The 248955-nt window shown below is 50.9% G+C and overlaps 3 protein-coding genes across 7 annotated transcripts; 1 reads left to right on the forward strand and 2 right to left on the reverse strand.

The window, feature by feature from the left end:
• Positions 1-69725: 69725 nt before the first annotated feature.
• WDR59 (WD repeat domain 59) lies at positions 69726-129843 on the reverse strand. Of its 2 annotated transcripts, XM_056135934.1 has the most exons (27): positions 129695-129843; positions 120630-120679; positions 117923-118058; positions 114009-114094; positions 113195-113275; positions 110892-110929; positions 110081-110169; positions 108595-108711; positions 100695-100772; positions 96725-96881; positions 96111-96190; positions 94655-94787; positions 94439-94563; positions 93680-93844; positions 91782-91877; positions 91434-91590; positions 90849-90918; positions 89909-90062; positions 85823-85879; positions 79879-80012; positions 79020-79101; positions 77626-77738; positions 76456-76606; positions 76280-76352; positions 73935-74061; positions 73703-73845; positions 69726-70029 (listed from the first exon to the last, which is right to left on the reverse strand). In XM_056135934.1, the coding sequence occupies exons 1-27, from the start codon at positions 129746-129748 to the stop codon at positions 69794-69796; spliced, it is 2982 nt and encodes a 993-aa protein (XP_055991909.1). In that variant the 5' UTR covers positions 129749-129843; the 3' UTR covers positions 69726-69793. The 2 variants fall into 2 exon arrangements, with proteins under 2 accessions (XP_055991909.1, XP_055991910.1); XM_056135935.1 differs by lacking the exon at positions 85823-85879.
• Positions 129844-142601: 12758 nt separating this feature from the next.
• ZNRF1 (zinc and ring finger 1) lies at positions 142602-234516 on the forward strand. 4 transcript variants are annotated; one of them, XM_056135938.1, is made up of 5 exons: positions 142602-143145; positions 225423-225518; positions 231635-231740; positions 232539-232626; positions 233608-234516. In XM_056135938.1, the coding sequence occupies exons 1-4, from the start codon at positions 142722-142724 to the stop codon at positions 232594-232596; spliced, it is 684 nt and encodes a 227-aa protein (XP_055991913.1). In that variant the 5' UTR covers positions 142602-142721; the 3' UTR covers positions 232597-232626; positions 233608-234516. The 4 variants fall into 4 exon arrangements, with proteins under 4 accessions (XP_055991913.1, XP_055991914.1, XP_055991912.1 ...); XM_056135939.1 differs by having other exon boundaries at positions 233907-234516; XM_056135937.1 differs by lacking the exon at positions 233608-234516 and adding an exon at positions 233321-233565.
• A 1278-nt stretch (positions 234517-235794) lies between these two features.
• LDHD (lactate dehydrogenase D) lies at positions 235795-240981 on the reverse strand. Its single transcript, XM_056136695.1, has 11 exons — positions 240875-240981; positions 239964-240076; positions 239538-239679; positions 239236-239377; positions 238984-239143; positions 238146-238345; positions 237922-238050; positions 237709-237836; positions 237299-237389; positions 237086-237197; positions 235795-236992 (listed from the first exon to the last, which is right to left on the reverse strand). The coding sequence occupies exons 1-11, from the start codon at positions 240944-240946 to the stop codon at positions 236827-236829; spliced, it is 1455 nt and encodes a 484-aa protein (XP_055992670.1). The 5' UTR covers positions 240947-240981; the 3' UTR covers positions 235795-236826.
• Between the last annotated feature and the right edge of the window lie 7974 nt (positions 240982-248955).

Genomic DNA, 248955 nt, shown 5'->3' on the forward strand with positions numbered 1-248955 from the left:
ATGCCAAGGGAGGAGAGCCTGAGGTAGTTCAGCCCCTGTTGCCCCCTGCCTGTCCCTGAGGCTCTCGAGAGCATTCTGGGTCTTATTATCTTGGGGTACTTCAAAGCACTACTACTTAAACGGGAAATGTCACTGTCCAACTCCCCCAGGACACTTCAGGCCAAGACCCTCTTCATGCCCATGATTTCTGACCAATCCTAAAATCGTTGCATGACCCTGTCTCACTCTCTGACCTCCACCCCTCACAGCCTGGAAAGGAGCTGCCCGGAGGTCGGGGCATTTGACCCACCAATTAATCAGTAACGGGTACACCAGGAACAGGTTCCTGGCTTCCCCTGGGAACCTCCCTCACATGCATGAATGTGCAAGAGCCCCTGAGAAGGCAGTGGGGTCCCAGGGCTGCACAGAGCACAGGGGTTCAGCCATCACCTCCCACTGCCCTCCAGTGGGACCCTGTACACTTCCCAGTCGTGACCCTTTTCCACCTGAGGAATAAAAAGTCCAACATGTCCTGATAATAAATCATGGTTCTGAGGTTCTGAGGCGACCCCCGAAGCGCCTGGTGCTGTTAGGACAAAAGGAACGTGTCTGCTCCCCTGGCTCAATCGCTTGCCTCACTGCACCCCTCAGCGCACCCCTCACACCTCACAGCGGACCACAGACACTCCGGCTTCTCATACGTGACATGGGCCACGGGACATCAGCTCCCTTGTGGGCTCAGAAAGAAACGTCTGAACCAATCCCAGGGAAACATGACTTCCAGCAGAAGCTCCAGGCGCAGTGCAGTTAGTCCTGCAGATTCTTTTCTCTGCGGGAGGCTCCCAAAACAGTACTCAGGAGCACTGGGGGCTCTGCCTGGTGATTCTCAGCCAACTGGGAGTCAGGTTCAGAGCTAGGGCCCACGAATACGGTACTGCCTGGGCCCTGGATGCTGGGGACCTCGAAGACTGAAGCCGGCAAAGTTGGGGGACCATGTGGTGTTGGGGACTGAGCTGGGGTCAGCTGCACCCTCACAGGTTTCATCTAAACCTCTGAAGCTATCTAAACCCGCCCAGGCACTGACTCGGGCCTTTTCTCACCTAAGGAGAGTGAGGGTCGGCTGGGAGCAGCTGTCAAGCAGTTCTCAAGGTAACAGTTCAAACTGTAAAGCAAAATGGAAACTCAATGCAATGATAGAGAGAACTTAAGGAAGTCGGTCAAGGTGATAAAAAGCTGACTCACAATTTTATCGCCAAAGAAGGACCTGATAGATGAAGGCAATTAACACTGAAACCCACATACTTAACAAAGGATGAGGGCCATTAAAAGAGAAAGACCTGCAGAGATAGTGCAGTAGGGAAGGTGCAGGCCTTGCATGTGATTGACCCGGGTTCAGTCCCCAGCACAGAGACATATTATGGCCCCTGAGCACAGAGCCAGGAGTAAGTCCTAAGCACAGTTGGGTGTGGCTGAAATATGAGATGAGAAAGAGAGAGAGAGAAAGAGAGAAAACCTGTTTATCAAAGAATCAAAAGGGCCTTAAATACTCTTTGTTGTTAAAAGCTATAGTGGAGGGCGAAAAATGTAGCTCAGTGGTAGAGCATGCGTGAGGCCCTGGGCTTGATGCCCAGAATGATAGGAAGGAGTGAGGAAGGAAGGCAGGCAGGTGGGAAGGGCGGAAGGAAGAAAATCTGAGAGACTTCTGGGCGGGGAATATGCTCAAAGGACTAGAGCACAGACTTTGCAAGCAGGAGCCTGGTACTACGTGATCACCTGAACACCACCAGGAAGGAAAAACGGATATATACCCAATGGATCGTTATTCAGTTAGATACAGTTTTTTTTTTTTCCTTTTTGGGTCACACCCAGCGACGCACAGGGGTTATACCTGGCTCTGCACTCAGGAATTATTCCTGGTGGTGCTTGGGGGACTATATGGTATGCTGGGAATTGAACCTGGGGTCGGCCGCATGCAAGGCAAACACCCTACCAGCTGTGCTATCGCTCCAGCCACTATATACAGTTTTTTAAAAGATGTAATTCTGCCGTTTGCAACAAGGATGAGACCAGAGGGTCTTATGTGCAGAGAAGTGTGAACTTGATGCATGCATGAGAGAGTGAAACAAAAGTCATGAACACACAAAACAAAAAGAAACTCTTGGGTTTCAAGAACAAAAGAAGGAGGGTACATGGGTGGAAGGGCTGACGTGTGACAACGGGAAGCCAGGCTCTGGATCCATACGTGAGGCCACACTCCCAAGACCCACACATTGCGGTGGGTGACCAAGCGAGGAGGAAAGATGCCCCTGGGTGAGCACACAGTGGACTGCCTGGTGACGCTTGGGAGGCCACGCACACATACGTGGTGTTGTCAACCAGACCACACCTGAGCAGAAAGATGGCATGGCCTGATTCATGTGGTGCCTTGTTGAAGAAGCAGCACCCAACTGCAGTCTGGATCTTGCTGCCAGGTTAAAAGAAACTAAAGGAACACATCTTAGTTTCTTTACAAAAGAAGTCTCAAGCCGGGTCCTACTTCCTCTGAAACTCTGCTCTGTGCTTGTAGCAAGATCCCTAAAATCAACTTTTAAAACCTAGGACTCAAGGAATTCGCTTTCCTAGACAGAGGAACAAACTAAATTTCCTTTGAGGACCTTGTCTGGTCTTCAGGAGCGTCTGGGCACCAAGGAACCGTAACTCAGATATACCAAAAGGACTCCCTGTCATATATGCCTCTTTTTTTTCTTTGGTATCACTATTGAAATGCCTGGCTATACTATATTGCTAAAATGGCAGAACGATGTATGATAATTGAATTCTTTTTTTTTGTTGTTGTTGTTATATGCAACACAAGCGATTTAACCCTTGTTTATTTATTTATTTATTTATTTATTTTTTAAGGATAATTGAATTTTGAGGTAACACCTTGCAACATAAAATCCTGAATATGTAGGGCCAGGGATGTGGCTCACGAAAGGGCACACATATCACATGTGTGAGGCAACTCATCGCATGTGAGAGGCACTGGATTCTCTCTCAACACCACAGTCTAAGTAAGCGCACAGACAAGTCAGTCCTGAACAGATGCTTTATGAGAGTTGCTGGCATCAGGTGTGTTGCTCAAATCCCCCCATGCGCCCCCATCGTCCACTATCTGGATGTGGAACACTCCCATCAGGAGGGCTATTTCTTGGGTATGGGGATCCTAAAATATATCCCATATAAATTAATGGTAACAGCACAACTAGGTCCAAAATATAACCTAGCAAATCATACCCCATAAGGAATATTCCACTTTCACCTGTCAGCCAAATCCGTCTCCAGTCTAAGTTCTTCTCCCCAGAGAGAGCAAGAACAAGTGGGAACCTGTTCCCCAAAGTTGTCTCCACTGAGCAGAAATGAGAGACTAAGAGACACCTCACTTAAGGGCTGGAGTGATAGTATGGCGGGGAGGGCATTTGCCTTGCACATGGCTGATACGGGTTCAATCCCCGGCATCCCATATGGTCCCCAGAGCACTGCCAGAAGGCATTCTTAAGTGCAGAGTCAGAAGTAACCCCTGAGCACAACCAGGTGTCCCGTCTCAGAGACTACCACTTTACAGAGATTTGCATGAAAGGTCACTGGGGAGAGTAAATGGACAGAACAGGACAGCCGCATCCAGGGCTTGTGGCCCTGAGAGCCAGGAGGCCAATGTGGCACTGGCCACGGTTAATTTCCTGTCTGCCCTTGTGGGAGGGGGTCTGCTGCAGAAGCAGGTATGGAAAATGTTCTACCTATACCCTCTGGCTTCGAAAGTCTGTGGGGAAGGAAGGCCTCCAACTACCAAAGCGGAAATGAGCAAGCGAGTGAGTGAGGGAAAGAGATTTGACATTTAAATCCAGGGAGTATCCTGTGTGTGCTAATAATACCACTTCTTCTTCAACTGTGCACACAGCAAAACTTCCCCAGAATTTCTTTCTTTCTTTTTTTTTTTTTTTTTGGTTTTGATTTTTTGGGTCAAACCCGGCGATGCTCAGGGGTTACTCTTGGCTTTGCACTCAGGAGTTACTCCTGGCGGCATTCAGGGGACCATATGGGATGCTGGGAATCAAATCCCGGTTGGCCGCGTGCAACGCAAATGCCCTACCCGCTGTGCTATCACTCCAGCCCCCAGAACTTCATTCATTCATTCATTCATTCATTAGCTCCCCTCACCAGGCTCAAGTCTAGTTTGGCCGAGAGAAAGCCAGATCCATCAGTCAATTCCAGGCTTCAGAGAATTCCCAGGTTAGGAGAGAATAAAGGTATGTAGTGAAAATGCAGTGAGTAAAGAGGAACAGAGTGATGCTAGAGAAAGGGACAGGCCAAGGGCTGGGAGAATCTGGTAGCAGGAAACAGCAGCTCTGGGTTGCAGGTCAGGAGAGGCTGGGACCACTGCGCTGCATCTAAGCCGAGGCTGTAGAGACAGGAGCCAGAGGGGACACAGGCACCTGCTGCTAGCGGGCCTCATGGCGATGTGGAGGCAGGAGCATGGGGAGGGCGAGCCTCTGGCGCGGCGGGGAGACGGCTGGGGCAAGGACTAAGGGGGCTGCTGGGGGCCAGGGCTCGGCTCTGCTCCACTCCACGCCAGCCCAGCCCACGTTACTCCCCATTTCCTTCTTTCATTCCCGACAGCTTCTCTAGGCTGCAGCAGGCAAGTGACAAGGCTGATCTGAGGCAGGACTTGGGGTCTGGATGCAGCTCAGAGTGGAACTTTGGTGAGCGGGGCTCAATCCCCGGAAGCACACACACACACACACACACACACACACACACACACACGCAAGGGCCTGGCAGCTGTCACACAACAGAGCTGACACTGTGTGGCTCCATTAAGCTTTGTGCACTTTCCTGGGAAATGAGGAGCAGGAGAAATCAGTAGTGGAGACAGAGAAGGCACGGCTGGCGAGGAGAGGGGCTGAGATGAGGCGATCTGGGGTGAGAGGGGGTACAGATGCAGCCTCCTCCCGTGTCTGACCCCGTACCGTGGACCTGGGGCTCCTACAAGCCGGGGTAGCACGGCCTCGGCTGTGAGGTTCAGTGGAGGGTTCTGAGACTGGGAGAGCATGGGGGAGACACATGTTGTTATGAAAAACGAGAGGATGGCAAGAGCAAAGCAGCAGGTATTTCTGCTTGTGTGTAAAGATATGTACTACCGTGTGTGTGTGTGTGCGCGCGTGCGCACGTGCGCAATTCTATTTTTCCTGTGTCCAGCCCAGTACCGAGCCATGCCTGCAGGACCTCCTCAGGGATAGTCCCCTCCCCCAGTTTCTTGGTCCCCTCAGTGACAGCCTGAGCTTTCGCTCCCATCTGAGGGCAGTCCCCTCACCTACCTGTACTTGTCATTACACTCTGCAGGGGACAGTCTGAGGGAAAGGGGAGGCCCAGGTCCCAGTCAGAGGACAGCAGCGGCCTGGTGATAGGACTCTCGACCCCGGAAGAGACAAGCCTTTAGAGACTGAAAACAAAGGCAGGAAACCAACTCTCCCCTGACCCTTCCAAAAGGAAGTTGGCAGTGACCACTCATCCGTGACCTCTGACCTGTGGGCATCTTGGTGTGGCTCTGAGTCACAGAGCTGGCAGAGACTGCTGGGGCAGCACAGGACATATGAATACAGATAGAACACGAAGGGGCAGGGCAGGAGATGGGAAGTGACCGAGTAAGTCAGTGAAGGGATGTCCAGTGAGTTCCAGAGAGAGTGGACAGCCTCGCTGGTGAGAGGGTGCCCGGGAAGGATGGAGAGGGGGACGGGAAGATGACAGACACGGTCACTGTCCCTCAGCCAATGCCCCATGCTCCTTCTTCCCAGGGACATGCCCCGGGTGGCCGCCTGTGCTGGTTTCTGGGGTACCTATCAGTTGCTTTTTATTGACCCCGACCTTCCTCCCTGCTGACCTCCCGGCGCCCTCCTAGAGTCTAGGCTGACTGCACTGTCACGTGGCCAAGCAGGGACCTGATCCACCACTGGCCCTGGGCTCGCCTCTGGATTAAGACTCGCCTGGCTACAGCCCGAGAGATCAGGCAGTGGGGCGGGCCGGGCAGAGATGGGTGTGACCCCCAGCACCCCAACCGGTTCCCCGAGCTCCACACGGAGTGACCCCTGAGTGCAGAGCCATGAGTAGGTCCTGAGCACCATCAGGCGTGTCCCCCAAACAAAAAAACAAACCAACATAAAAGGACTTTCCTGGCACCATAGCTCGGAGCTGGCTGGGTGGGCAGCAGGAGGCAAGGGACGCAGGTGGACACTGCCTGACCAGGCGGCTGCACCGGGAAGTGCCTGGCGGCTGAACTGTCCTGTACTTCACTGACTTCTCATCTCTGGGCTCGCTCTGGAGTGAGGAGCCATCTGGCAAATTCCCCCAGCCCAGGATTTTCCCTGAGTTCTCAGCGCACAGGATTCTCAGGCTGGCTTTCTAAGCTGTTTCTCGCTTGTTTTGTGCTCCCAGTGCTCTGAGGGGTTACTGCTGGGTCTGTGCTGAGGGGCCCATTTGGGCCTTAACTGGGCACTCTGGCCCCGACTTTCCAAGCTGGGCTGTGTTCAAGATGTTTCAGGGCTTGCGATGGGATGGGAAACTGAGTTTTTCTCTGCTGAGATCACCCCCTATTGCCTGGTTAATTGCTCCCACTCCAGTGCTCCAAAAGGCCAGAGCCTGAGCCTGGTAAACTCACACATGGCAGAATGTGTCAACTCCTCAGCCCTTTTAAGTCAGATGAGCTCTGTGGAGTGAGGGTGGCACCCCACAAGTCAGACATTGCACCCTGTCCACCTGAGGCCGAGAGGTCAAGGCTTGCCTCCCTCCAAGATTGTGTGAAGAGGGCCGTTATCTGGGGTGGGAGGGTCTCTCGGGACCTGCGGGTGTGAGATGGGGGCCACGTGCCACCCTTTTCTAGGTGTCCCCCTCTTGACAGCAGGCTTGGGATTAGGGAAGCATTCTGGATAAACTGATGAGCTCTGGAAAATGCTCTCACTGGGAAGACACACATTCGTATACTGGGCATAGGGTGGTTTGGGACCACACTTAGGGACTCAGGGGCTGTTCCTGGTTCTGACCCCTGGTGGTGCTCAGGGGGCCATATGCGGTGCTGGGATTCAAACTGGGGCCCGTGGGACACAAGGCGAACATCTTAAGCCTGTACCATGTTTGCTCGCTCTGGCCCTGTCTCATGCATCACAATCACGAATCACAAATCATCCTGTTAATCGTCGATTGCCTCGAGCAGGCCCCAGTAACGTCTCCTTCATCCTAGCCCTGAGGTTATATTCAAGGCTCTTTAGGAGAATGAGACCCATCTTTGTTACTGGTATTTGGCATATTGGGTACGCCACGGGGAGTTTGCCAGACTCTGCCGTGTGGGCAGGCTACATTCGGTAGCCTGCCAGTTTGTCCAAAGTAGGAATGAGATAATAATATGCCTCATGCATAGTGACACACAATTCCATCAGTCCCAGAAAATGCTCCTCAGCGGGGGACTGGGGTGCTCCCCTTCCCCTCACACTGCAGGAAGCGTTTCCATTCTCATCATGCCATAAAGTTTCCCAAAGTATGATGTTTACTCCAGCAAAGGTAGAAGGGACATGGGTGCAAACCCGGGTCTCGCGAGACCCTCTCCCCAGGGCCGTCACAGAAGTGGGTGCTTCTCCACATTTCTGACCGGGGCCTCTTGGTTCCTTCCAACACCCCCCCCCCGGCTACCCCCGACTCTCATGCTACACCCCTGTACATGTGATTTCCCGTGACGCCCCCCATACTGTTCTAGGGGACGGGAGGATGATGTTTGTCATTATTCTCCATAGAGGCCAGAGTGATGCTTACTCTGTGATCCTGCTGGTGTCCCTGCTCAGGGATAGTAGACAGCAAAGTGAAAAATGAGTTTGGCGGATTAGAATCGTTCAAGGTGTGAGTATGTGTGTGCGTGGGGGGGGGGGTGCTAACTGGACAGCCGTGGCGTTTCCCGAGAAACACAGCACCCATGGCCTTGGGCGGAGCTTCCAGCTCTCCCTGTCTTCCTGTTTCTTTCCTGATAAAGGCTCTGGCTAGAGTTCAACTGTCGGCCTCGGAGCAGGCTGGACACCGGAGCTGGGCTTAGGAGCACTGTCCGCAGCCAGGACAGCGGTGCTCAGGCACCACGCATGGGCCTGGCTTCCCGCTTGACCTCAGCCATTTCCTTGCTCGTGGTCGCAGCTCAGTGACCGCGGGGGCCAGGACCAGAGACCTTGTCTTGTGGGGGCAGCGTGTTGGCTGAAACAAGTTTGACTTGTTTTATGGGTGCATGTGAACGTGAGTGTGTAAGCATGTACAGAGGGGGTGTGGCAGAGTGGGGGCCAGGGGAGACCAAGCCTTCTCCCTGGACACCTCACCACAGAGCCCCAGGCCCCTGCCCCACCCCGAGACTAGCAGGGGTGACACTGGAGCTGCCTCTGCCCTTCCAGCCCCCCAGCTCCTCCCCATACACCCAGTAGCTCCGAGCTCCTCAGGCATAAGCACCCCCAGTGCAGCGGCTGGAGAGACTTAGAGAGGGGCAGCGGGCTGAGTGCGGGGCGGAACTGTCTCCACACTCAGACGGACCATCCTCAGGAGGAGGAGAGCTTCTCTCTGAGCGGGCACCCACTCCTGCTTTCTTCCCACGCCCTCTCCACCCCGGGTTAAAGACACAGGGTTAAAGATGCCTGTTTCCGGGGAGAAATCTGAGGACAGAAGCCAGTATGCAGCTGGGCTGTGGGCGAGCACAGTCGCGGGAGTGTGGGGCCTGGGTCTGCAGGGGGCGCTGTTTATTTTCTGGGTCCCCTCCCACGTCCTCAGGTTGGGGCCCTGCCACAGTGGGGTACCGAGAGTAACTGAGAGCGTGATGGGCAGAAAGTGGATCAGGAAAGAGAAAGCCAAGCCAGGCGGGGCGTGGGGATGTCAGCCCAGGGAGGAGGGGGCCATCCAGGCAGTGATTCTGGGGACCAGGCAGGAGAGGCCACCCCCTGGCACTCCTGTTTTGAGGACAGTCGCCACCCAGCCGGGGAGACCAGTGAGCCGGGGAGACCAGTGAGCCGGAGGATCAAGCCTCCTTGTGCCCTGAGCTCTAGCCGCCGTCGCCAGGTCCCTCCCTATGGCTCCACACCAACATCAGCTCCCACGCCAGAATGCTGTGTGCTGCGCTCCCAGATTCCTCCCTGCCCGCCCTTCCAGCACAAGACCCTGAGGACAAGTCATGGGTCATTCTCCACCAGGCGATGGAGACCACGTTCCCCCTCCCCCAAGCCTCCAATTCCCTTGTGGCCATGTGGAATTGAGGGCCTGTTCCCCCACAGATGCAAATTCCGTCCCCCGGCCCAAACACACAGGCGCCCGCCCCTGCCCCATCCTTAGGTTTCTGCTGCCCTTCTTGGAATTGAGACCCAAATCCAGCCACCAGCCTCGAGGCCCTGCTCATGTGGCTTCAGCGGACAGCTGGCCTCTGCCCCTCCCTGGCCCACCAGCTACTGGCCACATGTGCCTGATTCCTGTCCCATCCCCCTCTGAGCCTCTCACCCTTCAGCTGGTACCTTCATCTATAATGCTCTTCCACAGCTCCACTGTGGCTTAGGTATGTGTGTGTGTGTGTGGCGGGGGGGGGTGGTCTTTTCTCCAGCAAGCCCCTCCAGAGCAGTCTCTGACAGCATCAGGGAATGAAACGGAAGCTGTGTCACCACAATGCCCCTGCCCCAACCTGCTGGCTCCATGAAGAGTTTTGTGCCCACCCCAGGCTCGTCTCAGTGCCACCCACCATCACGGAAGCCAGTGATGGAGAAAAAGATGAAGGAGAACTAGGCAGGAGTTCGCCAGAACGGAACAAGGCGGCCCTTCCGGCCCATGCAGGCATTTGTTGGGGCCTTTTTAAAAGCAGTAGCTGGAAGCAGGGAGCCATGGCAGGTTTACCCAAGCAGGAGAGCCCCCCCCCAACCCCCTGCCGGCGCCCCAGGGGACAGGGGGGACGGTGCCCAAGGATACTGGGATGCAGAAGATCGATTCTGGAGTCCAATGCACTCGGCTTTCCCCTGGCTAGTTCTCTGACCTTGGACAAACTACAGAACCTCCTGGAGCTTCTGGTTTCCCAGAACGGGGAGAGCAAAAACCTACCCGGATCAGTGAGAGATTTAAATATGGGGAGGGGGGCTGGGGGGTGTCACAGAGTTAACCCCTTCTCCGGGAAGAACTCACTTCCCTGTCCTCTTGCTCTTCCAGAAGCCCAAGCCAGCATAAAAAACAGGTAAGAGGGAGAGGTCTGGGGGGTGAGTAGGCGAAGCCAATTTTCCAGCATCGGGGGAGTCCTAGTGCAAGGGGGGTGGGGGGCAAAGGATCGAGAAAGCCAAACTCCCTTAGGAGGTGGGCGTGATGGAGTGGGGCGGGGAGGGGGGTGGTTAGGCAGTGCTCGAGGAGGCCGTCAACCAGGACGGAGAAAAGAGCAGTGGAGACCAGGAGATAAATGGGCCGGACTGGGACGTGCCGGCTGCGAGGGAATCCGAGCTGTCAGATGGCAGAGGCTCCGGAAGGAACAGACCGGACGGAGTGGGGAACCGGGGAGGTGGGAGAGTCGGCAGGTAGAAGAGGGCCCGGGGAAACGCGGGAGAGGGAGTGTGGGCGCGTGGGCGGCGGGGAGCGAGCGCCAGGACAGGGGGACAGGTGAGGCCGGTGGGCTGGGGGGAGGGGAGCGGGGCGCGCGGGACCCCGCCGGGCCCTACCTGGGCTTCTTCCTGCAGATCGCCCACGTAGTACTGCTCGAGCCAGCGGCGCGCATTGTCCGAGTGCCGGTGCGGGGGCCCGTCCAGGTCGGCGCGCACGTCCTGGCCGGCCCGCGCCCGCAGCAGCTGCTCGCCCCCCGGGTGCTGCCGCACGAAGTCCGAGAGGTCGTAGAGGCGCGCGCCGCAGCGGACCCAGCAGGCGCCGGCCGCCAGGCGCCGCTGGAGCTCGGCGCGGGAGAAGGCGGCGGCGGGGGGCGGAGCGGGGGCCATGGCGCGACAGCGGGCTCGGCGCTGGGACGCGGGCGTCTGTCCCCGGCCGCCGCGCGCGCCTCTAACATCCCCGCGCCGCCGCCCCGGCCGCCGGCCGCCGCCGCACCTGCTCATTTGCATGCGGCGCTCCCATTGGCCCTCGGCGGACCCCGCCCGGCCCCGGGCCCCTTCCCCATTGGCCGGCGCGGCGCCCGGCAGCCCCGCTGCCCGGGGGCCTCGGGCCGCGGGCCAGGTGGGCCCGGGCAGGTAGCGGGCGCGCCCTGCAGGTGTGGCCCGTGGCCCGCAGGGGCCAGCGGAGGCCGCGGCTCGTCGGCTTGAAACGGTGTCCGTCGGGACGGAGCCCCCCCCGCCCCGCGGCCCGCCCGATGGACCCTGGAAGAAGTCTTCGAGCCGCTGCTGTGGGTCTGAGTCTTGGCGCTTCCCCGTTTGCAGGCTTCAGGGAAGGGGAGCAGGGCAGGGAAGCAGGGCGTGGACTCAGCCAGAGCCCACTAAGATTCTAATGCACCATTTGTGAGAAAGCATGCCATTATCCAACCTCGTGCAGGTACAGTGTCCCGGGACTGTACACTTCAAATTGTTGGAGATGATAATTTGCCTTTTGGCGGTGGATGCACACCTGGCGGTTCTCAGGGATCCCTCCTGTCCGGCTGGATCTGAACCATATCCGGTGCCAGGGATAGAACCAGGCTTAGCTCATGCAAGGCAAGTGTCCTGCTCACCACACTATCGCTCTGGCCCCTAAAGTGGTAATTTGGTGTAATGTATAAGGAATTGGCAAGTCACTGCCTAAGAACTGACCACCTGTACTTGTAAATAAACTTTTCCTGAGGGACTGGAGAGATGTCATAGGAGTTAAGGACTTGCTTGACCATGAAGCACAGAGCCAGGGTGTGGTCCCAATCCCCTGCACCTCGAAATAATAAAGTTGCTCCAAAACAGAATTACTGTGGTCAGTGAGGCATGGTTAGTGAAGTGGGGGATTGAATCTTCCCTTAAGTGCCTAAGGTTTTGGTATGTTTTTAAAATCATGGACTTTTTTTTTTTGTGCCACAGGCAGGTACACTCAGGTATCACTTCTGGTGGGCTTGGGGAACCATATGGGATGCCAGAGATCAACCCCAGGATGGCTGCATTCAAGGCAAGCAACCTGCTGTACTATCACTCCAGCCCCAATCATAAACTTTTTGAATACAAATCATGTATTAATTTTGAATTTTGTAAATACTGAATCTTTTTTTTTTCTGTTTTAGTTTCTGGACTACAGCAAACCGTGCTCAGGGTTCACTCCTGAAGGGCTTAGGGAACCATTTGCTAAGAGTCAGATGTGTGAAAGGCAAGCGCCTTACTCTTATTATCTCTCTGGTAGACATAAAGATATTCTTGACCTGTATTACTGTTTGGAGTCTCTCTCAGGAAAAGGTTTTTGTTTGTTTGCTTTTTGAGTCACCAGCTCATGCTCTCCTTGGGGCTGGGCATCTGTGCCTGACCAAGTGAAGTCAGAAGCCTGGCCTAGATGCCTATGGGGCCATGCCAATCACACAAGCTTTCAAGGTCAGCAGAGCTGGAGCTGGCTTCTCTCCTTTCGGGTCCCCAAGACTCACCCTCAGGGTGTAGGCAAGGGATGGGTCTGCTCCGGAACTGCATTCTGACAGGACTGGGGGCATTAGGTCACTGGCATTACTTTTCTCAAGTAATGAAGTCACCCTCACCCCACTTTCACAAACCTACTCTGCTCCAAATATCCTACCCTGTTCTTGGGTGCTTCCTGCTGAAACATCAGCGGGAACCCCCCATTTGGGTCTCTGTTTGAAAGTCTGATTATCTGAGTTGGATGAGCATGTTAGCCATCACTCAGAAAATGTAACACATTTCTTTTAGTGGGGTGTAATACATTTCCCCAGGGCAGTGCTGAGTGCCATACCCAGCAATACTTGGGGTGCCATGAAATGCAAGGGATCAAACTTAGGGCCTTGAGCATATAAGGAGTTCACTGCACTACTTAAAGCACTCTATGACCCCTGTAACACAACTTTTTTTTTGCAGGAGTTTATTTCTCTCTTAGCCAGATATATATTTTTAAAATTTTTATTAGTGAAACACCATGAAGTACAGTTGTAGACTTACAAAATTTTGTGCTTGGGTTTCAGTTATACAATGATCGAGTACGCATCCCTCCACCAGTGCCCATTCTCCACCACCAATGATCCCAGTATGCCTCCTACCCCCCATCCCCATCCCCCATCCCATCCTGCCTCTGTGGCAGGGCATTCCCTTTTGTTCTCTCTCTGCTTTTGGGTGCTGTAACACAACTTTTTATGGTGTTTTCATTTCTAGAAATATGACCTTGCAGTACTGTTGTATAAACATATGTCTAATAATTAGTTGCAACATTACTTACGGAATGAAAGCAACCACAACACTTACCAGTAGGTAGAACAGTTTGATAATTGCTGGGGTATTTGAGTATCAAAGTAATAAAGAGTCATTAGAGAATGAGGGAGATATGTATGGACGGAGTGGAACAAGTTTAATTTTTGTTTCATCATTGTTTCATCAACAACATTACAAATGTTCTGGATAAAATTACTTTTTATTTAAAATTTTTAGTAATATTTTGAATACAAATAAAAAACTACCTATAAATTATAAGGCAAAAGAATATGAGCATCTCTATCCTCTCTCTCTAATACACACACACACACATAGACTCATTTAACTCAATAAATCTGCGGCCCAACCCAAGAGCTAGGCCATCACCATAACCTTGCACCCATGTCTATATTCCAAACCTTCCATCTCTCTGCCTCCTTCAAAGAGATATTGGAATTATTGTTCTGACTTTTTTTGGGGAGTAGAGGGTTGTTTGGGGATACACCCAGTGATGCTCAGGGGTTAATCCTGGCTCTCTGCTTAGGAATGCAACTTTTCAGTGTATTAGGGCACATGAGTGTTCAAATCTACAGTGTAATGTAGGTGGTCTTACTATTTATGGCCATACTATCTACATGGTTCTACTTATTTACACCTCCATAAAAGATGTATGGAAACTTCTAACCCTAAGTCTGGAACAAGGAAAGAATGTTCATTCTCCTCACATATATTTCATATTGTATTAGAAGTCCTAGTCTGTGATATAAGGTGAACAAGAAACAAAAAACAAAAGGAGCAGACATGAAAGCTTTAAAATCTCTTGGCTTGCAGACATGATTGTTTATGTAAAAAAATTCAATGGGCTTACAACCCCATTAGAACTAATATGTGAATTTGATAAGTTCATAGCATCTAATGTTAAATACAGAAATCAATTACATTTTAATTATTAGCAGCAAGTGACTGAAATTTTAATTTCATATATATATATATATCAAGTACCATACAAGTGTGAGATTAAATTTGAACAGAAAACATCCCAGACATCTAACTGGAATCTATAAAATGCAGCTTAGGGGAAGTGTAAGAATATGTGAAACATGGAGGGAGTTTGGGAACATAATATGTTCCAAGTGCATGAAATACATCTCTCAGTATCAACATCTCAAATCCTACCACTGATTAAAGATTCAACATGGTCCCAATCATAGTCCCATTGTTATTTTCATTGATAAGTTATTAAGGAATTGAGACTGGTTGAGAATACAACTTAAATATTTTCACCAGAGGTAGCGAAAATATCTCAGTATCCGTATTGCAAACCATAATGTCCCAAAGTAGAGTAGCACTGTAGCACCGTCCTCCCATTGGTCATCGATTTGCTCAAGTGGGCCCAGTAACATCTCCATCGTGAGACTTGTTGTTACTGTGTTTGGCATATCAAATACGTCACGGGTAGCTTGCCAGGCTTTGCCGTGCGGGTGAGATACTCTCGGTAACTTGCTGGGCTCTCTGAGAGAGTGGGGAGGAATTGAACTCGGGTCGGCCATGTGGGCCGCGTGCAAGGCAAATACCCTACCCGCTGTGCTATTGCTCCAGCCCAGTAGAGAGTATGGGGGAAATTGTCTGCCATAGAGGGTTGGGAATGGGGGGAATACTAGGGACATTGGTGGTGGAAGATGTGCACTGGTGGAGGGATGGGTGTTAGATCATTGTATGACTGAAACTCAAACATGATAGCTTTGCCACTGTATCTCATGGTGATTCAATTGAAAAGAATATTTTCATTAGAAAAGAGAGGGTAGAGAGAAGGGAGGATAGAAAGAAGGAAGGGAGAGAGGAAGGAAAAGAAAGAAAATAGGTGTTTTCTAAAATGAGTATTTTAATAAACTTCAGAGTCCTGTTGTCACTGTCTATGAAAACGCCTCCTGGGCTTGTGAAAAGACTGGCACTGACTGTGACTGGCTTTGGAGAGGGCATGGCAGCAACGGAAACCTGCCTGTTTATTACCTTGACTGTGGTTCTACTTATTCGGTTCTTATAAAATTTCATTCCACAAAGTTGACCGTTTCTCACAGAGAACTTATACATTTATGTTAAATTAATTCCTAAGTGTCTGGAAGGTTTTACTTTTTATTTATTTATTTTTTTTTCTTTTTGGGTCACACCCAGCGATGCACAGGGGTTACTCCTGGTTCATGCACTCAGGAATTACTCCTGGCTGTGCTCGGGGGACCATATGGGATGCTGGGAATAGAACCCAGGTTGGCCACTGCATGCAAAGCAAACACCTTACCCACTGTGCTATCACTCCAGCCCCAGGTTTTACTTTTTAGTATTGTAAGTGGTTTCTTTGGAAAGTCAGATTTTTGTTGACACACGATAGCCAACAAGGAAAGTGCGGTGTGATTTGGAGAACACCACTCAGTGAAGTATGATGCGACCCCGGAAAGCTTGCAAGTCTCATGCCCTTTTACTACCTTACTACTCCAGTTACTACCTTTCCTCTTCCCCTCGAAGGCAATATACTGGTTTCAAAAACTGTACAGCTCTTGTTTCCCTCATGTTGTGCTTGTGAAATTCATCCATGTTTTCATGTTTGGGCCACACCTGACGGTACTCAGGGCTCACTCCTGATAGTGCTCATAGGTGGTGCTGGGGATCAAACCTGGGTCTGCCATATGCAAGGCAAGTACCCTGCAGCAAGCACCCTGCCCTCTGTACTATCTCTCAGGCCCCTCATTGTGATTTGGTGTCTAGTAATCCCTTGTAAATTCTTACTGTTGTACAGTAATATGTACTAGATGGGCATAGAGACACCACACTGATTTATTCATTCTGTCTTTTGCAGAGAAAGTTGGGTAGACCCAGCAGCGCTCAGAGGCTACTCCTGGCTCTGTGATCAGGGATCACATCACTCCTTTTTTGTTTGTTTTTGTTTGGGGGCCACACCTGGTGGTGCTCAGGGATGACTACTGGCTCTCTCTCTCTATGCTCAGGGATCACTGCTGGTGGGGCTCTGGAGATCAAACAGGGTACCAGGAATCGAGCCCAGGTTGGCAGCATTCGAGGCAAGCACCCACCCTGCTGTGCTTTGGCCATGGCCCCACTCCTGACATTTCTTGGCAGACTATTTCTGATGCTGAGGTCTGAACTGGAGTCAGCTACACGGAAGACAAGCACCTTTACCCCAGTGCTATTTCTCTGGACCCCATTCTTTTAAATTTTTATTGCTGTTTAGGTTATGATAGTGTTAATGTTTATGGTTTTGATGCAAAAAATTCTGCCTCTACACGCCACCAAAGTGCCAAGACCTCTGCCACATCCTGTCATTCTTAGTTCTCCTCATCCTTCCCCCCTTCTCCCTCCGTCCTGTCATTTACAGCTATGTGGGTGGCTTCCAACCTGGGGCTCTTAAGAACAGAATTGCTACTTTTATGCATCTTTTGATAAATACTTGAATGCATTTGTCAGGCAGATTGCTAAAAATAACTGAAGACCTTAAATCATAAATCTAAGGTTGATACTCCTATTAATTTTCCAAAAAGTCCCAAATTATATCCCAAAATATATAAGGATTCTCACCTTCCTAGGCCTGTCCCACATGGTATTCTTCATGTTTGAAAGAGGGGGGTCTGTTTTTGGTTTTGGTTTGGGACACACCCAGCAGTGCTCAGGGCTGACTCTCTGGGGTGCAGGGGACCGAACTTGGATGGGTCGCATGCAAGGCAAGAATCTTGCCCACTGTACTATCTCTCCAGCCCATCTTTGAAAATTATTTTAATTTAGTCACTCTGGAAGGTACATATTTTTTAATCTTATTGTGATTTACATTTTCATTTTTTCCAGCGACATTTTCCCAGGGATTGAAGACTTTCATTGTTTATGGCTATTTTCTCATTCTTTCCAATGAAGTTTAAGTATTTAAAAATCTATTTATGGGTCTAAGCGATAGTATCACAGATAGGGCATTTGCCATGTATGTGGCCAACTGGGTCCGATCCCCAGCATCCCATATGGTCCCCCGAGCACCACCAGGAGTCATTCTTTTTTTTTTTCTTTTTGGGTCACACCTGGCAATGCACGGAGGTTACTCCTGGCTCATGCACTCAGGAATGACTCCTGGCGGTGCTCAGGGAACCATATGGGATGCTGGGAATCGAACTCGGATCGGCCGCGTGCAAGGCAAACACCCTACCCGCTGTGCTATCACTCTAGCTTCACCAGGAGTCATTCTTGAGGGCAGAGCCAAGAGAAACTCCTGAGCATTGCTGGGTTTGTCTCCCCCCGCCCCTCGCCCTCCTCCCCAAAAATACAAAACTAATTAGAGGCTGGAGACATAGTACAGTGAGTAGGGTTCTTCCCTGCATCCCAGATTTGATTTCCGCATCCCATATGGTCCCCCTGAGCCTGTCAGGAATGATCCCTGAGCACAGAACCAAGAGTAAGTCTTGAGTACTGCAGAGTGTAACCCAAAAACAAACCAAAAAAATATTTTTAATTGATTTATAGTCTCCATTGACTAGGGCTCCTTGTCAGTGATGTGCACTACAAATATTCTCTACCATCATGCTTTGCCTTGTATCTTTCTTTTAAATGTTTTTAATTATGAATTTATTTATAACCTTTTGTTTTATTATTAGAGAATTGTATTAAGAAATTGTTGACTACCTCCGTCATAAATATTTTCTTCTATATTCTGAGATTGATTTTTTAGTATGTTGTATGACATGCATCAATATTCACTGTTTTTCCTTAAGGATTCAATTTATTCAGCAATAGTACTGAAAAGATTATTCTTTTCTCTGCCGCTCTTGCTATCATTTTCATTATAAATCAAACATGAATATGTGCAATTTGGTTTATTGACTCCCAAATCTGTGTCATGAACATATTTTTCTATTCCTGTGCCAATAGTTCTCAATTTGGGGGGAGGGGTGGGCAACACCTGGCTCTGCTCTCAGAAATCACCTCTTCTTCTTCTTTTTTTCTTTTGGGCCACACCCAGCAGCGCTCAGGACTTACTCCTGGTTATGTACTCAAAGAGCTATGCTTGGAGTATCATGCTTCACTCAAGTGAGAGAAAGAATCCAGAGATCCAACCTCCGTCGATGATCAAGAATCAGAAATGCTCCCGTTGTTCATCGATTTGCTCGAGCAGGCCTAGTAATATTGTGAGACTTGTTACTGTGTTTGGCATATCGACTATGTCATGGGTAGCTTGCCATTTTCTGCCGTGTGGGTGAGATACTCTCCATAGCTTGCGGGGCTCTCCAAGAGGGGCGGAGGAATCGAACTAGGGTCGGTCACATGGGTGGCGTGCAGGGCAAATGCCCTACCCGCTGTGCTATTGCTCCAGCCAGATGGGCTGGACACGTAATGAGATTTGGAGATGACCGCTGGACTAGAGCCAATACCGACTGGATTCCATGGAATGTCAAAAGATCACGTGACCACCCACCTACAAGATGGTCAGACTTCTTCATCAAGACCCTGAATGGTCAGTTTGAGGCTCTTTGTGTTCCTAGAACGAGCAGACGTCATTGAGCTACACTAGCACACGACAGGGACAAATGGAGACGTTACTGGTGCCCGCTCAAGCAAATTGATGAGTAATGGGATGTAAAGTGATCAAGTGATCAAGTGATGTATTCAAACACCATTTTTAGAAGGCTCTGGAAACCATAGAGGGTGTTGGGGATCAAACCCAGATAGACCATGTGCCTACCTGCTGTACTATCGCTTTGGTCCCAGGGGTCATTTCTGGCAGGGTTCAGAGGACCATAGGTGGTTCTGGGGATCAAACCCAGGTTGTCTGTGTACAAGGCAAACATCGTATTCTCTATTCTATCTCTACGGCCACAGCTCTCACTATCTTAAGTATTACAGAGTTTCAATAAGTCATAAAATATGGTCAGATAAGCTCTCAACTTTATTGTTCAGGATTAATGTTGTTGGCGAGCTAGTATGGTGGAAGGTCTTACACCTGGTCACCCGGGCACACGCTTATGCCTCAGTCTCCTCAAAAGTGCATCCTCTGTCATTTGTTCCTCTCTTGATTTAGAAATGTATTAGAAGGGAAAGAGAGAAGGAATATGGTTCGGCCTCATCATCAAGGCTGGTCCAAGGAGTCACGAAACCACGCAGCTGGGCTCCAGCTCCCTGTTTAAGTCACATTTAATGCTGGTTCTTCTGGTGCCCTGAGCCTGGGGACATCTCAAGGGCTGGTCTGTTGCTCTGTTCCTGACCAGGTTCCTGGCACAGCACGGGTGCTCCACAAACACGCAGCCTCCTATCGTTATCTTACCACTGAATTAAAGGTTCACATGACCTGGAATGCAGTGTTTTAATCATTTTGGCAGCAACAGTTCCTCGGCACTGAGTGCATTCACATGCCTTTCTGGCATCTCACTACCCAGTGCATAGCCCTGGGGTCTGCTGCCTCTGCCTCCGCAGGTGCTCCCACGGCTCGTGCGTGTGGTCACACAAGCCCACACGCCGTTCTCTATTGTGGCTGACCAAGGTCTGTTGCCAGGCGGCGTCACTTGCCATTCCCATTTATCAGCTCACAGACGGGAGTCAACACACAGAGTGCCAAACCTTCAGACCACAGCCAACAGATTTTTGTTTCTGTCTGTGTAAAATAAGAGTGAAGATTTCGTGGCTTGGCTGCCTTCCTTGGGAAACCCCCAAAAGAAGTTCTCCTGGTGGGAGTCGCTGTGAATGACTGAGGGTTGTGGTGATGGGCAGGGGAGGGCGATGGCTGTGGGCGGGCTCACCTGTTCCTGAGTGCGGGCCTCTGCCCTTCCTCGGGCTGGTGTGTTACCCAATGCCCAGCTCCAGGCCTGCTAGAGGCCAACAACTCACAAGTGAATCCCGACATCTAAGCTTGGCCATTTCTATTGGTAAAGCAATCGAGGCAAAAGGCCCAATTATCGAGAAACACAATAACTTGCTTTTGGGGTTCTGAGTCATTCTTGGCCTTGCTGTCCACGGGCCCGAGTTATTAATGGGTGGGGAGATGAACATCTAACCATCTGTGGGGCGGGTCCCTCGGAACAGGCAGGCTGGGCAGTGAGTAACTGAGGTGCTTGGGCAATGCTCAGTGCTCTAGGCTAGACAAAACCGCCAGGGCACAGGTGACCTCGTTTCCTCCAGCTTGGTGGAGCGCTCACTGTCCACAGCGCTGGCCTGAGCTAGGAACACCTCGGACAGGGCCAGGCTGTCTGTGTCCATCTGCTGGGGAAGAAAGAATACGTGACTCCGGAGAGTGTCTGCGAATCAACTCATGACAGGAAAGAGAAGGAAGCGGAGCAGTGGGCAGAGAGAATACAGACATTCGGAAACGCAGTCCTGGGTCAGAGCAAGAGCAAAGCACGGAGGCTGCTCGCTCTGCAAGGCACTGACGCGGGGTCAATCCTTGCCACCCCATATGTTCTCCCGAGTCTGCCAGGAGTGCAAAGCCAGGACTAAGTGTTGAGTGTCACTAGGTGTGGTCCAAACACAAAAAATAAAACAAACAAAATGAAACAATAGCAATGGGCTGGGGAGATTGCTCAAAGTGTTGGACAGAAGCTTGGTAATCGCCGGGCGCCGAGTGTGAGTTCAGAGACCAGAGACCAGACAGCGCCACCTCACCACAAGCACCTCACCAACAGGCACCAGCTCCCGCACTAACTAGAGAGACCCCAAACAAACAAACAAACAAACAAACAAGCACTGTCCTCCTGTTGTTCATCGATTTGCTCGAGCGGGCCCAGTAACATCTCCATTTTGAGATTTGTTGTTACTGTGTTTGGCATCTCGAATACTTCACGGGTAGCTTGCCAGGTTTTGCTGCGCAGGCGAGATACTCTCGGTAGCTTGCTGGGCTCTCCGAGGGGGGCGGAGGAATCGAACCCGGCTCAGCAGGGCTGGCTGCGCACAAGGCAAACGCCCTACCACTGTGCTATCGCTCCAGCCCTGGGGAGACCCCAAGGAGGGGAAAAAGGAAAAATAGTAAAATTAATTTGGAAAGGCCATGGGTGCGGTGACATAGATAAGCACTCTACCAATTCTCAGGTATGTGCTTGGGGCCAGGATCTTCCTTAGAATTTCTTTTCCAGGGTCCACATCCCACAGCCTGGTCACCACCTGCCAGGCTCTACCCAGCAGGAAGCCGGATGCTTCTGGTGCAGGGGTAAATGGGCCAGGCAGTGCTCTGAAGCCCCACCTATGCGCTGCACCCCGCTGGGGATTCCCACCCAGTCTCTGGGGACATTATACACTTGCTGAGTGGAGCTGCAAAACCAGCCACAGTGCCAAGTCAAAGCCAGAGAGTGAGGGACACCGATGCTGCTGCCCGTGGTGCCCAGGGGTGTCTGGTCACTGTCTCCCACCTCGCTTCCTGCTCTGACCACAACTCAGACCTTTCCCTAACACAATTCTCCCACTCTGCACTCCCCACTCTCTCCCATCTCCTTCACTGAGTGGGTCCTCATGTTTCCATTCTTCTCCCCAAACTCTTTGCCTTGGTGACTGGTCCAGGCCCTGTTTGCTGGGTTTCATCCCTGTTTCCCCATAGTCTCCCCTCTTCTGAGCTCTGGAAACACATTTCCCTGAGCCCCGTCAGGTGCATCAGGCCAGGCCCAAACCCCTGATCCATGGCTCTGTGACCAGTCTCCAGAGTGACATCATGAAACTTCAAATGCCCAGTGCGGAACCCAGAATTCTCCCTCCGAGATATCTCATCTACATGTATTTTGTTCCCAGTTTCACTGAGTTCTGACATAGAACGCTGTAGTCTGAAATACTAAGTTTTAAGATGTACAGCACAATGACTTAATATTCGTATAAACTGGGAAAGGTTCACTACAGTAAGTCCAGTTAATGCCGGCTACTACATATAATTGCATTGATTTCCTGCGATAAGAACTTTTATGAGCTTAGCAACTTCCATTGCTAAACAATAGCTGCACAGAGAAATATTGCAAAGTTGTAGGACAACCTGACGAAAATCGCTATGAACTGATCTCCAAGCTACCGACACTGTTCAGTAGAAAAAGAAAGGGGCAGAAATGGAAAGAATCAAGTGCCCATCAGGAAGGAGATACAGCACAATATTTACATAATAAAATATTTTCAATCACTGAATATTGTTCAGTGGTCAGAAAGAAGGAAGTTCCAAGGCAGAGAGCACCGGAGCTCAGGCGCTGGTCTTGCATGTGGCTAACTTGGGTCAATCCCAGGCACCACATATGGTCCCCAGAACACTGCCAGCAGTGGTCCCTGAGCTCAGAGTCAGGAGCAGTTTCTGAGCATCCCCAGATATAAACCAAAACTAAAAAATAAAAAAAACTAAAAAAAAAAGAACAAGGAAATCTGATCACTTTCAAGGACAGGTTTGCCTTCAAAATAAAGCAAAAGGAAATCAAATACTTAATAATATTTTTAACAAAAGACAAGTAGGGTCAAGGAGACAACACAGAGTTTAAGGTGCTTGCTTGCACAGACGACCCCGGCTCAATCCCCAGCACCATCTGAACCCCCTAAACATACCTTGAGAATCACCAGGAGTGGCCCCTGAACACAGCCACATGTATTCCAAAAACAAACAAAAGAATGCAACTGTTTTCAATTTCTTGCCCAATGATGTTTGTGGGTTTTCTTTCCCCTTTATCCCACTGTTATTCAAATGTCAGATGACTTGCATTCCTAGATTAATGGATTGGTTGAGCTGTAGAATTGGAGAATCTTTTTCAAATGCTGATATTTGGTTTGCTAACATTCACTCTCTCTCTCTATATATATATACATATACATACATATATAGAGAGAGAGACATATAAAAACATATAAGATACTTGTCTGTAATTTTCTTTTATTCTACTGTCTTTGGTTTGGGTATCAGGATAATATTGCCATCATATAATGAGATGGGATGAGATCTCACCTATTCTGATTTTTGGGTAAATTGCAAAATATTGATGTAAATTATTCTCTAAACATTTGGTAGAATTTACCAGCGAAGAACCTGGGCCTGGGTTTTTCTTTGTGGGTGATTTTTAAATTGTAATTCAGGGGCCAGGAGCCGGGATATAGCAAACAATGGCAATGGTAACAAAGGCTTTGCCTGGGCCAGGCCCTGGCTTCCATGTCCAGCACCTCCTGGGCCCCAGGCAGGTGTGGTCCTCGGGACACTGACTCACATAGGGTGTGGCCCCCAAACTAACAACAACAACATAATAAAAAAAATTAGAAACTCATTCCCTTCTAGACTAGCTAAAAAGTTTGTAGATTTTGTTGATTTTCTTCAAAAAATTAACTTTTGGGCCAAAGAGAAAACTCAAAGGGCCGAGCACATGCTTTGCACTCAGGGGGTCCAGGTTAGATCCCCAGACTCATGTGGTCCCCTAAGCACAGCCGGGAATGATCTCAGAACAAGAAACTGGGAAGCATCCTTCAGGCACTGCCAGGAGTATTTGAAACCTACCCTAGCCCTACCCCCAAAATTAACTTCTCATTTTGTTGATTTTCTGTATTGTTTTTCAGTTCTCAGTTTCATTGCATTTTCACGCTAATCCTCCTTATTCCCTTCCTTCTACTTGCTTCGGGTTGTTTTCTCACTTGTCTATAGTTTCTTAAGGTGTAAGGTTAAGTTATTGACTTGAGATTTTTTAAATATTAGGTATTGATAACTGAGTCTTTTCCCTAAGTACTGCTTTTACCACCTCTCATAAGTTAGGAATGTTGTACACTTTCTTTTTCATTTATGTTAAAATGTCTCCTAATTTTTTTTTTCTTTTTGGGTCACACCTGGCAATGCTCAGGGGTTACTCCTGACTCTGCACTCAGGAATTACTGATGGCAGTGCTCAGGGGACCATATGGGATGCTGGGATTCGAACCCAGGTTGGCCACATGCAAGGCAAATGCCCTATCCGCTGTGCTATCGCTCCAGCCCCCTCCTAATGTTTTTTTTTTTTTGTGATTTCTTTCCTGACTTGTTGGTTAGTAAGTGGGGGAAGTATGGTTTAATTTTTATATGATTTTACCAATATGTAACTTTGTAACTCATTGCAAATTGATCATATTTTTAAGATCACGGCAGGTAGGGCATTTGCCTTGCACGCTGCCAACCTGGCCAACCCAGGTTGGATTCCTCCGCCCCTCTCAGAGAGCCCAGCAAGCTACCGAGAGTATCTCGCCCGTATGGCAAAGCCTGGCAAGCTACCCATGACATATTCAATATGCCAAACCCAGTAACAAGTGTCACAATGGAGAAGTTGCTGGGCCCGCTTGAGCAAATCGATGAACAACGGGAGGACAGTGACAGTGACAGTGATTATTTTTTTGTAGAGGCCACACCTGACAATGCTCAAGAATTACTCCTAGCCATGTTCGGTGGTGCGGGTAGCATACGGGATGCCAGGAATTGAACCTAGTTTGACTGCATGCAAGATAAGCGCCTGACCTGCTGTACTATTTTTGGCCCCTAATTTTGAAGCTTTTAAATTTACTGAACATCTGCTCAGTAATTCCATGTGGTCTACTTGAGAGACTATGAATCTGAGAAGAATCTATATTCTGTTGTTGAGGACTCTGTTCTAGATATCATTATTATTTTTGCTTGTTTGTCTGTGTTTGGGTCACACCTGGTTCTTTGCTCAAGGTACCACATGGGTTGCTGGGGGCTGAACCCGGCTTGGCCATGTGCCAGGCAACCGGTGTACTACATCTCCAACCCTAAATATTATTTTTGTTTGTATGATTTTTGTTCTGGGGCCACATCAGCAGTGCTCAGGGCTTTTTTTTTTTTTAAATAACTTGTTCAAATCCTTGTGAGCCCCAAGTGTTACTGAATTGTTTCTCCCTTCAATTTTTGGCTTTACTTCTTTTACAACTGTTAATACATAATTATTCCTATTATTCCTATTTTGTTTTTGGCCTTTGCTTTTTTACCGCTATGTTATTACATAATTATTCCTATTATTACTATTTTGGTTTTGGGCTTTGTTTTTTGCAACTGTTATTACATAATTATTTCTATGATGATGATGATGATGATGATCTTGGGTTACATCAGCAGTTCTCAGGGATTACTCCTGACTTTGCACTCAAGGGTCACTTCTGGTGGGGCTCAAGGGACCATATGTGGTGCCAGGAAATGAAACCAGGCCAGCCACATATAAGGCAAGCAACCTACCCGCTATACTATCACTCAGCCCCATAATTATTTCTATTATTAAAATTCCCAACTGATCCATTTGCAATGATAAGATGTTCTATTTTATCTCTAGTAACATTTTCGCTTTAAGATGTATTTTATAATCGACTGGCACCAGCTCACTTGGGTTGCTATTTGCACGATAGTTTTCTTTCCATACTTTTACTTTCAAACTTTTTTTGAGGGGGGCACATCTGGAGATGCTCCTGGCTCGGCACTTAAGAATCACTCCTGGCAGTCTTGGGGACCATATGCTGGGGAACAAACTTGGGTTGGCCACGTGCAAGACAAGCGTCCACCGACTATACCATTGCTCTGGCTCCAACTATTTATATTTTTGAAACTTAAGTATGTCCCCTAAAGACAGAATGTAGTTTGTTTATTTATTTATTTATTTATTTATTTATTGTCTTTTTGGGTCATACCTGGCGATGCACAGGGGTTACTCCTGGCTTTGCACTCAGGAATTACTCCTGGCGGTGCTCAAGGGACCATATGGGATGCTGGGAATTGAACCCACATGCAAGGCAAATGCCCTACCTGCTGTTCTATCACTCCAGCCCCAAGACAGAATGTAGTTTAATCTTCTACTTGAAATCCAGTTCAGGCCTGAAGAGATGATACAATGAATAAGATGCAGTTAGACCATCTCTATCTTTTTCTTGAATGGTTGAATCCATTTACATTTATTCTTGACACAGAATAAAATGGTAATTAAATGGTATTTTGCTTTTTTGCTGTCTCCTGTGGTTTTTAATTTGGTCCTGTATTCCTCCTTCATTGCTCTTCTTGGCATTAAGTGACTCTTTTCTAATGTGGCATTTGTTTCCTTTAATTGCTACCCATATTTATTTGGATTTTTTTTTTAAAAAGAAAGTAACGGGGCTGGAGCGATAGCACAGCAGGTAGGGCATTTGCCTTGCACACGGCCGACCCGGGTTCGATATCCAGCATATCGTATGGTCCCCCTGAGCACTGCCAGGAGTAATTCCTGAGTGCAGAACCAGGAGTGATCCCTGTGCATCTCCAGGTGTGACCCAAAAAGCAAAAAAAAGAAAGTACATATTTAAAGGTGACAGAGTTATAGTAACTTTTTTTTTTTTACCATTTCTGAGTCTCTTCATTCATTTCTAGGGATTCAAATACCAGTTTGTATCCTTTCTTTTTTTCCAGCTAAACTTTGTTCTTCTACACCTCCTTGATACTTTTATTGCCACCTACATTCATTTCCGTGTTCCGGTTCCAACAAAACAATGATTGATTGTATTAAACAATGTTCTGACTTGATCTCTTGCACCATGTGTTGTTTAAAACAAGTGAAGGGGGTGGCCTGTGGTAGAAGGAAGGATGGCTCACCCACTGCCAAGAACCTGGCAGAGATACAAGCACATGGTTTGGACAGCAAGTATGTGGAGGCACCGTCTAGTCCCTCTGCAGTCTTATCAAAAGTGTGAGGCAAGAACTCCCAAGAGAAGACAGAGCTCGGGGCTTCATGGGAGGGGCCGGGCTCTGTGATGTTGCAGACAATGGGCTGGCCATCTGGACAGCCATCTCCACAGCTGTGAGTTGGGGACAGTCCCAAGTACACTAGTAGGAACTCCACTGACTTAATCCTTGCACCACTACTCTGGATGCTTGCACAACGGCGAGTGGGCTTGGGGACAATCCAAAGGCAACTTGTGGCTGGTCTGTGCAACAGTCCAAAGCCCGCACGTGGCAGCCGCTCTCGGAGAGCTGATGAAATGACTCAGAGGTAGAGCATACATCTTACCGACCAAGAGAGGCTTCTCGTGGGCTGTCGGGGAGTTGACTTTAAGACTTTCTGGAGATCTGTCCACATGTCCTACCAAAAATCTGTGGCACACAGAGACATCCCTTACTTCAAGACACACAATTGAAATAAGAGCTTTTGTGAGCCAAAAATCTGTCAATAAAATTTTATCCTTTTGAATCTCTGCAGATTCATCCCAGTTCTATAGACTCTGATATTTCTGGACCAACACCTCCCGATTCCACAGTCCTGAAATTCCAGTAGGAGCACACCAAATTAGATGGGAAGGTAACATGGAAACCAGCTAAACTCAACAAACAAAAACAGTAACACAGAAGGTTTAACTAGTGACAACCTCATCATGAGATACAACAATTTTCACAAATTTTCTTTCATTGAAGTAATTTTGATAATTCTTCTAGCCATTTTGTTGTAACAAGCAATGTAAAATAAATTGTTGCGTGCCTGCTAAGGGAATAGGCTTGGAGGCCGACTGGGAAAATAGGAACAACTGGGGATGAAGAGGTAGTATAGAGGGTAAGGCATTTGCCTCGCACATGGCTGACCCAGGTTTGATCTCTAGCATCCCATATGATCCCCTGAGCACCGTCAGGAATGACTCCTGAATTCAGAGTTAGGAGTAACCCTTGAGCATTACTGGGTAAAATAAAGCAAAACAAAAACCACTACTATAGAGGCAGGCTACAGGTAGAGATAGGGGGTGATGGGAGGGAAATTGGGGACATTGTGCTGGGAGATGTACACTGGTGGAAGGACGGGTGTTGGAACACTACACGACTGAAACCTAATTGTGTACAGCTTTTTAAGGGTCTATCTCACAGTGATTCAATTTAAAAATCTATTTAGGAAAACAAAAACAAAACAAAAAGAAAGAAAGACAGAAAGAAGGACAGAGAGAAAGAAAGAAGGACAGAAAGAAAGAAAGGGCTGGAGTGATAGCAAAGAGGGTAGGGTGTTTGCCTTGCACATGGCCGACCCAGGTTTGATTCCCAGCATCTCATATGGTCCCCCAAGCACCGCCAGAGTAATTCCTGAGTGCAGAGCTAGGAGTAACCCCTGAGCATAGCCGTGTGTGACCCAAGAAAGAAAGAAAGAAAGAAAGAAAGAAAGAAAGAAAGAAAGATAGACAAAATAGGGACAATGATGGAGGGAATGTGATTGATGTGATAGGACTGATGTTGGAACAACAAAAGTTATAATAACTGTATTATGAACAACTTTGTAAACCATGGTGTTTAAATAAAAAAAATTTAAGTAAAAATAAAAATTATTTTTTGTTGTTATTGTTGTTGTTTTTGGGCCACATCCAGCAGTACTCCAGACTCGCTCCAGGCTCTGAGCTCAAGGATCACTCCTGGCAGGCTCCGGGGTCCCTATGGGATGCCGGGGATAAAACCCCAATTGGTCATGTGCAAGGCAAGCCCCCTACCTGCTATACTATCATTCTGGTCCCTAAGATTTTATTTATTTATTTATTTATTTATTTTTATGTAGGAGTACTACTATTTATTCAGCCACTGATTAGCTGATTGAATTGTGCATGAACTCCACCTTACCTTTTTTTTCATTTTTTATAATTTTATTTATTGAATCACCATGGGAACAGTTACAAAGCTTTTGGGTCTAAGTCTCGGTCATACAATGAAACACCCGTACCTTCACCGTGCCCATTCTCCACCACCAAAAACCCCAGTATACCCCCATCCCACACCCTCCCCCTACCTGTGGGGCAGATGATTTCCACATTACTCTCTTTCTAGTTTGATCACATTCAATATTTCAACACCAGACCCACCATTATTATTTGAGATTTTACCCCAACACTCAGACCTGCTGAAAAGGCAACAGTAGACAATTTGTGTTCTATTGCTGATTATGAATAACATATGATGTCACGTGGCTGCAGTAGGGCCATGTGATTTTGAAATTCCAAAATTTTAGCACGAAAATCTGGAGGGATTTCTGCCAAAAGCCACTGGGTTTTGAGATTTGCTCCTGAATCTCTGGGATCATGGCCATTGAGCAGCTTGATCAGGAGCCAGAGAGGCCATTCGTGGGCGATGACTTGGGGTCTCATTGGGATGGGGAGACCAGAACCGGCTCCACCCCCATCCTGTGAGGCCCAACAAGTTTCGTCACTGCGGGCCCAGACCTGATTGTCCAATGGCCTCTGGAGGATGATGGCCACTGAGCCGCCAAGGGGGAGCAGGCGGAGGGACAGCACCCTTTCCCCCCTGGGGTGGCCCGACGACAGTAACCTACTGCGGGGTCTGGACGCATTTCTGCCAAAAGCCTCTGGGTTTTGAAATTTGTTTCTGAGTCTCTGGGATCATGGCCGTTAAGCAGCTTGATCAGGAGCCAGAGAGGCCGTTCGTGGGCGATGACTTGGGATCTCGTTGGGGTAGGGAGGACAGGCCGGCTCCCCCCGACCTCGTGAGGTCCAACAAGTTTTGTCACTGCGGGCCCAAGCCTGACTGTCTAATGGCCTCTGGAGGATGACGGCCACCGAGCCACCAGGGGAAGCAGGCGGAGGGACAGCACCCTTTCCCCGCTGGGGTGGCCTAAGATTTTATTTAAAAGAAAAAAGAAAGTAACCCTTGGGCTGGAGAGATAATACAGCAGGTAAGGCATATGACCGACCCAGGTTCAATCCCCTGCATCTCCTATGATCCCCTGAGCACTGCCAGGAGTAATTCCTGAATGCAGAGCCAGGAGTAACCCCTGAACGGCCAGATGTAACCCCCAAACTAAAAAAACAACAACAAAAAGTACCCCCGCACTCCTGCACCCAGTAAGATCAGATCAGGGGGCTGGAGCAATAGCACAGCAGGTAGGCCATTTGCTTTGCAGGCAGCTGACCTGAGTTCGATTCCCAGCATCCCATATGGTCCCCCAAGCACCTCCAGGAGTGATTCCTGAGTGCAAAGCCAGGAGTAACCCCTGAGCATCGCCGGGTGTGACCCGAAAAACAAAAAAGATCAGATCAGAACTAAGCCAGGTCGATGACTCTTGATCTTTCTGCTTAGCCAAATGCTAACACAGGCAACAGCTCCCTGAAAAGGATGAGCCATGGAGGGCTGGAGAGAAGGTTCAGGGGTCACCGGGGTTGGATCCTTGGCACTATGGTGCCCCCATTCTGAGCCAGGAGGGGCCCTTCGTGGATCCTGGTGTGATCAAACTCCCCCCTACCAGCCCCACTCCCATAAAGAGCTGTGGATACAGGCACAAGAGTCCTGAGAACTGACAGTGCTCAGGAGCCCTAGAGGAGAGGCCCTGCCCCATGGGGGAAGATTTCTGCCCTTTCCCTTAAATCAAACACTTTTCCTGAAAAGGAAAAAAAAAAGATGAACAAAGGTGTGTGGGGTGGGGGGGAAGGTCAGAGAAATAGTGCAGTGCATGGCAGTAGATAGGGTGTTTGTGTTGCATGTGGTTGACCTGGGTTCAATCCCTGGTACCACATGGTCACCTGAGCCCCAGAAGGGATGCTACATGAGCAGAGCCAGGAGTCAGCCCTGAGCACTACTGCGTGCTCCTGCCCCCCCAAAAACCCCCAAAAACAAACCAAAAAAAAAACTCAAGCTGAGCATTCCTTAATGCAGTGAAATAAAAATTTATTCACAACTGCTGACAGTAAGGGTCAACACAGAGCTCAGGTCAGTCTTGATTCTGTCCAGGGAGATTCTCTCCTGCTGCTCACACCCAAGACCTTCCTGAAGTCAAAGCCCAGCTGAAACTGACCAGCAACACCACTGTTTCCTCTAAATGACCACAAACAACTGTTTCACCTGCTCTGAGTTTGTCTTTCTAGTGGCCTTTTATGGGCTGGAGCGAAAGCACAGCAGTAGGACATTTGCCTTGTGTACAGCCAGCCCAGCTGAGCCAGCTTCGATTCCTCCGTCCTTCTCGGAGAGCCCAGCAAGCTACTGAGAGTATCTTGCCCGCACGGCAAAGCCTGGCAAGCTACCCGTGACGTATTCGATATGCCAAACACAGTAACAACAAGTCTCATGATGGAGACGTTACTGGGCCCGCTGGAGCAAATCGATGAACAACAGGAGGACAGTGCTACAGACAGGGCTATAGTGACCTTTTATAAGACAGCAGACCCTAGGTGCTCCTGGTGGTAAAGATGTGAAGTCCTCTCTTTTATACGCACTGTATTTTAGATTTTTTTTTTTTTTAAGAAGCTGAATCCTTTGGACAGAGCAATAGTACAGAGAGTAAGGTGCTTGCCTTGCACGTGGCCAAACCGAGTTCAATTCAGGGACTTCATAGAGTTCCCAGAGCACCGCCAGGAGTGGTCCCGACATCCAGAGCCAGAAGTCACCCCTGAGCATCTCCGGTGTGGCCCCCAAACAAAACCCCAAAATTATATTATCCAGTATTTTATTTATTTATTTATTTTTCTTTTTTGGGTCACACCTGGTGATGCACAGGGGTTACTTCTGGCTCTGCATTCAGGAATTACTCCTAGCCATGCTCAGGGAACCATATGGGACGGTGGGAATCGAAACGGGTCGGCCTTGTGCAAGGCAAACACCCTACCCGCTGTGCTATCACTCCAGCCCCTATCCAGTCTTTTAAAGAACATTATTGTATATTTAGTAGAGAGAAGACAAAATCCATATGGGTGGTGAAGGCTGTGCTTGTGTATTAAAAGCAAAGCCAGTGGTCATGAGGCAGGATGGAGGCACTGATGGAAGTGCAACTTCCCATAGGGTGCTGGCCCGGGACCTGACTCCCGCGCCGGCCTGGCCGCGAGGCCCGGGCCTGAAGCATGCTCTGAAGGAAGGCCCTGAACATCTTGGAGGTGGATCTGGGAAGAGGACTGTCCACTGGGAGCTGTCCACTGCAGGTGCGGACCCAGAGCGCAGCACCCGTCCTGCCTCCCCACACCACTAGGTGGCGGCCACGCGCTCGCACGCAGGACGCGGAGGATCCAGGCTCCAGAAAGTCAGTTATTTCCCGCGAAATCGAGTCCCCAAGGCACTGGGGACAGCAGGAAATGAAAATGAGCCCTACTCAGGACTTCTTAACCCTGGCTTTTTCCTTGTGGTGCCAAACTCCTTTGGCTACCCGGAGCCTCAGCGCGCTTTGCATCAGGAGTTGGAGACTGTGGAAGAGCCGCACCTGTCCGTGCTCGGGGCTCGGAGCTCGGGGTCTCCTGGCTCAGAGGGGGTCTCCTGGTGCAGAAGGGGCTCCTGGCTCAGAGGGGGCTCCTGGCGCAGAGGGGGCTCCTTGCTGCGTGCAGGGGATCCTGTGTGGTGCTGGGAACACAAACCAAGGACGGTGTTAACTTTTTCCTGTCTCTTGGACCCGAAAATAATGTTTCTTTTTTTCTTTTCTTTTTTTTTCTCTTTGGGTCACACCCGGCAATGCTCAGGGGTTACTCCTGGTTCATGGACTCAGGAACTACTCCTGGCTGTGCTCAGGGGACCATATGGGATGCTGGGGATCGAACCAGGGTCGGGCTGCGCGCAAGGCAAATGCCCTACCCGCTGTGCTATCACTTCAGTCCATCTTTTTTCATTTTTAATGCGTAAAAGATGGAATAAACTGAGCCTTCGGGTACTTTAGAAAAAAAATATGCTGGCTCCAAGGGCTCTAGACCTCGGCAGCGACATGAATGACGTGAAAGTCAGCTTCTAAGGATGGCCACGACTTCTGTGGTTTATTTGCCGCCTGGATTCAGGAGGGAAGAAAAACTTCAATGTCACAGAGTAGCAGGATAAGGGCAGTAATTGTCCTAGGCCAGCGCAAGTCTCCTGGGCTCTGCCTGCGCCATGGAGAAGGAACCTTTAGTGGAAAGTACAGGCCTGGGGACCGAGAGCGTGCTGACCTTGGGGGACAAGGTGACCAATGCCAGTTCTGTCCCCAGAAGTGCCAGCTCCTGCCAAGGGGCAGTCCTGGTTAGGCTGGGTGCTGCCCTGGGTCACCAGGCACCTTTCCTAGAGCTGCGGGACTGGCCGGAAGGAGCCTGTGACCTGTGCCCTGGGCATCACCCCCTGTGGCTCCCAGATCCCAAGGCATGGGAGAAGTGAGACCCACCCACATGTCCACTTCCACCTTTGAGCTTAGAGATCAACTGTTGGAACATGCTAGAACATGGAGGGGGGTGGAAGGGGGACAGGAGCCCGCCAGGCTTGGGGGCTGCCTCAATTCCTCTGATAGCTACGATGGGAATATTCTGGCTTCTGGGAATAGGCTGAAATTCTGGAGTGTTTGGGATCCGTCTCCCTAGTGCCCATTTGAACCAAAGCTTGGAAGAGGGAGAACCTTAGCCAGGGGGATATCTTGAGGGAAGGAAGGTCCAGAGAGAGGGAATTGCGGGTGGGGTGCAAAGGGACAGATGCTCATTTCCAGTAGGGACGGGGAGGGGTCCCGGAGACCACACTGGAGCAGCTGCAGCTGGGGCGGAGGAAACACCGACATCATTGGGGGGAGGGGCGGGAGCAGGGCAGGTGAGCTCATGCTCTGCCTTGCTTGGGGGTCCCTGCTTGCCTGTGTGCCCACGTCACTCCTAAGGACAATCCATCGCAGTCACTTCTGCAGTGTGACTAGGCAGCTGTGGTCAGCGTGGACTGGGAATCACGAAGGGATGCCACGTCAGTCAACCAGACAGAACAAACAGGAACGCCCATCAGGGTGGGAGCAGGGAGCGATGGAGGGAGGAGTCCAGAACTCAGTGTCTGCTATGTTCTAGTATGTTCCAGCAGTTTAACAGACTCAGAAAGCAGCAGACACTGATGGTCCCTTGGGAGCCCCCGGGTCCCTGCCCCTTCTGCCTCTCCTGCCCAGAAGATGCAGATGGACGAGAGAGAAAGGATGCCATGTCAAGGAACAGGGACAAGCGTTAGCCCTGGTCAGCACTGACCCTAGAGCGGGGGGACTCTATGTCCAGCTGGGGTCTGACTCTGGGACCCCATCTTTTCCCGTTTGAGCAGAAGTACTAGGTCAAGCAGAAAGCTCTGAGGCACGAGGTCTGCCATGTCCATGGCTCACCAGATATTCCCACGGCTCTGTCCAGGGACTCCCAGGACCCGACGTCCAGACCTGGCTTGGGTATATATTATCCAACACTGACCACACAGTAACAATGCAGAGCTCCTGTTCAAAAACCAGGAGGAATTTGCCAAGAGCCAGGAGTAAGTCCTGAGCACTGCCCGGTGTAGCCCAACCCTCCACCCACCCTCCCCCAAATGGAAACCTAGGAAGAATTTCAACACAAAACCGCAGAGCATGAACCCAGCCAGACCACAACAGCCATAAAGTAAAATGCCCTCCCGAACTGCTTCACAATTACTCTGCATTCTAGGGGCCAAAGTCAGGTGGCGTGTAAGAAAGGAGACGAGAGGGCAGAGGAATAGGACAGTGGGTGCCCTGGGGTTGAATGCCAGCACTGTCCAGAGTCCCCTGACCGCTTCTGGGAATGATCCCTGAGCACAGAGTCAGGAGCATGCCCTGTGTAGTAAAACCTGAGACCCCCAAAACACACACACACACACACACACATGCACGCATGCACACACATGCACACGCACATGCACTCACGCACTAGCGCGCGCACACACACACGCGCATGCACGCACACACACACGCACATGCACTCACGCACACACGCACACACACACACACACACACACACACACACACACACCACCAACGTAAGCCTGGGTTAGCAGACCTGGAGTTACGACCTGCCTCTGGCTGGGCAGGCGTCCTGCTGCGTTAGAATATGGCTGTGCCAGACCCTCTGTGTGCCTCGTTTCAGCTGTCGGGTAATCTAGAAATGTGGGTCAAACAATGACACCTACAGGTACCCTGGGGCTGTGGAAACGGAGAGAAACTTCTGGAAGAAAAGGGTGCTGGCAGTAGCCCAGGAACAAACCAGAAGTTACAGGGTGAAGGGCCAGTCAGCGGTGTTAGGCAAGGGCCCGAGGACTTCTCGGCTCCCTCTGCTCTGCGGCCGGGTCCAGAGAGGCCTGGGCCTGGCTGTGAGCACTGTGATCCAGGTGTGTGGAAATGAGGACATGACACGTGGAGCCACGGGGTCAAGGGGCGGGGCTGTAGGGAGGCCGCCTAGAAGGGGCTGGAGAGACAAGGTGAATTTGCCGGTGGGGAGTTGGGGGGGGGGAGGGAAAAGGTGTCTCCAGAGGCTTTTCGCAAGAATCTGTGATGGGGATTAGACACAGGTGGTCTTCCGTCCAGCGCTCCCATCCAGGCAGGGGTCCTCTCTTCTGTCCAATCAAAAAAAATCTGATTTGATCCATTTTTTGGCTTGTGACTATGGTCCTGATCATCTCATTTTTCTGACTCCAAAGACTTCTATTTTTTTTTCCATTGCAATTGGGAGTGTGTGTTGCAAGAGGGACACCTAGATGTATCCTAGGTTTACTCCCAGCCATATGTTCGGGGTCGTCCTGGCAGGGCTGGGTGGGGTAAGAGACCATAGGACACTGGGGTTTAAATTCTGATCTCCTGTATGCAAAAGGTGTACTCCAGCACTGCCCCTGCCCCGAATTCTCCCCCTGGGCCTAGCACTGCCATTTTTACCATCGATAATTTTTCTGTCTCCTGCCCCTGTGCCTGGCTGTTCCTCGCCAGGGTCCCTTGGAGGGGAGCGGGTTGAGCTTTCCTCCCCGCCCCGACCAGGGCTCCGGCAGCCGAAGACCTCCAGGACCAGCCACCACCATGCTGAGACCACTCTCCGCACACATGAAGGTACTGGCAGAGGGACAAAGCCACGCGGGTTCCGGGGCCGAGATCTCCAAGCCTACTCGGATTGGAGTCGAGCATCTTCCTCCCAGATCCTCCAAATTCCAGTAGGCGGGGGTCACACCCACCACCTGGCCCCCTGGCGCCGTGTAATCCCATCAACGGCCAAGACTCAGAGACTATAAAATCCAGCTCCCGGAACCGTGCGGCCGCATTCTTATCAGGACATCTTTTTATGACATCTTATTATCTCATTCCTACTTTGGACAAACTTGCAGGCTATCGAATGTAGCCTGCCCACAGGGCAGTCTGGCAAACTCCCCGTGGCGTACCAAATATGCCAAATACTAGTAACAATGATGGGTCTCATTCTCCTAAAGAGCCTTGAATATAATCTCAGGGCTAGGATGAAAGAGACGTTACTGGGGCCTGCTCGAGGCAATCGACGAATAACAGGATGATGAATGAATGAATGAATGAATGATTTTTCTAGGCCTCCCACACAGTGCTCGTGGGCTTGGGGCTAGTCCTGGTCCCCTCATCCCCTGCTCTCTGGTGTTGCTTGTTTGGGGGCTTCACCCAGCAGCGCCAGGGGTTCACCTCCAGGTCTGTGCTCTGGGATCTCTCCTGGTGGGCTCAGGAGACTGTACGGGGTGCCTGGGTCAGCAGCATGTGAGGCAAACACCCTCCCCACTGTACTATCGCTCCGGCCCTGTCTCTGCTCCCCGGGATGGACAGCGGTACTGGCTCAGGCCCAGCAGTGAGCAGGGAGCACCCAGCCTTCTCCAGCACAGCACCCATCAGGGTCACCCTAAAGTTAGACCAGAGAATTCGGTCTAGGGGACTCAGCCGCCCTGGGGAAGGAGTGAAGCACAGGGAGTGTGATAAAGAAGGACACAGTGACTTCAGAAAGTGCCCCGGAGGGTGGGGTCATGGTGATCTACACACTTCCGGGATGCTGTCCAGGGGTTGGCAGCCCAGAACTTCTGAGTTGGCATGGCTGGGTGAATGTGGGCCCCGTGGTTGAGCACGTTTGGTCACTTCTGCCAAGGGTTTCCCTCTCCCTGAGAGCTGAAGCGTTTAGAAAAAAAAAAGTCTGGCTCAAAATGGGTGAATGATCGGAACAGACATGTCTCCGAAGGAGGTGGACAAATGGTCAACAAGCTCATAGGAGGCCCGGCATGAGCGTCAGGGAGAAGCAAGTCCAGCCAGAGGAGCCCATGGCCCAGCCGGGTGTTATGACGAAGAAACACACAAGGACCCCAGAAAAGCGAAGGCCGGAGAAGGCGGGGAGCGGGAGCCCGGGTGCAGGGCTGGAGAGAACGCAGCTGGCACAGGTATCACAGGAAACAGTGAGGAGGTTCCTCCAAGAGTCAAAAAGAGAGGGCAGGGGCTGGAGAGATAGCACAGCTGGTAGGGCGTTTGCCTTGCACGCGGCCGACCCGAGTTCGATTCCCAGCATCCCATATGGTCCCCTGAGCACCGCCAGGAGTAACTCCTGAGTACAGAGTCAGGAGTAACCCCTGTGTATCGCCAGGTGTGAACCCAAAAAGAAAAGAAAAAAAAAAGAAGGCAGGGGAGGGAGACCACGTAGCCACTAGGAAAGCTGCCAGGCTGCAGTCGTGCTCAGCACGCGGGAGGCCCCGCACCGCCTGCTCCCTCCTCAGCTCCACCAGACACCACAGACTCACATGGACAGTGCTCTCAGGACAGGGCTATGGGCAGAAAAGTCAGAGAGGAGGGACTTGCTGTGATAGGTTGTGACCCAGGGAAGTTTCTAGAGCAGTGCCCTACTGCATCCAGGCCTGAGCCCAAACAGGGCAGAAGCCAGGACGAGTCCCTGGTGGCGGAGGCATCAGTGGTCCTAGAGTTATGGGGACCCTCACTTTCCTTGGACCCCATTCAGATGGCTACCCTCCCTCCAGGCACCCCACCATGGGGAGAGAATGTGGGGTGCAGAGGGCTCAAGGAAGTCTCTGACCTTTTCGTCATTGAAGGTGTTGAGAATTGACACCCTTCGGGAAAGTGAGGTGCCACCCTCTCTTTCCTCTGCTCCGGGGCGTGGCGGAAGTGGCTCTCTATGAACAGAGTGGGTGGCAGGCCACACAATGGGGAAACAAAATTTCAACACACTTCGGCCAAGTCTGAAGGCCACGGCAGGCCGGCCGGCCTCCTTCTGTTGGCCCTGCTGGGTCCCAGTCTCAGCACACAGGGACACATGGGGCCCGTGGCCAGCTCCCCAAGTCTTTCCTAACTGGCCTCAGTTCACAGGTTCCAGCTCAGCCCCACTCGCACCCAGGAACCTCCAACTCATGGTCAGTGCTAGGTCTCAGGGGGTGCGTGGGAGCCGAGTGTGGCCAGCCCAGGAGGCAGGAGCCCTGACTGGGGCCTCCAAGGGCCCCCTAAGAATTTGGAGCCTCTGGAGCTGGAGCGATAGCACAACGGGTAGGGCGTTTGCCTTGCACGCGGCTGACCCGGGTTCGATTCCCAACATCCCATATGGTCCCCTGAGCACCGCCAGGAGTAATTCCTGAGTGCGGAGCCAGGAATAACCCCCGGGCATCGCTGGGTGTGACTCAAAAAGAAAAAAAAATTGGAGCCACCAAACCACAGTGAAAAAGTGGAGCACACTGGAGCGAGGGCTTGAAAGGGCTGTTGAGCCATCACACAGGCGTCGGGGGCTCCTGAGAAGCCAGAGTGGATGAGCTGCTTGGGCGGGACTTCCTGTCAATGATGAGAGAGCTCCGAAGTGCATGCTGGGGCCTGAGCGACACTACAGCGTTTAGAGCATTTGCCTTGAGCACGGCCCACACAGATTCAATTCCCAGTACTCGATGCGGTCCCCTGAGCCCTCCTCCAGGAGTGACCCTTGAGTGCAGAGCCAGGAGTTAGGTGGTGAGCACCACCAGGTGTGTCCCCAAACCAAAAAATTATATGCAGAAAGCCACTGAACTGTGCATTTAAATGGGAGGAACTGTGGGGCAGAGTTGCATCTCAGTGTAGCTGTTATTGTTTTTAAAAATGCTTTATTGTACATCAAGTTTTAGTACTCTGTCTTTCCATATTCTTCTGGCTAGTAGAGTACCATTTGATAGATCTGCTGTATATCATATGGGCTTTCCTTTGTACATAAATTCCTTTTTGAGCTTGCTGCTGCTTCCAATATTCTGTCTCTGTCTTTAGATTTTGCCTTTTTGGGGAAGCTGGTCTTGCAGTTTTCCAGGTTGTTCTGTTTTCACTGGGACCCTTCAGGGCCCCCTGGATCTCGGTCCAGCTAGATTATTATTCAGAGTCGAGGGAACTACACAGAGCTTCATGAACAGAAAGAGTCTCAAATTCCCTGAGCTGTTTTGTGAGAAGCGTCGAAAGAGTTCCTTTAAAGGACAGCAGACGGGGGTATGGTGCTGTCAGCAGGTCAATCTGTACCTGTGAGGCGAGTGCACCAGCAGCCTGATGGTGCCTTCAGACTTCCAGATACCCCAAAATTGCTGCTGTGCCTTTGGCCAGACCCCAAAAACTTGGGGCAAAGTTTACCAAGAAAGTAAACGGCCAAAAGTTAGGTATGTGGGAAACACACCCACAAACCACCTCCGGACCAGCTATATAATTGGAGGCATGGCCTCTCTGGTTCCTGATTGAACTGCTTAACGACCATGATCCCAGAGACTCAGAAACATCTCAAAACCTAGCGGCTTTTGGCAGAAATGCATCCGGTCCCAGCAGTAGGCTTCCAGCACTGGGCTAACCCAGGTGGGAATAGGTTTTGTGACTTGGCCTGTTCCCTGGTGGCCCAGTGGCCACCATCCTCCAGAGGCCACTGGAAAATAAGGTTTGGGTCTGCAGTGACGAGACACGTGGGGCCTCACGGGATGGAGGTGGAGCTGGTCCTTTCCTCCCCACCCAAACGAGACCCTGAGTCGCTGCCCACAAATGGCCTCTCTGGCTCCTGATCAAGCTGCTTAATGGTCATGATCCCAGAGACTTAGAAACAAATCTCGGAACCCAGTGGCTTTTGGCAGAAATGGGTCTGGACCCCACAGTAGGTTATTGTCGCCAGGCCACCCCAGGGGGGAAAGGGTGTTGTCCCTCCGCCTGCTCCCCCTAGGCGGCTCAGAGGCCACCATCCTCCAGAGGCCATTGAACAGTCAGGTTTGGGCCTTCAGTGACAAGACATTCGGGGCCTCACGGGATGGGGGTGGAGCTGGCCCTTTCCTCCCCGTTCCAACGAGACCCCGAGTCGCTGCCCATGAACGGCCTTTTTGGCTCCTGATCAAGCTGCTTAACAGCCATGATCCCAGAGACTCAAGAACAAATCTCAGAACCCAGCAGGTTTTGGCAAAAATCCCTCCAGATTTAAGTGTTAAAATTTCGAAATTTCAAAACCACACGGCCACTACTGCAGCCACGTAACATCATATGTTATTCATAACCAGCAATAGAAAACAAATTGTCTACTGTTGCCTTTTCAGCAGATCTGAGTGTTGGGGTAAAATCTCAAATAATAATGGTGGGTTTGGTGTCAAAATATTGAATGTGATCAAAGTAGAGAGAGAGAGTAAAGTGGAAATCATCTGCCCCACAGGTAGGGGGAAGGTGTGGGATGGAGGTATACTGGGGTTGTTGGTGGTGAAGAATGGGCACTGGTGAAGGTACAGGTGTTTCATTGTATGACCGAGACTTAAACCTAAAAGCTTTATAGCTGCTCTCATGGTGATTCAATAAATAAAATTATAAAAAAATTTTAAAAAGTAAAGTGGAGTTCATGCCCAATTTAATCAGCTAATCACTGGCTGAATAAATAGCAGTGCTCTTACATAAAAAAAAAGTACAGCAGAAACTTCTCATCATGTGGCGTTGAGTATGGCATACACTAGTGGTGTAAATGGTTGTCCTCTATTAGATTAAGAAAGATACACACATATACCAATTCACCACAAATTGTTTTATATTGATTTATTTTCTAATAATTCTATTTGCCATTCTTTTACATTTATTTGGACCAAGTAATTTAAAATAAATTTGTTATATGCCTGCCAAGGGGAGAAAAAGCTTATTTATTTGCATTTTGGGTCACACCCAGCAATGCTCAGGGTTACTACTGGCTCTGCACTCAGGAATTACTCCTGGCAGTTCTTGGGAGACCACATAGGATGCTGGGGATTGAAACCAGGTCAGCCACGGGCAAAGCAAACAACCTGCCCACAGTACTATCACTCCAGCCCAAGGAGAAAAAATACATACACAAAAAATAAGATCCATTTATGTCAGGAAAGATATGATGATTACAGGGAATCTGGTGCCACCCAGCAGGTCAACCTGTACCTAAGCTGTGAGTGCACCAGCAGCTTGATGGTGCCTTCAGGTTTCCTGACACTCCAAAATTGCCACTGTGCCTTTGGCCAGACCCCAACAACTTGGGACCAAATTTCTGAGAAATTAAACGGCCAAAAGTTAGGTATGTGGGAAACCATACCTAACAAACCACCTCTGGCTCAGCTATACAAGCTCATTTTTCAGCCTTGCTTCAGAGACCCTAAATACATCACAAAAGAGATAAAAATCAGGCCATTTAAGTGCATTAACGGCCATGATTCAGAGACTCACAAATGAATCTCGGAAGAGAGCAGCATTCCGCAGAGAAGTCTCCCCACCCCACGCCAGGCTGATTTCACCAGGCCCCTCAGAGAGGGGCAGGTGTGTCCCTCCGCCTGTCCCAAATGTACCTCAGCAGCCACAAACCTCAAGAATCCAATTGCTGCCAGGCTCACCACCAACCTTCACAGACTCATCTCGAGACCCCACACACGAGAATGAATCTGCTGAAAAACCCAGCAGTATACGGGACTAGTGACTGAGAACTTGAGGCTTCATGGGGTTGGGAGTGGGCAACCTGCCCCTTCTCCCGCCTTTCTGGTTTCCTGGTAGTCCCGCCCAAGAACTGCCCCGAGGCACCGTTTAAGTGCATTAATGGCCATGATTAATCATCACAAATGAATCTTGGAAGAGAGCAGCACACTACAGAGATTCCTCCGGACCCAAATATTCAAACAATTTTAGAATTCCAGTGGTGCTGGGATGCTTTCATGACCAAATGACATCTCATACATCTCATACCATCCATAACAAACAATGCACCGTAGCACCGTCCTCCCGTTGTTCATCCATTTGCTCGAGTGGGCACCAGTAATGTCTCCATTGTGAGACTTGTTGTTACTGTTTTTGGCATATCGAATACATCACGGGTAGCTTGCCAGACTTTGCCATGTGGGCGGAATACTCTCGGTAGCTTACCGGGCTCTCTGAGAGGGGTGGAGGAATCGAACCCAGGTCGGCCGCGTGTAAGGCAAACGCCCTACCCGCTCTGCTATCGCTCTAGCCCATCAAGCAATACAAAGTAAATTATTTAGCATCTGCCTATGGGGCAGGCTTGGGTGGTGGTGGAAAAATTCTAAGTAATGGCGGTGGGAAGGTGTAATGGTGGTGGGATTGGTATTGAAATGTTGATTGTGAACAATTATTGTGAACAACTTTATCAAAATAAAATTTAAACATTTTTTTAAAAAAGTAATGTTGAGTTCATGACTGCTTCAGTCAGCTTAGCTAGTAGCTGAATAAACAGCAGTACTCCTACATTAAAAAAAAAGACATGATGATTACAATAAGGTTCAAGTAGCACTGACTGTAGCACTGTCCTTCCATTGTTCATTGATTTGCTCAAGCGGGCACCAGTGAGACTTGTGAGACTTGTTGTTACTGTTTTGGGCATATCAAATACGTCATGGGGGCGCTGGAGAGATAGCACAGCGGGTAGGGCATTGGCCTTGCACGCGGCCAACCTGGGTTCGATTCCCAGCATCCCATATGGTCCCCTGAGCACCGCCAGGAGTAACTCCTGAGTGCAGAGCCAGGAGTAACCCCTGTGCATCGCCAGGTGAGACCAAAAAAGCAAAAAAACAAAAAACGTCATGGGTAGCTTGCCAGGCTTTGCCGTGTGGGCGATATACTCTTGGTAGGTTGCCGGGCTCTTCGAGAGGGGTGGAGGAATTGAACCTGGGTCGACTGGAGGAATTGAACCTGGGTCGGCCGTGTGCAAGGCAAATGCCCTACCTGCTGTGCTATTGCTCCAGTCCAAGGTTCAAGTACAAAATAAATTTTAACTCAATGTTTTAGATGCCAGAGTTGAAAACTTAGTCATGTAAATGAGAATTGACAGTATGCTATATTAAATGATTTTAATTTTCTTATTTACACAGGTTAAAATCATGTAGCAATTAATCACTACAAGTTGACTTTTGTTGATTTCTCTTCTGATAATTCCATTTGCCATTTCTTTGAGTTTTGATGAATCAAGCATTATGAAATAAATCTGTTATATGCCTGCCAAGGGGATTGACTGAGGGGTGGCAGGGACCCTGGGACACTGGTGGTGGAATTGGTGTCACAACATTGTATGCCCGAAATAATTCTATTGTGAACAGCTTTGTAAATCACCATGTCTTAACAGGAAAAAAAAAAAAAAGCGTTTTAGGAGCCAGAGAAATAGTACAGGGGAAAGATGCCGCATTGTCTGTGGTTAGTCCAGTCCAGTGCTCAGCACCTCCAAGCACTGCAGGGAGTGGTCCCTGAGACAGAACCTGGAGTAACCTTGAGCACTGCCAGGTGTGTCCCCCCAACAGGGGTACTTGCCCTGCCTGCGGTGGACTGTAAGGTGTGGTTCAAATCCTCACCTCCCTCAAACAAATAAAAACTTTTTTTTTTTAAAGCAGGGGTGAGGGGGTGGGCAGTGGGGTGGGGGTGGGTTGTTTGTTAAGTTTTGTAAAAAGGGTCACAGCACCCCCTACTGTTGACAGTGAGAAGCCCCAGATGAAGCCACAGAGCACGGGTGTCTCCCGGGAAGATTCTCAAAGATAGGGCATTCTTCCAGCTTCTCAGGAAGTGCTTTTCGCTCTCTCTCTCTCTCTCTCTCTCTCTCTCTCTCTCTCTCTCTCTCTCTCTCTCTCTTGCTTTTTGGGTCACACCTGGCGATGCACAGGGGTTCCTCCTGGCTCTGCACTCAGGAATTACTCCTGGCGGTGCTCTGGGGACCCTATAGCATGCTGGGAATCGAACCCGAGTCGGCCACGCCCAAGGAAACCAGAACCACGAAGATCTGTAAATCCCATGGGGTAGCTGCTGAGTTCCAACTTCCCAAACCAACAGAACAGCAAATCAGGAGCAAACTTGAAGACAGTAGTAAAAAATAAATAAATAAACCTGAAGATAGTAGTAAAGAAACGTTGGGGTATGTTTTGTAGAGCACTACAATATATTTTTAAAAATCATCATTTAGATGTTCTTGAAATTTGAACTTTACCAGTAATATTATCTCCCACCAAGACTACACGCTCCAAAATTTAAGGTCATGGGGAATAGTCTAAGTCCCTCTTCTTACCTTGCTTTGGCCAGATGTATAACGATGTCTTTCAAGCTTTTAAAACGTGGACAGGGGGCTGGAGCCATAGCACAGCGGGTAGGGCGTTTGCCTTGCAAGCAGCCGACCTAGGTTCGATTCCCAGCATCCCATATGGTCCCCTAAGCACCGCCAGGAGTAATTCCTAAGTGCAGAACCAGGAGTAACCCCTGTGCATCACCGGGTGTGACCCAAAAAGGAAAAAAAAATAGTGGACAGAAAAAATAAATAAATAAATAAAAATTAAAAAAATTTAAAAAAGTGGGCTGGAGCAATAGCACAGCGGGTAGGGCGTTTGCCTTGCACGCAGCCTACCCAGGTTCGATTCCCAGCATCCCATATGGTCCCCTAAGCACCGCCAGGAGTAATTCCTAAGTGCAGAACCAGGAGTAACCCCTGTGCATCACCGGGTGTGACCCAAAAAGGAAAAAAAAATAGTGGACAGAAAAAATAAATAAATAAATAAAAATTAAAAAAATTTTAAAAAGTGGGCTGGAGCAATAGCACAGCGGGTAGGGCGTTTGCCTTGCACGCAGCCTACCCAGGTTCGATTCCCAGCATCCCATATGGTCCCCTAAGCACCGCCAGGAGTAATTCCTAAGTGCAGAACCAGGAGTAACCCCTGTGCATCGCTGGGTGTGACCCAAAAAGCAAAATAATAATAATAATAATAAATAAATAAATAAATAAATAAAACGTGGACAGAGGACATGAAAGGAGCAAAGTCTGTAACCAGTCAAGAGACTTGAGTCTCCTGCTGATCTCTGGAGCAAGGGAGGCCAGTCCAGCTGCCTCTTCCTCCAGGAAGTCCTCCCTGATGCCTTGGGCTTGGTGATCCCCTCCTGTGGCACTCTTGGCCTGGTTCAGAGAAGACAGCCAACCAATTGGCTAATGCTCCCCTAGTCAAGTGAGTTTTGTAGGAGATAAAGTGGAAACCACAGGTAGAAACTACTTACAGAAACTCTAGTAGCCATGTTTAAAAAGGTAAAATTTATTTTGCAAAAAAATATATTTTATTTGATCCAGGCTGTCCCAAATATTACTGAGACAAGTCAATCAAGTTCAAAACTCTCAGCCACTGTTTGATTCTTTCTTAATGCTTCAGTTTTGAAAAGGCTTTGAATGCTGTTGGATGTCCCAGCTCACTGCCTAGAGGAGCAACCACAGGGGTGTAGTGGGGGCGGGGAGTGGACAGCGGCCCCACCTGACCAGTGCAGCCTAGAGGAAGCAGCGCAGATGGGAAGGTTTGTGCCCTGGTGTCTTCTTGGGTTGAGCGAGTTTCTCTTGGGTCACTGCACTGCATCTTAAGACTCACCCCCAGGGACAGGCGAGGGCCAGAGATCTTACAAAATGATCTCAAAGCCATGAGGCTACTAAGCAAAACAGCCCAGCCAGGAAGCCGTGGACAGGAGCTGCTCCCACAAACAGCCTCCACCGAGTCTCCCTGAAATCAGAAGAACCACCTTGCGGGACCAGCACTTTGTTCAGGGTTGTTTCTTTGTTACCAGGGACTGAATCCAGGGCACAGCACACAACTCACTGCCAAGACAACTCCCTGACCCATGAAACAGGTTTATTTTATTTTTAAGTTAGTCGCCTTACAAGCGGCCAACATGGCCAACCTGAGTTCGATTCCTCCGCCCCTCTCGGAGAGCCCGGCAAGCTACCGAGAGTATTGGATATGCCAGACACAGTAACAACAAAGTCTCCAATGGAGACGTTACTGGGCCCACTCGAGCAAATCGACGATCAACGGGAGGGCCTTTACCTTTACCTTTACCTTACCTTTACCTGTATCCTCAGTGTGAGTTAGTACAGTGTGCATTCATTTGGCCAACCACTTCCGCTCTCCCAGAACACCATGAACTGCTTAAAGGATCTGGAAGAAACGGGGTGAGTGTAATCACCACTGGTTAACCACCCTTTGTTTCAGGTGAAAACCATTTCCCCGTTGACTTATGATTTCCAGTTACATGGGTTGTTAATTTTCAAGCCCGGATCAATCAAAACAAACCGGCTGTTTTTGCCCCTCACTGTCCTGCCGTGTGATGGAACGATGGAAAGAGTTCTCACAAGGTCACATCCTCCTAACCCCTTCTCCAACATTGCGATGAGGGCCACCACAGAAAGAGCTACGAGCTGCAAGGGCCACTCGCCAATGGTTTCCGAACACTTTTGACAGTATTTGGACATGAGATTCCTAAGACTGGGGTTTTATTCTATTCAGCCGGAAGGTTAGAGAAAGTAAGAAAGGAGTCACAGGGTCCTTGCTTGCAGGTTCTTGAAAACTTTCTGGTGCCACACAAACACCACCAGTCAGCGGCTCAGTGAGGCTGGTTTCATGTATGCTTGTAGGGGACAGACTCTACCACTGAGTCAACCCCCCCAAGTCCCTCAGTAAGGCTAATGTGATTATTTTTATTTGGGGGCCACACCCAGTGGGCATGTGCATCTTTGCCTGCATAAGGCCTGGGATTGGTCCCTGGCACCACAAATCAAAACGAGGACCGCAGTCGGGGGGGGGGGGGTCATTAGCTAAAAGTCCCTGACAAATATTCGTCAATTGTATAAGAAATAGAAATATAGGCCAGAGAGATAGTGCTGGAGTTCGGGTGCGTGGCGTGTGGCAGACCCAAGCGTGACCTCCCAGCACTCACGCTCCATCCAACATCACCAGTCGCAGCCAAGAAGGCCCTGAGCATCACTTGGGTAGCCCTGGGAAGCCCCCAGCACTGTGGAACTGGGCCAAACAGCACTTCATCTTTGTGCTGAACCCCTGGTCCATCTGAGAATGAGTGTTCGGGAGAGGCACTGGGCAGGAGTCAGATCACTGCCACCCCACACACCCGTCGTGGCTCTCTGGATCCTCTGCCGAGTGCCCGAGTGTGTGGACACGACACCCAGTATGGGGTGGAGCACCCTAACTTAGTGACTATGACCCCAGTGAGCAGCTGAATAGCACAGTCAAGCATATGACAACCTCCCGCCCCCATCACAACAGCAACAGGAAGGGAAGGGAAGGGGGAGCGGGGAGAAATTTAAAAACAAAACAAAACACAATCTTCCCACTCCTCCGTCCCCCAGCTCCAAAAAAGAAGAGAAGAACGTTTAGGAAACTTGCCTGTGTTTCTTTATAATCGGTATCAACTTACTGATTATAAAAGAAATAGGGCTGGAGAGACAGCAGGTAGGGCAGTTCCTTGCACGCATCTGATTTGGTTCAATCTCCATAAGCCCCTATGGTTCCCCAGAACCCACCAGAAGTGATTCCAGCTGACTTGCTTCAACCTCCACAAGCCCCTGTGGTTCTCCGGAGCCCACCAGGAGTGATCCCAGGTGATCTGCTTCAACCTCCATAACCCGTATGGTTCCCTAGAACCCACCAGAAGTGATCCCGAGCGCACAAGGCCAGCTGTAAATCCTGTGCACCACCCAGTGTGGCCCCCAAGCAAAACAAACACAGATTATTATTATTATTATTATTATTTGGTGAATATATCCTACAGGATGTTCATGAGAGGGTCTTGTAGGCTGAAACAAAGAAACTCTGGAATTCAACTGGAAACCCCTAACCAGAATCCACAAGAAGTAACACCGGTATAAGGACATGCACAGGCCATCAGAAAAAGCTGCATTAACGAGTGCTCCCAAGTTTCCCTTTTCTCCAATCTGATTTAAAAGACAATTGCATAAGCCAATGATTGTAAATCTGTTATGTGGTCAGCCTGCTTAAGATCTTATCTGCGCTACTACAGGAACACAAAGGCGGGGCAGAATGAAACTCTACGGGAACAAAGATGCCAGGTACCATTAAGGCGAAGCTGATGAATGACAAGCACATTCTTTTGTTTTTGATGTAAGAAGGGCCATGCCCAGCGGTGCTAGGGAGGGGCGAGGCAGGGGCTGGGTCCCTTCCTGCATTGCTCAGCCCTGAAGTACAGGCCTGACTGTCCCGTGCTGTCCTGGAGCGCTGTGGCTAGGCCAGGGACACTTGGGGGTCACCAGGAGCATCCTGGCACATCTTCTAGGGTTCAAACTCAGGGCTTTACCTTCGTCAGCCCGAGACCTGGATTCCTTTGTTTGAGTTTTTGGTTTTGGGGGCCAGACCAGGGGTGCTAAGTTTCATCCCCTGTGGTACTCGGGAGATGCAGGTCTTGGAGTTCAAACTGAAGCCTTTCAAGCTATTTCCCTGGCCCTGAGATCAAGATTCTGACAGGATAAAGTATTAATTGCAATTCTAAATTAGAATTTAGAATTCTAATTCAGGGCAACTTCTAAAACAATAACTCAAAAATACAGTTTAAAAAAAATCCCGAATGACATAAGAATTTAAATGGCACCCTGAACTTCTTCTCTCTCTTTTGTGGGGGTGGCTGCCAGTAGAGTTTAGGGTCGGGGGGTCATTACTAGGGACACTCAGTCCATCGAGCTGGACGACTCAACACCAGGGCCTGGGAATGTGGCACTGGAGGTACCTGGGCCCCCAAGGCTGCTCCAGCAGTGCTCGAGGCAGTGTCAGGGTTTGAACTTGGTACCCCGGACCTTAAAGCTGTCTTCCTCCTCTTTACAAATTATAATAGAATTAATGAGGATCCACCTTTAGAAATACCTTCACTTTCTTCACTTTTTTGCCGGTGCTCAGGGCTTATTTCCTGGCTCTGCTCTGAGGAACTGCTCGGAGATATGGGATAGTGGGGATTGAACCTGGGCCGGCTGCACGCAAGGCAGACAGCCTCCGCGCTGGACTATGGCTCCAGCTCCTGGAAATAGCTTCTTAATACAAACAAAGCTGGAGGCTCGCCTGAGCAAGAGGCAGTGGCAGAGCTCAGGGAAGAGAACTGTGCAGTGTGAGACGAGACTGGTGACACGGGCCAGACTAGGTGAGGGGTTAAGACGCTGCCTTACACGTGGCCACTCCAATCTCATCCCGGGACTGTGTGCAGTCCCTCAAAACTGCCAGGAGTATGAACTGCAGCTGAATCTGGGGGCCCAGACCTGCAGACACTAAAACAATCCAGCTTCGCTCAGTCCATCAACAATTGTTCGGGGAAAGAACCAGTTCTTTTCACGCACAGAACAAGGATTCTCCAAAGGGTCTGGGTGTGTGGCTCCGGGGTGGGGGCGGGGGTGGAGGGGAGCAGGGTAATGTTTTTCCTTATGACACTTTGACAGTTTCCTCGAGCTTGCTCACACTGCTCACGTATTCATTTTCATTTCGGGGGAAGCCCAGCATCTGCTTGGGCGCCTTCTGGTGTGAAGGAATGAGGCTTTACTTTTATAAGACTTGGTGATCACTGTCTAAAATAAATCCTTTTAATTCTTTTATAATACCTGATGTGGCTTAGGACGGGAACCACACTAATCCCCGGTCTTCACAAAAGTCAAAAGTCAAAAGTTGGGGGTGGATGTGGGGACTGGAGCCATAGCACAGCGGGTAGGGCGTTTGCCTTGCACACGGCTGACCCAGGTTCAATTCCCAGCATCCCATATGATCCCCCTGAGCACCACCAGGAGTAACTCCTGTGCATCGCCAGGTGTGACCCACAAAGCAAAAAAAAAAAAAAGTCGAAAGTCAGGCAACAGGAACCTGACGAGTTTCTCCAGGTCCAGCAGGCCACCCTGAGGGCTGAGTGGACTCCATCTTAGCAATACTCCATCTGGACCGACAGTTCAGAGCGTGAGCTGTGATGTGATGCTTCTCAACCCGGCCATCTCTGGGGTCACTCTGGCTCAGGGGACCAGAGGTGGTACCAGAGATCCAACCAGGGTGGGTCTCGAGCAAGTCAGGCACCTTAGCCCCTGTACTATCTCTCAGTCCTAATCTGGAGATTTGTTGCTTGAACACAGAGACTGAATTAGGTCAATTTAAGCACTTGCCCTACGAGCCCATTCTGGAAGTCAGCAGAATCCGGATTTTCTTTTTGAAATGTGTCAGGTATGCAGTGACCGTGGAGGCATTTTGTGCCCAAGCTCTGCTCAGACCCACAATCCTCATTGTCCTTTCCTTCGGGTTGGTGTATTTTGGTCAATGGGCTTAACTTTTCTTCGTGATCTCTCACCTACAGAGATGAAGAAACGGGAGAGTGGGAGGCTGGAAGCTGAGACGCTGAGGCGACTCGGACAAAGCCCTGGTGGAAGTGTCTGGCCACTCTGCTGCTCCTGACCCAGAAGCCCAGGGTGGAGAGAACTGATCCCCAACGCAGCAGCTGGAACTCAAGGAGACACTGGCTCAGTGGAGAGGCGACTGATCCCGGGATCAACGTTTGCAAAACCAGCTCTTTCAGCCTCTGGAGGGTTCCAAGGGTGGTTCAGTGGTAGAGCTCCTTCTTGTAGGCACAAGGCCCCAGGTTTGACCCCGGGGACCTCCTCAGATGCCGAATATATTCGTGGCACCACCAACTGGCATGCCTCGACCCATACCCTGTGAGTCACCATCAGTCAGAAACTGCAGTGACAAAGGGAAAGGAGAGACACATGCAACTCAGAACGGAAACTCCAGGAAGATGAGCAAGCTCAGGTAGTAGAACATATGCAGAAATGTAAGACCCCGGGTTCAAGTCCAGGAACCCCCCAACACAGCTGGCTGTGGTCCCCCATGAAGCCAAAATAACCAGGGGAACAGGCAACATTTGACTAGGGTCTTAATCCGACCTGTCCACTAACTGTGGGGTGGGGGTCGCTGACAAAGCACAGGGCTCTGGGAGTGTGGACAGCCAGCACCAGGTTTAAGGCCAGCGACCCTGAATCTCCCTTGAGATGCTGACCCAGTGTCCTGAGGTGGCGAGGAAAGTCACCCAGAGAACAAATAGACGGAGGAGAAGATAAAGTTTGGACTGAAATGGGGTGAAGAATTGTGCGATCATGGGGCTTAGGAATATTGCAGTTTGATAGCCCAGAGAATCTAACCTATGTAGTGGCTTGGGGTGTTCTGGGTTTTTTTTTTTTTTAGCTTAACAACTATGTATGGGGTTCATGTTCCCCACTTCTTTTTTTTTTAATTTATTTATTGAATCACTGTGGGAAAGGTTACAAAGCTTTCAGGTTTAGGTCTCAGTCATGCAAATATCAAACACATTTCCCTTTACCAATACTTATTTTTTACCATGAAGAATCCCAATAAAACCCCACCCCCCACCCCTCCCAGTCCTTGTGAGGCAGATGAATTCTAGTTAACACTCTATCTGCTTTGATTAGATTCATTGTTTCAATGAAAGATTCACCACTATTATTTAGAGTTTACCCCCCCAAAATCAGACATGCTGAAGAAGCATTGTGAAGTGGTTTGCTTTCCACAGCTGGGTTCAAGAATTAAATGTTGGTTTTGGATTTCTGCTATTTTACTTATTGACCCTGGAAGTATTTCTACTGAAAGTCAGATAGTTAAGAAATTGGTTTCTGTGCTCTGGAGTCGTGGCCGTGCTGGAGAGCCGCTCGTGGGGGGCAACTGGTGGCCTCGGTAGGGCATGAAGGGCGGACCGAAACGCCCCCCTTCCCATGAGGTTTTAGTCGCCCCCACACCCCCGGCTCATACCTGCTGTTCAGAAGGCTCCCATGCGGCCGCCATCTTTCTTTCCAGAGAGGAAAGGGCGAATGGGGCAAGACCCTTTCCCTTCCGGACAGACATGGTGGCCTGGATTAACGCATAGTCCGTTCACTTTTCTGCTCCAAACTGCTGGGTTCTGCATTAACTCCTTGTGCTTCTGGGGCCATGGCTGTGCTGGAGAGCCGCTCGCGGGGGGCAACTGGTGACCTCGTAGGGCGTGAAGGACGGACCGGAACGCCCCCCTTCCCATGAGGTTTTAGTCGCCCCCACACCCCAGGCTCATACCTGCTGTCCACAAGGCTCCCATGTGGCTGCCATCCTTCTTTCCAGAGAAGAGAGGGCAAATGGGGCAACACCCTTTCCCCTCCGGGCAGACTTGATGGCCTGGATTAACGCATAGTCCGTTCACTTTTCTGCTCCAAGCTGCTGGGTTCTGCATTAAGTCCTTGTGTCTCTGGGGCTGTGGCCGTGCTCCAATCTTAACTCTGATTTTCAGGGAGAAACGTTGGGTGGTTTACTTCCCACTGATCACTTTGTATGGAGAGAGATGTCGCGCGGCCGCATAAGTGGCCGTGCGGTTTTGAGGAAAAGTCTTAGTTCCCGCATACTCGAGCTGTGCTTGTAGAGGCTTCTGGTCACTGGGGTTCCATCTGAGGGAGGCGGGATGCGGTACCTACCCCATCTGGGACTTCCCGATGATCTCGGCTCTTTTTGGAACCTGTTTTTTTTTTTTTTTCCCCTCTGGGAGCTGTGGATTCCGCCCTCCATGTGGCCCTTCTCTTCGGCTGTATGCTCTGTTCTGGGTTTTTGAAGGGGAGCACCATTGGTGGTGCTCAGGGCCCCTCCTGGAGGCTCTGGGGGGAATTTAGGAGGTGCCAGGGAGTGATTTGGGGTTGACTGCATGCAAGGAAAGTGCCTTAACCCCCATACTAGCTCTCTGGTCCCATAACATTTTTTTTTTTGCTTTTTAGGTAACACCCAGCGATACACAGGGGTGTGCACCTGCTCCTGCACTCAGGAATTACTCCTGGCAGTGCTCGGGGGACCATATAGGATGCTAGGATTCGAACCCAGGTCAGTCTCGTACAAGGCAAACACCCTACCCACTGTGCTATCTCTCCAGCTCCTTAACATATGGGTTTTTTTTTTCTTTTTGGGTCACACCCGGCGATGCAAAGGGTTATTCCTGGCTTATGCATTCAGGAATTACTCCTGGCGGTGCTCGGGGGACCATATGGGATGCTAGGAATCAAACCTGGGTCAGCAGCGTGCAAGGCAAACACCCTATCCGCTGTGCTATCTCTCCAGCCCCTTAACATATGGTTTTAATTGTAATTATTAGAATTTAACTTAAGTTTGCAGTCAATGTTTACATGCAGAATAATTCTAATTTTCTAAGTGTGTGAATATGTGTGAATAGAGGGATGGAGGGATTAAGCCCAGGCCCTTACACATGCAAGGCATACATTCTACTGCTGAGCTACATCCCTAGCCTCGGAAATTTGATTTTTAACACAGAGAAATGTTGAAAAGTTTGTATATGTGCAGGTTGGTTTGTTTTTTAAAAGCTGAACAAAATTCACGAATTATGCTGTTTTCACTTAAGCTATTATCGTAACTACTTATCTTTTCTATTTCTTTCTTTTTTTTTTTTTTTTTTTTTTTGCTTTTTGGGTCACACCCAGCAATGCTCAGGGGTTACTCCTGGCTTTGCACTCAGGAATCACTCCTGGTGGTGCTCGGGGGACTATATGGGATGCTGGGAATCAAACCTGGGCCAGACGCATGCAAGGCAAACGCCCTACCTTCTGTGCTATTGCTCCAGCCCCTCTTTTCTATTTCTTAACATAATAAAAGCAAATGCATTAATATGTTTGCTTCAAACCTCCTAAATCAAAGTTCTCAGAGATAGTACAGATCTAACCCAGTCAGATCTCAGGCATCAGATATAAAACACAGCCAGGAATAGCCCCTGAACACAGAGCCAGGCGTTAGCCCTGTACACCACTGGGTGTGGCCTTAACTACGAACCCCACCAACCACCACCAAATTTCCTGGTGAGGTCCATCTAAGAGGTTAAGTCAAGGGCTGGAGTGCATGTTCAAATCCAGGGCCTTGCCCTGCTCCCAATTGTCACAGGGTGTCCCGGCACTGCCAGGGATGACCACAAACCGAAACCAAGGAAAATTTCTGGATGGGTTAATCCTCAGTAACACACACACACAACTAATATATATGTATACTTCCTTGTAGCTAACATCAAATAGCCTACTTGTGTGGAATGTATTTCCTCTCTCTCCACAACCGGCTTTTGAGACTATTTTGAAAGAAGAGTCGACTTCTCTGGGATTGTTATTTCAAGGATCCTGTAACAGACACAACGCCCAAGCTCTTCAGGAACGTCCTTTCAAAGTATGATTTTAATTGCCACCGTCGAGTAAGTAACCTCTCAACCTTTGAGTAAGGAGAGGCCCCTGGCTCCAGCCGGCTGATATTGATCTGAACTGTCAAACACTCCCCAGCACCCGGCATGAATCAGCTCAGAACTCACAAAAACCCTGCGCGTAGGCATTTGCCTTGTTTGCTTTTGGGCCACACCCGGCTGTGCTCAGGGTTACTCGTGGCTCTGCACTCAGGAATCACTCTTGGCGGTGCTTGGGGGACCATATGAGGTACCAGGGATTGAACTCGGGTCAGCTGCATGCAAGGCAGACACCCTCCCTGCTGTCCTTTTGATCTGGCCCCGCTCCCAGCCCCCCTGCGTACATTTTTGATGCATGGAAACATGCTGGCCGGGGTCCGGCTATCATTTTAGAAGGAAACTGAGGAGCAGAAGTGGTTCGCATCCAACCTTTGCTGCCCAAGACCTCCAAAACCCTCACTTACTCTCAATCAAGTGCTGAGCAACCAGCAAAATGTTCTTAAAAAAAATAAAATAACAAAATAACACTCACTTTTGGCCAGGGAAATTCTAATTTTTTTCTTTTTGGGTCACACCCAGAGATGCAGAGGGGTTCCTCCTGGCTCTGCACTCAGGAATTACTTCTGGCAGTGCTGGGGGACCATATGGGATGCTGGGGATCAAATCCAGGTCGGTCGCTTGCAAGGCAAATGCCCTACCCGCTGTGCTATCGCTTCAGCCCCAATTTCCAACTCTTGGCTGTCAGGTCATCATTTTCTGTGTCCTTGGGATGACTGTGGGACACCACATAGACACTGCACACTCCTGGCAGAGCTTAGGGTGCCAGAGACAGAACCAGGGTTGGCCGTGTGTAAGGCCTCTCCAGTTCACATCATCACTTTTCATACATTTTCTGTGCATTCAAAGATACATAAGAGGTATTTTAAAGACCAACATAGACCAGAGAGATTGTGCCGCAGGTAATGCACCTGCAGTGTATGTGGCAAGCTTAATTTTGATCCTGGCACCAAATATGATCCGTTGAGCCCATCAGGAGTGATCCCTGAATGCAAAGCCAAGAGTAAGCCCTGAGAACTGACAGATAGTGGCCCAAGATAAATAACTGTGGCCCCAAAATAAATAAAAGTGTAAAAACTACATCACCTGGCACCGGTGAGGCTGGCACACATGTAAAGGAATGAGTGCTGGAGATGGGAGGCAAAGGAGCCCTCATCCACTGCTGCAGGAATACCACCTTCTTCAGCCTTTTGGGAACAATATGGGCCACTTCTCAAGAAACTAAGAATGGAGACCTGGGTGAAAATACAGCAGGTAGGGCACTTGCTTTGCACACGGCTGACCCAGGTTTAGTCCCTGGGTCCCCCATTCCTGTCAGGAGTGATCCCTGATGCAGAGCCTGGAGTAAGCCCTGGGCACAGATAGGTTGGCCCCCAAACAAACAAAACCACAAATAGGGCTAAAACAACAGTACAGCGGGTAGGGTGCCGTTCTTGCACACAGCTGATCTAGGATTCCCTGAACCCACCAGGAGTTAAGTCCTGAGCACAGAACCAGGAATAAGTCCTGAGCATCACTAGGTGTGGCCCCCAAACAAAAGAAAACAAAACAATGGGGGCTGGAGTGATAGTACATCAAGGAGGGTGCTTGCTTTGCGTGCAGTGAACTGGGTTCAATCCCCGGCATCCCATTATGGTCCTTGAGCATCGCCAGAAGTCATTCCTGAGTACAGAGGCAGAAGTAACTCCTGAGCACTGCCAGGTGTGCCCCTCTCAAATAAAAATCATGATCACGATCATCCTGTTGTTCGTCAATTGCCTCAAGCAGGCCTCAGTAACATCTCCTTCGTCATAGCCCTGAGATTTTAAAAAGTGCCATATTCGAGGCTCTTTCAGGATTAGGAGAATGAGACCCATCATTGTTACTGGTATTTGGCATATTGGGTACGCCACGGGGAGTTTGCCAGACTCTGTCGTGTGGGCAGGTTACATTCGGTAGCCTGCCAGTTTGTCCAAAGTAGGAATGAGATAATAAGATGTCACCAGGGACTTCCAGGAGCTGGGTTTTATAGTCTCTGGGTCTTGGCCATTGATGGGATTACACGGCGCCAGGGGGCCAGTTGGTGGGTGTGACCCCTGCCTTCTAGAAGGAGGATCTGGGTGGAGGATGCTCAGCCCTGATCCAAGCAGGCTTGAAGATCTCAGCCCCGGGACCCACATGCCTTTGTTCCTCTGCCGGTACCTTCATGAGTGTGGAGAGTGGTCTCAGCATGGTGGTGGCTGGTTCTGGAGGTCTTCGGCTGCCAGAGCTCTGCTTGGGGTGGGGAGGGAAACTCAACTGAAAAAATAAATAAGTTAATTTAAAATAAAATTATTTTTAGAAAACTACTAAGAATGGAACTTTCACGTGACCCAGTAATTCCATTTCTTGGCATCTACCCCACGGATCCAAAAACTGTATTTCAAAAAGACATTTTCGCTCTGATGTTTATTACAATGCTATTTAAAATAGCCAAACTCGTGAAAACAACCCAGTGTCCAGAACAGATGAGTGGCTAAAGACACAGTGGTATAGACATAACGGGAGCCTCCTTGCTCCAAGATGAAACCGTGTGTGTTTCCTCTCCGGAGACAGGTCTGGGGAGTATTATCCTGAGCAAAGTCAGCGAGGAGGCAGAAGACAGACAGAGAACAGATGAGCGCATCCGAGGGATAGAAAGAAGTGAACATTGCTTTATGTTCCCCAGATGAATGCAATCTTTCTGTGTCTATCCCGCTCTTTCTGACTCATTTCGCTTAACATGATACTTTCCATGTAGTACCACTTGTATGTAAACTTCATAACTTCATCTTTTCTAACAGCTACATAGTACTCCATTGTGTAAGCAACGAAAAGGGAGAGTAACACCCAGGAATGGCTGAGATTAGTACCAGGAATTTTGCTCCATGAATGGAAGTCCAGCCACAGGCTCTAGGTGAAAAGGAAGCTCAGATAGAGAAGAGAGTACCAAATGAAGGGTGTTGTGAGGGCCCTCCCAGGGTAGGAGAAGCATGCTAAAAGTAGTCGATAGACCAAACATGATTGCCACTCAAAGCCTCTCTTGCAAAACACAGTACCCAAAAGAAGAGAGAGAGAACAAGGGGGAATACCCTGCCACAGAGGCAGGATGGGACGGGGGGGGGGGGGGGTGGGGATGAGGGTCGGGGGGGGGGGGATGCTGGACCCATGGGGATGGATGACGGGCACTGGTGGAGGGATGGGCACTTGATCGTTGTGTAACTGGAACCCAAGCACAAAATTTGTAAGCCTATAACTGTACCTCATGGTTTTTCACTAATAAAAAAAGAAAAAAAAAAAAGAAAGAAAGAAGTGAACAGCAAGTGGCCCAAAGCAACAGAATGTGTGAACCAACCGGTCTCCAGAACTGAATTTGCGGAGGAGGCGAGGCAGGATGTGGGTCTGGGGAGGGGGAACCCTGACACAGTGATGGAAGAAAACCGACACTGGAGTGTGGAGTGCTGGAACCTTGTGCTTGCGAGATCCTGTCCATGATGGTGCTATGAATTACACTGGCCAAAATTGAAACAAAGAACTAGGACCCAGCTTGACATACGTGACCCGGCTGTTTTCTTTTCTACCTTTGTTTTCTCTTCTATCCAGCCCCTCCCTTCTTTGTCACAGTCTGTGTTGCAACACTTGGGCGTGGCACTGGAGTCGCCAGGGCCTCACTGCACCTCCCCCAGTCTTGTCCATGTGTTTTTTCACTTAGCGACACCTGTGACTCCCCTTGGCAGTGGCTGATTCGTTCTCTCAGCGCGTGCCCCACTGTTGGTGTTTACCCTCCCCCTAAGACAACCTCTCCCCTAAGACACTGAGGTGTTTTCTTTTCTTCAGCAAGAGGCAACCATCTCAGCAAACATTTTGTGTTGTGCACTGATGCAAGCAGGAATAAATTCCTACAGATAAAATCAAGTCATGAGGTTGGGAGTTGGAGCTGCGTGAGTGCTATCATCAACTCTTTTCTTTTGGTTGGGGGGGACCTGGGTCACACCTGGTGATGCTCAGGACTTACTCTTGGCTCTGAGCTCAGGGATCTCTCCTGGCAGTGCTCGGGGGTTCGTATGAGATCCTGGGGATTAAAGCTGGGTTGGCTGCATGCCAGGCAAACACCCTCCCCACTGTCCTATTGTTCCGGCCCCTCATCCACTGTTTTCTAAGACCGCGCCACCTGGTCCTGCTTCCACATGCTAGTCAAGACTTTTCTGGAACATTTTAGCTTTACTGGTGAGGGGTGTGTGGGCTCTGTGTGCTGGCCAAGACTGTTTCTTCATGAGGGGTGGGTGTGGGTGTGTTGTGGCTGTTACTGTGACCCAGTGAAACCAGAGCAAGGTAGTGACAGCTGTGGATGCTATGTAAGTGGATTCTCATTTCCAGGAATGATTAACTGGCTTTACAGCCCACATGGAAAAGCTTTCATTAGACTCTGAACAGCGCTTCTATGTCATTCTTGGATTACTCCTTGATCTTAAAATGTCAAGGTAAGAATGAAGGGAAATCTCCAGGTAACACCAGGAGCAATTACCATTTTGACTGGACATTAGAAACCTCAGATCAGGGTGTTTGAAATCTTGCTACTGCTGACAGTCTTGGGCTGGAGTGATAGCATAGTGGTAGGGCATTTGCCTTGCATGTAGCCGGCCCCTCCGACCCAAGTTCAATTCCTCCGCCCCTCTCGGAGAGCCTGGCAAGCTACCAAGAGTATCTCACCCGCACGGCAAAGCCTGGCAAGCTATCCGTGACATATCCGATATGCCAAACACATTAACAACAAGTCTCACAATGATGACGTTACTGGGCCTGCTTGAGCAAATCAATCAACGGGAGGATGGTGCTGATAGTCTATAGTGTGTGTGTGTGTGTGTGTGTTTTGGGTGGTGCCCACACTCAACTGTGTACAGGACTTACTCCTGGCTCTGCACTCAGGAATTACGCCTGGTGGTGCTTGGGGGACCATATGGGATACCAGAGATCGAACCCAGGTCAGCTCTATGCCAGGCAAATGCCCTCCCTGATATACTGTCTCACTGACCCTATAAACAGTCCCTCGGAAGAGCGAGAGTGAATATAGACAGACTTCAGCCTTTGTTTTAGCTTTTATGAATGCTTTGGGAAGGCAGTGACTCTGCCATCAAGAGAAATCTTAAATCCCTTACTGACTATTTCAGATGAATTTTAAGACCTGGGCAAAGAGGGAGCACACACTTCCTGTACGCCTCGTTCCCGCCCTTCCCGAAGTGAGGTGCATTTGTCACGACAAAGCAGCCCACACAACCCTCACTAACCCCGTGCACACGCCACCTCTCTCCCGCCCCCGAGGCCTCCCGCCCCCCTTCTCCGTTCCAGGACCCCGCTTTTCACTCAGTCTTGTGCCTCCTCTGCGCTCTGACCCTTTTCTAGACGCTCCTGGTGCCGATGACCACCTTAACCAGACTGGTCAGGGGTTTTGGAGAATGTTCTCCACTTGGGATCTGTGAGATGCTCATCTCACAATGGGGGCTGGGGTTACTGATTTCGAGGTAGAAGACCCGAGAGGGCTACTGTGAAGCATCTGCCACTGTGAAGCATCTGAGGGACCCCTCGGGCCACAGCTCCGCGGTCAAATGACAAACCATCATTTATGTTGCTTGTGAGTGAACTCAACCATGTATTTCCTGCTATGATGTAAGAGGACGTGAGGAGTGGGGACCTGGGGGTGGGGGCTGCGTGACAGGGGGTGCATTCTCTCCAGGAGACAAGGGCAGGAGAGACCCAGCCCTCAGCAGCTCAGGGGACCTGGAAACAAACGACCCCACTGGGGAAAGGACTGTGACTCACCCTTTCCAGAGAAACTGAGGCACAATGCCAGCTGGGTTGGGACCACACAAGCCCTTACCACGGCATCTCCTGCCCAGCCAGGGCTCTGCTCTGTCGAACTCGCTATCTCCAGCCAAGGAACATCTGTCCTCCAACTGCTGGTGAACGCTCTGCATAGCTTGCTCATTCCATCTGGACAAGTGATGCAAAGGAGGGGGGTTGTTGCAAGGAACAATTCAGGAGGGACCCCCAAGTGGGTGCCGGCAGAGACCTGGTGGGGGGCAGCCCCGGCTCCGAGCTGGGATCTGCTGACTCAGCAGCTGGGCTCATCTCAGAAAAATCAACCCCTTAGGTCGGATTCTGGACCCTGTGACCAACGTAGCAAATAATGATACAAGTTTGGGGCCAGGAGATGGCTCCAAGGACTGGATCTTTGACCCCCAAAGCATTCCCGCAATCACCTTGGGGAGCGTCATCCAAAAACTGTACTCGGAGTAGGCCCCGAGCACCCGTGGGAGTGACCCCCAAACATAGGCCACTCGATTAAATTTCAACTTCAGAATAACATCTTTCAACTTTATTTAATCTGCCGGGGCTCAGATTCCCAGGCCGGAGCCCCGGCAGCCCTGCGTCCTCTGAGTCGCTTCTCATTCATTCATAAATCTCCTTCCCACTCGGGGCAGTGGCAGCGGAGGTGTCTTGTGTGGCACAGCACCACCCACACAGGCCCTGACACCAGGAACATCCGTGTGGGAAAGGAGTCTTGGATGCTGAGTGCTCCCAGCAAAGTGCAGGCGGGAACACGAGTCTTGCCTAAGGACAGAGCTGTGGTGCAGCCGGTGCGAGAACATTCCATTTAGGGCCACTGTGAAGCACCTGCCAGAGGCTGGCCTGACTCCGAGGCATCGGGTCCCTGGAATCCTTCTGGATCTTATTTTCCTGGGGAGCCATCAGAGAGCAGCGCCAGAGGGTGGGCAGGGCCCTTCAGACTCACACTCACCACCCTACAGGGCGGGCGTCATCTCAGACTCACAGGCGTGTCCCCTCAGAGGGCAGCGCGACCCGACAGAACACACGGACACCAGACGGATGGAGGGATGCAGCAGTACACTGTGGCCTTTGGAAAGACCACTTGTGCCCTGATGAACGTGTGCTGCCACAGGCCATTTCTTCCGATCCAGAGCTGACCTCTGGCTAGCAGGACATGGGAAAATGGAGACAAAGGTGGGGGTGGGGAGTTTCTCCCTGGGGGCCACGGTGCTCCCCCAGCCTCACTGGTGCGAGCATTTCTGGGACAGGATGGACTCCCGCTGCCTTGCTGGACAGTCGGAACCCCACCCCTTTAACTGCATCCTGAATCCAAGGCACCTGCACCTGCACCCACACAGGAAAGTGGGCTCGCCGCCCCCAATTCCCACACCCACATTCTCGTGGACCTCTGGCAGCACTGCTCCTCCCTTAACGCCCACAGTCACTGTCTTCCCGGCTACCCGCTTCACTCCATCCCAACCCCATCCATCCCCTTGCATTGTCCCGGAAGGCAACAGTATCAGGTGGCAGTAAGGGCCAACTCCTTCCAAGGTGAGGGCACCGCATGGGAAATCCCTTCCGGGTTCATGCTGGTCTCACATCTCTTCCTACACTCATTTGCGCCTTGGTCCAGCCCTCCAGGGACCAGCTGCCCACCACACCAGGTGACTCTCCCCAGGAATGGGGAAACCCCCTTCTTCTCATTTCACAAGAAGTGGAGCCTACAATCTCCTCTCCTCCTCGCAGACCCTAGAGGCAGCTCACCTTTGGAACAGTCTCATCCGGGTTATGACCCTCAACAGAGCCCTTCCAAGACGCATTTTGTGACCCCGTCGCGTGTGCATGCCATTGCAATCAGTGGCTTTCTTTTTTTTCTTCCCTATTACACTTGCACTGAATTGAAAAATATTTTCCTTGGAACCTGTTTTCATTAGCCCCACTTTTTTTTGGGGGGGTCACACCTGGCGATGCACAGGGATTACTTCTGGCTCTGCACTCAGGAATTGCCCCTGGTGGTGCTCAGGGGACCATATGGGATGCTGGGAATCGAACCTGAGTCGGCAGCATGCAAGGCAAATACCCTACCCGCTGTGCTATCGCTCCAGCCTCCATTAGTCCCACTTTTGGTGTCAGGAACTACAGAGTAAATCTTATTTATATTTTAGCCATTAAGAAGTCAGATTTTGGGCTGTAGAGACAGTCCAAGGGTAACTTACCTGCAGCCATCCCCATTTGATCCTGGGCACTACACACTGTCCCCTAAGCACTGCCAGGAGTGACGCCTGAGCACTGTTGGGTATGGCTCCAAACAACCCCCTGGTTCTTTTTGTATAGTTTTTGGGGGTGCCACTCATGGAGATGCTCAGGAATTACTCCTAACAGTGCTTGGGGGACCACATGGGATGCGGGAGCTCGAACCTGGGTCAGCCGTACGCAAGGCAAACACCCCTCCAACTATACTATTGCTCCATGCCACCCCCCACTCCCCGTTCTTTTTTTTAAATTTTTAAATTTTTTTTTTTGCTTTTTGGGTTACACCCGGTGATGCTCAGGGGTTACTCCTGGCTCTGCACTCAGAAATTACTCCTGGCAGTGCTCGGGGGACCATATGGGATGCTGGGAATCGAACCTGGGTCAGCCATGTTGGCTGCGTGCAAGGCAAATGCCCTACCTGCTGTGCTATTGCTCCAGCCCCTAATTTTTAAATTTTTATTAGTGAGACACCATGAGGTACAGTTGTGGACTTACCAATTTTTGTGCTTGGGTTTCAAGTATACAATGATCAAATACCCATCCCTCCACCAGTGCCCATTTCCCATCACCATGGATCCCAGTATCCCTCCTACCCCCCATCCCCCCTCATCCCCCCCTGCCTCTGTGGCAAGGCATTCCCTTTTGTTCTCTCTCTTTTTGGGTCCCCATTCTTTTTTAAGCTCTTTCATCCTATACTTCTGTGACTAATCATTTCTAACAGTAGACGCTGCTCTTCATAACTTCTTTGCAATCTGGATGCACGACTGCAATTTTCTGATTTTTCACATCTTGCCCTGAGGGGTGCTGGCTCTATTTCACCATGTCTACATGAGCAAGTTTCCCTCTGAACCATCCATCAGAAAACTGCTCGGCTTTCCTCCTCCTGGGACAGAGGTCCCCAGACTAATCTGGTCCACCGTGCTCCTTTGCAGCAGATCAGACAATTTAGCAAATGAGCAGCAGCAACAAAACTACTCGGCCTCTCACTGAAAATTCTTCGAGGGAACACAGACTCCCCCCTCGTGGAACCCGAGTATGGCCTGGCTTGCTTGTGTACCCCCAGAAGTCATCCACGTTGGGAAAGACAGTCTTAGAGTAACAGGAGAGAAGGAAATCAGCCAGGCTGGCATCTGGGGCTCCCCGGCGTGGTCATTCTGCCCGTGACCCGGGGCCTAGATCACACACACACACACACACACACACACACACACACACACACACACACACACTGACTTTGCCGTCTGAGTTTCTTCTTCTTCCTTCACTTCTGCAAACAGTATATGCAGAATCCTCGAGCCACCTTACTGGCCAGATTTAGTTTTACCATGCCCACCTACCTTATTGACAATTGTCATCTTAACTAATTCCTTATTTATTGTTTCTGGTTTGGGGGACCCCCACCTGGCTCTGTCCATGGAGAGAGGGCTGGGGGTCACACGGAACCGGACCTTCTGAGTGTGAAGGTCCATTAGGCCGCTGAGATCTCTCTCTCTCTCTCTCTCTCTCTCTCTCTCTCTCTCTCTCTCTCTCTCTCTCCGCCCCCCAAGTTTTTCTTCCTTTAAATAAATGTCACCGGCTCCGTTTTTAGCCATCATGCCTGAAAATCGTTCACTCCTCCTTAGGAAGGTGCAGGCCAGGGGTTCAGTATTTCTTTTCTGACGGTGTTAGTTCTGTCACTGGGTGAATTACAGGGAAGCAGGGTTTTCATTTCACAACTGGAGGAACAGGTGCAGACTGCTCTCACTGACCTTTATATCCTTGACCTGGGGACGGGCTGAGCCCAGGGCTGGATCTCTGCTGCCCCCTGGTGTCAGCAAACCATTCCAAAGACATCCTGGCAGTATCTTCTACATGTATTTATCCCGCATTTAAGATAATGCCTCTTAACTTTTAAATTAAATGATTTGATAATAGTGTAATGTGTGCTTTAATAATATTAGAGTCTGTCACCTTTACAGAAAAAAAAAAGATTTCCTGGCTCTGGAAGCCCTTTCCTGCAGCCTGTGGAAACTCCAGCTCTATCAAAGTCTTCCATGGCAAAAATAATGAAAAAATACACTCCACTTAGAGTGCACAGATATTTCAAGAATGCAGAGCCCAATGAGTTCGGACAGCCCGCCAAAGGAAACACATCTGCCGCCTTAAGCTGCTGGCCAGGCCCAGCTCTTAAAGCTAGGAAGCACACAGCATCCTAGAATATTTTCCTGATGAGAGAAGGAAAACTCCTCCCTTTCTTCCTTCGCTGACCTTCCATAGGAAAACAAAGAGACCCCACAAAGGCAGACCTGGAGATGGTCTCCACCAACATCCAGTATCTCTGAATCCAAGTCACAGAAGAAATTCTCACGCGGAGGCGACAAGCCTGTCAACAGGGCAGTTTCAATCTTCTGAAAGCACAGGGGAGCCGGAGGCGCGCCTGGCTGGCCACCCAGCGCCAGGCGAGCGGAAATGAAGGGTCGCTCTCTAAGATCACCTTCTCATGCGTCATTCCATGCCTTGGCTCAGTGGAGCAGAATAAAGACGGCGAAAAGAAACTGCTACCAAGTCATGTTATTGAGGGGAAATATTTCAAGAGTTTTTAAATAAATGCCTGGTTATTGTTTTCTCATTTATGATTCTTACCTGATGGTGCTCAGGGATCACTCCTGGTTGTGTGTCAGGGATCACTCCTGGTCCTGTACTCAGGGATCACTTCTGGCTGTGTGATTAGGGATCAGTCCTGGCGGGGCGCAGGGAGTGCCAGGGATCAAACCTGGGTCAGTCACAAGCTAGGCAGGCGTCATACCTGTTGAACTCTCTCTGGCTCCTGGTTAGTTGTCCCTGGTACACCAGCTGGTCCTTCTAGTTCACAGGACACTGGAGAAGAACCCAGCAGGAAGAGGAACTGATTTGTCTTGTCCTACCCAGTATAGGGAGGGAGGTCTAGAAGTCCCTGTGATTGGGGAGCAAGAGAACAGCCCAACACTGGAATTCAGTTGGGGGCAGCGGGGTGGTCTCCAGGCCCTGGATCATGCTCCAAGTTCACAGTTCTCAATCGTGGTGAGTCACAGTAACCAGATTTTAAAAATACAACCATTTAAAAAATTATTTTAGATTACTGGGCTGGAGATACAGGTCATCAGTGAAGGTGCTTGCAGGGCACACAGCTGACCTGCCATCCCAACCCTGCCAGGAGCGACCGCTGAGCACAGAACCAGGAGTAACCCTGAGCGTCACCTGGTGTGTCCTAAAACCAAACTTTGGGTTATTTTGTGGGATGAACTCAATCAGCCCAGATGACCTTCAAGTGAGTGGTTAAGGCCTGGAGTGCAGGCGCAAGGAGGAGCACTGTGGTCTTGTCTGTGTGGGATCTGATTCAATCCCTCACACCACGTGGTCATGAATGTCCCCAAACCCTGCCTGGTGTGGCCCGGGGGGCCTCCAAATACCGGGGGGGTGGGTGTCCAGGTGGTTCTGCCTCCGCAAGCCTGAGCAGAGCCACATCCTTGGGCCCTCCCTCAAGTGCAGGCCTGGCTGGCCAACCACCAGCAGGATTGCTTGAGAGCCCACCACCCCCCGAAATAAATAAGACCCACTTTATGTACCTTTTGCTGAGTTTCTCCCATGGGAACAACTCGCCAGGCCACCGCAGTCTGACACCCCTTTTCACGGACTATGATCGAGGTTCGAAGGCCTGCACAGCTAATGCGGCCATGACACCTCCCCCCCACGAGGGCCCCCAGCTCCACTCCGCTCCCCTGTGACGCCAGGAAGTTGGTGTAGACCAGCGCTCAGTCTTGGTGCTCACACTTCTCCGGCTTCCCCTGAGCTCTACTGTGGGCTCAGCCACACGACCCAGAAAGGTGACGTCCATTGGGAGCCCTAGGGCATGGCCCGTTGCTCGCAGCCTTCCCACCCGACTCACCTCCACTCCAGCCTTCGAACCTCCTCGAGGTGGTGGAGGATTTCGGGGGGCAGCTCAGGGGCGGAGTGCGCCCGTCTCACAGGCATGAGGCCAAGACTTGAACCCTTTGTGCCGCCCACCCAGCAGCTCTGTTGGGACCCCGTGGGTGCCACAGCAGAAACCCCATCTCTGGTGTGACCTGCACAAGAAGTGTAAGCGGGTGTCCCACCCACCCTACCAGTCATCACAGCGACAGCAGCCAGAGGAGGGGGCTGCTCCGGAATGAGATCACACGCACCAGTCTCGGGGACCAGTGGATCCCTCTACGTTGATCCCCGGGTGCCTCTGGCCAGCACCTTTCTTTTTATTGCCAATCAGCAATTTCATGGTGTCAACAGAGCTTAACCTGGCCATGCCCGAGTAGGTGGTACCGGCCCCTCCCCCAGGGGTTCCACACCCATGCAGGGGGTGGTCTCAGCCTCCCATGCATCTCAGGGGCACTGCTGGTTTTCCACTCAGGCAGCAGGTCAGGAGCGCGCGGGGTAATTGTGTTTCCAAGGAGAGTGTGGGCGCCTCCAGGTTAACCACTGATTTGGTGAAGGCCATCTGGGTTCATTCCAGCTTGGGGCGAGTAAGGATGTTTCCGGTTCTTCCTTGTCTCTTGTCTCACTTGTGTGTGTGTGTGTGTGTGTGTGTGTGTGTGTGTGAGAGAGAGAGAGAGAGAGAGAGAGAGAGAGAGAGAGAGAGAGAGAGAGAGAGAGAGAGCGCTACCCAGCTACCCTACCTTCATTATTTTTTAAAATCTCATCTTGCTTTTTTTCCTTTCCATTTTTTTTTATGAGGTAAGCTGCACAGAACATGCAATATGCCATCACGGTAATTTCTCTCAGTGGACATCTCGGTGGCACTGATATATCCACCACCTTGGGCAACCCTCAGCACCACCCCCAACCTCCCTTGTTCCCCTCCCCGACCAAGCCCTTTCTCTGGCAAAACTGAAATTACACCCATCACATGTGAACTTCATCTTTCTTTCCCCGCCCCAAGTACATCCAGGAAGGGGGACTGATTATACAGTGCTTCTTTTTTGTTGTTGTTTGGGGTCACACCCAGCAATGCTTGGGGTTACTCTTGGCTCTATGCTCAGGAATCACTCTTGGTGAGACTCGGGGGGACCATATGGAGTGCAGAGGATTGGGTTGGCCATGTGCAAGGCAAACACCCTACTTTGCTGTACTATTTCTCTGACCCCCCTACATCTTTTTATTTTTTTGTTTTTTTTTGGGTCACACCCAGCGATGCACAGGGGTTACTCCTGGCAGTTCTCGGGGGACCATATGGGATGCTGGGGATAGAACCTGATCTGGCTGCATGCAAGGCAAATGCCCTACCCACTGTACTATGGCTCCAGTACCACGTTATAATTTTCTAAAAAGCACTTGATTCCATTTACATGGCATGACCAAGAAAAGTAAGCCATCTGGACTTGGGGGCGGGGATGGAGATTGAAGACAAGAGCCCAGAGGCGAGTTGGAGGCACCCAATCTTTCCAGCAGGCTGCCCGAGCAAGCTTTGTCTTGGGCACACCAAGCAGTTCAAAGGTGCTCAAACACACAATTTGCATTGTTGGTACAAACAAACAAGGACCCAGGTGCCCGGAAAGATCTATTCCGGATGGCCAGCAGCCAGCACATTTCCACATGTGTGCCTTGTTGTTGTTTTATTTGGCGTTTACCCTATATTATCCCTTTGCTCAGGTCACCTGGAACTTCAAAGGCACGTCGAAGGCAGGCATTTGAACATGCCTGCAGTGTTGCATTTGTCATCCCACAACAGGGTCTTTTGGTGCGACGGCAAGGTCCCAAGAAACAAATGCCCGCCCTGCAGAGGCACTGTCCCAAGAGGAGCCCGCTACCTCCTGCTCTCATGCCTGGCGGCGTTGGTCCATACAAGCGGTCAGCAACTTCCTGGTACTGTGCTCTGTGCAAACGCTCTCACAGCTGCCCCTCCTCCCCCAAGGCCCAAGAATAAAAGGCCACAGGAACCTGCTGCCTCCCGGGCCCACAGGAGTGGGACCCCCACGAGTTCTTTGGAGGCCAGGGACTCGGGGAGGACAGGACTGGCTTTCTTTAAAAAGAAAGTGATGGCTGGGGGTGGGTCCTGGGGGCAGATCCAAACCCCTGAAAGAAATGAGTGTGCTGGGTGAGTGTGTGTGTGTGTGTGTGTGTGTGTGTGTGTGTTTCTGATGGCTCGCACTCCTGCTGGCCTTTATCCGCTACGTTGACATCACAGTCCATCCGTGGGGCCCGATGTGAAGTGCAGCACTCTCCTGTTTGGAGGCAGGGAGTTCTCTATTTCAACAAGGAATCCTTTCATTCTAAGACACAAATTTCAGGAGAAATACCGGGGGGGAAAAAATCCCCTGGCATGTCTGAGATTGAAGAGCTGAAAACCATGAGGTGGACCCAAGAACTGGTGAAGCTGGTGGGAAGGCAGCCACGCGTGGGAGGAACATCTGAGGAGGGTGGATGAAGGCTTTACCTGCCTGCCCGCACGAGGAGGGGATCCCTGGAGCTTGCTCCGCACTGCACCCCATCCCCCTCCTGCTACAGGGCACAAGGAAAAGACTGGAGGGGCGAAGGGGGAAATTGTAAGCATCAAATTCGATTTTCTACTGTCAGAAGCTGAGAGTAGATCAGCATTTCCACTGAAAACCTGAGACTCACCCTGAAACGTCAAGTTCAAGTCACGTATGCAGAAGATTCATCAAAATGTGACTTTCCCTGTCTCTTTCTCCCCTTCAAATCACAGTGAGAACTTTATTTGCCCAGGGAAAGGCGTTGGAAGACAAATGTACAAAACAGACAAACAAAAAGGCATCTTGAGAACCCTTATGTACATCCTCTGTTTATAATTCAGGCATCGTATTTCAAAAGGCCACGTCCACCAGTTTGGTAAATATACCAACTGTGTCACAGGCCACTTGTCAGCTAAACATCCACTGTCCTTTGGCTCCGGGGACCATCCTCTGCCTCCGCGCTGGGTCTCGGGAGGGCTGGTGGCGCACGATCCACGCGGGAGGCAGGCGCTGTTTCCTGTGAGCACTTCCGCTTGGCTGCCTTCGCCCTCCGCGGGGTGTGCAGGCCCAAGTCAGCCGAAGAGATGAGAAGGCAGAGGCTGGCGTCAGCTGGTGCCGCGGCCATCCGGGAGGGGGGCGAGCCCCGTGGTGCTGGCGCTGGGGCCTGGTGCCCTTCTCTGGACCCAGGGGACTCTGGAGGCCTCTGCAGCGTCCGTGCTGGATGTTCAGAAAGTACTTTCCAGCAGGCAGTGGCAACCACAGCCGGTTGGGCACACCTCCTGGGTCCGAAACCACTCCATCATGTGGCTGGTGTGGCCGCCGTGGCCGCAGGTCAGGCAGAAATTGGAGGAGCCCCGCACGGCCACGTGGCAGATGACGCACTGGAAGGTGAAGCCTTTGCAGAGGGCACACTGCGTGCCCCGGACCTCGCTGCGGCAGTGGCTGCAGTACACCCCGAACTCTGCGGCCAGAACATGACACAGTGAGAGGGAGGAAGGGTGTAAAACTGACACTCTGGAGGGGGGGTCCCAGGGCAGGGGGCAGAGAGAGTCTGGGACAAGCACTGCAGGACCCCACTGGGCTCTCCGTGGGCAAGCCCAGGATGTTGAGGCCTGTCCTGGCGCACAGACCCATCGGCTGGCAGTCCCGAGGTGTCAGGAAACCGGCCTTCAGGGGCTGCATCCACGGGCGGCTGGATGGTGGCCCCTGGCTGGCGTCCATGTGTGTTAGCAGACACAGCCGCGGGTCAGGCAGAGGGAAATTCGCAGCCAACAGGTGGACACGAAACTGAGCAGCCGCCCACGGCTCAGGCGGCAGAGCCGGCACCTCCGGGGCAGAAGCTACCCGTCTCCTGGCGCTGAGCTCCGGCCCGCCCCCATGCAGACAAACGGGGCTGGCACCTTCCTCCCGGAGACATGTTTGGGTCCGCGGAAGATTCCCCCTCCCCAACCCTGACTCACCTCATCCCCTGAAACCAGGTCTATGAACACTGACCCTCCCCTTCAGTGACAGCCACTTTTGCCTCACCCCTGCTGCAGGACGGGAGACCTCAGGCGTCGTCTCACGAGCACGGAGCAAACTGCCAGACGCCCCCTGGGAGACTAGCTGGTGCTGGGGAGCCCTGTGGCAAACGTCCCTTCAGGACCCCCCCCCATCTGCCGGTGGGTGGGCTCAGTGCGCCCAGAGTCCAGACTGTACAGGTGGAAATACTTACCCTTACTGTCTGTTGGAGAATTCTTCATGATCCCCAAGGCCCTAAGAATCTTACACTACTGCTAACGTCAGGAGTATGGATTCTCTATTCATCCTAGAATATCATTCCACCTTCTGGAGCTTCTAGTTTTCCTCTGGATTACAGACTTCTGGGCCGCAAGTCTCCCTCCCTCCTTACAGAGCCCTCGGCGCGGCCGGTGGGGCTGCACAGATGCACTAGGACAGCTACAAATCTCTCCCCGAAAGCAACTTTTGAAAGCCCAAGTACTCCAAGGACATCATTCAGTTCTCCCTGATAAGCCAACAAGCATTTAGCTGCCCTAAAAAAATAACACATCCAATAGCCTTTGCGTTTTTGCATTTTTTTCCCAGGATACAGACACACAACACACACACACACAAACACAGAGTAAAACAATCCTTGCTGCTCGACAACTAAATCTACGTTTGATTCTGGTTTGTTTTGTTTTTGTTCTTTTGTTTTAATGGCAACTATCTGCCTAACAACTTTAAGAGTCAAAGACATGGTGGCCGGAGAGATAGTACAGCGGGTAGGGCGTTTGCCCTAGTTTGACCCGAGTTCGATTCCCAGCATCCCATAAGGTCCCCTGAGCATTGTCAGGGGTAACTCCTAAGTGCAGAGCCAGGAGTAACCCCTATGCATCGCCAGGTATGACCCAAAAAAAGCAAAAAAAAAAAAAAAGACATGTGGCACATTTTTTTTGTGGGGGGAGGGGCGGGGGTGAAGGTAAACCCAGTGATGTACTCTTTCTCTAACCCCACTTTTGTACAATCTTTTTTGTTTGTTTGTTTGTTTGTTTTTTGTTTTTAGGCCACACCTGCAATGGTCAGGGGTTACTTCTGACTCTGCCCTCAGAAATTATTCCTGGCGGGCCTCGAGGGACCATATGGGATGCCGGGGCCAGCGCCCCGACTTCTGTATATTTTACCAACAAATCCGACACTGGCGCCCAGGGCACCTGCCTCTCTGGAGGAAACCTCCAGCTCCTTGGAGCCTCCATCTCCCTCTCTCTAAGCACCGCCCATGACATCATTTCCAACTTCACAAACTTCAAGATTTTCTACGACCGACTCCCCAGTGACCCGTCCCTGGTCCCTGTCGTCTCAGCGCACACAGTGGCAAAGTCCCTCAGGCGAGGTGCTCCCCGGTTAGTCCTACCGTTGCTGACTGCTCCGTACTGTTTGTTTTTAAAATAATGTTTATCTAAACATGACTCAAAGTAAGTCATACAGCACAGTGACACTTCCTTCTGATGTTGTTTTTCCTACAGTTACTGCCTTATTCATTAGCAATAATTCATCTCCAAACTCTCCCTCAAATATCCGAATCCTCCAGAAACATGTGCCACGCGGGAAGTCCTAGCACCTCAGCGCTCTCTTCTTGCAGCCCGAGTCTCTCGCCCCGCCCTGGGTTCCCCTTCCCTGCTCAGGCTCACACCTCCCAGCCGAAGCCGCCTCCTCGCATGGGGCAGGATCGTCCGGGCAGTCTACACCAGAGAGAACTCGCTGTCTGGGTCATTCTCACTGTCCTCTCATTCCCCGTGCCCAGTTCTCTGCTCTCTGCTCCAGGGGACAGAAGCCATTCCTATTCCGCAGCCTTTGTGTGGGACCTGTGTTCTCTCTCTGGAACCTTCTGGAACTTTCTCTTTACCCCGGGTCTTCCTTCGTCATGCTGGGAGCTGAGTGGGCCCTCTGGGTCTGGAGAACAAAGCTCCGATCTCCTGCTGGACTCCCAGCTTGGTGCTGTGCTTGGGGGCTGCCCGTGGAGGCACTCAGGGGACCACACACCTGGGGCTCCTGCGAGCAGAGCACGTGCTCAGTCTGTCCACCCTCTATGGCCCTGCAGGTGACACTTTACCACGACTCACAGATCCTCCATCCTCCATCACCCATAGGGTCTGATTTTATCCCACTCTCTGCATCACTGTGTCCTGACCGGCAAGCCTCCCTCACTCCCTACACCCGTCCCCCACTGGTCTGGCGCACGGCCAGCTCTTCTCACTGCTGCCCACACAGAAGGCTCCTCCTTGCAGACACAGTTCCTCAGAGGCCGTCCAGGGCACCCCAGCGTGGCCCCCAAAATGCTTCCTCTCTGCCCTGACATCCTCTCTGTTTGCTCAGGAATGGGTTCCCTATTTGTAATAATATTTAAGTTTTCTGCGACAGGGAGAAATGGAGACATTACTGGCCCCTGCTCGAGCAAATCGATGATTAACGGGAAGTCAAGTGATCAAGTGATTTAAGTTTTCTGCTTTGCTGGTCTAAGTTCCACAAGGGGAAATGAAATATGCGAGCACTAGGCCTAGGAGGGACTCGATATATAATGGCTGAACACAAATTCTAATAGATGTTTTACTTCCCATCAGTATCTGAGCATGTTACATAAAAACTACTTGTTGTTTCAAGAGAAAGTTAACCTTGCCTTGAAATGCAAAACTTTTGCGTTTGGGTTTCCAGACCCCTCAGTGGTACTCGGTAGCCACTCCTGGCTCTGAGGTCAAAGGGGAGCCCTGGTTATACTCAGGCACTGAGAATCAAGGTGGGATCAGCAGGATTCCAGGCAAACGCATACCCCCAGGCCTGATGGTCTAACCCCCAGACTTTGTGTGTGTTTGAGTTTCCCGAAGCTCTTTTCTGGGGCTGCCAGCAGGACCCAGGCTGTGCGTGTGTTGGGGGGGGGGCGGGAAGGGGAAGGGTGTCAGCTGGTGCTGTGAAACGGCCTCAGGTGCCTGGCGCCATGCCCTCCCGCTCGCCTTGGGAGCCCTCTCCCAGTCTGAAGAACAAAGGTGCTCAGAAGCTTGTCAATGAGAAGCTAAAGCTTCATTCAGTCTCGTGTTTGGACAAAATAAGCCACAGCCGCTCTCAGACAGGGAAGGGAAGGGGAGGCAGTTCCCACTCACCGATTCCTTTGTGCGGGTCAGGTGGGCAGGACACGAACTTCAGCACTTCGGCGCGCTTCTCCCGAAGCCCCCAGCGGTACAGGATCTCCCCGTAGCACTTCTTGAAGTCGTCAAACTGCTGCGTGTTGGCGGGGTCCAGCAGCCTGGGGCAGTGGCAAAGGTGTCCGGTGAGTCCCTTTGCGGCCCAGAGCCCATCTCCGGGGGCCCTGGAAGGGCACTGCGCCGCCGCTACCTTTTGTTTTTGTCATGCTGGTCACGCTCCCGCTCGCGGGGGTCACTGTAGGTCAGGCTCCCGAAGCGGATCTCTTCCGGCGAAGACTCTCCCCAGGGGGAGGATGTGTGCTCCGTGTCTCTGCCCGCTGAGGGGAATCAAATGGGAGGTAAAGAAGAAATCAGACCGCGGGGGCACGATCCGAAATCCCCTGAACACGGCGGGCATCCAAATCACTTCCTGGAGAAAACGAGGCTCAGGAGAAGGGCCTGAGAAAGAGGACTAAGCTGAGACAGCACAGCGGGCAGGCAACTGCCTGGCACACAACTGACCAGGGCTCAATTCCCAGCATCCGACATGGTCCTCAGAGCCTGCCAGGGGTGATCCCCGAGCCAGAATAAAGCCCTGAGCACCGCCGATGCCCCCCCCCAAAAAAAGAAACAGTGCTTCCCTACTCAAACTTTTTTGTACAAGGCTCTAGATATTATGATTTTATTTTAGGTTTGGCGGCCACACCTGGCAGTTCGCATGGACTCCCTCTGGATCTGTGCTCCGGGGGAGTGGGAACCACATGTGTGAGGCAAACGCCTCCCTTCCCATGCTGCCCTTCGGGCCCCGGTGTTTATTACTAGGTGACTTGAAAGTACATAAGGAATGATCAAGCAAATGACAGTCTGGGGTTATCGGGTAGGAGGCCGCCATTATTATAAAAGCTTTCTGACATGTTCAAGTGTGAAAGTGACATGAGAAGATGGTCCTGAGAAAATTTAAAACGGAACACAAAATCACAGTTATAGAATGATCCCACACACCCAAAGACTGGAAGAAAATGTTCTGGAATGTTAACAGATGTTATTTCTAGGCGGAGGATTAGTGATTTTACTAATTTCTCCTCTAATATTTGCATCAGCTTTTCACTCCAGGCTCTGAGCTCAGCTGAGTCCAAGGCAAATGCCCTACCTTCAGTACTACTGCTCTGACCCCAAACTGCATTTATAATAATCATAATAATCTGTAACAGGGCTGGAGCAATAGCACAGTGGGTAGTGGGTTTCCTTGCACATGGCTGATCTGAGTTCGATTCCTCCACCCCTCTCAGAGAGCCCGGCAAGCTACTGAGAGTATCTCGCCTGCACGGTAAAGCCTGGCAAGCTCCCCGTGATGTATTCGATATGCCAGACACAGTAACAACAAGTCTCATAATGGAGACGTTACTGGGCCCGCTCGGGCAAATCGATGAACAATGGGAGGACAGTGACAGTGAATCATGAGCAACTTTTGTAAAAAACTAAATAAGTAAATCAATATTTGAAAAATAATTATAGTGAAAAAAACAATTAAGATCATTTTACGAGGGAAACTTAAGCCGGCTCACGGGCTGGAGCAGCTGCTTGCAGGATGGCACCTGGTCACCATGGGGTCCCTGAGTATCAGCAGGGGCAAGTGGCCCTCAGGCACTGAGCTGGGAGTGAACCCAAGCACTGCCGAGACTGGCCCAGAAACAAAAACCAAGAAATGTTTAAAATCCAGAAGACATAAATATATCCACTCATCAGATTTTTATGGCAGGGTGTAATCTCACTCAGCTTTAATTCTCGACATCAACAGGAGGCGCCTGGGAAGAGGCGGACAATCAAGGAAGAGACTTGTGAGGAGCAAGAGAGGGACGGGCTCTGGGGTGAACACTGGGAACTCCACTGTCAGGCACTCAAGATGATGAGACGCACAGTACCCCCAGAGGCAAGGTGGCTCGGCATTACAGCACTCGCCTTGCAAGTTGAGGCCTTGGGATCCTGGCACCACATCTGCACAGACATGTGTCTACACACACACACACACACACACACACACACACACACGGAACTCAGAAAAACACCAGAACCTACAGAAATGGCCTGTTCAAATCTGAAAAATGGGCTGGAGTAAGAGTACAGCAGGTAGAGCATTTGCCTGCAAGCGGCTGACCCGGGTTCAACTCTCAGCATCCCAGGAGTCATTTCTGAGTGCAGAGCCAGGTACCCCTGTACATCGCTGGGTGTGACCCCCCCCCCCAAAAAAAAACCTAAAGCGAAACACAAAATCAAATGTGAAAAACATATTCCCCTGATAATACAGTTACAGAAGAGATTCGAAAAGCCATGCAAAATATTCATCCACCAAGAACAACGTATCAGCAGCCGGGAGCCAGAGGGCTGATTCGCTCTGCAGATGCGACCATGCCATGAAACAGCAGGCCTCGAGCCACCTCTGAGTATAGCGCCCACTGGGTGCAGCGCCCCCAAACCAAAACACATGCTCTGTGACGGGAACTCACAGGAAGTTCTCGGAGCGCAGGAAATGCAGCCGGGCCTCCTGCGCTAACCTACCTATGTTCCAGCCGCCGGTGTTGAGCCCTGGGTCGGACATGCTCGAACAGGAGCCAGAGGACGTAAAGCTGGGCTGTTGGACGAACAGACAGACAGGAGCAGAGTCAGGACAGTGTCCCCAGGCAGGCTGACCCCCTGGGCAAGGCAGACACACGGTGGGGAAAGCGGGGGCTTACGTAGCGACTGTGTGACACCACGAGGTTAGAGGAGCGGCTGGGGAAGGGCCCGAAGGGGTTGGGGATTCCCTGAGGCCGAGACTGGGCTTCAAACACACTGCAGAGCATCGCCAACGTCTGGACGTCCCGGAGGCGGCAATAATGAGCCAACCTGGGGCACAGGGGAGCGGGGAGAAATGTGTCAAGAGATGGGGCGGAGGAAGAGGGGCCCTGGGGCTCGGCCTCCCCCAGGGACGCACTCCGCTGGCCTGGTGGGAGGTCACCTACACTATCCTCCAGTCTCCGTTCCAAAGGAAAGTTTCACTGCCTTGGGGATGGGGGCCCCAGATGCTTTAATCAAGTGACCTAGGGCTACATGAAGTCTCCCCCAAGCACTATGAGCAGAGACTAGAGCAGCTCATGTCGCGCGAGCTACTAACTCAGGGCACAGATGCAACACGCGTCCCTGGGAGTAAGGACAGAGACTCTGGCCCTGCAGAGGGGTTATATTGACGCTTTGCAAGAAACATGCTTTATTTCAGGCATGTCTTCACCTTCCTTATGGTGTCTGGGCTTGACAGAGGGTGAGTGGGACAAGCACGATCATCTCAGTGTCGTCACTGAGAAACTGAGGCACATGTCCTGGGTGGGGCCTCCCTGGGGAGCCAAAGCCAGCTTCCCCCAAGGAAACCAGAGCATCTGTATCTTGGCCGGGATCTGGGCCTCACACCACGGAGATAAAAGTGGCTGTGGATCACTTGGCACATTTTATTTCTAGTTTGTAACGCAATAAATGAAGCTCAAGCCCAACGTCTTCATAAACTGCCTGATGGGGTGAAAGCGTCAAGGTCTTTGGAAACGATGAAAATCAACATGCAATGGTGGAGGAATCTGCTCTCAGTGAGCAAAACTCTACAGCCCATCTCAGGAGCTCCAGTTCCTGAGTGGTGATCGATTTGACGTGACCTGCAGCTACCGCATCAATCTTTCGGGGAGCCTCATGCCCACACTACGAGTGACATCAATGACACAGTTCCTCCTGCTTGAAGAAATCCATTCTGCACAGAAACCCCCTTGGTGCGGAAAGGAAAGCTCTCCCTGCCTCCCCCGTTCTCAGGCCCCGGGACTCCTCTCTTAACGGACCTAGAAGGGGCATCGCTCTTTTCCTCACTTTCAGTTCTCAAAACCTACAGGGACTCCAGCAGCTGTCGCCCGAACGGATGTCGCGCCCAGGGTGTCTCCAGATCTGGGTCAGACTTCGGACCAAGGCAAAGGTCTGTAGCGACTGTGGCCAGCGACCAAACCTGGACAGGTCAGAGAGAAACCCAGACTCAGCGTGGGGAGGATGGGAGGCAGCACGGGGTAGAGCCCGCCGGCCTCCCCACGCAGCCTCCACCTTGCTGCTCTAGGCTGGGAGGCAGAATCTGAAGTCCTGCTGCAGGCCTACTGAATCCAAATCTGCGTTTTTAATAATCTCTGAGGGCTTCAGTGCCCAATTATATCTGAGATGCACGAGCCTTAGCAACTTTCACTAAAGGCTCTTTAAAAAAAATGACTTGGGGGCTAGAGCAATAGCACAGCGGTAGGGCATTTGCCTTGCACATGGCCGACCCAGGTTCAATTCCCAGCAACTCATATGGTCCCCTGAGCACCACCAGGGGTAATTCCTGAGTGCAAAGCCAGGAGTAACCCCTGTGCATCACCAGATGTGACCCAAAAAGCAAATAAAAAAAAATGACTTGGAGAAATCTCTCCGGGTGGATAGACAGTACAGCGGGGAGGGTGCTTGTCTTGCATGCAGCCAACTGGGGTTCGATCCCAGGAATTCCATATGGTCCCTGAGCATCACCAGCGTGTTTCCTCTTTTTTGGGGGGACACATGCTATGGTGATCAGGGCTTACTGCTGGCTCTACCCTCAGAAATCACCCATGGAGGGAGAGGTTCTGGGGACCAGAAGTGGTGCCCGGGATCAAACCCCGGCTGGCTACATGCAAGGCAAGGCCTGTACTCACTATGTTATCTTTGGCCTCCTGGGTTCTGTTTAGTCACTAAGTTGGTGGTTTTGTCTGTTGTTAGTAATCAGATGGGGAATAAAAAAAGAGTAAGTGCATTCTGGGGTTTTGTTGTTGTTGCTGTTGTTTGGGGGTCACAGCCAGAGGTTCTCAGGAGAGTTAGGCCACGTGCAAGGCAAACGCCCTGCGCCCCACCCCCCTACCCGCAGTACTCTCGCTCCAGGCCAAGTAAGGCATTCTGATGCCCCTGAGATCTGCCTTTCTTTCCCAGTTAATGAAAAGTTTACAAATTTAGATATGCATCCGTAATCATGGTGCAAGAATAGGAAAGAGATATGATCGAGAAAAAAAGTACAGACTAAGTACATTTTGGACCTTCTCAACTATGCACCCATCAAGAAAAATGTGCAAGGGACTTCGAAAACCAGATCCAGCTGCTGAGTTTGGCAAAGAAACTGGGAGAACTGCAAAGGAGGAGGACATCTTAGAATGTCACTAACTCACAACCCTCAAGCAAAAATAACTGCCGTAGGAGGGAAACACGAGAGCCCCAGCCAGAGGCCTGGACCCACCTGGACAAGGTCCTTCCTGCCCACCAGCAAGGCAGAGGTGGCATTCTTCTGGCAGGTCTCCTGAATGTCATTCACATTCAATCTGCAATGTCAAAAGCAATGAGAAGGTTGCTGTCTAGGCACTGTCCAAGTGCAGGCCCTGGTTTTGCAAACAGATTAGGAATAGCCTCCTTGGTCTCACTCAAGGGCTGCTGTGACTCCTGCTGACATGTAGATTTTGTTCCTACATGGCAACAAAGAAAACGCTCAACCCTGGCTACCATGGGGTTCCCAGGGATGCTAGGAGACCAGGTGGCGCCGGGGTTGGGACCCAGAGTCTCACAATGCACTCCGAAGAGGTGCTATTTTAGCTGGTTTCAGTTCCTGGAGGTGGGAGGGCATTTCTGCCTCCTATCCTCCACTCCCTGCATAACTCCCTCCACCAGCAAAGGCCCCTCTTAAATGTTCATGGCACATCCCTCCTGTGGACTTGTCAAAGGGGTGGTAGCTAGGGACGGGCCTGACCCAATCAAGCCGGCTGCCATTCCGGGAGATAAGGACAGCCACAAGGTGGGAATCCACCAGCAGCCTGAACGAGGCTGGACTGGAACCCTGAGCATCGGGCAGGTGAGACCACGCGCCTCGAGGGGGAGCCCCAGCCAAGACACGCCCAGACTTCTGATCCAAGCAAATCAGGAGGCAATAAACAATCTTTTCTGAGGCCAGTCAAGTTCCGGAGCAGGAGATGAAAGCTACACCAGTGGTTTTCTAAAGAACTGCCTTAGAACAAAGAAGGATTTTGAAGCTTGAAAAAAAAAAAGAAAGAAAAGCGTGACAACTGTGACGACAGAAGTGACCAGCACAGCCTTCTTAAACTCACATATAAAGTTCTCCCAGCGACTTGTGAACCGGAAGCAGGCAGGCAATGTCTTGGATGACCACCTTGCCGGCAGCCTTGATGGGGCGGTTGCCGGAGTCCGACCCCTCACGCTTACTCTTCCACCTCCTTGATTTCTGCGGGGAGAGAAGAGGCTGTGAGTAACGGGGTGTGATGGGGTGGGGAGCGACAGCTGCAGACACAGCAGAGCGGGGAGCTGGCTCACTGCGGAGACTTTGCGTTACATCATACCTACAACCACACACCTTAGCATCTGGAGGAAACGAAAGGTGACAAAGGGCCTGGAACTCTAGGGCTCAAAATCCCAACAGGCAAAACAAAAGTACCTGCCGCAGGGCTGTGTACATTGTGGGTGCTCAGAACAGACATCCCCTAAAGTTAGGGTTTTATTTATTTATTTATTTTAAACAAAGGGGGAAAAAAAGGGCCAGAAAGCAAATCAGTAGAGACCTCGAAAATGTCAGAGGACAACTTCAGTTTTTTCCCATGGGCGGTTCAGGGCCAAGTTTAAAGTTTTTACTTGCCACTGCTCACTGTCTTTTTTTAATTCTATTTATTCATTTTAAATTTTAATGTAGGAGTATTGCTATTTATTCACTGATCACTGTCTTAACAGTTTTCAACAGGCTGGTCAAGAACTTAACTCAGGAGTGGGCAGGAGCGATAGCACAGCGGGGAGGGCGTTTGCCTTGTATGCGGCCGACCCGGGTTCAATTCCCAGCATCCCATATGGTGCCCCAAGTACCGCCAGGAGTAATTCCTGAGTGCATGAGCCAGGAGAAACCCCAGTGCATTGCTGAGTGTGACCCAAAAAGAAAAAAAAAGAACTTAACTCATACACAGCTCAGGGAGAATGGGACAACAGAACCTCTGCTTTTACCAGACCCCAGTGATTTCGAAAAGCCATCATCTCAGCATGTTTGAAACCCTGGAGCAGAGGGAGCTGTGTAATGCGTAATGGACATGGAAGAGCATGAGTGACTGTTCGATCTCCCCAGAGTTTCACCTACAAACAGTTACAGGGGGCTCAGATGTGTCAAATGAGAGATGTGCCGGAAAACGAGAATTACTGGTGCGTCCCATCTGGAATCTTCTGAATGAAACCAGCCTCAGGGGCAATGCTCGATTTTACTTTCTTGCCAGAGTTCAAAAGGGGGCCAGCAGGCGGGAGCAACAGTACAGCAGGGACTTGCCTTGCATGCGGCTGATCGGGTTCGATCCCCGGCACCCCTGAGCCCTCCAGGAATGATCCCTGAGCACAGAGCCAGGAGTAAGCTCCAGCACAGCCACGTGTGCCTCCCCCTCTGCCCCCCAAAAGAATCAAAGGGAGCCAGTGATACTATTCTAGAAGGAAGTGACATATTTATTGACGAGAGGGAGAAATGAAGTCAAGGGGCTGGAGGGTTGGACAGGTTCACCACATGGTTTGCGTGTGGGAGGCCCCAGTTCAATGTCTGACACCATATGGTCCTCTGAGCACCAAACCACGAGTAGTCTCTGAGGGTGCACATGTATGCATGCACACGCGCGCACACACGCACACACACACACACACACACAATCTGAAATCAGAGAGCCAAGGTTTCCTGGTGTGGTCACTCTATGTGCTGGTCCACATGTCCCTGGCTGAGTTACTTCCATTGTCCCTCTCTCTGCCCAGTGCCCTGTAGCTCAGGACGAGCTCTGCAGTTTCAATCCCACAGGACTGAAGTACACCCGGGAAATGAGTGGACATGCTGTGAGACATGTACATGTGTAACTGTAACATCGGCAACTTATATATACAAAGTTACTAGAATTGAGATTATGTGAATTTTTTGGGTTTTTTTTTGTTTTTGTTTTTTGGGTCACACCCAGTGATCCTTAGGGGTTACTCGTGGCTCACGCACTCAGGAATTACTCCTGGCAGTGCTCAGGGAACCATATGAGATGCTGGGAATTGAACCCGGGTCAGCCGTGTGCAAGGCAAATGCCCTACCCACTGTGCCCGCGCTCCAGCCCTGAGATTATATGTATTTTTAAAAAATGACTCTAAAATAGACTCATCTTTCAGGAGTGATTTGGGTTTTTTGTTTGTTTTTTTTAGTTTTTGGGACACACCCAGTGATGCTCAGGGGTGACTCCTTGCTCTGTAATCAGGGATCGCTCTTGGTGGTACTCAGGGGATTATACCTGGGTTGGCCCCATGCAAGGCCAGCACCCTCTCCGCTGTGTTACCATTGCTCCAGGCCCACTCAGGCTACTTCTGATGAAGGGAAATGGGAAGCATCTGAACAATCTACTGACTTGCTAGGCTCTGCCCAAGCGGGCATAAATGGAGGGTCTACAAGCCTCCAGACCGGGTGAAAACACCTCAACTCCCTAACTTTGAAGCAATTTGAATAAAAGCTTTAGATGACGGCGAGTGTGCCAGAGTGAATCAGACGCAGACTAGCTCATTCCAAACCTCTTCCTTGGGGCTATAAATGTAGCTCTGTATGAGGGACAGGTTTGAGCCCCAGCATCCCCTCGAATATGGGTGGGGAGGGAGGGTTTTTTCTAATAGACTTAGATGATTTCTGGAGAGTGATCATTTCAGAACATCTGAAAACATCTGAACAGAAATATCTTGGCAATGGAAAGAGACAAGAGCCAAGACCCTATGGTGGGAAGGAGACACAGGCGAGAACAGACAGCAGGGTTTGGGCCACACTCGCTTATGCTCTGAGCTTCCTCCTGGCTCCGTGATCAGGAACATTCCTGGTTTCTACGGGGACTGACCCAGGGTTGGGATGTGCAAGGCAAGTGCCTTGCCCTGTGCTCTCTCCAGTCCCCTGGCTCGGGAATTCGAAACTCCTGTGCGGTCGCTTCCCTTTACCCGTGCAAAGGTCTGCTCGCCCCATGAGTGGCTCAGCCTGGCTCTGCCCAGCCCAGGCAGCCCACTCCTTACTCCAGGCCACAGGCGCAAAAGCAAGGACTCAACACAGGGTCTCAGCCCGTATTTGTTAAGAATGTTCAGAAGCATATGACTTTAGGCTAGAAAGGGAAGAGATGGGGAGAGTGAAGGGACCTGAGGGACAGTAGGGAGGGTTTCTGACACTGACGTGGAATAGTGCACTAACATTAAAGACCTCAGACACGACTATTAATATTACTGTAAATCAGGATATCTCAGTAAACTTTATGGGTTTTTTAAAAAATGTTTGTTTTTATTTTTTATTAAAAAAGGAAAACTAAAAAAGAAAAATTATCAGTTCCTAAGATACGTGTGAAAATGGTTTTGGTCCATTACTTATTATTATAATTTCTTTATACACAGGCCATATCCAGTGTCCTGGGGCTTGAGGCCATTCCTGGCCAGTGCTTGGGGGACCACAGGGTGCCGGGGATCAAACTTGAGGCCTTGCACATTTGAGAATGTGTCCTGCCACTTGAGCTTCCTCCTGGCCTCGGTTCATTTTAACGGAACCCATTCCTTCCTGCACCCACGAGACCAACACCAGGTCTCGGGACCTTATGGGTGCCGCTCCATGATCCAGTGACTTACTTCCTGGCCCTCGTCCATCTAGTGGAAGAGGCAAGCAGGGGTCAGGTTCAAGGGCCGGGACTTCCCAGTGCTCAACCGGCTGGGTGTGAGCCCCACATGGGAGAGCAGACACCAGAAAATCCCCTGTCACAGTCTTGGGTTTGGAGGGACAGGAGGAAATAAATCAAAGTGTCACCGGGAAACCTTTGGACAATGTATAGGACAATGGTCAGGGACAGCTTCTGGCAACTTCCCCACAAAGTGACGGAAAACACAGTTTCCTGGGAATTCCTTGCCAGCGTCCCAACACTAGGCTTCTAGATGCTTCTCTATTTGATCTCTTTCCTTCTTGGGCGACGTTTTACGAAACCTCTGTGGGCCAAGAACAGGAGCGTCTCCAGCTCCGGCTGCCCCTTCACAGCTGCCGCCAAGAACCAAACGGCAGGAGTGACTATGGGACAGCTCTGAATCCAGCACGGAAGAGCTGCCGGCCGCCAGCCAGTTTCGTGACTTAAGGGGAAAACACGAAACACCGTTGGCTTTTAATTTACCAGTTGGTAGTCTTCAATGCAAAATTCCTGCCCTCTTGGCTTTTGAGGCCTGGTAACCCTATGCATGACTAGTTACTCTGGAGCTGATAAACACACAAGTGAGGCCACGTGGCTGCTGGACGCTGGTCCCCGTGCGCCTGACAGGAGGGCCGGCTGCTCTGTCCAGGGTGCCCAGTCCACCCTGGCTCCCAGCACTTCTCTTTGCCTTGAGACTATGTGCTGGTTTAGGGAGCGTCTCCTGTCTACACAGCGGTAGGCGTGCCACACGAAGAGAGCGATGACACGCTGGGCTGTGATCTTTCTGGACTCAAGAAAAGGCCATGAGACAAGGCTTGGGAAGAGGAGAGTTTCCTTGCCTCAGACGGGGCCTCTGGGAGGCCAAGGCTCACGCGTCTCTCTGAGTCTTGTTGAAGCCCCATCCATAGAAATGCCCAACCCCACACATTCCACGAACAAGGACGGAGGGCAGGGAGACAAAGCAAGACAAAGGATCACATTATGAGCGCCGGGTGGCTCCTGTGAACAGACCAAAAAGCCTCATGGAATTAGGGGCAAGGGGCGGGCGAGAGGAGAGGGCGGGCAGGGGCGGGCGGGGAGGGGGGAGGCGTTGGCATGGGTAGCACCAAAGGACAACCAAGAGCCAGCTTCAGCTTGCCACTGTACCACCAGCTACTGCTACACTCGGAGGCAACATCAATGCCAGCAATGGGGTTAAAGGGAGCAACAGCCCAAGAATAAGCCACCAACAGCTCCGCGGCAACCCCACCGCCAGTGCGTAATCAGCAGCGCGGGCAGCGGAGGGCAAGGGGTTCCTATGGAAACAGCAGCAGGAGCACAGAAACTTCTGGAAAATTAACCCCCAGCTGGGCTGGCAGGGACGGGACTGTCTGGGGAGAAAGTGGGCACGCCCGCAGCTCCAGCTCTGCTGGAGTCAGCCCTGGGACTGGAGGTCCAGGGCTCCCGACCCCCACTGGGTTTGGGATGAAAGGGCGACAGGGCTGCCTGGCCCCCTAAGGAATTGTTTGTTTGTTTTTGTTTTTGATTTTTACACCCAATGAAATGTTTCACACAAAAGCATCAAGGCTGCCTTGGCATGACTGAAGCACAGAGGGGAGGGAGAGGAAGCCGGCAGAGGCGAAGGCCGACGGGAGTAAGGGGAGCGGAACCGTGGCTGCCCACGGCAGAGGTTTTGCTGCTATCACCAACCGCAGGTGGCAAGGGGGGGAACTGCTCCAGAAAATTCCCACCGGATTGCACACTGGCTTGTGAGTCGTGCCAGTGAGGCAGATGGGCGCTTCCCTCTTGGAAGCGGATCAAGAGTCTAAAAACAGATAAAAGGGAGGGGAAAAAAGAAAAAAGAAAAAACCCAAGAGGGTGGAAACCTCCTTTCTCTTCCTCGCCTGTGCCATGCCAAAGGCAGGCAGCTGCCAGTTCTCAGCGAGAGCATAAAGACTCCAAGGGAAACCAGGTGATTAAAGGCTGGTAGCAGGTTCTTTCCAAGAAATTGGATTTTTTTTTTAAATCAAATTTCTTTTTTTTGGTGGGGGAGAGCCACAGCTGGGGGTGCTCAGAGGAGAGTTAGTGGTAAGCAGTGACCCCTGGTGATGCTCTGTTCCATATGAGGCTCAGAGACTGGGTCAGCAGTGTGCCAGGCAAGAGCCTCTCTGGACCGAAACTTAAAATGTCACTTCCTTTTCAAAGAAAGCCAGTGCCGTCCTTCCCGAGTCCCCAGCCTCCAGGGAACTCATGGGGGCCGACTCCTGTGGGCCCAGGAGGTGGCAGGTTCCTCCGAGCCAGGCCGGTGGCATTTTATTCTTGGGCCTTGGGGGAGGAAGGGTAGCCAGGAGAGCGTTTGCACAGCGCACAGTACCGGGAAGTCGCTGACCGCTTGTATGGACCAACGCCGCCGGGCGGAGCGTGGAGACATCTGTGCGAAACGTTACACCCAGAGAAGGGAAGAGAAACACCGAGAAAAAGATTAAAGGGGAGAAACGGAGAACGAAAGGAAAGCTTCCACCGCGTCAGACGGACCAAACGGCAAGGTCACGACGTGGAGTGGCTCAGTGACCACACCGCCCTCTCGACTCCTCTGACTCCAAACACGGCTGCGGGGATGCTGCCAGGCTGGCCGGAGGCCAACGTCCCCGGCTCTGCCATCTGTGATGGGGTGACCCAGAGCAAGCAGCAGGAGACACGAGAGGACAGGAGGATGCTGCTTTTTCCTTTCAGAGGATGAGAGTCCCCTTCCTCAAATGGAAATTCTTAGGAGAAACTGGATACCTTTTTTTTTTAAATTTTAATCACATTCAACTGTGCCTGTAGGTTACTCCCAGATCAGTGCTCAGGGCTAACCCCCAGCAGTGCTCAGGGGAGCATGCAGTGGTGGAAATTGAGCCCAGAGCCTTACACACACAAGGCCCTTACCTACCACTGAACCACACCGCCGGCCCCTCAATATCAAATTTTGGGAAACAAGTGCTTTGCAGGGAGGGCGGGTGTTTTCTGAGTGATGCCACGAAGACAGATCCAGTGGGCCCCATGAGGGAGAGTGGGGGGAAGGCTGTGGTCACTCCTGGGGGCATTCTCCCAGCGCCGGAGCCAAGGGCTGAGTGTAGAAATCGGAAATCACCCACGATCTCTAAGACGCCCCCAGCCCACCCCCCACAAACACTGACATGGGGGCTATCTCAGAGAACATAAACTAAAGAACCCGGAAGGTCACAAACATTATCTTAGTGTTTATAGGACAATGCCTGATGTTTGTCTTAAATTCTGGGCCTTCTGATTGACCTCAGAGTACACAGTCTTTCATCAACTCTTAAGAGCTGGCCCGGGTCCCAAATGAGTATTGCATCTTTTTTGCACTTTCTAACTTCCTATGAAATGTGATGCTGCTTTTTTTTCCCTTAAGGCCACGCATAATCAAAAAAAATTAATTCCCAAGGCACAAACCTCGGAAATCCCTGCCAGAGAACATGTGTGTGACTGGCTGCAGGGACCTCGTGAGGCAGTTACGCACACAAGCACTGTGCTGGGCCCCTTCGTGCCAGGGTCCCGGGACACAACCCCACCCTCATGCCCACACCGGAAGGCAGTTACGCTCTATTTCTTTATTTGCGCTCGTTTTTGGGGTGGGGATCTAAAATAGAATAAAAAAATAAGTGGGACGCTGAAAAACGGTACAGGGGTTAAGGCACTCGCCTTGCACAATCCCCACCCATTTGATATCAAACCACTGGTTTGTTTGATCTCCAGCACCACAAATGGTTCCCTGAGCACCCCCAGGAATAACCCCTGAGCACAGGGCCAGGAATAAGCCCCGAGCTGTGCCCCGCCCCCCCCCAAAAAAAAAGAAGAAAATGGATCTGAGCTGAAATTTAGCAAATGAATCTTTTCCAGAACTAACATCACAAACATGAGATGATGTGATACATGAAACCTGGCGTGTGAGGATTAGAAAATACGCCTCCAGGGATGAACACACTGACACCTCACCTCCGAAGGGAAGGTCAGACAGCCTACGGGAGACCCCAGAGCAGTTTCCTTTCTTGGGTCACACCTGGCAATGCTCAGGGGTTACTCCTGGCTCTGGACTCAGGAATTAGTCCTGATGGTGCTCGGGGGACCCTCTGGGATGCTGGGAATCGAACTCGGGTCGGCCACATGCAAGGCAAACGCCCTCCCCGCTGTGCTATCGCTCCAGCCCCGAGTTTTCTTTCTTTAACCCCCCACCTACCCCCAATGTAAGGAATGGAGTCGAGGGGGCTTCGAGGAGAGACGGCTTCACTTCAGATCCCTCGCACAGTTACTGGCTTGTCCATTTTATCTTATTAGGCTGAATCATACCTTTTCATTTAAGGTCAAAACTGGCCAGATAGCAGCAATTTCTTGGAACTTAACCTAAAAATCATTGATATGTCAGCTTTCTTCAGGGCCTCTGGGGTTCCTGTGATGGTCTATTTCTTGGTCCATGAGACTTGGGAATTCAATGAATTACACATTCAGATATGTGGCATTTCCTGCACAGAGGTTGCACAGCAACAGAAAAATCCTTCTACAACTGTAACACAAAGTGTCCTTCCCTTTTCATCCAGTGACTACATGAAATGCCGTCAGCCGAGGGACTGTCATAGCCCTTTCCTATGGAGTAGGACCCCCGTCTGTAAGACAGATCCCCACCCAAGACGGAGCCTGCGAAGGGCGCGGCCCTCCTCTAGGACCATGCGTCCATCGTAAAGGAAACCAGATCAGCACACACACCAACGCAGTCCTTACAAGTGGTTCTGCCTTGGGTGAAGTCCCGTCTTAGGGCCAGGAGTGGCCTGCAGACACCACCAGAAGCCCGGCCAGCCCATCTCAGCCCCATTCCGATCAGCACCGGCCTGAACCAGGGCAGACTCCCCAGCTGGGCCCCTATGCTGAAGACAACCCCCGCCTTTACCAAACCGTGAGTTTGTTGGGCTGTTAGGCCAGCGAAATGCCTTCATTCTAGCCAGTCACCTGTCACCAACTTACAGGAAGAGAATGAGAGGGGGAGAGGGAGGGAGAGAGGGAGGGTGAGAAGGAAGGAGAGAGAGAGAGAGAGAGAGAGAGAGAGAGAGAGAGAGAGAGAGAGAGAGAGCACATGCCCTAAAAATTCTGAATGTAAAGACTGAGGAGGCTAGAAATGTTCCAAGGTCTGACAGTTGGGTAGCAGCAGAACCCACCATTGCGCAGGACTCCAGGGAGGGACCTGAGACAACTGGTCACCGTCCTTGTTCTAATGAATGGCTGTGCCCAAGGCTGGTCCCACGTGCAGGCCCACTGCTTCTGTCTAACTACTTAATGACCCTCAGACCAGGCTGAGCCCGAGATGCCCAATGATGGCGTAAACTGGCAGAGTCAAAGCCTGCTGCTACTGCACCCCAACTCCAGGGTCCGCTAACACGTGCTATGGTGGAGCTGGGGTTTTATTTATTTATTTATTTTGCCTTTTGAGTCACACCCGGAGATGCACAGAGGTTACTCCTGGTTCTGCACTCAGAAATTACCCCTGGTGGTGATCAGGGGACCATATGAAATGCTGGGAATAGAACCCGGGTCGGCCATGTGCAAGGCAAACGCCCTACCCACTGTGCTATTGCTCCAGCCCCTGAGTTTTTTTTTTAATTTAAAAATAAATTTAAAAAATTTAATGATAGTGAAGACACCGTTTCTCGTTCAACAGGAGACAACAACAAGGAATTGCTATAAGTTCATGCATTGTTCGGTAAACTACTACTTAAATTATGACAGCGACTACAAGCTGGCATGCCAGACTTGATCCAATACCACAGGAAAAAGTTGATCACTCCTAACCTCCATCAGCTTTCCCCAGGCTGTCACCACCAATGGCATCTGATGACTTAAGAGCCACCTTAGGGACAAAGAATTAGTTAAAACCAGAACATAAAGCCAAGTTCAGGTGAGTTCTACACAAGCTCGTCCATCTGGTGGGTACTAGGTGTGGACTCAATAAAAGTATAAACCTTTTGGAGGCCACTTTAAGAAGTCCCAAACATACAAAGATCCCACACCTTCTGAAGCCCCTGGAATATGGTGACAAATCCCCCAGAACAAAGGAAGACAGAGGCTGCATGGTTCTACCTGAGAGGATGGGGGTCGGGGATGAAGGGGATTCACTTCCCCCACTGTCCCTACCCGCTTACAGATGGGGGAAGTGGGCACTGTGGGGGGCAGGGGACGCTGGAGACAGAAGCCCTGCCATGAACAGTATGTGAATCACGGTGCCACAAATGAAAAAGGGTTTTGCAGGGCATGAAGATTCATAAGGGCTGATCCTCCCATGCACACGCAACTGACTGTCGCTAAAACCAAGTGAACAGAACAGGCCAATTTTGACCGTCAGAGACCTAAAGGGGTTGCTGGCTCACTGGGGGGCGAGAACAGGAAGGCGGGGGGGGGGGCGCCCACTTACCCGCTCCTTGTAGTAGAAGGAGCTGACGGAGACCTGCTCCTTCTCGCTGCGGGTGGGGCTGCCGCTGTACAGGCGCAGGTTCCCGGGGGCCTCCGTGCGGATCTTCATGGGCGCGATCAAGCCAGTGTGATAGGCAGACAAGGCCGAGAGGGACCTGGGGTGGGAAACACACAATTATCTGCACTGGGGTCCCTCGGTCCACCCTTGTAAGTGGTGCCACGCTGGGCGCTTGATAAGACACTGAGAGGAGGAAACGGAGGACAAACGGGTAAAATATGTGGACGGGGTCCAGGTGAAGCCGCTCTGTCCGGGGGACACGAATGGCTGGAGCTCTTTTCTGATACACACTGACATAATGTCCTAAGACTAAAGATGTGCTGGTGATGGAGAGTGGATTATTAGTATCGTGGAACCCTATGTCATGTTATCTTCCTAGTTTTAGTTAATGTTCAGATAATGCCTTAGTGACAGGAGCACTTTAATTTTTTGAGCACGTTAAAAAATAAATAAATAAAATAAAAGACCACCTTGTCCTGACGAGACCATGTCATTCCTTCCAGGGTTCAGTCAGAACCACACAATAGAATCCAAGGGGCCTTAGTTGATCTTTCATCATTAGAATAAGTTCTGGGTTTTTTGTTTTTTTGCTTTCTCAGTCACATTGGGCAGTGCTCAGGGGATACTTCAGGCTTGGCACTCAGTGATCACGCCTGGCGGTGCTTGGGGACCATATGGAATGCCAGGGATCAAACCCGGGTTGGCTGTGTGTAAGGGAAACACCTTCCCGCTGGACTATCCCGCCGGCCCCCCACTAGAATGAATCTTACAATGGATGTTGATGTTGACCAAAGAATGAAAACAACACATCTAAAGTGGAGTTCCGGGCTCCCTGCCAGATGCCACACCTCGCTGGGCACATGAACACGTTCTTCATACTCACCTTGGAGTAGGCTCCGTCGGAGACACTGCTCGGTGCATTGTCATGGGCCTTGTGAAGTATACCAGGGACCCTGAGAGGACACAGCAAGGCTGACATCAGTCCCTGAGTCGGGAAACGCTGTGAGCAGCACTGATAGTCTTTCATTTCTCTTGAGATTCCAAAGGACGAGACGTATCTGCATAGGAGCGGAGACCTAACCCTCCAGCGCCCCAGAGAGACAGTGACGGGGGCAGTCTGGCCCTCTAGTCCCCCGAGAGGAACCTGTCCCTGTGGAGAACTGGAACTCTGGGGCGGTTGCTACTATGGGCTCTGTGATAGCAGGAATCAAGTCCAGAGCCTCCTACCTAAGGATCTCACCAGAAGATCAGCTAAGACTGTCAGTGTAGTATGCATTCTTGGGAGATGCTCACGGATGCTAATTTGTCATCAGGTCTAATGACATTACCACAGAGATCCTCTGAGTACTCGGGAAATAAAACCCTAGATACATTTATGAATAGAGATTTTTCTATAGAATATATAAAATCTCTCGCCAACTCTCCGCCATGACACTCCCACAGAAGCAGAGAAGCCAAAGGAACCAACCTGCCCCACAGAACCGAGCCCCAGATGTCCTTGGAAAGGGGATGTTGGCGTCCTGGTAAGACCCATAGGCGGTGGTGACCCGGGCGAAGGTCGGTAAGGGTGGGGTGACGGAGTTGGGGAGCGCGAAGGGGTTGCTGGAAGCACTGTCTTCTTGGTTCTGGAATTTAAGCATCAGCACACTCAACGCCACCGTCTCAAGCTCAAAGAAAGCAAATTCCGCCTTCTTAATGGAAAGTCGAATCACAGAACTGGGGGACATGATGACGGTGTCAGGGCACCCAGGACTCGGGGTGAGAAAAATAACGTCCCCCCCACCCACCCCAGCCTGTACGGGCACAGGAAGCCCACCACAAAGGACTCCAGGCAGGAGACCAGCTGGCGCAGGCAGGGCTCCAGGCAGCTCTGGTTCCGCTTCACCTTCTGCAGGGACGTGTCCTTCAGGATCTGGAAGGAAACGGCACAAGCAGTCAGGACGGGCCACCGTTGACCCTACCCAACATGGGCAGCCGGGAGCACCCGGGGACGGAGCCCACTGCAGCTCCCGACACCCTGAGCCACCTCCCCCTCTGGGGGTGCTCGGGAACAGCCGGCTTCTGGAAGTGCCATGTGCCAGGCGAACCACGCTGGACAGGGCCCTCACGAAGTGACAGAATGAAGGCACCTCTGTCCACTTCCCTGCCCTGCCCACCCCAGAAGGATCATCTGCTGGGTGGGGGGGTACCACTCAGGTCCTGGGGACACACTTTTCCTTTAGTGAAAATCACAATCTCCAATCTCTCTCTCTCTCTCTCTCTCTCTCTCTCTCTCTCTCCCCTCCTTCATTCTTTCATTTCCTCCTTCCCCCCTTCTCTCTCTCTCTGCCTCCATCCCTCCCTCCCCCAGTTCTTTTTCTGGTCCTTTCAATGAACCCTAAGCAAGGCTGTAAAGCTCAGTCAGTGTCAGCCAGCCCAGGACAGGCAGCTGAGAGGGTGAGGGGTGGGGGTGGGGGACTGAGCTGTCCAGCATGGCAGTCTCTGGCCCGCAGGGAGACGGAGCAAGGCCAGTGTGGGAGAGGGCAGTTTGCACCACAGGCCCACCCGACAAAAAGAACACAAGGTAGCTGGGTGAGGGCTGCCCTGATTACATACTGATGTGTAATACTTTGGATACACTAGCCTGAATTAAGAGACTATGGAGTTAGCTGCTACCTTTAGGGTATCTGTGTGTGTGTGTGTGTGATTACTGGAAAGTTTTAAATTTTGTCCTGAAACAAGCATCCGCAGACCGTGGCCTGTGTTGTTCGTCTTGAACCACACGGATTCAGACCTGGGAGAATTCCTACTCCTCCTTCAATGCCAGTGGAACTACTGACCCTTTTTTCCATCTCTACACATACACAGAAATCTTCAGATTCCAAACACAAAAGGTTCAACAGCCCCAAACGAGAGTGACTGCATGGCAATTGCTCCCACTGAACAATGGTTTCGGTCTCAGGGTCACCCCTGACAGATGTACCGCGACCCAGGGGGGGCGACACGAACAAGGCCGGGTGAACAGACGCCGGCCACTGGGCTGAGGCCAGCACTTGCCCGTCCCTCACAGGCAACAGGGCTCAGGGGAACACGGTGGATCCCGTCAGCTCTCAGTCATGCATGGTGGCTTCGGCCATATCACACTCTGTGTGAGCAGGTGACGCATGAATGTAAGCCTGGAGGGGTCCAGAGCAGATGCCCGGCTGTGGCCGCTCTACGAAAGCCCGGTGGGGACCCTCGCACTGGCCTGTCCCGGACAGCAGTGGATCCTCGCACTGGCCTGTCCTTGGTGGGGACACATTTCCTGTGACCTATTTCCTGACTTTCTGTAAAACAGCCTTAGACCACCTCCTGTCCACTGTTTGGGTAAGAACACAAAGGCACAAACACCGGGTTCGGGGTATGACAGGACAGCTGGAGTCAGACCCGAGAGCAGGCTGGGGACGCCTGGGGACTGCACCGTGTTTATTTACACGCAGTGTACCTGAAGCCACGTGCAACTCGCCATCAATTTTCAGCAAGGCACCTGTGGTTTCCATGAGACTTCCGAAGTGGAGGCCAGCGGGCATGACCCAAAATAAGCAGAGAACCACTTTTCTTATGTTTTCCCGAGAAAATCAATGGGGACTACAGGCCCCACAGAGCCAAAGGGCAGCTAACTTCCAACCTCCACACAGTTTCCTTCAACTTCCCACTCGGCTCCACACACCCCACCAACGCAGGCCCGAGCCCCACCTTCAGCAGCTTGGCTTTCATGGTGGCCGTGATGGTGGTGGGGTTGATGAACTGGAAGGACGGGGCAGCGTTGTTCGGGTACTGCGCAGGGAACCTCACCAGCATCTTCACGCGATGGTTGCTGCAGTGCACGGACACTGTGCAGCTCCTGTCGGCAGCGGCCATCTGCAAGGGGCAGGGGGACAGGCACCCTGCAGCGAGATGCACGGGCCTCTCCCGGGGGACGGGCGGCCACGAAGGGCTGCAGGGCCTGGTCACCAGGAGGAAAAGAGTCTCCAGACGCAAATGGGTTGGGAAGGGCTGGAGCACGGACTTTCAAAACAGATTGCTAATAGTGCTTTTAGGAGGTATTTTCACTTCAGAAAGCTTCGTTCCAAAGCTCCAAAGAAGGCTGAAATATGCTGTTTACTTTGCGATTAGAAAAAAAAGCAGGAAGCTGGCCGGAGAGGTAGCTCAGTGGGTAGGGCACTTGCCTACCCAGCAGACAGGGGTCCATCCACAGATCCCTGTGTGGTCCCTTGAGCCCCACCAGGAGTGATCCTAGAGCACAGAGCCAAGAGTATGCTCTGCGCAGAGATCAGGCCCCCTCCACTGCCACCCTGGTCCCTGCACAGTGACCCCGCCCCCTGCACAGGGCCTGCCCCTTCACGGTGACCCCGCCCCCTACAAGGACCCCACCCCTTCATGATGATCCCGCCCCCTCCAATAGGCCCTGCCCCTGCATGGTGACCACACCCCCTCCGCTGTCACCCCACCCACCTGCACATTGACATTGCGGATCTGCACGTTGATGAGCGAGAACTCCTGCTGCAGAGTCTGCGACAGGCCGGCCTGGTCACTTTTCTTCTCCTCTAGGAGGCTGCTTGGGGGGTCTTCCTTCAAGGCTAGCAGGAGATTCAGGGGTGGGGAAACGCTTCTGAAGAGGAGCCAGAGCGAGAGCGGTTGGGGAAGGTGTGGGCCCGGCGCGTTACTAACCTTCCTCCTCCCCGTGGCCCGAGCTGTGCTGCTGGTCGGGGTCTGGGGCCTGCAGGGGCTTCTCGGGCTCCGGCAGCAGGGACATGCTCTCGATGAAGTCCTCCACGCTGTCCAGGATGTCGTTGGCGCAGAGCTGCCACAAAGCCAGAGTGAGACCCAGCGGCATCGGCGCTTGGAAAGATCATGCCACGCTCGATTCTATTCATTTATAAATTTGGCTTTGGGGTCACACCTGGCAGTGCGGGGGAATGCAGCGGGGGGAGGTACTAGTTGGGAGTCGCTCCCAGGAATGCTCAGGGGACTACAAGCTGCCAAAAATCAAACCGTGACCTCCAGCAAGCAAAGCATGTATCCTCGGAGGGACCTGCCACACCCTGGAATTCTGGCTTTAAAACAGGGATCACAACGCAGAGGCATATGTCATCCCAGGACAGACACGGTCAAGAGGTTTCATTCCTCACAGCTCTTCCTCGTTTGACAGGCGGCACCAGATTGTGCTGTTCTACCCTGGACATTTTCACCCCATTTAGAGAATAGCAAGTCAAAAAAACTACCACTGAACATCTCAGACCTTCATGGAACTATTCTTGCTTATGACAAAGATACTGTAATTACAACGCATTTGGAACAAATGGTGCCTTTTTGGAGAAAACAGATTTAAAAGTGAAGTAGCGCTTGATCCCGATGATGAAACCGGCTAAACGCTCAAAGTGACAGCATGCCACGGAGAAGTATGAACTGAAGCCAGAGTTTTCTATGCACTTTGGACAGAGTTGTTTTGGGAGACAATAGAAGCGAGACAAGATTTGGGCCTTCCAGGAACACAGCTAGAATGAGGAGAAAGGAGACCCAGAGGGGCAGGGCAAAGCAAGGGCCCCCTACTGCTGGCCACCGCTGCCCACACCCCTGGCTTCAAAGGCTTCTCCGTCCTTGAACAAAGCAAAGATGCCGGCAGGCTCCGCATAATGCCCACACTCCCTTGTACCAAGATGGGAGAAAAAACACACCAGAGGCTCTTGGTGTTAAAATGCTGAAACACCAGGGCTGGAGAGAGAGTCCAGCAGGTCCACTTGGAGAACCAGGAGCAAGCCAGGGGCAGCCCCAATAAATAAAACAAAAAGAAACAAGCAAAAATGCTGGATGAAATGATTATATGGGGGTAAGGTGCTTGCCTGCCTTGCACATGGCCAGCTGGGGTCAGTCCCCAGCACCTCACTAGGTCCCCCATCACTGCCAGAGGTCCACCTGAGCAGGGCCAAGAACAGGTCCCAAGTCCCAAAAATCTCCCTCACCAAACACATTTTAAATAAAGCATTTTAAATAAAGCACTGAGCTGGAGTCTCAGCGGGCTGCACGGAGCTGGAGAGTGGGTGAAAGGGGTGTGACACACGGCCGGCCGTGTGGCCTCGGACTCCCACAGCCCTCGCCCATTGGCCGTCCTCCCCTGCACACATACCCTCTGCATCTGCGAGTCCACGCGCCACATTCGCAAGCTCTGGTCCCGGGACCATGTGACCAGCTGATAGTCCTTGGAGCCTAGACACCGCCAAGTAAAAAAACCAGGACAAATGTTTAGCTCCAACGTCAGTTTTGCTACAGGTCCCGGGGGAATGAAGTTCATTCACTCAAATACAGCTCATGACAGTTCCTGGATGCTGGGCACCATCTGGGGCATTGAGACTGAACGTCCCATGACCACCGCTGTCTCGACGCAACTCCTCCTTGCTGAGGTTGGGAAGAGACAGGCCAGTGTCTAGTGGTAAGTGTTAAAAGGACCCAGCATAGCAGACAGCGACCGGCAGGAGCCCCATTTGCACAGAAACGCACCTGACTCAGGCTCCTGCATCGGTTGAATGGCAAGGGCCCGATGCCAGAAACCCCAGGGCTTCCCAGCCCTTGCCATACCCCAAGATAAATCTACCAGCCTCTCAAGCAGCGTATTCTCTGAACTGTGAGGGAGGGCAGGAGTCGGGGGGTCGGGGGGAAGAGCAGCCGCCTGTGCCTGTCCCTCAGCAGGGAAAGCAGAGGCCAAGGAGCCCCTGCCCGCCCTGCGCCTTTTCTCCCGCTCACCTTCCTTCTGCTTCCGCCACTGGAACTCCAGCACCACGTCATCGTGCCCGACGAACGTGTGGACCGGGGTGTTGAGGTCAAAGACGTTCCACAGGAGGAGGCTGTTTTCTCTCCGCAGCTGGGGGACCATCACCGTCACCAGCCCGTTGCTGAAGGGCTACAGTGAAGGACACAGCCGGTGGGTGAGTCCGGGGAGACGCCACCCCACGCCTTCAGGCAGCCTTTCCCCACGGAAACAAACCCAGGTGATGGGAGGCCCTCAGTGGTCTGGGGTCACCGCTAGCCTGGGCTCCATCCCTGGCACCCCATACCCCAAAGCACAGAGCCAGGAGTACGCCCTAAGCACCACCAGCTGTGGCCCCTAAATCCTAAATAAGCGGGACCAAGACATGTACTTGAAGAACATTTGAAATTTTGAAGTCGGAAAGGGTGCCCGCACTGACGCTCGCTGAGACACCCCCAGGAGTCCCGAAGACAGTGCCCAAGTGTCTTTCCCCACAGAGCAGGCGAGGCTGGGAGCACCAGGTGGGACAGAGGTCTGCCAGAAACAGACACCACCCCCAGGAAGCCTTCCTCTTGTCCCAGCAGCTGTTCTCACCCTTACACCCCAACTCCTGAGCTCAGGGCACTCCTCCACACTCAATGTACAGGCAGCTTGGGGGTGACCCTCATTGCACCCTGTTACTTGAGAGAGACTGAATCCGGGAGCACTGGTCCCTCCACCTCATGGCCCAGCGCCTCTCCTAGATGGCTCTATTCATTTTAATTTATGTGGGGGGGAGCTTTTTTGGGTTACAACCAGCAATGCATAGGGGTTACTCCTGGTTTTGCACTCAGAAATTACTCCTGCCGGTGCTCAGGGAACCATATGGGATGCTGGGGATCATACCTGGGTCAACCGCGTGCAAGGCAAACGCCCTACCCGCTGTACTATGGCTCCAGCCCCAAGCTCTGTTCATTTTTAAAGCGGACACATGAAACATGAGGAGGATTTCAACTCACAAGCACATCTGGTCTCTTGACAAGGGCTCCCAGACACAGAACCACTGAATACTCAACTTATCGCCAAGGCTTCCCAATGCTCTGGGGGCTGAGTCAGCGCACCAGCCCTCTCAGTCACCCCTGTGCCACCCTTTCAAAGTGACATCAGCAGGAATCAACTTTCCCGAATCAACACGTGGCCAAGGGAGGACTGGTGGGACATTCACAGCCATCTGCGTGCTCCCTGCACCCTGCACCTGGAGCAGCTTACAATTGATAAAGCGTTTTTTTTTTTGGGGGGGGGTCACACCCAGCGATGCAGAGGGGTTACTCCTGGCTCTGCACTCAGGAATTACTCCTGGCGGTGCTCAGGGAACCATATGGGATGCTGGGAATCAAACCCGGGTAAGCCGCATGCAAGGCAAACGTCCTACCCCCTGTGCTACTGCTCCAGCCACGATAAAGCGTTTTCATATGCAATTTTTCAAAAGAAAGCAAGTTGTGCATGTACAAAATTTCACAAAACTGCACACCTTCATCTGGGGAGCTGACTGAGTTTTCCGGAGTGTGCAGCTGCATTTGTGGCGATGCGACATCTCCGGAACCTACACAAATAATCTCCACCAAGAAAAGCATTAACATGCAGAAGGCTGAATTTACGGCAACCGCTTAATGAACCCCCAGACAAGGACTTAATGTCCCCATGGTGAGAGATGATTTGCACAAATTTTCTTTTACTGAAGTATTTTTTTTTATCATTCCATTTATTTTATATTGCTTTATATGGCCATTTAGTGGTAACAAGCAATATAAAATAAATGACTGTGGGCCTGCTATGGAGGCAGGCTTGAAGGGTGGCTGGGAAAATGGAGACAGTGGTGGGGGGAAGGTGACGGGTGGTGGGATTGGGCTGGAACTCTGCCTGTAATAAATCATCAGGAACAACTTTGCAAACCACAGTGTTTAAAGTGGGAAAATAAAATAAAACGAAATGGTGAACTGAGAGTCAGGATGTAGGGCATGCACACAACAGACTGGGTTTGGTCCCCAAAACCACATGATCCCTGTGTACCACAACTCCCGAGCACAGAGCTAGGAGTAGCCCTGAGTACAGCCAGGTGTGCCCACCCAATACCGCACTCCACAATCCCCCCCAAAAAACTCACAAATGGTGTATTTATGCAATTAAAAAAATAATAGGAGGGGCTAGAGCAATAGTACAGCGGGTAGGACGTTTGCCCTGCACGCGGCGGACCCAGGTTCAATTCCCAGCATCCCATATGGTCCCCTGAGCACCCCCAGGAGTAATTCCTGAGTGCAGAGCCAGAAGTAACCCCTGTGCATCGCTGGGTGTGACCCAAAAAGCAAAAAATAATAATAATAATAATAGGAAGAATTATTATATTCCACAAAGAAACTTGTTCAAAAACATTCAGGGCATTGCCCCAACACCACACAAGCGTTAAACACTGCAACGGGAGTCACAATCAGCAAGACACGGAAACAACCAGTGTCCAGTAACAAACGCGGGAAGAAGACGTGGCTGATCCACACGACAGAATCCACTCAGACAGGAGGAGGCAGGCGGACGCCCTGCCGTGACACAGCAAGAGGGTCGGCGGCATTATGCTGCCTGGGCCACTTAAGCAGAATCTCAAAAAGTCAACTCAGAAACGGATTAGAGTGATGTTTGCTCACGGCAGTGGGGGGCTGCAGGTGGCGGGAGGAGGAAAAGGAAAAGTGGATCAGAGATCACAGACTCCCAGCTGGAAAACAGTCACTCCTGGGGATGTGATGTATTTTACACGGGGATTACAGCTAATGAGATTGTTCCACATCCCGAAAGCCACTGACAGATCTGAAATGCTCTCGCCACGTTAAGAGTGTGTCTGAGGACAGTGTCACCTGATGCTGCAGTGGGAATCGTGCCGGAAGTGGGTCTCTCAGGATAAGGGAAGCTAAGCACTACTTCATATGCCTACCGGCCACCACTTGTCTTCCTCTAAGAAACGTCACCAAACTTTGAAATGAGCCTATCAAGATGACAGGAGGGGGTTGGGGGGGAGGCATGGGGGAGCCTGAGAACCCTAGTGAAGGGAAGTTGACACTGGTGGTGGGATTGGTGTTGGAATGTTGCGTGCCTAAGTCTCATCTATCAATGCCTTTGTACATCCTAGCTCTTCAATAAATATTTTTTAAAAAAATAAGTAGGGGGGTGGAGAGACAGAACAACAGGTAGGGCGTCTGCCTTACACGCGGCCGACCTGCGTTCGATTCCCAGCAATCCCATATGGCCCCCTGAGCACCGCCAAGAGTAACTCCTGAGTGCAGAGCCAGGAGCAACCCCTGTGCATCACCGGGTGTGACCCAAAAAGCACAAAAAATAAAAATAAAAAATAAAAAAATAAGTGGATCAGGCTGCAGCGATAGTACAGAGGGTAGGGCGTTTGCCTTGCACACGGCAGACCCGGGTTCAATCCCCAGCATCCCATATGGTCCCCCCTAGCACCGCCAGGAGAGATTCCTGAGTGCAGAGCTAGGAGTAACCTCTAAGCATTGCTGGATGTGACCCAAAAAGAAAAAAAAAATGTGGATCCTTTCAACCATGCACACACTAGGTGAGTCATGGTATGTCAGATCTCTCTCCATAGTCAGTGGGCACATGACATGTCCCCAAGAAAATGTCAATGACATCACTGGGCCCCAAACCCAGGTCTTCCGAACCCAAAGTCAGACTTCCTTCCCTTCAGTGCAGTCACCACTACCTGCCTTGGACTCATTAGTGACCGCCCCCATATGTCCACTTCCCAACTGAGCCCTAAAACGGGCTAACACCTTTTTCATATGAATTACATAATATACAATTAATATCTAACACTTCTGTCCATCCCTTACCTGAACAGAGGGACAAAATCACCTTACAAAGAAGAGATGCCATCCCTTGGCCCCCTGATGCGGCCCCCTGCCCAGGTCAGCCTGTCTTACTCACTGTGTATCTGGCCTTCCACACGGGCACCTGGCAAGGCAGGATGTTGAGGTATTTCCGGGGCTGGCGGTAATCCCAGAACTGGAAGGAAGCAAGCAGGATCGCTGTGAGATGAATGTCACCCACAACACTCCGCCACTGGGCCCAGCACAGCTGCGAGCCTGAAGCTCTCCATCCCCAAAGGGACACCCCAACCCAGCATGACAGTCCAGTCCAGCTGCACACCACAGCAGAGAACCCCCTCTTCCGCTGGCAACGGTCATGGGGAGAATGGCAGGATTTAGGGCAGGAAGCGAGGAGTCTGACGGGGACCTCCAGCCTCTTCCCATGGAGGGTAACTGAACTGGCCACAACTGCACTGGCGTGTCCCAATGATTTAAACCACCTCAGAGGCTCAGAGATCTGGTGTTTCTGTTTTTAAAATCTCTCTGAATTTCTACAACCACCACCTACTCTACAGGCCAATCTCTTTCAAATGCAGAAGCAAAACTGCAAGCGGACCCCGACAATCCTTCATCCCCCAGAGTGGAGGTGTGGGACATGCGGGCGGGAATGTCAGTGGCCTTAGAGCTGCCGGGACTTTTCTGGTTTTGTTTGCTTGTTTTTATGGGGCATACGCAGTGACGCTTGGGGGGACCGTGTGGTGCTGAGCCAGCTCTCCGGCATAACTGGCAACACCTTTAATGGAGTATCTGTCCCAAAAGTAAGAAACAGCAGAGCAGGGGCAGGAGCAGTAGTACAGTGGGGAGGGCGTTTTGCACTTGGGCAACCCCAGTTCAATCTCCGGCATCCCATATGGTCCCCCGAGCACCATCATTCCTGACTGCAGAGTCAGGAGAAATCCCTGAGTGTTGCCAGGTGTGGCCCCAAAAGGACAACAAAAAGACAAAAATGAACCAAAAAAAAATTTTTTTTAAAAAGGTGTTTTAAAAATCATGAGGAATGGGGCTGCAGAGACAGTAGAACAGGTAAGGCGTATGCCTTGCACACAGCTGACCTGGGTTCAATCCCAGCAACCCATATGGCCCCCGAACCCTGCCAGAAGTGATCCCTGAGTGTAGAGCCAGGAGTGAGCCCTGAGCATCGCTGGTGTGTCACTCCTGCACTCCTCAACAACAACAACAAAAGATGTGAGACCAAGTAGTGGTTTCCATTTTTCTAGCTAATTTATTTTTGCTTTTTTGGCCACACCCAGCGATGCACAGAGGTTACTCCAGGCTTTGAACTCAGGAATCACTCCTGGCAGTGCTCGGGAGACCATAAGGGATGCTGGGAACCGAACCCGGGTTGGCTGCGCCCAAGACAAACACCCTACCCGCTGTACTTAAGCTCCAGCCCCAGTAGCAGTTTCTAGAAGGATTTCACAGGAGCAAAGAACTGGCCTCCAGAAATGGAATGATACAATTGCACATCCCCGACACTCTGACCCCAAGTCAGTGCTATTTCAATTAAGACAGAGAGATAAATCCACAATCCAAGGGAAGAACTGCAGAACCTGCAGCCGAGCAGTCCTTGTGCGGCTCTGGACTCAGGCCTGTGAAGGCGCCCAGGCGGCCCAGCCCAGAGCAGGAGGCACCTCAGGAAGACAGCAAAGGAGCAAGCCAGCCCCACGGAAGGCGAGTCAGGCACACAGGAGGCAATCGCCAGGAACTGGCTGCCTCAAGGCCCCTGGAAAGACATCTCCAACATGCAAAGCGGGGTGGCATAGTCCCCCACCCAGAGATAAGCCGGGTGACTCCCCGAGTCTTCAGGAATGAAGGCTAAGGTTCAAAAACCCAAAGAGCAGGGCAAGGGCGATGGTACAGCAAGTAGGGTGTTTGCCTTGCACGTGGTCAACCCAGGTTCCATCCCCGGCATCCCACATGATCCCCCCAGCACCACCAGGAGTAATTCCTGAGTGTGGAGCCAGAGTAATCCCTGAGCATCACTGGGTATGACCCAAAAGGCAAAAGAAAAAAAAAATAAAGAAAGATAAACTCAGGGCTGAAACTCAGGGTTCAGCGGCTAAAAGTGTGAGTCCCGCAAGTGAGGTCATGGGTTTGATCCCAGGCGCCTCCCTGATGTCCTCAGCATGGCCTCAGTGGCTCTGTCAGGGGGCGCCTCATACCCCAACAAAGTGTGGGATCGTCAGGTGAGTGTGAACACTGAGACTAAAGACGTGAGCACAGCCACCAGGTGAGCAAGCCCCAGGGCCACTACCAGAGAAAGTACACAAAGAGCACAGCTGAATGATGGTGACCCCCGAGCTCTTTGCAGTGCCTTGTGAGCACCACCTCCTCACCAGGGGGCTCAGTCACCACGACAGCAACACTGGGAAGGGAAAGGAAAGGGAGAAAGGGAAACCACAGCGTCGAGCTGAGAGCCGATGAACGACAACACCAGAGGCAGGATCTGGGCAGTTTCCATGTAGGGGCGGGAGCGTTTTCTCAAACCTGGTTTATGGGGCCAGGGAGACAGCTCAAAGGCTGAAGCACGAGCTTTGCACGAGGGAGCCTGGTCCAATCCTCAGTACCACATGGTCCCCCCAGTGTCGGATAACACTGGTTTGTCCTTGCCCCTCCCACAAGGAGCTTAAGTTTATTGAGTTGCACCCGGGACAGGTTCCCAGGCACACCCAATCCCATCAGGCACTCCTAATCCTTTATTGCTTTACTCTTTCCTTTATGTCCCTGGCATAGTTTACTAACCCTCAGTGTTTCTCTTTTCCCCCTGCTATACTGTTCCTCTCTTTCCTTTTCGTTCTTCGCATAGTTCTTTTTAGAGCAATGTCCTTTTTTATAGACACAAGAAAACAGTTAATGCTCTACTTTTGTAACATGGGAGTTACCTGATTCTCAATAATATTTGCTCTTGGACATCCGTCATATTTACTTGGCTTAAGCCTCAGTTGCCCTTACTTCCTAACACCCCCCAAAAGAGGAACTTGGATGGACCCAGGGAAAGCCATAACCTACCTGCCATCAAGGAGGGACAGGCTATGCACCATAAGAAGTATAATAAATTAAGAGCATGGCCATGGAATAAATTCTCTCATGACCCATGGGCTGGAGCAATAGCACAGCGGGTAGGGCGTTTGTCTTGCATGTGGCCGACCAAGGTTTGATTCCTCCGTCCCTCTTGGAGAGCCTGGCAAACTACTGAGAGTATCCTGCCTGCACGGTGGAGCCTGGTGTATTCGTATCCCTGTGGCATATTCGATATGCCAAGAACAGTAACAATAAGTCTCAGAATGGAGACGTTACTGGTGCCCGCTCAAGCAAATCAATGAACAACGGGAGGACAGTGTTTTACAGTGTTATGACCCCAAAAGAAGTTACTGAATAAGGACCCTGCTGGAGTTAGGAAAGACTAATCTGGCCTGAGGACTGTAGTCTGGGATATATAGCAAGATGTCCCCAGGAAAAGTCAACCTTCGAGCTTAATATATCTTTTACTGTGTTCATACAAAATGACTAGAACTACTAGTAGAAGTAAATTTAATATGATTGTTTAAGTGGATTACTAGCTGAGGAAAGGAGAAAGCAATATGTCCATAGATGTTATCCCGCCCTTGAGCGGATCTCCTAGTAATCTAGAATGCTGAACCCCCAGATGAGACTTTGTCCTTGAAATTAATCTCCTAGGAGAACTTTCCCTGAAGGAAGGGCTTTACATCTGTTTATTGTTATGATAATGTTCAGCCACACCTATGTGTACAATTTCTATATAACTTACTATATAACTTATTTCTGGGCTGGAGCGATAGCACAGCGGTAGGGCATTTGCCTTGCATGCAGCCAACATGGTCGACCCGAGTTCGATTCCTCCGCCCCTCTCGGAGAGCCCGGCAAGCTACCGAGAGTATCTCACCCGCACGACAGAGCTTGGCAAGCTACCCGTGATATATTCGATATGCCAAACACAGTAACAAGTGTCACAATGGAGACGTTACTGGGCCCGCTCGAGCAAATCGATGAACAACAGGAGGACCGACCGACTGACCCCTATAACTTATTTCTATATAACTTACTTTATTCAAGCTGTGAGGCTTGAATAAAGGGTCACTGATTACCAAACAGCCTGTTGCCCCACTCTTTCATCACTGTCAGCCGGCTGGAGGAATGTTGGTTCGGTTCTTGGTCACCAAACGCACCCATGCTTGAACTCACACCCAAGTATGCCAGAGTAGCCCCTGAGCATCACTGGATGCGGATGGCCAAGCAAGTTCAAGACTGAGAGATGGAATATAATTTACATATGCACAGCCTTGTCTCTTCTACTTTATTATCTGTTAAAATATTGGAAAGATTTATAACAACCTTTGACGATGCTGGTCTACACCGCCCTCCAGCAGGTACCTCCCCAGACCCTTTTTATTTTATTAACAACAGACTTCTGAGTCTAGGTCAGGCCAGTTTTCAGCTGTAAAACAGTACTGGGGCTAACCTGCTTTGAATCCCTGATACGGCACAAGATCACGAGCAACACCAGGGGTCACTCTTGGGCACACAGCCAGGAACATCCTTGAGCACACCAGGTGTGTTCCACCCGCAAAAGTCACTCCACTACAGGACGGGGTTCCTTACACAGACAGTGTATTCTTGATTTTTTTTTTTAGCGCTTTTTATAATGCTCTCAACTTAGGATAAGTCCTTAAAAAATAAATGGGGGTTGGAGAGATAGCACAGGGTAGGCAGCCTGCCGTGCACGGCTGGCCCAGGTCCAATCCTCAGCTTCCCTAAGGCCCCCTGCGCACCACCAGGAGCAACTCCTGAGGGCAGAGACAGGAGGAAGCCTGGAGAATAGCCCAGGGTGGCCCAAAACCAAAAACCAAAACTAACTAATCCTAATGATTACTGTTATTTTATTTTTACTCCAAGTCAAATACATATCAGAATGCTTCATCTTTGGACTTATGATTTATACTTACCTATGTTTCTTTTGTTGACCGGTTTTTTTTGGGGGGGGGCGTCTAAAATCAGGTCTCAAATTCAAAATAATAAAATTCTGGAGTTGCAGAGAGAGCACAGCAGGCTGAGGGGGCATGCCTGTTGTGCGGGAGGCCCGAGTTCAATCCCTGCCACCCCATGGCCTCCTCAGCACCTCCATGAGTTATCCTGCCCCCAAACACAACCTAGGAAGCATCTGGAGTCCCACCACAGGAAAACAAAACAAAATCCTACGGTCAAATGAGAAACCAAAACCATAAAATCATTCAGTCGTCCTTCCTATCTAAACTCTACTCGGGTATCTCAGATGGCCGGAGAATAAACTATAATTTATTCCCTCCATGTCCTTAAAAAGAAAAGAAAGAAAACTAGAAATAATTAGGTATGCTTAGCATTCCCCAGATTTTTAATTAGCTCAACATTTTGTGAATTCCTCCCTGTTATCAAGTCCACCATATGTGCAAAACTAGCAAATAAACAGAAGTCCGACTTCAGTTAATTATAGACATGCTACTAATATGAATGCATCTCGGTAATTGTTTACTTTCAGGCTGAAAGAAGCAGAGTCATGTTCATTTACAAAGAGTGACATGATAACCGTTAATAAAATTAAGCCTGTAAGACAAGATTTTGCTGCTCGATTTAAATGTGCTCATCCGCTAGTGACAGTAACATCTGATCTTGAGGCTCCCAGAGAGGCCCTGCAGGCCTGACGTTGCCCCCGCCTCCGCATCTCCAGGGGCCGGAACTCAGAGACTCAGGAAACGACGCCTGTACCCCTGAAGAGGGACATCCCTGTTTCTCCCGTGACATCCTGCTGTGGTGTGGACAAATGAAGCCAGCGCTCAGCTCGCGCCCTTCCCCAGAGATGGTTATGGGAGTAAGCGAACCAGAGCCATGCTAGCCTTCCACACGGGCACCCTAAACACTGCTCAGGAACCCCCAGGGCTTCCAGAGACGTCTGGGCAGGGGCCCGGTGCAGCCCGACAGCCCTGACTAACTGCTGATGTCACAGGATCACAGGATTCTTAGGCAGGCTGACCCTGACCCACACACAAACCTGTCTGCAGGTACCAGGAGATCATGCCTGGATTTCCAGAACTCCCAAGTCAAGAGGAAGATGGTTTTAAAAAATAGATTATTTAACCCAAGATCAGAGGAAAATTAGGGGGCTGAGTGATGAGCTCAGCAGGAAGGTCACTTGCCTTGCATGCAGTCAACCTAGGTTCAATCCCCAGTACCTCATATGGTCCCCCAAGCCCACCAGGAGGAACTCCTAAGTGCAAAGCCAGGAATAAGGATTGAGCCTCTCTGGGTGTGGCCCCCATAAAAAAGGATCAGAAGGAAAAAGCAAACATCTAAAGTGATAAAAATGAATCAGACGGTACCTAATGGCTTTTTTTTTCAGGTTTGCTATTTGTTTTGAGGGGTGTAAGGGATCAAATCCATAGCCTGACACACGCAAGGCACAGGCTCTGTGGATGAGTCACATCTCTTTTCTATCGCTCTGTTTTGGAGCCGTGCTAGGGGCTGGTATTGCAGCTCACAATAAGAGCACTTGCCTTGCATGTGTGAGTCCCTAAATTCAATCCCTGGCACCATTAAAAAAAATAGAAGAAAGAAAAGGATCGTGTAGGAGGAAAATGACATAGATTGATCCTGAGCAGTAAGTTACTAAAAACAATGCCTGGTAATTATGCAAAGTGGCTCTAACCTGCTTTACTTTATGATTATGACACTGTAGCACTGTAGCACTGTAGCACTGTCCTCCCGTTGTTCATCAATTTGCTCGAGCAGGCACCAGTAATATCTCACAACAAACTGAGACTTGTTGTTACTGTTTTTGGCATATCAAAGATATCAAGGGTAGTTTGCCAGGCTCTGCCGTGCGGGCAAGATACTCTCGGTAGCTTGCCGGGCTCTCTGAGAGGGGCGGAGGAATTAAACACTGGCAAATGCGCTAGCCACTGTGCTATCGCTCTTAAATTATTTATACTCTGTCTCTCTCTCTGTCTCTGTCTCTGTCTCTGTCTCTCTCTCTCTCTCTCTCTCTCTCTCTCACACACACACACACACACACACAATTTTCCTATCAGGATAGAGTAAACTAAACCCAATATCATAGCAAAACTTTCAATTAGCTCGGAAACTAAGCCCGCATGCTGGGTACAAGGTCTGCATTTTCCATGTGGAAACACGCCTGCTGTCTACGTGATTATCCAGGAGGCATTATCGAAGTTCATAACAACGTCTTTTGCCTTGCACGCAGTCAGCCAGGGTACGATCCCTGGAATCCCATCTAGTGCCCTGAGCACCACCAGGAGTGATTCCGAAGTGCAGAACCAGGAGTGATTCGGAAGTGCAGAACCAGGAGTGATTCCTGAGCACAGCTGGGTGTGGCCCAAAATTTTTTTAAAAAAGAAAAGAAAATCTCTAACACAACAATTCTACTGATAAAAAAAGGTCCTAAATCACTTTTGCAGATAAATGAGAAGCATGTGAGAAAGTGGCTGTCTTCTACCTCAAACTGTACACTGAGTCATCTTAGCAATTTCGTGGACTTTTCCTCTTTGACCTACCAGTGGGGTTTTTACTCTGACCAGCTAGTCCTTCTGAAATCTGATTTCCTAGCAACCTCTTTGCAAGAGAACTCTTTTTGGTTGGTTTTTTGTGTCACAGCCTGAGGTGTTCAGGGGGGGCCACTCCCTGGCTATGCTCAGGGACTACATGTTGCTGGGACCATTCAAATGCCTCCAACATGCACTCAGCCCACTCACACGAGAACTGTTCTCTTCCCTGACTTCACGCCACCAAGGGGAAGAAGAAAACCTCTTGTGTGGGGCCACATCAGGAACACACCTCACTCCTGCTGGTCACCACATTAGCAGGGCCGTGGCCGGCGTCCCTGAGCACACAGGCCCCTGAGCATTCCTCCCGGGAAAGAGCTGGACCTGTCTGCAGCCCCGCCCACTCACCTTGACAGAGTTGTCCTGGCTGGAGGTTGCCAGGATGTGCTCGCTGTCTGGGTGCCAGTCCAGGCCATGGATCTTGGAGAGGTGGGCGGCGAGGTACTCTACGGCCGTGCTGGGTTTCTGCAACAGAGATGGGTTTAGAGTGCAAAGCCTGAGTCTGCCACCCACAGTGGCCTACCAGGTGCCGGGAAGGCACATAATCACTCCCAAAACCATCTCCGTCCCCAACACCCTGATCTGCTTGGCAGCACACAGAGCAACAGTTCCCGCTCGGTGCATGGTCTGGGAAGCGAATTAGCTCGGCCCAAACTCAGGGCCCAGCTTGGCTAAGGCAGGCGAGAGAGAATGGTGGCCTCTTTCCCAGCAGCCCGCAGCAGCAGTGTTGTGGCAGCCCCGAAAGGAGCCTGGCCAGGAGTCCTCTGCCTATGTTCCCACACAAGGACCATGGGACGACAGAGCTTATCGCAAAACCCCCAAACCGTTCATGTCATCGATGGCTCTGACAGCCATCCACAGCCAATACGTTTGCAGGACAAATTAACCAAATGCTTCAATACTTCTTCAAAACCTTTTTTTTTTCTTTTTGGTTTTGGTTTCTTTGGGCCGCACCATGCTCAAGGCTTATCCTGGCTTTGCACTCAGGAGTAACTCCTGCCGGTGCACAGGGATGTTATCATCAACTCAGATACAAGGATGGGGTCGCTTCCAGATGAGACGTAAGACCAGAAGACAGAAGCATCTGTCCCAGATTCAGGGCTACGGAGCCAGGCCCTGGACCCGACCCCACAGCGCCCAGTCCACCCGGGCGGGCTGCGGGGCTCCAGCCCCGGGTCTCACACCCAACTCCTTGGCACACAGTCTCTGAGCCTCAGCCCAGGGCCCGGCATGAGGCCCCGGGAAGGCCCTTTCCCTGGCTTCTCACCGATGCCCATGTGACAAGGCCACAGCACTATCCACCAAGGAGACAAGCCCCTCTCCCACCCCCATGCCCCATTGGCAGGGCTGCTGTGGGTGCCCAAGTGGCCCAGGGGTCGACCAGACTCTAGAGGGTGCGAGTCCTTCGCCACCTGGGCCCCCTCGGGAGCGTGGACCCAGGGTAAGGACCTGTTCCCCAACAGTCATCACACTGGCTCCAGTCAGGCAAGAAGCCTGCGGAAGGCTCTAGAACAGAGTCTGAGCCCACAGGCCTGACGCTCTCGCTGACACGCTATCTCTATTTTGATGGTCTGGGCTACGGGTGCTGAAGAGTTGTGTCATATGGTACAGTCAGACAGCAGGACAAGGGCGCTGACTGTGAGTCCAGCACACTGTTTCCCACGCCTGACAGAAATCTACGCCGCTGGCTTTCCTTCCAACCCGAACTCTTGCAGGACCCTGATGTCACCTGGTCCGGCTGTCTGGAAGCGCCAGTTCCCTAGGCCTCTCAAGGCGAGGACTGCCATGACGCTTCCAGTCCATCATAAATCGGGGAGAAGACAAGGTCACTCACCCGCTTGTCCCAAATGCGCACGTCACCGTCATGACTGGTGGCCAGGCAATTGGCGTTTTTTTTATTCCACTTGACCTGGGAGGCGCCCGCTGCAGAGAGAAAGCAGGGAAAGGTGCTGCTGGGTGCACTGTGGCCCTCAGGGTATCAGATCCCGAGCTCCGTGGAGGACTGAGGTTGACACAGAACTGAAGGCCCGAGAGAACCAGCACCCGAAACGTGATGAGCCACTGAGGAAATCATCTCACTTGGGGGGGGGGGAAAGTCGGCCAGTCACCCCCAGGCAGCCAGCGAGGAAATGCGGCTTCTGACTGAGCAGGTCAATGTGGCACTGTGGGCTGGGCCGGCCTCATGACGCGACCCGGGTCTCCAGCATCGCCAAGAACCACACCCTGGAAGGGGCAGGCTCCAGGGGCCAGAGCCAGGACCAAAGCTCGGCGAAATCCAGCACTGCCCAGCACTGAGCTCAGAGAGTCCAGGTACCCTGCCGTGGGGGCCATGGGCGGGCCTGGCCCCCATACTGAGTTGGGATGGAGAAAACTTCCCCATGCTGCCACAAGGAGGGGACAGCAGTGACAACTGGGCAGGAAGGGGCGCTCAGGACAGGGATGTGGAGAGCTGACACCTGACCACACTTCCAAGTGACCCTTCAGACTAACTCAGCCAGAGCCGGGGACACGCCCCAGCAGTCAGGGCACTGGCCTCGGTATTCCACCGGCTGTGACGGGACATGGGCTGTCACGGGAGGGAGAGGGTGCGAGGGACTGGGTGCGAGGGACCGGGTGGAGGCAAGCAGGGAGACGCACTGGCTTACCTACGGCGGACAGGGCGACGGAAGGTTTCCTGGTGTCTCTGCAACAACACAGCCGGAAGTCAAAGGCGCTCCTGTACCCCACCCCACCTCGCTGCCTCTGCTGTCAACGGGGAAGGACGGGGAAGGCGGATCCAAGACAGACTGCTCAGATACTTGCCTTGCACGGGGCTGACACTAATTTCACCCCCAGAACAACGTGGTTCCCCGAGGAGGGCCAGACCTGAGTCCTAAGCACAGAGCCAGGAATGGCCCCCTGCCCAATGGGTGTGACCCAAGATCCAAAACAGAGAAGCAGCAGCATTAACAGAAGCCTGCCCCTGCCAGGGCCTGAGCCATGTTGGACCTTCACATGAGAGCACTGTGTTCACAGAGATGAGCGTGGCCCAGCGTGCTCACAGTCACCCTGACAGGGAGCCCAAAGACTCCCACTGGGTCCAGGGACTGAGCTCCCAGGGCTGCACACATGCAGGAGGTGTGGGTTCATCCCCAGCACCTCATGGTACCCCCCCAGCCCCAAGCACCGAGCAAGGAGCAGCCCCTTTGCAATGCTGACTGTGCCCACCTTCAAGCCCCCTACAAAAAGAGACCCTTCGACAAGGGAGGAGCCGGTCCTGCTCCTTCCCCTCGCCCCAATGGGGCTCTGAGATGACACCCACGAAATGCCACCCAGCTACTTATTAAGCTCCTAAACGACCATGATCCAGAGACACACAAACAAATCTCAGAACCGAGCAGCTCGCTGCAGAGATCTCTCCAGACTGGGATTATTAAAATTTTAGAATTCTAGAAATGCGTGGCCATGCAACATTGTATGCTATCCAATACAAGCAATACGAAACAAATTCTCCAGCATTGCCTTTTTGGCGGGTTTGAGTGGTGGTGGGAAAATTCCAAGTAACAAGGGTAAGACTGGTGTCGAAACATTGAATGTAATCAAAGAAGAGAGAGAATATTGTGGAAATTGCCTGCCACACAGGCAGGGGAAGGGTTGGGATTGGGCGGGGAGGATACAGGGGATTTTGGTGGTAGAAAATGTGCACTGGTGAAGGGATGGATGTTTGATCATTGTCTGATCAAAACTCAAATATGAAAGCTTTGCAACTGTATCTCACGATGATTCAATTAAATAAATAAAAATAAAGAAGTGCATATACCTTGAAAAAAAAAAAGAGTCCCTTCTGGTGTCATTTCTCTGAGGGGCTAGGAGGGACAGCCCGGGGAAAGTAATTCTGCAGGAACCCTCCCAGCAGCATTTCCAATGTGACATGCAAACTGCCCAGGATGTTTCACGGCAGTTAGGACGGGGATGTAACCTTGGCGTCCACGACTGACGGCCAAGGTCAGTACTAGAATCAGCCCCCAGGGGAAAGCCCTCCAGGGAAAAGTCAGGCAGAGGGAGAGGGACAGACAGAAGGAGCCCTCTCAGATGGGGGACACAAGGGAATGCAGGGAAGGAAGAACACGTGGGCAAAGGCAACGGAACTCAAGAACTGGGGGACGCGGCCCCTCTGTGCTCTGAGAAGAGGATCCCCCACCCCCGCTCTCAGAACCCTTTCACAGAAAGGAAATGGGGAGGGAAGGAAATAGGAAACGGGAAAGGAATGGGGTGTGGGGGGAACGGGGCCCTGCAATCTCCCGAGCAGCTGACAACTCCAGCCAACAAGTCCCCCTTCCCCACGGCCCGTGCCCGCCCTTGCTGCTGGTGCCCGGCAGGCCCGAGCGGGCAATCACAGCCAGCGACACCTTCAGCCAGTGGCCAACAGTGGACAGCACCAGTGCAGTAGTGCGACCCATCGAGGAGCCGCCAGGGACCCAGCTGAGAGGAAGTGCCATGGCTCCGAATGAATGCAGCGGGGCCTGCCCAAGCCCCTCACCACCCCCTGCCAGCATCTTTCCTCCTTGCAGGGTCTGTGTCCATGGAAACCAAACTAAGGCCCTGGGGGGAGGAGGAGCTTGGGCCATACCCAGTGGTGCTCAGGGCTACTCCTAGCTCTGTGCTCGGGGTCAATCCCAGAGGTGCTCAGGGCTACTCCTAGCTCTGTGCTCAGAGTCAATCCCAGTGATGCTTGGGGCTACTCTCAGCTCTGTGCTCAGGGTCAATCCCAATGGTGCTCAGAGTCTACTCTGCTCTACTCAAGGGACCGTGTAAGACCAGGATCAAACCAGAGTCGGCTACTTGCAAGGCAAGTGCCTTAACCCCGGTACTCTCTCTCAAGCCCCCAACTAAGACATCTGAGCCCTGAAAGGAAGGTGCCACATGCCTCCCCCTCTACCAAGGGGCGATGCCGCTTATCTGTTCTTACTTGATATCCCAAATGTAGATGTAGGTGTCCACGGAGCTGGTGACCAGGAGATCAGGCTCAAACACTGCCCAGTCCAGGTCGCTGGGAACACAAGAGCACACAGAACTGAAGAGGGAGACTCCAAGATCCAGCTCCAAAGCCCACAAAAATTTCATCTCTAGTGGCTTCAGAAAGTTCCTCCAGGAGGGCGGGAATCTGTCGAGTCCAGAGAAGGGTCAGGCCCTTCCCCGAATCATCGCCAGCTCTATGGTCACTTGATCCCCCCCAAAAAACAGCTCTTTCTCTGTCTGTCTGTCTGTCTTATAAGCAAAGCAAAGGAAAAATACAGGAAGTGTGACCCTGGAGCACATCTGCCTCCTGTTTCCCACCTCACCCCCCAACAAGGGCCCGGTTGCGTCATCATGTGGCCCCCAGACACCCCACTGGCACCGTTACTCCCCACCCAAGCAGTGAGGCCCAGGCCAGCTCGCCCCGCCCTGCTGCTACTTCCCAGGGTAGAAACGGAGACCCAGAGAGAGGGTGCACAAAGGAGCAATCCATTCGCCAAGAGGAAGCCCCTGCAGCGGGGGGTTCTTGGGGTGCAGGAGCTCAAGCCGCCAGATAGTGCCAGAGAATCATCCCAGAAGCTGAGGGTCTGCAACACGCTTCCTGTCCCTTCTTCCAGACAGGACTTGCCCTTGGTTGCTTCCTCCACCTCAGGGGACGCTGGGGACCTAGCAGCCCCCAGCTAGGGGCTGAGGCAAATGAGAGAAAGGAGAGGGCGTCTTTATCTCGCTCCCCGAGGGCATGACCAGGTGAGCCGGGCTGGGTGTACCTGATGACACGAGTGTGGCCCTGGAGGCTGGTGCCCACCTCCCCGCTGCCGTCCTTCCACTTATACAGGTCCACCCGCTGGTTACTCTGGAGAGACACAAAGAGGCAAGAAAGGGGCGGGTGGGACAGCAGGACAGAAGCTCTCTGGCCCCTCCTGTCGCCTGCAGGCTGGAAGGGGAAGCACCATAGAAATGGACAGCGAAGACCTTGCAGGTCGCATGTCCTTCAGAAGTCACCACAAGTCTGTCCCGTGACCCTCAGCTGGGACCGGGACCCAGAGGTTCGACATGCACAGGCAGTGCAGGTTTCCAGCAGACCGGATGGCCCGCGAGTGTGGACCTTGGCCCCAGTCAGAGCTCACCCACCCTCTCTCAAAGGCCTGGAGCCCACCTGCCATGCAGAGGCCTGAGGAAGAAACAGAACCCCCAGCAAAAGGTGGGCCGGGAAGGATTCAAGAATCCTTGAAACCAGCCTCGACTCAATACCTAAGAGACTGAGGAGGAAAGACGAAGGAGAAATGGAATAGAAGAAACCGCCGCTATCATAGGAGAAAGGAAGAAAATCAAGTTCAAGCAGACCTACGTTTCACTTAAAGTGGACAGACAATTAACGGCTCTCAAAATTGTGAGTTAAGAAAACCATGTGGGGGCTGGAGCAATAGCACAGCAGGTAGGGCGTTTGCCTTGCAAACGGCCCACCCGGGTTCGATTTCCAGCATCCCATATGGTCCCCTGAGCACCACCAGGAGTAATTCCTGAGTGCAGAGCCAGGAGTAACCTCTGTGCATCGCCGGTGTGACCCAAAAAGCAAAAAAAAAAAAAATTAAAAATTAAATAAAATAAGAAAATCATATAAGTAAATAAATCATGTTAGTAAACAGACAGGGGTCATTCCAACCTATTTTCCCTTAAAATGACTAACAAGCAAAAGCTCCCTAAATACCACAAGTTTATAAAACAGTGAAAGTGAATAAAGAAAACTAATAGACTGGAGCCCTTCAATAACCTCTGAACTGACACTTAGACAAGAGGCTCATTTCTGTATTTTAGCCCGGACAGAGAGACGTACAAAATTCGGGGAGTTTCACCCAGAAACGTCTGTATCCAACTCTACACAGGTACAGTTCCCATGCAAGGGGTAGGATTCTGACCATGTTCCACAGTGGGGACAGGAGCAGATGGGAAACCGCCCTCATTGCCCAGCCGCTCCCCGCCAGAAGCCTGCCTCTCCTGTCCCCTGGCGCCCAGGGCACTGGGGCCTACCTGAACACAGAGAGGTTGGAGCACAGGCCTTACATGCCGGAGGCCTGAGTGCCGTCCCTGGTACATGATCTCCTGAGCACTGCGGGTGCTGAGCAACCCCCAAGTCAGGAACACCCCCAGCATGGCCAAGTGTGGCCCAAAACACAGAGACACAAGCAGAGCCAACACGTACCTAGAAAGGGGCTCAGCGTCACTAGCTCTTCGGGAATCGCAAAGCCAGAGCCACAGTGAGATTCTACCTAAGTTGGCTCTAATAAAAAATAGTACAAACAAAACCCAGGAAAGAGCCGGCACTGCCGAATGCCTGGAGAAATCAGACCTTCACACGCTGCCGGTGAACCGCAGCCACCGTGGGCCAGTTTATGTGACCGTTCACCTCAGCCAGTGAGGCTCCCGCAGGGGCCGGACAGGGCTGGGGTCTGGAGCACATACTCTGCAAGCAGGAACTCCGGCTCCAAGCCCCAGCGCTGCAGGGGGCCCCAGGCAGCCCCCCAAGCAACACCCAAGGACTGCTGACTGCAACCGGAAGCAGCTCAAACCCACGCACTGGAGAAACGGGCCAGTGCTCAGGCACCTGCCTGGCAAGCAAGCAGATGGTCAGGAGTTCAACTCCCCCTCGACCCCCATGTGCCGAGTGATGCGGGCAGCCCCAAACACAAACGAGGCGCCGTAATGTGTCAGTGGTGCCACCTCCTGGACCCGTGAGCAAGGGCTAAGGACAAAGGGGGCCTCCAGAAATGAGCCAGCAAAAAGGGCCACCGCCCTAATGCCCAGGAAAGAGTGGGAGAAGGGGGAAGCCACCGCTGCCTCCCCTCCTCTTTCAGAGCGCTCAGCGCCCCCAACCACTCAGCTCAGACCTCAGTGTCTGAAGTCAGATTCGATTTTAAAAATCACCGGAAAGTCACCTTCGGGTCCTTCAAAAGCTGACAGCCTGCCCAATTTTGTCCTGGAGAAGGTCCTTTCAAAACTGCTCTTCAGGGAGTGCCACACGTGGTCCCCGGGGCCCCGCCAGGAGCGATGCCTGAGGGCAGAGCCAAGAAGAAGCCCCGAGCAGTCGGGTATAAGGCCCCCAAAACCCTGACGCTAGAAGGTTCCCTCTAGTCCTCTCCTTCTGTTCAGGGCAAGAAGAGCCATCTGCTTAGGAGTCTGCGTGTTCTCGGAGAACAGGAGGCTGGTCGAGAGACTAAAGGCAATGTAGCCCAGTCATAAAGCCTCTGGAAAACCTACTAACACCTTTCTCTTGGAAAAGTCCACACCTGAATAGAGGTTCAGGAGTTTAGGCTCTGGAAGGTTAAATCACCTTTCCCACAGTACCCCAGTACTGCCACATGCACTGAGGTGAATATGACAACCCCACGGGTCCGGGATCCCTGGAAAGGGCAAAAAATAATTTCTGGGGGCTGGAGCAATAGCACAGCAGGTAGGGCGTTTGCCTTGCACACAGCCAACCTGGGTTCGATCCCCAGCATCCCATATGGTCCCCTGAGCACCGCCAGGAGTAATTCCTGAGTACTGAGCCAGGAGTAACCCCTGTCATCGCCGGGTGTGACCCAAAAAGAAAAAGAAATAATAATTTCTGGGGCCAACAAAATGGCTCAAGAGGTTAAAGCATAAACTCTGATCCCTTGCACTGCAAGGTATGGCCCCAAAACTGAAAAAAAAAAAAAGAACATTTCTGGAGGTTATTAATCTACTTCCACTCAAGAGACTACTGCACTTTGAGCAGGAGGGATAGAGCTCAGCATAGAATACTTGCCTTGCATGCAAGAGATTCTGAGTTCAATCCCCAGGCCCTGAGCATTGCCCAGTGTGGCCCAAAGGGCACCTCTCACAAAAATTCTGAATTAAAATAAATAAATGAAAGCATCTCTGAACCCTCTGAATCTTAGGCAAAAACCAACCGCGGGGCAGCTGGGCTATCCCTCCTCGGGCCTATCTGTCCAGCCTCAACGGCCACTTTGCCTTGGACGGCTCCCATCACTTCCCATTCAGACTCTGCGGCCACTTCCTCAAAACAGATGGTCTGACGCCGCTGAGACCAGCAAGTCTCCTCACACGTAACACATGTGTATTTTGTTCATCTGTTTACTTTGGGTTTGGGGCCACACCTGACGGTGCCGGGGAGCTGTCCCTTGCTCCGTGCTCAGGGGAACCAAGCCTGAGCCTCCTGCATGCAGAGCGGAACAGCTGCACACAGCCCCCGGCGCTATCGTGCCAGTCCCATATCTATTGTTAGTTTTGTTTGGGGGCCACACTCAGCAGTGCTCAGGGTTTACTCCTGGTTCTGTACTTAGGAATTACTCCTGGGCACCATATGTAGTGCCAGGGATCAAGCAGGGGGTTGGCCGTATGCCAAGGTAAGTGTTCTAACACCCGGTACGATCTCTCTGGCCTATTATCTTTATGTGTCATTTTCCTCTTTTCCACGTGAGAAATGAGTACTATGCTCTTCTTGGCGTAAGACATATATCTGTCAGTCCAACCACACGTCAAACATTAAACGCTTTTTCCTCTCTTACACCTGATGCATCATGAGCCATAAGAATACCATTACTCAGGGTTTAGCATACACCCACCACCGCACCTCACCCGCCACCAGGGGGCCCACCCCGGCCCCGGGTCCCCGCTTCCTGAGCTCCTTAAATAAACTCACAGAAGCTGCAAAGTAGTGTGCAAAGCTGTCGTGAGGATTCCACTGCACGGCGCCAATGTCCCACTTGCTCTGGCGAGAGATCTTCCGGTGACCTTCAAAAGGGGCATCGAGATTAACGATGTAGAGGAATCTGCGGCTAGGAGAACAAGATTACAAGGCGATAACAGCATTAGCACTGGACAGGAGGGCAGTTAGCAAACGCCGCTCCCAAACTCCCCAGGAATACATCACCCATTGATGAGCTCTGCAAGCGCACCAGGGCAGCAGGCCTATCCCGAGAGCGCCCCCTGCAGGGCGATCTTCCCAACCACACCCAGGGAGGTTCACCAGTCCCAGCAGGTGCAGCTCAGCCTGGCCCACCCCACCTTTTCCCATCTGAGTTGTTGGCCCCCGAGAGGACCTGTCCCATCCTCTACAGAGCGACCTACAAGGCCCGCAATCCTGATTCATAGCACAACTCGCATTCACAACGCCCCCGGAGAGGGCTGAGGACTGCAGTGGGGGCCAGTCTACGGCATGTCGGGGGTCTGGGGGACAATGGTCTCAGTGGTGCTGGAAGCCACCAAGGCTACATCCAGTTGTGCCAGGAGGCCACTCAGTGCAGGGGATTCAAACCCAGGGCCCTAGCATGCCAGGCTGCGCTACAGCCCTTTCTGTTCTCTTCAGCCTTTGGCCACCTTTGATGTTCCACATGCTAGGCAGGGCGCATTAGATTAAAAAATGTGCAAAATTAAGGATATTATTTATCCCTTTATCAAATACTGTGTAGTCGCAAACTTAATTGGGTCTCCGACCCCCTTTTCAGAGAGAAAACCACTCATTAACCCCCTAGAAATTCTACAGTCTTTAAGGAAACAAACATGAAGCGTCCAGCCTCTAATTGCACCCCGGGCTTCTACTCCTCGCTACACACAAACTCTGGTTTGGTCCAGTGGCCCTGGAGGGGGGAGTAATGCCCACTTTGGGAAACTCTTCAGGCAATCTCTAATTTCCCAGCAAGCCAATTGAGAGGAACAAAATTAAATCTAACCTTAAAATAGTTCAACAGTAATTAAAATAACATAGTGCCAATGATGTTCAGGGGCCCATCAGAATCAGGATCTGAGAGCAAGGACATCCTGAGTTCACCCACTTGACTTTTGGGTCTTTTTTGTTTGGGGAGGGGCCACACCCAGTGATGCTCAGGGGTTACTCCTGGTTCTACACTTAGGAATCACTCCTGACAGTGCTCGGGGGGACCATATGGGATGCCGGCGCTCAAATCCAGGTTTCCACGTGCAGGGCAAGTGCCCTCCCCTCTATACTATCGTTCAACCCTTGACTTCCGTTTAAAGTGGAAAATCCCAGGTGTTGAGCCGACATCTCAGCAGCCGCCAGCTGTCAGGTCTCAGTTGTCAGGGCTCTGAGAGCAGGATACCCCTGAAGACCCCGGGCTCCACAATGAAGACCCCGCTGATGCCTCTGTCATTCCATGGAAGACACAGGAGGGGTGGCTCAGAGGAGGAGACACTGTAAAGGACTGATGCTGGAACAATGTATGCCTGAAACTCAATCCTAAATATTTTCTGTAACTGCAATTCACAGTGATTCTATTGAAAAAAAAAACACTACAATAAAATAAGGAAATAAATAAAAAATAGCCTGGCTTATGAATGAAAATATTAATATGAACATGCGGCTGTCTTCAAGGTGCTAGGAATCCAGTGTAATATGGAAAGGAAGAGGCTCTGACCACTATACTCTATTGTATTTGTGCGATGTCAGGGTTATTAATAAATTCAGGGGTGAGCCTTAATTGCCAGGACCATAAATTTTTTGCGTCAGAAAGCACTACAGAAACTCTCTAACTCAGTTTCATCGGGATGAAATCTAATTCATTCATGATACCAGAAATCCAGGGAGACCACAGGAATAAACGGATCGTAAGTAGTGGAGCTGTCAAAGGAGGACCTGGACCCCTCGATCCTCACAAGCCCTGGCAGAGAGCTGCGGCAGCACCTGTGAGAGCCTGGGTACAGAAAACTGTCAGGACAAGGCCAAGGACTGTGCGGAGACTGAAACAAACTGCAGGCAAAGCCTACAGGAACCCTGACCTGATGGGGCCATCAGGATTGCTGAGTCTGGGGACGGGAGAGAGAGTACAGAAAAGTGTTTGCCCTGCATGCGGTCGATCTGGGTTCAGTCCCTGGCATCTCATCTGAACCACACGGAGCACTGCCTTGAGCGATTCCTGAGTGCAGAGTCAGGAGTAACCCCTAAGCATGTGGCCCTAAGACAAAACAAGAAACAAAATCGCTGAGCTTAATCCTTAAATTTGAGAGTCCTTTCTGATATTCCCATCAGTGTTTTCTTCCTTTCCTTCCATCCTTTAAAAAAAAATTTTGGTGGGGGGCACTTTTGGGCCACACGGGCAGTACTCAGGGGTTTTTCCTGGCTTTACTCAGGAATTATTCCTGGCAGGGCCTGAGGGACTACCTGGGGTGCCAGGAATCGATCCCGGGTGAGCCAGGTGCAAGATGTACCCGCTGTACTATCGCTCCGGCCACCTTCTTCTCTCCCACCTTTGCTCCTGACCCCACCCCACCCCACCCCCACCACCCTCCTCTGGCTGGGAACTGAACCCAGGCCCTCACACATGTGAAGCAGCACCCCACCCATCCCCAGCCTCCCAGAAACCCACGCCCACCAACCGTGCAAGCTCACTTACCCGGAAAGCACTGCGTGCTGCCCGAGACAGTCCACGGACATGGCGGTCGCCTGCAGGGGGAACACAGAGTGAGTTGGGCCAGGGCAGCCACTCCGGCCGGAGGGGACTAGCAACCACCCCCGGCCAGCAGGGCAGTGGCAAGGGATTAGCCCTCAACACTGAACCACAACACTGAGTCTCTTCTGGTCACACGTGAATCCCTCAATTCACCTTCTGCGACGGGGTAGCTGCTACCTGCCTGGAGGGGAGCCCCCGCCCCCAACACCAGGACCACAGCCACACAAGCCAGCCTTGTCTGCCTCAACTAAGCACAGGAGGTTCTGGAGCCCCTGGGGAATGTGACAAACAAGGCCACTAAAAACCCCTTCCGAGAACTGCCCAGCCCAAGCCACTGTGCGCACGCGTACACGCAGACCCAGGACATTGCGGTCACAGCGGGCCCCTCCGAGTCCAAGGTCATGCTCTTGTCTCTGAGATGCTCGCTGACAGTCAATCTGAAATTGCTACCAGGCGGAACTGGTTTCCATTCCCTGGGCTACCCAGTTCCCGGGGGGCTCCAATGTCCAGTTCCCAAGAGTTCCCCCCCCAAATCACAGAGGTGTGCACTCAGATACAGGAGGTAGTAATTAGACCAGAGACATCTCTCGGGCCAAAGTCGCGCCCTGCTGTGGTCTCGGGACATGACCAGACACCGCATGTGCCACTGTTGTATTATCAGAGGCTCTTTCCCAAGGATTCTCATTCTGCACCTTCTGCTTCCCCGCCCCCCCCCCACCACAAATAATAAAGAAATTCTCTCCCCCACCTCGGGCTCGTTTTACTAACACTCAGAGTAACTCAGAGTAACTCAGAGTAACCCTTAAGTGCAAGAACCAGGAGTAGCATCTCACACGCATCAGTCTTCAGAGACATGCCCCTAAGGAAGGAATGCTGAGAGACGCCAGAACGGTTCACCGAGAGCAGGAAAGTGATCATCACGCATCCTTCATTCCACCGGAGTCGTGAACAGAGAAAAACCCAGCTGGAAGAGCAGGCAGCAAACTGAGATGCTATTTCCAGAGCTCTCTTATGCAATTTACAGATTAATGGGATGAAAGCGGCAAGACGGCACCCCCCCACCAGGTGGAGGACTGTCTTTCTGGAGGGTGTGCTGTGACAGAATCCTAATATGGCCCCCAATCCTGAACCCCCAGTGCACACACTTTCTCTCCATCACTCGAACACCAAGAGGTGCCATGAGGAGGCTGTGAAGGCAAGAGTAAGCACACCTGATGACCTTTCACTACCGGCATCGCAAACCATAAGGCCCAAGAGATAGCAGGAAAGAAAACAAGAGAGAAAGAGAGAGAAGGAGAGAGGAGAGAGAAGGAAAGAGAGAAAGAGAGAGGAGAGAGAAGAAAAGTGCCTGCCATACTGGCAGGCAGGGGGCGGGGAACTAGGACCATTGATGGTAGGAAAAGTGCACAGTGAAGGGACGGGTGCTGGCACATTAAATGACTGAAATCCAATCATGAACAGCTTTGTAAATGTGCATATCACTGATTCGATTTAAAAAATAAATGGATAGGGGGCTGGAGTGATAGCACAGCAGGTAGGGCGTTTGCCTTGCACACGGCCCGACTCGGGTTCGATTCCCAGCATCCCATATGGTTCCCCCAAGCACGGCCAGGAGTAACCCCTGAGTGCAAGAACCAGGAATAACCCCTGTATATCGCTGGGTGTGACCCAAAAAGCAAAAATAAATAAATAAATGGATGGGGCGGGAGCAATAGCACAGCAGGTAGGGCGTTTGCCTTGCACGTGGCCGACCCGGGTTCGATTCCCAGCATCCCATATGGTCCCCTGAGCACCGCCAGGGGTAATTCCTGAGTGCAGAGCCAGGAGCAACCCCTGTGCATTGCGGGTGTGACCCAAAATAAATTTTTGAAAAAATAGAAAAAAAATATATATATACACACTAACACTAAACTCAAAAAAAAGGGGGGGGGGGTCGCCAAGGCACTTGCCTTGCACCTGCCTGGCCTGATCTCCAGCGTCCCAGACAGTCCCTCAAGCAATACAAAGAGTAAGCCCTGGGCCTCACCACTGTTGCCCCCTCCTCAAAAATTAATTGATAATAAGCAAAAAATAAAACAGAAAAGGCTGAAACAAGCCACGTGTCCATCAGCAGATAAGAGGCCGTGGTGACTGTGACAGGCTGTAACAATAAGGGACAGACCAGCCACCTCTTCTTCCAGCACCCAGAAAAGGGAAACTTAACAGAAGCAGAATCACAGAGGTGGCTAGGCGCAGGGCGACGAGTGAGAGGGAGGTAGGAGTTAACATCGGTTTAATGACCAGAGTCTCTCGTTTTGTTGCTTTGTTTATGGGCCATGCCCAGCAACGCTTAGGGCTCACTCCTGGTGGTGCTCAGGGGACCATCTGGGGTGCAGGGATCAAACCTTCCTTGGCCTCTGTACCCTATCTCTGGCTCCCAGAGTTTCTTCTTTGGAAGAGACGGCAAAGTTCTCGAAGGGGCAAAGGTGAAAGGACACTGGAGCGGATCACGCTGGCCTCCAGAGGAGAACATCCTCAACGACACCTTGCTCTCCGAGTGGAGATACAGCAGCGCCTGCTCTGCCGACCTGCAGAGTCCTGTGCTACTAAACAGATGCTGTTTCCAACCGCACAGCCGGGGATGCAGTGACGGGCCGCCGAAAAGGGTGATCTGGATAATTATACACATAGAAAACGCCGTGCTCTTTGACTCCGTGATTCCACCTCCACAATCAGGCCCAGATACAGCAGTTTGCTTCTACACAGAGCTGCTTACTTCGTGTTCTCTGCAAGTTAATTATGTACCTCCATAGAGTGGAATATTCTGGAAGCATTAAAAAGTGACACAAAAATTGCAGAAGTCAAAGCTACAAATACAGCAGCATAAATCACCACATGACCTTCTCCGAGGGAGTTATTTTATCACGGGGAAAGGAAACCACCTGCCTGAGCTTTCCTCTCGCCTCATTGGGGGTGGGGGGGTCGGCGGTGGGGGGAAGACGCCACCGTTGGGCTCTAAGGAGGAGCAAGGGCGGGCTGGGCTGGGCCCCAAGGGGTCAAGAGAGGGAAGTGAAACTAGCCTGCTGGTGCAAAACCTGGGGCTGTGTGTGGGCCAGGGGGGTCTCTTCCCTAGGCCCACCCCACTTTGATGACAACTGACAGAGATCAGCTAGATCAAACCCTCAGAGAATTCTGACACGTTCCCACCAGCTCCCACAGACTCAATGACACCAGCGGGGCATCTCTGGGAAAATCCCTCAACCCTTCCCAGACTTGGGTTCCTAATAAAATAAATGGGCGCGGTGGCTCCTGCTGGCAGCACCCTTGGCCCTGGGGCCCCACGCTGTCTGGCCGAGTGACATCTCACAGGCAGGTTTTTCCACGGAATCCTCACAGTCAGCAATGTGCACTGACCACTGTGCGGTCATGTGTCCCATCTGAGGGGCACAGACCTCTCAATGGCACTAGTGGGCAAGACCCGAGACAGGCTGGCCGTTGGCTGGTGCCTGGGAACGGGGCACAGGGAAGCGCTCCCAGCCTCCCTACCGAGAAGTGCAGCTCCTGGGATAGTGCTCCCAGCTTCCCTACTGAGACGTGCAGCTCCCGGGATAGTGCTCCCAGCCTCCCTACTGAGAAGTGCAGCTCCCGGGATAGTGCTCCCAGCTTCTCTACTGAGAAATGCAGCTCCCGGGAGAGTGCTCCCAGCTTCCCTACTGAGAAGTGCAGCTCCCCGGGCAGTGCTCCCAGCTTTCCTACTGATAAGTGTAGCTCCCGGGGCAGTGCTCCCAGCCTCCCTACTAAGAAGTACAGATCCCGGGGGAGTCCTCCCAGCCTCCCTACTGAGAAGTGCAGCTCCTGGGGGAGTGCTCCCAGCCTCCCTTCTGAGAAGTGCAGCTCCCAGGCCTGATCCTAATGGACAAGGTGGTTCCCGCAAGCACCAGCTGTCTCCCCGGCGCTGGGGAGCCAGGCCAGCCAGAGTGCACCTGTGCGACTCCTGGCCAGGGAGGCAGTCATGGGTGGCCCGCCGCTGAGACTGCTGTAAGCCCCCGCTTGTTTCCTCCGGACTGCACACCCACCTCCCGCTGCTTTCACCTGGCAAGCATCTACTGTCGAAAATTATCACTCTCAGCACAACTCTGACTCCTCCAAGAGGAAATGGGAGTAGTCTGGGGATTCCTGGACAGGCAGGAGCTGTCAGTCTTGTTCGGAGATAAGGAAATGAGGTTTGACAGAAGTAACGAGCCCGCCACAGGCATGGCACACCTGCAAGCACTCAGCCGCTGGACGATGCACTTCCCTCCTCTCTCTCCATCACTGCAATTTTATTATTAGTATTAGTATTTGGCTTGGGGCGACAAATGACAGTGCTCAGGGCTTACTCCTGGCTCTGTACCCAGGGATCACACCTGGCAGGCTTGGGGGACCATATAGGGTGCCGGGGATCAAACCCATGTCAGGCGCATGCAAGGCAAGTGCCCTATTATACTATAAGTCTGGACCAACTCTCTGTATCTTCATTTGGTTTGGTTTTGTCTGTTTGGGGGCCACATCCAGTGGTGCTCAGGCACTCCACCTGGAGGTGTTCAGGGATCACGCAACGCCAGGGATGGAACCCAGGGCTCCTGCATGCCAAAGCAAGTCCTCAGCCCTCTGAGCCATCCCCCCAGAACCCCTGTCAGGACACTGTTATGACAAGGAATTGTACTGAGGCTTAGAAGGATATCCTGGAAGGGGTCAGAGGCTGGGGTGCAGGAGAGTAACCCCAGACTTCGGGCAGCTCCTCCGGACATACTGAGTTTGAGCTCCCCAGCAGATGTCCAGGTGGTGGCCTCCAGCGGACAGCTGTGGAGTCTGCCCTTCCCACCTTCATCTCAATGGTCACATCTTAATTTCCCATGTATGTCCTCCCCTGCATTCCACCCCTCCACCTGCATCTCTCCAGGAATGGAAACTGTTTCCATCTCACTGGACGTTCCAAAACATGTAAATGGCAATTCTTTAAAATCTAGGGGCTGGAGTGATAGCACAACGGGTAGGGTGTTCGCCTTGCATGCGGCTGACCAGGGTTCGATTCCCAGCATCCCATATGGTACCCCGAGCACCTCCAGGAGTAATTCCTGTACAGAACCAGGAGTAACCCGTGCATTGCCAGGTGTGACCCAAAAAGAAAAAAATAAATAAATAAATAAAATCTAAACTGAAAATTCACTACAGGCCAGACAGCTGGAGCTAAGCACCAATGAAGCACTCTTCACCAGAAGAAGAGACGGTCACAGGCTCTGGCACAGAGTCCCCCAGTACTGCCGGGAGGGACCTTCAAGCACAGAGTCGGGAAAATGCCCAGCCCACTTCCATGTATCATGTGACCCAAAAACTAAACTGAAAGAAAGACAAATACACTATCCATGGGCCAGAAGTTAAGGCACCTGCCTTGCATGGGCCTCAGGTTCGATCACCAACACCCCCTGGTTTCCTGAGCACTAACCAGGAGAAGCAGCGAGCACTGCAGGTGGGTCCAAACCACTCCCGCCCCCCAGAAGACGCTTCTCAGGGCAGGGGGAGACGCTCAGCATGCTGGAAGAAGCCCCACGTTTGATCCCTAGCACCATGCAGTTCCTTGAGTGCTGTCAGTGTGGCCCTGGTGGCCCCGAGCACGACTGAGCTTAAGCAGAATCACTCCGCCAGGCCTCAGCTTTGAAGCCACCTACCCTGGTTGGCCAAGTGTCTTCCACAGCAGTGCCCTGAGCACTCCGTGGGGTTCCCCTACATATACTATCTCGGCCACACTAGCTCCATTTCAAATATTCAATAGGCACATTTCCATCAGCACAGAAAGTTCTACCGATGTCACAGTCTAGAAGATTATCTCTGAGTTGCCTCTGAGTTCACTGATTCCAGGTACCACGTCAGAGTCACTGCAAAGCAGCACAAATTCTTCCCTAGTATCCAGTCATGACAGTAGCTCAAGGGACAGTGCAGTAATGTCGGTGATACTTGCACTGTCTTGGAAAGTTCCATCTTTCAGGCTGGAACTCTTCTCTGGAAAATCTAGAAGCTTTTTCTTAGTTGCTTTTTATTTTTCGAAGAAGAGGGGAGTGTCTGAGAAGTGTGCTGTTCTGGCCTTTTTCAGAAGGCACTAGCTGAAGGGTGCTAATGGTTTCTTTCCACATTAATGAAACCCTTAATAAAATGAGTCCCTAGCCCCTCCCGATGATCATCATCAGAACCCACCGCAAAACCACACTAATTCACACGGGAGACATCCCCTTCCAGCTGAAAATCAGAGAGGAAGAAAGAAACTCCCACAAGGCCATCAAATTACCCCACCGACTGGGCCCTGGTCCTCATCCTGTGGCAACTGCCGCTGGGGTTTAATTATTTGACAGGACTTCAAGGTTTCCTGTGGCAGCACCCTCTCTGCAGGAGCTTCCAATTAAGGCTCCGCAGAGAAGCAGGAGATGTCCTGGGTGTCTGTGAGAATTAGAGGCCCCGCAGATTAGGAGCTTCCCAATCAGCAGGTGCAGAGGCACACGAGAAAGCAATTACCAGGAAGGGAAACAGGAACAGGGTGCCTTCTCCCTAAGCCTGGCACCTCCCTGGACACAGCAGGCTTCCCAGGGACAGTGCCCACAGTGTGACGAGCTGCAGGGACCTTCCACGTGGCAGCTGCTGGTCAAGTCCTGCAGAGGCCCCTCTGACAACCCCCGTATGGCAAAAGACAGAATGAGGGTTTTTGGGGGGTTGTTGTTTCCGGGGCTACACCCGGCAATGCTCAGGGGTTACTACTGGCTCAGCACTATGGAATTATGACTGGTGGGGCTCAGGGGACCATATGGGATGCTGGGGACCACATGCAAGGCAAATGCCCTACCCGCTGTACTATCTCTCCAGCCCCAAAATTAAAGACCTTCTTAAGGGGTGGACGAGGTGGGGGTGTTCATGGTTTTGGGGGGCCACATCCTGTGGTGCTTAGGGGCTACTCCTAGCTCCATGACCAGGGGTAGAGTCCAAGGAATTCCAGGGATCATATGATGAAACCAGAACCAGCCACATGCAAAACAAAAGCCTCTGCCCCTGTACTATCTCTCCAGCCAGGCCATGAGGCTTCGGAAATAAGAAACCACACCCTCCTTTTACTGAAATCCAAATGGAATCTTCAGTAAAAAATGGGAAATTGCCACAGTTCCTGGCTGTGTGGCCCTCGCAGGAAGAGAAGAGACAAGGAGCTGGGGAGTTGGCACAGTGGGTAGGGCACAGCCTTACACGCTGCCCACTAGGATAGCAATGATCCCAGGGACCCCGTATGGTCGCCCCAGCCCACCAAAGTCAGAAGTAAGCCTTGAGCACCAGTGAGTGTGACCCCAAGACAAAAAGAAACACAACAGATAAATGAAGGAAAGTCTGGCATGCAGAAGGTATTACATGAAGACGTGAATAAATGAAGCGAATCTCCAAGTCATGGTCATAGGTGCTACAGCAGGAGGAATGTGATGTTTCATAGAAAGGGCCACACAGCATGACGCCAAGAAGGGAAGGATGATAAGCCCCTCAAAAAGCCCAGTGGCCATCAGGCCATGTTCAAACTCCAGGGAGCCACTGGCCACGTTGCTTGAGAACAAACAGGTATTGGCTTCACCACTTATTGTTCTTTGTTTTGTTCTGAGGTGCCGGAAATGGAACCTGGAGCCTCACACATATAAGCAACCTTAAAGGATATACCAGCCAGGGCCTCAATGGCAACCCCTTTGGAAAACAATGGGTCAATATTTACTTCTCAGGTAGGGTTCTTTCAAGAATTACAAAAGAGGGGCTGGAGCCATAACACAGCAGGTAGGGCATTTGCCTTGCACGCAGTCAACCTGGGTTTGATTCCCAGAATCCCACATGGTCCCCCGAGCACCACCAGGAGTGATTCCTGAGTGCAAAAGCCAGGTGCAAAAGCATGGTGTGACCCAAAAAAAGGGGAAAAAAAGAATTACAAAAGAAAATATATATAAATCACTTATACAAGTCATATGAGAGCCATGAAACAGAAAAACCATTTAAAAAGATATACTGATATACATATACTATATATACGTATATATCCGGGGCAGGAGCTATAGTACAGAAAGTTGGGCATTTCCCTTGCACACAGCTGACCCGGATTCCATCCCCGGCATCCCATATGGTCCCCCCAAGTACTGCCAAGAGTAATTCCTGATTACAGAGCCAGGAGGAACCCCTGAGCATTGCTGGGTGTGACCCAAAAAGCCAGAAAAAAAAATTCTCATTAAAGAGATGAAATTCCCCTGGGGAGAGGCTCAGTAGCAGAGCGCATGCAGAGCATGTGGAAGACCTGGGCACAGTCAAGCCAAGCAGAAACGGTGCCGCGAGGCTTCCCCACGTGCTGGTCACTGGGCTAAGTTATTGAACGCAAGACCCCAAAAACGACTCGTGCCGGCCGTCTGAAGGAGGAACTCCTTGCGTACTCTTTGAGGGGCACTGCACCCTGGCTGGGCCAGCACTCGAGGCCGGGCAATTGGTCCGGGGCTCGCGTCCACGCTCCCACTCCCTGGCCACGTTTCCCCCCTCGAAGCCGAGGCGCCCGAGACATCTGAGCACTTTCGCGGGCAGTTTTGCTGCTGTTGATCTCGTTGATTACGTCCACTCCCAAGTCCACACTCCCAAGTGCTGGGAGGCGGGGTGACGGCCACGCAGCTGCGACTGGCGCGAAGTCGCCGAGCACAGCCCCGGGTGGGCAGAAACCTCCCCGCACGTGAGTCCCCTCGGCGCTTCGGAAGACCCCTCCCAACCCTGCCCAGGACACCCCCAAACCCGCACCACCGCTCCCGACGGCTCTCGACGCTCCCCCCACCCTCGCGGGCCTGGCACCTGGCCGGTTCCCGCTGCTCTTCTCCCCAACCCGCACCGGGGGTCGCCCGACACCTCCCGCGACGAGCCAGGCGGCCTGGGGGGGAAGGGAACCTGCGGGAGCGCATGCCCAGAAGGTTCTATTTGCCCCCCACTCCAGCCCCCTTCCAGCTCACCTGGGAGTCACGAAACTCCACCACCACGTTCTCGCTGCTCCATCGCGCCGCCATCTCCCGCGCCCTGCCGCCTCCCGACCCCCCGACCCCGCGTTCCGGGGTGCAGGGAGTCCCGAGCAGCCCGCGAGTCAGCCCTGCCACGCCCCGTTCCCCACTTTCGTCCGACCGCAAGCCATTGGCTGACCCGGACTTGGGCTCCGCCCCCTCTCCCCGCTCCTCCAATTGTGGCACCGCGCCTGCCCCCAAACAGGCACGCCCCCTCCACTTCCGTCCCTCAGCTGGTGTCACCCACGCTCCTCGAGGCTGTGCACCCACGCCTCCTGTCGCAAGTGCTGCCGGGAGTTGTAGTTCCAAGGTCGAGTCGGCGCGGGTAACCCGGGAAGAACTTGAAGACAAGGGTTTGAGGGAAGACTGAGCTTGCCCTTCCCTTTCTCCTTCCTGGTGTCCTTGGCAAAGCCCAAGTCGGTTTACAAACCAAACCTCGACGAAGATGCAAGTCCAAGATTATCAACTCCCCTGAGACCAGCCATAAATGCATTGGAAAGTCTAAATGCACTATTTATTGCTTCATACAATATCTCCTGCCAAAGTATCCATTACCGCGGGGCTGTCTCCAGGAAGACCCCTCCCTGTTGAGGAAGTCTCCAAAGGCAAAGCCTGCTTCATAATTCTCTAAGAAATTGCCTCCCTTTCACCTGTCATTCGTGTACAATAGAGTTCTCCAGAAGCTACGTGAATGGCATAAGAAACCAGAGGGTTCCTAGTTAGAAAACTAAAGGAGATTTTCCACTCTTCTTAATAAAAAAATGTTTTTGTTCCAGAAATACAGTAATTTCTCACTAATCAAATGTATTATTAATTGAATGCTTATTGATTTTTAAATATGAAGGGACCAGAGAGAGGTCAAGAGGCTGAGCACACGCTTTGAATACTGGAGGCTAGGTTCCCTCCCTGTCACCACATGGTCCCCCGTGTACCACCAGGAGCGACCCCCATGTACCACCAGGAGCAACTCTGGAGCACAGCCTTGAGTACCCGCTGAACACCACCAGGTATGGTCCCCAAATATAAAATAATAAAACTAATGAAATACAGAATCTTAAAAAAAAAAATGTTTTGTTTTACAATAATCACTACCAGATAAAATATACAGGAAAGTATTCTTTTCTAGGACTGGAGCAATAGACAGTGGGTAAGTGGGTAAGGAACACTTTGCACAAGGCTGACCTGAATTCGAACCTTAGCACCACATATAACTCCTCACATATCCAACCAGGAGTAATCCCTGAGCCACACCAGGTGTGGCCCTCCTCCAAAGAAAAAAAAGGGGGGGTATGGTAGCAGGTCAGTCTGTACCTGTGAGGTAAGTGCATCAGCAGTCTGATGGCGCCATCAGACTTTCAGATACCCAAAATTGCTTCTATGCCTTTGGCCAGACCCCAAAGACTTAGGGCAAAGATTACCAAGAAAGTAAATGGCCAAAAGTTAGGTATGTGGGAGACACACCCACAAACCACCTCCGGCTCAGCTATATAATTGGAGGCATGGCCTCTCTGGTTCCTGATTGAACTGCTTAACGGCCGTCATTCCAGAGACTCAGAAACAAATCTCGGAACACAACGGCTTTTGGCAGAAACGCATCCTGTTCCTGCAGTAGGTTACTGGCGCTGGGCCACTCCAGGTGGGAATAGGTTTCGTGCCTTGGCCTGCTCCCCCTGGCAGCCTAGTGACCGCCATCCTCCAGAGGCCGCTGGACAGTCAGGTTTGGGCCTGCAGTGACAAGACATACATACAGGGCCTCACAGGATGGGGGTGGAGCCAGCCCTTTCCTCCCCACCCCAACGAGAGCCCGAGTCGCCGCCCATAAACAGCCTCTCTGGCTCCTGATCAAGCTGCTTAACAGCCATGATCCCAGAGACTCAGGAACAAATCTCAGAACCCAGCAGGTTTTGGCAGAAATCCCTCCAGATTTAAGTGTTAAAATTTCGGAATTTCAAAATTGCGTGGCCACTACTGCAGCCACACGACATCATATGTTGTTCATAACCACGGTCACAGTCACGGTCCTCCCGTTGTTCATCAATTTGCTCAAGCGGGCCCAGTAACGTCTCCATCGTGAGACTTCTTGTTACTGTGTTTGGCATATTGAATACGTCACGGGTAGCTTGCCAGGCTCTGCCGTGCGGGCTAGATACTCCCGGTAGCTTGCCGGGCTCTCCAAGAGAGGCAGAGGAATCGAACTCGGGTTGGCCATATTGGCTGCGTGCAAGGCAAACGCCCTACCGCTGTGCTTCATAACCAGCAATAGAAAACAAATTGTCTACTGTTGCCTTTTCAGCAGATCTGAGTGTTGGGGTAAAATCCCAAATAATAATGGTGGGTCTGGTGTTAAAATATTGAATGTAATCAAAGTAGAGAGAGAATAATGTGGAAATCATCTGCCCCACAGGTAGGGGGAGGGTGTGGGATGGAGGTATTCTGAGGTTTTTGGTGGTGGAGACTGGGTACTGGTGAAGGTACGGGTGTTAAACCCAAAAGCTTTGTAACTGCTCTCACGGTGATTCAATAAATAAAATTATAAAAAAAATTTAAAAAGTAAGGTGGAGTTCATGCCCAATTCAATCAGCTAATCAGTGGCTGAATAAATAGCAGTACTCCTACATTAAAAAAAAAGAAGGAAAAAAAAGTGTTCTGACCCTCTTTAATAACCTGTAAGATCAAAAGGGGTCCTGAGCTCACAAAACTTGAGAGTGGCTGTGTCAGCCTGGGGAGCGATGAATCAATTCTCTTTTCATTCTTACCCTCCCTAACCCTCGCTGAACTGGTTTAGCTTCAGTTTCTCTATAGAAAGGGAAAATGAACTGCTAGTGGTTGAAAGAAGTTAAGTACAGAATCTAGACTGTATCCAATAATTCAGGTGTAAACTATGATTATTGGTGTTATTATCAATATTTCTCTACGGCAACACATGTGAGCAAAGGGGTCAGGCTTCCTTTCCCCCCCCCCCCCCCGCCCCGGAGTGCTGGCATCCCAGCAAACCCTCTAGCTCACACACACTGGACAGTGGGTCTCCGTCAATAGGTCAACACTTGGCAGCATTTGCTGTGTTTTTAAGAGACTTGCAAACAACGTGCCAGATGAGGACCGCCTTAAGGAAGGTCTGGACATGGAAACCTAAAAGAGAGGTGATTTTTTTGTGCTCTTCCATCTAATATTAGAATGTTTTGTTTGTTCATTTTGTTTTCGGGTCACACCCAGTGGTGCTTAGGGCTTTGCACTCAGAAATTACTCCTGTCAGTGCTCTGGGGCCCATAGGGATGCTGGGATTGAATCGAGGTCAGCTGTGTGCAAGGCAAATGTTCTACCTGCTGTACTCTTCCTCTCGCCTCTAGTATTGGGCTTGTAATGGAGTGCACTAATAGAAAAAGGCATGTCAGCAAGTAAAGTGTGAGCAGAGACCCAGGAGTGTGAGGCAGTGATGAGTTCCAGAGACAGACAGCAGGATGGTGAGTTCCTCATTCAGCTGCCCAGCACTGCAAAGAAAGTGACAAAATAACAAAGACATAAAGCAACTCCTGAGCACCTCTGGGTATGACCCCAAAAAGCCCCTTTCCCCAGAAAAAAAAGTAGCACCATTTATAATTTGTTTCTTTAACATTTTTTTTGCCACATCCAGCAATACTCAGGGGTTACTCCTGGCTCTGCACTCAGGAGTTACTCCTGGCAGTACTCAGGGGTATGCCTTGAAACTTGGGATGCCAAGGTTCGAACCCAGGTGAGTTTCATGTAAGGCAAATGCCCTAACCACTGTACTACTGCTCCAGCTCCAGTTTCTTTGATATTTTCAAGCCCCAGGAGTCCAGGGACCAGGTCACACACAGCAGGGTGACTATCCCTCTCCAGGGTGAGTGCATATTCAGGATTCTCCATGAACGGACATGGAGAGCAGATAAAATCACAGCCCAAGTGTGGTGAGTCCTGGCCAGGTCAGAAGGGCACCTGTGAGACAGGAGTGATTTCGAAAACTAGTCAAAGTCTTGATTCTTGTGTTTCTTTCTTTTCCTTTTTTTTCTTTTTTCTTTTTTTCTGGTACCAGGAATTGAACTCCAGGTCTTATAGGTGTAAAATATGGGTTCTGTTTCTGAGCCCTTTACTCCCTAGCCCTTCGCTTTTACTTTCTTACACCTAAAATGAATCAAGCATCATTTTTTTAAAAAAATACTTCGGCATGGAGCAGAGAGGTAGTTTAGTAGGTATGATCCCTGAGCACCATCAGGAGTGATCCCTGAGCACAGAATCAAGAGAGAGCCCGTGTACCATCAGGTATGGCCCCCAAGCCAAGGGGGAAAATTCCTTTAGTTGTTTCCCACTCAGACTTACCAGTTAGTCTCACACACTGCAGTCCAGGTAGAAAACTCAAAGAGTTTTAGTGCATACTGGCTTGCACAGGGCCCAGATTTGGGCTCTGGCACCACGTGACCCACCAAACATGCTTCAGTGCCCTGGTGGCCTCTTGCACCACTAGAGAGGTTGCATGTCCCCCAAATAAAATTCCAGCCCTAACCTCCACATTCCTGTACGGGTTGTTATCCAGCAACCAGGTCCTTAACAATTCTCCCTTATAAAAGGCTTCAGCTAAGCGCTGGAGGAATAGATAGCACATGCTTTGCACGAGGTGGGTGGGGGGTGGGGTGGGGATCAAGTTCAATCCTCAGCACCGCTGAGAATCACGGGAGCAACCCTTACAGAGCTGGAAGTAGTTCCTGAAAACTACCAGATATAGTCTCCAGACCCAAAAGGCTCATAAGGTCAGGGAGAAGGCCACCTGCAAGCCAAGCACAAAAGCAGGTAGAAGGAAAGATAAAGAATGCTGTCTCGGGGCCAGGGAGATTGCTCAAGGGCTTTGCATGCTGGAGCCCTGGGTTCAACACCCAGAATAGCAGGGTCCTCTAAGGATTACAAAGAACAACCCCTGAGTACTGAACTGGGAGTCATCTCTAGCACACAAGAAAGAGAGAAAGAGAGAGAAAAGAAAGGAAGAAAGGGTGGAAGGACGAAAGAGAAAGTGTTGTTTAGCATAATCAGGCCATCACAGAGGACTAAGTGGGCTAATTCATCTAACACATCATGTCATTACTGCTTTGCTTTTTCTGCCTAGGATATAATAGGTGCTCAATTAGTTGTTGCTAAAAGCACAACTTCAGGGGTTGGAGAGATAGCACAGCAGGTAGAGCATTTGCCTTCCACGCAGCCAACCTGGGTTCGATTCCCAGCATCCCACATGGCCCCCCGAACACCACCAGGAGTAATTGCTGAGTGCAGAGCCAGGAACAACCCCTGTGCAATGCTGGGTGTGACCCAAAAAGCAATAAATAAATAAATAAATAAATAAATAAAAGCACACCTTCAGCAAGATCAGGTTTATGGCTATAACATACAATGCACGCAAGGCAGGATGTAGTGCGAAATACAGCTGGAAAAGTTGAAAGGGTTGCTTCAGAAGGTCCCTGCTAGGACCAGAGAAATAGCACAGTGTAGGTAAGAGTTTTGCATGCAACAGACCCTGAAAAGGAAGAGATAGTCCCTGCTTAGGAGTTTGAGTTTTAATTTGTGTATGGAATTTGGGGTGGTGACAGAAAGAAACACATGGCTCTAAACTCAACTGCGGGTCTGTGTACCAGGCGGTAATTGTTCCCCCCTGAAACCAGTGGGACTGTCCTTGTCTGAGCACTTTTGCAGCCCTCCCCAGCTCCCAGCATATCTGTCTGTTTCTCAAAATCTGCCTGAAATGGTTCGCAGGCACAGAAAGTACTTTGGGTTTCAAGTCCTTGGTGCGCTCTGTTCTCTCTCTCTGTTCTCTTTCTTAAATGTGCAAATCGGCTGGTTGGATTTTTGAGAGAGGGAACATAAGCCCCTTTCAAACTGCCTCCTCAGGACTTTCCTCTCCGTCTCCCTCCCACTCTGTCACAGGAAAGAGAGGGCTCTTGGGAGTTAAAGCCGAATCTTTCTGGCATTGTCTGCACGGTTGTGTGTCTCTGAGAGACACACGTGAACATCAGGTGTGAATCAGCCTTGAGGATCGAGGGCCCCTTGTCAAGCAGAGTTCAGCTTGCTGGTGAGGCCACCATCCTTATCACCGAACACGGTCTCAGAAGGTCACTTGCTCTCCACGCTGCAGGAAGGCAGCTCCAGAAATCCTAGGCTTTGGCTGGCGTTTATCGGCTGCTAACCTTGGAGTTCCAACAGGATCCTTTATCTTTCTGGCCCTGTTTCCTCTTCAGCAGAATGTGCAGTTCACTGAGCCCTTAGTCAGTTACACCATGTGTCTTGGGACCCTACCTTCCTGCCCCCTGCTCTCAATCAGAATATCTTGCTGGACATGTTGTATGTTCAGCCCAGTGCTAAAAACATCTGGTTGGTTGTTACTCTTGCTTTGGTTTTTTTTTTGTTGTTTGTTTGTTTTGCTTTTGGGGCCACACCCATCAGTGCTTCGGGATTACTCCTGGCTCTGATGTCAGAAATTACTCCTGGCGACGCACGTGGGACCATATGGGATGCTGAGGATGCAACCTGGGTGGACCATGTGCAAGGCAAGTGCCTTACCCTCTGCTCTACTACTGCTCTCCCCCCCCCCCCATTTCTCTTATGTTTCTATTGTCTTCCTTCTTCCTTTCATTTTTTTCTTCCTTCTTTATTATTTTTTTTTGGGGGGAGGCACACCCAGCAGTGTACAGGGGCACTCCTGGCTCTGGAGAACCATGCAGTGTTGAGGATCAAATCCAGGCCTCCTGAATGCAGTGTGTGCTCAGCCCACTGATCCAGCTCTCCTGCCCGTAACATTCCTCTTTCCAAGCAAAACTATAAAAAAATGTAAGGAGCTCTGAGAACTTTGGGAGGAACTTTCTGATTTGGAGAGCAAGGCATGTCCAAAGCTGGGAGGTCCTTCTTCCCCCTCAAGACTCAGGAAGGAAGTAACAAGTTACAAGGATTCTGAGAATCAAAGCAAAGCATTTCTTCCACTTTGTTTTTGTTTTGTTTTGGGGGGGGGCACACCTGGCAGTGCTGGTGCTCCGGGTTGCTCCTTGCTGTGTGCTCAGATATCACTCCTGAGGGGGGGACTCAGGGGATTCATATGGAGTGTCAGGGATTGAACCCAGGTTAACCACATGGAAGACAGGCACTATGCCCACTATCTCTCAGGTCTCCCACCCCCGCTTTCTGTAACCTTTGAGTCCCGGATTTATATTGTTCCTGGGATGTTTAAATCTGGGCCTTGGCGATCTTGATAGGCTCTCTTTTGACAAGTGATTTTATCAGCCTTTTCTCCTGACTGCCCTTGTGGGAGGGTGTGTGGTTGATTAACCTGTTCACAGCTGAAGATGAGCCAGGAATTGGCTTGCCCAAAGTCAGTAGGGTCCTGGAGACAAAAAACACAATACAACAAAGCCCAAAGCATTTCAGGTCTCCTGTACTTGCCTTCAGGAAGTTCAAAACAACTTGACATGATGGTTGGTTAAGTTACATATCTTGCATGAAGTGGGCCCTGGTTTGACCCCTGGCACCCCACAATCCCCTGAGAAATGCTAGGAGAAGCCCCAAGCAGAGCTCGAAGTAGCCCCAGACAACTGCCAAATGTGGTCTCCAAATCCAAACAAAAAAGAAATATTTCACATGACACAACTTGACACCTCCCCAATCCCATTCATTTTGTTATTTGCCAGTGTTGGGACTCAAAGCCAAGGGTCCTGTCCTACTAGGCGTGTGCTCACCCTCTGAGCGACGTCCCTGACCAGACTCATTAAATTTCTTTTTTCTTTTCTTTCCTTTTTTTTTGGTGGGGGGGGATACACCTGGCAGTGCTCAGGGATTGCTCCTACTTTTGCACTCTGGAATCTGGAATCACTCCTGGTAGGCTCAGGGGGCCATATGAGATGCCAGGGATTGAACATGGGTCAACCACATGCAAGGCAAGTGCTCTACTATCTGTCTCTCTAGCCTGTAACAATAATTACCTTTAACCAAGAAGATTCCCGGACACAGTCCAGGGGGTAAGGTGCTGGCCCTCCACGAGGCCAAACCCAGTTTGATTCATAGCACCACACCTGGTCCCCTCAGCACTGCCAGGTGTGATCCCTGAGCACAGAGCCAAGACTAGGCTCTTATCACCACTGAGTGCTGCACCAAAACCAACAATCAAACCAAACCAAACCAAACCAAGAACCTGCAGGAGAAACTCCAGACAAAACGCATATTAGATTCAACGCAACGAAAGAGCCGATGACTCCCATCTGAGGCGGAGAGCTCTGGGGTGCCAACCTGTGTCACTCTGCAACGGGGAAGGTTAGAACCAAGCTCTTGAGTGAGGGACGAGCCCTGTGCAGGTGTTTCCTACTTTCAATCCGCCCTGGAAATGTGACCTGCACAAGTGCGCAGGAGCTAACCAGGACCTTGTCCCGGGTTTCAGGGCAGCTGAACCTCTAACCTTCTAGAGAGGAGATGCTTTCCTGTAGTTCAGACTCTCGGCTGATTACTGAGAGACTGGCTCACGATAACCTGGATGCTGGAATACAAACCTTATTGTCCAATGATTCTTGTGTACAAAGAAACACAGCTGTGAAGCAGCTTTAATCTTTTTTTATTCTGTTGCAAAGTGGACAGTGAAAACAAAAGGTCTTTGATAAACATGTTTACTGTGAGCCACAGGAGTGCAGCTCCGGCCTATTAGCTGTGTGACTTCCTTGTGCAAATGTGGTTTATATTGTACATGGTCCCATCTATCCATCTATTTATCATCCAAGCACACAGCCATCCATTATCTCTGCGTAGCTCAAACACTAAGAGGTAAAAAGCCCTATAACACAATGACATTGGAAATCTTTCTCTTGGTTTTTATTTTGGACTTTCCCCATGATGCTCGGGGATCAGGGTTTGGGGCCACTTCTGGCTGTTGCTCAGGGGAACATGCTGTGTTGGAGAGTAACCCCAGGCCCATGCAGCCTACTGAAATATTTCTCATGCATCTTGTCACCTACTCAGCAGTTCCTGATGTCCATCCCCTGGGACTACAATATGTAGTTTCATGTTTTCCTATTCTCTTTATGAATAGATAAGCAAAGAAAAATGTCATTTTTATGCTCATTAATCATTGGACACTATTATTAATGATAATGGCATTGATTAAATATCCCCACCTCTCTGTCCCTAAGGATATGCTCACAGGGACCCACGGGCCATTCTTGTCTGGCCCCTCGAGGGGCCTTAGTGTTGGATCCCATCTACCAATGAAACTCTCTGGGCTTTCATGCTTTCTGTTGAATGTCATGCTCTTTCATCTTCAAAAAGACTCTTCCCTTTGCTTGGAACGTTCTCTTGAAACACAGTTCTCTGCCTACCGCCCCTTCCAGCTCCCTTGTCTGCCTTATCTCAGACCTGGGCTTAAAATCGCTGTCAGTGCCTGTTTCCAGCCTTTCCATCAGCACCGTGCCTCTGAGCGCACTACCATCCACCCATTCATTCAACAGATGCTCAGCGTCTGCTGCCTGCTGTGCACTGTTCCAGGCTACCTTAGCATACTGCATTGCCACTGCAGGTACACACGTATATGTGTGTGCACGCAGGCACCTGTGCGCGCGCATGTGTGTATCACTGTCATCCTATTTTTCATCGTTTTACTTGAGCAGGCACCAGTAACATCTCCATTTGTCCCAGCCCTGAGATTTTAGCTGCCTCTACTTACTCGTCTTTCCCAACGCTGCCATATTGGAGGCTCTTTCAAGGTCGGGGAAATGAGACCTGTTATTGTTACTGTTTTTGGCATATTGAATATTGCACTATAATTCACTTGTTTAAATATTCAATTCAGAGGGGTTGGTCATATTTACAACCATTACTACTACCATAATCTAATTCTAGAATATTTTCAACTCTAAAAAGCAAATCCAGGGGCTGGAGAGATAGCACAGCGGGTAGGGCATTTGCCTTGCATGCAGCCAACCTGGGTTCGATTCCCAGCATCCCATATGGTCCCCTGAGCACCGCCAGGAGTAACTCCTGAGTGCAGAGCCAGGAATAACCCCTGTGCATTGCCAGGTGTGACCCAAAAAGCAAAAAAAATTAAAAAAATAAAAAGCAAATCCAGGGGGCTGGGGAGATAGCTCAGGAGTTAGGGGTGCATGCCTCACATGTATCAGGACCCGAGTTTTGTCCCAGAAGTGCATCTAGTTTTCCCTGACCCCAGAACTTCTGGGTGCTCCCTTGGTGCCACTGGGTACCACTGAACTAAATAGACCAGCCTGGTCGGCCCAATAGCGTCAGGTGTGACCCCTGAGCCACTGGAGCAGTGCTTGAGAGGCCCCTAATAAAAATGGAGTGAGTACAAATAAAAGGCCAGGAGAAGATGGCTCAAAGGGCTGAAACAGATGGGAGCCCCAGGTTTGATCCCTGGTACTGTATGTTCTCCTGAGCATCACCAGAAATAGTCCCCAAGCAACAAGAGTGGTACTATCCCCCCAAAAAAGAAATGAAAATATGGGGTCAGAGAGGAAAGGAATTACAGTGCTTGTCCTACATGAGGCCAACCCTGGTTTGAGCCCCAGTACCACATATGGTCCCCAGAGCATGATCAGGAGTGATCTTTGAGCACAGAGCCAGGAATAGATGCTGAGCACCACTGGATGTGGCTCAACCCTCCTCAGCCAAAAAATAAAAATAAAATAAAATAAAATGAACCATTAGCAGTGCAGTCACTCTCCAATCTCTGCTCCTCCAAGACTCTGGTTACCATTAACCTTTCTGAATCAATGGACTTTTTTCTGTATACTTCTGTCAAGTGACTTACTCAATATGTGAACTATTTGGATTGATTTTGTTTTCCAGGGCTTCATAGTTGTAAGACATTATGATTACCTTTTTGTTCTTGTATGGTTCCCAAGGTTGGTTCACGTTGAAGCAAGTTATCACCAAGCATCAGCACTCTGTTTCTTTTAAGACTAACAGTCTACTGCATAGTGTGCCACATTTGTTTCTTTCATTCACCACTTGATGGATATTTGGGCTGTTTCTTTTCTTTTGTTTGATCTGTATGAGCCACACCTGGCAGTGCTTAGGGGTACTTTAGCTTGGTGCTCAGGACTCAGTCCTGGCTCAGTCCTTTGGGTGGGTTTGGGGACCATGCTGTACCGGGGACGAAAGCTGGGGCTCCAGTCCTTCAAGTCCTCTCCCTCGCTCCTTTCTTTCTATTTTAACTAATACTACCGTGAATATTCTTGCACGAATTTTTAAAAATTTGTTGTGGCTTTTTGTTTTTGTTTTTATTGGGCCACACCTGGCTGTTCCAAGGGGTTACTCCTGGCTCTACACTCAGGAATTACTCCTGGCTGTGCATGGTGGGGCAGGCAAGTGGGGGAGGATGCCAACCATATGGGATGCTGCTTGCAAGGCAAGTGCCCTACTTGTTGCATTATCATTCTGTCCCCCTAGAATTTGTTTTCAGATGTCAAATTCAGGGCCTACCACTGAGCCACATCCCTCGTCCTCCTGTACAAGTGTGTGTGTGTGTGTGTGTGTGTGTGTGAGTGGACATCTGAGGTGGCTCTGGTGATGCCCAGCACCTTGGTGGGGCTGAGTCTTGCTGAATCACCAGCTTTGTACCATCCACCCTGCCGGTAGATTGCTGGAAGTAGTTAGTCCCCAGCACTGCTTGGGAGCACCCACATCTGGAAAATCAAGGGGCTGGAACGCGCAGGTCAGCGGTAGATGATACTTGCCTTGCAAGAGTGAGACGCAAGATAACGTCCGCGGCACCTAAAAAAAAGAAAAAGAAAAAGGTGAAATCCCTTCTAGCTGCATTACTCCGTACTCTCCCCCTTGGTACCTCTAAGGGTCTTTAGTGCTACGCTTGAGCTGAGGAATGCTACCCACCTGCTTAAGCCCCAGCAGGGAGTTCTGATCTACTTACTGTCAGTAAAATTCAGAATCGTCAGTGCCCGGGTGCCCCGTTTCACCACCAAGTGCTAGAAATCCCCCCACGGCGGCTAAGTCCTCTGATCTGAGTGAGGGTCTCTGGATGGAGAGAGAACCCCAAAGAGCGGACAGCACGTCCACCAGAGGGTGCTGTGGGGGCAAATTTGTGCCGGGAGGGGAGCGTGACCGCGTCCCTCGGAGCCAGGTAGGCGTCTCGGGGAATTTTCGTTCTTCCCGGTGTTTCCTCCCCTCCCCCAGGAACCACGGCGCCCCTCCCCCACCAGGTGCTTCGCGCTGCTCCCCCCCACTCCCGCCTCCCTCCCGAACCATCAGCCCCCCGGCCTCCCCCCGCCCCACCCCGCGGCGGGGACTTCCCCGACGCCCGCTCCGCGGAAGCCCCTCCGGGGCGGCGGCCGCCGGCGAGCGGGCGGCCCGGTGGGTGGGGACCTCCTTGGGCGTCGGCGGCGGGCGCGCGCCGCAGGGGCCGCGAAGGGGTTAAGGCGGCGGGGGGAGGGGAGGGGGCGCGGGCCGCGCCTGCGCTCTGCCGCCCTCCATTGTCTGCACGGCGGCGGGGAGCGCCGGCGAGCGCAGCCCGGGAGCGAGCGGGGCGGCGCGGCCGGGGCGAGAGCGCGACGCGACGGGACCGCGGGCCGCCGAGGCCGGCAGGGTGGCGGCGCCCTGAGCGGGGGACGCGGCCGCGCAGGGCCTGGCCGGGCGCCTCCCCGCGCGCGCCCGCCCGCCTCCCTGCGGCTCCGGCGCGGGGCCCGGGGGCGGCCTGAGGGGAACATGCGTGTGGCCGCGCGCGGCCGCCGCCAGCCCTAGCCGGGCCGCTCCGCCCGCCGCTTCCGCCCGGAGATTTTATTATTATTATTATTATTTTTTTCCTTGGCTTTTCCCGGGCCTTCGCCCTCGGGCCGCCCCCCGCGCGGCCCTGCGAAGCGTTTTCGGCCGCTCTTCGCGCGCCCCCCCCCGCATGCTCGCCCAGCCCTCCCCCGGCTGCTGAGTGAGGGGTCGGGGGGGAGGGGCTCGGCCTCCGCGTTCCCGCCCCAGCGGGGCCCGGGCGAGCATGGGGGGCAAGCAGAGCACGGCGGCCCGCTCGCGGGGCCCCTTCCCGGGGGTCTCCACCGATGACAGCGCCGTGCCGCCGCCGGGAGGGGCGCCCCACTTCGGGCACTACCGGGCGGGCGGCGGGGCCATGGGGCTGCGCAGCCGGTCGGTCAGCTCGGTGGCCGGCATGGGCATGGACCCCGGCACGGCCGGAGGGGTGCCCTTTGGCCTCTACACCCCCGCCTCCCGGGGCCCCGGCGACTCGGAGCGGGCGCCCGGCGGCGGGGGGTCGGCGTCCGACGCCACCTATGCCCACGGCAATGGTTACCCGGAGACGGGCGGCGGTCACCATAGAGACGGGATGCTGTACCTGGGCTCCCGAGCCTCGCTGGCGGATGCTCTACCTCTGCACATCGCGCCCAGGTGGTTCAGCTCGCACAGCGGTGAGTCGGCGGGCGCGGGGAGTGCCCGCGGCGCGGGGTCGGGGGTTGGGGTGGGGGGGGGGTGGGACGCGGCCGGCGGGCGCCCTGGGGCTCGGGCGTGGGCTCACTTGTGGATGGGCAGCGCCGAGTCCCCCCGGGTGGGCGCCCGCCGCCCCTCGGGGGGAGGGGGTCGTTCGTGGCCACCAGCCGGTCGCCACCAGCCCCGTCGTCTGTCACTGCTGCGGTGTCCCCGCCTCGCCGTTCCCCGGAGGGAGGGCACGGCGTGTGGGGGTGGGGGTCCGGTTTACCGAGCGCTGCCACCCAGAGTGTGTGCGAAGAGAATGGGGAGCCAGTGGGGCTCCCTGATGGGGGCTTCCACCCAGACGGAGGCGCCCGGTGTGGCCACCTGGCTGGAGATGGGCTTGGATGGTTTAAAATGGAGCAGCAAGGAGGCCCCTGGCAGAGACAGGTGTGGCCGGATGAGAGGAAGGCCCAGCCCGCAGCCTCCCTGGGAGGCCTTGAAGGACCAGGGCCCCGGAAGCTCGCTGCATGCTTGCAGTAGGCTTGGCTCACTCTTCCCTCCATCTTTTTCCTCTTCCAAATCCATCCCCTTCCATGCTAAGATCTTGATCCGGTCCTCCCAGCAGTCTGTACCTTTTGGTAACAAGAGGTAGCACATGACCGGAAGGGGATTCAAAGAATCTGGGTGAATTCGTTTTGTGAACTCCTGGGGACTGGTCAGTAAAAAGCTGAAAGTCGATTTCCCAGTCTCTGGCTGGCAGAGCTTCTGGGAGAAAACAGGTCTGTCTGCTCAGCTAACCCGAGAAGCCAGGTTAGGCTTCACTGGTCAAAAGGGGTGTGAGGCCTCTCCTTTTGCTAATTGAGCAGTTGGAGACAAGTCAGAACCTTTTGAGAGAGAGAGTTGAGAAAATTTAAATGTTGGATAGGAGAAAGGTTGCTTACAGGGATTTTATCTGTTGCATCACTGCTCTAGGTGTTGTGAAATATGGTAGGGTTTTTTTTTAGATCTCTTTATTTCTGGAAATGGTCTGCTTTTTGTTTTTTTAACTTAGAGTCCTCTTAGTGCTGCCTTTTGAATTGTTAGGGTGACATTTTAATCCTTGAACAGACCACTAGATAACATTTGGAACTTCTCTGATCTGCATTGGATATCTCTCCTGAAAGAGACAGGAGGGAGGCTTGACTGTCTCTGGCACTTTCAGTCATTTGGTTCACTTTGGACATCATAAGACTATTCTTTCTTACAAAAATTGGTTTAAGAAGAATCAGCTATTTGAGATGATGTGGTTAAGTTTTTAAAAGAACTGTCCTTAGTATCTGATTTTAAAGTGAAAGTTTAAAGAGTTCTCTGTAAAATCACTGAGTTGTGTTTGTTACAAACCAAATGTAATCCCATAAAGGCTTGTCTACAGAAAGAGCTCTCTTTTTGTTAATTTTTTCTCCCGATGCTGGGAACTGAATGTAGGATCTCATGCATGTTAGGCATTAACATTTAAGTTTGTCTCTTATTAGAATTTCTTTTGTTTTGTTTTCAGGCCATACCTGGCGGTGCTCAAACCTTACTCCTGTCTGTATGCTTAGGGATCACTCCTGGCAGTGCTTGGGAGACCATATAAGGTGCCGGGGGGGGGATTGAACCCTGGTCAGCTACATGCAAGACAAGCACCATACCCGATGTACTATCTCTCCAGTCCAGAAACGTCTTTATTCTTACTTTACTGCAAGATCCCATGCCATGATTTGTGATTGGACTAAAAAAATTTCAGATTTCCTCAGTTCTCAAAGCTCATTAGTTATTAAATGTTTTCCCCCCTTCCAGTTGTGTTGATGGCAGAGTGAGCCAGTGAGTCATGGAAAGTGAAACACTGGAGCCTGTTCATCCTCTAGGGAGGGGTATCCAATGTGTTTCTAGGGGCTGGGAAGATAGCACAGTGGGACGGGACCACGAGCCTTCCATGCAGGAGTCCTGGGTTTGATCTCCAAGTCCCCTGAGTACTGCTTGTAGCAACCCTCTGTTGAACCAGGACTAGGCTCCAGGAACTACCCCCCCAAAAAGAAAAAATGGGGTTTGTGTCTGTGTGTGTGCGTGCACGTGCAGTTAATGTATATATTCTTTAGGGGGTGAAGAGAATACAGGGGTAAAGCGTCTTACATCATTTGAGTTTGCTTCCTCACACTGCATATGGTCAGCCAGACACTGCCAGGAGTGATCTCTGAGCACAGGGCCAGAAGTAGCCATTGAGCTACTGACAGCTGTTGCCCAAACTCCTGTCCCCAAGTTTTATATGTGTATATACACATATACACACACATGATTTATGATTGAACTAATGTTTTTTGGGCTACACCTGGTGATGCTCAGGGGTTATTCCTGGTCTTGCACCCAGGAGGTGCTTGTGGAACCCTCTGGAATGCTGGGGATCGAACCTGGGTCAGTTGCATGCAAGGTGAACATCCTACTATTGTACTATTGCTCTGGCCTCCATATATATATACATATATATACACATATATATACATATATATACACACTTTATAGGACAATTCTGTCTGTGCAGGACATTGATTATAACTAGTCTGCCCTCTACTTTCTGTGCATTTCCAGATATTCTTGGTGGGGGAGGGTGGCAACACCCTTAATGTGAACTTCTGACATAGGGATTTCTTCTTCCTTTTTAATTTGGGTCACACCCAACAGTGCTCAAGGCTTACTTCTGGTTCTGTGCTCAGGGATTGGGGGACCTGATGGGGTGCTGAGGATCAAACTCAGGTCAGCCGTGTGCAAGGCAAGTGCCCTACCTCTGTACTATTGCTCCATCTTGGGATTTGTTCTATCCAAGAAATGAAATTAGATTTTCCTGTGTACAGTTAATCATTGATTTGGCCCTTCGTATTTCCAGTCTGTTGTAATGGTGATTCCATCTCCCCTACGGAGCAGGCCATGGGATTCTCCTTTTTCCTTTTTCTCTTGATCATTGCTTTAAGAAGATAAATTTCTATGTTGTAGCCTTTGAGTAAGGTTTTTGCTCTGGTGTCCTGCGAGTCAAAGGGTAAGAATTTCGTGTCCAGTTGGCCAGATGCCTGGAGCTGATGTGGTGATGTTTGTTGCTTATATTTTCAAGGTACTTTTGTCACTCTTCACGAGCATAGAAAGCCACTGTGAAGCAAAGGAAGAGGGAAGTTCTGCGTGCACTGGCCTCCCCAAAGGGAGTGAGCCGGTGTGTTCAGAGGTAGACTGTGGGTTCCCAGCTCCTCCGAGGGGCTATGACCTTGGGGGAGACACATCCTCTCAAGGCTTACTTCGTTATTTTAAGGATAGCTGTGATGGGGCCAGTGAGTAGTTTAAGGAGTCAAAGGCATACCTGGCATGCAGGGGCTCTGGGTTTTTTCCCAGAGCACTCCCCAGGGTTTGCCATGGGGGCCCCAGCACAGCTGGGCCTGAGCATTGAGCCATCTGAGAATTGCTGGCCATTCCCAGAGCCCAGAGCTCTGCTTACGGGTGCCCCGTCCCCCATCTTAAAAAAACAAAGATTACAAGAATAGGTGCAGTGATCTCTAGCAACCAGCCTATAAAAATTGTTGCTCAGATCCTTTGAAGGTTCCCTGAAGTAACACTTCCCTTCTCTCAGTGCCCAGGTTCCCTCTCTTCCCTGAACTGAGACCCTCGAACTGAGACCCTCAGTTGCCTCTTCCCTGTCCCTCGAATGTTGTTTTGTTTCCTATTTCTGGAGAATTCCTTTGAATTCTAAGCCCCCTTGGGGCTCAGCTTTATTCTTCACAGGGATCAGTAGGGAGGTCCCTCCTTTTTGCCACACCGTCACTCATTTGTATCTTAATAACACTTCAACACAACTGTCTTTTTAAAATCTCTTTCCTTTTGGGGCTGGAGAGATGGGTACTGGCTTTGCACATGGTCAACCCAAGTTCAGTCCCCAAAACCACATATTGTTTCCTGAGCACAGATCCAGGCGTAAGCCCTGAGCACAGCTAGGTGTGGCCCCAAATTTAGACGAGCAAAACCTAATTCCTTTTCAGATTTAGCTGAACTAAGTTTTAAGCTCTTAAACTTAAGAGCAGGATTCTCTTAATGACTAGTGTGACTTTGTACTGTGTGTCTGATGCAGACAATTTGTAGTAGGATTGAATTTGAGTGCCTCGTGTCTATCTCATTTAATCTCACTTAATGAGGTCAGACTATTCCTCTTCTCCAGGAAACTGATTTTGGGGCACTGGGATTAAGGAGTCCACACTGGGTCAGGTAGCTAAACAGGCAGTTAAGTTGGAATGGAAACCAGCCTGCAGGGCCAGAGTCTGGGCGTCACCCTGGAACCTGAGGGTGTCAGGGGCTGTCCTGGGTGCCACACTAGCTGAGAGCCCTGAGGGCCAGGCTCAGCTCCCTCCTGGGCTTCAGATCAACTGCCTGGCCTGGGACCTTGGGAAAGTGAGTCATTTGTTATTTGTTTATTTATTGTGGTGCCAGAGATGCATGCCTGAGAGGCTCACGCATGCAAGAGCCCTGAGCTCTCTCCCCAGGGGTTACTGCAAAGGAAGTCATTTTAGCCAGTCACCATTATGTCACCTGTAAGATGGAGACAATGTCCTGCTTACCGTGTGAGCTTGTCTATGAGGGTCTCGTGAGATATTCTATGACAGCAGCTGACCATGCATAATGAAAGCCACTGTTTAGAGTTCTCTTCCACATGGTCAACACAAAATATGTGTGTTTTGGCCGGATGCTTCCAAACGCTACTCAGGGAATCTGAGAGTCACTTGCAGCAATACTCTGCCCTCCCTCCCCCTCCCCACCAGAACAGTATTAAGGCTCAGCAGTGTGAGTATTAAGGCTCAGCAGTGTGGCTGGGCTGGGTTCCGTGGGTGTGCACTTGTGGTGCTCCTGTGGTGCTCCTGTGGACATGATGCCTTGGTGCGTGCAAGGCATAGCCCTGAGCCATCTCCTCAGCCCTGGCCTCCTAGAATTTGCTGGGCAGAGAGGTTTAGAACTGTGGAATGTGTCCCCAATGTGGAAACTCATGCTCTCTACTGCAAGCTGAACTATATTGGTGAACCATTCATGATAATGTGTGCTATTGAGAAGGTCGCTTTGTGGGTTCAGAATGAGTGTCCCTTCCATTCCACATTTAAGTTTATTGGGCCTGAGTCACACATTTACCCGCCATGTGTGACGCCCTGAGTTCGACCCTCAGTACCTCCCCCACCAACACACACACACAAGTCGAAGTATTTAACTTCTGCTGGTTGCTTGGATGATATCTTGGAGGTTTGGTCATTCTGTGTTGTTTGTTTTGTTTAGCTTAGAATATTAATTTCTAGATTTTAGCGGAAAACACAAAGGATCCACTGTGTATGTGTGTTCGGGATGGTGGTGGTGGTTATTTTCTGTGTCATATTGAAAATGAAAGGTTATTGAGGATTTCACTGACTTCCTGGCCATATGGATTTGTCCACATGTATATTAAGAAAAATCCAAACTGTTCTCCATTGTCACCATGCCATCATCTGAAGCTGACATACATGAGGTGACCTTTTTTCCAGTGATGGGGATGGAACACAGAGCCTCGCGAGTGGAGGCATTTGCTCTACCACTGAGCCATACTTCTGGCCCCACTTCTCGCTTTTTTTGAGGGGAGGGGAAAGTTGGATCACACCCATTGCAGGGGTCATTCTTGGGGGACTATATGGGGTGCTGGGGATTGAAACTGGGTCTGCCGTGTGCAAAGCAAGTGCTGTATCTGCTATATTATCTCTTCCCTGTTCCCCCCTCCCCCATCCCCATGTCTTTGAGTTTACTTGAGCATTAGGTTAGGGAAAGTATCTATCCCTACCCAGTGGCCCAGAAGGCCTCTGCCTCATCTTAGATATGCTTGTGGGGCTGATGCTTTCTGTGGTTTCTGAAGAAGTGAAAACGTTCTGTGGTCTCCAGGGAGCAGGATGATCTCCTGGCCTGCCAAAGTATAGTGTTTTTGTTTTTGTTTTTCTTTTTGGGTCACACCCAGCAATGCACAGGGGTACTCCTGGCGGTGCTCAGGGGACCCTATATGGGATGCTAGGAATCGAACCCGGGTTGGACGCGTGCAGGGCAAATGCCTTACCTGCTGTGCTATCTCTCCAACCCCGGTGTTTTTGTTTTTAAGGTCCACTTTGAGAATCATACTTGTTTTTTTGTTTTCAGGAGGCCACACCCAGCAGTGTGAAAGGCTTACTTCTGGCTCTGTGCTCAAGGATGACTCCTGGCAGGCTCAGGGTAACACATAAGGTGAACCTGGGTTGACCATGTGCAAGGCAAATGCCCTATCTGGTGTACTACCGCTCCTGCCCAAGAGTCGTGTGTGTGTGTATGTGTGTTTAAGTTTTAAAAAATTGAGATAATTTTGGCTTCCAATACCATTTTCAATTTAGGGTTGCAGTTTAACATTGTTGCAAAATGTCACTACAGCATACCTACCACCCAAGTAACAGTATCCCACTATTGCCTTCCTTTGCTCGCCTCCTCCTTCGCTCTCTTTCCCCTGCTCTCTTGATAACCTCAGTTCTGCTCAGAATCGAGGGCTGGGTTTTCATGTGGCTTTGTCTGGTCTTTTCCTTTGTTTCTTTGTATGTCACAGATGAGTGAGATTTCCAGTGTTCATTTTTCTTCTGCTGACCTTGTTTTGCTTAAGCTCAGTCCCTTCAGTTCCGTCCATATTGTAGCAGAGAGCAAGGCTTCGGCTTCTATGGCTAAAGTATATTCCATTATACATCTGTCTTCACCCATCACTCCATGAGCACTTGGATTCTTTCCATAGCTTGGAACTACAGAGATCATTTCTTTTGTTTGAGTTGAATATAGGAGTGGAATTCTTTTCTTTAAAACTTTTTTTTTTCTCAGTTCACACCTAGTGATGCTCAGGGGTTACTGTTGGCTCTGTGCTCAGAAATTACTCCTGGCAGTGCTTCAGGGACCATATGGGATGCTGGGGATTGAACCAGGGACAGTGTGTGCAAGATCCCTACCTGCTGTACTATCTCTCTGGTCCAGAGCGGAATTCTTGGATCATGTGGTAGACCTATTTTAATATTTTGAGAAATTTCCATACTGTTTTCTATAGGAGTTGGGCTAGTTTACATTTGACCAGCAGCATTCAGTGGTTCCTTTTTCTCTATATCCCCACTGGTACTTGTAGTCTTTCTGCCTTATTGATATAATGATTCTCATGGTGTGATATGCTATCATTTGGTATTGTGAGTTACATTTCTCAGAAAATGAGTGATAATGATTTTTTTTTCCATGTGCCTGATGGATGTTTGTAAGTCTTCACAGAAATTCTTCTTTTTTTTCTTTAATTTTTTTTAGTTTGGGGCCAGAGTAATAGCACAACAGGTAGAGTGTTTGCCTTTCACGCGGCTGACCCGGGTTCAATCCCCTGCATCCCATATGGTCCCCTGAGCACTGCCAGGAGTGATTCCTGAGTGCAGAGCCAGGAGTAACTAACCCCTGAGCATCGCCGGGTGTGACCCAAAAAAGCAAAAAAAAAATAATAAGTTTATTTTGGGGCCATACCAAGTCTTGGGTACATATAGTGCTGAAGGTTGAACCCAAGTGTCTTGCATGCAAAGCATGTGCTCCAGCTCATTCAACTATCTCTCTGACTTCCAGAGTTCTTTTTTTGGGCAGCCACACTCGGCGGTACTCAGGATTTATTCCTAGCTCTATATTCAGAAGGGAAGAGGCATGGTGAACTTGGAGGACCATATCAGGTTCTAGGGATCAAACCCAGGTCTGCCATACACAAGGCAAGCACCCTACAGCTGTTCTATCGCCCAGCCCCTAGAGGCTTACTCTTGGCTCTGCGCTCAGGCATCACTCCTGGTGGTGCTCAGGGGACCTTATGTGGTTCTAGAGATCAAACCTGAGTCTGCATACAAGGGAAGTGTCTTGTTTTGGGGCCACACCCAGCGGTGCTCAGGAGTTGATTCTGGCTCTGGACTCAGGAATCACTCGTGGCTGGCGGTGCTCAGTGGGCCATATGGAATGCTGGGGAATCGAATCCAGGTTGGCTATGTGCAAGGCAAGCACCCTACCTGTTGTGCTATATCTCCAGTCCCCCAGCATCTTAAAAATATTTCCTGGTTTTTGGACCAAACCCAGCAGTGCACAGGACTTACTCCTGGCTCAGCACTCAGGGCTCCTCTCGGTGATGCTCAGTAATTGGAATGGGGTCCAGAGATCAGACTGGAATTGGCCGTGTGCAAGGCAAGTGCATTACCCACTGTACTATCTCTTCTTCCCTGAAGACTTTTTTTAAAAGCAGAGTGTTTGATTCTCTATAATCATGTGGCACTGTGGCACTGTCCTCCCATTGTTCATCAGTTTGCTCGAGCGGGCACTAGTAACGTCTCCATTGTGAGATTTGTTGTTACTGTGTTTGGCATATCAAATATGTCACGGGTAGCTTGCCAGGCTTTGCCGTGTGGGCGAGATACTCTCGGTAGCTTGCCAGGTTCTCCGAGAGGGGTAGAGGAATCGAACCTGGGTCAGCCGTGTGCAAGGCAAACGCCCTATCTGCTGTGCTGTCGCTCCAGCCCTATTATCTATTATCATGAGGACTTATTTTCTCTAAAATTAAAATGTTAAGAAGATAATTTTGGTTTTTGAGCCATACCTGACAGTGCTCAGGGTCTATACCTGTTCTGTGTTCTGAGGTCACTCCAGCTGTTGCTTAGTGGGAACCGTGGGGTGCTGTGTGGCCTGAACCTGAACTTGCTACATGCTAATCATATGTCCAGCCTGTTGAGCTATGTCTGGCTAGAAAAGAAAGAAAGAAAGAAAGAAAGAAAGAAAGAAAGAAAGAAAGGTGGTTTTATTCACAAAGTATTGTTTTATGATATCTCTGCATTTTTGCTGCTAAGTCAAGTCACACCCCAATATTGCTCAGGGATTACCCTGAGCCAAACCATTCTTTGGTGGGTGGCTTGGGGCCACATTCGTGGAGCTCAGTGCTTCCTCCTGGGGTCTCAGGGAACTGTTGTATGCTGCAGTCAGACAGGTGCGCGCCCCCCCCCCTCTCCTAATGACATGAATCAACTCTAGTTCCCTTTGGGAAAGGATTGTTTTTCACAGCAGCAGTTCCCTGAGGCACTAGAAACTGGAGCCCCAAACCTCCCAGTCCTTTAGAAGAATGAATGTGTATAACTTCCCTCTAGTTTCCAGAATTTCATTCCCAAGCTCATCAGACCATCTGTTTGGGGGAGTGGCTACACCCAGGGGTCTAGAGGACCTCTCCTGCCAGGGTTCTGGGCATCAAACCCAAGGGCTCTCGCAAGTGAAGTGTGTAACCTCTCCCTGGCCCCTGCTTCTGAAACAGTTTCTCAGCAGGACACAAATTTGTCCTTGACCCAGCAGCTGGGGCCCTGATTTTGATGTGCTCTAGGGGTAAGTTGTTGGGATGAATGAATACCAGGAAGACTAACCCTCCGGTATGACTTAGAAACACGATCGAGTTGAATCTTTTCTTTGGGGGGGGCAGGGGTTGTGCAGTGGGGAGGTGCCACCCCCTACTGCTGAGTGAGCGGGGCTCTACTCACAGATGCCTAGGAGGCTGTGACTTGACTGGGACCCAACCCTTCCTGCCAGGCATGCTCTCCAGCTCCTCGGGTGCCCTTCCTAGCCCCATTTTAATCTTAAAATCAGCATCTAGGGTAGTTTCCAGAGTGCTAGGGCTGTTTCCCTTGATCTCTCTCTGGACTTGTGTGAATTAAGAACACAGTCTTCCTCTTTGGCGAGTGAAGAAGAAGAAGGGATCACCGGTCCCCGAATGTGAGTCAGAGGAGGCATGATAAGAATTTGTAGCACATTCTTGGGTCTCTAACAAGGAGGCAGATACAATCAAGAACTTTCCCAGTTTCCGTGAATGGTTCAAAGGGTTGCCCAACTTGACTCTGCCCAACATTCTCTGGGGGGCTTGTTAACAATGCCCAAGGCTGCACCCCACTATGGAATTCAGTTTGTAACAAATGGTTCTGAAAATGTCATCAGAGAACCTGCCTGTGTTTGTGGCTCAAGTCTGCCATGGATTTAGCTTTTCTTTCCTCAAGACAGGAAGAATTATGAATGCTTTTTTGGGTACTGTTATTAGCATTTTGTTGTTGCTGTTGGTTTTGGGCCACCCTTGGCTGTGCTTAGGGCCTACTCCTGGCTCTGCACTCTGAGATCACTTCTGGAGAGATTTGGGGGGCTATATGGGGTGCTGGGGATAGAACCCGTGTTGGCTGCATGCATGCAAGGCGAACAAGCGCCCTGCCTGCTGTACTCTCTCCGGCCCCCCGGCATTATTTTCACGATGACTGAACTAGCTGAATATTTTGTAAGCAGACTCCTTACCATTTTTTTTCCCATTTTTCCCATTGGATAAATTTCACCTAGCAAGAGCACTGTTCCTGATTTGATGTTTTCTTTGCCTCTTGGAGTGGGGTAAGAGATGTAGGGCTTATAGTGCCTGGGTGGGAATGGCGGGGGGGGGGGGGGGGGCGGACATCATATGGTGCTGGGAATCGACCCCAAGGCTTCTGCACTCAGAGTGTGCACTTTGACCCTTGGATCTGTCTCCCAGTCTTTTTTTTTTTTTAAACCAATAAATAAAATTGGGAAGATTGAATCCAGGGATCTGCAGCAGCAAGGCACATGTTCTATGCTGAGCTACATCCCCTGGATGTTTTCTTTTGCACATGGAGCTCAGCATTTTCCTTCTACAGATCTTCTTGAGCCAATCTGTCTTGTCCCAAGAATTGAAGCTGTTCGGAACAGAAGGTAATTGTGGACGTGTCCCTTTGCCTTCTGTGCTTGTCATCTCCTGATTTCTCTGCAGCACAGCTGCCTTTGGCTGATTGTGCTCCAGAAAGGCTCACTGGTTACATCCTCTTTCATATAGTCCCAGCCAGGCAGCGAGAGAAGCCAAGACTTCAGGAGGGATCCAGCTTCTCAAGTGGACGGGATCGGACTGGAGAGAGCTCTTGGGGCTGAACACGGCTTTGCATGTCGGAGGCCTGGGTTTGATCCGTGGTACCTCCTGGTCTCCTCAGCACTGAAGGGCATGACTCCAAACAAAAAGGACAGAATGCTGAGCCAGGGCTGTAGCTCAATGGGAGAATATTTGCCTTGCTTGTATGAGGCCTTGGGTTCCACCCCAGCACAGCAAAACAAACACAAAGCAAACAAACAAACAAACAAAAAGCACCAAAAACCCAACCCAATAATAGAAAGGGCCAGGTTGTGACCCAAAGACCAAAATCAAACAAAAACAGTAATGTGAATAAAATGCCAGCTTTCCCTTTCCTGTCCTGCTTGTTGTGTATATGTGTGTGTGTGTGCGTGCGCGCGCGCTCTATTAAGTTAACATTTATTTTCTTGACTCCTTTTTATTGGGTGCCTCCAGTATTCGGGACCCGTGTAGGATGCTGGGAATACATTTGAGGATGGGGGCCTCCAAGCAGTGTTGCGGGGCCCAGAGAGCCAGATAGCTCAGTGCTGGGGCCACCAGTGCTAGGGACCTTGTGGTGCTGGAGCTGGAACTTGGGGCTTCGCAGGCGAGAAATGTGCTCCAGCCCTTTGGGTTATCTTCCTTGCGTGGAGTATGTTGTTTTCTTTTTGTATTTGGGCCATACCCTGTGATGCTCAGGGGATACTCCTGACTCTGCATTCAAGAATTATTCTTGGCAGTTCTGGGGGGACTATATGGGATGCCGGGAATAAGCAAGTGCCCTACCCACTGTACTATCACTCTAGCCCCTCGGGAATGCATAGTTTAAAGGGGTCCACTCCGGGGGAGCCACCAGGGTCAGCTCCAGGATTCTCAGAGAGCCATGTGTGTTGCGACTGAGTGTGCAAGGTCAGAGCTCTGCTGATGAGCTAACCCCTGTCCGAACATATTTGTATAAGGAAGGTGTACGTTACTTTGTTCGTTCTAAGAATCTTTGCCTTCTCACACCTTAAGAGAGAGTCTGAATCAGCTGGTAGAAGAATGAATCCTTCTTTTTCCGCAACTCTGTTATATAAACAAATAAATACAGGTGTTTGCAGGTAAGGCTGCTGCACAGATGATATTTTCTCCCGCTGTTCATTCTCTCCTTTAATTTGGGTTTTTTGGCCACACCTGGCAGTGCTCAGGGGACTCTTGCACAGGCTTTAGCCATGACCCCTGCTCACCTTCTGTTTAGGAATGTCTGTTGATTTTTTTTGGTCTTAGTGAATTAAACTAGTGGCTCCAGCTTTCTTGTTGGTTCTCCCCAAAAAGTATGTCCAGTAAATCATCCTCCAGAGTCCTTCTGAAATGAGTACAGTACCTTTTGGTTTGTATTTTGGTATTTGGCCCATACCCAGCAGTGCTCAGAAGATCATATGTGGTGCTGGGGATTAAATCTCTTTGGCGTTGGCAAGTACCTTAACACTGGACTATCTCTTCGACCCCTCAAATGATCTCTTTTCCTGGAGAAGGAAGTATTCCTTGGTGAGAACTATTACAATTCTTTTATCCTAATTCTTGCCAGGTTGGAAAATCAGATTTGAGGAGAGTTCTGTGAATTCCAACCTAAACTATAAAGTATTTGATTTACTGTAAATATAAATTAGTTTCTATTTAGAAGAAAGGGTGGGGTGGGGTTGGGCCACACCCAGTTGTGCTCAGGGCTTACTCCTGGCTCTGCTTTCAGGGGTCATTACTGGTGGGGCTTGGGAACCAGGATCGAACCTTGGTTGGGCATGTGCCTTGCCCACTGTTTTCTGTCCTGGAAAGTGGGTATTTTGACTTTTTTATTATTTACTTTTATCTAGTTGCTACACCTAACTGTGTTTACTGTTGGCTGTGGGCTCAGGAATTGCATCTCTGGTATTGCTCAGGGCACCATGTGGGGGTGCCAGGGGAGATCACAGATGCTTTCATACTTTTAATACCTTCAGAGTTATTACACCGTCTGGCCTGCCTGCCTGCCTTTCCTTCCTTCCTTCCTTCCTTCCTTCCTTCCTTCCTTCCTTCCTTCCTTCCTTCCTTCCTTCCTTCCTTCTTCCTGTTTTTGGACCATACCTCACAGTCTCAGGACTTAATCCTGGCTCTGCACTTAGGAATCACTCCTAGCAGGGCTCGGGGGACCGTATGGGGCGCCAGGGATTAAACCTAGGTTAACTGTGTGCGAGGCAAGTGCCTTAACGGCCATGCTATCTTTCCAGCCCCATAGGTCAGCTTTCAAAGCAACTTTGTCATAGCACTGCCCACTGCTGTCACATACATTACCAAATGCCCATGCATGTCATCTGTGACTTGTTTTCCTCAGCCCTGGTCACATATGGCTGAAACGTGGGTGCCTCTGCGGCCAGCCACACTGGAGACCCAAGGCCAGGCCTTAAGAGCTGTGACACGGCTGGCCTGCAGGCTCACTGCTTTCTGTCTCCAGAGCCCGTGAACCAGTCTTGCTGACAGTGTCTAGCTTGCATGTTTCCGACCCCCTTTCTGCCCGGCGGCCACGTGCAACATGAGAGATGAATCGAAGCATCGCCTGAGTTTGGAGGTACCGGCATCTCCTATGAAGTAGCAGCCCTTTGCGAAATAGTATTATGAGCTGTTCTGTTTTTGCTGTGGCTTTGGAAAACCTTTGGAATCTTCTACTGAAATTTGTTTGAAAAAAATTCTTTTTAATGAAACAGTGTGAGTCACAAAGCAGCCACTCCTTCTCATAATAGCATTTCTCACTGGGGGAATTTTTGGTAGCTTTTGGGGGAGGTATTTGAGTAGGTTGCGGGTGATAAATCCCTTGGTGGAACATCACCAGAGGCCGCCATCTCTGAACTCTGGTGTTTTCCATGCTGACAGCAAGCCCTGAGCGCGGGAGAGCAGGATGCAGCGGGAGGCGGGTCTGGCCCAGCTGCTGGAGTGCAACCAGGGGCTCTGAGTTTCAGCATGACTGATCACCACAACACCCTTGCAGTGTGAAGGGTCGGGAGTCTGAGGCCGAGGGTCATGGGGCCTGAGGCCATTTCCAGCAGAGACTCAGCTTTCCCAACTGAGAATGACTGGGCTGCCCAGAGAGAACTCTGGAATTACCATGGGAATTCTTTACAAAGAGTCAATTCATCGATGCACAGGGGTTACTCCTGGCTCTGAGCTCAGGAATTACTTCTTCCCATTCTGTGGGGCTGTGGTGGTACTGGTGGTGGTGGGGACCATATGGTCTGCCGGGGATCTAACCTGGGTTGGCCATGGGCAAGATAAACGCCCCAAACTGCTGTACTTTTGCTGCTTCCCCATCTACTTTTCTTAGGCCACACCCGGCAGTGCTCAGGGATGACTTCTGTCTTGGGGTTTGCTCCTGGCAGTATGCGCAGATGGGGGTCAAATAGGGCCTCCTGTCCCTTGAGCTATTTTCCTAGTCCCGCTGTATTCAGATTTTAGAGTGAAAGTTTTTAGCAGAATGGGAAAGGGACCCATCACCCATCTGCTCTCCAGGAGGGTATAAAGGAAAGGCCAGAGATACTTAGTTTAGAAGACAGGATTATGGGGGGTTTGTTTGTTTGTTTGTTTGTTTGTTTGGGGGCCATACCAGGTGGTGCTCAGGGCTACCCCAAGCAAAACATTCAGGCACTCACCGCTTTGAGCTATCTCTGTGGCCCTGGAATAAGCCAGGATCACCATGTCAACATCCAGAACCGGTTCTCAACCACCTCTGCCCACTGAAACTGAATTTTAACTGTTGACAGCTTCACTGACCTACAAATAATTTGGTCCCCTGTCTGAACTGCTACTTTATGTCAGCTGCTGACAGGAAAGTCTGAACAGTTATTACAACTGTGCGGAGATTCGCTTTCCTTTGGAAAATATAGCTGTCTCCATTCTGTATTTTCCTGGCTTTGTACTTTCCTTCAAAGGTCTCCCAGTTCCAAGTCTCCAGGGCTCAGTAAAGGGGAACAGGAAGTCAGCATTTGATGCCTGAGAGCTAGCGGTAACCAATAGAAGGGCCAAGGACACGACTGGAAGGGGTGCAGGAAAGGTGGGCTTGTGGAATTCGGGGTACTGCCTTCCACTTTGGCTTTAAGCAGCCACGCCAGCCAGGGAAGGACAGGAATGAGAGGACTTTTTCTTGGATTATATATCTGAGACACAACGTTTTCATTTGATGGCTTAATTACAAAGTGACTTTGGCCTGAGGACTTCAGAACACTTAGGGGGAAAGCCAGTCACTTTTATGGGATAGTGGGAATTCCCTGACTCCGAATGTTGGTCTTGTTATGGGATCCAGGATGGAGCCTGACCCTTCCTTTTCCTGCTGGTTCACTCTCAGTAGACAGACTCTTCAAGTTTCAGTCCCGTGATTGCTAAATGACAAAGTCACTGGGGTTTGTGCTATTTCAATTTTGGTTTCTCTTGCACATTTCAGGAAATCAAATAAGTGGTGTGACGCTGAATAGGAAAGCTGGTCTCTTTTTAAACAAGCTATTTCAGGCATTCAAAAGATTACTTGCCTACCAAGCAAGTTAATACCCAGTATAGATTTGTAATTACACGCGTTCTGCCTGATGGTCACTTTTCTCCCTCCGTTCCAAGATCACTGCCTTCCCTCTTGCTTGTCATCCTGTACGTTTTCATATCTTTACTGCGTATATCCATCTAACACCATATTCTATTAACTTATGAGAGCTATCGTAATATTTCTAGCCTTCCATATCCATGTATACCTCAAATGATTTCAAGTTGTATAAATCCATCTTATTATTAATTGTTCTAACTCATTAATTTTCTCTGCTCCTCTAGAGTATGAGCATTCCACAAATAGCATTTATCAAACCATTATTTTAGTAAAGGATATAAAAATAGTTTTCAGTTGCTTCAAGAATGTTTTTCTGGGGCTGGAGAGATAGCACAGCGGGTAGGGTGTTTGCCTTGCACGGGGCCGACCCGGGTTCAATTCCCAGCATCCCATATGGTCCCCTGAGCACCGCCAGGAGTAACTCCTGAGTGCAGAGCCAGGAGGAACCCCTGTGCAACACCAGGTGTGACTCAAAAAGCAAAAAAAAAAAAAGTTTTTCTTGGGTTGGAGAGCTAGGACAGCAGGTAAGGCTCTTGCCCTGCACTGTCACAGCCTGGTTTAATCCCTGGTGACACAGAGCTTCTCCTGAGCACTACCACCAGAAGTGATCTCTGAGCATAGCTGGGTGTGGCCCCAAGACAAATAAAATAATTTTCGAGGATGCTGGAGAGATAATAATACAAGGGTTTATTCACTTGCCTTGCACGTGGCTGACCCTAATTTTGATTCCAAGCACCACATATGGTCCTTTGAGCATGGCCAGAGGTGACCCCTGAACACAGTGGGGTGTATGGCTCGACGCTCCTTTTCTCCCCTGAGAAAAAAACAAGTTTTTTCTATTTCTTCGCACACTCGAAAGTCTCCTTTATGACACATGCTTGTTTGTATAAAGGGACCACATTTCTTTGGCTGTTAATTCAGTGCTGCCCTGTAGAGCGCCACTGTGCTTGTACAAGCTCACGCTCCCCGGTAGCTTCGCTGCTCCTCCGTCCAGTGATTTGTCCTACTTTAATTTGAGGCTAACTCTAGTGTGTGTGTGACATGGTACACTCCTCTCTCTATGTATATATATACTCTCTCTATATATTTGTGGTATGTTTACCTTGTCATACTATGTTTTACTATACATGTATTATATTTAGTACATATTGATATTGTGCAATTGACAGTTGTTTCTGTAAAGTGCTGATTTGTGTCTTTTACCCATGTTTATATTGAATAGTTCATTCTTTGTCTACGAGTTTGTATGCATTTGTGTTTTCATTTTATTTCTGGTGTTTACCCTCGTGTGTAATGCAGGTGTGACTCTCCAGATTGGTGGCTTAACTCATTATTCATATGCATGCATGCTAGGGATTGAACTTGGGGTTCTTGCATGCAAAGCATGTGCTCCGGCCTGTCGAGCAACCTCCCTACCCCTCCTTATGATTTATTTTGTTTTTGTGTTGTGTTTTTGAGTCACACACGTGGTGGTCAGGTGGTGCTCAGGGCAGCATGGGTGCCAGGGATCAAGCCCAGACCTCCTGTATTCAGATGTGTTGTCTGCTGCTAGAATCATGTTTGTTTTATTATGGGCCGCACCCAGCTGTACTCCTGCCTCTGTGCTCAGGGATCCAGGGATATGTAGTATCAAGGACCAAAGTGGCTTGACCACATTTAAGGCAGAAGTCTTACCTGCTTTACTATCTCTCCATCCCTTCCTTGTGATTTCTTTTCTTTCTCTTTTGTTTTTTGTTGTTGGATCACACCCAGCTCTGCTCAGGGCTTGTCCCTGACTCTGGCTCTGGAGTCATTCTGGGCAATGATCAGAGGATCCAGAGGATGATATCAGGTACTGGGGCAGAACCGAGGTTGGCGGATGCAAGTCAAGCGCCTTATCTGCTGTCTTATCTCTCCGGCCCCTCCTTTTGATTTCTCATGGTTGACTTAAGTTTAAGGTACTGAACATATTGCTATTTTCCCTTAGGACTTGGATGTCCTAAGCAAATAAAAATTTCTCAGAGATCATAAAAATACTATATTTTCTTCTAAAAGTTAGGAATTTTTGTCATTTATATTTGTTCTTCATAAAAGGAGAATTAATTTGTTTGAAGAGGGTAAGATAGTAACCCTATTTCTCTTTTTTCATATGAAACCCCAAGTCTCCTAGCTGCTCGTGAGGAAAGATAATCTTCCTACAGATTTGCAAAGCCATTTCTTTCATATATGATGTTTCTGTCAAAGCCCTTTTTGTTTTGTTCCATTGGTCAATTTGTTTATCCTTGTGCTAATTCTCTCTTAATTATTTTAGTTTTGTCTTCCTGAAGGGCAGATCCTTTCATCTTGTAATTTATTCTTTTTAAAAGCTTTGTTGTATAAATGAAGCTTGTTAGGGCACAAATAAGGGATTCAGATGGGATCGACAAAATAAAGTACAAGTCCCAGGAACTGCTTTGTTTATAGTTTGTATTCTAAATGGCAAGACATCTGGCAAAACAAACCTAATGGACAGTTTCAATGCACTGACCCCCTCCACTATATATATATATATATATATACACACACACACATACATATATATATATAGTGCAACAATAACATTTCCCTGTGTCTTTGTATTGTAAACAGCAGAATAAACAGTTCTGTATGATATAGACAGCAGCAACAACAACAACTACAAAAAATTGGTCAGCTATTTTGGTGCTTTTTGCTTCTAGACAATTTTTTTTTCCTTTTTGGTTCACACCTGGCAATGCCCAGGGGTTACTCCTGGCTCTGTACTCAGGAATTACTTCTCGCGGTGCTCAGGGGACCATATGGGATGCTGGGAATTGAACCTGGGTTGGTCGTGTGCAAGGCAAACACTCTACCTTCTGTTCTATCGCTCCAGCTCCTGTTTCTAGACAGATTTTTGAATCAGCTTTTGTCAACTTTCATGAGAAGAAAACTAGGCTGTTTTCTGGGATTATGTGGAGTTTATCAGGTGCCATCTTGATGAAACTGAGTCACTGCTATGAAGCTTACTGGGTTGGATATACAGAAAAAAGAATAGGTGTGTTTTTACATTTTGAAAACATTTGAGGGGCCAGAGAGATAGCTCAGTGGGCCGAGTGTGTGCTTTTCTTGCAGGAGGCCCAGGATTAACCCCCCTACTGGATGGTCCTCAGTAACCCTGGAGTAACCCCTGACCATAGAGCAGGGAGTGGCCCCCTAAGCACCAGTGGGAGTGATTCAAGAAACAAAAGTGTTCAAAATGTTTTCAGACTTACAGAAAAGTTGCAAATTTTCTACAATTACCAAAAAAGACTTACTGTCATTTTTCATTTTTATTTTTCATTATTTTGGGCCATTCCCAGCTTTGTGCTCAGGGATCACTCCTGGTGGTGCTTATGAGGTGCTGGTGATAGAACCTAGGTCTACCCTGTGCAGAGCAAGTGCCTTGTCATCTGTACCATCAATGCAAGTAAACTTTGCACATACATTACCCTCAATTCAGTCTGCATTTGTTACAGAAAGAATAGTTGCCTTGATATCAAGTTCTTGATTCTACAAAGTAGCTTAAGATCTTAATAAATGAAACTTTTTAGTTGAGAAATGACATTGACCTCTTCTGGGAAGGTGAAAGTCATCTGGCTACATCAGAATTGGCTTCTACCCTAATTGGAAATTGAATATCAGTCTCTGCACCCCAAGCTTGTGCTCTGTCTGTTCTCAGAGGGACTTTTCATTCAGTTGAGGGTCTTCTGAGAAGGTGATAGCCTCAGGGAGAGAGAGAGAGCGTGTGTGACTATAGGGGACATCTCAAAGGTCTAGAACAAATAAGTGCTTTGCCTGCAGGAACCCCAGGTTTGACTTCAGGGTGCACCCTCAGAGTCCCCCAGAGTGTAGCTCAAAAAACAAGAAAACCGCAGATCACATCTGTCTTAGATATCAGAGCGTCTTCTGGAAGGGCAGGGGATATAGCTTGGCAGTAGAGCAGTTGTGTGAGGACTTGGGCTTGACTCCCTTGCATCTCCAAGGCAGGGCAAAAAATTCTGAATTCCTTTTTTTAGGTATATCATTAGGTGCTTTAATTTTGGAGGAGTTCTTTTTGTAAGTAGAAACTTAAAAAACATTTGAATAGTTGTTTCAGGCTGTTTGAATATTCAGCATACTTATTGAATGAACTCTGGTACAGTCTTATAATCATAATGGGAAACAGCAACAAAGAAAATCCAAGAAAATAATGTTTGTGTTTACAAATAACGTTTTTGTTATTGTTGTTTTGTTTTGGGGGTCACAACTGGCAGTGCTCAGGGATCACTTCTGGTGGGCCCAGGGACATCTGGGGTGCTGGGGATCTTACCCGGGTCGGCGGCATGCAAGGCCAGTGCCTTACCCATTTTATTATCGCCCCAGCTACAAACGTTTTGTCTTTTTTAAAAATCCTCCTGTCAGGATCCTCCCAGGAGGGGAGATGCATGTCGAAAGTAGACTATGGACTGAACATGTTTGCCACTCAATGCCTCTTTTGCAGACCACAACACCCAAACGGAGAGAGAGAACACAGGGGATTGCCCTGCCACAGAGGCAGGGGGGGATGGGGGGATGGGGGTGGGAGGGATATTATCCATGGTGGTGAAAAACGGGCACTGGTGGAGGGATGGGTATCTGATCATTGTATAATTGAAACCCAAGCACAAAAAAAATTGTAAATCTACAACTGTAAATAAATAAATAAATAAATAAAATTAAAAAAATCCTCCTGTCACTTCTCTTTGTTAATATTGTGCTTAGTTCCTTCCAATAATTTGTAATCATGAGAATCCTTGTTTTCTTATTAAGGAGTGCTGCTTGCACTGAAAGAATTGTTTATATTTTAGAGTAGATATCGTTTGTTAACTTACATGCCATAAATGGTTATTTTATAAAAATTTTCCCTTGCATTTATTCATCTGTTTCTTTTCTCCTTTCACGTGTTAATGAGGTGAATTATATTAACAGATTTTCTAATCTTAAACCGTATTCTTAAAATAAACCCTGCTTGGTTGTGCTTTTTTTTTTAATTTGTGCTGTTTACATGTGTTTTGGTTACATTTTTCTTATTTCCTGTCTTCTGGTAAATGGCTTGGGTTTTCTTTATCCCCTCTTTGTCACTTCCCTTCACTTCCCACCAACAGTTTCAGTTCTTCTAGAGATTACTTTTTCCCTTTGGAGGGTGTGCAGGCAGGAGGGTCATCTGGCAGGGCTTGTGGGGATCATTTGGGGTTCTGGAGGAACCCTCTATACTATCTCTCTGGCTCTGAGATTGCTTCTTAAATGGCTTTTTTTTTCCTTGTCCCTGCCCTGCCCCTCCTTTTTTTTTCTTTTAAAGCACTGTAGCCCTGTCTGTAGCACTCCCATTGTTCATCAATTTGCTCAAACGGGCACCAGTAATGTCTAATTGTGAGACTTGTTGTTACTGTTTCTGGCATATCAAATACGCCACAGGGAGCTTGCCAGGCTCTGCCATGCGGACAGGATACTCTTGGTAGCTTGCCAGGCTCTCCGAGAAGGATGGAGGAATTGAACCCGGATTGGCCATGTGCAAGGCAAACAAATGCCCTACCCGCTGTGCTATCTATCGCTCCAAGTTTTCAAGACTAAAAAAATATGTAAGAGTTTTTTTTAAAATTTTGACCCACCTACTTGAATAGGATCTAAAGTTAAATCAGTATTTGTATTCTTCCTGAGTAGTACAAGAATTCCCAGTTGATCCTACACATTGTGTGGCTCAGAATTATGATTCCACCTTGTTTTTATACCCTAGAATCTCTTGCTCTGGTTCTTATTGAAAATTTTGGAATCTTCCATTCAGTCACCTGCTCACAGAATTCTTTGCCTCCTGTTCTTTCTTCCATCACACTTCATGCTTCTGAGCTAAATTTCCTTCTTCAGAGAGAGGCTTTACTTTGTGTGTGTGTGTGTGTGTGTGTGTGTGTGTGTGTGTGAGAGAGAGAGAGAGTCTATTCATATATAGATTTTTTTATTTGCTTAAAATAATTTTTCATAAAACCATTGAACGGAAATTTAGTTGGTTATAGAACTCTGGGTTCTCAGGTTTTTTCAGCAGTAAATATTTCTGAGTTTTTGTGTCAGCTAGTGTGTGTGTGTGTGTGTGTGTGTGTGTGTGTGTGTGTGTGTGTTTGCCACACCCAGCAGTGTTCATGGGCTATTCTTGACTTTGCTGGTGATATGGGGGGAATCATATGTGAAGTCAAGAATTTTACCCTCACTTGATGGGGTATAAGGCAGATTCCTTAACCTCTGAACAATCTCTCTGGCTTCCCAGCTATTTTTAAATGTATACATTTAATTAGATTACTTTGAAAATGACTGGAATATGCTCATACTTGCTTGTATGTTCTAGCTCTGTCGTGGAGACTGTACCTCCTGGTGACTACCCCATGTGCTGAGCGTTGAACTGAAAGCCTTGCTTGGGTCACCTCTGTGTCCTTAACCTGTTTTTTGTCCTATCCCTTGAGCTTTATTTATTCATTCATTTATTTTGTGGCACATTCAGCAGTGCTTGGGGCTTAATCCTGACTCTGTCAGGGGTCAGTTCCAGCAGTGTTCAGAATACCAGGCATCAGATCTGGATCTGCCCCACGTAAGGCAAGACCCTGTCCCGCTATCTCTGCAACCCCCTCTCCACTGAACTTCACATTTAATTGAGCTACATTTTCAGTTCATTGGAATAGCAAGGTGGTTGTTTGTTGTTGCCCTCATTGTGTAAATACAAACAAATCATCACCTTACTTCCTTGGCTTTCCTTTGCTTCTTAGGGATAGTAAGTGAGGTTGATCAGTTGCTTTCTGCCCTCATCCTGTGCAAAAATTCCATGAAACCTTATTGCTGGCATTACAGTGTTGAGCAAACAAGCACCAGGAACAGGGAGGCAGGAAGCTGGAAACCCATCATCATTTTGTTCTCTATTCCCAGAGGAAGAGCAGCTCCTGAGTCATGGAGGGAAGCCTTTCAGCACTGCACCTCTTGGGGGCTCACAGCTGTTGCAGCGATTGTTTCTATGGCAACAGAAGGCTTAGCTCTTTTTCTGTACTCAGGATATGCAAAGGGAAGTTGCATGATCAACTTTGAGAACTTCCCATTTTCTAAGGAGCCAGGATTTCTTCCCTTTTTCTTCTAGACAGCACTGTCCAAACAGGAGCCATCAGCCTTAGGGGGCTGTTTCAGTTTTAATTCTTTAAGACTTCTAAGTCATGGGGCTGGAGCAATAGCCTTGCATGCAGCCGACCTGTGTTCGATTCTCAGCATCCCATATAGTTCCCCAAGCACCGCCCGGAGTAACCCCTGAGCATTGCTGGGTGTGACCCCCCCTGCAAAAAAAATTAAAATAAAACTTCTAAGTCACTAAGAAGTTAATTTCGAAGTCACACTAGCCACATTTTCAACTATTCATTGGCCACAAATTGCTTCTGACTATATCACTGGACAGTGCACGTGTGGACTATTTTCATCATTGCAGAAAGTTCCATTGGAGGGTTGGAGAGATGGTATAGCAGGTAAGGCACTTGCCTTCCACATGGCTGACCCAAGTTTGATCCCTGGCACTGCATATAGTCCCCTGGGTTACCAGAGTGTTCACTGAACTCAGAGCCAGAGCAAGCTCTGAGCACTGCTGAGTGTGGCCAAGAAATGACAACAAAAACAACAACAAAAAAGAAAGTTCTATTGGACCATCGTCCCTGAATTTCTTCACAGTGTCTGACAGAGTAGTGCCATGTTTCAGAAAATGCATGAAGTGAACCTCTTAATACCCAGAATGTAGGTTTTCTTTAGTGTTCCTACATTCTGCACCATCGATGTACAGGAAGAATTCGGGGAGGTCTTGCATGCTAAGAACGATTTATGCGATTAAGTGATGACCCCAAGATAAGGTGTCTTATCTTGGATTTCCCCATGGGAAGGGAGAAGCGGGGTAAGTAGAAAGGTGAATAATTTCTGATGTTGAATTAACTTTGCAGAACCTGGAGAAAAACCACCACCATAGGTCAGTTGAGATTATGCAATTGCTATTAAACCGAGAATCAGGAGAATTGGTTTGTTGAATGACTAGAGAAGACCAGTACAAGTCTTATACTTGAGATTTGACTCAGGCTGGAAATTCCTTGTAACGTAATCATCTTTCTCCACCCCCTTAGATTGCCATCTCATTTTCCTTTGGGTTGCTGTACAACAGTTAGAGATTTTTAAGAAATACGTCCTTCTTCTCCGGACCACTCCCCCCGTACACACACCCACCACACCTTCTTCAAATATAGCAACATTTCACAGTGACTGGCCTCAAGATAGATCAAGACTAAGAATGATGTGGGTCACACCAGCCCATACCCTGGAGGAGTGGAGAAGGAAGAGTCACCCCGTTTGTCCACAGCAGACTTTGCTGAGTTCTGCTGTGCTTGTGGGGCTCAGCCTGGGCCTGGAATCCTTACCACGGCTCTCCAGGCACCCGACTCATACCCACTAGCTGAAGTTTGCAGGAGACTAAACCTGATTACTGTCCTTTGCTAGGGACATGAGGCCTCAAGTTTGCTGTTCAGAGTTCTTGCTGATTGCAGAGGCTCTGTTGCGAGCCAAATGTGTTTGAATACAGACTTAGTACTGAAACATAAAATTGTTCAGACAAGAAGCACCCGAAGGGCTGGAGTGCATGCTTGCGTGCAGGCGCACCAGGCGTGAGCCTCTGCTCTGCGTGATTCCCCGTGCACCCTGCTGGAAGCGGTTCCTCAGCACCACCGGGTATGACACCCCCACTCCCCACCCCACACTAGAGAAACTCATGAGCATGAATGCTAATTTAAGGGGAAAATATAATTCGTATTAGTAAAGGGTTCATTCTTGAGGCTTTTTGTCAAGTTGGCAAAGGCAGCTTGGGCTTCTTATAAGAAATTAATTGAAAGAAAAAATGGCTTATCAGTTGACTGCGAGAGGTTTAGAAAGAATTCAGAAGCGTATTTGTTTAAGGAAAACAAGACGTGTTAAAAGAAGAAGTACCAGAAGTACCGTAGGGCAGGGAAGTGGTTATGCAGGCTCTGCCAGCCGGCAGGCACTCGGCAGAAGCAGGGAAGCTGGAGGGCTCAGCTTTGGAAGCAAATCAAGACGCATGGCTTCTTCCTAATTCCTTTTTTTCCTGGCCACAAAAATCATCAGAATATTTATTGTTAAGATTTCAAACATTAGTGTCTTTATTATTCCATGGCATTTCGTGGATGTGGGGGGCGTGTGGGGGTGGTGGTGTTTGTTTTTGTCTCTGTTGTAGTTTCCAGAAACTTGTTGTACAGGGAAGTAGAGTCTATTCGGATCTTCCTCCCTGCCAGCCTGTTTGAGCGAAGTCAGGATGAACTAAGTGGCGGTTACCTAAGACGTTTGCCCAGAAATGCCTTCGCTCCTTTAGAGTCTCTTTGCTAGAGAGACCATGTCTACTATTTGGTTTTTAAAAATCACCAACCCTGTAAGTCACGTGACCACTCCCCGTGAATTTAGCTTATCCTCTTGAAGCAGTTACGTTTTCAGCTAGAACGACCCCATTCATCACTCCAGTTGCAGACCCACTTGGTCCTGGTGACGGAACCTGGTTCTTCTCTCCTGCCTTCAATTCTAAAGCATTCTGAGTGCATCCTACTTGTCCCAGAGTTCCTGGCTTCTTCCTGACTTTCTGTCTCGTGGTGCTTCTGTCTAAAGCCAGAAAACGTTGTCTTAAGGGTCAGGAGAGGGAGGAAAAATAAGGGCTCAGGGGCACAGTGTCTGCCTCACGGGATTCTGGTCACACATTCCCATGCCTGGTGACCCCCCTGCGCTGAGTGCGAGCCCAGCAACTCTGCTGGCTGTGGTCTCTGCCTGCACTGCAGCAGTACAGAAATGGTTAGGAGCCCGCAGTGACCCCTGCCTCCGGCCAGCACAGTGTAGCCCCAACGGGTGTGTGTCCACGCCTTGCAGCTGCAGAAGTGGAAGTGGCGGCAGGCACCTCAACCAGGTGTGCAAGCCCTGCAGCCTGAGAATGTGAATAAAACAGGGCTCAGCACCAACCTTGCAGGCTCGAGAGGGTGTGGTCTCACCGTCTTCCCTGGCTCTGCAGAAAGGAAAAACCACGTGCTAGCACCCATGGAGCAGAAAATGACCAGGAGCCAAACATCTGATTTAAATTGTAGAGCTCTGGTCTCTTCCTAACACATGAAAGACTCCTCAGTGGGAACAAATGCCCTTAGCATTGTTGTGGGGGCCACACCTGCTGTGCTTGGCAGTCTGGCAGGCAGCGCTGGGGATCGCACCTAGACCTCTCACTTGAAGCACACCCCCAGTTTCCCGAAGGGGTTCTTTGAAGAGTTGATGCTGGCCAGCTGAGTTGCTGGCACAGTAGCTGGACAGGTTAGGATGAAGTGGACCCCGTTGATGATAGAGTTTCTGTGACCACCCAGACCTTGGGATGGCAGATGTCCTTTCTCCCATGTCCCCAGAAGTGGAGAAACAGAAGCAGAGTGGGAAAAGTACTTGGAAAATTTCTGTAATGACTTGAGCCCCAGCCAGGCTTAATTCCTGAGTCTTTGAACTCTCCCCTACCGAGACTTGCTTTTTTAGCAATACATTTTTGGTTAGTTATTGCACTTCAAAAAAAAAAATAAAAGATAGGCGCGACCTTAATAATATGTAATAGCAGAATTACTAATCATATAATTTAATGGTTACTAAGTGTCAGGCATAGTTCTTTTTATATATTAATTCTTTAAATCCTTTAAAATTTTTCATTTATTTATTTTGGTTTGGGGGCCACACTTGTTGGTACTCAGGACTTACTCCTGGCTCTGCACTCAGGGATCATGCCTACCAGGATTCAGGAAACCGCATTAAATTCTAGAGATTGAACCTGGGTTGACCATGTACAAGGCAAGCACCTTACCCTCTGTCCACACTCTCCAGCCCCTCTTTCAGTTCTGGCCTACTATTGTCATTTCCACTTTACAGATACGAAAATGAGCCCCTGTGGATAGGAACATAACTAGGAAGTGTGTGGCTTTGCTAAATGATATTTCATATTGTTAGTAAATGGCAGTTTGTTTAGCCATCAAAAATTAAAATGTGGATGGGGCTGGCGTGATAGCACAGCAGGTAGGGCATTTGCCTTGAACACGGCCGACCTGGGTTCAATTCCCAACTTCCCATATGGTCCCCTGAGCACCGCCAGGAATGATTCCTGAGTGCAGAGCCAGGAGTGACCCCTGAAAATCACCAGGTGTGAACCAAAAAGAAAAAAAATAAAATTTATGATGCTGGTGTGGGCCCCCGAACACCCCTGAGTGCAGAGCAGGACTAGCCCTGAGCACCGCCAAAATGGGAATCTCTCAGCTCAGTTCTTGCACTTCACAGCCAGTAGCATTCTTGGAGTTTCATAACATCATGGAGAGGTTTCCTTACCATACCCACCCCTGACTATTTTTATCATAACCCCAGTTCTCTTAACTATCTGGGAGTCCAAGACCTGCTTTTCACTAATCTTAGTTCCTTCTCCCCATCTTTCTTTGGGGCTGAAGAGATATGTTCCCCTGAACACAGCTGGGTGTGGCCAGTAATTTAAAAAATTGATCTATCACTCACATACCACATAACCCATTTCTAAAATATACAATGCAATGGTTTTGAGTCTATTTAGAGACTTGTGCAACCATTTTGCAGCCGGAGTGATAGTACAGTGATTCACACATTTGCCTTGTAGGTGATCAAGGTGGTTAAGATCCCCGGCATCCTGTATGGTCCCCCAAACACCCCTGAGTACAGAGCCAGGACTAGCCCTGAGCACGGCCAAAAATAGTGAAGTTGGGGGGGGGGGATAAGGGGGACTTGTGCAGCCATCAAGCCATCACTGCCACACCCTGACCTTCCTTCTTAACTGCTTGAATCCCTGTCGTAATCACTAATACCTTCTCCGTTCTGTCCCCTTCTTTTGCTTTGTCACACTTGTTAAAATCAGCTCCTGCTAAATTCAGATCTTTGCCTTCTTCCTCTGTGGATGCACTCCTGGGGGGGGGCACCCCGACTGTGATCACTGGCTTTGCCATTCACTTACCCTCACTGAGCAGCCTCCGCTGGTGGGGAGTCCTGCTCTTTCTGGAGTTCTCTCCACCCTCCTCCTGTGCGACTGTTCTGTGCCATCATCTTCTCTCTCTCTTTCTACTCCTCCCTCTCCCTCTCTTTCTCTCTTTCTCTCCCTCTCCCTCCCTCCTCCGCCTTCTTATTTCATGGAGAAGACAAGTCATTGGCCGCCTCCCTGCTTGCATCTGTCTCCGCTGGTTTCACCTTGCTTCTCTCTAGGTTTGAGCTGTCTGTGCTCCTGGCAGGCGGCCCCCGCTTGTGCACTAAATTTCATTCTTGCTGAGTCAAGAGCGTTGCTTCAGCCTTCCCCTCTCTCAGGTAGGTAATATTCCTTCTCAGGTGGCACCTTCCCACTAGCCCACCAGCTGCTGGTGTTTCTCATTGTGGAAATAGCAAGTTCTCTTGATTCTTCTTCTCCAGAATCTTCCTCATTTCTCTACTTTCTTTCATACCAAAACTCGCTTAAGAATTCTCTTGATGTTCTGCTATTTCTCTTTTCAGTCTTCTCAAATCGATTTCACTGAGATGCTTGTCCACACACTCATTAGAAACTTCTGTTATCAAGGTCACCGAGGATCTGTGGATGTTGCTAAACCCCAGTCCATCCGAGGTGGGAAAGCAAACTGCATTTGGCAAGTTGGTCTCTTTGCGACCTTTTATTCACCTGCTCCCTTGTTGCTCCCCTCCCTCTCTCATTGAGTGGTCCTAGCTGCTTTGTGGATTCTTCCTCGATAGTGTGAACTGTGCCTCTAATGGGGCAGTGTCTGGAGGCTTAGTACCTTTCACAGAAGCTGGGAACTGTAAGTGCCCTGGAGACACTGCTTTCCCCAAAGTGTCCTCTTCAGTTCATCTGCTCCCTTGACTTTTCCCCCCTTTTAAATAAAACTGCTCTTGCAGGCTAGACCTATAGAACAGCAGGTGGGATGTTTGCCCTGCATGAGGCTGACCCGGGTTCTGTCCCCAGCACCCCATATGGTCCCCTAAGCACCTCCCAAGAGTGTCCCTGAGCTCAGAGCCACGAGTAAACCCCTGAGCACCACCCAAAAACAAACCAAAAAAATGAACTGCTTTTGGGGTTCAAGAGACAGTATAGTGGGGAAGGCACTTGCTCTCTACGCAGCCGGCCCAGTTCAGTCTCCGCCACTGCATATGTTCCCCCCAGCACGACTGATGTGACCAGTAAATTAAAAATATATCTATTGAGCTGTCATTCACATACCACTTAATCAATCCATTTATAAAATGGACAGTTCAATGGGCTTTGGTCTATTAAGAGAATTGTGCAACTGTCACTCCACAATTAATGCAGAACATTTTCATGACAACTGATCTGCGTCCTCCTTCCCCACTTCCAGTGTTTTTATGGAGCCAGAGATTGAAGTTAGGAAGTCTCAACCTTTTAGATAAAGTGAGTGGGACCTCTCAGTTCAACTACTTTCTATTATTGTCTATTCTAGACATTTCATGGAAGCAGAGTCAGATGTGTATGGTATTTCATGTCTGACATCTTTGACTTAACACAGTTATTTTCTTTAATTTTCTCTTCCTCTCCCATCCCTTGGTTGGTTTGTTTATTTGTTTGGGGGCCACACCTGGCAATGCTCAGGGATTACTCCTGGCTCTGCTCAGGAGTGACTCCTGGCAGTGCTTGGGGACCATCTGGGATGCAGGCAATCAAACCCAGGTTCACTGCATACAGGCAGGTGCCCTTCCTGCTGACCTATCGCAGTGGCCGTCCCTTTCCCTCTGTTGTGATCATGCGGAATTGCACACTTGGTGGTGGTGCACCAGAGATCACACATTGCTGCCAGGGAATCCCAAATGGCAGTGCCATCTGTATCTCCCGCAGCGTGTGAGGCTGTGCTGGGAATCAGATTCACGGCCTCATGCCTGCCAGTCACTCGCTCTACTACTGAGGTATTCCCAGGGCCCTATAGAGATGTCTGATTTCATTCATGTGGTAGCATGGATCAGTACTTTATTCCTTTTTGTGGTTGAGTAGTATTCTAGTGGATGGATGCCCGTGTTAATGTTTTGACCAGCCTCAGTCTGCGAATACAACAGTAGACCCAATTGGGTAGGACAAGCCTAGATGTGTGTAAGCTGGACCGTCTTGTTTCCATAATAAAATCATCTAACTATGCATTTCTTGTGACAACACTTATTAAATAATTTTGTTATCATAGATATTTTGGAATCATTTTGATACCTCTATCATGTTGGTGGACATTTGGGTTCCCACATTTTAGCTATTAAAAATAACGTTGCTAAAAAAATAACGTTGCTATTGACATTTAGGTACAAGTTTTTGTGTGGACATGCAGAAACTTAATTGGGGCATTATATCTTGCAGTGCAATTGCTATGACTTAGGATAACTACATTGATCTTTTGGGGCAGGTGAAGACACCTGGTGGTGCTCAGGAATACTTGTGGCTTGATGCTCTGGAGTTACTGGTTTAGACCACACCCAGCAGTGCTGGGGGCTACCACGAGCTCTGTGCTTGTGGACTCTCATGTCCCTATAAGCTATTTTTCTGGTCTTTGACAGTATATTTTTTCAAACTTTACTTTCCCGGTTTGATGCTGGTCTTTGTAAGTGCAATTGATATTCTGCTATGTTGATACTATATTCTATGATCTTACTAGGTTCACTTGCTAGTTCTAGAAGCTAACTTTCTAGAGTTTAATTACATTATCTAGGAATCAAAACATTGTTCCTTCCTTTCCAGTCAGTATGCCTTACTTACTTCTCTGCATTGGTTAGGTAGTACAGTACAGTGTTGAAAGAAGCTGAGAAAAAGATATCCTTGGCTAGACCCCAGTCTTAGGAAAAGCATTCTGTTAAATGTGATGTTAGCTGTAGGTGTTTCATGGAAGTTTCCTTCTAGTTCTAGTTTGCTATGAGTTATTAGTATTAATGATTGTTGAATCAGATTTCTAATTCTACATATATTGGGATGATCCCAGAATTTTTCTTTTATTGTTAATATGATTAACACTGATTTTTAAGAGGAAACCAATCGATCACAGTGTGTTAAAGGTAAAGGTAAATCGACGTTGTTCGTCGATTTGCTCGAGCGGTCCCAGTAACGTCTCCATTGGAGACTTTGTTGTTACTGTGTCTGGCATATCGAATACGTCACGGGGAGCTTGCCAGGCTCTGCCGTGCGGGCGAGATACTCTCGGTAGCTTGCCGGGCTCTCCGAGAGGGGCGGAGGAATCGAACTCGGGTCAGCCATGTTGGCTGCGTGCAAGGCAAATGCCGTACCGCTGTGCTATTGCTCCAGCCCAGCCAGTGTGTTATTCTTCTTATATTCAAAGTGTTATATTTTAAGAATTTTTTGCTTTTGTGTTCATGACTGCTTTTATAGTGTAAAAGAATATTTAGTTTGGGTTGCCAGGAAGTTGGTTCAGAGGCCTGGAGTGCATGTTTTGAATGCTGGAGCCAAGGGTTTGATCCCTAGGACCTCCTTGTCCCAGGAGCATCCCTTAGCATTGAGCTGAGAGTGGCCCCTGAACACCACTACTAGGGGTGACCCCCTCCACAATTTCTTGGATCTGGTCTACACCTGTTGCTGCTGCAGGAAGGAGGGACCCGTGTGAGTTCTTAGCGGCTAAGCCCAGTAAGATCATAGAATTCTTAGATGCACTACCTTTGAAGTACATCCCAGTCCTTTTCTTCATCTGATATTTTTATCTTGCTATTTTATTAGCAAGATAAATATTGGCCTCACAAAGTGATTTGAAAACTGTTCCTTTCCTGATTTCTGGAGGATGTGTATTTAAGTGTATTTAAATGTTTGATAGAAGTCACTGTAAGTCCTCCTGGACATGTAGTTTAACTTGTGGGAAAATGGTGGGAGTGGGATTTGGTTTGGAGGGTGTGTGTGTGTGTGTGTGTGTGTGTGCGCGCGCGCGCTTTTTCTGTCTGGGGATCGAAATTGGCCTCATAATATGTAAAAATCTAGTTTTTAATAGGTATAGGGTTATTTGGGCTGGAGTGTTAGCACAGCGGTAGGGTGTTTGCCTTGCACGCAGCTGGCCCGGCCGACCCGTGTTCAATTCCTCTGCCCCTCTCGGAGAGCCCAGCAAGCTACCGAGAGTATCTCGCCCGCACAGCAGAGCCTGGCAAGCTCCCCGTGGTGTATTCGATACTCCAAACACAGTAACAACGAGTCTCACGATGGAGACATTCCTGGGCCCACTCGAGCAAATCGACGAGCAACGGGAGGACCGTGACAGTGACAGGGTTATTTAAGTTATATATTTCTGATAAGCTTCAGTAAGCTTTTTTCATGTAATTTGTTCATTTCATCTGGCTTGTTGAACTTAATAGCAAAATGTTTACAGCATTACCTTGTTGTTTTTTTTGTTTGTTTTTGAGATTCAAAGTTGCTGGCTGCCTTAAAGTTACTTTATTTGAAGTGGCACCCTCTATACATCTACACAATGGAATACTATGCAGCTGTTAGAAAAGATGAAGTCATGAAAGTTACATACTAGTGGTTCTACATGGAAAGTATCATGCTAAGTAAAATGAGCCAGAAAGAGAGGGACAGACATAGAAAGACTGCACTCATCTGGGGAATATAAAGTAACAGAATGGGAGATGAACACCCAAGAATAATTGAGATAAGTACGAGGAGGTCTGCTTCATGGCTTGGAAGCTGGCAGCACATGCTGGGGGAAAAGGCAGCTCAGATAGAGAAGGGAACACCAAGTAAAGGATGTTTGGAGGATTCACTCGGGATGCGAGATGCTGTGAGATGCGGATGCAGATGCGTGCTGAAAGTAGACTATAGACCAATACAATGGCCACTTAATACCTGTATTGCAAACCACAACACCCTAAAGGGAAGAGAGAGCAAAAGAGAATGCCCTGCCACAGAGGTGGGCAGGGGTGAGGGGGATGGGTTGAGCGTGGGGTGGGAGGGCTACTGGGATCATTGGTGGTGGAGAATGGGCACTGGTGGAGGGATGGGTACTCGATTATTGTATAACTGAAACCCAAGCACAAAAGTTTGCAAGTCTACAACTGTACCTCATGATGTTTCACTAATAATAAAGTGGCATCTTCTAACCTGTGAATTAACAGGTTAAGACCTGATTTTCTTTTTGGCTTTTTGGGCACACCGGCCATGCTCAGGGGTTACTCCTGGCTCTGCACTCAGGAATTATCCCTGGCGGTACTCAGGGGACCATATGGGGTGCTGGGAATTGAACCCGGGTTGGTCGCATGCAAGGCAAATGCCCTACCTGCTGTGCTGTTGCTCCAGCCCCAAGGCTGACTTTCTTATCTGACCTTTGGTTCTTATTTTTTAGTGGCTATCAGGATGTTTAGGAATAAACCATCTTTCATTCCTGACAGTGGTAATTTGTGTCTCTTGATTAGGCTGACTAAAGATTTATCAATTTTATTAATTGTTTCAACGACTCAGCTTGTAGCTTCATTAAATTAATCTGTTTCAATTTATTTTTCTTTCACCTTAATTTTCTTTTTCTAGATGTTGAAGACTGAAGCTTAGATAATTGATTTTAGATTTTAGACCTTTGTTTGTTTGTTGCTTTTTTTTTTTTTTTTGGTTTTTGAGCCACATCCGGTGATATCCTGGCTTGGCGCTCAGGGATCACTCCTGGTGGGGCTCAGGGACCATATGGGATGCCAGGGATGGAACCCAGGTCAGCCACATACAAGGCAAGCTTTACTCTCACTCTGGCCCCACCTTTGTTCCTTTCTAACACATACATTTAAAACTGTAAATTTCCTTGTAAATACAATTTTATCGTGTGTATGTGTGTGTGTGTGTGTGTGTGTGCGTATGTGTAATGGTATTCCACAAATGTATGTTCTACCCACCCTTTTTGTTTTGTTTTTTGGATTACACCCATCTCTGCACTCAGGGATTACTCCTTGCGATGCTCAGGGGACACTATGGGGTGCTGGTAATCGAACCCAGGTCAGCCATGTGCAAAGTAAGCACCTACCCCACTCTATTATCACTCCAACCCCACATACACCTCTTTTTGGTTTGATCTGGGTCCATGCTTTGTAGTTCTTCAGCAGTAAGCACATGTAGTGCTGGGGGTGAAACCCGGGGCTCCCTCCTATAAAGTGGGTGCCCTGTGCCCAGCCCACTGAGCACCTCCTCCGTTTTTGATTTCTGTTGTTGCAGTAGCAGGTCACTTATACATGGTTGTGGATCTCGCTGGGGGTCTCACATGTTAGATGTGGTGCCATCACTCTTGGTGCACTGGGCATCGCGAAGGGCAGTGCCAGGGATTAAACCGAAGCCTCATGCTTGCAGGCAGGGGCTCCCATGAGGCATTCTTTTATTTCTGTTCAGTGCATTAATTTGTTTTCCAGTGACTTTTTCCCCATAACTCATAGGTTACTAAGAATATTTAATTGCAGGCACTTAGGGATTTTTCAAGTTACTTCCTAGAACTCAACTTTGTTTTATTCTATTGTGATCAAAGTGTATCACTTTAAAAGACTTTGAATGATTAGAAGCCTTTGCAGTTTTTTCTAGACTTGTCTTATCTCCTAGAACTGTGCGCTGGCTTGGTGAATGTTCCACAGACATTCCAGATGAGTGTGTCTCCTGCTGCTGTTGGGTGCATCGTTCCATTCCATGTTAAGTGTTCTAGAATTGTCCTGATTGTGTCTACTTGTTTTTCCGTCACAGATTAAGGATTATTGAAATCTCCAACAACTGTGGTTAGTCACGTCCTCTTCAACTTTTTGGATTAGTGTTTGTACGGTTGTCTTCTGTTCTTTACTCTTTAACTCTGAACCTATGCTTATTTCAGATGAGTGTCTCAGAGAAGTGTGTCCTTTGGTGTGTGTTTATTTCAAGGCCATGCTTGGAAGTGCTCAGGGACTTCTTGTTGCTCCGGTTGGCTCCCAGCAGGGCTCTGGGTCCGGTGGGGGCGGGGGGCTGGCTTGCACCCCGACCTCCATGCAGAGCCTGCATTCAGCCCCTGGGCTCTTCCCTGGCCCCATTTGATCTCCAATACAAGCAGCTTACTAGTCCTTTTGCCCCTTTGGCTTACATTTTAGTGTTTGCTCTAGGTTTTAAAATAGACAGATTTGGGAATTAGCAGAGTGTGGCCTCCTAAGCAGTGTTCAAGAAACTTGGGGGACAGTCCTGGCAATAGTAGGACCAACCAGGCTAGTAGTTGAGTGCTAAGGATGTGGTAGTGTCAGGGAGTATCACGGCAGTGCTTGAAGACAGCTAGGGCTGGGGCCAGAGCGATTGTACAGCGGGCAGGGCTTCCCTGGCATCAAATATGCTCCCCTAAGCACCACCAGGAGTGAACCCTGAGTGTAGAGCCAGGAGACAGCCCTGAGCACCACTGGGTGTGGCCCCAAAACAAAAATAAAAAGACCTTCTAGGGCCCCACCAGAGGTTGCCTCCAGGTTCCCCCTGGCAGTGTTCTGGAGGCCACGTGCTAGGGTCGGGGGCAGGGGCGGGGGGTGCAGTTCTGGGTCTGGGCAGGGCGCCTGCGTGGCAGCACCCCAGTGCCTATATTCTCTCCCTGGCCCAGAATCCATAACTAAACCATGATGTGCTTTCGGGTAGTATCACATTACTTGATGATCAGGGTAAGGGAACTGTCAGCACTGCTCATGCATCTTCTCCTGCCCCTGTGAAATTGTCATCTGTGACATATATGCATGGCCATGTATGTGCATGTATAAATCTCAGGATATGGGGCCAGGGAGATAGTACAGACATGAGGGCATTTAGCTCCTGACCCTGATCCCAGCCCTAGCACCACATGTCCCAGTGCTTCACTGGGTGGGGCCATCAAGGCCCCTGATATTATACGGTGTATGGCCCTAGAGGTGCCTGCAGCATTGCCACGGTGGCACTGGTGTTTTTGGACTGCAGTCAGCCATATGGCCTGGTGGGACAGGAATCGCCAAGAGTGGATTCTTGGCCCAGCCTACACACACACACACACACACACACACACACACACACACACACCTTGAAGCCCCTCTTACCCCCTACCAAAAACAAATCAACCTCAGAACACACTGCTGAGGAGACGTTGTTTAATTTTATTTAAGCAGTAAGCTGTCTTTCAGAGAAACGTAAATTTGAGAAGTCTTTTTATACCCACCCATGTGAATCTGATTTTAGTGTCCCCCCCTCCCCAAGGCCTCATGTGCAAGGCCAGTGCTCTACCTGCTGAGTTATATCTCGGAGCGCTGGGGTCAGGTTTCAGATGTGTTCACAATCTTCTCAGCCTCTAGTAGAAGGAGCAGCAGGGCCAACCAGTTTGCCTGAGGAAGGTGAATGAGTAGGGCCTAAAGAATTAAATCCATACTTCACGCTTCACACAGCAGACACTCTAAAAAGTTGAGCTGACATATGGGACCAAAACTAACATTTAGCCTCCTTTTTCTGTGGTTAAAGTGACTAAAAAGTAAGGGAAATTTTAGGGTATTTTGCGTTCCGGGGCCACGGTTGATGATGCTGTGGGCCCATACAGTACCAGGGGTTACATCCCACATGAAAGGCATGAGCTTTGTCTGGCCTGGGATGTTTCCTTGTAATCAAGATAGGAGGAGGCAACTGGGTTTACTTGTTGGGGGCTGCCATTAAGTTTACAGCCCATTAAAATAGGAAACCCCACTTACTTCAAGAAGGACCCCATCGAAATTGTTTCTGTCCTTCCAAACCCTGTAGAACTGATGGTGCACTAGCTTCTCTACCTGCCAACAACCTCCTGAATACCAGGACCATTTACCCTCTCTCAGCCAGATCCTTTCTCTCGAGCCATAGACCCGAGAGCTTGCTAGATCGATGCATGGTCCTCAGTTGTTAGAGTTCTTGCAGTTTCCTTTTAAGATCCCATCTTTTTTTTTTTCTTCTGCTTTTTGGATCACACCCAGTGATGCACAGGGGTTATTCCTGGTTCATGCACTCAGAAATTACTCCTGGCCGTGCTTGGGGGACCATATGGGATGCTGGGAATTGAACCTGGGTCAGGCCGCATGCAAGGCAAACACCCTACCCGCTGTGCTATCACTCCAGCCCCCAAGGTCCCATCTTTAGACTTGTAGCCTGTTCTCTGGCAACTAACTTCTGTTCTTTCATCCAGAGAACTTTGACAACTGGTCCAGAAATACAGAAGCAAGTTCATTCATTCTCTGTCTCTGCACTTATTTTTCTTAAGCATTTAAGATGGATAGAAATAACCGTGTGATCCTTGAATGAGTAGAAAATGTCTGGTGAGCTTGGATGGCACGTGCTTATATACACATGTGTTTAGCTCCCCAACCACTATAATCCAGGCCATATGTGATTCATCTTCTCGGTTGTGTTCACTTAGATAAACACATTCAAGACAATCCTATGTAACACTTCATGAGTTCAGTTGCATTATTTGCAAGGGAAGAGAGAAGGGGACGCGAACTTAACATTTCTTAAGTGCTTGTTCAGTGACAGAACCAGAATTTGAATGCACCAGACTGCAACAGTGTTTGGGGAAGCTATGGGATGGGAAGCATTTAATGTGGATTGGGTTTAAACTCTCTTTCCTGAGGCTGGGAGTGTGGCTCAGTGTGGAGTTCATGCCTTGCATACGTGAAACCTGCATTTGTACCCTGGTAACCACCCCCCCACACACACACACACACAAGGCAAAAACCTCTCGTTGTGTAAAGTTGATAGGAAGTGCTCATGTATAGAAGAGAGCAGAGTGGATGAGGCAGCGGGACACCCAGCTCAGAGTGTTTGTTCCTCCTGCTCATCCTGTGCTCGGGGTGGAGGCACGGATAGGTTGGTGTGGAGTGGCGGCCCTCCGCCCCGTTTGGCAGTTAGAAAGGGCAGGAAACCCTCATGCGGGCTTGCTCTTCAGTCTTGGTGAATTTGCTTTCCCCCTCCCCCAGGGTTGAAATATCCAAAGGCCGCCCAGCCTGAATGTGGTGTTCACATGTGGGGTTGAGGCGCTCATGCACTTTAGTTGTGGGCCGGGGGTCACACAGTGCTCGGGAGGGACTCCAGCCTGGCATGTGCTCTGCCACTTGAGTCATCCCCCAGCCCTGGGAGTTAGTTGCACATTTCAGGTGTGGTGGGCCAAACACAGTGTCGGTTGCAAGCTTTTTGTTGAGCACAAGCTTTTGGTTTTGGTTTTTAGATTTTTGGACTATGCCCAGTGGTGCTCAAAAGCTTACTCCTGGTTCTACGCTCAGGGGTCACTCCTGGTAGTGCTCAGGGAACCATGTGGGATGCCAGGAATCGAACCCAGGTTGGCTGCATGCACTGTAAGAACAAAGTGTCCATCACTATTTCTCTGGCCCTAAGCACAGATTTTCTTACTGATGGTCACATGCTTGGAATTGGTGTTTGCACACTTATCGTGGTGTGTGAAAGCTCACACGTCACACATTTTGTTGTGCTGGGGATTCTAACCATTGCCCCTAGGATAACATCTGCATGTGGGGTGAAGGTGGGAGGCTGCTAGGGGTTAAACTAATTGTGGCCTTAGGCCTGTAGTGCAGGTGGGAGGCTGCTGGCCCAGGCACCAGTAACATGCTTTTGTGTATGTGGTCCCAAGAATCAAACCCTGCGCCCTCAATAATTTGCAACGTATAACATTTGAGGTGCAACTTTTTTTTTTTTTTTTTTTTTTTGCAGTCACAGGGAAAGTTCTTTAATAAGGAAACAATTGGGTCTGGTTTGGAAACACCCGTTCTCTTCCCTTTGTTAGCTGCCTTGCCACCTAACAGTATAGAGACCAGTTCCAGACGTGTCGACCACATTCTACATATTGCTCACCTGAAAGAATGCTCTGTTGTTCTTAAGACTCAGGAATTCAGGCAGGGCTCAGCTAGCTGGGCAGCTGGAGGTGGGCATAGTGGGGGTATCCCCTGAGGGGGAGTCAGATACCCGCTAGAGGTAAAGCATCTCCGATGGCTGCTCTCAAATCTGGTGGCCGTGCTTTCCCCTGAATCAAGGGCCAGGCCCACTCTTTGTGGCGCTCCCTCCGTGTGGCCGGCTTGGGTTTCCTACCCTGGCAGCAAGTTCCAGGAGAGAGCTTTGTGAGTGTGAAGGCTGAGCTGCCTTTCTCTCAGAGCCAGACTCGGAGACGTTACATGGCATCATTTGCTCCACATTCTGTTGCTCAGAATAAGAGTTTGGGCCCGCCCTGTGAGAAGGGCGAGGGGCCACTATTGGTTCTGGGGGCTGCAGAAAATCTGCCACAGCCTCCTTTGGCAAGATGCCCAGCCGGGGTGGGTTCGTGCAGTCTGGAGGCTCGGGAGCTGCTTCTTGGGGTGCCCGGTGCCCAGCCTGTGCCTGTCTCTCCCGGGCCCCTGCCGCTCTGCTGGGCCGCACCAAGAAGAGACACAGAGTGTTTTAAATTACATTCTCCTTTCTGCCCCCACATACAGATTTTTTTTTTCTTTTTGGGTCATACCCAGTGATGGTCAAGGGTTATTCCTGGCTCTGCACTCAGGAATTACTCCTGGCGGTGCTTGGGGAACCATATGGGATGCCGGGGATCGAACCCAGGTCGGCTGCATGCAAGGCAAACACCCTACCCGCTATGCTGTCGCTCCGGCCCCCAGATTTTTTTTTTAAGTACTCTTGGTTATAATAGCAAAAATTATGGTGAATTCTTGTTAAGTACTGTCTTCTTCTGCACCCAACTGTGTCTCCGGTGTTAGAATAGCACTAGTCTGTGGTAGGTATATGGGAAATCATCTCATTGAGCCCCTGAAAATGGCTCTTCTGCTGCCGAGTGGCATCAATACTGTTGGCTTTGTGTAGAGCTAGTAGTTCCTGTGGATGAAGCAATTGCTCACCCTGTTAAGAATTCAGAAAAACATGTCATCACACACTTGAACAGATTTGAAGTTAAACTTGAAAAGAATCCTCAACATTTTCACAAGAGAAAACACTTATTTGTATGTCAGTTTGCCAGGGCCTCGTACATGTGAAATAATGTACTCTTCTGCCAAGCTACGTCCTAGCCCCGAAAAAAACACTTAAAAAAAAATGGGCAACACGGGGTTGCTTTGCAACTCAGCAGCAGAGCACTTGCCTTGCATGTGTGAGGCCCTGGATTCTAGCCCCAGCTCTGAAAGGGGAGAGGGGAGTATAGTCTTATTTCGAATACCTTGAGTAACAACAAAGTCTCCGATGGAGACGTTACTGGGCCCGCTCGAGCAAATTGATGAACAACGGGAGGACAGTGACAGTGACTAAATATCATCCTATAAACAGTTGTACCTAGGGGCCTGGAAGATAGTATTGGGTTGGATGCAATTTAAAATAAACACAATTCTCATACTATAAAATTAAACTTTTGGAAGTGCATGATCTAGGATTTTTCCTAGACTAACAGAGTAGCGTAACCATAACTAAAAGTCAATGTTAGTGATGTTTTAATACTTCTCCATGGCAAATTCCATTATGTTCATTTGCATTGGGTCTGTGATCTACAGTGGTTGGTCTGTTTGTTTGGTTTGGGGGCCACAGCTATTAGTACTCAGGGCTTACTCCTAACTCTGTGCTCGGGGATCACTCCTGAGGAGGTTTGAGGGACATATGTGGTGCCTGGGATTGAATGTGGTGTGGCTCTGTGTGCAAGGCAAATGCCTTCGCCCCGTCCTGTCTCTCTGCTCCCTCACAGTGTATTACAGTCTCTCTGTCTACAAATTTGCCACATTTTTCTATCCATTCACCAGTCGTAGGCATCAATTTCCAGTCTTAGGCATGAGAGCCTGGATAAACAAATTTTTGTGTTGATATGTATAGTGGAGAAATTGATTGTACATTTTAAGGCATATCCTTGCCAATCATAAGACTAACTCTGGCAGTCTTATGAGTTACAGTCATTCTAGTAGGTATGTAATAGTATCTTGTCTGGTTTTAATTTGCATTTCTCTAGTGACTAATGATGTTGAGCGTCTTTCATGTGTTTATTAGCAATTTATATATCTTCCTTTGTAAAATGTCTCTGCAAATCTTTGCCCATTTGATTTTTATTGGCCCGTTGGTCAGCTTATAATTGAGTTGTAAAAGTCCCTTGAGAGTTCTGGACAGAAGTCTTTCATCAGGTAGATGATTTGCATATTTTCTTTCAATATGTGGCTCATCTTTTATGATGTCTTTGGAAGTACAAACATTTTTAAACTATAGTTGAGTCCAGTTTGTTCATGCTTTTTATTTAATACATCATACACAATTTTTTTGTTGGTTTGGTTTGGTTTTTGGTCCACACCCGGCAGTGCTCTTTTCTGAACTCAGGAATTATTCCTGATGGGCTTGGGGGACCATGTGGGATGCCAGGATTGAACCTGAGTTGGCCGCATAATATTGCTCTCCTGTTTCTCCATCCCAATGCATTGTACTTTTGCTCTTGAATATAAAAAATACATCATTACTTTGTCTAAGATCACCGGAATTTTTACAGTTTTTTGTCTAAAAGCATTGTTTTTGATTCTTGTGGTTTTTTTGGGGTGGGGGCCTTTTGGCTTTTTGGGTCACACCTGGCAAAGCTCAGGGGATGCTCCTGGCTTTGCTCGCAGGAATTTCTCCTGATGGTGCTTGAGACCAGATGGGATGCTGGGGATTGGACTCTGGTTGGCCCGTGCAAAGAGACGTCCTCCCCTCTGTACTTGCATCACTCAGGTCCCTAGAAGTTTTCTAGTTTTAGCTTTTCCATGTGTGTTCCATATTGAGTTGTTGGGAGATGTCATGTGGAGAGGGTGTGCGTTTCTTTCCTTTTAGGCGGGGGCTACTCCGAGCTCTGCTCTCAGGGCTTGTGCCTGGGCAGGAGCGTGCGCACGGGCCACACCCTGGGTCCGGAAAGGTTTCATTCCTCATTTTTGTAACCTCACAGAGAGATGCTCCAGCTGGCTCCCTGCTCTTTGAGAAGTTCCTGTGAATGAATTTTGCGAGGGCTGAATGTGCTTATGTTCCTCCGGGTTGCGTGTGTGAGGTTGAACAGCTTACAGGGACGAACAACAGACAGGATTCCCGCCACCTCGGTGTCCCCTGGCCTCGGCTCTAGTGAGGAGCAGGTTGGGGTGGCACTTCTGTCCTGTGTCCTTGAGCCGTTCTTATTTGGAAGTTACGCCGTGAGTCGGGAAACAGCAGACCAAGCCTGGTTTTGTCTTCACTGTGATAGGGGCAGCTTCGAAAGTAGGTGGCTTTATCAGATTTTTTCCCACCTGTTTTGCCTGAGCCTAGGGCACTTGACCTCAAGCCAGGTGTGCTTCATCTTTCCAGAAACTGGGGAAGGGGAATTCTCATGCTTCTCTTCTTCAGTTTTACAGGAATGTTTTCTCTCTTTCTTGCCTAGATTGGCTGTTCATCTTGGAAATGTCTTTTGAACATGCTGCTTCTTAACCACGTAGTTGTTCTCTTCCTTCTACTTCACCAGCTCGCTCTCTCCAGGCCCATCATTTTTTTCACTTTCTGATATTTCTTTCTATTATTATTAATTTTGACTTAGGGGCCACATCCACTGATGCCAAGAAGCTGTTCCCAGCTCTGTGCCCAGTGGCCAACCCTGGAGGTACTGGGGGTGGGAGGTGGGGGTGGACCATAGAGTACTCTGCCGGGGACAAAACCCAGACTCTAGTCTGCAGAGTATTGCACACTGGCCCTTTGAGCTCTCTCCCTAGCCCCCTTCATTTACGTGTAATGTTTGGGGGCCACACATTGCCGTGCTTAGGGGCTACTCCTAACAGTATTCAAGGACCAGGAGGTGCTAGGGGGCGGGCCCCGACCTTCTGAGGGCAGAGCCTGCACCCAGCCCCTTGGGTTGTCACTCATGGCCCCCTTCAGATTTTGAAACCATAATTTTGACTTTTGAGTATTTAATCCTGGAGACTCTTGCGGTGGTGACTTCCTGGTCCTGTTACTCTCGCTGCTTTGGGATGTATTTGTGATCAAGTTATTTGATGGACATTCTGCTTTTCACTGGAAAAAAAGAGCTGTCTGTACAAACCATGACCTGCATACTGATTAGTGGAGTAACGATATTCTAAGCACCTCATCTGGTATTTGATATGTTAATCCCCTGGGAAGTGTAGAATAATGGTTCTTTGTTGTTCTGGGAACTTCTTGAAAATAGAATTCTTTTTCTCTCACTTTGTTTAGTATTTCCAGAAGAAGGAGGAGGAAGAGGATTGGCAACAGTGATTCTGTTAGCTGCCACCATACCCCTTTCTGTGCTGTGGGGAGCCCTCACCTTCAGCAGAATCTGCTGATGGGTTGTTGGGGTGTCTGGTGGCCTCGTGGGCCTGGATGTGGCTTAGGAGCCATGTGTTCTTTGGGCAGATGGTGAGAGTTTTGTTTGTTTGTTTTTACACACCGTACAAACCATGCACCCCAGGCCAGTACCAGAATAACCCTGGCCAGGGCTCAAGAACGACCTGGTAACTGATCTAAAATTAAATGCATGAACTGAACTCTGCCTGCCCTTTACATAGGACTTCTGTTACCTTTTCTCCCCCTTAGAAAAGGGCTAGTAAGAAGCAGCTTGGTTATTGTCCCGAGTGTTGACAGGTAGGGAAGGTTGTTGATGATGAGCACAGGTGGGGTCAGTACAAATTTTACTGGAGCAAAGACATTTTTTTTAGCCCAGCAGTAAAGATCCCATAGCGTTATCAATCTGAGCTTTCTCTGAGCAATCCATATTACGGTCTTTGAGTCATATTATGGGCTTTGCTCTTTTGACTCAACTGAAGCGTTTTAATGAACTCACTGAATACTCCCAGGTGAAGAGTATAACATTTTATCCCTGATGTCTTTTGGCTGGTGGGGTTGGGGGCGAGGGGGGTGCTTTTTATTTTAGGGCTGCAATGTTAGAGGGTTGTTCTTGGCTGCACCTGGAGACCAGGCAGTTCTGGGATCAGCCTCGGCTCCAGCATCCCAGGATGCGACATAGCCGGGAAATTGATCTCTGGCGAGCACCCTGTGTGAGCACTGCAGCAACCACTGGCGAGCTTACCTGTGGGCACTGTATCAAAAGGAGTGCAGTTCTTAGCACTGTGGCTGGGTGTGAGCGCTGCAGCCCCTGACAAGTACCATAGCACCACTGCCAACCAGGTACAAGCACCACCACTGGACCTGCCACATGGCAGCAACAACAGGGAAGGGAAGAGAGCAGGGGAAATTTACTACTAATACTAATATATATATATATATTTTTTAAACAAACCCTCAGGCGGTTTCCATTTCCCTCAGGTTTCCCAGACTTCGGTGCTTTAACTTCCTGTCTCCAGAGATTTGCCTGGTTTAGGAGGTGCATTTTAAATTCCCCTGTGTTCTGCTCAGCTATATGCCACCGCTCTTTCTAATCAGAGAAGTATTATTTTTCTATCCCTTTTTTATTACTCCATTTCCAAAAATCACTTTGATATTAACATAAGAAGCCTTCTGCTAATTTAGTATTCAGGATTTATGACTATAGAATATATATTGAAAATACTCTTAGATCTTTTTGGTGAAGTTGGCAATTACATTTTCTTAGATAATCCGATACATATGCTTTCCGTTATCTGCTCAGTTTAAAGTAGAATGGAACTGAGATCCCCTTGAAAATGGGGCCGGAGGGATGGCTCAGTAACGAATACATGCTTTATTACATGCTAGAAGGCCCAGATTTGATCCCCAGCACCACTGGGTGTGACCCCCCAAATCAAAAATAATAACAAGAAGAAATAAGTGAACTGGGGCTGGAGAGATAGCACAGCGGGTAGGGTGTTTGCCCTGCACGCAACCGACTCGGGTTCGATTCCCAGCATCCCATATGGTCCCCTGAGCACTGCCAGGAGTAACCCCTGTGCATTGCCAGGTGTGACCCAAAAAACAAAAAATAAAATAAGAAATAAGTGAACTAACTCCCCCTCAAATAATCTCCTGGAGCCTCTTTATATTCTGTTTGAAACTACAAGAAATTATTCTTTAAGTGCTTCCCGGTTCTTCTGTTCTCTTTTGTTTTGGTTTGGTGTTTTGTTTTGTTTTTGAGCCACAACTGGCAATGCTCAGGGCCAACTCCTGGCTCTGCACTCAGGAATTACTTCTGGCAGTGTTTGGGGAACCATATGGGATTCCAGGGATCAAAACCAGGTTGGTCAAGTACGAAGCAAATGCCCTACCTGCTGAACTATCTCTCTGACCCTAGATGTGCATTTTCTTGTCCGTCCTTGCTCGGTAATGTCCTGCTCTGGAATTCTGAGACTTTAATCTTTTGGCATTACACTTACTTCACAGGGTTTGTCCAATATTCTGTGTTGTGATTCCAGCTCCTGGGAGGCAGGTGTGGGTGGTGCTTGGGCGGTTCCAGAGCTCAATAGAGACTTTCCCTGGGCCTGATGCATTTGGACAGACACGCCCAGGCCCTCTCCCCACCACCTCCTCTTCTCACTTCTCCAGAGAGCCCTTGGGGAATTTCCAGTTCTCTAGCTCTCCCATACTATTTGGTCTTGGTAGCTGTAGGGGATTCTGGTTACCTAGGATGTCTTATACTGCTACTAGAAGTTTCCCCAATTTTTGTTTTCAGACTTGAGACTTAGCATGTGAAAGAATTCTTAAGTCTTCTGTTTATGCTGTTTCTGGCTCTCAGCAAGTAACAAGTTGCTATCTTTCTTGGGATTTTTGCAGTTTCTGGAATCTTAGCTCTAAAATTATTACTGATTTTGATCACTGAGGTTTTACAAATTATCATTATTTTGTGTAATGACGGGGGTTGAAAGGATGGGGTGACATGGTGGTGGAGACGGGAAACCGCCAGCACAGATGTCTTGTGTCGTTTAATCTCTCAGTTCTTCAGGGCAGCCGAACATCTATCTACATTTAAGTGTGTCAGAACGGTTTTTTCAAGATGAACAGACTGGAGTGCTTACTACATTTTTAAAAGATGAAAAGAACCAACTGAGGTTGTAGTTTGAAGGGCTTATGACTTTGTAACATTTTCATTTCTTAGGGAGGATCTTATTTTCAACCACAGATGAAGACCTGTGTAGAACATGTTCCCTTCTACTGCTCATGGAATTTACCAGCAAACCATGGCTTAGGATCTCCCAAAATGGAGACTGCGCCACGTGGTCAAGCTCAGGCTTGAGTCTGATGAGTGTTTAAAACCAAGCATAATTTTCATTTTGCAGATTTGTGACCGTCCTGGTGTAGCTGTCAAAACCTCTATCCCTCTTCCCTTTTCTCCTTTTTCCCTTGCACTTTCCTCTCTCTAAAATTACCTATCTTGGTGGTCTCAATTCCGATTTTGGGGAGTGTGGGGATCACACAGCCAGTATGTTGCCCCTGAGCATCACATACCCAGCGATACTCAGGGGCAGCTTCCAGCTCAGTGCTGGGCCCACGTGCTGGGGCTCGGTCCTGGAGCGCTCCTGTGTAGACGCATCATGTGTTCATCTCTCCAGTACTTAATCCTAGCATTTAAATGTCACATTAAGATTGCTCTCCCAGGGAAGAAAGCGGGGAGATCGGGTGTAAGTAGCTCAGAAGTAATACTGGGCCATTTTACTTCATTTTAATTTTGGAATTAGTAGCTAAAGTCATTTGAGCCTACTTTGGAGTTTGGTTTTCTTTTCTTCTCTACAATGAGTGGTTCGACTTCAGTAGTAGGAGTATGTAATTCTGTGGAGTGGGGAGCAGGGGGAATGTGTTACACCTAGTTCAGGCGACCATGTATGTGGTACTTGATCGAGCCTGGACCTCCTGCACGCAAAGCGAGCCTTTAGTCCGTTGAGCTGTCTCTCCAGCCTTAGGCTAGTAGGTCTTAACCTGTATGTTTTGGAATCATATGAAAAACTTTTATTTATTTACTTTTTTTTTTTTTTTTTTGGTTTTGGGACCACATCTGGCAGTGCTCAGGCTTACATGTGGTTCTGAGTTCAGAGATCACTCCTGGCAGAGCTCGGGGGACACTGGTATCTATCTGCACATCGAACCGGGCTCAGCTGCATGCAAGGCAAGTGCCTTGCCCACTGTATTGTCTTTCTGGCCCCAGAACTTTTAACTTTGAGATATTTATAGGTGCTCAGGATGCTGGTAAATTTTAAAAAATAAATAAGTACAGTAGTCCCTTTTGCCTACATCCATTTTCATCAAAGGTACAGCTTAATGTGGCTGTTTCTGGACCACACCAAGGTGTTGATCTGCAAGAATCGCATTGGTATCATTGGTGTCTTTGGTATGATTCATAGAACTACTCCGATTTCATTAGTTTGACATCAGTCAGTTTCGTGTGTGTGTGTGTGTGTGTGTGTGTGTGTGTGTGTTTCATGGTGTATGTCAGACCTGACTCCACCAGCACACAGTGACCCCTGATGATTTCCTTTATAGTCACACCCATCCCCAACTCAACACCTCCGTTTCCCTGTTTGCTCCACCACACACTGTGTGTCTGTGGTTCTTAGCTCCTCTGCTGCTGCGTTTCCCCATGGGCAGCTGGAACCTTTGCACAGCCACCTCTGTGGTCTGTTCCGTTGAGGCACCAGGGAGGAATCCCCACACAGCTGGCTTCCAGGGAGGGAATCCCCACAGAAGAAGGGAGAAGCCTTTTTCTTTGCTGCCCTGGGGACCTGGCATGCTTCTTGCCGCCACTCTCCATCATCTGCCACAGCGGGCTGGGGGCGTGGGGGTTGCCTTCACTGAGAGCAAAGGAGGAATCTCCCAAGGAAACGGACTCTAAAAACCCCTGCTGTAGGTAGGCTGACTGCCTTCCTGAAGCTTTATTTATGGATCCCAGAGGAAATCTAGGGGATTTTATCTCACTTCCCACCCTACCTTATAAAATTAGTTCAGGTGGGTGGTTAGAACCTTAAACTCCAATTATCTAAATATACATAAAAGGTGGGAACAGAGGGTCAGAAAATAATTATGTTCTCCAACTTGAGGGCTCGAGCTGGAAGGAGAAAAATTTCAAATGCCTGATATCTGCCACTATAAAGCACTTCTCAATACTGAGGGTGTCCTCATGCTACAGACACAATTCACATATTAAATAAGCAAATTTAACTTGTAGAAGTAGAGTGATTTTCTCATAAACTTAGATTATGTCTTTACAGCTTGTGCTTTGGGCATGCAGCATGTCACGTTTTGGAGAAAATCTAACACTTTGAGGTGCCCTGGCTGGTCCTCGGCTTCCAGTTCAGGCTCCTTCTGATGTAGCTTCTACCATATCCAGCGATGTGCAGGAATTACTCCTATCTCCGTGCTCAGGGATCACTCCTAGCAGGCTCAGGGGACTAATGGGGTGCCAGGGATTGAACCCAGGTTGGCCTTGTGCAGGGAAGCGTCCTCCCCGCAGTATGGTCCCCCCAGCCTAAACTCAGTGTCTGTGGCCCTTACATTTCTTTTCACTTTAAATCATCCCCTTCCTTGTGGACTGTGTGCATTATCTTCCCCAGCCCCCCAGGAAGGCACCTCACTTTCTCCTGTTCTTTTGGTTCCTTGGAAAGAGTTGAACCTGCTTTTGTGTGCGGGCGTGTCTCAGCAGTGCGGTTGACAGTCTTCGTATGTGGGCTTCATCCTCCAGAGTGGGAAGGGCCTTATTAACTGCCTGCATCCTGTTTGGGTTGGAAGAAGGCAAGTGAGACCCAGCGACTATCGTTACTTTTAGGGGCTTGGTTGTGTGAGTCCCGTTATGGTGGGGGGTAGCCCTGCAGGAGGAGCTGATGCTGCTTCCCCTTCCTGCCCCGCTGATCTGCCTCCTTGCCCACTCTCTGTCCAAGCTCATGGTCTCTGAGGCCAAAAACTGGGCAGGTTTCCCCGTAGAACTGGGTAGGTGCACGCACAGAGCAGCTCATTTGGACTTCGGGAGTCTCAGGGCGGACAGTTGACCCCGACTCTGGAGAGGGAATCTAGGCATTGTCCAGCCTGCTGCACTGGGCCCTGTGTTTGCCTGACCCTTTGGGGGGGGGGCAGATGTGGCCTTTCTGGAGCCAGAGACTTCTTTGTGGCCAGGATGCTCAGCCCCTGCTCCTCTCACACTTGCCTTTCACACTGGTTAAGTCCAAACAAGAGGGTCACTTCTCCCGGGAAGTTTCCTGGCAGAGCAGTCATTAAAGGGACCTGCCTGTGTCCGAGTGGACCTGTTGCTGTGCTCTTACCAGCTTCCCACAGCAGGTGCATAAAGAAGCCATTGTGAAGGGTCCAGAGAGTGGGCCCCCTGGCTTGAAGGAGGAGGCAGCTTCCCTCTTCCAGCACATATGTAGGCCTGTGCATCCTTCCTAGCTGCTGGGATGCAGGAAGAGAATTAAGGCATGTGAAAACATCATTTCATCTTTCTCCTTTCTTGTTCTCGTTTTAGTGTTTTCCAAAGGAGCGACTCCCCTGGTAGAAGGGAAGTAGCAGCACTCACCACCCTCCCCTTGGGCATGTCCCCTTAGCCTCTCAGCCCCTCAGCTCTGTTCAGAAGTGCTCCCATCCGGGGGCAAAGGCACGGGCCTGTCTGAGCACCTGGGGTCTCTCAGGATAAAGACTGGCCTAGGAGCGGGTCCACAGACAGTTATGGTCTTCTTGGGAAGGCTCTGCTTGCTGAGGGCACCACATCCTGCCAGGAGCATGTCAGGGTGCCCTGCCCCCTGCCCCCTTCAGGTGAGCGTGGACATGAAAGGATTCTGATTTTACACAAGAGCTGATACAAGCACACGGTCCTGCCTTTCCAGCTGGCATGCCCTTCCCAGGGAGAAAGGCTGTCTCCGCTCTGAGGAGCAGACCCCCGAAGTGGCTGCTGCTTTACAGACTTCAAAGGAAATAAGACACATTTCTGCCCCAGTATTTTTTAGTGAAGTCATTTGCAAGCTGTGACCCAAAGCCATCCCTGAGCTGCTGAGAATTTCGACACTTGCTGAACCAGCAGGTTATATTTACATATAATCGGGACTCGGCTGTTGGCAAACATTCTAAGGCCTGGAGTTATTCTTAGCTATTAATAGCTAATGGTTATTTTTAAATTTAAAAACAAATCTGGTTTTTGGAGCACACCTGGTAGTGCTCAGGGGATGGAACCCCCAGCTTCTGCACGCAGAACATGTGCACCGGCCATTTCCGCCACCTCCCCGGCCCAGTTGCCCATGGGTGTTCCTATAGGGCCCTCTGCTTGTATCACTTTCCACTTGGTCTTTGTGTCGGGTTGGGAGTGTGTCCAGTGAATTGGAATCTTCCTCTGGGGAGGCGGGAGCAGAAGCTGACCATGAAAGGTCCCTGACCTTCCCTGCTGGTGGCTGTGCTGGTTCCCATGGTCAGTGGGCAGCTCTGGCCACGGGCCCCAGAGCCTGAGTTTCAGGCTGAGGAGTCCACCCATCCCAGTGACAGTACTGCCCATAATTCTTAGCAGTCGGAGCAGTTTGGAAGGTCAGGTGTAGAATTCTGATATTAGCATTTACCTTTCTCGGTTAAAAACGTAGGTCCAACATTTGCCCCCTCTCTGTTATAAGCAGGAGCTGTTCACTTTCTTACCCAAAGACTTACAGTGTGGACCTTCATACCCAGAATGTGGGACACACAAACTAATCTCATGGAAGGGGCTGTGTAAAATTGTTGTGGGGTGCACTGGAAGCCATCCCGTGCCAGGGTTTGAACCCAGCGCCTGTTACATTCAGGGTATATACTCTGCCACTTGAACCAGACCCTTGGCCCCTCATGGGAGAGGCTTTTATTTGTTTTGTTTTGTTTTTATTGATATAGGGGCCAGAACCAGTGATGCGCAGAACTTACTCTTGACTCTATGTTCAGGGATCACTCCTGGTGGGATTCAAAGGATCATATGGCTCTGGGAATCAAACCTGGTTCAGCCACTTAAAAGACAAGCTTACCTGTCTGGTAAGCTGAACTGTCTGGCCCCAGGACTTACTCCTTTTTTTTTTTTTTTTTTTTTTTTTGCCACACCTGGCATTGCTTGCCTGGGGGATTCCATAGTATATGGGATTGAACCTGTGTCTCTCATGTGCAAAGCATCATTCAGCCCATTGAGCTATTTCTGCAGTCCTGGAATAGATTTTTGATGCCACGAGTCCCACCAACCACCATAGACATCCCTTTAGAAGCAGCTCGAAAACTCAGAGCTCTCTGATCCTGGTAAACAGGATTAGCAGCTATGTAGGAGCCCTTCATTTTAGAGTTAACCAAAGTGACAGTGAGTCCCCTTCAGTTTAGAGTTAGCCAAAGTGACAGTGAGTCTGAGTGGCCCCTGGTTGACAGCTGGAGACCAGGGCAGAGGTGCTTCATCCATGAAGGGCTGCCAACTGTTGCCTAAAGTTCTCCAGGACAGAAAACTTGCTGTGTACTGATGTGGGCATTCTGGCCTGTGCCATCCCCCCAGGGCACTTTTGTGGTGGCTGTATCAGAAGGTTCTGGATGGTTCTGGGTCCCTGTTCTGTTTCTCCTGACAGTAATGCTGTTCCACTTTCTCTTAGCTTTGTTCCGATGCTGCAGGGCATCCTTGAATACCTCTCCATCCCTGCCCGCTCCCCATCTTCCTGCTGGTGTGGTTCAAATGCTTCTGTGTGCTTATTCTTGGCGAGGCGGTTTCTGATCCAAACAGAATTCACTCTACAAATATAGGTAGATGGTGGCAGAGTGCTGTTTCTTGTTTGCTCGGCACAAGTGACTAGGTTTGGGCTAGAGATGTATGTAGTTCAGTGAACTGAGCACATGTATATCTCGTGGGAGCCCAGGTTGGGTTCCCGGCATCACTAAGTCTCCTGCATGCTCTTGGGAGCAGCCCTGGGACACAGAGCCGGGAGTTGCCCCCGAGCACCGTGTGGTGTGTGCTCACCCCCAAAATGGTCGGAGACTTGAAGATCAGAAATGGCCTCACTGGGGTACCGTCCTTGGGTGTACGAGCAGCCTGTCGCAGCCCGTCCCTTTGGAAAGAAGTGTTTAGAATAGCAAGGTGGTAACTTGGAGAGAGGCTTGATAGAAGCAGGCAGAGGTACTCGGCCTTCCGGGTGCAGCTCTGGCTGCTGATTCCTGAGTGTCTCTGTACATGGTCTTTTCTCTTTTGTAAGCCAGACCTTGCCAGGAGGCACACTTCTGTATGCCTTAGATGAAAAGTTTTAGCCATCTTTGGATTTCCCTAGTTCCCATTCTGTGTTGTGGCCTTCCCAGGCATTTATATTGAATGTGAATGTCTGGATCCTGGCCTTGGTCTCCGGCGTGGCCAGCGTTGGGAGCTGTGGGGAAGCTCTCCGGATGTCCCCGCCAGCCTTCTCTGTAGAGAGAGCCGGAATCCAGACACTTAGCATTGCCCTACCCTTTGCAGCTGGTGTTAAGTATCCCTGGAATTTTAAAGAGAGCAGCATAATAAATGCCCGGTGGGGTCAGGAGGTAAGTATAGCCTTTCAAATTTTTGTTTGAATGTGTGGGTCACCTGTGAGCCAGTTTTTCTACTGTGGAAAGACTCCGGTCTTTTTGGAGTTTTTTCTTCAGACTTGCTTCAATCTTTTTATTTCACCATGTGAGCAACGAAATATTTGAAGCCAAGTATTTGAGGTTTTTGCTCAACCTGTTGGGATTGCATAAATAGCGTGAAAGTGGACCAGAGGGTTTGTGCTGGTGGACCTGACCCCTCCCCGCCTCTCGGCAGTTTTTTGTTCCGTTGACCCTTGGGAGTCCTATTTTGTTTCTTCTTCCTGCTTCTTTCTCTCTGCTCTCTGTATTTACAAATTCAGAGGATTGGAGAGTTTGGGTAGGGTTGTATGACTAGAGGCCCTGGTTTAATTATTTGGTACGAGAGAGAGAGAGAGAGAGAGAGAGAGAGAGAGAGAGAGAGAGAGAGAGAAAAGAGTTCAGGCCCTGTAGGGCACTTACTTTTCATACAGCCAATCCAGGTTTGATCCCCAGCTCTGTGTATGGGACCCCAAGCCCACAAGGAATGATCCCCAAACACAGCCAGGAGTTAGCCCCGGAGTGGCCTAAAAAGGGAACAAAACTAGTTTGTGGCCAAATAGCTGAGCAGGCCGGGGTGCGTATTTTGCATGTAGGAGTCCCAGGTTTGAGCCCCAGCATCACATTGTTCCCTGAGCACCACTCGGTGTGGCCCCAAAACCAAGTAAATAAAAGTACGCTTCATGAAGTTGGCAGCATCTCCACTAGCAGATGGAAAGAAGCCCCGAGTAAATACAAAACGAAAGACTTTTTACTGGCAGCGAAGATGGGACTAAGAAAGTGACTCGTTTGTGGCCAGGTCACATTTTGTTAAGGGATCGCAGAAGTCTCTCTGCATATCCCCTTCCTATGCTGACACCAGGTAATTCCAGGTAGGTCAGAGGAAGGTGAAACTAATTTGATTAAGGAGTAAGTTGCAGTTCATTAGCACAGGTGATTCCATCTTGGACCCATTTTCTCTTCCAGCAGCCCAGTCCAGAATGTGAAGAGCTTCTGAGTCACAGAAGACGCAGAAATACTTGGATTTGCCTTTGCCCAGACTGAGGAGATGGGGTGTGTCCCGGGAGGGGGGGGGGCGCAGCCCGGCTGGGGTCTCAGGAGCTGGGACAGACCCTTCCTCCTCGGGTGAGCTCTAGGGCCTCGGCATCTGGGGAATCCAGAAAGCTGGGCTTTTCATGCTAAATTTGGGGTTTGTTTTTAGGTCACACCAACAGTGTTCAGGGCTTACTCTTGGCTCTGGGATCACTTCTAGCAGGGTTGGGGGACAACCTGGGGTGTCAGAGATTGAACCTGGGTGGGCCATGTGCAAGGCAAACGCCTGATCCCTGAATTATTCTGCTCTGTCCCTCTTTCAAGTTAATTTTATTAACGTTGCTTTTGCAGAAACTTATTTTGAAAATATGACAATAAATTTGGTACCCAGAGTCCTTAAAATTCCTAAGTCATCTTCAGTGATGTTGGTCGGGAAGCTCATTGCAGAATAACTTCTCCAGCCTCCAGAATGTTTTGGGTTTTTTTTAACAGTGGCAGTAGGTCTTCTCTTGACAGGATATTTGACATATTTGACTAGCAAACAATCCAGGAGTCAGTATTTGAGTAAAAGCAGAGATAGCACATTGGTGGGCGTCATGGGTCACGCCCTCCAGGGGGGACCTGGTCAGGCGAGATTCTGTGCCAGCCGCGCCGCAGCCCCGCCTCTTGGCCTTCGGGCCTCACCTCCTCAGCTCTCGCAGCTGCTGCAGCCTTGGCGGCTGGTCTGGCATGTGCCCCAGCGTGTCACCACTGGCACCGAGGCAGAAGGACACTGTGTGCCCCTGAACCAGGGACACTTCCACTCCCACCCAGCCCCTGCCAGAGCCCTGGTTCAGCACGCTGCCTCCTCTCTGAGAGGGCCTGGGGTTTTTTAGCGGCTTCACTTGGGTGGCCCATGGGGGTGGTCCCTGCCTGACGTGATGGACCCAGGCCTTGCAGTCAACTTGGATCCTCTTGCTGCCAGGTTCCCTGACAGCAGAGACGAGGGGAGGGACAGCAAAGTGTTGGGGCTCCTCCCCCGATCCCTGCACCCCCAGCTCGCTTTCACTGCCTGAGCTTTCTTAGCCTTCCTGCCACCAGCATGGATTGATTGGAGGATTCAGCTTGAGCAGTTTCTGGCCTGGTGGAGGTCTTTTAATGGGCACTGGCCAATGTGTTGGGTTCCGTTCCCCAGAGGCAGGTTTCTAAGCCATGGAAGTCACTCATCAATGTTGTATTTCCTTCTAGTGAGTGCACAGAAGAAATTTACAAGGTTCAAGAGATAGTACCCTTGGTAGTGCTTGCCTCACACAGCTGACCCAGCTTTCATCCCCGGCACCCCATTTGGTTCCCCGAGGACCCCCAAGAGTGATTTCTGAGTATAGAGCTAGGAGTATTGCTGGGTGTTGCACCAAAACAAAGATTAAAAAAAAAAGAAGAAAAAGAAAAGTTTAAGATTTGAAGATCTGGTAGGTGGTTTGGTTTTGGCAAAGTATCAGTGTTCTCGCTGGTTATGTTGCTTGGAAGGATCAAATGGCTGTTCTGTAACTTCAAAGGAGTGGAGACAGTATAAAGAACTTGCTTTGATAGACCTGTTATGTGTCGTTTATAATAACACGCTTAGAACCTTATTTATTTAAGAGCGTCTCAGAAAAAAGGTAATGCTTGTGTTTGTCCATTGGGAAGCACCATTAAATACAAACCTTGAAGATTAGGTATCACAGGTGGATGCCTCCATTTCTGTCGAGAAAATGCATTGCATAGTCACGCGGAAATTCAGACCATACCGTCTCTCCTGGCACTGCAGGGGAATCCCCCTCGACAAAGAGGGCAGGTTTGGTTGGTCGGGTGAGAGTGGAGGGCAGGGAGGGGAGCACCGGGCAGAGCTGTTGCACTAGGAGCTGCCCCTGGGTAACTTGCGTAGCCGGGAGCTGGTGAGGGGTAGAGGGAGGCTGAGCACCAGCGCTCGCCATGGTACAGAGGAAAAGGCACTGCCAGAGTTGAAGTTTAGGTTTAGGGGTTCCTAGCGGAGCATCCCACACTGGCACTGGAAGCTGCTCCGTGGATAGATGGCTAGAGCCCTTTGTGGGTGGCTGCCAAGACCCCAGGGTCTCTCAGTCATTCCCTGGGGGTGGCACGGTAGGTGAGTGGAGACAGCCCTGGTGTCTGGGTGTGTCCAGGGAGCCACTCTGTGAGCTGTGTGGTGGCTCTGAGCTGCCCGAGGTGTTGGTTGGCGGCTGCCTGTCCGGGTCCCCCTGCCTCTGCCTGATAGGGGAGGACCTGCTCCGGTCAGGGGCCTGCGGCCACCTTTGCAGTCAACTGTGACCTCCCTGCTGTGTCTGGCTCCTTCCTGCCAGCTGGGACTGGCCGACTTCCTTTTCTCAGGGCTTTTGCTCAAGTACATGGCCATTCCCCTTTATTCTCCGAGTTTTTCCTGTGTATCACAGGATCACCAAAGGAGTAAATGTTATTCCTGTCTGCTCTCTCCACCTTGAGTCTCCATCAGCTCATCGTTGAGATGCCGGTCTGATTTTAAATCGAGTCTCAGTTGTCGAGGCAGGGTGCAGTATTCCTCACCCCTCCTCATCTTGTGCCTCCCGCTTGGTTCTTTGTGTTGCCCTTATTGCCTGCCCGGGGTTTCAGTCCCTCAGCTCTCTGACCTTCGCTTCTCTTGTGCCTGGTAAAGAACTTGATAGTGCCCGGCAGGGAGGCTTGAGTGATCGGACGCAGTCATGCAGACAGGGCACCCAGAGCTGGAGCTGGGCACTTAGGAGCGGACCTGAAAATGCCAGCCACCGCTCTGCCCTTTCTTTCTCCTCCCCCCCCCCCCCCCCCCCACGCAAAAAAAGTTAAATGAGCAGCCTACTCGGCTGCCACAAGAGAGAACCAGGAGACTTTCTGGCTGCTCTTGGCTACTTTCGCAATACTTGGCACGTGGAGTGGCTTGCAGGGTGAGGGCCAGTGGGGCCTTTCAGAAAGGCTGAGTGCCCGGCCCGGCCCTGGCCTCACTAGGCATCCTCCCTCTGCTGCCCTTGTGCCTGCCCTGTGCCCCGGAGGGCTGTGTAGAACACCCCCAGCCAGTGCATGATTTCCAGCCCAGCCCTGCTGGAATGCACTGTCCAGTCCACTCAGACCAGGAAATCGCAGCTGCTCCTGGGGCCCCAGGGTGATTCTCACCCGGTTTTACGTGAGATGGGCCGAGTTTCTGTGGTTCTTGCTCAGTCGCTCTGGGCCTTCAAATAAGGACTGAGGGAGCAAGTTAGAAATGGCACCAGTGGGTAGGGCGCTTGCTGTGCATGTGGCCAGCCCGGGGTTGCACCATCAAGAGTGATCCCTGAGCTCAGAAGTAAGCCCTGAGCACTGCAGGGGGTGACCCCAGGGCCAAAATACAGCAGTAAGGCATTTGCCTTGCATGCGGCCTACCCACATGTGCTCCGTGGTACTCCATACTGTCCCCTGAGTGCAGAGCCAGGAGTAGCCCCTGAGCATTGAGGGTGTGCCCCCCCGTCCCCGCAAAAAAGGGGAAAAATGGCATCAACTCATTATAGTGCCATATAGCTGCCATAATAGTGATGTTTTGTTTTTGTTTGGGGGCCACACCAGCAATACTCCGGGGTTACTCCTGGCTCTGTACTCAGGAGTAAACTCCTGGTGGTGCTCAGGGGACCATATGGGATGCCAGGGATCGTACTCAGGTCGGTCGTGCGCAGGGCAAGTGTTCTGCCCATTGTACTATCAGTCCAGCCCCAATTGTAGTTCATTACATGTGCTGAAAACAAACATGAGGATTTCCGTTGAGATTCAGGGTTGGTAGGGCTGAGTCTTACTAAGGGGACGGATCTGACAGGAGGCTTTTCTGGTTCTTGTAATGATGAAATTCATTTCCACAAACAGAATGAGCGTTTGAGGTTAGACACTTGCTCCCGCTCCTGCTCCCTGCCCGAAGGCAGGCAGGTGGCTGCTAGGAGCCAGGTGCGCTCACTTTTTTATGTTCAAGCAGGCGTGTGTGTTTGCTAAACCTGTCACATCCTATTGTCCTGCAACTTGGAGTTTTTTGTTTTTCTGGTTTTTTTTTTTTCATGCCATCTGTAGCTGTACTAGTGTACAGAGAGGAGTTCCACTTCATTGTGCCCAGTAACTAGCCCATCACACAGACGTGCCAGATCTCGGCTAACTTGACAGTAAGAGGGCCGGGCGGATGGCAGAGGCGGGGAAAGCTACAGATGCAGGAGGCCACGACAGTGTGGAATCCTTGAGCACTGTGTGTGTGTGTGGGGGGGGGGGGTCTGGTCATGCACTGCTCCCAGTGAGTACTGCAGCCAACGTGTGAGACCTCCGCGACAGCAGCTTAGAAAGTGGGGGCAGTTGTCACTCCTCTCCCGGGCTGTAGGCTTAGGGACATTGAGTTGAGGTCTCTGACCCTGATGGGAGACACAGGGACAGCAAGTGCTCTCGATGAATCACACCCACAACTCAGGTGTCTTGATGTCTTGTAACTGACTTGAAATGATTTCATAAAAAATTCAGATGCGGATGTCTAGGAAGAACAAGAACAGCAGATTGTTAGTAGATTTTGAGGTTGGACAGTGGCTATATGGTCTGCCCAACTGGACTATTGTTTTAAGTTGGGGGGCTTTTTGGTTTTGTTTTTGGGCCACATCCATCTATGGGCCACTCCTGGTGGGCTTAGGGGACCATATGAGGTGCTGGGAATCGAACCCAGGTTGGGTGTGTGCAAGACAAGCACCCTACCCTCTGTACTATCTCTCTGGCCCCCATTTAAGTTTTGAATGTCAGAAATGTTTTATAGTAAAACTGCTGTGACATGTAAGACATCCACATAATGAAGTATGGTAAAGAAATGATTAACTGCCACTTAGATTGGTAGTTAATAAGTAATGAAAATTTTTAGATTTTAGAGCTTTCTGAATTTCATATTTGTAGATGGGCGATAGTGAAACTTATTAATTTTGTGATGTTGCAACTTATTTAGCTCTTTATTTCTAGAATCTTCAATTATATGTGCTATTTCTTAGTGTTCTGATCTATATTTTTCCACTTAGGGAGAAAATTCTCTTCTGATCTGTCTACTAAATAATGTGTCCTTCCCTCGGGGACTCACAGTGCTCTGTGATGTTCCTGTATGCACGTGGGATCCGTGTTCGGCATCTTTATTCTTTTCCATTTGTTGTTGTTGTTTGAGGGCCCCCAGTGATGCTCGGGGCTTCCTCCTGACTCTGCATTCAGGGATTCCTCCCGGCAGGCTCGGGGGACCCTATGCGGTGCTGGGGCACCCAGGCCCAGCTCCTCCTGTGGTGCATGAGGTGCCGGGCATTGACTCGGGACTTCACACAGGCCAGGTGGGTAGGCTTGTGTTCTGCCCCTTGAACTATGTTCAGGACCCTATTTCACTGGCCATTTACCTGCTCTCATGTAGACACTGTGGCATGGTAGTTAACGTATCTGATGCAGAAAGTTCCTCTCTAGAGGTTGAGTTGCTTCAAGTGCTTTTCATTACTTCAAATGAGTCTAAACGGCCGCAGCCGCTGCCTGAATTCTGAATGGAATTGCACTGGGTGTGGCAGGCTGTTTTCCAGAAACGGGATCACCAGTGTGTGTCTCAGCCCATCACGCTACTGCAGGGTGGTGTGACCATCCTCTGTGGAGACACTGGTCTGCATTCCTCTCCTGCTGCCCACAGTGACCTCCGCACCTGCCTTAGGCAATAATGTGACGGGGTGATGCCACATGACTCAGTGGTGGCTCAGACAGGCTATGTGACTTCCTCCTGGCTGCCTTGACACAAGGCCATGGGATCGTGGGCAGATAGTTGGGAAGTCCTGGGGCTCCGTGTTAGGGAAATCACGTGTAGGCTCACACAGAAAGAATGATGCCAAGCACCCCCCCCGCCCCCGCAGCCACCAGCTGCTTGAGTTTTTCTGCACCAGGTTCTGGTATGTGTGAAAAAAGCCTTCGAGACTATTCTATCCACAACTACCGTCAGATTAAAACCTCACCAGAGACTTCAAAAAAGCAAAACTGCCTGGGAAAGTTTCTCCCGAACGACTGACTCACAAAAACTGAGGAAGAATAATTCTGGTTACTTATCTCTTCAATTTTGGAGTAATTTGTTATTCCCTAGCTTCTGAGGAAGTACTGAATCTATAAATCAATGTGAACCAAAGGGAACTGTCTTTATGATACCCAGTCTCATATAAGAATACAGAACGTCGGACCGGCTTCCATCCTCAGCTCTCCATATGCTCCCCAAGCACCTCCAGGAGTGATACAGAATGTGTTTCCCCCTTAGAGACTCAACATACGCTCGTTCCAGTTAAACACTGGGAACTTGATGGTTCCTGTGCTTCGTTTCTTACATTTCCTAGTCATTAGTCCTGGGACAGAGAAATACATCTTGATTTGGCAGATTATATCGTGTGAAAGTAAGTGTCATCTTTTCCCTTCCAGTTCTTCCATTCTCGGGGGCTGGGGATATAGCTCAGTTGTAAAGCCTTGCTTGTGTGAGGTCCTGATTAGGTCCCAGGGACTTTAAGGCCAAACAAACATTGTGGTACTTAATCTAGTGCTAATATATTACTGAGTATAGATAACTCCAAAGGGGGAAAAGAGAGCATTATTCTGTAGTATCACAATATGATTGTCACACCTTAAAAAATTAACCTTAATGATACCATAAGCCGAAGACCTCCAGAACCAGCCACCACCATGCTGAGACCACTTTCCACACGCATGAAGGTACCGGCAGAGGAACAAAGGCATGCGGGTCCCAGGGCTGAGATCTCCAAGCCTGCTCGGATCGGGGTTGAGCATCCTCTACCCAGATCCTCCAAATTCCAGTAGGCGGGGGTCACACCCACCAATTGGCCCCCTGGTGCCGTGTAATCCCACAGCGGCCAAGACTCAGAGACTATAAAACCCAGCTCCCGGAACTGCGCGGCCGCGAATCTTATTATGACATCTTATTATCCCATTCCTACCTTGGACAAACTGGCAGGCTACCGAATGTAACCTGCCCACATGGCAGAGTCTGGCAAACTCCCCGTGACATACCCAATATGCCAAATACCAGTAACAATGATGGGTCTCATTCTCCTAACTCTGAAAGAGCCTTGAATATGGCACTTTTTAAAAAAAAACTCAGGGCTAGGAGGAAGGAGACGTTACTGGGGCCTACTCGAGGCAATCGACGAATAACAGGATAGTCGTGATCGTGATACCATAATATCTAATAAAATCTAATAACACGGTCTACATTCAGACTCCCCTGCTTGTCCCCAAAAATGTTTTCTCCACCCAACACAGGCTAATGAGCTTAGAACATAATCTGTTTATTGTTCATTGAGCAATAATGTTTAGAGAACATTATTGAACATCTACTATTATAAGTTACTATGGAAAACATAGGGCTGGAGCGATAGCACAGCGGTAGGGCGTTTGCCTTGCACGCAGCCAACATGGCCGACCCGAGTTCGATTCCTCCGCCCCTCTCGGAGAACCCGGCAAGCTACGAGAGTATCTCGCCCGCACGGCAGAGCCTGGCAAGCTCCCCGTGACGTATTCGATATGCCAGACACAGTAACAACAAAGTCTCCAATGGAGACGTTACTGGGCCCACTCGATCAAATCGATGATCAACGGGAGTGCCTTTACTTTACTTTACTATGGAAAACATAAACATGTTCACTGCCCTCAGGAACAATCCTAGGTGAGGAATGCAAATGTATTTTTTAAAAAATCAACCTTTGATGTCAGGCACACTGCAGTAGGTCCTGTAATACTGGCAGAAACCCACCCTGAGGACACCGAGTGAGCCCTACTCCTTGTCCAGAGAGCCTGGTGCTCTCAGAGACAGAGAACCTTTCCCTGGGCTCAGCCCATTCTCTCTGCTCAGACTTAGTGATTCCCAGCTGAAGGACATTTGGCCTTTGAGAGACCAGAAATGTATTTTTGAGATAGATTCATTGAGCAGAGATCTAGTCTAGATTCCTCTGTTGCAGTTGTTGGGTGTTTCTGCCCTTTTTCTCAGTCCAGAGCCAGACGTGTCTGAGATAACTGCACAGTAGACCAGAGCCACTGATGTAGAAATTTCCATCCTGCATCTGACCGATGCATTTCTCCTGCTGTCCTTTGTTTTCTCTATCTCACTGTCCCTTATCTTTGTTTATAAACTGGAAGCTAGGCCAGGGGGTTTGTTTTGGTTTAAATATTTTTAGTAAGACTGCAGGTAATGTTGCCACATACTTTGTGTGGTAGCACATAAGGAGCCATGTGATGAATGTTAGGTTTTTCTACCCTCAGTTCTGCTAAGATTGATCATTCCGATAAAGTGATTACTGCTAGAACTTTTGCTTGTAAAACTATACTTTTCCCCTTTGAGTTAGCAGGTTACTTACAAGGCCATTCATTATTGGCTTGCAAATACATTCTCCAACAACTTAATGGTCAAGGCTAATGTTTGCTTTCCTATTCATTGATGATCCTTGCCTGAATCATTTCTTCAGCAGGACGGGTTAGCACCGTTGATGTATGTCATTGTGCTGTGATGCCCTAGAGTATCTTTATGACATGACCTTTTATTTTTGTTTTTGGACCACATCTAGCTGTACACCATGCTTACTCTTGACCCTGTGCTCAGGAATCACTCCAGGTGGGATCGAACCCAGGTCCACTTGTAAGGCAAGCGCCTTATTGGCTATCTTATCACTCTGGCCCCTAACATCACCTTTCTTAAGTCTAGAAAAATCTGAATTCAAAAATGCCTCTGGGCCCAAGGTTGCAGATAAGGGACTGTAAACAATTTGGGGAAATGTAGTTTATCACAGGAGCAAGGAAGGAATTTTTAAAGCACAAATAAATCATAAACACAGATTGGCATCTAAAGTCTGGAGACCCTGGAGGGAGAGGCTGAAGAAGAGTGAGAGTAGTAGGTGAGGTGAGGAGGGGGAGGGAGCACGGGGAGCCCACAGGGGTGTCCAGTGCGGTAAGAGGAGAACCAGGTACCCGGTGCAGGAGGCGGGCCAAGGCAGTGCCCGAAGGAGTAGGGGCCTCATCCATGCTCCGGGCGAGCTCTGGCAGATGGCACTGAAGGTTGGCTGGGTTGCCATCGGTGGTGCCCTCCGGGAGCAGTTTTGATGCGTTGATGAGGGCAGGAGCTGACGGGAGTGGGTTCAGGGTGAAGGAGAAATGAGACATTAGTGAACGTCGACTCCCCGGGGAGGAGTTTTGGTCCAAAGCATGCAAAGAAGTAGGGAGGTAGCTGTCAAGTAAGGAAGAGTCAGGGTGTCCTTCCAGACCTGGAAAAAGAACCAGCGTGTTTATTTGTTTGCTGGTGAGGATGAGCCAGTAAAGAGCAGACCCAGCACTAAATATCCAAACGGGCCAGGGAGATGGGAGAGCTGTGCTGAGCATGTGTGAGGCCAGAGTCCGTCCCTAACACCAGCTGACCCCCTCCTCAGCACCTCTGGGTGTAGCTGCTGTTAGAAAGAGAGAGGGAACAAAACCCTCACTGCCCACAGCAGTAGCCCACATCTGCAGGCTTATCTATCGAAGCCGAGGCTGTGGAGAGCTCACAGTTAGATGGCTGCTTCCTGGGGAGGTGACCAGGAGGGAAGAGCGTGCAGTGACCCTCCAGAGGAAAAGGAAGCTGGCCAGAAAAACATCTCTGCTTCAGACCAGGGTGCCTTTAGCTGTGGAATGTGATTAAATCAGCACTTGGAAGATAAAAGCAAAGAGAAGGGCAGAACTAGCTGTCTGTGTCTTGCCCTGAAGCTGCAGGTCAGCCAGGCCCCCTGTCCACCTGGGAGGGAGGATCCGGGTCATTTGCAAGGGTCTCCAAAAATTAACCCTTTTCCAGGAAGTTCCTGGAGGGTGTACTCCCGGCAGGTGAAGAGCAGCGCTCAGAATAACCAGGAGAGAGCGAGCACCTTGCAGAGGGGGAGGTAGAGGTCCAGTTACTCTGGAGAAGGGAACCCCAGCTTTTCACTCTGGCTTTCCCCCTTGTGCCCCATGTAGCACTTACATACTTGTGTAAAGTGGTATGTAAAGGTACTTGTATAAAGTATCTCTGTCTTAACTAAGTAGTTTTGCATTTCCAAGCAATTAAATTCACCCAAAGGATGAGGCTGGACCAGTGCCCCAGGACTCTTCACGGGTGCCAAGATGGAGTGTTTCGATACAAAAATATGCAACAACCAGAGTGTCTCTCTGGGAAGTTAGCGAAGTGAATTAAATTTCCACAAATTTGGAGACTAAATAACACAATTCTTTCTCTTCTTGGGGTGTTGGGGATTGAATCCAGAGCCCGTCCATGCAAGGTAGTTCTGCCACCAAGCCCCAACCCAGCCCCACTGATGTTTTCTTAGAGAAAGGAGGGAGAAGGGTGGAAAGATAATACAGGGCTTAAGGCGCTTTCCTTGCGTGTAGTCCGCCCCAGTTTGGTTCCCCTAAGCATTGCATAGGGTTCCAGGAGTCAGCCCTGAGCACAGAGCTGAGATCGTCTATGAGCACCACTGGGTGTGACCCCAACCTTACCCCCATACCGCACACACACCCCCCAAAGAGAGCAGGGGGCTATCATTTCTGTGGAAAGAAGGTTTATTTATTTATTGATTGATTTAAAAAGCTAATTGGGGGGGCTGGAGCAATAGCACAGCGGGTAGAGTGTTTGCCTTGCACGCGGCCGAACCCAGGTTCAGTTCCCAGGATCCCATATGGTCCCCCGAGCATTGCCAGGAATAATTCCTGAGTGCATGAGCCAGGAGTAACCCTGTGCATGGCTGTATGTTACCCAAAAAGCAAAAAAAAAATCTTTTTAAATTAAAATTAAAAATAAAAATAAAAGGTAAAGGTAAAGGCCCTCCCGTTGATCGTCGATTTGCTCGAGCGGGCCCAGTAACGTCTCCATTGGAGACTTTGTTGTTACTGTGTCTGGCATATCGAATACTCTCGGTAGCTTGCCGGGCTCTCCGAGAGGGGCGGAGGAATCGAACTCGGGTCGGCCATGTTGGCCGCTTGTAAGGCGAACGCCCTACCCGCTGTGCTATCACTCCAGCCCAATAAAAATAAGTAAAAGCTAATTGGAATAGTGTATATGACATGGATATAAAAAATGTCACAATGTACTACTTTTTTTTTTCCCAGAAATATATTTTTTTAAACAAACCCTTTTTGGCATTGGAAGAAGATGGTGTCATACAAAACAGGCCTCCGAGCTCAGTGCTCAGTGCTTTCCCCAGGGATGCAGCATACTGGGGAGGCTTGGGGTGGGGAGACCCTTTACCGGATGCGTGAATGTCAACCCATCCCACGACAGGAAGAAGGAACCTTGCCGCTGGGGTCCCCCCCAGCCACGCCACTCGACCAGTCCTTCTCTCAGAAGCTGTTAGTTGGCTTCCAGTCCCAATGCTTTTTCACGCTCTCTAGTCCATTGGTTTTACTTATTGAAGCCACCCCACCTTTTCCAGATAAAAAGTTCGAGACCCCATTCATCATTCAGTTGAGACTGTGGGTGCCTCTGAAGCAGGGCACAGGGTGGGGATGGTCCCACGCCAGCCCTGGGTGAGCTTTGCTGAAGCTGGTTCTGGGCTCTGGAGTTGCCCCCAAGCTTTTCCATCTCTCCCCAGGAACTGATATCTAATCTCCCATTGACTGCGGCAGCTGGGACCCTTCTTACCCCGACCCTAATGCCCTCCTTGCCGTCGAGTCCAGCGTCCCCTCTGTAAAAAGCTCAGAACCCAACGGCTTAGATACAGTGGGCCCTCAGGTTTTCGCTAAAGATGGGTTTATCTTTTCAAAGATCTAAGTTACTTTAGGCAAAGACAAGAGGTGGTCTTTGGGGGGCGCTTTGGCATACCCTGTGATGTTCAGGGCTCCCTGGCTCTGTGCTCATGGCTCACTCCTTATGAGCTCAGGGGACAGTATGGGGTGCTGGGAATCAAACCTGGGTCAGTCATGTGCAAAGCAATGTCCTACCTCCAGCACAAAACAGCGCCTCTGCCCCTGACCTGAGCACTGAGCCACCAGCCCCACTGGCCAAGAACACCAAGTCCCCTCAGCACCAGGGGGCACCCACAGAACTAAGAGCCCTGCTGTCCATCTCAGACCCATGGGAAAGCTTCACAGATAGCTCTCCCTGCTCACAGGGCCCCTTCCCTGACACCACTGTTCCCCTACCCCCAACTCCTGGGGAGGACGTCTGTCCCAGTCTCATTTGGCTCCTTGTCCCGGCCGTGCCATACAGTGACTGGTGACGAGGTAGTGTGTGCGCCTGTGCGCTGGGGGGTCCCCACGTGGGAGCTGGCTCCATGAAGGAGCCCTTTCTGCCTTGAATGCCCTTCACTGTCTGGCGCCTAGCGGACCTTGCAAGGGGGAGAAAATGGATCCAGTCTTCAGAGGCGGCTCCGGAGGCTGAAGACGGAGCAGCAGCACAGTGCGGGACAAAGGGTCAGTCCGGGGTGGGTCACCCGTGCACGAGGTCACGTGTTACGAGAGCGGCAGAGCACGGGGCAGCTCTGGGTGGAGAGGGTCCTGTCACAACCCCCTCCGTTGCAGGGGACAAGTGGACACGGCTGTGAAGCCCCACCCAACTGGAGGCAGAGTCTCCCTTCCGGGACATCCCTGGACAGCGCTGTGGTGACTCCAGTGTCCACCAGGAAACGTAGGGACTGGGTCGGTCCGACACTCGCCTTCCTGACAACCCTTTCCCTGGATGTGCACAGCGTTGTTTTCTGTGTTTCTGTAGAGATGAGGGATCCTCCTCCCGTGGTCCGTCCTTCTGTGTCAGTGTCTGTCCCCCAGCCCCGCTCTCCCCTGCCCAGGTCATGGGCCACTTGTCAGCCAGTTGTCTAGGTGGGTGACAGGGAGCATTTAAAAATGGAGGCTCAACTTCTTTCTCAAAACCTTGTTGTCAGTTGGTGTGTGTCAGTAGTGCACCTTCGCCTGAATCTTTTGGACCCGCTCTGGTGCACAAGTGCATTCATTCTGCACCTCAGTGTATGGCATGAGGCCTCACGTGACCTCAGACCAAGATCTGGAATCTGCGCTCCTCTTGGTTGTATCTGTTCATTCCGTCCCCTCGCCCTCCTTGGCTGACCAGCCACATACACTGGATTCTCTGGGCAGCATGATCTGAACTGTTGCTTTGTGTGCGTAGGTGAGGTTTTGGTTTCTGGATGCGGATTTTAGTTCTTTGTGTACATGTGTGGTTAATCTAAGTAACCAGCATGGTGCTGCAGATCCTTTTTTATCTCTTTCAGCCAGGTGCTGTGTTCCGATCCCCTCTCCTGGGCTGAGTGCCCGCTTTGTGCCCACCCCAGCCTGCTGCATATTTTGTGGCGTGCTCTTCTGACAGACTTGGTGAAGGTTTCTCTGGGAAACTTACCTCACAGGGGCTTTCTGGTGTCATTCTTTCTGCTGGCCCAGAACACCTAATTGTGCTCCTTACAAAGGAGGTGGTAGTTACGTTTGACCTCACCTGTGTTCCAGCCTGCTCTGGAATCTTGTGCCGTCCAGAGAGCAGAGGTGGGGCTGACGTCCCATCCCTTGTCTGAGTTCTCTGCCTGGTTTGCATCCACACTGCTGTCGACTGCGAATTTGGGAAGAGCCAAGGCTCCCGAGGCGGGCCCCACAGTCCCGACTGCTTCAGAACCTCAGTGTGGCGGCAAGGGACAGAGTCTGTGCGTGGAGTGATGCTTGGTAGAAGGAAGCTCAAGTGTGGCTTCTCCACGTGCGTGCACAAGCTGAGGTCACACCACTGGCCCACACGAAGGGGTGTGTCACGACGTGCCTGAAGGTGCTGCAGTCTCTGGTATCCAGGACTCAGCTCCTGCCTGGAATGTGCAAGGCCTGGGTTCGGTTCCCAGCCCCGCCCAGCCAGATCCTCTTCAGGCGCTGCGCGACCAGTTTCTTGCTGCATGGCCAGGCCAAGAGTCCTGGGAGTGGCCTCCAGACTCCAAAGCATTCTTTGTGGTGTTTACGCCCCCCACCCCACCCCCAAAAAAAGCAGAAAACAAATCCTGTCACATTGTAGAATACTTAGGGATGCGCTGATACCCAAAATTTGCTTCACAATAACCTAGGTGCTGGGAAGTCTATGTCCTTGCAAACCAAAAAATGCAAAAAAGGACACACACACCTCCCTACCACCACCATTGTGAATCTGCTGAGTTCGTCATTGTTAGAACTGGGAGCTCATTACATTCTGTTTTTTCCTTGCCCAAAATACTCATAATAAAAGGGTTTTCTTTTTTTAATTCACCTCTAATTTTTTTTCTTATGGGGGGAGTTGGTGGCCATACCCAGCAGTGCTCAGGAGTCACATTCTGGTGGTGCTCGGGGCTCATAGGCGGTACTGGAAATCAGAGCAGAGTTGGCCGCATGCAAGGCAAGCACCTTGACCCCTGTAATCTCTCTCTAGCCCTAAAAGAAGGGTGCTTTTTATTTTAGTGTATAATTTTGTTTGTTTGTTGTCAAATCTGATGGTGCTCCAGGAATGACTGCTGGCACTGCTTAGGGGACCAACCTCATGTGGTACTGGGGATCTGAACCCAGGTCAGTGGGGTTAATCCCTGTAAAATCCCCAGTATGTAGGAAACGGCCCTTGGGTTGGCTTCCTAGCTGGGTGAGGAAGTCAGACTTAGATGCCCCGCGCCGCCTGCCTGCTTTGCTGGAGGGGGAAGGCGACAGTCCGGCGCACCCTGTGACCTGGTTTAGCATCGGCGGTGGCCGGCTACTCGCAGGGCCTGCCCAGGTGGCCGCCACGCAGACCCCGTCATAGGCGCCATGCAGTGCTGCAGCCTGCACCGAGCTCACAGGGCCTTTATCTGTGCCCTTATCAGCACCGCCAGCTGCGCAGGAAGCCGAGGCCAAACTGCCATTGTGCGGCGGAGGGTGCCCGTGCTGCCGTGGACCCCAACGACATCCTCGGAACGAGTCTCTTCCTGGTCAGGCCACTGGGTCATTCCCACACTGCTCCATCAAGTGTGCTTAGCATTTTAGCATTTCCCAATAGCACAGCGGGTAGGGCGTTGGCCTTACAAGCGGCCAACATGGCCGACCCGAGTTCGATTCCTCCGCCCCTCTCAGAGAGCCCGGCAAGCTACCGAGAGTATTCGATATGCCAGACACAGTAACAACAAAGTCTCCAATGGAGACGTTACTGGGCCCGCTCGAGTAAATCGACGATCAACGGGAGGGCCTTTACCTTTTACCTTTATCCCCCCCCCCCCATATTCCCCAGATGCTGTGGTGTGCTGCCATCCGGGATCCTTTATGAGGGTTGGGGGGTACCCCAGGTGTGTGGTGGTGAGTGTTAAGAGGATAATGGAGCCTGCGGAAGGAGGGAGGGGCCCGAGGGCGACTGTGCAGACTGTTGCAGACTCAGTCTCAGATGAGAGAATGCACAGGTGTCTGGACAGAGTCATTGCAGGGGCCTAGAAACCATCCCACGGGGTCTGGGGGAGGGGGAAGCTCATCTTCTGGTGCTGCTGAGTGGGGGTTGCTCTGTGGAAACTCCAGGAAGGTCCCTGGTCACCAGTGTCAGGGTAACGTGGGGCGTGAAGGTGAAGGGGGATGTCGCAGTGAGGCAGTGCGCACTGGCCGTGGGCAGCCCTGAGCGGGAGGGCGAGCCCTCGGGGCCTGTCCACTTCCCCTTTCCCTCAGAGTCCACTCTGCACTCCGGCTGTCGCCTGCGTTTGGACTCTTTCCCCAGCATCTGTCAGCCTGCTTCCGTCGTTCATCTGTCCTCCTCTTCTATTGGGTCTCAAACCCACAACCTCTTGACACTGTAAATTTAAGCACCCAGCTGGGATGTGATTTACACTCAGTGGTAGAGCACTTGGAATGTGTGGGTCCCAGGGTTCAGTCCCCACAGTGCAAAGAAAACAAATGAAATCTGCGGCTCCATACCGCAGACAAGCCTGGCACCACAGCTAGTGAGTGCGTTACCCGTCGGTGTATTGACTAGACAGTCATAGAAGCTGTGACAGTGGCGGGGGAAAAAGATGAGCAATCTCTGGCTTAGTTTTCTCTCTTCTTCCCTATTTTGCTTGGCTTGGGGGGTACTTTCCGAGGCCACTCCTGAGGTACTTGAGGGACCTTGAGGTTGAGGACCCCTGCATGCAGAGCCTGAGCTTCAGCCCCTCCTCAGCGCTGACAGGGTCACTAGTGCCTTGAGAGTAGGCTTTTTCTTCTTACCACTTAATAACTAATTTAAATGAACAGGCAAGTTTACTTGGTTGCTCACCCTGCCTCAGAGGGCAGCGAATGGTACAATTTGGGGGGCTTATTCTGGAAGTGCGTGGGGGACCATGAGGTGTTGTGCGGGGATCAAACCCGAGTCTCCCCCATTGGCTTACCTGTCTGCGCCACCCTTTGTTCTTTGGGCCCTCCCCAATGGTGCTCAGGGATTTTTCCTGGCCTCCTGCTCAGCAGTGACCCCTGGTGGTGCTCAAAGGACTATATGCAGTGACTGCGGATCCAACCAAGGCCTTAACCCCTGTACTACCTGTCTCTCTGGCTTCATTTTTTAGCGGTTCCCTGATGATACAGGAATTTGTAGTAGAGCTAGGGAACCCAAGGGATCACTTGACAATGTTGATCCTTTAGGGGGAAAAACGCTTTGTATTGATTTCCAGTTACTCTTGTAGTAAATTACCACAAGTTTGGACCACATAGATTTCTTCTCTTGCACTTTCAGTGGTTAGAAGAATCGGAAATGGTCTGAGTGGGCTTAAATCGAGGAGTGGCAGAGTTGGGTTTTGTCTGGAAGTTCCAGGAGAGGCTCCACTCCCTGCTTTTCCCACCTTTGGAGGCCACTTCATCTCGAAGCCAGTAGTGCAGCGTGTTCAGTTCTCTCTCAGACATCTGCTTTTCTTTCATAAGGCCCATTGTGATTATACTGAGCCCACCTGGGTAATTCAAGACACTTTCTCACTTTAAAATATTTAATTGGGGGCAGAGTGCTGGAGAGATAGCACACCAGTGAGGGCATTTGCCTTGCACACAGCCAACCCAGGTTCAATCCCAGCATCCTGTATATTCCACTGAGCACCACTGGGAGTAATTCATGACTGCAGAGCCAGGAAGTAGTAAACCCTGCTGAGCATGGCCAGATGAGTGACCCAAAAACCACCAACCAGAAAATAAATAAAATACTTAATTGGGAGGGAGGGGGAGAGTACATTTGCCTTGCACAGAACTGACCCAGGTTCAAACCCCTGGTACTGCATTTGATCACCTAAGCACCACCAGTAGTGATCCCTGAGCATAGCTGGGTATGGCCCAAAAAAGCAAAAGAAGAATCTCAATTTGGGGGCAGGGAGATAGCTTAAAGGATTGGAGCGCATACTTTGCATACTCGAAGTTCAGATTTTGGGGAGTTTTTTTTATTGGGGGTGGGGCTTCCACATTTATTGGTGCTCTGGCTCTGAAATCAGGGATCACTCCTGGTGGGCTTCAGGGGGGCTATATGGGATGCCGGGGATCAAACCCAGGTCAGCCATATGCAAGGCAAGCGCCCTGTTCTCTAATACCTCTCCAGCCTCAAAGCCTGAATTTGATTCCCTGAGCACAACTCTGGGGAGGTGTGTCCCATGACACACCTCCCCTCCCCCACCCCAGATTTTTTTTTCCCACATCTGCAAAGTCTTTTTTTGCCTTGCAGGGTAACATTCGCAGCTTTCAGGCACTCAGTGTGGGCATCTGTGGGGAACCGTGATTCTGCCGCCATGCATTCACTCAGCTCTTCACACATCATCGGCTCTTGTTCAGTGGCTGGATTGGTTAAATTGTTCCTGTAGAAACAGGTGAAGCTCAGGGAGGTTAGAGCTCAGGCCTTTGACCACATAACCCGGGGCTTGAACTCTGGAATTCTTAGTCCAGATTCACCGTGCTCTATTCTGTTTGGCAGCTTGATAATTCTCTTGTGTTTTGCAGATGTCAATCAGTTCTTTTTGTCACTATTTAGGCTCTTGGTGCCAGTAATTTTCTGGGAAGGTGATGTGTAGACTTGAAATGAGGAAATGTCAAACTCTGTAAGAATAGTTGTCAGGGCAGGAGTCAAAGTGGAGGGGAAACTCCCAGTTGCTGTGGCCGGCCTTCCCCTTCCAAGTATGTGTGTTTGGACTTCCACACGCACACTTGATGGTACAGCGCAGCCCACCTCTTCTGCTTGCCATCCAGCCAGATTGTGCGATTTGGAGCTCCCTCTCTTTCCTGACCTTGGAGCTGCTACCAGGAATGAAGGCTTGTGGAACCCTGCCCGGTGTGCCATCGCCTTGCGCTGCTTTTCCCTCCTTGCTCTGCCCGCTCATTCATTCTTGTCCTCCAAACTCAATCTAAACCAGAGGTGAAGAACACCAGCAAGCAGCTTTAGGGAGCTTAGAGTTAGTGAGCCTTCTCGCTCATGGTTGGTGTCCTGAAATCTTTTTTAAATCATTGCTCAGTCAGTCCCCCATAGCTCTTAGAGTCTCTCCCTCTCCCTCTCTCTCTCTCTCTCTCTCTCTCTCACACACACACACACACACACACACACACGGACGCGCTCCCGCACAGACAATTGCTCACTCTGCGGCTGTCGGGTTTTCTAACAACCCATTCGTTTCTCTGGCCTCTTCTCTGTAGATTCCATTTCAGCACGCAGTTGTAGCCTACAGGGCCATGTCCTCTGCGTCCCTGCCTCCATCTGCTTCTGTGTGGGAGGTACAGCTGTGCCGAGGATGCCCCGCGGAGAAGGAACCAGGCCTCGCTCTGGGCAAGAAGCCAGCCAGCCGCTCGTTCTCCCCAGTCGCCGGGCTCAGCCTGCAGTGTTGCTGCATGCCGGGGCCCTCGCCAGCGCGGACGGTTTGCATGAATGCAGCAGCACGTGCTCCGCATCCTGAGCAGCCTCCTGGCCTCTGGGGACGTGAGGGTCTGGGTTGTCGGTGGCAGTAGATGCCAGTGCCACCGTGCCAGGCAAATGGTGTTTTTCAGTCTGAGCAGTCTCCTAGACCTGAGTGTCGTGTGCATTTGCCTGATGAGTCAGAAGCGAGCGGAACACGATCTAGTAATGTGTCCAAACGTTCTTGTTAATGGGAAGTCCTTCTGCTCTGAGGACAGTGCCTCCAAGGAACCCAGAAATAAACTCTTGGCCCTGTCTAGATTGGTGTGAAAATGTTCCTCCCTTTTCCCCTCTCTTTCCTCCTTAACTATGTCAGTGAAGACAGGCTCAGGAAAGAGTGTCCGTGGAAAACCGGGCAGCAGTAACAGCACCGTGTCCAGTCCCGCACTCTAGCAGGCCACAGGGGGCACCTGCTCTCAGGCCCCGCAGGAATGGGGGGGCTTCTGTGGCCGTCCCCAAACCTCGGGTCCTGAGAACTGCCTAGTGGGCCCGGGTTCTCTTGCTCCCTGTCTTCTCTAAAGGGAGGTGTCCTTGGCCCCACCCAGCCTCGCATGCGTGCGAAGGCCGGGAACCTGCCATTCCGGAGAGTGCCCGGGCTTTGCCCAGAAAGGAAGGCTTCGCTCGACCCCAGCCCTGCAGCGGCTGGAACATGGTGTGTGGAGTGTTGGGGATCAAGGTGACGGGCAGACAGCCAGAGAAATAGAAAGGCCAGGCACACTTGTCTGTCCCAGTGCCTCGCATGTAAAAATTTAAAACGCAGACTCGGGCCTGGAGTGATAGCACAATGAGTAGTTCGCATGCAGCCGACCCGGGCTCAATTCCCAGCATCCCTTTTAGTCCCCTGAGCACTGCCAGAAGTAATTCCTGACTGCATGAGCTAGGAGTAAACCCCTGTGCATCGCCAGGTGTGACCCAAAAAGCAAAAAAAAATTTAATTTAAAAAATTAAAATAAAACGCAGCCTCTGCGAGGAGTTCTGGCGTGACCCTTTGCAGACAGCACAATCCTCCTCCTTCACCAGATGGCCCGTCCTTAAACAAGGCGTCTCCCCAACAGAAGCCCACTGTTCATCTGGAGCTTACGCTCCACTTTCGGAGGGAATCACGCTCGGAGGCCCTCAGCGTGCCCCGGCGTCGCTGTCCGTGGGCAGTCAGGCATGTGGGCGCGCCCCCGCCCGCAGAAGCGTCCCTCTTTATCGTGTCTGTGCCTGCTCCATTCCTCACACCGTCACTTCCCCGCTTTCCCTCCTCTACACTGTCCTTCCTGCTGGAGAAGCAGATCAGCGGGTCGCAGGGAACAGTACCCACCCACACCACGGCCCCGGCTCTTGGCAGATGCTGTGGTGCGCTGGGGCCCCGCCTGCCTGCCTGCCTGCCCGGGCGACGCTGTGTGTCCTTGCTGTGCCGCAGGTGGGCACGAGGCCTCTGGGCACATCCAGGTGTGCGCTCACAGTTCTCCCCCGAGTTCCCACTGCAGGTGTCTGCCCTGAGTTTGCTGTCATTTGTGGCAAATGGACAGGAATAAGGGCAGAAGGATTCCACTTCTCTGCAACTTTTGAAATAGCCGAAGTGGATTTTCTGGGCCGACATCTCTTCACCAGCAACTTCTTGGTGCTAGTTTTTGTTGTTGTTAGATTGAAGTAGGACAGTGTGTTGATCTCTACCGGATTAACTGTCTGCAAATTCAAGATACAGCCAGCTGCAGGAGAGCAAATTTTCTGAGTTCTCATTTTTTTACCTTTAAGTTAGAGCCGATGCTGAATAGTCGAATAGTTCGTTTTACAGAGATTTTCTGGGAAGAATTTTAGTTTCTTGGTTTATTTGTGAATTGGGGAACATATACAAATCATTGCCTGACAGAGAGGTGATTCGTATGTGATTATTTTAAATGGGTACTAGAAAATAAAATATCCATGTTTAGCTTTTCATCTGTTTATTGATTTTAAGACACCTGTATTTCCCAGTTAATAATTCTAAAGTCAGGTTTTATTATTATATAAAGACATAATCAGCAGTTTTTCCTCTTGTGGATTCACATTGATAGCTCTTGAAAGTGTTGACTTACATGGCTGGAGAGATACCACAGTAGGTAGAGCACGTGCCTTGCAATTATCCAACCCAGGTTTGATTCCCGGCATCCCATATGGTCCCCCAAATACCACCAGGAGTAATCCCTGAGCAGAGAGCCAGGAGTAACCACCCCGAAGCATCAACAAGTGTGCAACCCCCCAAAAAAATTTCATGTTAACATCTTACAGTCTACCAAATACACTATTTTGGGTCAGTTCCTTTTTCGCTTCTTTGCCTGAAATCATGGGGATGTATTCTTTGGGTCAGCAGTTCACCAGCAAAACCTCTGTATGTTGCAGCAGTGCTGGAGACATCCAGACATAGGCCTTCCACAGTCTGCTTCTCTGCACAGTGCTCACACACCTTTCATTGGCTTCCACACAAGGCTCCAGGAAGCTGGGCACTTGCTCTTAGGTAATGCTAATTAGCATGTCCTTGCCCCCCCCCCCCCTTACTATCAGCTGGGAGATCCTATTCCATCAGACTCTGTGGAATTTCCTTCCCTACAAACTAGTTACTTAGAATCTAGAAACAGCAGAAATGTGTCAGGGATAGACTGCTGTCTTCGGTCTTTGGGAATGGAGAGTATGACTGAGAGAAAAACCTTCCTGGTAGGTGAAAATTTGGAATCCAAACACCCACCAGAGAAAATAGCGAAGCACAGAATTTCATCACTATAGAATACATAGACGCTGGAAATGACAAGTGTGTGAATGATTGCTGGTAGAAGTATTATATTTAAAGAGCAGAATATGGATATCCAGGCAGAGTAGATTCTGGAAAGGTGGTGGCTGGAATGTGTGTCTGATCTCTCAGACACCCAGTGCCAGCCATTTACTTTAGGCCAAGTGGGGGCAGGCAGGCAGGACTTAGGAGTTAAAAAAAACTGGACTTGGGCTGGAGCAATAATAGCACAGCGGGTAGGGCCTTGCACGCAGCCAACCCGGGTTCGATTCCCAGCATCCCATATGGTCCCCTGAGCACTGCGAGGAGTAATTCCTGAGTGCAGGGCCAGGAGTAACACCTGTGCATTGCCGGCTGTGACCCAAAAAGGAAAAAAAAACTGGGCTCCCCAGAAGATGTTGAGACACAGAAGGCACAGGCTAAAGATAAGAGACGGAGCAGGAGGACCCAACGTACTTGCTCCCCTAGTTACTGCACCTTCCCACCATGCTCCTCAGGTGAGGGACGAGCGGAGGCCATCACCTCACCTCAGCGGGTGCCCTGGGCACACTGGGAAGTGGGTGCGTCCTCCCTGTTACAGACCCACCTTTATCTTCAGAGGAAGCCAGCAAATGATCCAGCCACATAGACAGTTGATAGGAGGAAAGGTATCTCGACTTAGGGAAATAACTAAGGGATGTCCACGCAAATCCTGGTAAAATTATTTAACGCTAAGGATGAAAGGGGGAAAGAAAAACACTTTTAAAGCTTCCAGGCCAAAGAAATGTTAGTTACAACAGAACCGTGCTGGGATCGTGTATTTTTATTTGCAGCATCAAAAAGCTAGAATATGGCAGAATTTTATCTACAAACCACTGAGGGGTACTTAAAGGAGGGGTGGAGAATCCTATATGGTCCCCTGAGTGAGCACCAGGAGTGATTCTTGAGTACAGAGTCAGGAATATCTCCTGAGCATTGCCAGATGTGGCCCAGAAAACAAAAACCTTAGCGCTAATAAGCAGGTTCAGCCAAGTTAATGAGCTCTCAGAAAAGAAATGAAGAAAAGTAAGTTGGTGTTCGAGTACACACGTCCTGTGAATGAGGGCGGGCCTAGGTGCCACCCCTCATGCTCCTCCTTTCTGGCCTTCCGATAGTCTTCATCGCCTGCTGACCGCTGACCGCTGGACGTCAGCACAGGCACAGCTTTCTGCTTGATGCTTTTTCCATTCTGTGTATGAATTTTTCAGATATTTAGAAAAGTTGGGCTTAAGTTGATCTTATTTTTTTTTAATGCATTAATGAATTAATTCCGTTCCCTCTAAACGCCCCCCGCGTCTGTATCATTAGGTCTAGTTCCTCCTTGTTTGCAGTTTTATTTTTGGCTGAGGTCCGCTGAGCATTCTCAGAGCTCAAATCCACAGTCGCTGAGTTCTGACAAACACAGGCTTATGTGCTCCCCAAACATTCTCTCTCCCCAGAAGGCCCTCCCAGCTGGTTTTCAGAATCTCCCCCAAGTCTCATCCCTGAGAAACAGCCCCTGTTCTGACATTTCCTACCATACATTGGGTTTCCCTGCTCTCCAGCGTCACGTAATTGGAACCAGAGTCCTGTTTGCTCTCCTGTGTCCTTCCTCGGCCTGTCTCCAGCTTCCAGGAGAATTGTATCCTGTGGTCACCTTTCGTGGCTAAAGTTGTCTTGAACTTTGTTAATACAGATTTATTCTTCGTTCTGTTTTTTGTTTTGTCTTTGACTTGGGGACCACATCCATCAATGTTTGAGGGATCCAACCCAACACTCATGCATGCGAGGCTCTTTGAGCATCTGCTCCATGTTTCCATCTCCTGGAGGGTCAGTATTTTGATGAACCGCTTGGGTCATTTTTTAGGAGAAACTGCTGGACCTTTTCCCAAAGTGACTAGGTCCACACCCTCCAACAATAGATGAGAATTCCAGTTGCTTCACATCCTGACATTTGATATCCGTCCTAAGAATCTTGTTGCTTGGTATTTTAATTAAACAGTCTATATATTCTATTGATTGTGTATGTACAGAGACAGTCGCTTCTTTTTTGAATTTTGGGCTACACCCAGCAGTGCTCAGGGTTTACTCCTGACTCTGCACTCAGGGATTGAACTCAGGTCAGCCACATGTAAGGCAAATGCCCTCCCCACTGTACCATTTCATCTCTCTCTGCCCCCATCACTTTCTGGGTCGTACCAGCAGTGCCAGGGGACCATATGGAATGCCAGAGATAGAGCCCAGGTTGACCGCGTGCGAGGCAAATGCCCTACCACTATACCATGGCTCCGGCCTCTGCCCCATCACTTCTTATCAAGAATTTGCTCTCCAGTGGTCAGAACTGCTTCTCCCCTTTTGCTCTTTTCAGGTCTTTATCAGATAAGGCTGGTGCCTGTTCCCTTAGGGGACAGTGAGTGATTTGCTCAGTCTTCCAGGCCACATGTTACTCTCACCCAGAATCACTCGATCAGACCCCCAAAGACACTGTCAGCCAACATCAGATAATACTTGGTGGTAATCAGTTGACACATAAGTTGCCCGTCACAGCAGTTGTCGTTTACAGCTCTGATTTGTTCTGTTGACTTGAGTGTCAGATTTCTTTTTTGCTATCTGTTTATGAGACTATCCTCAGCTTCCAGGCCAGCACATGAATCCCAGACCCTGTTACACAGCTGCAGAGACCCTGTTCAGAAGATTCTCCAGGAAGTAGCAATGGCGAGCTGTTCAGTGTTACATTGGTTTCCGACTATTTCTAAGAGGAAGGGGTGGGGAGCGGGGGGAGGGTAGGGGGGAGAGCGAGCGCGCGCACTCCTGTGGCAGGGAAATGTTAGAGAAAGCTGTGGGACCCTTTGATCTTCCCCTTCCATTTGGAATAAATCCCGTTTAATAAGCCGCACTTAGTCACGTCTAGTTTGACAGACATTAGACATCATAAGGATGCAGGAGGGAGGCTGAAAACCTGGAGCTGAGCATTCAGGCAAAAGCTGGGGTGGCGCCTGGAGCCCCCAGGTGGCAGGACCCCACACCTGCCCACCCCTGGGCCCCGAGGCCTGCCTTGCCCTTATCCTGGCCGGGCTCTCTGCTTTTGATCGTCCTCCCTTTAGGTGATCCCAGAGACAGGCAGAACTGGGGCAGCCTAGTGAAAATAGCGCATCAGCCTGGGAGGGGGGGGCGGGGAGGGAACTGGGGCAACGTGCAGAGCACATGTCCTGCCCGAGAAATCAGGTCTTAAAGGAGAAGGGCGCAGTTGGGGAGGAGGACAGCCGCTTTCATCTCTCTCTCTCAGGGTCCAAGCTGCAGGGGTCTGGGGAGAGGGGTGCCCGGAGCTGGTGGTCCCTCTCCTGCCTCGGCAGCCCCATTAGCAAGATGGAAAGCCATGGGTGAGGTCCAAGGGAGGGACCTAGTTACCCATCCAGGAAGATGCTTGATGATGTGGTGGATCCACTCACAGTGGGCTTCCCTTGACGGCAAGAGGGGCCCTGGGACCCAGCAGGCAGGACCTGGCACTCCTGGCGGCTGCAGGCTTGTCTTTGGGCCCTCTGGCCTGTGGTCCAGCTCAGGAATCCCCACCCAGGCATCATCCTTGTGAAAGGCAGGGAGCAGCCTGGCACTGCCAGTTACGTTACCTGGAGCTGATCAAGGGGCCAGAGGAAGAGGGCTGGAGATCACTGCCAGGGGCTCTCTCCACTGTCCTGAGCCAGTGGAGGCCTCCGGCAGAGCCCCCTCGGCGCAGAAGCAGGGAGAGGTAGACGGGCCCCCCAGAACTGTCACTCCCTCGCGCCTCGCATTCAGAGATGGGCAGAAAAGGAGGAAGCTGGTGAGTCCGGGCAGATGGGTGCAGACACCAGCAAGAGAACCCACGGGCAGCCTGGCCGGAATTCTAAGGGCACTACCTCCGAGAGAATATTCAAACGCTCTGGGTGCCCTGACATCTGCTCTCCTGACTGCCAGAGTGTGGCCTGGAGACGCTTCCTACAGCTTCATCCTGCAGGAAAGGGGAGCGTCTCTCATCCATGCTTACTGGGTGCTAGGGAAGGGCGTCCACGGAATCTGCCAGAACCGTGGTGCCTGAATGACTTTGGTGATTGTTTTGCAGGGTGGGATTTCAGTTCCATTTAGACTTTTTCTCAAAAGGCTGTCACAATTCCCAAGCTATCTGAACCCTCAGATTTACATGCCATCCTGACTGGAGACTGGGAGTTGCTGAGGGGGTGCGTGGGGTGGTGCATCCGTCGTAGTCATTAGGTGGCCTCTGTGTTCCTCTGTTCCTCTTATCTGTCCATGTTTCCTCCATCCCTGTTACCTTTTGCCCTTTGTTTTTCACCTAAAGGAGAATCTGCAAACAGAACCCTGTCCTCCCGTGTTCTAGATTTTCCAGGGGGAGGAGAAAGGAACAGTTCCAGTTTGCAGGATAATTTGGGGCGCTGGGTACTACAGGGGGAGTTGCCTCCTGAGACTGGAGGTTTGAGGTTGGTTGATGCTTGGTGCGGCCCGCCCTTTGCCAGGGCCTTGAGGCTGAAATCCAGGTAATCTCGGCCTTGCGCTCACACTCCCCCCTCGCCTCCTCAAACTCAGCTGGAGATCAGGGCCACGCCCAGACACACACCCCCCCCAACACCACCTCTTTCTAGCTCCCTGGCTATTGTTCCCCACCTTCCAGGGTGGTTCCCTCAGCCCCCTAGACGGATTCTGGCTCCACTGCAGACAGGGTGAGTAGTGGATTGTACTTTTGACCCACTGGCAGTCGATGGGGGTTCCCTGAGTCCCCTCTCAGGCGCCCTTGATTCTCCAGGGCTGTTGGGAAAGGATAGGACGGGGAACAACCAGAGGGAAGGGGCGCATACGGCGGGCTGGCACCCTGTGTGCGGACCTGAGCCCCATCTCATGGGGTCATTGTGGCGGCTGCTTTGCCTTGCCCACTTGCCTGATCAAATCACTGGCCCTGCTCTGAGACTGGAGTCCATCCACTTGCCCACATCTCTGCCTGGCAGTGTGGGCTGACAGCTCCTGCCTCCAAGGAGCTGGGGTGCCCCAGCAGCCAGCGCCCATCTCAGCCTGCCTTGGGACTTCCCAAGAGTCTCTCCCCACCCCCACCCCAGCCGGTGTTGGAAAGGGGTGTGTTTCCCTGGCAGGACGCTGCCTGCTGCCTTGGCCTTAATGACTCAGCTAGATCAGGAAGAGGAAAGGCCAGTGGGAAAAAAATCACAACAAAAGAGCCTCCAGCCCCTCGGTTCTTAGGGAATCCCAAGGGCCTAAGGAACTCTGCGCCCAGAGGGGACAAGATCAAAATGCATCTTTCTCATGGCACACCGCGGCCTTGCGCCCAGGCCCAGCTCGCCTCTGATGGCAAGGACTTCCCGTTGGGAGCCTCTCACTTTTTTCTGGGACATAAATAGCCAGTGACTCTGTCTGGTAGACCTGCCCGTGGCCTCTTCCTCGCTGTAACTTGACCCTCTCTGGTACTCAAGAGTCACGCTGGCATACAGGGGACTGAGCCATACCGTCACAACAGTCACCATGAATCTCCCAGTTTATTGGAAAAGCCAGAGGAGACTGTAACATGTAAGGAATTTTGTTTGGGACAAAATTTGACATGTCCATGACTGCCACAGGCCTGCTGATCGGGCTGGTCAAGGGCACATCCACCCTGGCCTCTTCCCGACAGCACGGTTTGGTCTTTGGAGTCAGAAGAAACAGTGAAGGACTCTTTGAAGATGGAGCTGGTGGCCTGATGGCCATCATCCTGTCACTTCCAGGGCCTGGGAAGGAGGCAGATCCACGGGGGCAGAGGGACCAGAGCTGGGGGTTTCTGTCCTGTCCTGTCATTCAGAGCATCAACACCAACAGGGAGTGTGGTGAAGACTTGAAGCTGACCACTTGTGTCCTTCCTGGGACCATGGGAGCCATGCATTCCCTCGCAGCCTGGCCAGCTGTCCAGAGGGAGACAGCTGCCCCGGGCAGAGCAAGTGAGCGATCCCCGCCGACAGTGTTACCAGCATCCAGTGAGACGGTGTTCAGAACATCTGGACTAAAAATTCAGAGGAACCAGAAAGATAGTACAGCGACTTGAGTAATTGCCTTGCATGATGCCAATCTGGCTTCAATCCCCGGCATCCCCATGGGGTCCTCCAAGTACTGCCAAGAGTGATTCCCAAGCAAAGAGCCAGGACTAACCCCTGAGCATTGCCAGGTGTGGCCCTAAAATGAAAAGAGTGGGTGGAGGGTGGCTGAGGACTTGAGGCACAGAGCTGATAACCTGGGTTTGGCCATGGCACCGCATTTGGTCCCTGAGCACTGCCAGGTACTGCTGGGGTCCAGCCCCGGGTGAACAGGCTTGAAGCAGGGGCGCCGTGAGGATTAAGGAGAGAGAAGTAAGGGCTCAGGGGGTGCCAGCCCGTGCACTGAGAGCCTCGGCTTCCTATCCTGATTGCTTAGAACCAGTAAAATGAGCATTCTTGAGTTGGATTAGACTTTTACATGTCTGAGGGTGTGGTCTGATGTAAACATATAAATCTAGATATGAATATGGGTTTAGTCGAACATAAATATAAACAGACGGAAAGCGCTTCCTTCAGGGGAAATTCTAGGAGATCTGCCCAGGCTGGCTCTCCATCTCTCTGGATTCTGGTCCCCGACAAAGTGTGCCCCACTGCCCCCTGAGAGATTGTATAGCAGGTAGGGCGCTGGCTTTGCACGCCTAGTGTGATCCCCAAGCATCCTGCCAGGAGTAACCTCTGAGCATCACCAGGTGTGGCCCCAACACATTTTTTGAAAAGAAAGAAAGAAAGATTATACAGAACTGAAGATAGAGCTCAGTGGGCTGGGCACATGCTTTGTGTGGGGGATCCTGGGTTCCGTCCCCAACACCTCAAGAGTGATCCCGAGCATCATGCTGGGAGTAACCTTCTAGCATCGGCAGGTATGACCCAAAAGAGCAAAAAAGCAAACAGAATGATGAAAACTAGATCGAGGCATTCAGTTCTGGGGAAATGTCTCAGCTTTGATCTTTATACCAGGCAATTGTCTTGTGCCTCCCTGGGTGTGAGTGCAAAGCACTGGGGGGAATAAATGCAAGATCACAGTCTCCCCCTCCCCCCCCCCCCCCCCCCCCCAGCTCATGAAACAGCTGCGGCTCCAGGTGGCACATGGCCAAGGCATTTGCAAGCATTCTGGAGGGCCAAAGGGAGAGGCAGAGACCTGGGGTGAGGACGTGGGTGAGGAGACAGGCGCAGGGGCTCCATGCTCCCCTCGCTGCCCTCTGGGCTCCTCTGGGAAAGGGTCTTCAGCTAAAAAACACTAGCACGGGGAATAAGACGTTTGTCGGAGTTGTCACTGACTTATAATCAGCGAGGCCGGGGCAAGGGGGACCCCGGTGAGGGATGGTGAGGGATGGAGGGTTGGAGGCTGCGACGGAGCAATTGCGGAGTGTGTGACTCAGTGAGGAAGAAACCAGGGCTGGACTGTCCCTCTTCTCCATGGCTCCGACCACAGCCACTAATGTTCGCTCTCTTCTTCGGATGCTTGACTGAGAGGAAACATCTCACCCTGCTTTTCCTTTCTTTCAGGTTTCAAGTGCCCCATTTGCTCCAAGTCTGTGGCTTCTGATGAGATGGAAATGCACTTTATAATGTGTCTGAGCAAACCTCGCCTCTCCTACAACGGTACGGACTGGACGGGGGGGCTCTGGGTGAGGGTCCACCCAGGCGTCGAGGGCACCGCGGAAAGGCAGCCAGGTGGTCCTGTCTGTCCTCTCGCACCCCCCTCCTTCTGTGATGCTCTGGTGGGGATGGCCATGCAACCCCCAGGGTTCCCGGAGGGTCTGCCCCCTCCTTGGAGAAGGAGGCCTTTTGCGGGGAGCCTGCTGCGAGTACCGGAGCCCTGGCTCTCGGAGGTGGAGTCGGCGCTTCCGTAGATACCTGGGAATGGGGGGGACCCCCCAGGCTGCCTCAGCAGCAGGGGAAAAGGCCTGGGCCAGGGGACCCCAAAAACCTAAGCACCCTTAACATGGCCCCTCTGAACATGAAGGGTGTCAGCATCCGCCTGTGGGTACGGTGGGGGCATGCGGTATAGGATCAGCGTCCTCCGTACCCCTGACCAACTCCTGGAGCCGAGGCCGAGTTTCCTGGTCCCTGACGGGGGCATCAGTACTCAGTGCTTCAGACCGTGTCCTACTATATCATTTGCAGCCCAGAGCCAGGAACCCCCCATTTCAGAAGTGGCAGCTGCTGGTGAAGGGACACGCCCGGGTGTGGGTGTCGTCGGCCAGAGTGAGCGGGTTGCCCAGAACTTGCCCTGTGTCCCCTCGAGCTGTGCTCAGTCAGGTCTCAAACCGTGGCTGTCAGGAAGTGTGTCTCCAGGAGAAAGGCACGAGGCCTGGGGTGGGGGTGAGCCCAGCTGGGGTGAAGGTCACAGCGTTTCTCCATGTGTGGCCTGGGTGGAGGTGAGTCTGGAGCCCAGATGTGACAGTCTGGGTGGGTGCCTCCTGCAGGCCCGTCCTGGACTCACCTGTGCAACGCCCGCAGAAACCTCGTGCTGTGAGATTGTAAATCCTTAGGCCACACTGACGGTGCTCAGGGCCCACTTCTGGCAGGACCGGGGGACCGCAGGGGTTGGTGCTGGGTTCGGGTTGGCCGTGGAGGACAGGCATCCTACCTGCTCTTCTAGCTCGCTGGCCCTGAGATTTTATTTTTCCTAACGTTTGCTCTTAGAGGCCACGCCCAGCAGTGCCAGGGGCCCTTGCAGTATCTGCGATTGAACCGAGGCCTGTAGCACAGGCCTGCACCCCCTCGCCATCTCCCTGGGCCTGTTCTCATACTGTTTCATTTACTTGTTCAGCCAAAGCACTGGCTTCGGAGTCTCCAGGCCACACCCGGCCCAGCGCCTGTCCTAGTTCAGATGATGCACAAGTTTTAGCAGCCACAGTCCCAAGTCAGGACCCCCAAGTGTTTTCGTTTTGTAGGTGATACTGATTTATCATCCCAGGCCCTCCCACTCACTGTGGTCTCTAAGAATTAGAAAACGTGAGGAACCTCCCCACGCAAGAGAATCAGCCTGCTGGAAAACCTGGGTATGCAGGACCAGTGACTGAAAATGCCCGGCCTCAAGGGGACTGGGACACAGCTTCCCATCTCCCCTCCCTTCCGGGGTCCTGGCTGTCACACCCTTGAACTGCCTCCGTGTGCCATTTAAGCATTTTAACAGCCATGATCCAGAGACTCACAAATGAATCTGAATCGAACAGCTCACTGCAGAGATGTCTCAGGACCCCAGTTATTTAAATTTTTAGAATCACAGGGAGCGCTAGTGGCTGCTTTTGCAGCTGCGTGCTATCTCATATATTGTTGTTGTTGTTGTTGTTGTTGTTGTTTGTTGTTGTTGTTTGTTGGTGGTGGTGAATCACTGTGAGATAGACCCTTACAGATATCTCGTACTATTCATAACAAGCAATACAGAATAAATTAGCAGCTCCCTGTGGGGCAGGCTTGAGTGGTGGTGGGAAGGTGTCATTCATGGTGGTGGGATTGGTGTTGAAATATTGAATGTAATCAATTATTATGAACAACTTTATGAAAATGAAATTTTAAAACAAATGAACACATGAGGAGACATGAAGATTCTGTGTGGTGTTGTAGTCTTGAAGGAAGAAGATTCAGTAAAACCATTGAAACACACTCAGAACCTCTGGTCACTCCCATGGAATTCTTTCTCTCCCTCTCACACACACTTAGAACCTGTGGTCATTCATAGAGATTCTCTCTGCCTCTCTCAATCTCTCTCTCTCTCTCACACACACACACACCACATTCTTTCAAGTTACTGGCACCAATTGGGGAAATTTTTAGAAAATTTACAGTGGTTATATAAGATGAAATTTAGTCAACCACCAAAGGGGGAAAAAAGTAGAAATCTCCTAAATGAGGCAGATAGAAAGTAGTATTTTTCTTATTATGAGGGTTGGCCTGAGTTGTAGGTTGGAAGGCCTCCAGTAGCCACCTGCCAGATTAAAAAAAAAAAAAACCAATTTGGGCAAGGCAAGACGAGTTCAACTAGTTGCCCCAGTGCTGGAGAGAAACATGAAACCCACTTCACGTTAGCTCCGCTGCTGCCCCCGTGCTGGAGAGAAACATGGAGGCCACGTTCTGGCCTGCTCGGGGCTGCAGCTGGGAGGGCGGAAGTGCAGGCGGGGGAGGGGGGGTGTGGGGGGCAGCGCAGGTGTTCTGCATCCCCTCAGAGCCCACCCAGAGAAAGGAGAGAGCCAGAGGGGCCCGTTTTCACCGGTAACTGATCAGTTTGAGGGGGTCTCTGAGCACGTCGCCCCCCATTACACGTTTCCTTTTGGCTGATGGTGCTCAGCCAGCAGAGCAGGCCTGAGATGGGGGGCTTGATTTTGCTACGAGCAGAGCAGCCCCCAAAACCCCAGTGTGTTGGGATGGTGGGTCCCAGGCACTGAGGGCCTGCGGTACCCCAGCTCCACCAGCCAGATGACCTTGGCCCAGGGCCGGGTGACTGTCCACGCTCCTTCCAGCAAAACTTCTCCTCAGCTTTGCTGCTGCTGCAGAGACCCTTGCCACGGGGCGTAGGGTCCGACTGCCCCCTGCCCTCTTCTCCCGAAGGACCTCACCCCACTTGCAGGCGTCAGCTGAGGCTGCTTAGGTGAAGTCTCCTGCTCCAGACCCTGACCATGGGCTGGAAGCGCCTGTTCTCGGGGCTGGGAGCCGGCAGGCGCAGAGGGCAGGCGCTGTGGTACTTCTAGCCTCGGCCTGAGGCTTCAGCCAGTAGGAGGGCCGGAGGGGGAGAGCGGCCGCAGCCCCGGCAAGTAGGAAGCAGGCAGGAGCTTTGTCACTCGCCCCTCTGCCATCATCACTGCCCAAGTCACCCGACAGTAGATCCCACCTTGGGGTCCTGGGTTGTTGAGGTGGGGGTGCCCCAGCTGGCAGGGGACACTGCCTGGACGTTTCCCGAGGTGGGTGGAGCTGGCACAGTGTGTCTGGCTCGCCCTGCCCTGCCTGGCCCTGCCCGGCCTGTACTTCAGACGCCGGCTGGCCGCGGCGCACATGCTGGAAATGAGGCCAGGGGGTGGGGCCGTGTCACGGGCTGGGGGTGCGTGGGGCACGTCCTGCTCTCACCAGGGCAGGAAGCCAGCTGCACGCCACTCCCTGACCTGAGCGCCCTCGTGTCCCCTGTGCAGTCACAGAGGAGAGGCGGCAGCCGCCGGTGAGGTGACAGACGGGAAGGAAGTGGGCTTGGACTTGGGGCCACAGAGCAGCCTGAGGTGGTCATGATGTCCAGCCCCAAAGAAGACAGGCCCCTCTCCTCCTGCCCCAGCCCTGCCACAGGCTTCCGGGTCTGCCTCTCTGTCCCCAGGGCCCAGAAGCGGGCAGGGACCATCCTCTGAAGAAGCCAGCAGCCTCTCCCCCACCCTTGTCCATCACCTCTGAGGGACACTGGGCCCCTCTGTGCTGACACAGCAGCACAGGAAGCTGCTGGAAGCAGAGAAATTGGGCATGCCTGTCGGCCCCCCGTCAGCAGGGGACAGCCCAGGACAAAAATTTGGATCAGCCACGGCGAGGTCCCCAAGGGTCCCAGCCAGAATGTGAAGAGATCGGGAACCCAGAAGGCCCATAAGCCCAGGCAGCGTTTCATGGATGAGCACCTCGGAGCCAGGCGGAGGGAGATAGATGCCTGGAGCAGCATGGCACTCGCCTGCCCAAGTTAGGCTCTCCCTCCTGGGTCCTGTGAGAACCCTCAGCCCTGCTGCAGAGCCTCCTCACGTCCTGGCCTCCACGTTGTCCCCGACCACCCTTATTCTAGACCCATCCCCTCCTACCTGTCTAAGGCGTTTCACAGTCAAGTGAGGACACCGGTGTGTTTCTCAGGGGCTGGTTATGAAAGTAGTAGGTGTTCAGTTAACAATCATAGTTGGGGGTTCAGAGAGAACTCCCGGACCACATGTGGTCCCTGTGCATGGCCAGGATTAAGCCCTGATCACAGCTGGGTGTGGCCAGAAGGGGGGGAGTGAAGCCAGAGGTTTTCTAACCTTTTCCTCCCATCTATTCAAATGTGAATCCAGGGGCTGGAGAGAGCATAGCGGGTGGGGCACTTGCCTTGCACATGGTTGACCTGGGTTCTATCCAAATTATCCCCCGTGTGCCACCGGGAATGATTCCTGAATGCTCACACTGTTGCTACTGTTGCTGCTCTTGAGGGCATCGTCCAGGATATTCATATGCGTTATGCTGGTGGCATGGAGAGAGGACAGGGGAGCGAGGGCACAGGGTCATGTGGGGGCTTCGGAGTCACTGTAGCCTTCGAGGCCATGAAGAATTCTCATTGTATGGCCCCCACCAAAGCACCAGCAGGGCAGGGAAGGAAGACCCACACAGCTGCACCCATCCATTCTGAACCCTCTGATTTGTGTGTGTGTGTGTGTGTGTGTGTGTCCCCATTTTTTTTTTAATTTTCCAAATTGAGTTGAGGTTCCTAGTGTATAGCCCAATGGTAGAACAGTTGTTTCACATATTTGAGGCCCTGGATGCAGTGCACATGCGCATACATGCACATGCACACTTACATTGAAATTCATGTAACAAAATTAAACCTTGACGCTGGCTGGAGCAATAGTGCAGTGGGTGGGGCACTTGCCTGGCATGCAGCCAGCCCGGGTTCAATACCCGGCATCCCATATGGTCTCCTGAGCCCTGCCAGGAGTAACCCCTGAGCACCGCCAAGTGTGGCCCCGAAACCAAGAATTTAATAAATAGAAGATAAGCATTATGATTAATCTTTTTTTTTTTTTTTTTTTGCTTTTTTTGCTCTTTGGGCAAAGCATAGGGGTTATTCCTGGCTTGTACACTCAGGAATCACTCCTGGCGATGCTCAGGGGACCATCTGGAAGGCTGGGAATCGAACCTGGGTCAGCCGCGTGCAAGGCAAACACCCGACCCGCTGTGCTATCGCTCTAGCCTCTGATTAATCTGTTTTGATGTATTTGTATGTGGGTGGTGCCAGAGCTTGAACCCAGGATCTCAGACATACAAAGCCTCCACTTCTACCATCGAGCTGCTTCCCTGGCAGAAACGGAAGCGTTTCTCAGTGACCTGGTCAGTAGCATATGTAGGGCCCGGACATTGTCCAGCAGCTTGTCATCGCTCTCTAGCTCAGGGTCCGTTCAGCCGAGAAGCAGTTCTCATGTACTCAAGGTCTCAAAAATTCAGCCTGTGGAGCGTGGGGCCCGAGCTGAGGGGCGAGGCTGGGTCTGTGGCTTCTCAGGGACAGAGGGTTTCCACTCCAGCGCCCGGCCCTCTTCTCTCTGCCCGCTCTGGCCGTTTCGTGTCCATCTCAGTGGTCATTTGTGTCTGGCTCTCTCACTTGGCAGCCCATGTGCAGGGCTTGTCCACTCCCCCCGGCTTAGCCCTCATCCCCTGGCGGGCGCTTTCCACCTTTCCCTTCTGGTGGTGGGGGGCCGCCATGGGTCCCCCCAGAGCGTGTTTCTCGCCTTTCCCCCACTGTGTTCCACCTCCCATGACGCCTTTGTCTGAGACACAGACGGGCGCTGGAGCGAAAAGACGAAATCAGGGGCGCGAGGGAGGAGCCCGTCCGGGGCAGGGTCACTGGGCCCCTGGACGTCCCTGCAGGGAGGACCTGCCGACCAAGGTCTCTCGGGCCTGTGTGTCCTCGCTCCCCCAGAGCCTGGCACCGCGGGTAAACCAGGCCAGTCTGGTGCCCCCTGTCTGTCGGTGACCGTCTCCGTCCCCTGCTTTCCCTGCCCCCTCTGCAGATGACGTGCTGACTAAAGACGCGGGGGAGTGTGTGATCTGCCTGGAGGAGCTGCTGCAGGGGGACACGATAGCCCGGCTGCCCTGCCTCTGCATCTACCACAAGAGGTATGTGGGGCCGCGGGGAAGCTGGACAAACCCCGGGTTCCACCCTCGGCTCCTCCCTGGACACTCTTCTCCCTGCATCTCTCGGCCTCCCATGGTTGCCGAGTCCATGGGGCCCCTCCCCAGGTGCTGGGCTGCTGGACACGATGCTGCCATCATTTGCAGGGCTGAGACAGACTGTGAGACTGTCCTCTGCTCCCCCCCTCCCCGAGATGCTGGACACTGAGCTGCCATGCCATGGGCTGCAGGCGGCGCCGGCACAGGACGGGTCTGGGGGAGCCCCACGCTCAGTCTGGCCTGACTAGCGGGCACAGCACTCCAGGAGCCCAGCCCCAGGAGCGGGAGGAAGAGCAGCTTTCCCCTTGGGGAGAGTCAGGCAGATCGTGTCTGGTTCCCGTCTTAGAAATCCTTCAGGAGGGGTCCCAGGGCCATCCCTGTTCCTCTCCTTTCCTGCAGGCCCGTCTGCCTGGCTGACTGGCTCTCTGCCACTGGGCCACGGGACCCGGCCTCCCTCCCCAGCCCGTGGCTGGAGGAGCCCCACAACCACTCCCCCGAGCCCCATCCTCTGGCCACCCCTCCTGCGGCACCCAGATCCCCGTCAGTCCTCACACCACAAGCCTTGGGGCTTCCCTTCTCTGGCTTTTGAAAGTGGGTATCGGGGGCTCAGCTGTTTCTCCCCGGGTTCCTGGCAGGGGAGATCAGGGCCTCCCTGTACCCGCGACTGTTTAGATTTCCCTGCAGGACCCTGGCGGGAGAGATCCCTGCGCACCGTGACAATTTTCCTTGCTCCCTTCCCCACAGTTGCATAGACTCGTGGTTCGAAGTGAACAGATCTTGTCCAGAACACCCCGCGGACTGACCTTGCTGGGCTTGCTGACTCCTCTCAAAGGTGAGCATGTGGTTTGGGGGCGCTCCAGGCCTAGAACTTGGGGTCGAGTTCCTCTGGGACCTGAGTGGGGTGCCGAGCTGCTCCACATGACCCCTGGGAAGAAGGGGGAGTCTCCGTGGTCCCTAGAGCTCGGGCCAGTGATTCCTGGGCAGGATGAGTGATGGGAACGTCGTCGAGGCAGGGAAAGTTCCGGTGAGCTCCCCACCCCCAGGCAGGAGCGCAGGATGCCCCGGTCTACATCCGCGGGCAGCGAGGGCAAGGCAGGCCTTCCTCTTGGGAGCTGTGCTGTTCTGGGGAGCATTCAGCCTGCTTCTGTCCCGAGAGGTCATGGCACTTGTAGAGAAGAGTATGTGGGATGGTGCCTGGTCCCCTGCGTGCCTGCCCACCACCCGGCCCCTGACCGTGTCGCAGCCCTCACCAAGCTGAGCTTGCTGCGCGTCTCCAGTACCCCCCGACCTCTCCATTTCTTCCCCAGGGCACCTTGCTTTACTGCTGACTGTCCTGTCCCCTAGCTGCCTCCCTGTCCCTTCAGGGCCAGACTGGCACTATTTGCTGGCAGACATACAAGGCCCCCAAGCCCGAACCCTGCCCCCACCCGTCTCACATCCAAAGGTTTGGGGGTCTCTCTCTCTCTCTCTCTCTCTCTCTCTTTCTCTCTCTTTCTCGTTTTTTGTTTCCTTTTGTTCTTCGTTAGGTTTATTTTATGTATTCCAAGTAAACTTCTAGAACAGATGATGATATCAGACAAATCAGGGACATTTGCTCTTTTACCTTCACCCCAAAAACTGAGGACCTGGGGAGAAGCCGCAGCAGGGGCGCGAGTGAGGCCAGGCTCTGCTGCCGGTGCTGGAGCCCACTGGCCGGCGTGACGTGTGGCTTCCGGGGGGCCGCCCCAGACGAAAACAGGCATCCCCGCCGGCCGCCTGCGTCCCAGCCTGTGCACGTCCGAGGAGCACGACTCACGTGTCACGGTCCACGCAGGGACAGCCAGCCCTGTGCCCAAGAGGAACCCCGGAGCCTGGGCGGAGCTACACTGACTCCAGAGGACGGGTGTCCCTTTCTCCCCGTGGACGCCACGCCACGCTGGGGGAGAGCGAGTTTGAGAGAAGGAAGAACCGGCCGCCGCTGCCCTGTCCCTTGTGCCCTCCCGGAGGGCAGGGCATTTTCTTCCCACCTCCGAAAGGCATTGTGGGGTCTGTCTCTGGTGTTTACCAAAAAAAAAAAAAAAAATACAAAAAAAAGTCTAGTGTCGACTGGTGTTTCCCTCGTGATGTTCACAGATGCGCCTCCACCCGGCTCGGAACCACCCTGTGACCGAGACCAGCAGAGCCCGGGTCCCGCCGCCCGTTCCGGTGGCCTGGCGCCCGCATCGGCCCTCTCCGTCACCGACCGCTCGGCCTCGGGCCCCCACCCCCTATTTTCTGGCTTGGTTTTGCACTTTCCTCCCTGATATTTTGACTTCATTGCCAAAAGAACCACCCCCACCGAGGACCTTCGCCCCACCGTTCTCTGCTCCCGTCCTCCCGACAGTCAGTTCCGAGGACTGCACTCACAAGTGTCCTGCAAAGATGCCTGGACATTTTTCTTAGACCCTTGTGGATCTTTGTTTTCCAGAAAACTGCAACAAAAGACTTATTATTAAAGGAACATGTACAGCCACCCTTGTTTTCGGGCACTCTTGTTTGAGAACATTTTAGCCATTGATGTTCACACGTGGCGCCAGCCCATGCAAGATAGGTTTCTGTATTTATATATTCAGACACACAAAAGAAACCTTACCAGATGTTTAAAACGATGTTCAAAGCTTGGGGGAAAGCTTTCTTCATTAGTCAAGGTGTTTTGATATGGTATTAAAATAATGTCTAATAAAAGATGCACTGTGTGACTTGATTTTAATGGAGAACCTGTGCATTGCACACTGGACATTGGGGGCGGGAGGCCAGTCCCCTCTCACCTACCTCCTTAGCCTGCCCTCAGGCTGCCTCTGGGGGCTGCAGGTGTGTGCAGTGGCTCCTGGGGGGCCCCCTACATGGGCCTCGTCTCCAGCCTGTCACTGCCCTGCCCGTTAGAGTGGAGTAGCTGAGAAGCTTCCAGAACCGTGTCTGGACACATTCTCCAGCCAACCAGGGCTGCAAGGCTGCAGGGGTTCTTCCAAGTGTGGGCCCCCATCCCCCACCTGGTTCAGCCTCAGCGCCCCCTGCCACCCTGCCCTGCCCTCCCCTGCGCTGCCCACCTGCTCGCAGCTGAGTGCTGACTCACAAGCGGGCTCCAGGGAGGCCCAGGAACGGGCCCTGGCTGGGGGCCGCGTGGGCATCAGCATAGCCCAGGTGGGCAGCTCAGGGGCTCCTCATCGTGTGTGCCCAACCCGGCTCCTCGAGCGACAGTGCAGAGCCTGCCAAGGAGATCAGTCTCTGGAGGACGCCGTTGGGGCCACCGCCTGCCTGCAGCCGATGCACAGCACGGCCACGAGTGTGGGTCTTCCCGGGGACCCGGGCTCCAGAACCAGCACGGCACCCAGGGACACGGTGCCCCCCGCACAGAGGTCACCCACCGGGAGGGAGCCCAGAGGTGCCGGAAGCCCCTGGCACGGTGGCAGCAGCTCTCTCCCAGCGGCCGCCACGCTCTGTGCTATTCCCAGCGCCTCCTGCTTCTGCCTGGCAACTGTGTCTCCCTGTTCTATATTTAATTCCCCCGGCAAAGCTGGCCCTGAAGATCTCCTTGCCTGACCCTGGGGCTGCTGGGGGGGCTCCCGGGGCCACCTGGGCGAGCCTGGGGTCGTGAGCCGCAGCTGACCGCTGTTCGGGGCTTGCCCCCCACCCCAGCACTCCACTGCTCCCCAGCTCTGCAACCCCGTGCTGGCTGCCCGCGCCTCCCAATTTAGCCCCAGACTGCGGGGGAGGTGGGGCTGTCCGTCAGCCCTGGTGCTCCTTCTCTGGGGGCAGGGCTTCCCAGACCAGCTAGTAGCCATCTAATACCAGGGGGGACCTTTAAACGAATGACCTTATTCTTTGTCTCTGGATGCTGACTTGTCTGAGATAAATGATGTCAAGAAATGTGGCAGTTATAACTAAATGGTTCCTGCGCGCCCTGCGCGCGCGCGCGCACACACACACACACGTGTGAAGAAACCACACAAAGCAAGATGACTCGTTGAATCTTCGGGGGCTGGTATTTCTGTGAACAGTGAATGTCCTTGTTCTTTCAGCTCTCCTTGGGGCTTTTTTTCCTCATGAAGCCCGCGGGAAGGGGCCATTTGCTGAGCATTTACTTGCTGCCAGGCGCTGGATGGGGCCGGTGTCAGGAGAGAAGCCGCGGGGGGGGTGGGGAGGGGGGTGCCCCAGGGATGCAGCCTGCGAGGAGGCCCTGGAGAGGGCTCTCCTGGGAATACGCACACTAATTAGTCATGGACCAGAGGCGGTTGGGGGGGAGGCCCCACAAGACCTGCTCCCCAGGAGAGTCTGGGGCTTAGGGCAGGCAGCATTAGCTCAGAGGTTCCCCCGAAGAGCTGGATTGGGGACCCGCAGGCAGCTACGGGGGAAGGGGAGGGGCGACGCGTGTGGGCGAGGCCAGATGGGGGGTCCCGCTGAGCGCCAGACCCCGACTGACAGGTGTGTCCTGGGAACCAATGCCCAGAGCCAGATGCTGTGGTGTCGGGCGCCCCCTGATGGACTTGGGGGGAACAATGCCAAGTCCCTGGCGATGACTGGCGCCTGGGGCTGGGATCCCCGATGCTTAGTGATGGAGCAAAGCTGGTAGCGTCATACAACACATGGCGAAGAGGCTCGGTGCCAGGACGCTCCCGCTCTTCTTCCCAGGGCTGCCGGAACATGCTGTGGAGGCTCGTGGGCCCCTCCGCGGCGCCCGGGACAGTCCTCAGTGCTGCGGGTCTGGCGTTCGGTTCTAGGCTGGGGGGGGCGGGGAGGCAGGTGGGCCGGGCACCTGCGCCCCTGAAAGCCACCTCCGCAGCCTCAGCCCCTCCTCCAGGCTGCAGCAAGTAGGAGGGAGGCCGCCAGGGACGAGGGGAAGGCAGGCCAGTGGTCCCGGAGATGACGTGGCACACAGGTGGCGGGAGTGGGGGGGGGCTTCCTCGGGCAGGACAGGCCCAGGGGTGGGAGCCCAGCTCTACCCCAGTCCCTGACGGGGGTGGGGAGGAGGAAAGCTCACAGAACAGGAGGGGCCTGGGAGGGGCTTGGGGGGCCCTCACAGCACCTTGCCTGGGTTCATGAGGCCCCGGGGGTCCAGCACAGCCTTGAGCTGCCGCATGGTTTCCACGCCCACGGCGCCCACCTCCTCCTGCAGCAGCTGCCGCTTGCCCAGCCCCACGCCGTGCTCCCCGGTGCACGTCCCGTGGAGGGCCAGAGCCCGCCTGGGGGTGCAGAGACAAGAGCCTCAGCGGGGCGCCCCTCCACCTCCCTGACCGCCCCCGCCCCGCCCCCCGCCATCTTCTGGCCCTGCTGACCTGCCCAGTCGTTTGGCAAAGGCCTCCACCCTGCGGACTTCCTCGGCGTCCTCTGGGTCTACCAGCAGGATGCAGTGAAAGTTGCCATCGCCCACGTGCCCGACGATGGCTCCTGGGGGGCCCAGAGGACACAGCTGCCACCCCTGGCACTGCCCACCACGGTCCAAGCTCCTACCACACGCTCACGGGGGCGGGGGGGGGGGGGAGCAGAACCTGTGATGCCAGATGCCGTCATGTCCTCCTTGGCCTGCACCACGATCTCAGGCAGCCGGGAGATGGGCACACACACGTCGGTGGAGTAGCCCTGAGTCAGAAGCAGGCCCCGTGAGGGATCCCCACAGCTGGGGGCAGCATTCCTGCAGGCTAAGAGGAGGCAGGGGTGGGGCGCTCTAGGAGTCCAGGGCCCCGTATATCCCCCAGCGTCCACACTACCTTGGCACATTCTGTCTAGAACCCCATCTGCTCTTCCTATTCCTTTGGGTTGGCCTTGCCTCTTCCTCCAGGAAGCCTCCCCTCTATGCATCAACCCTCAGAGCGGCAGGGCCTGGCTCACACCCTGGCTCACAGGGTGTGGAAGTCGGGAGGCAGAGGGTGGGGGACCGAACCCGGCCCAGCCTCCTCACCTTGCTGCCGGGCCGCAGCGCCAGCACCGAGTACCAGGCGTTGTGCCTCGCCGCCCAGAGCCGGCTGCGCTCCTCCGCCTCCTTGGCCCAGGAGAAGTGCAAGGCTCCGTTGTGCCGGCTGATCTCCTCTGTGGGGAGCAGGGGCTTCACACCGGGCCCTCACTGGGGCGGCCCTCGCCAGCCCCGCTGCCCGAGCCCTGCACCCCGGCACACCTGAGCGGTGCAGTTGCTGGGCCAGCGCCTCCTCGGAACCGTGGAACTCCAGGAAGAGCGTGGGAGCCACTGTGTAGCTCAGCTTGCTGTACTTGTTGCAGGCGTCCATCATGACGTCATCCAGGAACTCTGGGAGCAAGCAGCGGACAGGACACGTGAGGCGCGGTCACCTCTTCCAGAGACCCCCCCCCCGCCCCCCCCCAGACCCTCCCACGCCGGCTCACCGATGCGGGCCACAGGCACTGCAGACTGGAGGATGTGCACTGTGCTATCCACAGCCGCTTGGATGCTGGGGAATGCGCAGGTGGCCACCATCGTGGCCTCGGGAGCGGGGTGCAGGCGCAGGGTGGCAGCAGTGATGAGTCCCAGGGTCCCCTCGGAGCCCACAAAGAGCCCCGTGAGGTTGTAGCCAGCAGCACTCTTCCTGCGCATGGGAACACGGGCCAGGTGCATGAGGGCCTGGGAGCTCGCCAGGACCCCCTCGGCCCCTACACAGTGAGTGCTGAGTCCATCCTGAGCTTACCGTCAGCCCAGACTGCCATCCTCAGGACACCCCGGGACTTTGCCCAAACTGGCATTACTCAGGAAGAACCAGCCCCTTACAGCCACTCCACCCACTCAGAACATCCCTGTGCTGCCCATGGGTTGGGGCCCCCCCACTGGAAGTGGGGGAGATGATGCAGGAGTGCTCCCCGGGAATGGCAGCCATGGCTGTGGGTGCTCACTAGAAATGGCAGAAACGATGTGTGTGTCCACGAGATGTGGCGGGCTGATGGGGGGTGCCCACGCAAAGTGGTAGAAATGAGGGAGCACCCACTGGGAAGAGTGGGAGCGGTGAAGGCGCCCACCCAAAGTGGTAGGAGCAATAGCACAGCGGGTAGGGCGTTTGCCTTGCACGCGGCTGACCCGGGTTCAATTCCCAGCATCCCATACGGTCCCCTGTGCATTGCCGGGTGTGACCCAAAAAGAAAAAAGTGGTAGGCACAGTGTGGCAAGCTTCCAGGAAGTTGTGGGAAGGGTGGGGGGCAGCCCCCAGAGGTGACCCCAAGTGGGAGCACTCACCGGAAGTGGCGGCCTGGGCCCGCAGTGTGAAGCAGCTGGCCCCGGGGCAACACCACCTCCAGGTTCAGCACGTTGTCCCGCATGGTGCCATAGCGCACAGCATTGGTGCCCGAGGCCCCAGTGGCAGCCATGCCACAGAGAGAGGCATCAGCACCTGGGTCTGGGAGCAGAGGGGTCCCCTGAAGCCCTGGAAAGAGCCCTGCCTCCTGGGTGCCCCTGGGGCCCCGGGGAAGGGCCTGTAGGTCAGCCTACCCACGGGAAACCAGAGGCCGCTGTCCCGCAGGTGGGTGTTGAGGGCCTTGCGGGTCACGCCGGGCTCCACCACCACAGAGAAGTCCTCAGGGCTCAGCGCCAGGATCCGGTCCATCCGGGTCAGGTTGATGCAGACGCCGCCCTGGGAGGGGGAGTTGGCAAATGGCCACTGTCCTGAGTCTCCCAGACACAGTCTCAGAGTCCACATGGAACGAGCCAGAGCCAGAGTCCCTGGGGAACTGGTCGGCGGGGGCTGGAGTGTGTGGGATGGAGGGAAACGGGCTGCCTGGTGACCACCCTACCTGCACGGCGCACACGCCGCCCTCCAGCCCGGTGCCAGTGCCGAAGGGGATGATGGGCACGCCCTGGCCATAGCACAGCTCGGCCACCCGGCTGACCTGCTCTGCTGTCTGCGGCCACACCACCACGTCCGGAGGCTGGCACCTGAAACCACATCCTCATTTGTCTTGAGAGGCATGGCACCTCCAGGCGTTTGCTTTGGGTTCTGTTTTCTCAGGTTTCTGGGGTCTCCTGGGGCAGTGCCCTTTGTGGAGGCCCAGGCCTTGCTGGGGAGTCACCCCGCTGCCCTGCCTTGAGGCCCCTAGAGGCTGTAAAGTGGGAGAGAGCTGAGACACTTTTCGGGGTGGGAGCGGAGAAGAAGGAGCGATGGCCAGAGCTCCCCCAAATGGGTGTGAGGGGAAGAAGGGGGACCCACAGTACCCCCATACCTGTGCATGGACTCATCATGCCCGTGCTGCTCCCGGACCGCAGAAGCTGTGGACACCTGGGGGCTCCCCACAACTGCCTTCAGAGCCTCCACAAAACCCTTGCTGAGCTCTCCCTGCAGGGGTGAAGCACAGGAATGCAGAGGGAGGGGACAGGCCCTCCTTAGACTCTGCAGGGCATGTAAAGCTAAAGCCCCTCTGCAGTGAAGTGGGGGTGGGCACAGGGCACCCAGAGACCCACGCATCACTTCTGAAAACCCTGCGTGTGTAAAAGGAAAAATCAGGTTCTCTTGACAGAGGGGTGGGCGGAGGAAGGCTCCCCCTTGCTCCATGCTCATATGGGTGGCTGGCCTGTGTCTGTCCATACTCCCAGCCCACAGGGGACATGGCAGGATCTGGGAACGCTTCCAGCCTGCCGCACTGGGCCGGGGTGTTTGCAGCGAGGCTGGACCCATCCGGAGTTTTCCCCGGTTTACAGAGCTGGACCAGAGGCCAGCAAGAATAGCACAGCTTGGGCTGGAGCAGTAGCACAGCGGGTAGGGCGTTTGCCTTGCACGCGGCCAACCCGGGTTCGATTCCCAGCATCCCATATGGTCCCCTGAGCACCTCCAGGGGTAATTTCTGAGTGCAGAGTCAGGAGGAACCCTTGTGCATCGCCAGGCTTGACCCAAAAATAAAAATTTAAAAAAAAAAAAAAGAATAGCGGCGCAGCCCTGGCCCCGAACCCCAGCCAGCTGGTGTTCAGAATTTTTGTGGCCTGGAGCCCACACACCTTTTTATTTGACCCTGTGTGGCAGAAGTGGGGGTCCCAGCCCCTGGCCTGTGTGGAGTGGGCCCGGAATCCCCGGACTCCACGCGGGGCCAGCGGGAAGCCGGGTGGGGCCTGGTATCGGGCATCTCCTGCCTCCACCTACCTGCGTCCCCTTGGAGCAGTACCCCCTCCCCGGGAACAGCCCCCGGGTCGCAGCCCGGAGCAGGCGAGCCATGGCCAGGCGCGCAGCGGGCACAGAGCGGGCGGACTCCGGCGGCCCAAACCCATTGGCAGTTCCAGGGGCGGGGCTTGCTCGAGGGGCCGGCCTTAAGGTGGCGGGCCTTAAGGTGGCTCCGCCGGCAGCTGGGTCAGGTCACCTAGCAGGTCAGCTCTTTTTTAGTTCATCACCTGACCTGCTAGGAATTTTTAAAAGAGAAGTGAGGGCTGTAGCAGTGGTACAGTGGGTAGGGCGCTTGTCTCGCACGTGGCTGACCTGGGTTTGTTCCCCCCCCTCCCCACAGCCTGCCAGGAATAATCCCTGAGCACAGGGCCAGGAGTAACCCCTAAGCAGTGCCTGGTGTGCCGCCCCACGAGAGATGAAAGAGAGAGAGAGAGACAGAGACAGAGAGTGAGAGACAGAGAGACAGAGAGCTAGCTAGCGAGAGAGTTAGCAAGCGAGAGAGAGACAGAGAGGGAGAGTAGGAGAGCAAGAGAAAGAGAGACAGAGCGAGACAGAGACAGAGAGCATGAGAGAGAGAGACAGACACAGAGAGGGAGAGAGGAGCAAGAGAGGCGGGGAGCAAGAGAGAGACAGAGATAGAGATAGAGAGAGAGAGAGAGAGAGAGAGAGAGAGAGAGAGAGAAAGAGAGAGACAGAGACAGAGTGTGCAAAGGGAAATAGGCTGGTGGCCACTGCCTGGCTTACGCCTCTGTGCTGGCTCCAGAGGTGCTGAAACTAACAGGCTGGGATAGACACAGGGATAAGTGCTTATCTTGCAAGAGCCAACCCAGCTTCCATCCCAGCACTCCATGCAGTCCTCAAAAACACTGCCTGGGGTCGCACCAAAGCACAGCCCCTGGGTGACCAAACTGATCCCCTGGCCCCAGGGACACCACCCCCCCCCCCCAATTTAAGAAAAGCAAAGACCCTGCAGGTGGCTGCTGACCTCTCCCTCCACTCCGAGTCTTTCCAGTCTCCTCTCTGCACTTCCCTTCCGGTCCCTTTCTGGTCCTTCATCCAGGCTCTGAGCCCTGGCACACTCCCCCGTCCAGACTTGAAGAGTGTGCCAGAGAACTGCTTGGGGAACTGCTGGCCCAGTTCTCGCTGGTCCAGCAGGTGTCAGCCCTAGTGGCCTGAGTGTATCATGACCAGGGCTATGGAGCTGGGAACAAAGGCCCAGGGGCTTTGGAGATGGAATAGGGCAGCGAGGCAAGCCAGGAAGACTTTGCAAGCAGAAGGGAGGAACCTGTTTTCCTGAATGAGGAATGCTGCTATGTGCCACCAAGTCACCGAGACTTTGAACCAGATGAAGGAACAGATTAGAAATAGAGTTCAAGGGGCGGGCGGGAGAGATAGCACAGCGGGTAGGGTAGCACACGGCCCACCCGGGTTCGATTCCCAGCATTCCATATGGTACCCCGAGCACTGCCAAGAGTAATTCCTGAGTACATGAGCCAGGAGTAACTCCTGTGCACTGCTGGGTATGACCCAAAAAGCAAAATCACTTCACTTAATCATTTAACTTCCTGTTAGTCGTCGATTTGCTCGAGCGGGCGCCAGTAACATCTCCATTTGTCCCTGTCGCGTGCTAGTGTAGCCCAATGGCATCTGTTCGCTCCGGGAACATGAAGGGCCTCAAACCGATCGTTCATGATCTTCACAAAGAAGTCTGACCATCTGGTAGGTGGGCGGCCACGCGGTCTTTTGACATCCCGTGGAATCCAGTCGGTAACAGCTCTAGTCCAGCGGTTGTCTTTAAATCTCATTACGTAACCAGCCCATCTGATTTTCGACACCTTGGCAAATGAGACGGCATCCCTGATTCTTGATCATCGACAGATGCAGGAACTCCGGATTCTTTCTCTCATTTGAGTGAAACGTGATATTCCAAGCATAGCTCTTTCTATTCTTCTTTGGGAGACCTGAATAGCGTTCTCATTTTGTTTGCGTAGGGCCCAGGTCTCTGAGGCATATGTTAATGCAGGAAGAACAGTGGAATCAAAGAGATGTGCCCGGAGCCGGAGGTTCTTCGTCCTCTTAGCTATTTCTTCGATGTTCTTGAAGGCGTTCCAAGCCGCTCTCTTCCTCCTGCGCAGCTCGGGTGCCAGGTCATTTGTCATGTTGACCTCTCGACCTAGGTACACATAGCTGTTGCATTTGGAGATGGTTGTTCCATTGAGAGCAAATGGGGCGTCAGGAACGAGGCTGTTTCTCATAAACATTGTCTTCGTAAGATTCAGCTGTAGTCCTACCTTTCCACACTCACGGTCAAAGTCGGCCAGCATTTGTGCCGCTTGGCTGATGTTTGGTGTTATTAAAACAATGTCATCAGCAAAGAGGAGGTGGTGTAGTTGCCAACCATCTATCTTCACTCCCATTCCTTCCCATTCTAGTCGTCGCATGATGTTCTCGAGGGTGGCACTGAAGAGTTTCGGTGAAATGGTATCACCATGCCGCACCCCTCTCTTGACATCAACGATCACTTCTTTGTAGAATGGTGAGATCCTGGTAGTGAATCCGCAATACAGCTCACGGAGGATCCTGATGTACTGGGCTTGAATGCCCTAATTGGCTAGGGCTTCAATGACCGCTTCCGTCTCAACAGAATCAAAGGCCTTCTTTAAATCAATGAATGTTAAACAGAGCGGCATCTTGAACTCCTGAGAAACCTCAATGAGCTTGGTTATCGTGTGGATATGGTCGATGGTGCTGAATCCTTTGCGGAACCCGGCTTGCTCACATGGTTGTCCTTCATCTAGTGTTCTGCCAATCCTATTTAGGATGACTCGAGTGAACAACTTGTAGATGACAGACAATAGGCAAATCAGGCGATAGTTGCCAATGTCATGGATGTCTCCCTTCTTGAACAGTAGTACAGTCCTGCTTGTTTTCCATTGGGACGGAACCTTGCATTCAGACAGGTAGCGAGTGAAGAGCCGAGCCAGTGTATTGATGAGTACTGATGGCAGGTTCTTCAGGTGTTCAGGTCTGACCTTGTCTGGGCCGGATGCTGTTTGTTTCTTTACCGACGAAATGGCGTGTCGGATTTCGGAAGGGAGAACGTTGGGAACGACATATCCATCCTGTGGAATTTGGTATGTTGGCAAGTGGACATGGCTATCGAAGAGATTTGAGTAGAAGTCATAGATAATCTTCTCCATTGCCGTTCTGGAGGATGTGATGGATCCATCAGGACGTCGGAGGGCAGTCATCTTGGTCTTGTAGTTGGCGAAGGACAGGCGGGCGTTACGAATACTTTTCCCGGCTTCTGCCGCATCTACCAGTACTTCTGCTCTTCTCTCTTTGAGGTCTTCCTTGATCGCATCTCTGCACTGCTTTGCAAGCTCGGACGTTAGCTTGCGGTTGCCTGAGGCATGCGCCAAACCACACTGGTGAATTAGCTCAAGAGTTTTCGAAGATAGGCGATTTTTTGTGGCTATCTCTCTCTTGGCGTTCCTCGCACATTCATGGAGGTGCTGAACCAGTCGATCGTATTCCTCATCAATGTTGTCAACAATGGCATCTTCCCATGTTGCCGCAATAGTACCAAAGAGTTCCCAGTTGGTGGTCATCCTGGGAGTTCTCTTTTTGAACTTTGCAGCCCTTTCTCCCCGCTCTGTGAAGTAGAATTTTGCACGAAGGAGACGGTGGTCCGATCCCGTTCGAAATTTTGGGACAACAGCGACATCAGTCAGGCAAAACCATCGATTGAATATGATGTGGTCTATTTCATTGTGGAATGGTCCACCGGGAGACTCCCATGTCCATCGTTTAGATTCTGCCTTCTGGAACTGTGAGTTACCATGAATGGTCTTGGTCGACATGATGAACTCAGACAGTCTCTCACCCTGTTCGTTCCATTCTAGGCCATGGGTTCCAATGTGAAGTTCTTCAGCTGATCTTCTCGGTCCTATCTTGGCATTAAAATCACCCACAATGATCTTGTAGAAGGTGTGGTCTTCTTTATAGAACTTCTCCAGCTCCATGTAGAACTTCTCGATTTCTCTTTCATCATAATGAGATGTTGGTGCGTAGACAACGAAGATAGAAACTGCAGGCAGTGAGCCACATCTATTCAAATGTAAACGTCCGATTCGGGTTGTTAGGCATTCGAATGAATCAATGCTCTTGGCCAAGTTTGTGTTGACAAGGACACCGACGCCTCCAACACCTCTTTTATCGCATGTTCCGAGGAACAATTCTTCTCCAGTGTCGAAAACGGCATGGTGAGATTCGTGCCTTCTTGTCTCGGTCAGACCAATGATGTCGTACTTGATCATTCGCGCTTGTACCATCAGGTCCTCGATGGATGCATCTGATGCTAGCGTACGTGCATTGAAAGTACAGATGATCATTTTTGTCTTCCTTCGTTGTGGCAGCCTAGGTCGGCCTTGAGATTTTGTCGGCCTCTCCTTTCTCATCCTTCTCAGTGCTGCCATGTCGGTGAAGCCTTCAGGGTCAGGTGAATGAGACCAGTTGTAGTTACTGGTTTTGGCATATTGAATACACAGCGGGTAGTTTGCCAGGCTCTTCTGTGCGGGCGGAATACTCTCGGTAGCTTGCCAGTCTTTCCGAGAGGGATAGAGGCTTTTGGGGCGACCTCTAATCACCCTTGTAGGTGTTACCATATTTGAACCCTATCAAATACGGTATGACAATTCCGGAAGATGGGTATTTAGTGTCTTATGATGTGTCCGGAAAGCGTCCTGGAGTGTGGCGACGGCTGGGTAGTGGGAGTAGTGTCGATAGTGGAAGTCTGCCAGTGGGGTATTTATCTGGGTAGGGTGGGTCTCCTGTGAGCAATTCGATCCCTGGGTGGTTGATGGAAGCAGACAGGGCAGGGTAGGGTGGGGCTCCTGATTAGAATCCCTTTGTCACCTGTGGTTGGTGGGCGCAAGCAGAGAAGCTCTGTCCCTGGGTCTCCCGAGCCTGGAGTACAAGGTCTCAGAGAGTTCCGCAAAAAAAAAAAAAAAAAAAGAAAGAAAAAGAAAAAGAAATAGAGTTCGAAGTGCCCGGCTAGCCAGGCCTGACCTTGGAGCCAGTATTGGCTAACCCCACTCTTGGGAACCCTCAGAGTCATACTAGCATTTCTCACTAGTTGCATAATAAGCAGAACCCAGATATTCATTGCTGATCATCTCCAGCACTTTAAGCTGCAGCCCCTGGTTCATCAGTATCACCCACTTTAAGACAGGTCGAATTAGGCTTGAATTAGGCTTTGATTTGTGTACAAAGTCTAAAGAGGTGGGAACGAAGTGGAAAACTTTAGAGGTAGAAGCAGGGAACTAGAGTCTGAACCTCTGGGTGACCCATTCTGGGAGCGGGGTAGAGATGAATGAGTTGTAAATCACAAAGTTGTGAGCAGAACAGAGCAGAAGAACAGAGCCGATCAGGGGCCTTGGGCAGGAGCAGGACAGGGCCACAGAAATAGCGAGCAAATGTCTATGTGGAACTTAGAACTAACAGCATTAATCATTGATTGCACCAACTATGTATGTATCAGCAATTATCTTTAAAACCTTCGTTGTGTATGTTAGATGAAAAATGTTTTCAGAGGCTGGAGCAATAGCACAGCGGTTTGGTCATTTGCCTTGCACGCGGCCAACCCGGGTTCGATTCCCAGCATCCCATATGGTCCTCTGAGCACTGCCAGGGGTGATTCCTGAGTGCAGAGCCAGGAGTAACCCCTGTGCATCGCTGGGTGTGATCCAAAAAGAAAAAAAATAGAAAAATATTTCCATAGATGTTGTGTCTAACTTATTTAAGCTCTTTGAAAGCTGTATTTGGGACTTGGAACGATTTGGCAATAGCCAGGCTGAGTCTACATCTGTAAATAAAATTGGTTCTCTCTATTATTTCTCAATTGGCACCTGTTTTTTGGTCAGATTTCTGTGACTGTGAGGCACTTTTCTTGCATATGTGAGGCCCTGAGTACTATCCCAAATGCCTCAAATAAATAAGGTAATTCATTAAGCAAAGGAAAAGGAAAATAAGAACATTTAGTAAGGTAATTCATTAAGCAAAGGAAAGAGAGAAGAAAGGTTTTTCATGTTCAAAAGTTTCCCAAGGTTATGTTAGTGCTAGAAAGACCCAGAGAGCTCCCTCCCACTGCTCCCGAGGGCGGCACTTCACAGCGGCTGCCTCTCAGGGTGCACACAAGGCGAAGGGGCATGAGAGCACTGAGTGGAGAAAGCACTTACAGTCAGCGTCAGCAGTCACGGGTCACTACAATGCCCACATAGGTACAAAGTTGAGTGGTATCCTCCCCAAATGCCTGTTCCTCCCAGGACTGCAGTACATGACTCTATTTGGAAAGTAAGTGGCTTCCAAGGGAACGTAAGATGAGCTTATAATGGTGTGGGGTGGCCCAGAATCCATCCTACCCGGTGTCCTTATGAAAAGAGGCTGTGAGCATTAATCAGACTAATTAATGTCAGGTATTAAAAGTAGGACCCAGGTAAGAAAAGATAAAATCACGGAATTTGCTGCTACAGTGGATGCATCTGGAAAAGTATCAGAGTGAGTGAAGTGAGTCCGAGGGAGAGGGGCAGACACAGAATGAACTTTCTCATGGGTGGGGGGAATATAAAGAAACACTGTCCTCCCGTTGTTCATCGATTTGCTCCAGCGGGCCCAGTAACGTCTCCATTTTTTTGAGACTTGTTGTTACTGCGTTTGGCATATCGAATGTCACAGGTAGCTTGCCAGGCTTGTTTTTACTGTGTTTGGCATATCGAATGTCACAGGTAGCTTGCCAGGCTTTGCCGGGGGCGAGATACGAGATACTCTCGTAGCTTGCCGGGCTCCCAGAGGGGAGATTCCCAGAAGGGAATTCCCAGAGGGGTGGAGGAATCGAACCTGGCTGGGCTGGGCTGGCTGCATGCAAGGCAAACAACCTACCGCTGTGCTATCACTCCAGTCCATAAAGAAACATAGTAGGAGAATAGCAAGTGCCCAAAGGCAACTGTCAGGAGAGGGAATATATGACATTGGTGGAAGGAAGTGGTCACCCTGGAGAACGCTCACAGGAGCTACCTACCACAGAGGCAGGCTGGGGAGCAGGAGGGGACATTGGTGGAGGGTGGTGGACACTGGTGAAGGTACTGGTGTTGGAACACTGGATGTCAATGTTCAAACATAAAATCAAACATAAATAACAGTAACTTTCAAATTTTTTTTAATAAAGGGGGATGCTCAGGGCCAGGATTGTAGCTCTGAGGTAGAGCAATTGTTTTGCTTTTTTGAGGTCCTGGATTAGAATCCTGACACCACAAAAAAAAAGAGGAAGAAAAGAGGACCTGAGATATAGCACAGTGAGGATGCACCTGCCCTGCACCAGCCAACTTGGGTTCAATCCCCAGCGCTACATGTGGTTCCCCAAGCCCTTCAGGAATTATCCCTGAGCACAGAGCCAGGAGTAAGACCTGAGCACAGCCAGGTGTGTTCCCAGCTCCCCCCCAAAAAAATTAAAGAGAAAAAGTAGAAAACAAATAAAACAGGGAAATCTGTGGTTGTAGAAGAAGATGCAGGAGCTCTACTACTTGCTGAGTTATTTGTAAATATAGAGTTTCTCAGATTAAAAAACAAATAGGGGCTAGAGTGATAGTACAGCAGATAGGCGTTTGCCTTGCACGTGGCCGACCTGGGTTCGATTCCCAGCATCCCGTATGGTCACCTGAGCACTGCCAGGGATAATTCCTGAGTTCAGAGCCAGGAGTAACCCCTGTGCATCTCCGGGCGTGACCCAAAAAGAAAAAAAAATTAACTAAAATGAGATGATCAACGAGGAGCAATTCACCCAAAACCCTCTAATGAAAAGTGTTGGTTTTGTTTACATTAACTGATAGAAAGACCAAAGACAGATTAGGAAGTTCAGAAATGTACCCAAATACGCAGTTTATAGATGGAAAAGGTGGTGCCTACGTCAGTGTAGGAAGATGGGCTTACACCACAGAGTTTGGGGCCAGGGCAAGGGACTGGTCCCAAGGTCTGGAGCACAGGCTCCCCATCCAGGCACCTCTGAT

The sequence above is a fragment of the Sorex fumeus genome, unplaced genomic scaffold (assembly GCF_029834395.1).
Source record: "Sorex fumeus unplaced genomic scaffold, SorFum_2.1 ptg000122l, whole genome shotgun sequence".
Taxonomy (NCBI): domain Eukaryota; kingdom Metazoa; phylum Chordata; class Mammalia; order Eulipotyphla; family Soricidae; genus Sorex; species Sorex fumeus.

Bases quoted from the DNA above. Each gene is read 5' to 3' on its own strand.
- WDR59 (XM_056135934.1), bottom strand. From the start codon at position 129,748: ATGGCGGCGCGATGGAGCAGCGAGAACGTGGTGGTGGAGTTTCGTGAC. The intron at 110,930-113,194 runs GTAAGAACAGAT...GTGTTGTTGCAG, and splicing joins ATCTACATTTGGGATATCAA to AGACACCAGGAAACCTTCCG. The intron at 93,845-94,438 runs GTGGGTGGGGTG...TGCCCCTTGCAG, and splicing joins TCCGCAATGTCAATGTGCAG to ATGGCCGCTGCCGACAGGAG.
- ZNRF1 (XM_056135938.1), top strand. From the start codon at position 142,722: ATGGGGGGCAAGCAGAGCACGGCGGCCCGCTCGCGGGGCCCCTTCCCG. The intron at 225,519-231,634 runs GTACGGACTGGA...CCCCCTCTGCAG, and splicing joins ACCTCGCCTCTCCTACAACG to ATGACGTGCTGACTAAAGAC. The intron at 231,741-232,538 runs GTATGTGGGGCC...CCTTCCCCACAG, and splicing joins CTCTGCATCTACCACAAGAG to TTGCATAGACTCGTGGTTCG.
- LDHD (XM_056136695.1), bottom strand. From the start codon at position 240,946: ATGGCTCGCCTGCTCCGGGCTGCGACCCGGGGGCTGTTCCCGGGGAGG. The intron at 237,198-237,298 runs GTTCTGCTCCCC...TGGGCCCCCCAG, and splicing joins GACGGCATCTGGCATCACAG to GAGCCATCGTCGGGCACGTG. The intron at 236,993-237,085 runs GTCAGCAGGGCC...CTGCACCCCCAG, and splicing joins TTTGCCAAACGACTGGGCAG to GCGGGCTCTGGCCCTCCACG.